The sequence below is a fragment of the Pararge aegeria genome, chromosome 3 (assembly GCF_905163445.1).
Source record: "Pararge aegeria chromosome 3, ilParAegt1.1, whole genome shotgun sequence".
Taxonomy (NCBI): Eukaryota; Metazoa; Arthropoda; class Insecta; order Lepidoptera; family Nymphalidae; genus Pararge; species Pararge aegeria.
In genome coordinates this window covers 6,093,425-6,381,782 of record NC_053182.1, presented here as the reverse complement: position 1 = coordinate 6,381,782, position 288,358 = coordinate 6,093,425, and the positions used below count along the sequence as shown (strand labels likewise).

Here is a 288,358-nt window from a genome sequence, read left to right as displayed (position 1 = left end):
TACGAAATGTAGTTTGTATTACATTATCAAGCCAGCCGAGATTTACTCGTAGCCCCAGGAGATCTGAGTACAACATTTGTGATATTTGTAAGAAGGAAAAGAGTAGCTCCACCACGATTTCTATTTACCTTTTGAATAAGTGTTGGCTACTTTTGTTGCGTTTTACTTAGCGCGGTCATATTATTTATGTTTGAATAAAGCTTTTATAATATAGCTATTTGAATAAAGTACTAGCTACATTCTTCCGCAATTGTACAATAGTTTGTAACCATTTTCAATATCTGGCTTGGTTTCAAATATATATTTCCAATAAACGCTGGTGATTATAGTTGGTGTAATAACAGTGTACCTTGTATTACTATTATAATTATTACCCATTACTGTTAAATGAACGTTTTTTCTTTTAACAAATCGGAAGTCACCGACAGTCTCCTGGGTTAAGATTATATAACAAGATTTATTAACAGTACATTTCAAATCTAAAACTGCGACTGAGAAAAGTTTCTTTCCCTTTAAGCTGATGCTTCTTTGCCAGAGAGTAGAGAGCCTATCTGCTAAATCTTGCGATATAGCATCACTAATATTATTATTTTTTTTGTCGTGGTGGAAAAGCTTTATGGCTACCTCTGTCCTTTTGGGCAGGACAGAGGTTATGTGGGACACGTTTAGTCGAACTAAAAACCACCACGGCATGTCCCTCTCGTTGGCTTTATTGGACATCCGGGGAACACGTTGTATACTTCACAGACGTCACTAATATTTACTGAAGCGATATAGACACGCGCTTGCCGTGCCACGTCGTGCTTTTTCACTCCTTCAATTTGAAGGAATTTAAATTCCAATAGTAACATAAAAAATAAAAGATCGCAACCATAACTAAACATCTTTGATTTCGACACCTCAGTTTACATATTGAACCAACTGGGAAACTACATTAGGTACTCAAGAAATCCCGTAGGATATTTAAATTACCAACGAGACGCTTGGAAGATCCGTCTCTTCATTTCCGTATAAATCTTATAGGGTTGTTAGTACGAGATTGCGAACCTCTTATGTGGCCACTCGGAACTTAAATAAATTATTTTAGGTGACTCGAAGTATTTTTGATTTAAATTCTCCCTCAGTACTTCAGTTGAGAACATAGCGCTACGAAGACAATTTTAGGCCATGCCATTGCGTAAGTTTGAACTTATGTTAAAGCACATGAGTTAAGACAACGATCGATGAGAACACTTGAATTATTCAATTAATTCATCAGTTATGAAACTTTAACTACTAAAATAAATAAGTGAATCTTCCATCGACTCAAACATGCTTTTGCATTTATATTAAATGTGTATCGATATTGCGCCTTTAAACAAACCATCAATAAACATAATGTAATGAGCATTTTGATTTCGCACAGGTTAACAGGAGGTCACGTGTTCTTTTATTTTTCTTCAACTACAAGTTGGCCCTTGACTGTTATCTCACCTGGTGGTAAGAGATGAAGTCTAAAATGGTAGCGGGCTAACTTGTTGGTATTTCGATTATATTAAACTACATAGCTTAGCTACACGCCTTTAACGATAGGGTGATAACTAACCACGGCTAAAGCCTCCCACCAGACCAGATCAGAGAAGATTCAGATATAATAATTTACAAAATTTCCCCCGCTTGGCATCGAACCCGGGACCTCCAACTTAAAGCCACTGCGCTCACCGCGTCATGATATTGTTGTCAAAACACATAAAAAATTCGCAATAAAAAAATATTATTTAATAAACTTAACAATGTTCGGACTTAAACCAATGGTTATAAGGTAGCTTTAGTAATATCAAAGCATTGTGAGCGCACTATGAAAAGAATCCCGATAAATCCTCTTAGACTCATAACAAAAGATGATTAAGTGAGGCTGCGATAACATATTGTACTGGCTTTATCTCTGAGCAAACGCGATTCAGCTCGAAGGTAGCCTCTAATCTTTTCTGACACGCATATTACAGTTCCACGAAAAAAGTACCTTAATAGACAAGTTTATCTTCGGTAATGTAATTGAGGAAAGTGCTCCTTGAGAACTCTACCAAACATTTTCGCCCAATGGCCCACGAGTCTAAACAATTGCGTTACCATTTATTACTTTCGTTTATTAATAAGTTCAACATATTACTTTCGTTGACTATTTGAATGTGACTGCAAATGTGAGTGGGTTAAAATACCCATCCAATGGAAGGCCCCAAATTTCCTACATTTTCCATTTATTGCCAGAAGATAAACGTAACAATATTTTGTGCGGACTCACCTGTGAGATCACACATGAGCTACGAGTACCTTAGCCGCTGTGCTTTCCATCATCGTATTTCACTTCCCTATCTAATAGTCAAGTTATCAAAAGTATGTCAATGTTCACAACTTCGGATGAATATAAAAATTTGAGCGTCCAGGTTCCACGCAGGAGGAGATTCTCGAAGAATTCTGAGGCTGTTTTCTTTGCAGGAATCTGGATCATCTATAATATTCGTATAAACGCGCTAATTTCTGGAACTACCTGTCAGAATTAACACCAGGCCTTAAGAGTCGAGCATCAGCAAACAAGTCGCAAAGAACACAACACACACAACTAGCAAAAACGAACAGGGTGGCCGGGCGTAGAATAGCGAACGAAAGCTGGTGTGGTGTGTTACCCTATCAGAAGTTTTATGCAGACAGAGAATAAATGTGATATTGCTATTGTGGTTTGTTCTTCTTCCTCGCAGCAAAGAATGTGATTTTGCACAGAGATTATAATTGGACTGGAAAGCAGGCAGTTGGGATATTTAAAACACAATTTTGTTTTCTTTATAAAACTAATTAATGGATTTTGATAGGAATGGTCTTGATATAAAATAAATTGCTACGAATGAAACTGGGGGTAAGGATAGTATAAATACGTATACAGGCAAAGCTAAAGCTAAAGTCAAAATATCAAATTTTACAGTCATAACATGAAAAATAAAATAATTTAGGGGAACTAATATAGGGGATATTAGTTTGCAGAAATTATTTTATTTTACCTTCGAGGTGGATTTAAAAAAAGTATTTTTTTGTTTTAAACCGAAAGCCAGAATAACAATTTTAATTGATATAACTTGAAGAATATTTAAAAGAATGACCATTTTCATACAAACTTTCACCCCCTGTTTAACCATGCCAGGGGTTTGGCCATAACGATTGAAGTTCGTTGGTCAAAGGTCCTTTTTTTTAAGGGAATTCCAAAGTCCACGGTCTAAGGCCGCTTGTTTCTTCGAGCAACTTGTACTTGTTCTGGCTATTTTCTATTTTCAAAATTTCAAATCCCTAGTTTCAGCCGTTTGAGCTGTAGATCCAACCAGTCAGTCGGGACAAAACATTTTATAGTTATTGATTTGACCATTTCTGTACATTGAAATATGCCATTGTTATTTTGTAACTCTTTACGGGACATTGAGCACGGAATGTTTATTGGTGGTTTATTGCTTTATGGAAGTGTGTTTTATTTGAAAGTTTACAAAAAGTTGGCAATGTGCCATATAGCGACCCGCGGGACTGGCACACTGGTAAACTACAGTCTGCCAACACAATAATGCGGTGTGTAACTGCCTACATTGTCGGATTGTAATATTCATTATTTGTTGCCTATATTAGGTTCGCATTTGGCTGAAATAATAGACATAAATAGGGATATTCCAACCGCAATTCCAGTATTCAAATTCATAGTATCAACCCATTACCGGCCCACTATATGGCACGGTTCTCCTCTTACAATGAGAAGGGTTTAGACCGTAGTCCTAAACGCTGACCAAGTGCGGATTTGTGGACTCCACACGGCTTTGAGAACTTTATGAAGAACTTTAAGGCATGCAGATTTCCTCACGATGTTTTCCTTCACCGGAACGAGTGTATTTTAATTCCAGTTTTACCTGATTTAAAATATAGTTGAAACTTTATACAATATAGACACACTCATTAATAATAAAATTAAAAAGCTGTTTTTTCCCCACTTTTTGAGTAAGGTCGTCGACCTTCCTCAAAAACCTACCTCACAAATGGCTTTATTGATAATCAGGCTTCAATCATTAAATGCCGAGCAAATGAAGTCATCGCGCAAGCGAGTGATGCGACGCGGTTGGTTGTGGAATATTTTCTAGAATAGCTGATAAACGAATAAATTAAAAAAATTCTAACTGCTAGTAAGGCATTATAGAATAAGGCACTTATGCTCGTTTTAACTAAACCTAGGAATCGCCTAAATCGAATGCCCTATGACAAAGTCAGGCGAAGTCTATAGAATAGTAAGTTTTACCAACACATAGGTGAAACCATTAGTGAACGCTTTATTTATGCCTAGGAGTCTCATTAGATTAGGCGTTACTTATTCAGGCATTGCCTGCTTTGTCGTAAGTGAAAACGGGCATTTGTCTATAATATAATATATCTTTTAAAATATATCAAGTAGGTACTCAAGTAACTACTTCCCTTACAAACGCAAAAAAAATGCGCACGATGTCGCGGGCTACTGCTAGTTATATTATAATGTTACGTATAATATTGCCTCAAAAGAGGTATTTTCCATAACACGAATAGTGTTGGTTGGTAAATGGTAATATTCTAAGCGATGATAATACTGATTGCACACAGAACCGCCCTTAGCTGTCTAAGCAACTACATGCGAAACTATTTATTCCCCGCTCCTTTGCCATAATGCTTGGCCCTTCAATTATTATTATAAAAAGTTTGATAAGGCCCGCAATAGAACACCGTGGTACGGTGGTAGATCAAAGCTAGAATTCCTATAAGAGACGAAGCGCGTTCCCAGCAATCAAGTATCTGTAGCAATGAATGTTGACAGTTTAGCGTTGACAGCCTAATGGTAGTGATGGACCTCGGCCTCCCTTTACAGGTAACCGAATACGATCGCCAGCACGTACCTATAACTTTTCGGAGTTATACGCGTTTAAGCAACAAAATATCTCTTGCTTTAACGCTCAAGGAAAACCTGCATGCCTGAGAGTTATCCATAATTTTTTCGAAGGCGTGGGAAGTCTACTACGCACTTTATGTGTGGATTTAGTAGACCCGTTTGAGAAGACCTGTGAACTTTAGTAGGCCGGTAAAGGATTGAGACTGATGATGATGTTTTTTTTTAAAATAATAGAACTGATAAGTTTCAACCTAAACTGACTTTAATTTATTGAAGCTCAGGACAAGAGGTACTTTAGACTAGAGAAATGTAATATTTACTTATCAATGAATTAAGTTGAACAAACACTATAACAGTGATTATAGAGATTAATAGTGAATGAATGATTGGTTTGGCCCTGTAGAGATAATAGAATATATTTACGATCAGCTTATTCAAATATGCATAGTTTAATTGTAACTAAATCAAATAGTAAACCCGTATATTCATGTTTGGGATTTGACTTTATGCTAATACGGTTTTAGTCACAGAATGGAATGAAACAAACTTTGTGTAATATAATGTGTTGATTATCTAAATATCGTCCAAGTCTGGAAAAGGTTTTTATTTATATTTGTTTTTTATATATTGGGAAAATAAACCTGCGGATAAAGCCATAACGAAGTTGGCTAAACGTAACACACTCTGTTAACATTTAAAAAAACTTGCCAATCTTTATCTCAAAAGTTCGAAAGACGGTGATAGTTAACTACTCTCTTTCTGTTTTCTTATTTTATTTGAATGTTTTAAGAATTGATCATACTTTAAATTTTAATTTATTTATGATTAAGTAATTATTATTCGTTTGTTGAAATATTATGTATATAATTTTAAGTGTATTTTTACATCACCAAATTCCTTTCAACCACCTTATAATCCTTTCTTTATCTGTGTTTTCTACGATCTCTCTCTTTCTCTCGGTTGCCTAAAAGAGATCGCTATAAGATAAGGCCGCCAAAATTAACAATTTGATGTTGTGTTTGAGTTTCTTATTTTTTATGTAAGTACATTCCTTTCGTGTACGATAAAAGTGTATTCGTTCAATCACCCTTGTGTACTCGCGGCAAAGGAATAGATAATTACGTCTAAAAGGTACCATATATTTACTTGCCATACTGCATTGCTATAGTGGGGAGGTTTCAGGCAGCGAAGGAATGTAGCAATCCTATTCATCTGTTTCACACGTACACCGCACACAAGCCTAAATCTTTGCTATGTTTGGAACGTGAAGCTTTTGATAGGGGTGTGCCAAGTTACTTCGAAAGATTCGAATAGAAACTTCAAAATATTCAAAGGATTCTATTTCAAAAATTGAATAATTTAAAACGTAAAGAAATAAACGAAACTTAATTGACATCAGGTCTAAAAGTAGTTTACACAGAGCTCCCTGTAGAAAAGTATGACCTGATTTCGATTTAGTTAAGTTAAGAGATTTTGTTCAAAGAATTGACACCGCAGCTATTCAAAAGAAAAAAAAAAGTCCGTCTCTCGATGGGTGTGTTACCAACCAGATTTATGGAGGTTCTCTTATGGCTCTCATAGATTCTAATATCAGTATGATATAAATAAGATTGTTCTATTAATATTGTTAGAATATTATCAAATATAATGTTAATTAATACAAGAAAAACCCCTAAACAAATCAAGTTCTTCATCAACATCCAAATAATCAGATTCTGAAGAACTTGATTTGTTTAGGGGTTCAAGTTTCACCACAGACTCCTCTACCAACTCCCCCACTGAATCTGTGCTTTCTAGAGAAACTGTTACTGTCTCTTGTGGCTTGGGTTTTTCTTGTATTATAACATCCCTACTTGTGGTGACTTTGTTCTTTACTGGGTCATATATTCGGTAACCTTTGACATTATCACTATAACCAACAAGTATATGTTTTTCTTGTATTAATTAACATTATATTTGATAATATTCTAACAAATATTTTATAATTATTTCATCATCATCATCTTCATGTCAATCAATGGACGTCCAATGTTGGACATACATTTGTATTATTTAATTTTATTGGAACTGTAGCTAAATAAATGAAGAATACTTACTTTTGTAAATCTGTTCTAAGACTATACAAACTTGAATGATTCTATTATCGGATCGAATTATTTAATTCCATAGCCGCGAATCCTTCGAAATTTTGAGTATTTGCACACCCTAGTGTTTGCAACCGCTCTCATTCAATAGAGCTGACTGACAGCTAATTCAAGTGTATAATAATAGTAGGAAACTACGACGCGACTCGCTCTGGGGAAATTTGCATTAAACTCCAAGACGAGATGTCAGCCCCATGTCAGTATTCAAATTGAGTCGATTAAGTGGAGCACGTGCCTTTCATGTCTTTATACTCACTTTTTATGAGAGTTGTAACATGAATTTTAACGGTCATTAACTTTTTTTTCTATCGTATAACAACACATTTATACAATGATCAGAATATACTATTTAAATACATCGGTTAATCCATCAGTCATTTAACCTCTTTTTATATCTCATGGCAAATAAACCTTTCCCTGCTATTTCACCAGGATCTAATTTTCTATGACGAATTTATATCTCAAATGTAGACAAAAAGAATTTCATCATGTAAATAGCACCTTTTTACTACCTAATTTTTAAGTAGGATTTATGTAAAGAAATTAGAGATCTCTCACAAGATAAAAAAAATATTATAAATAAATTTTTTCATTGTAAAGTGTCAAATGATGTTGAAAACGAGCAACCTGCTGAGTTGCTTGCCGGCTCTTCTCGGTGGAATCTGCCTTCCGAACCGGTGGTAGAGTCACTCCAAACAGACTGACTGGACGTTTCAAAAGTGCTTATAAACTGGGCCTACTTGAAATAAATGAATTTTGAATTTGAATTTGAGATTCACACGTGAATTTATGAAACAGATGTTAACATTCTGTAAAAAATGTACAAACACATACACATCTGTCTGTATAATATGGTTCATCGGGAATGCTATCTTTTCCTCTTTGGCAGATGGACCCTACAATAATTCCGATCATATTAGGTATATATGACCCAGCCAGAAAGGGACTTCAAGACGTCAAAGGCCAAATAATAAATGACAACATAATTATAATACAAATAATAAATGACAAGTGACAAGGGATGCGGATAGAGAATAGCTGGTGGGTTGCTACTGTGACGCATGACAGCCGCTCCAAATCTGATGAAATTCCGTATTAGATTTCGAAACAAGACGAAGCTATACGTCATAGACTTGCAGTAGTCTGAATACTTAATTTTTCCTTAATTGCAAAATTTTGAGCTAAGTTATGGGTAAATGTTCTCGTGGAAAGATCCTTGCTAAGATTTGATTAAGCCTTTTAAAATATATTTAAATCCAATAATAGCGCTGTCCCCTTTTGGCTTTGTTGAAATTTGTTGTTCATTTTGCACCTACCGAAACGCGTATAACGTCAGTAGCACGTGCCATTAACTTCGAACTCATTGAAGTTATCTGCAGTTGTATATCCCGCCAAGTTGCTGCCATTTTTGCCCTTTTTAGTACTGAAAAATAAACCACTATACGGCTGCTACGGCTCCTAAGCCAAATGCACCTCTCGCAGCTATTTTGATTTATGAATATTTGAAGAATATTCTCGAAAGTCGTGCCGAGAATTGTTGGATTTATTTACCTACACCCACAGAATTAAGAACATATAGAAACCTCATTCAGCCATTATTGCAGTGCATTGTGACCAAAAACAGTTTAAAATGCCCCACGCACGTCTCACTTCACATCCGCGTTATTTTGCTACCTCACAAACTTTCATCCGCCTGTTCATCGCCTGAACTTCTAAAGTGAAGGGGAATATGAAGCTTCAATATTAGTCGCGTAAAAGATTTCTGTATGTTCTTAATTCTATGCCAACACCCCGCGTTTTCAACTTTATATCCCTAGTAATATGTGAAAATATAAATAAAGCCGGAATTTTGAATTTTGACGAGAAAAGTTTTGTCTTACAAATATTTAATTTTACCTCCACTGCAAAATTCTGAGCTGTAAGTAATGGATAAATTATGCCCGCATCGAATGATCCCAAGATTGCTTTAAATCCGCGGTGAATTTATGAACGGATTTTTCACGATAATCGAGTAAATCCTCTTGTCTACTTAGCGGGAAATCTAGCCAGTTTAGCCGCCTTATCACCTAAGGAGGTAATAAAGTCAGATTCCAACTTCAAAAGTAAAAATGAATCTTTTGGTAAATATATTATACCTTCCCTCTCTCCCTGTATAAAATATAATTTTATAAAAACAATTTTAAATCAAAACAGCGGAAAATCAAATCATATTAAAGTTAGATACGAGCATACGAGCTAAGGAAATATACCAAAGAACTTTAATCACTAGGATTCAATAAAAATCACACATGCGTGTAACCAGCTTAAAATGACACAGAATATTTTATGAGCGGTTCATGAAAATTTTATGAAATAAAATGCAGGCTTTTCTGTGCTACGTTGCGGTTCGTTTATGTATGCGCTACATACTTAGAAATATAACACAGTATAGCATGCACAATAAAGCACAATACAATTAAAGGGCGTGCACCGCTGCACTGGCAAATATAAAAATTTAAATTCACTAGTGATGTAATATTTTAATTCTTAAGCTTGCAGATATTTTTAGATACAATGAGGACTGGCAACATGGCTGCTGCGCTTTAAATAAAGTCATATCTATAAAACCCACGCCTCTCTGTCAACGGAAATTGCCTCTATATCTCATAGACAGCATTTTCGTGTGGTACAGTCAGTGAGGCATTGACTTTTCTGACTGTTGACTTGATGTTGATTGACTGTTGTTGTTCTTAAAGAACTTACTTTATATGATTATATAAAAGCCTGTCGTTACGGCTTTAAGCTTGGTGATTCTATTTGTAGTCTCTACGATATAGGCTATGATAAGTTATAAGATTGTGTCACGAGTCGTTTTCTTGAATGCTTTCTGTCCTTACGTATTGTTGCGCATGTAAACAAGTGAAACTGGAGAAGCTGGCGCCCGGCCCGTCTATTAATCTATCAAGTAAAAGCCGTGTAAAAGTGTAATCTTCATAATTTTTTTTCTTATCAATACATAAATGTAACTTATTTTACGTGATATATTAATTACATTATATACAAAGAAAATTAACGTTCATTTTGCAGCGCAGAATTTACAATGGGGCTGCTTATTACAAAATATCTATCGCGTTACCTTCTTAATTAAAGTACAAAGATATATGATGTAGAAAGTTTGATAACCACGGCTTGTGATAATATTGTACCGAAACGAGGCTTTTCTAACTTTAATAAGACGTGGTAGTAACTTGAAGAACAAAACTACTAGTATTGTACGAGTATCTCAGTGGTCGATCAGTGAGAAAACGTACTAATAAAAGAACCCGAGAGAAAAGAACACACACACAACATAAATAGGCATCCACAATACAGACTAACCTAGTGTGGATACCCACGGAAATTATATTTATTGTCAAATGTTTAATATGTCATTGATCGACCACTGAGACAAAATGCAATAGCAGACAGAAGTCTGAGATTTTGTAAAACTATATTCATTATTACACAGCTTATTTTTTTTAAATATTTTAAATAATGTGAATGTTTGTTAATTAATCATACTAAAACGGCTTAAGGGATTCGAATACTTGCAATCCTTACATCATTAGCGAGTATCGAAGCACTGTAATCTCACAGTAAAATGGACGTAGCTCTTAATATAAAGCTTAAAACGATATGTTCTGACTAAGACCTACAATTTTTTTTTATTCCGAGTATACCCACCTACCTTTTATTCATCATCATCATCATCACTTCAACCGATTGAAGTTCACTGCTGGACATAGGTCTTTTGTAGAGAGTTCCAAAATCCCCATTCCTGGGCCGCTTGTTTCCAGCGGCTCCCAGCGACTCGTTTGATGTCGTCGGTCCACCTTGGGGGCCGATCAACACTGCGTTTACCTGTGCGGGGTCGCCATTCCAACACCTTTTATTGCTTCGCTAAAATATATAAAAATATAGAAGTAAAGTTATGTAAATATAATAAATATAAACGCAAGTCCGTTCTTTAAAAAGTATTGTTATTTGAATTCGTTTTGAACATGGTAGATATCATAAATAATGACCTGATGACAGATATTACTTCTTCTACTTATTCATTGTACTCGAACGACCCAGCGTTCTAGAACAATGAATAGTAGAACCTATTATTGTGGGCTAACAAGCCTTGACTGAAGCCTCTACCGACCGCTTAACAATGAAACATGAGACTTGAATACTAATGGTTACAACGGGTATGATATTATTCAAATTACAAATTGAATTATTTGCGGTACTAACTCATCAAATTAAATTAATTTGTAGGTGCTAAAATATTGTTTCAGTAAAGTGGGTCGGTAGTAACCCTCTTCAAATCGAATCAATTTAAATCCAAAAACTTTATTTAAATAGGCGTATACTATGTTCTTATTTATCTTTCATTCATAATAGTTTGCATTATTATATAGTCAGAAACCTTTAGTCGTGCCATTATAAAGTTCATATATAAATAGTTCGTATAAATATTAGCTTTTTTGCTCGGTGTATAAGGGCGCAGGTTATGTTGTATTCCCCTCCTCTAAAGGGGGATAAACCCGAACCAAAAACCACCACGGCATGTCCTTGTTTGATGGACTGCTGGGGAACCCGTTGTATACTTGCCGGACTTCTACCAAGCACCAATTGCCGGGGCTTTCGCGATAGTAAGAAGAGGCTTGGCACAGCTTGAAAGCTTGAAAAATACAAAACATACCGATGTCAATAACGAAATGGTTCAGAAGAAGATATAAAATATTCCACCGCATCATTTGGAACAAATATACGAAGATAAGCTAAATAAAAGTATTTAAAAACTTTAAATCCCAAGCGAATGCGGGCAAAATAAACGAGAAAAGCATCTCTATAAATCCACCTGGTCACATGACAAAGGAAAAAGTATACATAAAAAAATAGCACACAAAACGTGTGAAAGGAAATACTCGTACTTTTTGCTTAAAAGCAATTTATCATTTCTCCTAGAAAACTTGCTGGAAATAAATAATGTAGGTTTATAATAGTGTTTTTATTATTCTAAATCTGTAACTAAAATAAAATTCAGCCATTGCTTAGTATCTATTACCTGAGGTATCTTCCTCGTTAATTTGGGTCGCAACCTTATTTCATAACATATAAAGAACAAAGTCAATTGTCTTGAAAAGGTCTTTTAAACCTCATAATGACGACAGTCCTCTTTTAAATTGAAGATATTATTTTCGACATCAAATTGTGGCTTATTTTTGGGTGTTACGTAAATAGGATTTTTTGGATCTAACAAAAATCTATATTTTTGTTCAACATTTATAGACAAATAAGCCAGTATTAGTATAGAGTTCAGATATTAAAAAATTTTGGAGAACATATTAATCCGAAAACAGAACATAACCAAGGCGGACTAAGTCACTAGCAAAAGTTAGAGAAAAATGATGCAGAGTAGTAAAAAGAAAGTACTGTAACGAGAAATATGGCAGTTGATTATTTACCATCTAATGACTAATCAAACGTAATACGTATAGCAAGTCATCAATCAACATGTTTGTAGCATAGCACACCGTAATTGGCAATTTACTCATTGAATTTGCCCGGATACAATGCCGTCCAATTCAGGTGTACAATGTAGAGGCTGTTATCCTTGAAGCGTTTCATCAATAGCCTATAACAGTACACTGCTGGACTAGAGGCCTCTACGTACGCACTTGGAGCGATTAGCGAGATGCAACCAAAATAATGCCTTTTAAGATTTACAAACATGTTTATCAATACTTGTAAGAATAACTGTAACGAAGGAACTAAGCACAGAAACAAAATAGTTTGTTGTATGTTTGTTGTACAAGAAGTTTCATTTCCATCAAACTTCTGTTACTCTACAACTTTATCCAACAATTTTTATTTAGTTTTTCAATTTCCTTTTTTTAATAATTGACGCCAAGGTGAAATAGTTATTGTTTAATTAGAGTGATTCATCAATCCCAATAGATTAAAGCATCTCACTGAGCGCTTCTAAAATAACACCCTGTGTAGCAAACCTGAATATTTCGACCATCGCTATGATCAGATTAATTTCAGGTACGGTTATGAAATGTCACTTCCATATTCTCATGTATTCAAATTATGAGTATTAATTAAAAGGGACTATCCGTTCGTGAGAGGTAAATCTGTGATCTCACTACCGTGTAATTCTCATGTAGGCATCCAAAGTGCCACCTATGGGCCTACTTGAATAAAATAGGCACATAGGCAGTGGGACTTAAATAAGTGCTTAGTCGATGGTTTTTAGTGCGGCTCAACGTTCCATTAAAAAACCCTGAGATATTGTTCTCTCTTATTCCAACTGAATTGACAATGTTATACATATTTATAAACAAAGCAATTATTGGCTTGTCATTGTTGATGCCTTGTTGCGGGCTTCCCTCAAAGACCCTGCGGAACAAACCCTTTGTAACATAAAACGCCTCAATCCCGTAAAGGGAAACTTAAATTAGACTCGAAATGCCGCCGGGAGATTTACTCTCCGATCTTGAATTCCTTTACTTCCCAACATTATGTTCAGTTCGAACTTTCAGAAGAAGTGTAATTTCGAAGTATAAAGTAATTGATTATAGGTAATTCAATATTTTCTTCAATGAGAAGAACTTGTTTATTTTTGAGTCAGTGGAAATTTATGTTATTTTTTTAAATATCGTATCGTTCCTCAGTGGGTAAAGGCCTCCTCTCTCAAAGTAAAAAGTGATATGAAGCAGCCGCGCGCCACCACGCCGCTCTAATGTAGGTTGGTGGGCTTATTGGTAACAAAGATTAACTCTCAGGAAGGCCGGTTCTACAAAGGGCTTTTGTGCCAATGATCATGATGAATCCTCAATCTTACTCTTTTTTGCGTATCCAGAGGTTAGTGATAATCACAACGACAGCTTAGCGTGCTCTTTTAGGCACGAATGGAAAGTAAAGAGCCTTCAAAATCAATCACAATAACAGTATAATCGATTATTTTAAAGTGCAGACACTGATTTTATACGTAACAACTTTATTATCTATGGTAATACGTAAAGAAAAAAATGTCATTTCATTCAGTCGCCACTAACCAAGTTGCATATACTTACTGAGTTTAATATAGTGCAAATATAATGTTAGGTAAATATTGTATGTTGTTCCACCAATCCGAACTGGGCCAGCGTTGTGGACTACAACCTTTACCCCTTCTCATTGTGGAAGGAGACCCATGCCATGAAGTGGGCCGGTAATGGGTTGATATGAAGATGATGAAATATTGTATGTTAAACAAATAAGTATTTATATAATTTACTACTCAATATATAATCTCAATGCAATGTAAGTTTTACATTGCATTCGTAGCTTTTACTTTACTTCATATGTTTAGATTAAAAGCCTTTTTGCTAGTCAAATGAATAAGAACATGATACCACAGACCTTTCATGGCTTTTAAAAGGCTGAATGGAGTGGCGGTGCGAGTACTGAAACCTCAAGCTATTTAAATTCTACGTAGCGTATCCACTTAACCGTTGTATGTTTTAAAACTACCAACATAAATCTTCGTAATACAGTTGGTGAAGTTTACATTTACTTAGTTTGTTACTAAAAAGCCACAAATTTGTGGTTTTTTCGTTTTTTCTACGGCGAGACCACCCTAAAAATGTTTAGAAATTTATACTTTTGAAAAATACTTACCGGAATTTATTACTTTGTTTACAGACGTAATACATTATACAGTTGGTAAATTTTTAGAGATGCTTTCTTTTTTACTTCCTATTTACACAGTATTACAATTATTTATATGTATTTTCGAATAAAACCCCAAAAAACTGCAGGGTAGGGTTAATCATTTTAAACTTTTCATAATGCTACTCTGCGTATTTTTCTAGACAAAGAAATCAATAGATTTTAGACTGTACTCATAAGTAATAAATACAGTAAATCCTTACTATTCTAGTTATACCTACGTATATAAACTAGATACATATTATTCATAAAAATCATAAATTCAAAATTACGACCGAAGAAGCTAGAGAATCTCATTTGTTGACATTGTATAAACAGTTTGTAAATCGTTGTTAAAGAAAATAAAATCCTGCTTAGAGTACAAATATTGTTACGGGATAAATGTTATTCGAGAAGAGAAAATATAACGTCTATTTTCACAAGCAAAGGAATAATGATAATGTATTTTGAAGCTTATTAACTCAAAGTATGGCTGCTCAATAATTAACATTTATGTTCCATTTATTTTTATCATTCCTACCATTTCTATAATTTTCTACTGTATATAAGAATCACACTAGCTCATAGAAAACTAGATATTCCGCGCTGGTCCGATTCGGATTAGCGGCCTTTAATATGTATATATGTATTTGTAGAAGTTATAATCAGCTTGACTGACGGCTCAATATGGTCACCAAAACTGGGGTCCGAAACTTTGCAAGTTTTCAAACTACGAACTTACTGATAAAAAAAAAATATCTACTGATAAATGGTTCTATAACTCATCAGATTAGATATTAAATTTATGTAGTACTCACAGTGATACTCGACTTGAAATTCTATGCTGCAAACTAAATCATCTCTAAAAATTAATAAAATTTAAATGAATGCCTGATTTTAAGCATTTGTAATAAAGAAAGAATGAATCTACGAGTAGGTGTGAAGTCTCATACAAATCCAAGAGAACAACTTCTCAAATTATTTAACTACATTGAATCCCGGTCAAACAAAGAAACGCGGATAAAGTCAGGACCAATAGCTAGCTTAATATATTTGAAAACACTGAATGAAATATAGAGGCAATAAAAAAATATTGCGCCGCAAAAATTTGCCTAAAACAATTTATTGCGAAATTTGATGCGAATTTATTTAATTTTGTCAATACTTTACGCACAATTACGCAGAGCAATTGAACCGTATCGCGTTTTACTTTATTGATGCCCTAAATCTGACGAGATGGATTTCGGCGAGCCAGATAATATTGTCCCCTACATCGGCGTATCCCGGTGCATTTAGGTCAACGAGGTTATGAGATTTTATGAATCCAATTTTGCCAGCTGCGGATTACCTACTGTTTTGTTAAACCAAAAAGCAAAAAAAACACGCTATTAAAATTTAAATTTTAAACATAAATATAGAATGAAAATAAATAACAGTGATAATATTTATTTGTTGTTTTATTTTCTCGGCATTGTGATTTGGGACAAATATTTAATTTGCCACAATCTTTAACAGAGTACTTGACGTTTAACAGATTTGATCAGGAATGCTAAGCAGCTGCGTAGGAATAACGCAAATTGTTGGATTTTCTAAGTTTTACTAACTTAGAAGAGCTTTACGATTAAAAACCTGTCAAGCATGTAAAAACTTTCAAATCAGATTTTTGAGTCACCTATCCTTAAAATAAACAACAATCAAAGATTTAAATTTTAGTACAGAAGTATTTATCGGGCTAAATTTTCATTTATTTATTACATTTATTTCAGAAAGACAGGAAGAGGGTTTAAAGAGAAAAGTTTAGGCTGCATTTTTCCGCTGTAAACAGAAAACTGAAATACTACTTTTTAATACTACTAGTCAATTAATGAAAGTGATAGGAAATATCAATAATTAATTATTTGGATAATTTAATACAGTAAAAGCAAATAAAACATGAACCATGATACTGACTGTGGTGCGTGTTTTGGGTAATTTAAATAGTCCAAGGCTTGTGTGTGAGTTAAAAATTTAAATTGGATTCGTTTTCATGCCGCACGATAATCCCCAGTTGGATCGTGTACTGTTTGTTTTTGCATATATATATTTAGGGAAGTTTTCAATTCATGTGGGGTGGCAAATTACACGAATATTTTACGCTCTAAACAGATCAAGTCCCACAATCCAAGATCAAAACTACAGTACTAAGTGAGCGAAAGTATTGGGCGACTGCAATTCTTGAAAACAACCACATTAAACTATTTTATTACCTAAGTGCCTAGTCGCGTACATGAATATTTATATTCTAACCTAACCTAACTTTAGATATTATTAGCACGCTTTGGATTTTATACTTTCTCGCATGGTATAAAATTCGCCCACATAGTATGATATTCGCTCGCTTAAATTTTTTATTTGCTCAATATTTTTTATTTTCAATGCGGATCAATTATAAACAATATTTTCATTATATTTTACTGAAAAAATATTATCACTAGTGTAAAAGTGTTATTATTTCTTCTCTTATTTATTTGCCTGATTTCCGTCAAATTCTATTTATAAGTTAGTATGGGAACAACACTATTACACAATATAAATATTACATTAATACATATTTTATTTAAGTCTCTATTTCTCTGAAATGCTAAGATCCAACGAAGCTGAATGTCGGTGGAAATTACATTGGTAAATATAAAAGAAAGGAAATTTATGAAAATAACGAAACATTTCCAATTTGTTACCCGATTCAATAATGCGTAAAAATCGTTAAAACTTCTTATTTCTTTGGAAACATTGTAAATGGTGTCAAGTTGGGAGCCGAAAAGTTAAGCTGAGTTTTTCTATTTACGCCATGGAAATGTTCGAGACATATTTCTATAATTAAGTACCTTTAGATGCTTAAAAATATACTTAACTGATCGCTCTATTTATTTTTATAATATATTGGCTCTTAAATATTTAAGATTTAAAAGGCAAAATATATGGGCCCGCAAAGAACTATAAAATCCATTGTCAACTTATTATTCACAGCTCTTGGAACAACCGCAAATTGTGGAAAAGGTTTCATACCGGACTGAAATTAGCTGTTAAATATATTTAGCCACCTCACTAGCTTATGCGAATTAAGTAGGAACAATTTAAACCGCTCCATGTGTTAACAGAATTCTTGGTGATTCATAATATGAATAATTTTTATTTTATAGTCATTTTTTTATTTCATTTCTAATAGACAGGCACTCTTTGTTTCTTGAATATTTAAAAATGGAATTGCATTTAAAATTATCCACTACAACTGAATACTGTTTATTTGAGAAAACCTTTAATTTGAATGTACAATATAAAATGAAATTGTAAATCTTGTAATGTTATCATTTTTGTATTTAGTTTAAACACGTTATTAAATAAGCAAATGTTATTTTTTAAAGCAGTTGTATGTTGAGAATGAACCCTCTATTCGGTTGATCACACAGAATTAAAAAAATCCTTCACGGTATTGGGAACAAGCTCTTTAAATAAATAATTATTCCGACGGAGCTTCGCCTTTATACCCTTTTCAATACAAATTCTTACCAAGCACTATAGAACTGTGTGCTATGAATGAACGCAAGAATAAATTATTCTGATTCCCACCTTTGGAAAAACTACCTAACTACCCTTTTTCAAAACTAAAGAAAATAAGCCTGTTATATTTTATATTGACTAGCAAAGATTTTTTAACTTCCATAGATGATAATTTCTATAAGCAGTAGGAATACTGAGAATTAAATATTTGTAAATATTTAATTACAAATATTTAATTCTCATTAGAAAACTTAAATTATTACATTAGGAACTTAAATTTTGCATTTTAACTCAAATATTCCAAAATCCCTTCATGTAATGCAAAGATTACCTTGAAGGTAACTTAAGCCTCAGGGAATGTAACATGATAAAGGTAATGCTAGTAATTTACATAACTCCGTCTACCGGGGAATTTAAACGGTTTGCTGCTCTAAGTTGCCCTTTGATATATTGAATAAGAGATAATGTACATAAGGATTGCTTGTGTATTTTGAGTTTGCAGTAAGTACTTGAACGTCGAAAGGATTTAGAGCGCATTAGTAACGTTACATGTTGTTATAAGTCCGGCCTCTGTTGGGTTAAATTAAGCATACGTACATACACATCTCGTTTACAGGGGAAAATCTAGGCAGATAAGTTCGCAATCATCCAAGCTATAGGTATAGGCGTTTTTAACTAGATTCGAAGTGAATATTAATGTCCAAATTTAACCTTTTTTTTTCGTAAATAGATACAGCCGCACCTCGGAGAGGCACGGTTGTTATGTCGGACTCCTAACTTGTCATCATGTTAGTAAACTAGTAGTAAAAGAGATAACAAAACTGGAAAATATTTGTGATGAACATGAATGTTTTTTGGTGTCTGAGTGTTTGTATGTAAATTGTATTATGTATTTTATTCCTAAAAATATTCAGCAGTCATTTTAGTACCCAAGCTAAGTACCAAGTTACACAAGCTACGCTTACTTTGGGGCTAGGTGGCGTTGTGTATATGGTCGTTATTTTTTTAATTAATTTATCATTTATTTACTTAACCAGACTAAATTATACAGTTTCCACTCTTTCTTATTAAACCGCTAAGGGGAAGGGGCCTCATCTATCATAGGAGACAGGGATAAAAAGCTTAGACTTGCCACACTGCTCCGATGACGTTGGAAGGCTCACGTGCTTGTGATAATAACCGAGATCGATAGCTTAACATACTCTTGAAGGTACAGTGGTGGACAACATTAATTTCCTAACGCTTGCCTGGTATATCTGCACTAATCAACCAAATACCTAAAATTCATGTAATGTACGCATCAAAAGTGTCATATATATGCCTATTTGAATAAGGAAATATTTGACTTTTGACTTTTTCACTTTTGATTTTGAGGAATCGTACACACCTAACTAACAAAGCTTTTGTCTCTTCTTTAAAGGTCACCTATTTACCAGGCATGTGGTTGCATAGTATCAAACCAATATGATCGTTTTAATTGAAAAAATATACATTAAACTGTTAAATGATGTTCAAAAAGAGCTATCTGCTGAGGTTCTTGCCGGCTCTACTCGGTAAAATCTGACTTCCGAACCGGTGGTACAGTCACTACTAACAGACTGATTTGAAGTTTCAAAAGAGCTTATAAACTAGGCCTACCTACTTGAAATAAACAAATTTTGAATTCAAATTTTGAATGGATAAGATATATAAAAAAAGTTTAACATTTCAAAATGATATATTTCGAATACTTTTATTATACAGCGATGCAGCGGCTAATAGTTATAAATATGGCCCAGTGTGAGTTTGTACCCAGTCCAATAATTCCAGTTGGCCATTCGCCAAACATCCAATCCCGTGGGACTGGGCAACCAGCAAAACTATATCATTGCCTGTGGAGCGGTATGATATTGTATATACTTGTTTACATTTTCTGGGACCTTATTTCGGAATGTATTTATTTGACAGTAGTTATATATAAAAGCGACGTCTTGTCGAAGACAAAACAATGAAATGAGTTCAACAAATGAGTGGGAAAATAATCCATTGATTGTTGTGTCTAAGGAACGTTTATTTCCACGAAATAAACATTAATTCTTTTGATTCTAAAGCTTCGGTCCTTTTAGGCAAATAGTCAGCAAGCAATAGTCGCAAGCTGTCATCTAGCTGACTGTAAGTTGCAAATTGGATGCCAACATATAATAGGCAAATAGCGTTCGTAGCCACGGACTGGTTTATGCGCGTACTTTTGCTCCAAATCTGCCGCTGACTCTCTGAGACGCCAAGCGTAACGCCACAAACTGCGTTCAGTACGGGTTGTATGAACGCTCCATCGAGAATACCTACATGGGAGCAAACAAGTGGTTTATTTTAAGTTTTATAGTTAATACTTACAATAATTAATTAGTTTTAATTTACTTTGTTAATTGTTTTATTGATGTTTATGGATTTTTTTTGGATGATTTAATGTTTATGGATAAAGCCTAAAATAAGTGATTATTATTTTTATTATTAAAGAGATTTAGCCGCAAACTATTTGCCTAGTAGTAGGTAGGTGACTGCTGAGTTCCAATAACCGGGCACTGTAAACTCAGTTTCTTGTAAACTCAGTAATGTTAAAGTATCTGCGGTTACGGTACTCCTAAACTTGGCGCGGTCAGAATGAGAACCGGTCGATAGAAATTCTAACAGAAACGTAAAGCGCCGTATTTTTCCATGATTCCTGAACTATAAACGTTACAAGAGCTGAACGAGAGAATTATGCTGTGGTTTTAGTTGCAGGCAGCAACAGTCACTGACCGTATTCACGAGTTTTATTGTGATCGTGTCCCTTTACTCCCGTATCGGTATGTAAGAACATATGTGTCTACGTAGCTCCTAAATTTGCCACAGGATTGCACAAAAAGTGATATTTAAACTAATAGGTAGTACCTATTAGAAATAGTCTAACAAAATAATAACCGAAACGTGAAGCGCTGAATTTTCCTATACCTGCACGCCACTGTCATAGGGTCTTCAGCCAGGGTATGCACAAAGCAGATATAAAGCATAAAAAAAAAATCCCCTCCAATACGAGCTATATAAAATCATTTGTGCACGCCACTGCTGCTCAGATAACTCCAGAACCTATCACATTTTATGAGTGTTAATATGTCGTGCTGTAACGTAACCGGCCGCAAAAAACACACATTCATATCGATATCACCAACTGCGACATGACAATGGATTTTCCTATATCCACTTAGATAATATAGAACGCATCACATAATATGAGGTTTGAGTGTCAACAACCGTTCACTGTCTTTAGTATACCTACGTGTCCAACCGGACCCGTAAAACACAGAAACACACAGAGTTTTATTGTGTCGGAAACAAAAAGTGTCTACGTTTGCACAACGCCTAAACTTTACGCGAGATGACTCGAAAAGTTACAGATAATACTGACACTTTCTGGCTCGTGAGTGTAAAGCATTCTAATGTGACGTTAAAAATTGTAGCCCCAATTTTAAAGCTATTTAGATTAAGATTTTTCCATATTTAGATAATAAGCCGTAACAAATAACACGAGAGTAAAGTTTAAAGTTGTGTTGTTTGTTGTAAGTATACTTAACATAATTACTTTCATAACTGATAAGAGCTTTGTGTGTATGTATGCTAACTTAAATACAACTTTGCCAATTTGAGTCAGCTTAACTTTAAGGATTACATATTACGGGTATAAATGTGGAAGCCTGAGTACTATCTAGGTAAGTACGGTAAAGAACATTTTACGGATATGTTTCTATAATGATCATTAGGCATTTAGAATAAGCAGTTGGCTTCATTAATATATGTCAGTCTTAGTGGCGTGCATAGAAGGTATGCAGATAATATAAAATCTGGAAAATCCCTAGTACGAGTTATTAAAAACTTATGGGTAGGGTAATTTTATAATTTTTAAAATTCCGGTCGTAAAATTTTTTATAAGTAGTAATTTATAAAAAATTTAAGTTGTTTTTTTTCTTTTTATATCATCTGCTCGCTCAGTGCATACCCTCAAACTGTTTATTATGGCTTACTATGTTAAATGATAAGCAAAACTAGGGATCAAGTAAAAAAATATATATTATTGAGTTCTGTGCTTCTAATGAAGTTTTTGTAGAACCATCTTGATAGCTTCAAAATTCAAGATCTTTAAGAATCAGGTCTCAAAAAATGAGTAACTAAAAGCAGGTAAGTACCTACCATTTAACAATTATTATAAAACACAACATAACGGATTATGTAATTCATTTGATAGACATTTTTGATCTGAGTTCGCTGTGGATTTTTACTAAGAATTATGAAAAACTTTAGTTTTAGTTGGAGCTCTCAAAAATAATAACTACCAGCTCATAATGATGAAACTTATGTACGTTTCAACAAAGCAAAGTATTTATGAGAATGAAGTTATTTCTGATGTTTATTCAGAATTCGAGAGTATAGCATATGGGCGTTGCTTAACTTAATTACCTTGCTGGAATCATTCGCGCGTATACCGTGGGCTTAATTATTACCTAATGAATTCTATGCTTCGAAGTATGATTGCCTAATGCCGTGAATATAGAGGATTTACTGTAATCCTCAGCCATCCGCAAAGCTTACGCCGATGAGTCTATGCGGCGGATGGCTATTGAGTATTATTGGCTCCGAGTAAGTCGACGTATCGAGACAGAAGCCGGATAAAGCTTCAACCAAGGCTTTGCACAACACGTAAATCCAATCCAGACTTCTTTATGACAAATACTGTATATACTACACTCAGAGATTTTAGCTCATGAATTTATTTAATTTATAACGCAGCTCGTTTACTGCCAACAGAAAAATATAACCATAATCTTATTTACAGTATACAATTCGTTAATTGTAATATTTTTATGTCATAAATTTCTGGATAGTGTTTGCATCTGTTTTTTACTTTCTTATAAAAAACTTTCACATAATTCTATGTTTGAATTATCACAGGAAGGGGGAATTAAAATGAAACTTAAGAACTGAGCCATAGAAAATCTTATTGCTCTTAATTTTCTCAAGAGTAGATACTAAAAAATAATTAATTATTAAGACTATTATTTCTTTACTTATCGTAAACAATTAAACGTTCAAGATAAATAAAGTAACAATACTCTCTCAAACTTAATTATTCCTTCCCAAAAATCTTGAATCGTCCGTAAAATACGCTGGAGGCTTCGTGAAATTAGTTGTTAAACAGCTGCGGCCGCCAAACTGGCCCTAATTAATGATGTAATACCAAATCTACTTTAAAAGTATATAAACGGAAATTATTCACTTAAATTTGCCGAAACCTCACTTCTTACTTTAGGCGTTCGGTTCAATGGAAATATCTATTTCTTGGTTTACTTTTAGATAATACGTCAGGTTTGTCTGTTTCCATTATTTTATTATTTATGAAAGTACTACTAGAACAGTGATAAAAAGCAATTATACATGAGATATACTTAGTTATATTCCATTATATCAGATTTGGTCACGTAGTTCTCTCCATCGCCCGCTTAGTAAACCTGAGCCTTCTTATGACGCATATGTTTAGGGAACGCGTTTGCGGGACAATTCTGAAGAATTTGACTCTCCTGGATCCTCTGGATATGATGATGATAAGGATGATGAAAATGGTGATAATAATGAAATGATGATAATATGGCAGATGGCTGTTGCACGCCTGACGAGGCAATATTATATTATGCATTGGTCAAAGCCATTTATCATCTCTAACCTGCACTATATTATGAAATAAATAAATTTGTACGTAGGAACTTTGTATTGGAAGAAACCCATTTTTTTTTTCTAATAGGCAACTAAATAGTTCATAAACTCCACTAAAATCCGCTTTACTGATGCGTGAGGATGTGTAACATATTACATTAAGTCACAAAATTCAGTAGGCAAAGTTCACTATAATTTGTAAAGCGGTAAATTGGGATCACCCGTTCAGTAAACCGTAGTCGGCGCTTGTATGTAGATTGTGGGATTAACTTCATCAGCTTATATAAACACGCTGCCGTGCATGTAACGTATCCTCGAAGAGATAAACCATGAAACATTTTGTGATATGCTGGAAAATTAAAGAGTTGAGTCCATATACCTGCCCATTACTATTTATTGGGCTAAAGCGGTGATAGCCTTGCGGTGAGGCTTCTGTTTCACTTTCAGGGGACCGAGTTCGATTTCCAGCACGCACCTCTAACTTTTCTAAGTTTTAAACAATAAAAATATCACTTCCTTCAACGGTGAAGGAAAACTTCGCGGGGAAACCGGCATGTCTGAGAGTTGCCTATAATGTTCTCAAAGGCGTGTGTAGTCCACCAATCCTGGATTGGGCCCGCGTGGTGGACTGTGGCCCAAACTCTCCTCATTGTGGGAGGAGACCCGTACCCTACAGTGGGCTGGTAATGAGTTGATATGATGATGATTATGATCCATTGCTCGCTGTTGCCTCAGACTTCGTGGAAAGCTTCAACCGTGGGTAGTCACCAATTTATTGTTCCGATACGAACCGAAACCATCGGCTGTCAAGGGCTAACTTGGAGTAGAACAGAAAACAAAAACCTAACTAGATCACAGGCTCTATAAATAGCAGATATTTTTAGAGTTTAAGGTTCTAAACCTCATAATGAAAAAAAAAATACTTTGATGTCGGTCTCCCACTCGTCAGTTGGTCCGCTCGTGTGTAAGGTTCTTGAGCTATCAAGTTGGAACTTATACTGGTCTCTTGTTGGTGTAAATATAATTGCATGTTTCCAGTAAAACACAATTTTAAGTAATTTAAGATTATATACTTTGATAAGTGTCAACATTCCTATTTTATAATAATATTCAATTAGGTATTACTGTAAATAAAATACGCTCTGTTTATATTGCTTCAACGTGTTGTGTAAAAATTTCCAATACGAATTACACTTCAAAAGGTTAAAGGTTCATCTAATAAAGAATTTGTCAAAGCGTTAAAGGGTAGCCGTCGAACCATGCAATACTGCGCAATAGACGTATTATTTAGATTGACACGATAGTTAAGTTTGCCTTTCTTAAGCCTATCTTAATCAATAATACGAGTATTTTGTATTTCTCTTTCAATATTTCGAAGATAAAATTGAAAGTGTCTGATTATCTGATGATGTTGATGGCATAATTTAACATTATGTATAGATAGATCCGCATGTATCCTACACCGTTATTAAACGGTAAACGAGTCTTAGCCACTTTCGGCCTAGCTGTTATTAAATAAAAATACATTTATTGACTAACTTGCGTGAGTAAAAAGGGAGGTATCTTATACTTGTATAGATGGTTCATAGATGGACACTTACCCATAATGTCATACTGTTTTTACAACATTATCAAGTTGGTTGTAGTATTTATAAATGTATGCTGTAGTTTCTTTAATTACTATAATCTATAAGTTTTCTGTGTTATAAAAATATAGATAGATAGTTTTTCTAATCTTCGGTTTCGGTTTAAAGATATTTTAATTTGCTTAACATATTTTAATTTAAAATATTATAATTAACATAATTTTAACATATTTTAATGGGATTTTTAACAGGGAGAAATAAAAGCTACTTTTTTGTACAATTACAGTACTTAAAGGTAAAATAGGGTTAGGAAGATGCTATGAAAGTACTCTATTACTAACTGAAGGCAGTGAAGAATAGTCATTGAAAGTTAATTAGTGAAAAATACATTTTCAAGAAATGGTAAGCATATGAAATCACAGGGCACCACTAGTGCTTAGCTCATGGGGCTCTTGAGATTTTTTTATGTTGTATTTATCATTAAACGGGCATAAGTGCTGGCTTTCCTTTTTTATGGCATCCTGGAAAAGTAAAACCCATTAAAATTTTATCGCAGGCCAAAGTAATTTCATCTTGTTAATGAGGGTGTTCAAGCTTAATCGGATGAGACGCTTTGCAGCGGTTAGGTTTGCGAAGCTTGCGTCGCCGTCGTCGTCCCTTTTTAATATAAATACCAAGTACGTAATTTTTATATCATAACACATTTCTCATTTAATTTTCTATATCTATAAAAATGTGATCAATATGTAGATTTCTCTCTCTTTAGACGGTCCCTCGTGACTGAGGATCGTGATAACTGCTATGGCGAGTAATCTTGTGATATATGACCTCCATCGGGTCCTGTCTTTGGCCATTTGTACTGCCGTATAGAAGGTACGGGCACCAGTTTCTCTTAGTTGATCTGACCACCGGGTTCGAGATCTGCAACGGGGACGTTTGCCTTCTACGTATCCAGCCACTATCATCTTTTTAATGCTATGTCCAAGATAACCAAGGATGCGCTGAAAGCAGATGTTAGAAAGACGTGTTTTAATTTAAAGTTGTGAAAGAATTGATACATTTGTACGCTTGGCAGTCCACGGTATGCATAGCATTCACTTCCAGCACCACATTTCGAACGCATCAATTCGCTGTCTTTCACTGGCGCGAACAGTCCAAGTTTCTACGCCATAAGTAGATTTAAACCTTTCAAATTCAAAGAACAATGCAAGAACATTTGAAACTAACCATTACTGTATGTAATACAAAACGGTGAATATAAATTGGTTGATTTTATGTTGCAAAATATTTATTAACAATCGTAGTACGAAAGTACAGCTATATAACAGATTTACATCCAATAGACACAGCCGTATTCCATAGAACAAAACTGACCTTTTAGCTTTCTTTACGTTTACGCAAACGTTTATGCACTCCCTATATATCAATGTATGTACGTATCTCCCTATATGATTATCCCTATCTGTAACTATAAAGAAACTAATGATCCGATGCAGTTTGGCGGGCTATACTTTAGGTACTGCAACCTTTACTTAAACGAATATTATAACACGAAAATTACCGGGACCGATTGCTTAGCGTGCTCTCAAAGGTACGGGGAAAAGGTAAAACCCAAATTCGAACTTCTAAAGTGGCACAACCAACTTTTTACTGATTTAGTGCAAAGTTATTTAGCCAACGTAATACCATTGCAATTGATTGATTAGCACTTGTTTCTATGCCACACCACCTTTTGAAGCGAGTTTTCAGGAGAATTTTATCGGACAAATATGTATTGCATACAAAAAAAAAAACAACGTTCATACCTTCTACTTTTATGAAAATAACTAACACTAGCGTCTCTGGTTTGAGTTTCACTATTTTATAGCGACTAAATACCATGCGTACATGCCAAAATAGGTTCGTACTGAGGACCACATTTTATATTTTTTATGTATTTGTATATTTGCGTTGTAAAGTTGCCCCCAATGAAATCCCCAGATACACTTATTACGCTCAAAATACACATTGTTACTTTTTGTGCTATTTACAAAGGCTACAAGGCGAGCTGTAGCTGCTAATAAAATATATATATTCATGTTCCAAAAATATCCCTTAGAGCCCTCGTGCGTAAATTAAATTAATAAAATACCAGGCCAGGTCAGGTCACTTGTCCGTTTGACAGCAATTAAGGGGACGCTGTTTGCGTCCCGGTGTCGAGTGTCCGTGTGACGGGGCCTAACGAGATATCGGACGAGGTCGTACAGGCAAACAAAAGGAAATCACTAACGTATATTACTAGGCAAACAGTGTTAAATTACGTTACTGGATAAAAATATAGTGGATGAATCGCTTTTTTCAGTTCATTGTCTAGCTAAATATAATATTCGAAGCAGGTAAATACGAGTTGGATTGTTTCGTGTCTTGTGTTGCCAATCGGTAAAAAGTGCTTCATTTACACATTCAAAAATGTAAATATGCAAGTGTTAAAGTGCTCGGTAAAAATTCGAAAATAGCTTGTTTGAGGTGATTCTGTTTATGTTTTTTATGGTGTTCGCTTGTTTGAGTACATATTTCTATTAATATATTATACATTGAACTAAGTAGTAATATCCTTTTTCTTTTTCCTGTAAATGAGGATGCTATATTTGTTTGATTATTAACTTTGGGATAAATCAGGCAACCATATACTAATATTACCATCTCATGATGGGAAAAAAGGCGAAGTTAACATTTGATCGAAAGCCTTAATAAATTAATAGTAAGAGTTAGTTTATGTTAATCGAGTAAATACACATCCAATTAGATTTCTACAGCAGAATAAGTTAATTACTTTTTCACAAAGAATAGAGCGCTTCGTATGTTTGCACTGCCGTACGGTTATTTGCTTCGTGAAATCTGGTAGCTAACAAAATTGGATTCATAAAATCTCGTAACGTCGTTGACCCAAATGCACTGAACCCAGCAGATATTGGAAGCAAAATTGTTTACTTTTCGGAAGTCCATCACGGCAGATGCTATGATACGATTTAGGGTAAGCGTACACAAAGTGATATAATCGAAAAAGCAGGTATAGGTATTTTAGCATGCTAATTCAACGAAGCTAACTGTTTTAACACAAAAAGAAAAATTGCCATTCTTTTCACAATTGGGATACCTAATCATGAAATGGATGGCAATAGTTTTAGACTAGTCAATTTAGAATATATGTATAACAAAATTGGTTAATATCACACTAATGTTATAAATGGGAAGGTTTGTTTGTTGTTTTCTGCAGCAACGGAGCAATGGATTGTTTGAGATAGTTAAAAATGCGTTATAAAATTTATTTTGTCAAAGGAAAACTTTTACACACAATAAAAAGAAATATTATTTAATATATACTTTAATTATAATTTTAAACCAAAAAAAATTATGATGTATTCGAGCATGCGAGGGGAGTTTTGACGCTCCGTCTGCGTTGACACCTAGGGTAGCCATAAAATATGGCGGTGAAATGGTTAAACATAGAGCGTAAAATTTTGTACCCAGTAAGTAATTAAGAAAGTTAAATTCGAAGTAAAATATTTTATGTCCCCACAATTTCACAATGAACCTCATGGTTTTATAGCACCAACAATTCACCAGTCGTTTTTATTATTAATAAAACATATTCAAAACTATGTCAGTCTTACTAGATGTGTTACTTGTCTCTTTTAATCCATCTAGATGCATATTAGGTATAGTTTGCGTCGATACACAAAGGATAGGGTATCGCGGTACACTATTCATGGGTATCGCGTTTGGAGAATTTAAGTGGTCAATAATTGTTAATATAATTACTAGTATCTAAAAGTAGTGAATATTGAAGCGGTGACAGCGCAATGGGTAGGAGCTCGACTTCAATTTCGGGGGGCCGAGTTCCAATCCCAGCACCTCTCCCCCCCTCAACTTTTTTAAGCTAAGTGTGTTTTAAGTAACTGTAATAATACTTGCTTCAGCGGTGAAGGAAAACTTCGTAAGTAAATTTGAGAGTTCTACATAATGTTGTCAAAGGTTTGTGGAGTCCACCCATCCGCAGTGGACCACCGTGGTGGACTACGGCCTTAGCCCCTTCTCATTGTGGGAGCAGACCCTTGCTCTGTAGTGGGCTGATAATGGCTTGATATGATGATGATGATGATGAGTAGTGAATAGAAGTTTATATAATAGGCCATTTTTTAAGCTTGTTTCACGCTAATTTGAAGAAAATCTACAAAGCTTTTAAATCCTAAACTTTATTTTAAAACATTTCCCGCAGACTCCAACCCAATTTCAGCTCAGTACCTTATGCTGAGGCTCTCTTAATTACTCTTTAAAATGACTGCTTAACGATAAAGGTGGGGCCCGATTCGTGTCGTGGAATTAATGTACTGTAATAAGTCCAACGGGTCCTTAATGTCTTTCCCGATGAGTTATAGAGCCATTTAATAATAACTTGACGGAGCGCTAAGGCTTTTATATATAATGTTAGTGTCGGAGGCCGTGACAAATTGCGGAACTGACTTTCTTATTAAAAGTCTTCCGAGTATCTCAAAAAAGTTGACTTTTACAAATTATATATCTTTGCGCATTTAGTACACTAATGACACGATCAAAAGGGCTCTTGCCACTATAGATCTTATTCTTCTTCTGCCACCATAGATATTCCTGCTCTTATTGAGCCATAAGGAAGCCGGGATGATGGTAAGAGACCTGATGGATTGACGGTGGTTCCCTGGTGCAAGGGCGCTTTTGTAGGACGCAATATGCGTATATATGCACATGCGCGCATATTGGCCTCAGCCCTCATCTCATATCAGGGAGACAGCATCAATGCTCGAAGCCGCAGCTGAGATGGCTAAAAACGACAAAAGGCGTACGTATGCCAATAGAATTTAGCCCACCACACTACTACAACACCAGTCGGCGGGTTTATATAATGAACTGCGTGTCTAAAACTTCTTCATTAACTCATATCATTGAAATGAACAGTATATTGTCTTTGGTGGATAAAGGATATCAAACTAGTATTAGGTAGCTGCTGGCTCCAAAAGACATATGTTCATTATTGTCGATCGGTTGAGTCGATGATAATGATTGTGATGAAATGAATGTTACTCATTAACTTAGGTTACTGGTGCCAATCAATAATTAACGTTGTCACACCCAGGCAACTCTTGTAAATTAAAAAAATATATATTACGCCAACGCACACATCGCCATCTAGCCCCAAAGAAAGCGTAGCTTGTGTTATGGGTACTAAGATGACTGATGAATATTTTTATGAATAATATACATAAATACTTAGAATATACATATAAACACCCAGACACTGAAAAACATTCATGCACATCACACAAACATTTTCCAGTTGTGGGAATCGAACCCACGGCCTCGGACTCAGAAAGCAGGTTCGCTGCAAACAGCGCCAATCCGCCGTCAAAACCCGTAAATAACTTGATATCATAGCATATGCCGTATAAACGTAACAAGTGATTTTTTTATATACTAATAATTGACGGACCAGTCAGATGGGACACCTGGTGGTAAGAGGAAAACCCTGGCCTATAAACAGAGAAACACTTCGTAGGGTATGCGAGGGCCACGTCCTGCAGAGTGCCGCCCTGTGTCTATCAATCTGAGGCGTAGGTGTTAAGCATCATGTGCCCGTAATTACACCGGCAACTAAGCCCTAGATAAAATAAAGCCATGCAGCTTAGCGGCAGAAATGATCATGGCTGTAGTACTTTCCCGTCAGAGCTTTGTCACGAAAAGTTCTACACACACTACTAAACTGCTAAATTTATTATGTGCTGAACCCACGGGAGTTATAACATAACTCAGCACCTGCACAAGTTCTATCCCTACTAATATTATAAATGTGAATGTAAGTTTCTTTGTTACGCTTTCACGCAAAAACTACTGAACCGATCATCAAACGAAACTTTGTACACATATTCCTAAAGGTATTAGAAGTAATATAGGATGCTTTTTATCCCGAAATTAAGCTCAGTTCTCTTGTGAGTGGAAAGTGTTTGATGATTTCAAGCCAGGCTTAGCTATCCTAAATACATAAAGTGCTGCCACATTTGTGAGGCACATGTCTTTCGAAAAACAAAAACTAAAGCGAACGAAGTCGCGGGCAACAGCTAGTTAATATTATAATTTCTAACATGAAAAGGGTTGGTTAGACAGCCCAGCATTTCTTTATGAGAAGTACACTTTTATAAGTAGCTATAGTTTTACTTATGCGACTTCTTTAATGTATCCGATCGAGTATGTTCTATATATAAAATGGGATCAATCCTATATACTATTATAAACAAAAGGAAAATAATGCAATTTTGATACAAATTATCGAATAAATTATTTATTTGAATATTCTTTTTGCGTCAAAGAGAACGTTCCATTTACTAAAGGAAAGTGCATGCGATGATCATATACTCAGAAGTGTATTAGAAATGAAGTGACTCAGACAAAAATAGCTATGGCGATCGATACTGGCACACCTCGTTGGGCCATCGCAGTCTGTAGTCACAGAGCTAATAAAAAGTTCGAGGGTAGAGTTATGGCCAGTACACACCGGGGACAACAACGTAGACTATTTTATCTGATATGATACTGGTGCACCAAAATTGCACAATAAAACATATATGAAAAAAAACTTAATTTAATTCTAATTTTAAAACTAATCTAAAATCATTTTTTTTAGTTTATCTATTGATTCAAGATGTCTATGATGACAAAAAAATATAACTCGATAACAGATCGGGTCTTTGTAAAAAAAATTGACAACCTCCGCTTTTCTAACCAAAAAAATAGAAAATTCTTAAGTAGACTTTTTACGTACCTACTCGTATTTATTTCGTAAAGTAATGACCGTTCGTTGAAATTCTTAATTCATTCGGTATCGAATACGCGTCATTAAAGTTTCATACTCGGCGGTACAGTTTTTAGTTATCTCATAACACTACTCAGACTACTCTCAACTAAAGTTCAACTTTGTTTGTACAATAGAGTTAAAGCATTTTTATTTCTTCACAGTTTAAGTTAGGTCATTTTAATAGAATTTGCACTGTAAAACTACAAAAATTTACATGGAACGTTAGTTAACGTTGGAAGTTAAAACGAAACAAAATGCTACTCATTGCCTTAAACTTATCCTGTATTGCTGCCCATATATTCTCTAAATAAATATTTGCTGCATCCGAATTCGAAAGTAAATGAAACCCGTGTAGACTATTGATGGTTTTATTCAAATATAAACGGCACGTGTAACCTCCCCAAATTGGAAAGTCTGTGGAAAGCTTTCAGGTTACCCCGGCTATGTATTTGCATTCGTTTTCACCCAACGAAATAATATTGTGGTTGTTGTTAAGTATAGTTACCTGTCCAGCTTATTACTTTTCTAACAGTGTGTTTATTAAATTATGTAGGTACTACTAGCTGATGCCGGCATACTTCGTCCGCGACTGTTTCAATATTTTACACAAATTTCATCGGAACCGTTTGTTTTCCTGGGATAAAAAATAGTTACTCTCAGCCCTTTCAACTAACTGTATGCCAAAAGTCAAGTTGATGAGTTGCTTAGTTAGGGCGTGAAACAAACAAACAAACTTTCACATTTATAATATAAGTAAGGAAGTAAAGATAGAAATTTATTTATTACACGTTATGCAAGCCCCACAACAGAATCTGTACATGTATTTATTACAACTACAGATTCAAAAGACAGATTTATTGTTTTAGTTTTGCCATATGTTTTGGGACCGACCTGCCAAGAAGCCTGGATTCAACCACCAATAACTGCCACCTTTCGGTTCAAAGAGGGGAAGCTAAAACCGATGTTTTTTTATTCTACGCTAGCCCTTAACTCCAACCTCACCTGGTGGTAAATTATAATGCAGATGGTAACGGGCTACCCTGTTACCTGTAATCGGCTCCTACGCGACATCGTACTGGAACGCTAGAACACTTGGCGATAATAAGATAATTTTGTTTATTATGAAATAAATTCTCGGTAAGTCTTGGACTAGCTTCGATTTAGGAAATTTGCATTATTTATCCCCGTACTTTGGAGAGCTTGTTAAGCCATTGCTCCCGGTTATAATCACCTCTAAGGTTATACTTATACGCCTGACTCGTAATAATCACAAACGTTAAAGCCCGCCATTCTACATTAGAGCAACGTGGATATTATATACAGCTGTTGGATATTATATACTTACAAATATTTTTCTTACGAAAACAAACTTGTATCTCCTACCAACGAATAATTTTAGTGATTTCTACAAAAAATGTATAACGTAGTATTCTAGTGTTTTGTAAATGAATATTCATTGAAGCATTACATAGCAATAAAACAAAACGAGAGTATGGGTAACCACATCACGAATAGTGGTTTCGTTAAAATTCCTAAAATGTTGACAAGCGGGAGCCCGAACATTTTGGAAAAGCTTTCAGCGAATTTTCAATTCACTCGCAGTCAATGAAATGATTTGGCGGTCGGTGGGAAAATAAATGTAAAGCCGAATCTGAAAAGTCGGATAAAAGTCTAGCAAAAGTTAGCTCGTGAGTACTTACAGGAATACGCAGTAATTTAAAAGGAAAGGGGAAATTGTTTATTGTCAATAAAGAGTGTTTAAGATTTATATAGGTATGGTAAAAACAACTATATATTTTTTATGAGTTTCTTGCCGGCTCTTCTCGGTGGAATCTGCCTAACAAACCGTTGGTAGAGTCACTACAGACTGACTTCATGTTTCAAAAGTGCTTGTCAACTGCGACTACTTGAAAAAAATGGATGACTGATTTTTTTTTTTTATTTGGGTGCGGACGATTTAAGTAAAGCACTTCGTAAACTGCCCTGTCGGTCTAGTAGTTAGCATGTTCGACTACGGATTACGGGGGGTTCAATTCCCGAGTCCTAATTCGAAAACTAAATGGAACACAATAAAGAAAAACTATAATTTTCCAAGCACTCGCTACGAGTATAATATCACAAACAATATGACCTCCAATAATGGATTAGGCAATATGATCGAGACCGTCTATTAATCTTACCATAAAGGGGCTCGCGGGTGTGTAAACGCAAGTCTGTGGTTAATAAATAATCGCTGGCCATCCTTTGTGTGAAACTTCGTAGAAGTTGTGGTATACGTTATATACATAATATAAACCTAGCCTTATACCATGTTAATTGGGGTCGGCTCTCCTAACCTGATTGCGCCAAGCTGTTATATCTTCGATCGCCGTTGTGTTGGTTTGAGTGGTTTTGATGCCGTTCAATAGAACAGGCATGTAGGTTTGTTTTAGTGTCCCAGGATCTCTGTGGTGTCCCACGAGCACCTAAATTCAGATCCAACATAATATGATTTGGTCACGTGATTTTTGGTTTCAAGTGTTCTTACAACATGACCAAACTACTCCTACTGGTTGTGAAAAATTGTATCTTTGGTTTTTAAAAATCTTGCAGAAACCGATTATTTTCCCAGGACGAAATATATTCTATGGCTGACCCTACGATGCAAAAGATTTCTATGCAAAATTTTCTTTGATTATTGTGTGATCTCCATTTTATCAGCAGGTATATTATGTCTGCATTTCGAACTTCAGTGTAATTGCATGACACTATAGTGGTCTTTAGATATTCAAAAATCATTTCCTTTAACTGGATTCCCTATCCATTATCGTGAACTTGCACGATAGCATGTCTGACCTATGAAGCACCTACGAAGTAACTTAACAAATTCTTGATTTGACTACTACTTGGCTCCCTCTTTTTAAAACCAAACTTCAAGTGAAAGAGGATTTATAAGACTCTTTTGCTTATACTGGATAATATGTATGCCTGATATGATTGACGGAATCAGCGTTGAGAAAGAACGTAAATTCCCTTTCGATAATTCCTTAAAATGTAAGGCTTCCATTCCGTTTTGCATCAACGTGTGTTTGCAGAAACTTTCACATAGAATAATACTCTAAAGAAATATGTATAAGAAGTTCATTCAACTCAGATGACTGTGAAACTCTTGAACTATTTCATTTGAAGTGCTTATACTTTATTAAAGAAACGACTTATTCAAATAAAGAATAGATTGTATTACCAGTTCCATGAAAAATAAAACATCAAAGTGGCAGGCAATTAATCTTTCGAGATAAAAATAAAATGTTTCTAAGTGCCTGTCTACGCAGTACCTAGTATATAAAGTTACTTTAAACCTCTCCTAATTTCCTAAGTTCCCAAATAGCAACTTTTCAGATCTTATGCCATCATCATTATAGATGTATAAAATTTAAAAGAGGAATGTTAAATAAACTTATTATTCTGAAATTAAAATAAACGTTAAACTCGAAGTGAATAAAGAAGAAAAAATAATTAGCGAGGGTAAAAGTTGTGAAGAGGTCAGATGTCGAGACAAAGTAGATTCGAAAAGTTGATTTTCAAAGTTGAAGCAGCAATTTTCACAAAAGTTCTATGAAACTGAACTGTTGAGAAGGTGCTTGAATAATGTAAGCAATGGGGGCGAAGTAAATTCGTCGCAGACCTGATAAAAAGAGGAAAATGAATTTATCAAATACCAGTCTATGAGGTTGTACTGTTAAAATAAATTTTTAATAAAATTCCACAACAGGTTTATTCACTTTCGGGATACAAAGCGAGACAGAAATGGCAATCATTTGAGAATTGATGTGAGCAAAAAAACGGAATTAAATATAGAACAACAACATTATTTTTACAGTCTACAAATATGTATGACACCTCAGTAGGTATTTAGTTATAGAATAAAGGATATATGTTTACATTTTGTTCTGGTTGTCATTTAATAAATGATTTAATCGTAATATTTATTACATTCACTAACATGAAAGAATACTTATTTTTGTAAAGAGATACATTTTTTTAAAGATTAGAGAGATTTCTACATAAAATTTTCGTCTTTCCTTGAAAACTCTGTATGAGTTTTCGAAACATAAAGATGGCCCCATTTCGTCGTTTTTATAGCTGGTATGTACAAGATAAGAGAGTAAAGTCAATGGGTTACCTGTATTATATCAATTTAACTTTATTTTAAGTTCTTTACGAGTAGGTAATATGCAAAACGATTTTTTTTTAGTTCTGTAATGCCCATCTGAAGTGGTCGGGCCACGCGCAAGAATCGCGAGCAAATTAATTCTGGACTTGTAATAGAACAAAACGGCATTAAACATAATAACACTGTGTTGAGAACAATCGCCTTAATATCACATACCCATACATCCCTCTTTAAAAACCTATTACAGAAAATATCAAACACAAACATTTGGCAAATGCGGGACCGTATTTGATCTTTATTCACAAACATTTTTCTCTTTTCAAATGAGTCAATAAACTACGAGTACTTTGATATTAATGCTCTTATTTCTACTACAGATGACAGAGAATATGTAGATTGGATGGAAATGGGTGTCGTCGTGAATTGATTTGCAGATATCCATACACAGTAAAATGTTTATTAAAACCAGCAAATCACATCACAGATTCAAGTCGTATTTGTGTATGAGAAACGAAAATAAAAATTATTCAGCGAAATATTAAAATAGCATGACTTTCGACCGCTCTATTCAACCTTTTAAAAGCCATGCGGTATCATGCTCTCATTCACTTTGCTCGTTCAAATGCTTTTAATTTTGACGAAAAAGCTTAGCAAATAAAAAACGAAAAATCCCGCGTATGCGTCCTTCTATTATATACAAGTAGAGTTCAATGTATTTTTATTTTTAATTTGAACATGGCTCATACCTAATGACTGGAATTATAAATAAAGAAACAAAGTAATCGAAGGACGTCTATCGTTGAATTATGTATTTTTCTTTTTTAATAAATCGAGTTCTATAAACATTGTACAGAGAAATCAGGGAGAAATTTTAAAAGGAAAAGCAAGTTTTCACTTAAAACTAGCTTTCATCCCAGGTTTTACCCGAGGATAAGATATCCTTGTATGTGATTATATTTCGGTGCGTATTGAGTCTGTGTTTTCGCTTCCACTCCATTTTCACCAATCAAATTATCAAAGAAAATCAATCTACTCTATTTGTTCTAATGTTGGGTTTCAAAATTATTATAAACCCGGTAAAAATTCCTGTAATAAATTTCCATACTTATAAATTATCCTTCCTGAGAAAGTTTTCTTGGAACATAACTTAGCGAACTTGTGGAATTCCTGATCGGAGGATAAATCTGATGGCGGCGGTATTTTGTGCCTAATTTTAGTTTTTATTTTATGGGATGGAGGCGTTTTAATTTACAAAATATTTATTCGACGAGATTTTATCTCGACAAAAGCAGCGATCTAGCTTTTGTATTCATTTTCTTAATTGATTTAAGAGTAAGAAACTTTATTGTTAATTTTAGGGATTTGTCAAAAAAAATATTATACCCACTGTGCTATGATTTGCCACGTAAAAACAGAGTAACAAATAAAATTTAAGCGAGTTTCACTGGTTGACGCGCACAGACGATATCAAAACTCTTGATAGATATCTACTGGTATTTGACACATCTAAGATAATCAAAAAACAAATCGAATATCAAGGTCCACGAGAGTTGAAGTGCAATCTCTTATATTGCAAGCTATCTATAAGAAAAGCTGAGGATAAAATTGAGTGAATAAATAATGCAAAATAATAATAATTAATTGTTAAGTTCGTCGCAGCAAAAACGTTGTATAAAATTGATTTACTTGACCCTAGCTTTAGCAACTGTCCCATTTTTGTGAACAATGGCGAATTGCTTTCTTAAATGTTCCCGTTACGACGAACAATGCTATTATTCCCGATATAATCGTAGGCTATTATAGAAATTACCCAATTATCGTGATGTTCCATTCAGTAGGTTTTCCCATGGAATATGTTTGTGAATTTCAGTTATCTTATGTTCATAGGATATCTTGCAATAATGGAAGATATATTGTACAGGGGCAACATAAACGGTTTACTTTTTAATACTCTATTACTAGACGTTTTATTCGGAACATTGCTGTTTTTTATATATATGACCATTTACATCGCTATTGTCGTTTAACTGCTGGATACTTTCTGATTTTTAAATCGTTGTACCTACAAAATCATGACATCCGTGTGATGTTATTTAATTATAGATTGGATATTTCTTAGTGAAATTTAAAAAAATAGTAGTAACCAATTCACATTTACCTATTTGTATTTTAGTCAGTACCATAGATATTATAATCTAGAATACCGCAGTTGACAAAAGCTACAAAAGGTAGGTTTCACTAATCATCCAACTTACTCCAACAACACTCCAGATAACAAGCCAAAAAAACTCGGACATAGAGCACTTTGCTGGGGTAAAAGTATCCCACTTGAACTTTGGACATCACACTGCTCTAGTGAGATGAGAGCCGTTTTCACAAAGAATGCCATACATAATAAAACTCATAAAACCTACTGTATTAATAATTGGTCTCAGTAAAAAAGCGTTTTAAGTCTTACAAATGTAAGGTAACTTGAATTTTCGTCACAGATAAATGCCATTCTAAGCTAGATTATCAATACGAGATGATATATTTGATAAGAAGGTGCTGGCACGTTGGAAAGTTGGAAGGACTGGCGACTAAAGCGACGCGGGGAAAAAAGAAGAAAGGATAGCGTAAAAGAGTGACATCGGGCGTTTTGGGATGATTTGGCGAGATTTTAAGAAGGAAAAAGGAAAAAGGGAAACGAATATATTAGTAAAAGAGTAATTATTTTAAGACTCTAAATTGGAAGTATATTGTTTGCGTAATTGACAAATTATATGATAGTGTATTCTGAAATTGGTTTTTATTTGGACTGGAATATTTTTACACAACCAATAAACATACCTTTTTAATATACCTTTTATAAGGAGACTTTGGTCATTCATAAGCTCAGCTTAAAACGGGTAAAATTTTATTTTAGATATTTTATATATCTTTTTTCTTTTATATCAAATGCTTCAAAGTATCAATAAGCTCTACCACAGAAATCACTACCAACTTTTGATTTTTATGAATAAACTAAATAAGTTGATTTACAAAAATTTGATTTTTTATGCTGTATTATTATAGTTAATTTGCTTTATTAAAGTAAAGAATAATTTTGTTTAAGTTTTGTTAAAGTATTAATTATCAAATCTGAACGTTTCGCTCTAATTGAATTAGAATTTTCAAGCAATATGTATAATAACTTGTATTTTATCATAAAGAGAATATTCTATAATGTCTATGACGTGATACCTACGGCTCAAGTCACACAGGCTGTCGCATAACAAGCGTTTTAGTCCTGCAATTAGTACTATTGTTCTTTCTTCAGGAGTTATTCACAAAGACAAGTTTAAATATCACTCTTCCCTTAGGAATGTAGGAAGTATTTGACACCGCTTTGTTCGTTAAGCTTTTTGTCTTATTTCATGCAAATTGCCATTGTAGTGCCAAGCATATTCAAAATTAAAGCACTGAATTATGAATATAGAATCTCTGTTTCTAAATAAGTATAGAGCAAAGCACAGAGCTGATAGTTCCCGAGTTTGCTACCCGGCAAAGCAATTGTGAAAAAGCAAAAGTGAAATAATGATTTCTGAATGTTCTCTGGTCTAGTCTGAGCTTCTTTTTTAATTCTGGCATTTTTGTTTTTTTTATAAAAACTTAGAGAAAGCTCTAAGTATATTTTTTTAAACTAAACAATAGATAATAAGGTAATAATAAATAAATATTATTAAATGTAGGATGAAAACATTTTTTCCATTAAGTATATTTTATACGCTCAAAAATACATGCTTGAGAAATAATACATAGAGATTATTTCTTGCTCGTGCAAAGGTAATTCTATAAACTTCAGTTTTGTTTTATCTACATGTTAACCGCATACCCAGGGAGGAAAGTTTTCTTTATTAACAACGTGCTAAAGTTTAACGTCGAAAACAGACAATGTTCCTCTTTACAGGCAAAATGAGGTTTTAGCATTAAAGAGTAAGTGTAAAGCCTTTGTACACTCTCACCTCATACAAAAATGACTCGTTTTAGGTCTGAAACATTTCAGTCACACTACACAAATGCAAAGACATTGTACCTGCTGTTTATTTTGGTGGGATGAAAGGTTTAGTGTTAAGTGTTACCCAAATACATGGTTCACACTAACCAGCGCGGGAAGGCCAGTATCTGATGTAGGTTTTGTACTAACTAACAATTAAATAAATACATAAATATACTAGGACAATACATACATCGCCATCTAGCCCCAATGTATGCGTAGCTTGTGTTATGGGTACTAGGATGACTGATGCATATTTAAATGAATAAAATGCATGCATACTTGTTATGTACAGATAAACACCTAGACAGAAAAACATGTTCATCACACAAATATTTTCCAGTTGTGGGAATCGACCCCGCGGCCTTGGACCCAGAAAACAGGATCGCTGCCCACTACACCAATCAAATTATCGTGACTCAATGTACTGTACGACTAACATGCATGCTACAAAATTATTAAGTATACCATTGTCTCGTTCTCGTCAAACGTTACTTCTAGCGTCTCGGCAGGTTTTTATCAGTAGACTTGCCACGGCCCAAGCCTCCCCAGACCAGACCAGAGAAAATTCAGAAATTAATAATATCTAGATTTCCCACGCCAGGACTTAAACCTTGGACCTCTTACTTAAGCAAAGCTCTCACTGCGCCAGGGAGGTCGTCATGCGGTCATCATAAAAGATCCCCAAGAATCCTCCATTTTAAGGAACTGGTGGAGGATTTTGCGGTCATTAACCTTAATATCGGGTCATACCATGCTTGGAATTTTCCATATTCTACATCGGACTTCTTTCTTTCTTTTTTTGGGGAACGCTTTATGCTTTGGGTCGTGTAAAGATGGGTAAACAGGTCCAGACGGCTTCATAACGAGCATTGTCTATCTTTCCGACGTGTAACGCCTCAGGGCACACAGACTTACGTTTAGTCTCTGCAATTATACAGAATAATAGTGCTACGACTCCAAAGGATATTTTTTTTAATAATATCTCAGAGCAGAACTATAAGAAGTGGTGAAAGTCGTTTTTAAAGTTATATTCATGAAACTGATATTAAACTTAACTTAAAATAAACAAGAATCTACTTGATTCACAATATTGAAATATTTCTTCCGATAGGTGTTTAATATGGGATCAAAATTCGTAGGATAGCTCATTTATTTTATAGGCTCCGATGGATGAAAGAATTTTTAAAATCGGTTAAGAAGTCCAAAACTTTATCCATTACATACACAAATACAACGGATCAAATCTTTCCTCTTCATAGTATAAGTAATTATAGCAGTAAAGATAATTCATGCTGCAGAAAGTTATATGGTATAAGAGCGTTATGCCATTTTACGTGACGGTATCCGGGTCGTATTTACTGACAATGTGGGCAAATGTGTCTGTGTCTCATTTCAAAATTACTCTTCTTAGTGTTAGTTAGTGAATACTTAACAACAAACATATTAAATGGATATATACCAATAAAACATTAATTAACCTGCCAAACCTACCAATACAATCGGATGTCGCTATCTACCGCTGTTATCTCATTTCATTATATTGAAAGCTTTCGGTGATTAGTGGCATTTAGTAATTGATATATTCACTCGATATATTCGACTCGATATATTCGTGCTAAAATAGTGATTTGAGTGCGATCTAATCTAAATAGCTTTATTTAGTTTCAATATAAATAATCGTATTAATGAGATTGATAGAAAAACTGTATTGCAACAAAACAAAGAAAGAAAACATAAAAAATAACATAGTACATGGTGTTAGGATGCAAAGGCGCCCTTATCACTAAAAGAATGTGAGGAAGATTCATTGATTTGCAATCATACTTACTAAGCTTAAAAATATTATAAATGCGTCAGCTATTTCTCTTTTCTAGCAGCAATGGAGCATCAAATTAATATTTTTTTTTGAATTGAGATATAAATAGGTGAAGCCTGAGCGTTGAGAGCCTACTTTAGAGCCTAGGAAAAGCTCGTCGGATACGTTCCCGCGGGATTTAACAAATAACCTTTGCTCTGGCACACACACCGCTTCACCTATCTTGGTAAAATTTAGCATTGAGTTAGTTTGCTTCATAGAAATAGGTTTAGAATACCTTTTTAATCCCCTAGTAGAAGAAGACGTCTTTACTCCTGCTAGTAGGTATATGATGTTATAATAACTTCTTGAGTTTCCAAGAAACTGTAAAGTTTAGGACTAATGTCAGGAAGGTGAAGACCGTGTTCTCATGTTGATACGTGAGACGTGCAAGGAACTTTTGTTGCGCTCCCGAACTTTGCGAAGAACTTGTTCAAAATGTTAAACTTTCATAGTTACGACTATGACGATACGACTTCCTGTGGAAATAATTAAACACGAAAAAAAATACGATTAAATTCTATTCCTTATTTATAACAGGTACTTAAGATGCCAACACTTCCCTACTTAATGTCAATTTTCTTTAAATATTACGTTGTCTTATTTAATAAAAAAAATCTAACCTGCCGTTTAAAAAAAAAAACATATTTGAACGTCCACGCTTTTACTCGCAATTGTGGCCATTTTACTAAACTTTTATTATTTTAAATTTAGTTTATCAGGTATCTGAATACGATTCTACATGGTTCATCGTGAAGAGATCAACTTCGGTTCCACGTCTCGGGATTCATCTAAAGTAGCTCCTTTTTAGTGAAAAATAGTATTGCAGTACAAAGCATATATAAACTTATTAATAGCCCACTACAGGGCACGGGTCTCCCCCAATGAGAAGGGCTTAGACCGTGCACCTTTGACAACATTATGTACAACTCTCAGGTATGTAGGTTTCCTCATGATATTTAACTTTACCGATGTATTGTGATATTTGAATAGCTTAAAACGCACTTAACTTAGAAAAGTTAAAGTTGCGTGCTGGGATTCGAACTCGGCCCACCAAATGTGTAGCCGAAGTCCTAACCACTAGGCTATCACCGCAGCCTGGTTTATAGTATTGGTAGCTCACGTTTGATCACTTTCATCATCATCTTTATCAATTTCAGACTGCTGACATCCACTGCTAAAGGAAAATACCCTCTGCGGAAGCTCTCAGCCTTCCTTATCCACTACCCTAGTCCCACACTTTGGCGGTAAAACGTGAACACTTACAAGCTGACTGGTCCAGAAATTAAAAATAAGACGAGCTATAGGAGTTTCCATGAAGCATAGCATTCAAAATGAAGATATCCTCAGGGGAATCAATTTAACTAATACAGCCCAAATGGTCATCTAATTGAAATGGCAAGAGGCACTCGTACTTGTTGTAGGTGTAATGGTTATTGGACCAAGAAACGCTCGGGGAAAACTCACTTTTTACACGTGTAGTCATATACGCGAAGCCTACAACGACCTGCGCGTCCAGTATAGTAATGGTTTCAGATTGTTGATGGGGTTGCCGCGTAAGAAACACCGCAGCATCAGTGATAAGCATTGACTGGTGAAAACATCATCAGGAAAGCACGAAAATCCATTTTGCAGCACTGGGTGGGCATGCATGTGTTTTCTCAGTGCTCCGTAAATCGAAAGTTATGCCAAATAGCAAACTGAGATAGCTTACAGGTATTTTTTAAGTAATGCAATTTTAAATTATTTTAATATTAATTTTATATTATTTTATAGAAATGAATGTAATGTCTGTAAATAAAGATTATTATTAAATTTCAAATTCAAATTCAAATTAATTTATTTCAAGTAGGCCTACTTTATAAGCACTTTTGAAACGTCAAGTATGCATGTTTGTGTGACTCTACCACCGGTTCGGAAAGCAGATTCTACCGAGAAGAGCCGGCAAGAAACTCAGTAGTTGCTCTTTTCCAACATCAACATTTACAATCATTTTGCTATCTTGCGGGAGATGAGAGCGAGGCTGGCTGCTTCCATTCTACCTTGTCATTGAGGAATTCATCAAATGTATAGTAACCTCGCTGTACTAGATGCGTTTTTACACATTTTTTAAATGTATGCATTGGAAGGTCAAGAATTTCATATTATTATTGTTATCATTAATCATACTATTTAATATTTATAAAAGTTTCGTTCAGAAATTAATGAAAATAACAACTTGTTTAATATTTAATACGGAGATTAAAAGGCTTAAACTTTTGTAGCTCTCACATCTCTCCATTCCGCTTTTAAAACCTATTTGGTATGATGCGTCCATTCACTTTACTCGTATAAAAGCTTTTAATTTTAATATTAAACCGTTTAGTAAGTGCTCTGTACCGCAATGCAGATACTGGATATTAAAATTACTTCATTTTATTTAAAATCAAACAACTTATAGGATGATGTTGCGTAGTTGCGACTTTGCAAAAAAGTCAATTGCTTTAGTTAAGCAGCGTTGCCTGGTGGTGACTCCCTCGTTGGTAGAAAGGTTTGCATATTTAATAAGAGATCACATTTTCCTGGGTTCGATTCCCGGATGGATGTGGAATTTTCCAGAAAGTTGGGATGTTGGTGTTGCCCACCACCCACCCCCGACATTTAACGGCCGGGGCAGCGACCCTGCTTTCTGAGTCCAAGGCCGTGGGTTCGATTCCCACAACTGGAAAATTTTTGTGTGATGAGCATTAAGTGTTTTTCAGTGTCTGGGTGTATATATGTATTTTCTAAGTATTTATGAATCTATAATTCATAAAAATACGGACTACTACTACTATACCCATAACACAAGCTACGCTTACTTTGGGGCTAGGTGGCGACGTGTGTATTGTCGTAGTATATTTATTTATATTTTTCAAAAGAATACGATGTCTCGTAGAATCCGAAATATTACATTAATGCCACAACAAATTATTTTATGTTTATTACCGTTAAATAAATAGAGTCATCACCGTATTCTGTATTACAGAATAAATCTTTTGATGGTGGCTTTTCAGACTAATTTAAGTTTTCATTGATATTATGGGGGCTTTTATAGCACAAAGGATTTGTTCGATAAGATCGTTGAAGAACTTTGGGACAAGACGTCAAGGCCGTCGAAATTTACATTGTTTTGTTTCAAATAATGCTTGAACGTAAAGAAGAGAACGTCAAATAAATTTTACCATGGCTATTGTTTGTTTAAGATTTGATTAATCACTAGTACTATCTGCGACTTTCTCCGGGTTTGTTAAGGTTTTTTAGTTAGGTATTCTATGTTCTTATCCAGGATGCAAGCTATCTCCATGCCAAGTCATGCCAAGTTTCGCCAAGCTTTATTTAGCTTTTTCTATACTGCTTTTCTAAAAAACAGCCCTGTGTTCATCCCTACGATAAAAGCTATTAATATATATATAATATAAGTTCGGTACAGCGTTGGTACCAGTAAAGTCTGTGAATTTTCTAAGCACTAAAGAATAAATAAATATGCTACGACAATACACACTGCGCCATCTAGCCCTACAGTAAGCGTAGCTTGTGTTATGGATACTAAGATGACTGATGAAAGAAGTTTGTATATTAGGTAATAAAATTTAGTATTAACTTTTACTTACATTTTAAGAACGCCACCGCAAAAATACCAGTGTATTCGAACAATATTTGCAGTATTACGTAAAACTGAAGCAAAATTGTTCTGACGAATCTGTCTATTTATGTTCGTTGGCCAAAAGTTGGTGCGCCTTGAAAGTAGCAGCCAGCTCGTACATAAAGGTGGGCGTAGGCTTCTTCGAAGACTAAGCAAGTAATGTATAGTGTATAGTATAGTGCTACGATTAACTTTCAAAAGAAGATACTTAGATTTTCCGTTGTTTCATTAATGTAAGGTCATAACACGAATAAATGAGATATCAAATGATTTAAAAATATACCTATGCATATGTATTTTCACAGTTCCAAAATAGCCTTTAGATGCCTTCAAATTTTTTGAATCGACGGAAGAAGAGATGAAATCTCAAAACTCCTAACTCTATACAATGCAATTTTTTCCAGGTTCTCGACGCCATGTTAAAATTAAATTGCATGGATTCAGTGAAATAGTTTATAGTAAGAAATAAATCTCTTCCAACTAACTTGCATTCCGTTTTCTTCCTACAAACAAATTCTTTCATGTTAGTTTTATAAATGAAAATTAAACTTGCTACTGCTTCGCCCGTTTGTTTACACTTTCCTTTGTTAGCTAAGTAGAGAAAACAGAATCTTTTAAAATAAAATTTTACTTACTTATCCATATGTTTATGTTTCCCGTACGCAGTGATTAACAAAACATCATTATAACAAAGTTTTATTGAAATATGCAAATAGTACAAGAAAAAGAAGAATTATCGAGAATACGTCATAACTGAAACCTACTGTCCAAATTTCTTACCCCAGCGGTTTAGACTGTGCGTTGATTATCAGTCAATCAAGACTTTAAATCCTACTGATATTAATATTGCGAAAATTTTATGGATGAACGGATGGATGTTTCTTTCACGCAAAAACTACTGAACTAATTTGACTGAGTTTTGGACTAGAGATAGATTTTACACTTGAGTAACACGTGTGCTTTTTATTCCCGCAGAATTCATAAAACCAAAAAACTCCTTACAAAGTCGTGGGAAACAGCTGGTTTAATATATATGAATATTCACCAGTTCCAATCCAAATTTGGACATAGTTATACGGACGATACAGCTTGCCCAATAAAAAAAATGTATTAAAATCGGTTGAGATATGACAGATTTATGGCATAAAATCGTCTAAATCTTTCTTCTCTTATCCTGCAGAAACCCAATTGCAGAAAGCAAATATTTAACAGGAGCATCTGCTGTAAATATATTAAATTGTACTTAAATCCGTTCAGAAGTTTCTGCGTGATGCGCTGACGGACAGACAAAAAATAAAAAATAAATCTTTCTCAGTGCGTTGTTTTTATGTTATAACAGAAACCTACTGTCAAATTTCCTTGTTTCTGATCCCAGCGGTTTAGGCTGTGCATTGAATATCAGTCAGTTACGACTTTAAATTTATATACATACGTAAAATATTACCTTTTTGTTATGTTTGAAGGTGAACTTAAAATTTATTTTCGTCATACAGTGGTCTCTCAATTCCTGCAATATGTATAATGTAAACTATACTGAAAAGTATTTTTAATTCCTTTTACTCATGCGTACATGTATTTATTGCTGTAAACCTATATTTATACGGACCCACTGTGGGTACTTAGTCGTGAAATCCGTCGACTTACATGGCGTGAAAAAAACTGCCGGCAGCTCTGCAAATCGCATCTGCTTATCTTAATAATTTCGAAACAATGTTATGTTGCCTATTTTTCAAATTTCATTTTTTATTTTTAAATAAGGTATAAAATCAAAGGTAATCTAGCTGAAGTTTCCAGTCTCGCATATCTGTTAAATACGCAAGCAAATTTAATATTTCTCGTGGAGATAAAAGAAAATCTTTCCATGAACGATAAATTTTCTTGATAAACGGTTTAGGGTCGGCTGCCTTTTCACCGCTGTGACCCTGTAATACCTATATGGAGGACTAGCTGATTTTCATGGTTCAGCTTGTGTTATTTATTTATTTTTAGTTGGTAAAGCAACTTTATTGCACATTTAAATCAAATAAAACTACAATTCAAAACAACGATTCAAACGATCTGTGTGACGTATGCGAATGGAACCACTGAGGCACTTTTGACACGAGAAACTTCAATACCTAATCACAAATACATACACACTTGGGTAAAACTAATGCTAGATAATGTAAAATTCTAAATTAATTTATTTCAAGTAGGCCTAATATAAGTACTTTTGAAACGTCAAGTATGTCTGTTTGTAGTGACTCTACCACCGGTTCGGAAGGCAGATTCTACAGAGAAGAAGCCAGCAAAAAACACAGCAGTTGCTCTTTTTCAACATCGTTTTACAATTTAACAATCTTTCTTCTATCTTGTGTGAGATGAAAGCGGAGCGGCATGCTTCAAGGCAACCTTGACATTAAGAAATTCATCAACAGTATTGTAACCTCGATGTATTAAATGTGTTTTTATACATTCTTTAAACTTATGTAATGGTAAATCTAATATTACTTTCGGTAGCAGTATAAAAACATATACTCAGCCCCACAAAGGTTTTTGTACTTTCCTAAGACGATTTGCTGATATCACTAATTTATAACCGTTTCTAGTAAGTCGATTGTTTATATCCACTTTTTTTTCTATAGATTAATGTTATGTTTTACAAAGATTTAATTGTTATAATTATATCGCGAAGTTACTGTATATATTTTATGTATGTATAAAAAATATATATAAAATATAAACATACAATAAAAATAAGTTTGATATAGAATTAACAAAGAGAAATATATAAGTATACCGACACCGTTATCAATATCCCTTCGACGGCCTACGAATTATAATAACTATGTAGAATTTCCGTTAGGGTATCGATTGGTCCTTTAGTGGTAAAGAATCATCTTTAGATATCCTATTATCGCAGGACACAATATATAAAACACAAACACAGTATTTATTTGTTTTGTTTTCTTACAAAACTCAAACATCGAAGTTCATATTCATATTCATTTATTTGCAAAAAAAACATGTGAAATTATAGATGTTAAAAATATTATAAGGAATAGTGTTTTAGTATTAATATATTGAAGTATTTACAATGTTCGGGTGTCTGAGAGTGTTGGTATGTTTCCCATATTGTGTAAGAGTGTGTTTGAAGAGTTTGAAGACAAAAAACGAACCGATTATTTTCGCTTCTTTTCTTTTCCTGGCACAGTTCTATTATTGTGGAAAATAATTCAAAGATACTTAATCACGCATTACATCAAATTCAAAACTTTCTTATTGTTTTCCTGTTCAATACGATCTGGAATTTACCTAACAACATCAATTTACTCAGTTATCGTAAAGGAAACCTTTGAATAACGAAATTGAGGCTTATAGGCAATATCTGTATTTCAATGAAAGTTATATTTCTTTTCGATCCGTTCTTTCTCACAATTACAATATAAATTGGTCAATTTGGAATCGGATTTTGCCAGCCGCACCGAAAAAGAATTATATAACCGGTTTAGTACAACGTGTAAATGAAAACTGAAATTACGCTTTAGAGGTACATTATGTTCTGACTCTGAGACTTATCTGTGAAACAGTAAACCTAATAGTTTTTGAGTAAACCACTGCCATAGTATTTACTGAAAGAAATCATATACAGCCCTAACATGACATGCGAAATTAAAATCATGTGACTCCTGTCATTTTATTAGGTACGCGTTGCGTAGCGTCGGTACTATGCGCATGTCGGACTTTTATCTTCAATAGGGTTGTCAAAAGTAAAATCTTAGAATGTTTTCAATTCGTTTTTATGGAAAAATAAATATGCTTCTTTTTTAATATTACTACACGATGATTTTCATTATGAAATATGCTTATGCATCCTTCAATATTATTCTGCTACTCGTTGTATAGGGCTATATCCTAATAAAGCCAGTAGATACACACTATCAAGTTGGTTAGGACTCGTAAGTTGGTTGAGTCTCGGCAAAAAAACCGCTCGTTATAATTTTGGTTAATTTCATTATGTACCTACCATAATCAAATTTCATACAATAAATAGAATATTAGACTCCCGTTAAGTAGCGATAATAGTCAAATTCGAATATTTGTAAACGAAACCCTTAAAATAGTATTAATTCCAAAAAAGAACCATACTTTAGAATACTAATTTAAAAAGCAGTACATGTTTGCTTTGGTCAAATGACAGATGGACAGACGGACAGATCGATGTTTTCCTGTCACGTTCTTTCATGCAACGAAAAGTTAACGACAGATAAGACGGTTGTAAAAGCTATTATTTTATCGTTTTAAACTCACATTGTAGTCGGCTATATGATTAAAAATAACCCCATCCAGTTCGTTTATATAGGAAGATTGAGCGATACCTAATAAAGGCATAACTATTGACAATGCCGACTAGAATAATGATCGATGTATCCGGTGGTTATAGAATCCATGGCAAATTTAACAAGATCAAAATAGTTTTTCTATGTGCAATTGCCGTTCTCTTATACTGTAGTATTTTTCTAGAGAATGCACCTACCTACTATTTTGTCTTTGTGCAGGCATTTTCCTTGTGAGTTTATATTTATGTAGTATAAGTATTTATGTATATTATTCATAAGAATATTCATCAGTCATCTCAGTACCACAACACCATAACACAAGCTACGCTTACTTTGAGGCTAGATGGCGATGTGTTTATTGTCTAAGTATATATATTTTTTTCCACTCTTAGGTGTCCTTGCTTGGCTGAGTAGCCCTAAGAACGAACTTCAATGAATCTTACAATGGATAGGTTAGGATAGAGTAGGTCATTATTTATAAAAGTAGAGTCATTACAAACAGACATACTTGAAGTTTTAAAAGTGCTTATAAAGTAGGCAAAATAATGTGATGAATTTTGTTTTTTATTTCTTTTTGCCAAATTTATCTCCTAGTCGCGGTTATAGGAAATTAGGGTGAAATGTATCATTGGCTGCTGTAAGGTAACGTCTATTATCCACTATCTAAAGTAATGTAAGAACGCATCCAAGTATTTAAATTGCACCCCAATCAACTCAGCTCTTTATAGAACCTTTCATTCACTTTATACATAAAAAAGCTTTTAAATGGTATGAAACGTACAGTGAGTGAACATTGGATACATAAACATCATACATACTACCGCTATTTTATACTTTTATGTTAACGTGATAGATTGGGGATATTGTAGAGAACAAAACAGAAGAAAAATAGGTGAATGCTTTCTTTGAAAAGAGGATTTATTAGAAAACTAAGCTTTTGTTTTATACTAGTAATGAACCAACAGTAGCTGTACCATTTGCTAAACAATTTCATTGCTTTCTTGTTATCTATTTGAAATGCTGTCTTTCATTCTTGAAAATTTTTATAAGACCTATATCGAATTAAATAAGAACCAACCGAAAAGTACCTACTAAGTATTACTAAATTCAATTTCAAAAGAACTATTAACAACAGCTTTGATCTGACAAAGACGTTGACAAAAACATTTCAGATGGGTAAATACGTGTTTTATTAAAATCAAGCTTTTATTAGGTTAATAAAAAAAGAATTGAAAGTTAAAGCAGAATATCTGATGGCAAAAAGCTTAAACTTGTATTCATACCCTATTCTTTGTATTCATGCCCAAACTCGATGGGATTGCGCCGCTTTAATACAGAACACCTACAAACTCCAGATCAGTCCCGTTCCATAGTAAAATTGCATTGTTATCCAAATTACATATGCTTGCAAAATTTTAACTCAAAAGCTAGACAACATCTCAGTTGTTAAAGTTTTAAGGTAAGTCTTAGCACGTACAAAATCGCAATTGTTTATAACAAATTAGGATATTTTTTTTCAATCTTAATTAGCATTTTTTAATAACTCAAAAATTTATATATTAATTTATATATTAATTTATATTAATTTAATTAATTTTCAAAGAATTAAAAAAAAAGATTCGTAAAGAAAAGGAAATATTTAAAAAAGTTTGGTCCAACGCAACTCCAACCCTATTATCTATAATTTTAAATTTATGTTGAAAATAGAGCATCGCCCAGTCGTTACGACATAGGGCCTTAAATCCCCTTATCAACCCCTTCCTTTACCATCTTGTTTAGCCATAGTCTAGAAATGAAGGATTCGAATGATCAAAACGGTTTAAATTAAAGATCCAGTCTGGTATCTGCTCACCCGTATCGGGATATATCTATATGTAGATACACATGGAGCGATAAGCACATGACCTTCTTACGAACCAAAGTAGGCCAATCAGCTAAAATCGAAGTTATAAATAATAATAAATAAATATACTACGACAATACACACATCGCCACCTAGCCCCAAAGTAAGCGTAGCTTGTGTTATGGGTACTAAGATGACTGATGAATATTTTAATGAATTATATATACATAAATACTTAGAAAATACATATAAACACCCAGACACTGAAAAACACTTATTGCTCATCACACAAACATTTTCCAGTTGTGGGAATCGAACCCACGGCCTTGAACTCAGAAAGCAGGGTCGCTGCCCACTGCGCCAGTCGGCCGTTAAAGATGATCTTTTGAAATCCGAACATTTTGGACTTAATTAGTTGTACTTACATACCGGTTGACTATTACCGATGATTCGAATACGAATTTAGGGCATCGACGAGGTCGTCAGGGTCGTGGCCCTAACCCATCCCCCACGTACAATATATACATATATATACAAGGTATTTCTGTGTAAATTTTACTTACTAATTGGAAATGACATAAAGATGATAAGGAATCAGGTACTGTTGTGAGAATAAAAACATCGAAACATTGCACATTAATACACTAATTTCATTTCCCAGATAACTTATTTATTCGACGAGCTCTCAGAATCTTGCAATGAAACAAAGTTGTTGAAGCTCGATGGCATTCCATCCTTTTGTTTTGTTTTGGAATAATACTTATACTTGAATAGCAATAGGGAGCGAGCGAATTAATTTTGCCCTGATTGTTGTTTAGAAACCGATATTACATCTATTGTTATTATGTTAATTACTTCAGTATCAAAACAATAGCCTGTCGAAAATTCTTATTTATTTTAACTAAAAACATCCCTACTGACTAAAAAAAACATCGATATACACTCTTATTCACTCAGACACTCTTATTCTAAAATATTACAAGCTTTTAATTCTTGCCCATAATTTCGTCCTCATCGACCGTTTGGGACTACTCATTAAGATCAATTTAACCCTAATTCGAGGGGTCTAGGCATATATCGTAGGCCGACTGGTGCAGTGGGCAGCGACCCTGCTTTCTGAGTCCAAGGCCGTGTGTTCGATTCCCACAAATGGAAAATATTTATGTGATGAACATGAATGTTTTTCAGTGTCTGGGTGTTTATCTGTATATTATAAGTATTTATGTATATTATTTAAAGAAATATTCATCAGTCATCTTAGTACCCATAAAACAAACTAAATTACTTTGACGATGTGTATATTGTCGTAGTATATTTATTTAATTTATTTATTTATGTTAAGATGTCTAATATTTATTTATTCTTTAAAATAATTGTTTTATAAATATAACCTAAAATAAACCACCGCAGCGAGGCATAGTTGCTGAGATGCTGGCAACATTGCCCCTTTGGATGGCCAAACTAATTCGTTGGCCAAGGTCCTCTGCTGCCCGCTCTAGGATCACCGTTAGACTCGATAACCGTTTTCGATAATTCTTTGAAAAGAGCTCTTGCCTCCTATGTAAAGTATATATACATAAACATGGTAGAAGTAACAATGAGGACACTGTTGCCCGTTCTAAGTTTAAATTCGAAATTTCAGAATTGTAAAAAATCCAAATTCATAATTCATTTATTTAAATTAGGCCTATATTTATATATTTATATATTTATATTTTATACTTTTGAACGTCAAGAATGTCTGTTTGCAGTGACTCTACCACCGGTGCACCGGTTCGGAATACAGATTCTGTCGAAAGAAGCCGGCAAGAAACTCAATAGTTGCTCTTTTCCAACATTACATTCAATTAGTCGCCTACTACAACACCCACGGGAAGAGATGGTGTGGTGACTACTGTATTCTGATTTGCCGTCACCACACGGCATCCGCATAGTTAAGATATATACGGAGGTACTATAACCTTCCTACATGAGCATGACTAGCTCCACCTGTAATTTAATTGGTCGCCATTCAAAAATTCCAACCGAAAAGACATACGAACAAAGCAAGTTAAATTTAAGCATCTTATTAGTAATTCAATACTATTCTGCGAAAAAAAACGTTAATCCGCACCTAATTTGAGTCTGCTCTAGAGGACAAAATAGCAATCTGTGAATTTGCTCGTTATCCAATTGTAATTACTGGGGGATTCTAAAACTCATTTACGGTTAGGGTCATACCTTTCAATTACCTTTGATTAAACGAAACGAAACTATGTTCGGGTGTAACGATTTTATGCGAACCAGGTTATCTTGGACAACTCTGTTATCTGCCTTGGCCGTAATTTTATGTTCATAGCAGAACGCTATGAAACAAGGCTATTCTAGGTTATATATATATATTTATATTTGTTATTGTTTACCGAAACAATATTGTTATACCGAAATGTTCGGTGTTCCAATCGGTGTTGACGCAACTTTGCCTTATAATTTAATATGTTTTTTTATTTATTCCTATACAAGTTAGCTCTTGACTGCAATTCCACCTGGCGATTAGTGACAATGCAGGCTAAAATGGCAACGGGCTAACCGGTTAGGGGTATGGCAGTTATATTAAACCCACACCCCTAATCGGTTTCTACGCGACATCGCTTAGCGGCACGACTTTGTCGGTTTGGTGGTAACTAGCCACGGCGAAGCCTCCCACCAGACCAGACCAGACCGGACCAGAGAAAATTCTGTTTCAGTCTAAACCCGGGACCATCCACTTCGTTACGATCACCGCTGCGCCAGGGAGGTCGTTAGAAAAAATATTTCATTATATGCGACATTTCATGTACAAGTTCAATAAATACTGTGCTTTGCAATATTTCATGAACCTCAAGTATGAGCCACAACATATCTTATTTATGTACGTAATTTTGAGTCGTCGAACCAGTATATTTATATTATTTTATCGTTGGTACATTTATCTGTGGTGGGCAGTATCGGGGTTGGGTCGATATCAACAGTAATGGAGGTCTCGCTGGGTCGACTCGATTACACCTAACAAGGGTGCCTTGTGAGTATAATAATATCATAAAAAAGGCGTGCCTGTGAATCATTTTGTACATTGTATTATTTAGCTTATAGGCTTATGATGCTTTGCTTGAAGAGATAGTTTCTGTTCAGAGGAGTGGCGTAGGCTGATTATGTCCGTGAGAAAATATCATAGCTGGCAGCACCGCTGATTTTCAGTAGTGACCCAAATAATAAATAAAGCCCTTGTTGAAGCACCTTGGATAGATTTTTGATCAGTTGCACTTAATTGTTGATACTGATAATGGTTGTGTAATTTTTAATTCATTATAATTACTCACCGGTGACCAAGTTCGCATGGTGAAACTGACAGACTGCATCAGCCTCGTACCACGAGATGCGGTCCCTGAAGTAGCGATAGAATACCGGGAACCCTTCCTCCGGTAACACCCATGTGTTGCTGATGTTGACCTGATGAAAAACAGTACATTCAGTGTTACGATTCATCAAAGGGTGTGTGCAAAGCTGGCGATAGTATGATGAAGATTTAAATCTAGAGTTAACTGGGGTTAACCGTGAGGCACTACTGGTTTGCAATAACGTTCATCTTCATCGTTTCAACCTCAGATGAAGGACCTCTGAGTTTTCAACCCATTTTCCCCCAGTGTCCAGTTCTCAGAATGAGAAGGGTTTAGCCCATAGTCCATCGAGTTGGCCAGGATTGGAAGACTTTAAAAGCCTTTAAAAAAATTAAAGAAAACTCGCAGCGTTCATGTTTCCTAGCGATACTTTCCTTCACCTTTGAAAAGTTAGAGTTGCGACGGTCTCGGTCTCGGTAACCCTCCCGAAAGAAAGGCCTAGGCTTACACCGCATTGCAAGAGTATGTGCTCTGTTATATTGTGAGATAAAAGAACGAAATATCCACGAAGCTATAAAAATCTCTTAGAACATTACTTTAATTAAGCTTCGCTTACGGAGACCAAATACTCAATCTAAAATTCTAAAATTTTTATAAAATTTCTAACTAAAACCACGCAGTGAAAAACTTCGTAATCAAAAACTATTTCTGTTAGGAAACTTGTAAAAGAGGGAAGACTTCGCAAGGTTTCCCTAATTTTATGCATAGGCTACAAAGTTCTGTACAAAGCTAGACATTTGTCTCGGGATGTGCCAACGCTGTTTCTAATGAACTACATTCCTTTTGAATTAACTCCAATAAAAGTTAGCATTGTCTTACAGAAGCCTTAAATCAAATTAGTTATTTGTATGAACATTGTTACAACAAAAGACGGTTTAGAGTTCAGAAGTAGATTTATTTACGTCTAAGACAAGCAACCACTGTTTCCGATCACAGGTTAAGATGATGCAGCCAAAAATAGAAGTGCGATTACCTAAATGGGAAAATATTACTGGAAATACACCTCATTCTTTTCTAGGCAATATCGTACCGGAATTATATATAGTTTTATTGTCTTTTCCGGAAAGGTAGTAAATGGCTGCGCCCTAAGTACATGCCTAACCAGGCCAATTTGGTAGTAGGGAATCAATAAAAAAGCCCTTATATTTTAGTCATCTTGTTCAATACGTCTTTATTTTATACTAGACGTTGCCAGCGACTTCGTCCGCGTTTGTTTTAGTTTTTAAAGCATATTTTTTTGAAGTCTTATAAAAAAAATTATAGCTACAAGTAAGAAGTATTTTTTTAAATAACTTTTTAAATTAAGTTTTATTTAGGTGTAGCCCTTAAATTTTGTAAACTTGCGATATCTTCTACATTAAATGTCTGATTGGAATACATTCAAAAGTATTTTACTGCTATATAAATACCCTTACACATGGCAATGACATATGGAGCAGAGCCGTGGACACTGACAGTCGACCTGCTCCACAAATTTTAAGTCGATTAACGCGCTATGGAGCTTTGTTGGGAGTCTCTCTTAGGGGTAAAATTCGCAACGACGAAATCCTTAGGAAAACCAAAGTCTCAAGACTTTCGTTTAAAGGATAAGCAAGTTGAAGTGGCAGGTCATGTCTGTCGTAGGACTGATGGCCGTGGAGACAGGCGCGTCCTGAGGCTGGCGGAGTGGAGACCGCGAATCGATGGGACGACCTGCAGTCCGCTGGACAGATTACCTTAAAAAGGTGGCTGGAAGCAGCTGGATGAGAAAGGCGGAGGACCGTGTGTGGTGGCACGCTCTTGCTATGTTCAGCAGTGGACGCTTGTGGGCTATTGATGATATAATGATAAAAATATTTATTTGAATAAGAATTAATATTGCGATACTAACGTAACTCACTTTTGTAACTACCGGCGATTAATTGAAATTTTAGAATACAAAATCTGCAATTGCGAGTTAACTATGATACGAGTAGTTAGATATGTTTCCATCTGGACTGTTTCGTATGTTTTATGTACCATCAATAGTTTTCATTGTGCAACCAGTAGCTTCATGTTAAATCAATGTGTGCAATAGTATAAGCTTTGAATTTTTTCTTTTTTCATCACACTCCATTAACCTGTCCGCCGATGCTGATATTGATATATGAATTTGTTGACAGTCTAAACTATTTGCTATTTAAAATTTTTCATTTTCGAGCTACTTTCAAAGACCCCTTTTTTTCCAAAGCTGCAAAACCATCACATACTAATAAACCAGTACCTTAGTTACACTATTGCAAAACTCTATATTCCGAAAAACCCTTAGTGCTCTAAAGTCTAAACCAACAAGTGATTTGATATAAAGGTTTTATTAAATTCAGGAAAAGGAACGTATATCATGCGGAAATGTAACTGAATCGCTCCAATAAATTACCGACATCGGGACTTCTCTAGGAAACCAGCTGAAATTGGTTTCGGAATGCACTACCATTCGTTCTAATGAACTACAATCAGAATTCTCTAACTTTAATAACAGCTGGAATTGCTCTGCGGAATCTCCTATCCTGTTTTATCAAATTAGTTCGGAATGGAGGTTGTTTTCTTATCACCACTATCTGGTGTGTGCCCTCTACAGTAATTTATTAATAACTACTATATTTTATTTATAACGTATTATTTATCATTTCATTTGTTTTTACAGTGACAAAGCTGAAAGCGAAAACCGTATCCGTTGAAGGTACTATGCAACGTCTTCACGTTTTATTAGTGGATGAAATTTTATAGATTCACAATTAACTCTGGCAATAATAGAATGCGAAACGTCTTCATTGAATCTCGCTGCACTAGTAGCCCGCAAGGTAATGGCGTAATTTAAATTCTTTTAATAAGACAAAATAACTTTATCATTTAACTTACTTAAATCACAGTTCCATAATTTTTAGTTTTTACGCTTTCATAGAAGACTAGCGTACCCGCGCGACTTCGTCCGGGAATGAGTTGACTTAAAAAATTGTCGTAAGTTGTCGCGGACTGTTTTATAGAACTTTAAAGAAACAACAATTCCGACAATTCTGACGTATTTACTTCATACTTCCGTCGTTTGGCGTAACGTTTACCGTTCACGCGTCGCACGCAACAGAATCTCTAGAAAAGGATATCTTTTGAATTTATTGCAACATTTTCTATTAATGATAGTAGCCATTGGTCGTAGCGTGATGTTGTATATCCATAATTGTTACTACCAATTCAAAAAAAATAATAAAAATCGAAAAAGCATTTTCTGAGATTAGCGCGTTCAACCAAACAAATTGAAAAGCTTTATAAAATTTCAATTATGCCTATCCAAAAAACCACGTCAATCTAAAACTCCGTTGCGCGGATTTTGAAAGACAAATGCGGAAAAAAATGTTATCCTGTAGAAGCTGTTTTCTTTTCCGGGATAAAAAGAAGCATATGAGCTATTCCAGACTATATTCTATCATATTTTTGCCAAATCAGCTCATTCCATCCATATATACATCTATCCATCCATACATCTATTCTCACAAATTTTCGAATTTATAATATTAGTAGGATGGTACGCATGCATTCGATCGTTGTACCATATGCCTTGCGACTTGCTGTTATCTGTAAATAATTATATACTAAAAATATAATCCTTGATCTCCGACAATATCCATCAGATCTTCATTAAAATTAGACAATACATGCTTGGTAGTACACACTGTCAAATAAAAAAAGAATTATCAAAATCGGTGCAAATTTAACAGAGATATGAAGTAAAATTGTTAAAAATAATTATTACATTTCCCGGAGGAAGCTCATTGTTTATCGGGATAAAAAGTATCCCGATAGATAGGATAGTAAGTAGTAAGATATAATAAAGTATATAAAAGTATGTTGACCCGGGATATCAGCTACCACTATACCAAATTTTATTTAAATCCGTTCCGTAGTTTTCACGTGATGCCCGGACAGACAGACAGATAGACAGACAAAAATTAAATAAAAATCAGTTTTGGACTCAGTATCGATTATAAAGCATCCCCCGATCAAAAATTTTCAAAATATATTTAATGTACAGAAATCTTCCAGTTACAGTTTTAATATAAGTATAGATATATTGAGAAAGCTTTTTAAGCGTTATAAAATTAAATTGAAAGTTTCGTTCAAGTAATTTATGTTTTTATATAAAACTAGTGTCACTCACAATAATAGTGAAAAATATAATCCAAAGTACATAGCCAATGTAAATAAAGAACCAATAAGTAATAGATAATATAGAAATGTCTGTTTGTAATGTCACACTAACAGTTTTTTGAATATGGAAGAATAACAAAAACGGTTTTTAAATTTCTCTCTGATAGTCTATCTTTTTGTTTCGATTAATCTCCGAAACGGCTGACAAATTTTGGCAGCAACAGGATTACTTAGGGAGTAACAAAGGCAACTTTTCATTTAAGGCATCTACCCTTAAAGGGAAAAAATTAGGGTTAAAAGACTATGAGCGTCCAGGGAATTAACTTATAGAAGATTTTAAAGATTAGATTTTTAATTCTATATTTTGAAGTTAGGGCATTAAAATCTGCATAGTTTTAATTTAAAATACCTCTAACAAAGTATTTTTAAAACAGCCCTCAAGGTTGTGTAAAACCTATTTATCATATAAAATAAAATATATTATATGTATAAATAATATATATTATATGTATATATACACACAGAAGAAACCGCAAGAAACCGTTATTAGTACACATTTAAAAAATATTGGTTGTACATATTATTTAGCCGTAATATTTTTTTATTTGTTGAATGATGTATCTTTTGATATCAACCATATTATGTAAAAGCATAGTTAAGTATTTCTAACTAAAAAAAAATAAACTAAGAGGGCTAGGAAGACTCTAGAGGAAGCTAGTGTTTCCAGTCTAGAAGCGCTTTCTGTTCATAACTCCCTAACTTTTTTCAAAATATACCTTTTATACCCATGTGTTTATAATTCTAAGTCATTAAAGAATCCATTTTCAAAATTTCATCTCCTTTGTTAAGCTTTGTCCAGAGGTAAAATTTAGATTTAATGAATACATAATTAGTTTATACGGAAAGCGTGAAATAAAGAACCATTAAAACTGAAAAGAAGCAAAAGTGCCGTGAACAACTTCCGATACAATATTTCAGCTTAATGTAAATGCATTTTCACGTACCCGAGCGTAAAGCACTTTCGTTAAACACGTCCGCTTTTTAATGGCGCTTTGGTGGACTTACACAGTTATTTATTTACACTTTGAACTTCAACGTGAAGAGAAATTGGACTATTAATACCGTTAAAATAAAGATTAACAATAAATTTCTTATTATCTAGATGTATTTACCCATTTATGTAGCCTGTATAAATTTGTTTTATATAATATAATAGTTTACAGACCAAGCAGAGAGAGAGACGCAAAACGGCCGACTTTGGCAGTGGGCAGTGACCCACGTTCCGACCCCAGTTCGATTCCCACAAATGGAAAATGTTTGTGTGATGAACATGAATGTTTTTCATTGTCTGGGTTTTAGAAGTATTTATGTATATTATTAATAAAAATATTCATCAGCTATCTTAGTACCTCTAACTACTAAATATTTTTTTTTCATATAGGTAATATACATTGGGCATCGAATTCATTGTCATTCACAAATCGTTATGTATTATATATTAATACGTCTTCGTTTAGCTACGATCCTTTATATTCGCTGTAAACTATACTTCTATCGAATACTACTATCGAATTCTAAAATATCCGTCATAAATGCCCCTCGTCGCTGATTACTCATTATTACGGTCGGCTCATTGGTCAGCCTAATGATTTACAGCTTAGTTGGTCGGGGTGGGGCTGGAGAATTGATAACCATGACTCACTATTTCCAGACAAGCTAGTTTATATACTCTTACAGAAATAGTCCAGCAATATCCTTAAGTGTTAGGTTTCCGAAATAAAACCTATCAATGTTTTAAAAGTAAATAAACTTAAAACTACAATAAACCTAGAAATCGCCCTGAAATATGATTTTATGGTATTCAAAGTCTAGCGCCCGATGTTATTAATCAATGTGATTGTTGATTTAATTAAGTAATGCTTTCCTTTTCTACAGTTGAAAATTAAGAGAAGGAAAAGGATTGGGTTAAATTGATTAATAATTTTAGGTGTTTTTTGCAAGAGATTAACCGTCAAAGTACGGTAAAACATACTGCATTTTAAAGGAAGATACATTAGTTTTTCTCGGTAAACTTTTTCTAACCGTCTTTTAAGGTAAATGTAGATTTTAAAAGCAATCGTTTTGAATTAATGTGTAGGTTTAATTATAGCTTTAATTATTCACCACCCGCCTCAGTGGCACCACCATTCTTACTCTGTTAGCTTATATTTTGAAAACTTTACTGTGAGATATTTAATAGTGATTGTATGTATTGATCCCAGCTTTTGATTTTGAAAATAAATGAAAACCGTGTAACCCAAAATATTCCAAGTGCTTTTTTTGGATCCTTAAGACTGTATGAAGCTTAAATACTGAGGGACTGAATAAACATAAGCGGCCACCTTATAAAATAACATAGATCGATATTCGGCGTACCAACACCAAACAGTTTGCATATCACTGAGCACCGTAACATCAATAACACAATTAACAAACTATTCCCTTGAGTATTGAGTCCTCTTGGTTTGACTTGTTAATTGAGGTAATGTCTTCATAATGAATGACTGTATTGTTATATATCTTCGAGTTATTGTTGTTGGAACTTCTAAACAAAGATGGTTATTTTATAAATAAATTATTTTATTTAAGGTTTATCACTCCTCTGCTAAATAAAAGCCCGTTTAATGTACAAGATGATGATGATTATAATCATCATCATCTTGTACATGTTGATCAGGAAGACTTCAAAAAGGGGGAGGTTCTCAACTCAATTCAACTGCATGTGCTTATTTTTTGTATATTTTTGTATGTTACGCGATTACTCCGCTAATTTTACACCGATTAAGATATTTTTTTGTTGGGTATGTTATATATACCTCAGAGGTTGTCCCATTTTTATTTGGTGAAGATTTATTGGAAGGATCCCGAAAAATCTAGGGAGTATTTTTTAAGGTAAGTTGTGTTTTTTCTTTCGAAACCTTTCAGTCACTTCAAACTGATGATGAAGACCAAGGATGCCCAACGAAACTGTACAATAATAAGTATTACACTATTTGCGCTTGCGATAATGTTATATTATTAAGAAAGAAATTTATGCTCGTGACATTAAGGAGCCTGGTGGTTATATGCCAGAAGAACTCCTCAACCTTTAACGCCCCGGGAAAAGCAATATTTTATTAGTGGTTTTACAAAGTTTAACAAACTTATGTAAAAAAAAAATTGCATTAAATATTTGGTCTGACCGTTATCCATAACTTAATTAATACAAAGGTACCCTCAACGCTTTCATCGCATTTAAAATTCGGCACATTTGTAGCTTGCATACTTTGTAGATAGACGTAGCGACGTTTATCCTGGAGAAGCAGCCAGTAACTATTTCCACGGGTTTCAAAAACTGGTCTTAATGCACAATTAAATTTTAAAAAATTTGCTTAGCTTGCATCATAGGAAAAATATAGGATACTTTTATGTCCCAAAAAACGAACGGTTTCTGTAAATTAACAAAAAAGACAGCCGTGAACGCGGGTGAAGTCTCGGGTGAATTCTAGACTTAACATAAAATCTGACGAGAAACGTCTGTGCAAAATTTTAAATAATACCTTACCTATCCGTGAATCAGGATGTGTTCAAGTCTTTACAATTTTATGAGTTTATTCCCTAAATCTGATATGTTATACTCTTGTATATTTCCGCATCGCTGACTCGTATCCGCTTCAACGGAGACGTACCCACGCTTAATTGGTTTCCACGCAATACCTTAATCCTACGCAATATAATACAGAAACACTTAATCCTTTCATTGGCTACCTTATACGAAAACCAATCAAGACAGCTAACTACGATAAAGCCGATTTTGTTACACTACACTCATCAACTCATGTTCTCAGGGCACAGGCGCCTTTTTTCCACTCGATAGTGGAATTAAGGGGTTAAGAATATATATAGTATAGCTCCAAATCAAGTCGAATTTAATCTACGATTTTTACTAAAATGTTTATTTATTTATTTCTTTGCATTCTTGCACATGACTAAACATAACCATGAGGCCCTTTAAGGGCCTGGCAATATAGTATGATTGACCCCAATCAATTATTTAGATTCATCATTCATCAGATTAGTAACAGAGGGTGGTTAACGCTTATTTTCTTACTCTGAGCAACTGAGAAGTTCTTGACAAAGAAATACAGGACATGAAAAAATTCCAACCTTCCCGGCCTTCATTATGTTTTTGATCTTTAGCCAAAAGGTGCCAGCGGGACCTCACACCTATTACTACCTATTACTAAGCCTCCACTATCAGTCGATCTGTTTATCAGCGGGCTCTTCATCTCTTGTTCTATAGTAGGTACAGAGTTGAACCTTTTACGAAATGTAAACTTTTATTCTAGAACAACATATAGTAAAAACTAAATAAGTTGATATTTAAGGAACTTTAATAAAATATAATATAATTAAATAGTGTTGGTTATTACACCGTGGCACCGACATGTGCGAGTCAAACTCGCTCTTTGCCGCATTTTTTTCAGTTCTGCATCAGGCAGATCAATAAATCTGCGAAACTTAGTCAAAAAATGCTATGTTATGCTTCTGGACCAATAAGGCAGTTTAAACCTTAACAATCGTAAATCAACGTAGGTGTTATATTTTATGTTTCCTTTCCTAATACCATTTTCCTAAATTAAGATTTACGATAATAGCCGCAAGTGTCACGCGGAAGTCCGAGTTAACAACCGAGGGGACAGCTGGGCCCCTCTAAAAGCATTTATGAGTCACACCAAAATAAATTCTGTGCACTGGACGATGCGAAAGCCGGTATATGAAACAGATATCATAATTGCTGTCAGTTTTGGTTTCTCGGGCAACATAAGTAAAATCTGGCCCCAAAAAGAAGCATGTTAGCACCACTAAAACGCTTCGTGAAAGAGTTCAAGAGGACGTTTCTCTTATTAGTTGGGTGGGTGCAACAACCGGATCTTGTTCTTGAATACGGAGCAGAACTATTTATTTAGACTATTGCGTGCGATGTTGTTAACTCCTTAATTTAATCCTGAAGTATATGTCCATAGGATACTTTTTATCCAGTATAACGTCAGTGAGTCAGTGATCAATGATTCCTAGATGATTTTAAAAACCTCAATTTTAATTTTTATCAAAAAACGCAAAATAAAAGATCACAATTTGAAAAGCAAGTAATAATGGTCGATTATATCGCGTGAAAAATAAGCATCCGCTCACGAATCGGAAGGCTATATTCGTTAGTTACCTAATGAAACCCACAATCATTTGTCCTTAGCATCCAAAAAAGCAGTAAACGTGACGGAATATTTAATAGAATCTTCAAACTATTTACCTTTGTTATTTAATGAACATCCAAATTACTTACAGTTTAAATTAATTGAACGAATCAGCTCTTTTAAGTTTTTGCTTTTGCTTAACTGAAAGTAGGCCCTGTTTATTAGATCGTATTGTAAACTTGATTTAAAAAGATTTTTAATCATTTCAGGTAAAATTATTTTTGTAATATCGCAAAAAAATTAGATATGAGAAAATATGTTAAGTTCAGCGAAGTGATAAATTACATCTACATCGTGATGCTCGCTGAAGACGCCAGAAAGTTATCGTGGATAACTCGAGGCGAGCCACGAAGAATTATTGATGCTTAAACACTTGAGATAAAGCCATACTTATTTTCCAGACAAGATTTAAAAAGCCCTATTTACACAACTATTAAACTATTTTCACATTTTGCCTCAATTTATCTTTTATTTAATAACTGATAAAATCATGAACAATTTTCCCAGAGACAAAGTATTCGTGAGATAGACGACATATTTTTAAGTTAGTCGCGTAAAATAATTTTTCCACAATAATTTTTCATCTGAAAGTTAAAGATATTTTTTTACATAAAGAAAACTTGTGTGAATTGTGAAATGGCATATTTTCAATGAAGACGTTGTTCTTACACTATGAAAGAAAAAGAAAGTCATTCTTACCGCGCGTCCTTGGACCGTAACGAACAGAGTCAAAAGTAGAAAACACCACATTACGTAGCAGTAGCGCGTAGCACTGACGTAGCTACGTAGCGACCACCGTTGAAGTCAGCCGCGCTCGCGTGACTGCCGCACCGCGCTATTCGGCTACGACTTCGCCGCCATTGCCCGTTATATAAACAAATATTATTCGACAACACTGTACATTGTGCAGGATAACCCACTTTTATTATACTTTTGTTTTTTTTTGAGTACGGTCAGGGCCGTCTTGGATACGATCATGATGTATTAATAAGCGAAACCTTGCAGGGTATAATTTTATATATGGAGTCGTTTTAGAATGGGGTATACAAATTAATAGGGGCTTGTTGGAATAATAGAACATCCTTATTTCTTTGATGTAAGTGATGTGATTTAATTAGAAGAGATTTTTATAAATATCATTTTTGCTCCGAAACATGTTATAAGATTTTACCATGCATGATTTCATGCAAAGTCAAATTATATTCGCGCGCAAATATTTTTTTGAGTAGCCTTCTTTTAATTTTCTTCATAAACAGATATGAAAAGAACTTCTTGAAACATCCACATGAGGAAAATCTTTTAGGGGCAAGAGATTTATGTAAAGTCTTTTAAGGGTCACAAGATTTATGAAAGTATAAAATTTGTTTTAAGTATGATAATATTATTGGTAAAACAGATTTGAGACAGTTTGAATTTTTATGACCATACCACACGACGAATTCTCACAAAGTCGGTGTTTTTTACCTGACAATTCCAAACATTGTTTGATTTGACGCAACACTCATTGCGTTACATTGTGTACCTATGGATGCATAAAATTGGCTATAACACTGTATAACAGAACAGAACCTCATGATTTTGGGCCCGACCAAATATGTGAAACAACCTAGGACCTGAGGATCCTAGATAGAACTTGCTAACCACTAGAACAGAAAGGCAGTATACTGCACTGATTCAGTGTTTAGGAATACAGTGGTGACATAGGCCAAAGAAGATCTTAATAAAGCCAAGGAAGATCTTATAACCTCTAACTCTCTAACCCACGAATTCGTTTGCTTGTATTTGTGGCGCGATACTTGTGACATATTCCTGTTTAGCTGTGTCTCAAGTCAATTAATCAAACAATCAAAATGTATAACTATTCAATGCAATCAAAATATCACTTGCTTTAACGGTGAAGGAAGACATTGTGACGAAGTTTGCATGCCTGTGAGTTCTCCATAACGTTCTCAAAGGTGTGTGAAGTCATAGACTTCCACATCCACACTTGGGTAGCGTAGTGGACTACTACCTAAACCCTCCTCAATCTGAGAGAAGAACCGTGCTTTTCAGTGGCCTCTTAATGGTTTGATAATAATGATTCAAACATCACGTCCAACAAATACTTCGTCGATTAAAATTAACATCATCGAAGAGGCTTTGGAACGCTTATATAATAGAATTAGCGGAGCATTGGTCTTGACTAGTCATAGTTGGGGGCGTGGCCTACTCGGACGATGCCGTGGCGTGAGGCAAGCGGACTTGGAGGAGCGCGCGGGGTACAAGGCTGCGCGCACGCCAAACGGAGCTCAGTTCGGCTTCAGCACCAGAGACGTTTTACTTAATTACTGTCCCTTTGCATAATCATTTCATAAAGTTTATAATTATTAAATGTTTTCTTTAGTTTTTGTTTATTAATTGTTTTTTTTTAGTTAAAATTAATCGTAATTGTTTACTATAGTTTATATAAATTTTACTACAAACATATGAAAGTTTCTAACCAGCATAAAAAGCAGTGTTATGTATGAGAAGAGTTCTGTGCCCAGCAGTGGGTCACAAAAAGACTGGAGGTGGATGAGGATACCAAGTTATGTCAATGGCTAGAGGGAGATATAGCAGACATTCGGACGTTTGGTATTTAGCTGTAATTTTTTTCTCAATTACAAACTTCGGTCCCAACGGATTTCTCTTTAAGCGCGATGCTACTTTGACATACACGCAGCTGGTATATATTAATAATAATAGGAACATGAGGAACTAGGCTTGCCAGGAAACAGCCAAATAACTATAGAAATCTATTGTAACCGTAGACTACTTCGGCCGTGGCTAATTTTTACGCGATGCCGCAAATAAACGGGTTTAATATAACTTTGATAAAATTAACAGGTAAGCCCGTTATATAAACTTAGATAATAACATCACTTACTACCAAATGACATTGCAGTTATAGGCTACATTGCTGTGGAATAAACATATTTCTTTTAGTTAGGGTTCCATATTCAATCATTTTAGTTTTAGTTTTTTTAATAATTTCTCTAATTCTATTTATATAGAAATACTAGCAGTTACCCGTGCCTTCGTCCGTGATGTAATTTTGTCAGCACCTCAAAATCTTTTCCATGTTTTAGAAGTTATCAGGTCACAGACAGACAAAACTACAGAATCCCATATAACCCATTTAACCTATTTTCAAAATTTCGACTAAATATTCGAAAAATCATCAAGAATATACTTATATATCATAAAGATGCCAAAAAGGAAAAAGAAAGGAATCGTCTTAGTAAGATTTACCGAAAACCAACAAGCGAACCCTGACCAATCAGTAGGTATTTTCATATAGCCTTTCTGAACAAGTTTATTCCGTAATTTGCATAATGAAAAAATACTACGTAGTTTATTCGTGATCTCTAGTAGCTCTGAGTATTTTAAGAAATGGCACTGATTTATTTACGCGTCGAATTTAGTGTTTTTTTACCTTAATTGAAGTCGACGGACGGTGATGATTTTCCACTTCTGATGTAAGCGAAATCATCACCTATGAACAGAGCAGGCCATGGGTGGGCCTGTCCCACAAACACCCTGTGTCCATAAACCTAAGGCGTAGGCGTAAGCCTCATGTGCCAGTTATTACACCGTCCACCACACCCAGGTCCACTTCAGACCAGAACATGAAAATGCTGCTTCGCGGTAGAAATAAGCTTGGCGGTAGAACTTCCCCAGACGAGTACAGTGACAAAATGCACTACTAGTACCAAACACAGATCGCAGAATTATTATAAGATTGTAACTACAAGGTTCCTACGTCATATTTTCTTTATGTCCAGTATTGCTGTGTAATTTCCATTGTAGTGGAATCGGCATGATGACAGTAACAAAGAACCACTAAAATATTGTATTTATCTTATTTTTATTTATATTTTCACTAAGATTGGTATTTATTTTCAATAGATAAAACAGACGTGACGGTTTTTCAGGAATGTGACGTAATATTTAGGTATTTACATAATTCTTTACCTTTTGAAAATCTCTGCGTATGCTATAATGTCACACAAAATATGTACGTATAATTTAATCCTAAATACTTGATTTTGTGACTGCAAACTATATAGTTGCTAAGTTTTTTTTTATAAATACCAAAATCTGCCAATGTTTACCTATGGAGTAAGGACTTACTTAAACTCTAATGGCCGTGTTCACTTCGACGACGGACAAGGCGATGTCTAAGTAAGTAACACCTATTCAAAGGACTAAGAGGACTAAAGACTCCTAGGCATACACTTACTTATCCCAAAGTAATCGTAGCTTGTGTTATTTGGTACCCATAACACAAGCTACGATTACTTTGGGGCTGGATGGCGGTGGGTGTATTGTCGTAGTATATTTATATTTATTTATTTTTCAATTTATAGTTTATGGATTTATCTGCTCTAAGCCACCAGCCCCACTCAGCCAAAGAGGTCAACAAAAGTTACTAGTAGGTACTTGCTACATCTTGTATCTACTCTTCGTTGTAACCTAATATGTGGTAAGCCTATAATAAGAGCATGTTTAAAGTACTTTTATGCAGCAAAAAGTAAAAAGCTTTAAAGCACTTTTTAAGATCCGTTAGCGTTTTAGCAAAGTTTGAGTCTCATTAAGGCCGCTCTATAAATCATTGTCATATAGCTGAGTCACAGCAGTCAGCAAGTTGCACAAAACGTGACCCTCGTCGTCGTCACTATGACGCGACAATAGGAATGGCGACTAATTTTCAAAAAACTGCTCTATGATGTTCGATGTGAAAACATTTGCTGGATGTCATGGCCGTACTCGTGACCTCATAGGCTAATTTTACCCGTTTTTACTGAACCTATTTCGGTGATTCCTAGAGAAAAACGTTTCACGAGCTCTTATGAGATGATTAACGACATAAGGCTCCATCTAAAGTTACAACACCCATTCAGCGGATCGTAAAGTTAAGGGGACTCGCAAACTATCACCTGAAAAAGGACAACAATATTAATTCAGTTTTGTTTAATAACCTTACACTATACGAACAATGAAAATATGATACCAACACAAAATATCACACCTTGCGGCAAGACCCATAAACAAGTTAGGTTATATGAGTTGCCTAGTAAAATCGATTGGTGATAAGTAAGTGTATGCCTAGGAGTCTTTAGTCCTCTTAGTCCTTTGAATAGGTGTTACTTACTTAGACATCGCCTTGTCCGTCGTCGAAGTGAACACGGCCATTAGAGTTTAAGTAAGTCCTTACTCCATAGGTAAACATTGGCAGATTTTGGTATTTATAAAAAAAAACTTAGCAACTATATAGTTTGCAGTCACAAAATCAAGTATTTAGGATTAAATTATACGTACATATTTTGTGTGACATTATAGCATACGCAGAGATTTTCAAAAGGTAAAGAATTATGTAAATACCTAAATATTACGTCACATTCCTGAAAAACCGTCACGTCTGTTTTATCTATTGAAAATAAATACCAATCTTAGTGAAAATATAAATAAAAATAAGATAAATACAATATTTTAGTGGTTCTTTGTTACTGTCATCATGCCGATTCCACTACAATGGAAATTACACAGCAATACTGGACATAAAGAAAATATGACGTAGGAACCTTGTAGTTACAATCTTATAATAATTCTGCGATCTGTGTTTGGTACTAGTAGTGCATTTTGTCACTGTACTCGTCTGGGGAAGTTCTACCGCCAAGCTTATTTCTACCGCGAAGCAGCATTTTCATGTTCTGGTCTGAAGTGGACCTGGGTGTGGTGGACGGTGTAATAACTGGCACATGAGGCTTACGCCTACGCCTTAGGTTTATGGACACAGGGTGTTTGTGGGACAGGCCCACCCATGGCCTGCTCTGTTCATAGGTGATGATTTCGCTTACATCAGAAGTGGAAAATCATCACCGTCCGTCGACTTCAATTAAGGTAAAAAAACACTAAATTCGACGCGTAAATAAATCAGTGCCATTTCTTAAAATACTCAGAGCTACTAGAGATCACGAATAAACTACGTAGTATTTTTTCATTATGCAAATTACGGAATAAACTTGTTCAGAAAGGCTATATGAAAATACCTACTGATTGGTCAGGGTTCGCTTGTTGGTTTTCGGTAAATCTTACTAAGACGATTCCTTTCTTTTTCCTTTTTGGCATCTTTATGATATATAAGTATATTCTTGATGATTTTTCGAATATTTAGTCGAAATTTTGAAAATAGGTTAAATGGGTTATATGGGATTCTGTAGTTTTGTCTGTCTGTGACCTGATAACTTCTAAAACATGGAAAAGATTTTGAGGTGCTGACAAAATTACATCACGGACGAAGGCACGGGTAACTGCTAGTATTTCTATATAAATAGAATTAGAGAAATTATTAAAAAAACTAAAACTAAAATGATTGAATATGGAACCCTAACTAAAAGAAATATGTTTATTCCACAGCAATGTAGCCTATAACTGCAATGTCATTTGGTAGTAAGTGATGTTATTATCTAAGTTTATATAACGGGCTTACCTGTTAATTTTATCAAAGTTATATTAAACCCGTTTATTTGCGGCATCGCGTAAAAATTAGCCACGGCCGAAGTAGTCTACGGTTACAATAGATTTCTATAGTTATTTGGCTGTTTCCTGGCAAGCCTAGTTCCTCATGTTCCTATTATTATTAATATATACCAGCTGCGTGTATGTCAAAGTAGCATCGCGCTTAAAGAGAAATCCGTTGGGACCGAAGTTTGTAATTGAGAAAAAAATTACAGCTAAATACCAAACGTCCGAATGTCTGCTATATCTCCCTCTAGCCATTGACATAACTTGGTATCCTCATCCACCTCCAGTCTTTTTGTGACCCACTGCTGGGCACAGAACTCTTCTCATACATAACACTGCTTTTTATGCTGGTTAGAAACTTTCATATGTTTGTAGTAAAATTTATATAAACTATAGTAAACAATTACGATTAATTTTAACTAAAAAAAAACAATTAATAAACAAAAACTAAAGAAAACATTTAATAATTATAAACTTTATGAAATGATTATGCAAAGGGACAGTAATTAAGTAAAACGTCTCTGGTGCTGAAGCCGAACTGAGCTCCGTTTGGCGTGCGCGCAGCCTTGTACCCCGCGCGCTCCTCCAAGTCCGCTTGCCTCACGCCACGGCATCGTCCGAGTAGGCCACGCCCCCAACTATGACTAGTCAAGACCAATGCTCCGCTAATTCTATTATATAAGCGTTCCAAAGCCTCTTCGATGATGTTAATTTTAATCGACGAAGTATTTGTTGGACGTGATGTTTGAATCATTATTATCAAACCATTAAGAGGCCACTGAAAAGCACGGTTCTTCTCTCAGATTGAGGAGGGTTTAGGTAGTAGTCCACTACGCTACCCAAGTGTGGATGTGGAAGTCTATGACTTCACACACCTTTGAGAACGTTATGGAGAACTCACAGGCATGCAAACTTCGTCACAATGTCTTCCTTCACCGTTAAAGCAAGTGATATTTTGATTGCATTGAATAGTTATACATTTTGATTGTTTGATTAATTGACTTGAGACACAGCTAAACAGGAATATGTCACAAGTATCGCGCCACAAATACAAGCAAACGAATTCGTGGGTTAGAGAGTTAGAGGTTATAAGATCTTCCTTGGCTTTATTAAGATCTTCTTTGGCCTATGTCACCACTGTATTCCTAAACACTGAATCAGTGCAGTATACTGCCTTTCTGTTCTAGTGGTTAGCAAGTTCTATCTAGGATCCTCAGGTCCTAGGTTGTTTCACATATTTGGTCGGGCCCAAAATCATGAGGTTCTGTTCTGTTATACAGTGTTATAGCCAATTTTATGCATCCATAGGTACACAATGTAACGCAATGAGTGTTGCGTCAAATCAAACAATGTTTGGAATTGTCAGGTAAAAAACACCGACTTTGTGAGAATTCGTCGTGTGGTATGGTCATAAAAATTCAAACTGTCTCAAATCTGTTTTACCAATAATATTATCATACTTAAAACAAATTTTATACTTTCATAAATCTTGTGACCCTTAAAAGACTTTACATAAATCTCTTGCCCCTAAAAGATTTTCCTCATGTGAAAAATAAATAAATATAAATATACTACGACAATACACCCACCGCCATCCAGCCCCAAAGTAATCGTAGCTTGTGTTATTTGGTACCCATAACACAAGCTACGATTACTTTGGTGCTGATGAATATTTTTATGAATAATATATATAAATACTTAGAATATACATATAAACACCCAGACACTGAAAAACATTCATGCTCATCACAACAACATTTTCCAGTTGTGGGAATCTAACCCACGGCCTTGGGCTCAGAAAGCAGGGTCGCTGCAAACTGCGCCAATCGGCCGTCAGGTGTGAGCCCCTGACTGCAATCTCACCTGACGGTAAGGATATTAAATGATGATGCTGTATAAGATGGTAGTGGGATAACCTATTTAACCGCTGCGCCAGGGTACGTCAAAGTGTACTTGTAGACTGTAGAGGTTTTTTACTGGTACGTAATTTCCAAATTTAGAATTCATTCGTTTCAAGTAGCCTTATACTATGAGCACTATTGTGTCACAAATAAAATGTAATAAACCGGCCAAGTAGGAGTCATCATCTATAAAATTGGCAAAAAAATTATGTCTTTTGTATGGGAGGCCCCTTAAATATTTATTTAAATCAGATTTTTTTGCATTTGTTACTATTGTGGCAACGGAAATACATCATATGTCACGTGTATCACGGTTAATGAGATACAGCCTGGTTACAGACAGACAAACAGGCGGGCAGGGGAATCTTAGTAATGGGGTCTCGTTTTACCCTTTGGGTGCGGTATTCTAAAAATTCAAACACGCACATACTCATCTTTCAGATATCAAGGACCTAGGTCACATACAATTGCATATGCTCTAATTAACGAACTCTTGGCTGTGTGGAGCGGTAATCAACCGCAGCCTAAGCCTCCACACAAAGGAATGGCATCTTACTAGAGATACTACAAACGTTTTCTGTTTATTAGCACTAGGTTATATGCATATATTTATTTATACGGGCAAATTGATCTAGATTTTTACTGCTGCACCGGATGGACGTCGCATTATTTTACATCGACTTTAAAACAAAATGGTGGTAACACGGCTTCTTCCGTGGCTCCTAGCCCGTGACCATCAAAGACTGCATCATCTCTTAAAATCTGGTGAGTGTAGATTTCTATGACGTCAAAGATAAAAAGGTCAATTAAAAAAAAACTTTTAGGTCTTTAAAAAAAAAGAAATTTAAAACAATCGGCACTTTAATGTTTATACCTTATAATGCTGCGAGATTCCATATTATAGGTCAAATATAGATCCGAAGAAATAAAACTGAGAAAATACTTTTGACTAACTGATAAATCATCAAAATTCGTAGAATACTTGAGGTGGTTTTAGCATCATAATAAACTTTACCTAATTCACTTTTAATATATAATGCATTAACATTTCTGAAACGTGAACTGAGGTAGTTATTCGGAAGAGGATAGGTAACAGGAAAAATTCTGGTAAGTACGCCAGCAGCTACGTGACCGGGTAGACTGAAACTTTCCAGATAAAGATATTGCAAAATTAAATCGTAGAGAAACTTAAACGTGCCTCTTTTTCGAATAAAATTGAGGTTTTCCATTTTTCAATTTTATTTATAGCGTCACTATGTATCGTCATAGTTAGACTTCCTCCCTGGAAAGAGGTAATACCAGCATATAAAGTACTAAAGTGAATCTAATCCTCTGGCTGTACAGATTATTATCGCATGGAATTTACAGTAACTAGGATACACAGCAATACCGTGATCTGCAAGGCTAGGTGTTTGACTCCGGGCTGGTATTCAGAAGTTCGGTCAAACAATGTTTGACGTGACTAGAGAATCGTTATCGCGACCTCGTTATCCTTAGTCGAACATGCTTATTAAACCAATGATGCAGTTTTGTAAGTGTGTGAGGTATACTACGTGTGGATTACAGGACAAACAGACAGGAAAAGTGTTTGTATTTGTGGTTGTGTGTATGTGTGTGTGTGTGTGTGTGTGTGTGTGGGTGTGTGTGTAGGTGAGTGTGTTTGTGTCTATGTTTGTGTGTACGTGTGGATGTAGCCCAGAGGATTGTGTCTTGTATGTTAACATTATTTGTGTTAAGCTACAACTTCAATAATCTTTTTAATATCAGCATAATAAGCATAATTAGCAATAGCTTCAACTGGCGCGCCTCGCGGTAATTCGCCTGACGCAAATGTCCTGTGAAACATGCAGGCATATTAAGCAGGTAGCAGGTAAAGATCAAATGAAAGGAAAGAACAATGCTCAAATATGTAAGGACTGTTCAAATAAGCACCCCTTTTTTCGCCACGGTGGTGCTACTTAAAACCGCAAACCAACTGTACCCACCAGGGCAAACCCTCCATTGGGACCCTCCTCAGAGGTTCCTCACTACACAATTTAGAAACCACACACGGAGTAATTGTCTAACCATTTCTACCTCAAACTTTATTAGCTTAGCTTAGTTTGAGGATAAAATAAAAGCTATAATAAACATGGAATACGCTAATGCACCAAGTCAGACCGCCCTCAAGGTTAATGCAGAACAACGTGTATATTTATAATTTCCGCTAAAGTGAATACACCCTCGGGTGATTACATGCCACTCCTTTCATATTAAAGTGCCAAAGTAAATCTATTCCTCTGACTTCCTGCGTGGACGTGACAAGAATGTTAACCCGGAGATATTGTAGACAGCGTCAAGTATGGTGACAAGGAAGCTAAGGTTTACAGGTAATAATATTTCAATACATGATATCCCTGGTACAAAAGTTATGAGAATACTATTAATCCCGGGATAAATATACTTCAACATCTTTGCGTGAAATTAAATTATATTCCTTCACAATTAAATTATTAAAGGTTAGCTAGGTTGATCCCATCATCTAAATCTCAATTTTAAAACATTTTAATCAGATTTCACATTTAAAGTTATAACGGTCGGTTACACTTTCAGAGAATCATAGCAGACAAATTTATCAAAACCCTCGTTTTTGCATATAGGTGGTTGACAAAATATGACCATACAGCTGATAATCAATGTAAAACTAATTTGATTGTAGTTCCGTTAAGAATCTATTACTAAGTATGAATAGGATTTAATAAATCGCATAGTTTGATATTTAATAGCCCATTTTTAGTAGGCACAAAAAAAGGTAAATATACAAACGTGTGGCTACCGCATGCCACCTTAGACGATATGGCGCAATTCCCCGCATTTATACGACTCGTAACGTGTGCCCGACTTATTTTCCGTTGCTAAACTATCTGATACGAAAATAAATACCTTACGACTCACGTCTTAAGAACCGTTAAAGGGTAAATAGAGCCAATAAATATTTATCCCTTTACTAAAAAAGCAATAACACCATATCAGTTGTATGGCTGACGAGAAATAATCGAGAATTTAATACGCTATACGCGACCGCTTTATGGCATTCACAGCAATTTCTTTGTTTATCACTCAATGTTTATTACTCGGTACGTGTTATTCTGGTGGTAAAAATGGCTATAAAAAAATGTGAATGTAATATACATCTGACTTTTTATATGACTTCTAACCGTATTTATTCCGTTTAACCGTAAGCTCAACTAGTATATATTGTCAATTCTTTGTATAATCATTACAAGTTAGCCCCTGACTGCAATCACACCTAATGGTAAGGATGTTAAATGATCATAAAGTAGAAGATGATATTAAGATAACCATAATAAATTTTTGGCACCCAAATAGGATTCTACGCGGTATCGTACCGAAATGCTAAATCGTTGGCAGGCAGTCGTTGGTTGCCGTCTAGAGAAAAACAAATTATAAATTCCCAAATAGACCTCGCCAGGAATCGAAACCAGCAACTCCACTTATTAGATGAGCTTACCACTGCCCCAGAGAGGTCGTCAAATTCGGCAAAGACAGCCTTTGATTAATTATCATAATACCTACCTTTAAAGAAAACTAAATAGGCACTGACCGAATGATTTTACATTATATGACTAATGCCCGTTTTCACTAACGACGAAAAATTCTATTCCTAAATTAGTAACGCCTAATCTAAGGAGATTCCTATGCATACATGAACCGTTTCAATAATTATCGCCTTAGAGTTGGTGAAACGTTTCTTTTCTATGGACATCGCCTAAATTATTAGACATTCGATTTAGAAAATGGTTTACGTTTAGTGAAAACAGGCATAAGTTATTAGAGCAAGGACGTGAAGAACAGTAGGCAAATTTGTGAATAAAATTACTCGCTTTTGAAAAAAACATGAATCAAGATTACCAAAAATCGGTAAACGAGCTCCTAGATTCACAATGACGCCATACAATGCATCATGAAGAGTAATGTTTTTAAATTGATGGCCGCTCGTATTTACCAAATAATATAATTAATTACCATAAAATCTGTATTTGCATACAAGACTTTCCCTGATAAATATTTCAAACATTGATTGAACAGGAATAGTAATATAATAGTAATATAGTATAACATACTAATTAATGTAAGCTGAGTGGCCTACCTAATTGTACCGTGACACTGCAATAGGCACAAAACTAATGAAATACTTTAAACAAGAATAACATACCTACTTAAATATAAGTTAAGTTTAAAGTACACAGATAGACTGTTAAAAACATTATAGTAGCCGGGTAAAAAATAAATCATATGATGAAAAAACTCAATAATAAAAATATTAATAGTAAAAAGCGTAGGTAAGTAAAAGGTTGTTCGAAAAACAGTATAATTATTTCAACGAACGGAAATATGTTGAGCAATGGTAGGCTGAATAGAAATAACAGTGATATTTTTAGGTTACTATTGCTATGTATGCTGCCATCTGGGGTACCGTATATGTATTTACCAGAACGTGTAAAAGTTACCGAGGAGCGAGAGAGCTATAGCACGATCACCGTAAGCGACATAAAGGAAATACCCCATCACGCGCTGATAGTGTACGGCTCAAAGTACTGCTCAGGAAGTCTGACTGGCAGCCGGATTGTGGTGACTGCGGCGAGCTGCTTCGTAAACAACAAAGGAGAAACTATTTTAGTAAAAGTCGGATCCAATTCAATGGTTGGAAGCGGGTAAAGGTTTTCAATGGTTAAAAATATGGATACCGCAAGGGCATACCTTCCAACCTGCATCCTTTAATCAAAGGACTTACTGGAACTTCAAACGCAAACTTGAACGCCGCTGAACGCAGTTTGAACGCCATAAATTATCGGTTTACCAATCGGATTGTGATAGAATGAAACTTTATGCCGTGCGGTGACAGATCAGAATACTATTTTCACCACCCCTGCTCTTCCCACGTGTGTCTAAGGGACTAAGAGAACGGGCAGCAGCGTTCTCTGCTACTACTACCGTCCGCCCAACGTGGTGATTATGGGAAACCCTGCCATTATGAGAGGGCTTTAGTCCAGCAGCCGACTGTTGTATGTTAATAAATTTTTTATTGCACACAAAACAAAAGTACAACAGTTACTGGTATTTCTTTTCTTTTTATAATTCCCTTAAGGTACCAGTCAAGTTACCATGAGTTGCTTATCCTTTAAGTGACCTCGCTACTTCAAGAGCTGTTTCTATCTATGGAAAAATTAGCTAGGTAAAGAAAAATAATTTACAAGAAAGATCAAAACAAAAAAAATGCACAAAGGTGGTCTTATCGCTTTAAGCGATCTCCTCCAGTAAACACTTGATGATAGAAAGAAAAAGTTCTAATTTTCTCCAAATTATTTTAGTGACGCTATGAATCTATTTTCCAGGCAAATCATTTCCGTCTTGGAATACAAAATTCACGAATACTTCAGATATTTAAGCAGTCTTGATAACGACATTGCGCTGATAATCCTCAAGGTGAGACAACTCTGTAGGCGATTTATTAAAGGGTCGATATATGGGATCCAATATGGGTTAGACGTTACAGATAAAATTGAGATCGGAAGTTTAGTTCGGGCCCGAAGGTTTATTAACTTAGTAAACCTGATAAATTTTGGTCTAACCCGGGAATACAGCCAATGTGATCAATTGTCAATAACATGCTAAATTCTAGATCAACAAGGAAGTTTCAAAGAAATAAAGATTATTGTATCAAGAAATTGCCCCTTCCATGTAAGATAGCTTCCATTTTAGAATATATCGTTACTTAGGTGACACATCTTCTGAGGCGTTGGACGTCTATTGCTAGATATAAGTCTATTATAAGAGATGCACAAACTCCATTTTCTTCTGTAGGGTTCTACCTACTTTGCGATTTCCAGTTTACTCAATTGAGAAGAGGGTGTACCAATGTTGCGTTCCTGTATACGCTCGCCGTTCCAGCGCCATGGAAATCTAACATCTACGTTATGTACCACTTTTGCAATACTATTCGAAAATCTTCTTGATATGCTGTAGTCCAAAATTCTTTAACACCTCGAGGGTATAGTCTCGAACTGTCCGTGTTATTGTTGCGTTTTGACTAATAATGGATCCGTTTTAGGATATGGATTATAGCTAATATGAGCGTGATAAAAAGCACAAAATCAAAAAGTTCATCATTGAGATTTTTTCAGCTAGTTCATGAATAGTTTTATTATTTTTTAAGGAACATGTGCGCTTCGATGGGAATGTAGTCAAAGCGCAACTTGTGGAATCTGAGGTTGCTTTACGAGATGGAACCCCGATAAAAGTTTCCGGCTGGGGTGGCACAGTTTGTATATATTTAATTATTACTGATACACTTAGTAGAGCTTGAGGGCGTCGAAATACGGCGACACTTAATTAATTTTATTTATTTATCCATGAAAAATGCTCGACCATGCTCGCGCAAAATGACTTACCGCTTGTACCTTATAGCGCCATCTATGTGTACTTCCCTCAAGTTTTAAGCTTCAGTGCCAGATATCTATTTTCAGAATTAAACAAGAAACGCTCAGGCCTGATCTCCTGCAATTCATTTTCGAGTATTCATAGAGATGGCGTTTTAAATTTTGCACTTGCTCAACTCGATATTTATAATTTAAGTCATTTGCTCAACTTAGCATTGAGCAACACCATACCGTTGAGGATGTAAAATTATAGGACAGAAAATACTTTTTTAGTTTTTTTTTTCGGTGATAAAGTGATGATGCAGTCTAAGATGTTAGCGGGCTAGCCAGGGCGTATGGCAGTTATACTAAGGCCATACCCCTTATCCATTTTTACGCGACATCTAACGCTAAATCGCTTTCAACTTACTAAAATTAATATATTAATAATTTGCTTAATTGACATATTTTGAAATAATTTACAATTCTAACAGTACTACAATTATTGAATCAATGTTAGAACTGCATCTGATATATATCATATCAGATACAGATATTAGATATGTATCATGTGATATCTTGATTTTATAATATAAAAAAACCGAATTCACTTGTTTTACTGTATTAATAACACTTTTCATTCTAAGCGATGATCCGGAATGTATGTTCCCTGTTCTTCAATGTTTAAGTAAATATACTACGTGATTTTCCGATCACTGACTACATTACTTATCTTTTCAGGACTTGCCAGTAAAATTTTTAAATTTACTTTTGAAGTCAAAAATGTTAGTTATAAATAAAACGGATTGCGAGCAAACATATAAAAGCCTTCTAACACCATCTAACTTCTGTGTGAGATATAAAAATGTAAGTGTATGCTTTATCAAGGTAACAAAATACAAAACTAAGATGACTTTTTCATTCGGCTAATGATGTTGTTTTAAACAAAATTTTATAACATGGCAACGGCTGGAGATTTATATTTCTTTATTATTCATATTTCGTCTGTCTGACGCAAATTCTTATTTCAGCTAAGCATTAACCATTAATAAGCGAAATTAGCATGTAGTGTTTACCTTTAAATGGCATACTCTATGTAATGTATGTAGGAATATTATTTTTATTTATGAAAAATCGCTGGTAGACCCAAGAAATAAATAAACCATTTGTACATTTTAAAATTGGTGTTTAAGCCGCATAGTTGGTCTAAAAATGAAGTAAGGAGAGGTTATAAAGTCTTGTGCTTCACTTCAGTTTATTTTTGTGGTAGCTTTTTTTATTATTTATTTATTTTTATCAAAATGCAACATAAAAATATTTTTCGCAAAACTGGTTAGCCAGTTTGTTATCGCTCATCTTATTTACATGTAACATGCACCTAGAGCTAAAATATAATAAAACTATACCGAGTACATATTTTATTCCGAATTAATAACCTTTTAACGCAAATAATATTTATAAAAATAAATAAATTAAATTGGCTAAAACAAATTAAAGCTTATTAAAGAGTGACGAAATTAGAAGGAGTCCCGAATTAGGTGTTCTTTCAACTTATTCTTAAGAACTACTACATTAAGAAGAAAAGATAATAAGTCGACTCAATTTTATTCAAGACTTTATCGAATCAGCCTAACTACTAAAGCTAATTAATTATTTTTACACAAAGTCGCAATATTATTTTTAAATTTCGAATTTGGAATCATAGGATCTATCTAGTCTGATTATTAAATCTTAAAGTACGGGCAACTTCTTTATTTAAGTAAATCTCGTGTCATCATCAAAATAACCGTAAAATAACCACCGTAGTTATGATGTAAAACTGGTGGTTAGTTAAACTGGTATTAACTCTTGCAGGAGGGTCGTTTGAGTGACAATGGCGGAGGTGCCACATTCGATAATATTCTAGTAGGAATCCTGTCATGGGGCGCCAATAGTAAAAATAACATTGCAATCCTAACAAATGTTTCCTACTTCGAAAGGCAAGTTTTATTACTGTTTTACAAATCGAAATAATAAAGGTCAAAGCTATCCTAGCTAAATGCAACCGTAAAACTTAAATCCGTTAAATATTAATAATATAATTTAATATTATCTATCAATCTGTTATAATAGCTTAATTCATATTTACATTATCATTTTTATGAGTTTGTCGTTTAATTTAGTTTTTATTTTTTATAATTTAACCGGAGATAATAACGATAATGCTGTTAACACCTATAATTGACTATTGTTATGGCACTAGACAGAAATAGTAATCCTAACATAATTTTTTTTTTTATGAATATTTTTACAACTAATTGCTGGTGTGTCATATGAATAAATAAATAAAAAGGAAATATTAACATGTGCAAATTCGTTAAAACATTACTTGCTGGAGAAATCTAACTATAAAATTATCTACTTTCTTAAAAAAAATATTTAATAATCATAATATATTAAGTAGGACTGTGGATAAATCTAATCTATTTTACATTTCAATTGTATTGTATCTAAATAAATAAATCCCTCGTCCATCTGTGAGACAAGTTTAAGTACAGAAAGGTTCCTTTTTTCGTAGGTGGATTAAGCTGAATACGAATAAGTTTCTCACAAAATATTGTGTTGTGAAAGGTAACGCAAATCAGTTGGGATTTCATTCCGAAGAATACGTGGAGTCTTAAATTTTTTCTCCTTCCAGTATAAACATGATGTGACGAATAAAAATACGTGTTACTCAAAAGAGTTTTATTTATTTATAATTAATTTTTAAACTGCGTCATTTGATACTTGCGGATCGCTTATTTCGCTAGTGATTTTAATTTGCAGTAAAATCTGGTGAAGTTCGTAATCTGCCTTTTAATCCATTCACGATGGTAATACACACTAATATACACACTCGGTTTGTCTTTTTTAGCGCATCCGTTCCCGTGGGAAACAATGCCGATCACAGAGCTGTAAAATAAATAAATTTTGAAGAGTCATCGTATGGTTTAGTTGTTATGACCAGTAATAATTTTCCATATCTTATTAGTTATGATACTATAAATAGTTATCTTAATATATATAATTTGTTTTATACGTGTGTTTGTTATGTAACTCCACTTAAACGGCTGGACCGATTTGGAGGAAATATTGTGTGTGTATTCCATTAGGTTTCTGGATAGTTTGTAAATACAATTAGAGCAGGTAGGTGGCGCTGCTTTAACTGGCAGTACGACGTTTGCCGGGTCAGCTAGTAATAATATAAATATGTAATTATATTATAGAAACAGAAATAAGAAAAAATCATTTAATTCTGAAAAAAATAAATTATAATGTTTTATTTAAATACCACATAAACTAAAAGCACTTTTTTTGTTTTTTAAACTTAAATAATTAAGCGTTTATAACTTATTGTTTTTATCAACGCCAAATGATATTGACAAAATATTCTATCCGTCTTAAAATAATATAAATATTTTAATCATTAAAAGCGCACTAGAAAAATATCAATTACATTATGCAAATTTGTTTGAAAATCACATCAACAAATTTAGATTTGTGTTCTCGGTACAATATACCGCGGACTTCCGCAAACACGCCTGCCTCTATTCTATGTTTTAACGGATAACTAAACGGAACATACAAAGGGTAGTTAGTAGAAACAATAGCGTTAGTTTAACGCGCTCACCCATTCCAAACGACCCCTCCCCCTGAGTCTCCCTTGCAGGTGTCTCGAGTCGCGTCGCCGTACAAACAAAACATGTCCTCCGCGAGTGCCAAGCTGTGCAACTTCTCGCACTCATGTCTGGGAACGTACCGCAAAGTAGTCTGTAGCAAACCGAGCCCTGATAATGATCCCCCGTACTGGAAAACATCGAATTCCTAGCATCTGTTATTCCACTTCCTTTTATTTATTTATTTTTATTTTATTTGCTTCAGGCAAATAAGGTCCTTATTAAAAAACACTTTATAAATAATTTCAATTGGGAATTTATTATTACCGAATATTCTGTAGTCTGGCCTGTTAGGAGACTTCGGCCGTGGCTACTACTAAGTTTCGGTAAGATGCTGCGTAGGCATAGAAACTGATTAAGGATGTGGGTTCTCTCTAACTGCCATACCCCTGATAGGGGTAGCAGGAAGGTAGTTATGCAGTTTAGAGGGTTCTTCCTCTATCATCTTAGATTATTTGATTATTATTTGAGAATTATAGGCACATGAGGCTGAACGAATTGACTACCGGTATATCCAAGTGTTGCAGTGTTTGTACAAAAACGCCACTATGTCAGTTCGTATACAGGATCAGACTACGAGACCAATCCAATTGCAGCGAGGCGTGCGACAGGGAGATGTTATCTCCCCGAAACTATTTACCGCTGCGTTGGAGGACGTCTTTAAGCTTCTGGAATGGAACGGACTTGGCATCAACATTAACGGCGAGTACATCACTCAACTTCGGTTTGCCGACGATGTAGTCATAATGGCAGAGACTCTGGGAGACCTAAATACGATGCTCGATGGCCTCAGCAGAGCTTCTCAACAGGTTGGCCTACGAATGAACATGAGCAAGACGAAGATTATGTCTAATGCTCATGTTCCGCTTCAACCAGTAATCGTTGAGAACACTGCACTCGAAATTGTTGACGAATACGTATACCTAGGACACACGATCCAGTTAGGTAGGTCCAATTTCGAGAAGGAGGTGAACCGCCGAATCCAACTCGGATGGGCAGCGTTCGGGAAACTCCGTGCCATCTTTTCGTCAGAAATCCCTCAGTGCCTGAAGACGAAAGTCTTCGAACAGTGCGTGTTGCCAGTGATGACCTATGGCTCTGAAACATGGTCGTTAACTATGGGCCTCATAAGAAGGCTTAGAGTCACTCAGCGGGCGATGGAGAGAGCTATGCTCGGAGTATCTCTACGCGATCGAATCAGAAATGTGGAGATTCGTAGAAGAACCAAAGTTACCGACATAGCTCAACGAGTCGCGAAGCTTAAGTGGCAATGGGCCGGGCACATAGTTCGGAGAAAGGATGGACGTTGGGGTCCCAAGGTGCTGGAATGGCAGCCCCGTACTGGTAAGCGCAGCGTTGGTCGACCCCCAACGAGGTGGACAGACGACATTAAGCGCGTCGCAGGTAGCCGTTGGATCCAAGCGGCTCAGAATCGTGGAACTTGGAACTCCCTACAAAAGACCTATGTCCAGCAGTGGACGTCTATCGGTTGATGTGATGATGATGAGGCTGAACACCTACGCCACAAATTGATGTACACAGGGCGGCGTGTGGCAAGACGTGCTCCTTGCATACCCTGCGAAGTTTTGCTCTGTTTTGGCGATGGTTTTCCACAACCAAGAAGTGAGCCATCTGCTTGGTCCGTCAACTATTACTTTTTTTTTTTTAAACAAGATAGATGAACATAAGACAGTCGAATTCACTGGGCATATTTAAAATTGCTCATTATCTCGCTCAAACGAGACGACTATTATTTATCTACTCTAACTCATATTTAAGTATTTATGGTATGCTAAATTATATATAAGTATATTTATTTTTTACATTTATCTATTCTATCGTTGTAAGTGTGTATGGTCTGGTTTATGTATTAGCATGAAGTTATTCGTATGTATTTTTTGAACAGTGTGCCTACCCCACCTTGTCGATTAACTTTTTAGTTTTCTTAATCCTAAGGATCCCTGGCAGAGATCGCTACTTAGCGATAAGGCCGCCTTTGGTATCGTACTAAATACTTGAAGTGTTTGTTTTTTTTTTGTTATTCTGAACTTGATGTGGTGCACAAATAAAGAGTGTACATAAATTCTAAAGGCAATCAGAGCAGCTTTACAGATGTAGGGCGTTCATTGTATTATCGTGGTCACAGAGAACAAGCATACTTTTATATAAAATGCGGTCTGTTTATTGTCAAAGCAAATTTTCCGTACAGCTTTACCCATTCTTAAAGAACTTTCAGAAACCGGTAGAAGACGTTGCAGGAAGTGATCTAGTCAACGATAATAGATAAAAGGGCGGGGTCTTGTAAAGAAATATCTTTAGAGATATGTTGTCCTTGTGCCCGTCCTGTCCTTTTTCATGTTATTTTTAATAAAAAGGTAAAAGATTGCGCTAGGTTGTTATGACAACTTTTGCGTGTAAGAGTGATCAGCGAAATTGGAATTGATACTGACAAATGTAATTTGACTGTCAGTAAGACTTAAATTCAAAAATTCTTTATTCATGTTGGTCCATTACCATATATATGTTATTGTGAGATGACTTAGTACATTCACTCACCTTTGTCCATCCCCAACCAGCTGCTTTCACGTAACGATGATAATGACATTTCCTCCAATCATTTTCGTTACCATAACATTTCATCCAGTCCTCAGTATCAACCAACACGGCCCTTTGCTTTTTCTCGTCAAACCTGATCGACTCCTTCAGAAATATTAAAGCAATATCGGACGAGAAATGCATAATCTTGCTGTAATCCTCATGTATTACAATATCAAGCACTTCGAATATTTCGGCGTTAAAATCTTGAATATATTGACTTCCTAAATAATATTTTTTTTATTGCAAGGAAACGTACAGTACTATAATTAAATAATACGTAATCTAGATTTATTATACTTAGACCTAATTGTTTCCATGTTAGTTTGGTACTTATAACATTATTCAACACCTACAAACGAATAAATTGGGTATTATAAATAAATATACTACGACAATACACACATCGCCATCTAGCCCCAAAGTAAGCGTAGCTTGTGTTATGGGTACTGAGATAGCTGATGAATATTTTTTTATGAATATAATACACATAAATACTTATAATATACAGATTAACATCCAGACACTGAAAAACATTCATGTTCATCACACAAACACTCTCCGTTGTTGGAATCGTACCCACGGCCTTGGACCCAGAAAGCAGGGTCGCTGGCCACTGCGCCACTTGGCCGTCAAAATTCTCACTCGGGGTATAGCCGCATACAAAATGAAGATTTGTGGGTTTTAACTACTTAAAGATTGGATTATAACGTAACTAGACAAAAACATAATCAAAACCAACATGAGCTAGTCGAATATCCTTTATAGCTTGTTTTATTTAGAGAGAGAGAGAGATGCAAAAGGTCCATTTCCGAAAGTAACTCATATAGTTGGTACATCATATACATATGATACAATTCGAGAGTTGCTATTGGTCGAGGATTTTGGTTCTCAATACAATCATCAATAGCCTACAACAGTCCACTGTTGGACTTAACGCCTCCCTCAATTGAAGGGGTTGTCGATGGTAGTAGTGTAGCACAGAGAGCTCGGCTATTTCTGGTGGCTGGTTACTACTGTATTCTGCGTTAATATAATATTCAAAGCTTATTAGAGGTATTTTACAACACAAAAATACGTCGTCTGCTCTATTAAATTTTTTACCTAAAGCAATCTCCATTTTATTCTTATTTTTATTCACTTGGAAACAGTGCGCTGCAGTTAGTAAACTCAAACTATTCAAAATAACTCCAGAACATATTGAGCCATCATTATAGAACAAAACAGCAAACGGGAAACTTTCTATTTTAACCGGTTGGCCGCCCACAATTTTACCCTCTAACTTACTGAGAAACAATTCATTTTGTGATTTCGTACAAAAGGTTTTTTTGCACGATATTAAAACATACACAATAACGAATGATTTTATGAAATTAACTTGCTCGTGAAACATGTTAAGTATGCAGATTTAAAAACATAATTAAAAACCTCATGATCATAAATTGCAAATTTATAGCCAATGCTAAAAGAAAATATTGAAATTTCAGCTCATTAATGTGACTTATTGCTAATATTGCCGACCTAGCGCAGTGGTAAGCTCTGTGGTTTTAATTGGAGGTCCTGGATTCGATTCCTGGCAGGGACAATTCTGGAATTTATAATTACTGAATTTTATCTGGTCTGGTCCGGTCGGAGGTTTCTGCCGAAGCGAGCTACCATCCTACCTACAAAGACGTGCTGCTAAGCGATTTAGCGTTCCGGTACGTTGTCGCCTAGAAACCCATAAGAGTTATGGGTTTAATATAACTGTAACTTGTAATGGAGTAAAAGAAAAAAAATCAACGCTTTATTGTCCCTTATTACTAGTCCAGGCTTAACTTAGGCGTTAACCACTAGTTGAATAAAACGAGAAAATAAAATTTAACCTTTATTTTTATGAAAATCACAAAATATTCTATAAAGATTTTTCACAGTTTTTCTTATCCAGGAATGAAAAAAATTAACTTTAACGTACACACCAGGCGCTTCAGCGCAGTTGCGACCATGAGATATTATTCCGACTATAACACTGAAAACAAATATTTAAATTTAAGGATAGGGGAGACAGGGGCTTGTTATAACGAGGGTAAGTAGTAACAGCTTAATTCCGGCCGGTTTCAAAAATTTTGTTTTGTTTTTAAACTCAACGTGCTCTTTAAGATATCGCATACATATTGTTACAGAAAATAATAAGTGTTCACTACATTCGTTCGTAAGAAATACAATTTTCATATTATTTGTTTGGTACTTTTATTATGCAAGCCTTAAATAATGAAACCTATATTTATATTATGAAGTTACTACCTGCCCCAAACTAGTTACAACTTACCCCAAAAACGTGGTAAGTTGTAACAAGCGCAACTTTCCACAAAAAGTGCCATAAACGCTAATTGATTATAGATTCAGGAAAAAAATATTGTAGAAATTTAGTTCCGAATAAATGATTACTCATTTAAAACCTCTTTTCTATTAAAATACTCATTAGTTTAGGTACCCCATCGAAAAAAGAAAAAATGTTACAACTAGCCCCTCTCTCCCCTATTAATATTTTCCTTTACTTTTTGATCACACTTGCTCGTGGATCTTATTCACTTCAGGACTCCATAATCCACGATATTAAATGAGCGTGTTTTTTACTTTCAATTACCGCACATGTTGTGATATTAGTTTTAATACACAATACAGCCAGAAATTATCTATATCTATACCATGCACGCTAGTATCATAATGCACTACATACTACTATTTATGTATAATATTGAATATTAAATTACACAAACTATCGAGTTAAAAAAAGTCAAACTTGTTAGTTTTAATGTAAACTACTACAGGCGGAGAGCTTTCTGTTATTTTTTATTTAACCTTTTACCTATACGCAAGAGTTAATTGGTTTCACCTGTTGCACTCAGAAACTTTGTTTATTTTAATGTTAATGTATTTCTACGGGGTTCCGAAGTCAAACAAGAAGCCCTTATTAATTCGCCATTCTGTCCAACTTTCACAGCCGTTCTATTCAGAAACTATAATATTGCTTCACAAGCACGTTTATAAAAGCCTTTTATCGCATGTATTTCATTAGTTAATATAAATTTGATTTGAGAGGTCAAATGTTTGTTTATAAAATTAAACCTTAAACTACACTATTGAAAGATCTTGAACATATTATAGATTATAATCACAACACGAATATTATTGATCTATTGGTGAGCAGAATAATCTACGGGATACGGGGCATCATCATCAACAGCCTGTACCAGCCCACTGCTTTACTAAAGGCCTCTCCCAACTGGAGGTTTTTCCCATAGTCAACAAGTTCCCTATTACATTGCCTAAGTCGCCTCGTACGACACCCGCGGGAAGAGAAGGGGTGGGGACAACTGTATCCTGATCTGCCGTCACCACACGGCAATACCACGCATAATACACGCTAATATTATTGCCAATAATTAATCTGCATATTGTTAATGACTGAGAGGGAAGGAAAGCGAATCCCTAAAGTTGTATTTAATTATAAACCTATGTCTGTCTTCTAAGAAAAATGGTCTACGGTATTTATTAAAATAAATATACTACGACAATACACACATCGCCACCTAGCCCCAAAGTAAGCGTAGCTTGTGTTATGATACTAAAGTTGCTTGTGGTACTAAAGATGACTGATGAATATTTTAATGAATTATATATACATAAATACTTAGAAAATACATATAAACACCCAGACACTGAAAAACACTTATTGCTCATCACACAAACATTTTCCAGTTGTGGGAATCGAACCCACGGCCTTGGACTCAGAAAGCAGGGTCGCTGCCCACTGCGCCAGTCGGCCGTCAAATTGTTCGTCATTTATTGGCATGACTACAGAGCCCTAATTTGTATTCTGATATGTGAGCGGTTATTTCTTAGGTTTACGTGCGATTTTCTATCATTTTGTCACTTTCATGTATAAATAAGAATAAAATACTTTATTTCGGTTAAAAAAGAAAAAAAATAGTATCAATACAACGCTGAAGTCTTCTTCTAAGAGTAGTATTACTACCCTTGTGTCATTTTAATAGAAGAGCGAAGCTTCTTTCATTAAAATTAAAATTGTAATTTGTTAAGTTTTAACAAATTACAATAAAATAATGGTAAGTATACAAACAAAAATTACGAATTATCTAGATTACGAATTCTGTGCTGGGCTGGGTTCGAAACCCAGCACGCACCTCTATCTTTTCTAAGTTATGTGCGTTCAAATCAATAAAACTCGAATCAACGGTAAAGGAAAACATCGTGAGGCATGCTGCATGCCAAAGAGTTCACCATAATGTTCTCAAAGGCGTGTGGAGTCAACCAGTTCTTATTGTGGAAGGAGGTCCGTGCCCTGTAATGATATGATGATGATGACGATAATGATGATGATGATGGTGATGATGATGGTCTAGGTTACACGAAACCTTACTCTTTCCAAAGAACTCCACCACCAGAGTCTCCGCGGCATGTGTCGCGTTCACCGTCCCCGTGCAAACAAAACATCTCAGGGCCTAGCTCCAAATTGTTTTCAGCTTCACACTTCTCTTTGCTTACATAGTGTAAATGAACTTTCCTTAAGTCTTGATTCTTTATTCCTTCCCCATACTAAAACACAATAAAATTTAATAATTCTAAGCTATATAGAGTAACCGATCCCTCAACAAGTTGGAAAGCTGATGACAATTGGCAAAAGTGTTTTTCAGTGTCTGGGTGTTTATATGTATTTTCTAAGTATTTATTTATATAGAATTCCTAAAAATATTCATCAGTCATCTTAGTACCCATAACACAAGCTACGCTTACTTTGGGGCTAGGTGGCGATGTGTGTATTGTCTTAGTATATTTATTTATTTATTTATTTATTTATTTATCTACATAGCTCGATGATTCAGGTCAGGTCTCAAGGAACGCCTACCTCCAGGGTCTACAAACGCAAAACCCAGTGTTGGTAGACCCTGGACTAAATGAAAGGACGCGCGACGGTAAGCAAGTTGCATGAACGTGAACGGTAAGACACAATATATATCAATACGACAGTTTTATTTTATATATCATATTTAAGCGGTGACTGCTCTCAAGTTTTTGGTCTTGAGCAAAGAAGCAATTTTTTTAGTATAAACAATAAAGTATGTTGCAAAATCAGAACGTATTTGAAGAAAAAAAATGTACCTATAGACAAATTGGCTCGTTGAAAAATATTAGAGAGAAATAATGTCATGTAAATGGAGGACATGCCAAATAAGATACTAACACAGATAAGGTATCTTTTAACTAATGCAATTTTTATTTTTTTTAATTTATTTTTATTTTATTTTATAAATGATAAATGGATGAATAATATCAGTAAATAAAGATTATTATTATTAGAATAAGCATTATTTCATTCTTTTGTATTCCACTTATTTGTTCATGTTTCTTTTTTTTATATCTTGTAAGTATTATATATTATTTATTGATGTGGTGTACAAGTGAAGTGTTATAAGTCCATCGAAAGAATAAACATACGCCACAAATGATTCAAGAAATAAATTTACCTTTGTCTCTCCCCAGCCGGTCGCTATAAAATCTTCTTTCTCCTTCATCCAAACGTCTGTATCAACAAGTGTCGCCTTTTGAACTTGAGGACTGAACATGAATTTGTCGTGTATCATAATTATAGCGATGTCGTTGGCAAAAACATATTTAACATTATAATCCTCATGTACTGCGAAACTCCATACTCCATGAATGCGTGCATTAAAATCAAAGGTGAAACGGGAGTCTGGAAGTAATTTGAACTTCTATTAAAACTTTGATTGGTTAGACTAGGCGAGCTTAACATGAGTGCGCCTTCGGCGATTTGTAGGGCAATTTTAGTATGTCCCAGAGGAGGGTCCGACCGGGCTAGCGGCGCCCGCCGATGTGTGCGAAAGCATTCCCGTGCCCTAGCTACGTCGCGACTGCTTGTCACCAGTGGGGTTTTATTCGGTATCCATCCATGTATCCATGGGATTTCCACACAAAAAAAAAGGCGAGAGTAACATACATATAGGTAAAAATCGTGCAGCGGTACCAAACTACGGCAGAAAATATAGCTACTTAATTAAAAGTGTAATTTAAAAGGCTTCCTGTTGCATTTATTTTTGCAGTGGGAGTACGGAGAAAAATATACAATACTTACGCTGAGGGTATAGAAAACAACTTTACAATTAGACCTTGCAGTGCGGTTCCATCCGCATTTACTTACCGTGGCATAATGTAATATAGCGCAATGCTCAAACTCAGCCAATAACGTAATAACGCACATTTTTTTTATTTTTTTTATTAATATTCCTGGGATTAAAAAAATCTAAATACTTTTATTATTTTTGCAAAATTATGTTATTGACGAAGGCTCTATTGCACTGCGCTACTTGGGATGAGGATTATCCTAAATATTAATCCAGTCACTTTGTCGTTGTGTAGATAATACCACATTATAAGATTTCGCCTAAATTTTAAAAATACTGGTTTACAGTGGATTACTTTAAAGTTCCTCCCAATTAAAATAAATTCCGTAAATAATCCATCACAGATTTTTTTATAACTATTTAACATTTTTTATTTAATATTACTGGCCATGCATTAATAGCCAGTAATATTAAATAAAAAATGGCTACACATTAATATTACACAGCCTATCTAAACAGATAATCTTAAAAGGTTCACTATAAGTAGTAAGTACTTGTGAATATTTTCATTTCCTCCAAATTTTTGTTATGACCAAAACAATGTGCCGCCGTCATAACTGTTTTGCTCGTCAAAATGGTACCACCGCAGAGCCCGCCACGGTTGTAAAACTGTACCAAAAATGGGTACTTATCCGGAGTAGTGGCGGTTCCTCCAACAATACGGTTCTCTACAGCCTTCAGAATATGAGTCCAATTATTTCTCGCAACTTCGCCCAAGTCTTTTAAATGGCACTCTATTTTGTTAGTACGAAGGAACACGTGCACGGCAGTCATTTTAATTACCGCGTATAGCATTTTCATTACAACCACTAGCACTATAATCGCAACGACTGACTGAAAGAAGGCGGTAAAGTCTTACCGTTTCGAAATCAGCTTTAAAAAAATTTGTTTATAAAAGGTCAACTACGAGACGTTATTTTTGCTCAAAAATTTTTTTATTAAATATTTCAGCTCTTGTACATCTAGTATAACTAAGAAATAGTAGCTCTGATGAAATGAAAGCAGGAGTTTCAAACGTAAAATAGCGATAAATAAATCATGAAGTAAATAACAGAAATAGATGTTCACGCTTGAAATGTTTGCTATCTCGTTTCCACTATAAGGAATTGCTGTTTGAATTTGGAACAGCGCATTTTGCGGCATGGAACGTCCGTAAGGTTCAGTTTGAGAGTTCAGCCGCCCGCCTTCGCGCAGTCAGTTGCCCACCGCCGGTCGCCACAGCGCCGCGCGCGGCATATCCAAGCACTTAACATAACCTATTCGGCCTATAAATATTTCGACAATACAAACATTAACTATATTAGATACCTATCACGATATGATGATAAATGAAAAACGATGTTTTAAAATATTCTACGTCATTTAGAATAGTTAAAATATTAATATACTCGGAAAGGAAACTTCACAAAGACTTATATTGATTATTCATGTGCGGGAAAACGTGATAACTTTATTCAAATCTAGTGCAAAGTCCCGGTAAGTGTAGAGAAATATTAGGTATCATATCAAATAAATATTATTTACTCTTAACTATTTATTTACATAAACAATAAAAATATTTATTGTAAGATATATCCATGCAAATAGAAACACTTGTTAGCGTTGTTACTGCGGATTTTCAATTACCTACTGTTTTTTTATGGTATGCAGTAAATGTTAATTTTGTTAATCACTGGCAATAAAAATGCTAATCGTTTGCGTGGAATATACCTACCTATATTGAAATTAAATAGTTTAAGTAATACGATTATTAAAAATAATACTAAAAGTACAAATACACATACAAGAATATTAGGTAGAGTGAATATATATCATTTGAAAACAATATGACGTTGTTCATTAGGCTTTAATATTTTTTTAAATAAATTCTAGATTGTTATAAATTAATGTAAAAAAGTAATAAAATTTAGTAACATTTTTGAATATTTATAAACATGTAGTATTTAGCAAGCACGTGTTTGGGTGATAAAAAATATCCAAGTTATTGTATATTTTGTGGATGAATTTGCAATCCTAAACTATGCGACAAACAAAATTGCTGTAGGTACGCTACGTTGCGAGACTTTTTATAACAAACGCCGGAACAGTTTGATTTACCTGGATAAAAAGTATTGTATGTCCGTCTCCAAAATACAAGCTATTTGTTTTTTTTCAAATACGTTGCTATTTTGAGCCCTAAAAAAATTTCACAAACAAGCGAATAGACACTTATACATGAATTGTTGTGTTTCTACACATTAGTAAAAATACTAGGTATTTTAGAAACAAATAGAGTTCATAAGTAAAATGGTACTGTAAATATAATATGTAGAACGTATGTAAAATTTATAAAATAATCTCCAGTTTGTAGGCATCAGCCAATCGGGCGCTTATAATTGCTTTTGTGAAGCTTGCCAGACAAATAGGGTCAACACTTTGGACTTCAATTAACACGTAATCTAACGATATGTATATAACAAAGTATATAAAGTTAATTGAATTGGAGAGACCGTATAAAAGCCGTTGATAAATTCTAAAATTACCTTCGAAAGTCATAAAAATGATGCACCAAATTTAAATGGGCCAACAAGATGGCCGTCTCAATGAAAAAAATTAATACCAAAATCGGCATAAATTCCGGAGAGATAAGAAAATCATTAAAAGTGTACGGGGCGAATTAAGCACGACATCAGCCGCATATAATTTGAACAACGTAAAATTTCGACACCCAATTTTGATAAATACAATTTGCAAACACTAAAGCAGTTTTGGTACAATCACAAGTGTTTGAAACCAATGGTCATCTTTAGTTGTGAGGTATGTAACACGAAAAGCACGAGTTATAACTGGATAGTTGCCTAAGCAACCAAGAAGGTACTTCAGCGATTGATTAGTAGTTCAAATAAATCAACATCGTATAAAATGATTGTGTCCCATCTCTCTAAGATTAGGATTTAGGCAATCGAGCGCTCGTAATCGAGTTATTTGTAGCGTTAGCAATTGTAGGGTTGTCAACGCAAACTCCATACACGGTATTTACTATTCACGTACTTTATTTAGAAGTCTCACAGTGCGTTACAATAAACCACACAGTATAAATTGCACCACACAAACAAACAAAAAAAATAAAGAGACGTACTTTTGCCCTTATTATTAAGGACGGAAATTTACAACTTTTACCAATGTATTATTTTAAAGCGATTTGTCAAATAAGGTTTTAATCAGAGATAATGCCTTAAACTCCGCCACCGGTTAAAAAAATACGTTCAGCTTATTTAAAAAGATTCAAAATAATTATTTTGACTCTTACAATTAATTTGATCAGAACAATTAAAGCGCCTCGCGTGATGGAAAGATATAGGCCAAACATTGGCTGACGTTCAGTCACCCATCCAATTACCAGCTTCGGTCAACGTTAAAACAAACGCAATCGATTGATATTTGCAGACTTTCATGAACCACCAATAGCTTATAATAATAACAGTCCACTGCTTGACTAAAGGCCTCTCAAACCGGGAGGGTGTGTATAATCACCACGCTGGATAGGCGGGTTACTGACGGGACTCTTTCTATTGAAAAAATAAATATAATGCTTAAAGCTGGCGAGCAAATTACGCGTAAGGATCACAAGGATCGAAGTAGTTCAACAAGCCGCACGTAACAATATTACTGACGCGCTTGTGGAGAGAATAGGGTTGTCACAAACACATTTTTTTTCCTGTTATGCACCATCTACAGTATGAATACCTCAATCAGCCAAATTACAGCAAAACGCACTTATATGAAACGTTAAATTATAGTTGACAACGAGGTCCCGGGTTCAATTCCTGGCGGGATTTTGACGCTATGACTTAAAACTAAAGCTACGAGGATTCCAAACGCTTCCTGGCCTAAGAAAAAGCCCGCAACAAACTTAACCGGGTGTTTTTTTAGTGTATGAGTGCGTTCCTACCTAAAGCTCCATAAAGGTATTTTCCCATTTTTTGCTTAAAATATTCAAAATTATGTAGGAGCTTCCGCATATCCTGCTCATCATTACTGCATACCTTTTCCTCATAATTGCGTAAAATTCATCAAAGTCATTCTCCGCAAACAGAAGAAGACTGCAGCAGCGCGGCAGTACCATCAATACTCTGAAGCCATTATTATACTGTATATGTATGTCGTTATAGGCCCTCTGCGTATATGACACCCTCAAGCTGCACTTATAAAATGTTTGGCAATATGCTCTCAAAAGTGTTTGCTTTACTTCCATTGTACAGGGTACAAACTTGCGGGCTATCATATTACATCTGAGCGCCAATGCCCTACGCTCTTTCTCTATATCTTCTTCTTCTTTATTTATTAACGTTCAAGTCCTCTGTTACCAAGTGGCCCAGATTCCTGGTCTGGAATTACCTTTACCAGGAAGACTAAAATCTCACTCTTTTTAATAGTCCATTAGACGCTACATAGTGCTAAAATATCCGGAGAAGCTTCCTAAGTGCACTAATTGATGGACTCAGCGAAACCATATCGTTTACATAGCTTAAATTATTAAGTCCCGTCTATAGAGCAACCGGTTAGTATATAAATTAGAGCAGGAGATGTCAGGCCACCCTGTTTAACCCCACATTCAAGGTAATAAGCCGCTGAGTACATGTCAGCCCATTTGTCTCGATTTGTTTGTGAGCTATACCAAAACTTTAAGACATGACTTTTCCCAAAGCTTTTCGTAGTATATAAGGTCAAAAGCCTTGGAAAGGTCAAGAAAATTAAATTTGAAAATACAGGAGTTTCACGGTCCGTGTAGTAATTCAATTATATACTCGTAACTTTAATTCTCTCTCGTACGTATAACTTTCATACTCTCTAACAGGTTAACCTGGAATAAAAAAAAATATATATTTGGTAATTGTTTGAAGCCATTGTCCTACTACTCATTGTGGGGCAATGAACATCTGCTAGTGTTGCATAACGATGAATGGTTTCGAGCTGCACTGTTGACCTCGTCCCATATCATCCCTATACTCGTGACCTGCATGAGAAGACATACTACGCCGCATAAAAAGAGCATCATATTATGGAAATACCAACCCTTAACGATAAAAAGTGGTCCTAGGAACCTTTAAAAAAAAACATAATTTCGACCATGGATATACTTTCCCAAATCGTTCATCGTTAACATATATGATGCTTCATATTTTAATTAAAAGGACTGTTAACATATTTTCCTTGGTTACAATGTCCTAGAATTGTATTGAAATTTTTACTACAGATTAAATACTAGTTAAAAAAAATAACTATCGTTACTTATTTATTATCAACACCAAACAGATCAAGATAAGCTTAATTGTTGCTGAATGTTTTCTATATTAAAACGAACGATGAAGTTCAAGTCACCACCCAGACAACGTTTATTGCAAGTAAGATTTGTGGAGATTACCATTGGAACCATTGAAAACTCCATAAGCCGACAGACAACCCTACTGTATAAAGTCGTTTGCGACGAAACAAATGACTCGTTCGCAGCGACGATGAATATTTCTTCGGATATTTAAACTTGACGCATTTATATTGACTGCTCCAAAATAAAAATAAATGAAATTTGAAAACTATTTGTTGGTAGCAGTAGAACTCATCCGGGGAAGTACTTTTTAGATAGTATTTTTTCTAGCAGCATTGCTGTATTCCAGTCTGCAAAGTGCGGGGCGGTCCCACACTGCAGACAGATACAGACCTAATATTAAGCCTAATGCCTGCCTAGTGCCTGTAATTACACCGGAGTGTAATTACAGGCACCCATCAGGTTCATCAACGTGTCAGGTTGATGGTCACAGGGCGACATTTTGTAGGACGTGTTCTTTACTTGCCCTGCGAATTGTTGCTACCTATATTTATAGGCGATCCAGTTGACTAAAAAATCGGATTCGTTCACCAAGGCTTGGGGCACCTTGAGGCGATACATTAGAGAAATGCACAACAAACACGTGTGTGCTGCACACGTGTTTGTTGTGCATTTCTTGTGGCAGGCACAAGGGTACAGCAACAAGTGTTGTATGAAACTGTAGTGTGTACTGTGTTCAGCGCCTGGCAGAAGCAGTTTTATGCCATGCATCTAGTGTTGCGTACTGCACATCCAGCTAGGCGTGTATTTCCCTTTATTTATAGTTTAAAAAAGGCTTTTTATATTCCACTACAAGGTACCCGAAGATGATAGCAGGCTAGCCTTTTAGGGGTATAGCAGTTATTTCGGCAGTGCACCGGAGTAATTAAATCTCATGGCAGCACGTCTTTGTCGCTACGGCCGAATCCGCCTACCAGGGACCCAGTGAAAATTCGGAAATCGGACCTGGACTCGAAAATTCGGATCGCTACTCGTAAGATGACAGCGCTAGGGAGATAGTCAAAAAGTCGCTTTATAAATAGTTGGTTATAATTAAATTAATCGACCTAAAAACAAAAGAAGAATGCATAATTAAGTTAGTTAATAAAACACGATTGCTGATTAAACTATGCTATTCAACGCTGCTCTATTTCCTTTTTGTTCGCATTTTACTCTTCGGAGATAAGAGCGAGAACGGCATTTTTGCTCACGTTTAAAACTATGCGGTAAATGATATTTTACATTCAGCAAATTGAGTCCTCTTGTATTATGAGCCACTTGACCTAGAAACCCTACTTAAAATCTCTCTTTAAACTCTCCAATATCCGCCACTTTAGCAATGAAGTAAGATAAGATTCAAAATTCCAAATTGATAATATTACTGAAATAAGAATAAGCTAGGACCGCAAAAAATTGTTAGCTATTGGTTCTTTTACACTGAAACTCTCATTTCCGGCCCGGAACATTTAGCCGTCAGTCCCAGCTTTTGAAACTAAGGTGTGTTAATAATCCTTAAAGCCCACCAATCCGTATTAGAGTAGAGTGGTGGGTATATGCCTTATTTCCTTTTTGAGAGGTCCTCTGTTCCGAGACTGAGGGTAAGGATCAAGCGGTGGTAGCCTAGGGGTAAGTCGGTAATGGGTTGAAAATGATGATAGTCAGATGATATACTAAATGAATAAATATACTACGATAATACACACATCGCCCTCTAGCCCCAAAGTAAGCGTAACTTGTGTCAAAGGTAATAAGATGACTGGTGAATGATGACTGATGATTTGTGTCATCACACAAACATTTTCCAGGTGTGGGAATTGAACCCACGGCCTTGGACTCAGAAAGCAGGGCTGCTACTGCGCCCATTGGCAGTCAAAAAGTCAAAAAACTGAGTGAACAAGCTAAGTAGTAAGGGTTTCATTTATACCATTTTAGTACGAAACCTGTTCTAACTTATATTATTATGCAGTTTACTAAACGTTTATAGGGTTTTCCTTATACTCAAGCAAGCACGCATACAAGCTACAAGTAAACGATTATCCTATAAAGAACACCTTGACACCCTTACCTACAATGACCGGACCAGCTGGCCTTACGCTTATAAGACCAATCTAATCACCATACACGGTCAGGTAAGCGTGCCAACGCGTTTTGAGTACTATCAGTCCTAACTATTATTAACACTTAGGTACTGATTTTATTATATAGGTTATTAATATATATAGCACTTAATGTAACAATGTAATGATTGTCGTTATATTTATTGCATAGTATGACAACTTTCAACTCAAGATTACGACTGCCATCAAATAAGGTAATTAACTTAACGAGTAGGAATAAATTTATAAATTTGGTTGACTAAGATATTATTAATGCTGAATATGTATTTACCTGCATGGCTAAGCGTTCTCCATAATGTTCTCAAAGGGATATGAAGTACAACAATGCGCACTGGGCCAGCGTGGTGGCCTACGGCCTTAACCCTTTCTCATTGTGGGAGGAGACTCGTGCCCTGTGGTGGGCCGGTAACAGGTTGATATGATGATGTATTTACTATCTTGTTATTTGTTTAATGTGTTTTTATAAATATATATATCGATAGGCAGTTTAATTAATGAATACCAAAACAAATAATAAATGAAACTGCTTAAGAATAAGATAATTCAATTTGTCTCCCTCAGGTCATGAGTAGAAATGCATTGGTTCCATAAGATGTCAGTAAATCTACTAGCATGTAGGTCCGAGAATGACGACCTCACTGGTGCAGTGGTGAGCGCTGTGAATTTAAATAGGTCCCCGGTTCGATTCCGGCAGGGGCAATTGGAGAATTTATAATTTCCGATTTTTTTCTGGCTTGGTCGGGTAAGAGGCTTTGGCCGTGGCTAGTTACCACCCTACCGACAAAGACGTGCCACTAAGCGATTTACTGCGGTGCGATGTCGCGTAAAAACTGTTAGTGGTATGACTACTATACTCCCTAGCCGGTTAGCCCGCTACCATCTTAGACTGCAACATCACTTATCACCAGGTGAGATTGCAGTTAAGAGCTAACTTGCGAATATAGAAAAAAAAAAAAGAGAGATAACGTATTATTTATTTAAATTAATCTGAACGTTCTGCAAAGTTTTCTATCCATACCTAATAATAAATCATCATCATCATCATCATCTCAAACAATTGACGTCCACTGCTGGACATAGGTCTTTCTTTTCTCCATTCATACAAAGATTTGCCCGGTAATGACCACGCTGGGCAGGCGGGTTGGTCATCGCAGGGCTAGACTGATCGCACCGGCGTCGCTGCTGCCCGACACCGGTCTGTGCCATTTATTCAGTCTAGCCAATTTGAAGTCGTTATACCGCCACTTGTCGGTCGCCAGAGCCTCGTCGGTTAGACGGCAGGGTGCACCACGTGCAGGTGAGGTTGGCATTTTGGGAGGCTGACTGGTACTAGCCTCCCCCTTACACCCCAATAATAAATAAAGTCCCACAAAGAGAAGGGTTAAGGCCGTGGTGGACCACGCTGGCAAAGTGCGCATTGATGGACTTCACATGCCTTCGAGAACATTATGGAGAACATTAGGATGCAGCTTTACGATGTTATTTAGTTTTAAGTTTACGAATGTGGTTATCGCCATCATCTCACTACCGTGTAATTCTTATGTACGCATCAAAAGTGCCACCTGTGGGCCTACTTGAATAAAGATATTTTTGACTTTTGACTTTTTTTTTGACTTTATTTTTTAAATATTTAAAACACACATAACTTGGAAAAGTTAGAGGTGCGTTCTGGGATTGAACTCGGGCCCCCGAAAGTAAAGCCGCAATCTTAAACACTGGGCTATCACCGCTTCTTAACTTAATGGTAAAGTTTCCAAAACTGTGCACCTACTTTATATAAAGTTTTCAAGCGCAGAATCCGTGTCAGATATTGGCTAAGAGGTAAATATGATAATAAAAAGCGTAAATATCAAAACAAATAAATTACGATTACTTAACCTTTCTGGAACATCTGTTTTTGCTAATTTATTTATAAATAAAACTACATGATATGCCCAAGAAAGGAAAATTTATTACAAAACCTGACCTCACAACTTTAGGTTATCTGGGTCGATGCCTCGCCATACAAGGGTATAGACAATAATTATTTTGGAACAAAATCTTGTACATGAATAAATAATAAGTGCAGCAAACCTTTGACCGAGTGCCGGCAGCGCACCTCTAACTTTTCGGAGTTATGTGCGTTTTTAATATAAGGCACTTAAAATATCACTCGCTTTAACAGTGAAGGAGAACAATGTGAGGTCACCTGCAGGCCTGAGAGTTCTCCAAAACGTTCTCAAAGGTGTGTGAAGTCTACCATCGTCACTTGGCATATTTAAGAACAAATCCTTCGGCTGCAGATAAAATTTGGATGTAATATTTTACGTACGTAGTACGCATATATTTTATTATGACTATCCTATTATTTTTGACTTTTTGCTTAGGACTTATATCATATACTCCAAATGAAAAATATGTCCGATTCAATTCATTTTAATTCCGTAACGTTTAATGAATATTGTGGTACGAAATGTTCGAAATACATAATTAATTTTATTTGTGATTTTGTTATCAGCAGTTGTTAGCGAACATGAGGCCAATAGCTTGTCACGCTCTATAAAACACGACATATGAATAAATATTCAGTCTCCTATTTTTAGGGTTCCGTACCGAAACGGAAGAAATGGAAGCCGCAGGTGCTTGGTCAGTCAATCCGTCCGTCACTGCCAACTTTTACAACTAAAGCTATCAACATGTTTAGAATACGGATTTGTAATTGTTTAAAAATAGTAGTCATTATTTTTTACAATAAAAACTATCATTATGCATAACAGGTTTCATATAAAATTTATTGTAAAAAAAAAAAATGAATATCAGTCGTTAAAGATTATGTGAAAAAATAAACCTAAACCAAGTCTCTTAATAGCATTGTTTTTTTTAAAACAGCACTAACCCTGTATTTTGTTAAAAAAAAAGTTTGGTTTTGATCTACATTATATAGGATTTCTTTATTAATTTATTTTAGTTTATATGTAAGAATAATATGACGAGGCATAAACTAACCAACCATAACTTGCAAATTTCGTGGTGTACTGAACCCTCGGTGCATGAATATGAGTCCTGCTTGGCCAGATATCAAGCATATTTTTGCTATAGCATCAACGGAGGTTGTAGCTAGTGCGAGAGCGAACCAGGGTTTAAGCTGTAAGCTACGATGCAATCAGGGCAACCTTATTCTAAAGATTAACGTTGGGACTGATAATATAGTTGGATTAAGGTAAACCGATATACTTCCGAGACGGTAGATGGAGGGATGGTGACGATTAAATAAATTAGGTTATAATGGCTATATACCATATTCGTTTTTTAAATTATAATAGGAATACGATCCCTACCGGCTACCAAGAACATAATATACTATCGAGACTCAACAACTAAAGAAATACTACTAAGGAGATCGCAATCTTGAATGTATGACAACTTTTTTATATTGTATCATAATGTTATTTTATCGTGTTTACTAAATAACCTTTATCAAATCGCGAGATTTTTTTAAAGATAAAATCAAATAGATTTAGTTTCTCAGATAATGTCACAGAATATATATTTTTTATTTTAAAATAAAAATAAAGCTTTATTTGTGCTCCACAAAAAACTGGTTGCAAAATCATTACCTGTACAATCGTATCTACATATTTTTTTTATTACTATAGACGAAAGACATCCTGAAGCGGTATAAGACTATCGGCACCTATCGTTATAATAACCAGCTATCTTTTCAATAATATAAAAAATAAGGTTAGGTTACCTCACTTATGAAACACTACAAATATAAATGAAAAATGTTTTGGTTTAACATAATATGTATTTACATATTATTATAGGCAGCAGGCATGTGAGCATTTTTAAAGCACGTTTGGTTCTCTCAAACAAAATTTAAGGGAACGAGCCAAAATGCGGATTGTACTGATGTACTTTTGTACTTGTATTTTGTTTAACAACTACGTATCAAATAGGTTTAACGGACGAAGTGAAATTGATTACTCAGGACATTTTTGCAAGTGGTAGAACATTTTTTATAAATCACAAGAGGATAGACCTACAGAACTACTAGTATACTGTATACGCTGTCCTCCTATTGTGAAGTAGTGTAGTTTTAAAATAGGTAATATGTGTTGGGATTTGAGTGGTATAAAGCTGCCGCGACACACTATGTAGGGATTAATTTTTGGTTAGTGGATGTTACGATGTCTAAAACATGACGGCTGAATTATATCAATAAATAAAATTTTCATTAATCTTTTAGTTGGAAAATAATATGACACACGTCTTATGTTGTCAATAAAGAATTATATATTTATATTGTTTAAAATACAAATATCATAAATGCGAATCTGAGTTTGTTTATACCGTTTGTTTATATTTCACTTAACTATTCAACAGCGCAGCATAAAATTTAGCACAACCTTGTCAGGGGACCTTTACTGTTGCACTGAAAATAATATTTAGAGTGCGAAAACTCGAACTGATCGATCTAATCTTCAATAAACTGCTTATGTCCGCGAGTTCACTAAGCTATTTCTAAATGCTATTTATCACCTCTTCCGTAATCTATACATATAATAAAATTGGAGTGTTTGTTTGGCATATTGAAATAACCGTTTACATACTTCATGTATATTAATAGATATACGGTAGGTACATACACCAAAAGGTTTTTTTTACAACTTCTTTCTTTTTGAGAGCGTTTGCGTGCGTGCGCTGCATAAACGGTTAAAGTTTCGATAAAATCATGTACGACAAAGTTGTTCCCCTTTAAAAGTTCCAAAAAAAGTCCGTGACAGCATATGTTTATCTTTTAAGGTTGACTTGTACGCGGATGAAGTCGCGAGGGACCGCTAGTATATGTATAAATTTAAATTAGCTAACTCGACCCTGAAATAAATTCAGCACTTCTTAAATGCTACCGCTAATCTTATTGCTCAAATTTGTGTGGAGAACATTTTGTTTTATAACAGAAATGTGGCTAATTCTTTGATCCGCAGTAGGTATGCTGTTATGCACTCTTAATAAATGAATTAGTAAGACACATTATCGCCTCAATTCAGTATTGCGTTTAGTTCTTTGTGAATAAATGAGCTAAATTTTCCTGTGTGCTGAAGAACAATAGTATTACAATTTTTACTTTCTTAGTTATTGGCATCAATTCTGTTGTAGACAAATCTCTAACTGAATTCAAATTGCTAGTCTAAAAGAATTGCTGTTTCGTTTAAAACAACATTATTGAAAGATTAAAAGCGTTTCACGTGGAAATGAAATAAATTTAGGACTTTTTAAATCTACCTCTAATAGTTTAGCTCAAAAGTTTGTGTGTGCAGAAATGTAGCTAATCCTTTGATCCGATTACCGCCTCAATTTAGTATACGTCTATTCTTTATTAATAAATGAGCTAAATGTTTCTGTGTGCTCAAGAACAAAAGTACCTACTACAATTAAATAATGTATCAATTCTGTTGTAAACAAATCTCTAATTAAATCTAAATTGGCTAGTCTAAAAAAGATGATGTTCCTTTAAAACAACATTATTGACAGATTAATAGCGTTCCACGTGGAAAATGATTGCACTATTTTTAGTTACCTAAGTCAATTTAGTTTACAAAATTGGCACCAATATAGATGAAAGTGGATATAGTAGGATGCGATTAAAATTAAATTAGTAATTATTTATAATAGCTAGCTAGTGATAATTTCATTCTTTAAATTAAAAGAAAGGTTGTATGCACCTAACAACCATCACTCAAGCTTAAAATTGAGGATGTCAAAATATTTGGCCAAAATAACATCAAAAGAATTTCAGCTAAGTATTCTTTATTGTGTTACCGCTATCTACAACTAATGCCGAATATATACCGTATGCCCTCACCTTAAGTCATTTTTCAACCATCCAGCGCTTGTTTTCTCAGTTATCTGCTATTTTTGTTGTCATTGTCAGTGAGAAGGCGGCAGCGCTCGAGAGTGAACGCACGGCGGGTATAACGTTAAATATATCTCATACGACATCGTAAAGTGTTCACGTATTCCAGTTTAGTTTTATCAACAAGGACCTCAGCTGAAAAGTGAAACTTTTGACAGAAAGGTCTATTCACGGACAAGTTTTGATCAGCCAAACAGCATAGGTAGGTATATTTTCTGACATTTTCAGCATTGCTTAGCAATTTATAGTTGCATGAATGAAAAAGCGAATGCAACGCCAGAATTTATTTTTGTCGCCTGATTACTAAATATATCTTTTTGTACCGTAATTATAATTGTTTATATTATGTGTATTTATTTGACAAACGAGTCAATTATGTATTAGGTACTTACTGTACGTAAAAGAATATTATAAATTATTGGAAATGTTTATTTAGTATAGAGATATTATATAGAACAAAATTGGCACCAATAAAGATGAAAGTAGACAAAGTCGGTGTGAAAAATAGATTCAGGCAACGATTAAAATTAAATGGAAAATTATTTATTCTTATAAGATCTACTTAGCTAGTAATTATTTCATTCTTTAACATAAAACGAAAGGCCTAAAATTGAAGATGTCAAAATATGGGACCGAAATAACATCAAAAGAATTTCAGCAAAGTAGATATTCTTTATTATGTTATTTGTTGCCTTTTGTCTGAAATTCTTTTTTGGTTTATCTGAAATGTCTATACAAATAGAATATAATATCAAAGATAAACTTTCTTATTTAAAGTCAAAAAAAAGTCATCGCAACAATTAACGTTGTGACAACAAGGTGTCCGTTACGGATATCTGAGAAGGGTATTTTCACGTGAATTGCAAACGATACATAATGTACATTTTGGTTCGCGATCCAGAGTATTTGATTGTTGTTCGCTGAGTCACGGTAATTTACTCGAATTATTTGGAGACTGTGAGCCCGAAACATTTAGGAAGCACGTGGACGAGTCTTTTTATTTAAACTAGTGTTGCCAAGCTCCTAGCTAAACTGCTAACATATTGTATATAATGTATTAACAAAAGATCGCTTAATAGTTCAAGGTTTCGTCTCTAAATAATTATTCTTCGGAAGTTAGACAAATCGCTATTTATTCTATTCGACTTTCAACTGACAAACTGCTTAGGTTTACTTATCTTGGAATTATATGTATTAAGATGTATATATATTTGTTGTTTCCACTAAATATATCTAGCAATGATATGAAAGAAGCAAGTTAATCTTTTAGAATCGATTTCAGTGTTTGGGCTTATAACTCATCGGTTTATTTAATAATTCGTTTTCTATCTATTTTAATGGTAATTAGTGAGCCATAATTAATAAATATTTGTGGTATGTTAACATACTTTATTCTTAAGTACGCCATCATTTTTAACAAAAGGTTTTTTCAACAGTCCATTTCACAAAAATCTATTACTTATTCATTTAAAATTACACGAGTAGGTGCAGTTACATGAGTCGTAACATAATTCCTTTGTTTACACATGGTATGATGATTAAGCTACTAATTTTTCCATTGTTTTTATTCTGACATGCGGTGATAGCCTAATGCTTAAGACTTTGGCCTTCCTTTCGGTGGGACAGAATTCGATCCTGGGCAAGAACCTATAACTTTTCGGAGTTATATTGTGTTTTTAATTCAACCAATTGATACCGTGTGGTGAAAGCAGATCAGAATATTGTATCACCACCCCTGCTCTTCCCGCGATTTTCATACGAGGTGACTAAGGGAATATAGCGGTAAACGAGCAGCAGCGTCCTTTATATTACTACAAACATATACTGCTAAAATGCTGGACAGACGGATTGGTATTCACCAATCCTACTGTCCAGCGTGGTGATTAAGGGCAAACCCTCCCGTTGGGAAAGGACTGTGGTCCACCAGTGGACTGTAATAGGCTATTGATGAATTTAATATTCCTTGCTTTAACAAAGCGAAGGAAAACAACGTGAGGACACCTGGACAATTGCCTAAGCCCTTTCACATTTTTAGAGGATACCCGTGCTGTGTAGTTGGCCGGTAATGCGTTGATGTTGATCGTAACGATGTTAATTTATTCTGTATCTGCCACAGATAATATTTATAATTTATTTTATGATTAACCTATATCTAATTAGGTACCAAATGACGCATCACTAATTTATTATTTGCTTAATGGATATTGAATTTGCTCTAAGCTGACATAGAAGCGACTCAGTAGTTGAATAAGTGAAACTAAAAAAAAATGTTTAGGTTATGATGGATGAACAAGTAAATCAAATGAATGTGTTCTAGATAGCTTTAACCTATATATAAAAACACTTATACACAACATAGGTGAAAAGGTAAAAAGGTTGGTATAGTATGTTTGTAATATATCCTGTTGATCATTTTGTTATCGAACTACTAAATTTTTTTACGTTATCTCTAAGTGGCTATCGATATAGTTTTTCATTAAAACGCCTAAAGCGCTCGAAAATAGTATGTACCTAACATTAATTTACCTACTTATCATGATAAAGTAAGTATTATAAATTGCTGACGTCGATAAGTGACGCATCCCATCCAACCTTCGTAGGTACTATTTCGAAAACGGTCTGCAAGTAGGTACTCTTCCTTAAAAATTTAAAAATTAGAGCACGTTCTAATAAATAAGTAATAAGGTATTAATTTTCTTTTAGAATTAGGACAGACAATCTGATATGTCTTCAGTGGCATGAATAAAAAATATGCGATTCGACGACCTCTCACATGAACCAGTTAGCGACGTGGCCTTTTAAATGAGAAGTTTCAGGTTCTTTGAATGCTTATAGTCGGTTAAAAAGCTATGGTTGCCGGTTCCCGCCTTTCTGGTCCGCTATTATGTTAATTATGTAATATTGCAGTCAACTTGTAATCGATGACAAATACTAGAAATACGGGAATGTACCTACGCGTAGACTTACTGATAGTTAACTGAATATGCATAGGGTCATTTAACAAACAAAATGGCACCGACATATTGGTGCTAATCATTAAAAGAGCACCAACGATGCGCATGAGGTATCCTGACTTGACAGGAGTACTTAACTAAATACAACAAGCGCTAGGTGGCACTGGTTTATTTGTTAGCCGAATGTGTGTACAATTCGCACAACCATACCTATTCATTCATATCAATGAATTTCTATTAATGAGGAAGCGCCGATATTATTATACCTAAAACTTAATAGCTAAAGAACTTTTTTAATATTGTATCTGTGTTGCCTCAGAAATGGATCAATACAGAAGGTTATGTCTGAGGATAAGGTAAGCCGCTTAAGCCAGCTGTCAAGTTGGGCTTTCACGGTCCTATCAATTATATTACGTACCTAACTACACTTATAGGCTTACTATATCTTACCCTAACTACTACCGCCTGAATAGAAACCGAAAAAGGGTAATGTTTTATTAATGTCTTTTGAACGATCAAATATCATGTGCAAATATATAGAAGCAAATTGTTTTTCTATTGTGTAGGTACTAAACCTAAGCTTATTCAAATATAGACTGTGCAGATGGAAAACACTAATTTCCTAAGCTTGTCTGAAAATGTATTACCAGTAAACCGAAATAATTCCTAACAATTGTTATTGTAGCTTATTGAAGCGGTGATATGCCAATAAGGCAGCTGTTCCTCCCAAATATGAATGAATGAATACACTTTTATTGCACACCTCATAAAAATATAGGAACAATGGTGCATAACTAGTTTCCACGATGTATACAATTTGGCGGCCTTATACATAGCGAACCCTTCCAGGCAACCGATGGCGTAAAACATAACTCAAAACGAGAGGTGTATATATATATACATACTAGTGGTCCCTCGCGACGTCGTCCGCGTAAAAGTCAACCTTAAAAGATAGACATGCTGTCGCCTGTACCAGGCTTTTTTAGAACTTATAAAGGGAGAAACTTTTTTATGCGTGATCTTATCGAAACTTTAACCGTTTACGCAGCGCACGTGGCGTAGTGGCCGATTTTGAAACATTCTTCATTGGTCCTATGCTCCTTTTAGTCTTAGCGTGATGGTATATACTCTATAGCCTTCCTCGATAGATCAGCTATCCAACACTGAAAGAGTTTATCAAATCAGACTCGTACCTGAATAAATCAGCCGTTTAGTTGCAGTATAGGTAAATAACCTAGATACCGACTGCAGCGCCATCTTTCGGGCAGATTTGTGAATCTAAACCATCCAGGATGCCACCCAAACGCATACAAAAAAATTCATTCAAATCGGTCCAGCCGTTTAGGAGGAGTTCAGTGACATACACACGCACAGACGAATTATATATATATATATACCATATATACACACATATATATACTTATATATATGAACACTTTATTTATATAATAAACTTAAAATATCTTAGTATTCATCATCATCAGCCTATAAACGTCTCACTTCTCTTATAGAAGTTTTTAGAGCATAGACCCACCACGCTTTAATGCTCAGTATAATTAGTATGATAGATTACGTAGCTATTAAAAATTCTTATTTGCTGAGATGACGAATTACTCGTAACTTCTTGAACTGACAAATATTATTATTTTTTTAGAAAGCCTAAAAAATTTTTACAAAATGATTTTTTCAATAGTATTAATTACTATTACATACTAAACACATGTAATACTATAACCTCTTAACCGTTAAATTATTTTTATCTCAACCTAAATTAGCAAGATAATGCAAATATTAGACAACACTGATTTAATTGAACACTTAAACATCGACCGACCCCTTATCGGCCGTAACCCGTCATGTACCCTGATAAGGATAACCGTGGTCAAGTTGAGTCTTATGTAAATTCGCTATTTTGTTGTGTATTAAGTACATTATAGCTCAGCGGTTGCTGTTTCACTGAAATTGAAAAATATCTAAATACAACTAACTTTTATGGACAATGTGGGTGTACCCCGTTATACTAAATGGCGTGATATTATGTCGTAACAAAGCATATTTATGCGATAGCAGTAACCGCGGTTGATTTGATGTAATTTTTTTAAGAGTTACGATTTCTGTCTCCAAAACTCATCATAAGATCTATTTGAAATTTAAATAACCCCTTTCGAATAAAAAAATAATTTTGCAAGACCGTCCTTTTCGAAGTCGATTAAAAATAAAATATGTCATTAATACTTGTCTTCAGAAGCATTATGGTTTCCCAATTCTACTTGTATAGAAATACAATAGACATTAATCCGCCAACTCCGATAATTGGTTTTCTTTATTATCGAAACAAGGAAAGCGATAAGATCCACTATACTTCCGGTACCTTTTAACGAACCTTATTAAATCAATAAAATCAACATCATCGTCATCATCATCATCATCATCATCATCATCATCATCATCATAATCATCATTATCATTATTAACCAATGACAGACTTACTCACTTACTCACTCTTACTCAGAATGAGAAGGGTTAAGACCGTAATCCACCACATTGGCCAAGTGGCGTTTGGTAGACTTCACATGCTTTTGCGAACATTTTGGAGAACTCTCAGGCATGCAGGATTCCTCGCTGTTTTCTTCACCGTGATATTCACTCTTAGTCATTTGTTTTATAGCGTAGTTTAGTAAAATACATTTGTAAACCTTATTAATTTAATCGAAACACGTTGAGTATTTTTCTGCATCTTTAAATATCTATTTTTATATATACCTTAGGGCCTACCTTTTAAGTGAAATCTAAAAAAGACCTGCTTTACTGTAACACCAATCGAATACTTTCATCGAGCAGCATTTTGTTACGTCTCAACATTTCATGGTACTTAGGTAATACTTATGCATACAACTTACTATATAATGATGTCCACAAGACTATTCCTACGAGATGCCATACAAATGTTAAGACGATAACTGCAATTTTCCGGGCCAATCAATAGGATTTATTTAAGAATAGCAAACATATATCGCCGCTTATCTAACAATACCGCGTAAGTTGAGTTAGCTTGGTTCAGGATTATTGTTACATTAGTTATAGACACAATAAACAGCTCGCTTATTATTTTATACCAAAGTCGAACTATAAACAAAGGTTTTACTAACATACTTGATATTTTGCATAATATGGTAATAGTATATTTCGATTGTCCTGAAAACATTGGTAATTTTACTTGTTGTTTTCAAATACATGTAATATGTACTAATTCATTATCTGTGCATGAAAAGCAAAAAATGCTAGCCTGATTGACTAACTTATCTATAAACGAACAGGCAGATATAACCTTAATAAACCACTGTACCTGGTTATAATTATTAACAGCCTTTTGTGTCCAAAGATAAAAATCAAAAGCAAATTTAGACGAAACTCTTGAACACGAAGAACTGATTTTTTTGACTGACTGACTGGACCTTAATAGAAAAGAAAAAGAAGTAAATATACCGTCTATACCTTTTGAGGAATTGAATACAAATAAAACCCTCAGCCTCGTACCGAGTAAAATAACTGTAGCAGACATTTTCGCAGGATAGTGTGCCGTCGCAAATTGCAAAGCCACTGTGCTCTCAAAGGCATATTAATTACTAAGTTACCTTTACTTCAAAACTTAAATAAATATAAAAAAAATAAAAAAATTAACGATTCAAGCCAGCCTGCAGCGTCCGGAAAATACATGTAAATATTATTTCATTAGGGCGAAGTATAACCGTTCCAATACATTTACATATGTTTACCATTTCATTTAATTGTTTTTTTACATAGATATCCCCTCAGAGCTGGTTCTTAGATATGATTAAATGATTTACGGCTATATACAGGCAGGGCTCTGGGCATTGTTGTTAATTGTTCACTTGTTCAAATACAAATGTATAAAAAATCTATATTTATAGTACAGTACAAACAATGATTGCCGAATGAAATTGGTTCAATGGTCTTTATCGAATTCGTGCAAACAAACTTAATCAAATTGTTTGTTTGCCCGGGTTTGATACGAAGATAAATAGACAAAAATTATAATTGTTTAGGGTTAAAAGCTTTTGTAATAAGGTTGTCCAGTTCTCGTATTCCGATAAATATATTTGTACAATAAATAGACTGAACTAGACCACTTGCCACCAGGTGAGATTGCAGTCAAGGGTAAACTTGTATTTGAATAAAAAAAAATATGATTGATTACATTTCAAATTCAAATAGACTACCAATAGGTCTGTATAGGTACATTTATTAGGTTACTTTACTTATTATCCTTATGACAATTAAAATCAAAATTCACTGTCGTTTATGTTCTTTGGTGTAGGTACTATAGACATGAGAAGTGAAAAAGGTTTTTTATATAGGTATACTAGAACTATGTTCCCCGCTGTTCCACCCGCATTTAGTTTACGACATAACGACATTTTATATTAAAGTTTGCCGCGCGGGCACCTTACTCATAGACGTAAACTCCCCTTCCGTACTAATCTATATTTTTTATTATCAATTAAATTGTTTGTCGCTGATTATATAATATTAATGTAGGTTTTATTATAGGAAAAATCCATTTAAAAAATGTATTATTTCCGGGCCGATATTTGTTGACTACAAAAACATTGTGGCGGAAAGGATAGAGCCATTCGATAGCCATTATGATATTGATATCGATCTAATACCTGATAACGTAGGATGACATTTCCATTAATGTGCAAAAAAATTTATATGGATCCTATTATTTGTGACGCGTCGCCAATATCTGGATCATGAATATTTTTTTTGGAATCTATTTGTAACGGGGTTCAAAAAGGCGCGTAAAGAAAAGTACAGTAGAATAAAAACTCTTTCTTGAATAATTTTCTTGAATATTGAATATTTTCACTTAAACCAATATGTTTAAATTATGCATTAGACTTTGTTAATTTTAATAATCGAACTAAGTTATTTCCAAAGAGAAAGATTTGGCCCAACTTCGAAACTAATTAATCGAAGTCCCCGAAGTTCTTTTATTTATTTTGGAAATGAATAATAGTCACTCTTGCAATAATGTAAACTCAGGACGAGATTGCAGGATTCGAAACCCATGTTATTGTACTTTAGACGCTTTTTGCTAAGAAGGATCATGTAATCCAGCGTAAACGTATTGTCTAGATTTAAAAAAATCACAACCTATACCTTGTGGTATAGGTTGTGATGTTTTTAAATCCTCCTCATGTGCTCCTCTCCTTACTCCTCATATATACAAATACATGAGGAGTTCGAAGCTCTTATGAGAATTGACACTTTTGTTTGACTAAATCCCCCAATTCCGGACAATTACCCGATTTCAATCTAACTCAGCTGAAATATTACTGATAGGATTCAACTAGTGTACATCAAATGCCATGCTTATTTCTGCCGCCATTGATTTAATATGTTATTAGTATTTTAATATGTATGTATATTGCCGCTAAGCAGTTGTTGCAATGCTGTAGTTCGGTGTAATTACAGGCCATGAGGCTTAGCACCTACGCCTCCGATTGGTGGATACAGATCGGCACTTTGTATTAGGCCATGTTCCTTGCATGCCCTTAAAGTGTTGCGCCGATTATATGGTTTCCCGCTTACCATCAGGTTGGGCATTTGCTTGGTCCGTCAAGTATTACTATTAAAAAATAAAAATGAATTGTCTCCTACTATTTACAACCCTCCATTCTGCAAATAGTGAACCACTTGTCAATCTAAAAATTAATAAAATATTATGATTGTCTTGTTTGTTATATACAGCTTACACTGAGAAATAACCTCACTACTATTGCACACACATTTCTAATCAAAAAACACATTTCATTGTTTCAGACACAAGCCAAAGATGATCTTCCAAAACAACATTCGGTTAAGAAACAAACAAGTGACATTAAACCGCAGATAGGTGTAAAGACCATGATCTAATTCCATAGATCATGCAACTAAAATAATAATCATATAAGTCCTCAATTCTCCATCCGCAACGTTGCTTCCTTTTTTCACTATATTAAATAGCATTACGCAAAACAAGTGCCTATATTTACTTAATAGTTACCAAAAGTACAGACAGACATAAATATTTATTGAAGCAATCATATCAGAACTACTATATAATAATATCTTACTGCCTTAAGTGCCAAGAGATAATTTAAAAAAATAAGGATGTCACACGGATCGGTGAAAAGCGCAAAGAATGGAAACAGCTCCCAAGCCGCCGAGGCCGTCGAGACTTCGAGGGAGGGCTCTGAGAGCCTGCCGCCCCCCCCAGACGGAGGGTGGGGCTGGATGGTGGTCTTCGCATCCTTTATGATTCATATAGTCAGTGAGTACTTTCAATTCTCTTATTCTTTACTCTTTTCAAAAGGTTTACACGTACAAAGTGTAAGTACACATCGCATAACTATTATTCTACAACACGAAGTGTATAGCAGCAAAATTTCAAAAACTCAGTCAGTGGGGCAAAGGGCAGTCAGTATGTGAGCAGACCGCTATTTTGCTCCTTAATTTTCAACACCATCATTCCATTACCTCTTCTTAAGATGATAAGAGTTTAGGTCATAGTCAACCAAGCTGGCCTTGTGCGTATCGTTGGACTCGCCCTTGAGATCATTAGAAGAACTCTTTAAATCATTCAGGTTTCCTCATGATGTTTCGATCACTACCGTACTCCCTAACAGGTTAGCCCGCTGCCATCTTAGACTCCATCATCGTTTACTACCAGGTGCGATTGCAGTCAAGGTCTAACTTATCATCATCATCATCATCATCATCATATTAACCCATTACCGGCCTACTTCAGGGCATGGGTCTCCTCCCACATTGAGGAGGGGTTCAGACCCTAGTCCACCACGCTGGCCCAGTGAGGATTGGTGGAAATCTCAGGCATGCAGGTTTCCTCACGATGTTTTCTTTCGTCGTTGATGCAAGTGATATTACAATAATTTAAAACGCACATAACTTTGAAGGGCTCAGGGAACAGGGATTCGAACTCGGCCCCCGAAAGTCAAGTCGAGCTTGAAGCTCGACTATCACCGCTCGAGGGCTAACTTGAAGGGATCGAGGGTTAAACTTATAACTGTATAGTATCTACACAAAAAGTGAAACCTCACCAGGAACACTACGAAACCCCACCATTTGTATATTTCTTGCAGAAACAACTAGAGTTAAAAAAAATGGTGGTTTTAATAACAATCGGTATTAATCCCGTAAACTGAAAAGATCTGAGCTCTTAATTTCAGAGAGAGGTCTACTGTCAGCAGTGCAGTTAATAGTCAGATAATGGTGTTGAATAGAAAATACCACGCTTTAAGTTGACTCAGTACGTATTGCGTGACGTTTTAACGTAAGGCATGTTAAAAGTCTGACCGCATAGCTCTAAAATATTCATACAAGAACTTCAAACGAGGTAAACAAATTTCGTTTCAGGAGCGACGTAAATAAATTAACATTTTTATTAAAATGTAGATTTGTATTTGCACTTTACGTCTTATGTAATTTGTTATCGCTCTTAATAGGCTGCTAGGGAACGCTAGAATTATGTTTGTAATTTTAAGCTATACAATGCAACGTGTAAATGAAAACCGAAATAATACTTCAGAGGTACATTATTTACTGTCTCTGAGACTTATCTGTAAAACCGAAACGCTAATAGTTTTCGGTGTGTCCGGGTAGTCAAACTTAGCAGTCCAACTAATTTGTCGAGTAGGAGAAATTTTTCCACATGTTCAAACTTCTTAACATATCAAATAGTTTTTGAGTAAAGAATTGCCATAGTTTTTACTGAAATAAATCAGATACAGCCCTAACTTAGTGTAAAAATAGAAAAAAAGTACTTACACACGTCGCGTATCGTCAGTACTGTGCACGTGTCGGTGTTTTGTCTTCAATAGGGTTGTTTCTTCAATAAGTAACTGAGAATGTTTTGAATTAGTTTATATGGAACTAGCCGTTTCCAGCCCGCTTCGCTGGGCGAATTGAAAAAGGAAATAAATTACATGTTTCATTTTTATTTATTTTTTTCATATTTTTATTATTCTCCTTTTTTTATTTTTGTATGAACATAAATAGGCCCCGCGGATAGAACTGTAAGCATCGATATTGTTTAGACTTACTCAAATTCCAAATTCCATCGATTTAGCCTGTATCTTTCATCCAGGTGATTTTTCTCACTAATATTCATTGTAACTTTCAATGTGCAATCATTATAACATTTCCGTGCCTTTCTTCCAAAAATTAATAATAATTGACATGAAGAAAAAAATTTGAAATGAGCATTGAAAGTTTAAGTTAAAGTCATTGCAAGTCTCATATGTGAAGTTGAAATCTGTCTAGGTTCAAGTGCGACGAATTTTCTGTTAACTAAAATTTTCTCCGTGACATCAATTTTTTATAGAAAATTAATTGTGCATGTTTTTTATGAATTCTATTGGAATAAGTAACTAAATTTCTTTTCCACATCTCATGTGCTTGGAAAATGCATTCATTTTAATCTGTTACATTTCCGCGATCCCGCAATAAAAGAATTCGTCGGTTATGTAGTCTGCAAAAGTAAAATGAATGTAAAATTCTTAGTCCGTTGATTGGATAGCTACATGTAAAGTTAAGTTTTTGAAACCTCTCAATGACTTTTTCTCCGCTGCCAAAAAGACGATTGTTGTAAGGAAATACACGAATATCCCTACATACACGAAGATCCCCACCAAATTTGGAGTCTGTAGAAGTTACAGGTCAGAAATAAAAATTTTAGATTTTAACACCCACCCCCGCAATTCCTGTCGGAAGTAGACTTTATTGAAATCCATTTTGAGATGTTCTTTATGTGAATAATAAAAGATTCCTACCATATTTAGAATTTTTAGAAGCTATATTTCGAAATTAAATTTTTTTTATTGTTAACACCCACCCCCGCGAACCTTATTGGAGGTGATTCATTGTAAAATCCGCTCGAAGATCATTTTTATATTACATATAGAACACTCTCACTAAATTTGGAGTGTATAGGAGCTATCGCTTGGAAATTAAAAATTTTCATTGTTAACGCCCCCGCAATCTTCTTTGGGGTGGGATATCGTAAAATTTGTTCATAAATAATTTTTACATCACTTATAGAAAATTCCTACAAAATTTGGAGCTTGTAGGAGCTTTAGCTGGAAAATTAAAAATATTAATTGTTAATACCCACCCCCTCAACCCCCTGTGGGGTGAGCTATCGTAAAATTCGTTCATAGCCTATTTCTACACCTCTTACAAAAGATTCCTACCAAATTTGAAGTCTATAGGAGCTATAGTTTAAAAACGGGAATTATTCATTGTTAACGCCCCCGCAATCCCCTTTGGGGAATGAATTTCTTAAAATCTATTCATAGCTGACCTCTACATAGCAAAAGTAATATTCCTACCAATTCCTAGAAACGTGAGTTTCTAAGTCTTATGGTTCCCGAGATTTCGTGGTGAGTGACTATATAGATGGGAATTCTTCGATTATCATCGAAATTTTTAACTTTTTATCGGGCTTTTTTTTAAAATTTTCTTACATACAAAACTTTCTCCTGACAATTCTGAAGATAAAAAAAAGCCCAATTGGTCCAGCCGTTCTCCACTACCATGAGTAGATTCTTAGCTGAATGTAAAAAACCATAATCCGTTTAATACACTCTGTTGAAATCCATGAAAACAAAAGAATCAAGAGAAAATGCTTATCTTTTGTTTTTATTAGCGGGATAAATGTTCATAAAAGTAAAACAGCAATAAAAAAATGAAGGAATGTTGGCATTCAAAAAATAGATAGCCATAAACCATCTAGGAAAAATTTCGCATCGAATGGTGGTAGTTTCATGTCGATACGATCAGTGGTTTAGGCGTGATTGAGCCTCAAACGAAGACCATTTTCATTATATATATATATAGATAATAATAACAATTAATACTACTTTTGATTTAATATTTTTACAGGGTGATTCCTTATGAAATATACTTATGCACCCTTCAACAGTATTTCGGAATTCCGTTACACGTTGTATATGTTCCTGATAAGGCGATTTTACAGAGATCATAGATTTGTTTAAGCACTAAGGCAAACATTTGTTTTAGTTCAAAATACATTTTTTTCAATCCGCACTAGGCCAGCGTGGTGGACTACGGCCTTAACCCCTTTTCATTCTGGGAGGAGACCCGTGCCCTGTAGTGAGCCGGTAATAAATAAATAAATAATGAATAAATATACTCCGACAATACACACATCGCCATCTAGACGCAAATTAAGCGTAGCTTGTGTTATAGGTACTAAGATAACTAATAAGGTAATAAGGTAATGGGTTGATATGATGATGATGAAGACATTTTTGCTTTGTTATTTTCCAACTAAGCTTAAACATCTACATTAAATAAATATTTATCTACACATCCAAAATTTTCCACCTTTTTTTACTGGAATGTTTTTGACTAAAAGCGGCCAAGTTTCCTATTGTTAGATGAAAGTGCATAGCCATTAGCCTAGTGTGCACTGACTTTCTAGTATTATAGACCAATATGATGTCAAAGCTTTGTTCCTACAACTAGTTCTGCCCGTCGCGCCGTATACTAGAAATGTTATATTTAGTAGCGAAAGTTGATGCGTGGAGGAAAGCCAAACAGGCAATCTTCGTTTCGTATTTTCGAAAGCCTATCTGTTAGGACTTCAGCGTCGCTTCTTTCGGGGGCAAAGAGTTTCATCGCCAACACGCATGACGCACCTCTAACTTTTAGGAGTTACGTGCCTTTAAATATTACTTGTTTAGCGGCAAAGGTAAACATCTTAAGGGAACATGTCTGGAAGTTCGCAATAATGTTCTCCAGGACGTGCGAAAGGGTGAACCTTAATCCTAACATTACTTAATCCTAACCTTTTTCTATTATTTGAAGACAGGCGAGCCCTGTGGTGGTTCGTATTGGGTTTAATGAAAAGCATTCTGCGTTATTCTAAGACCTAAGCTTTAATACCAAATATCACCTAAATCCGTTTAATTTTATTACAATTCTTACTAGCATAACATAACAGAATTGTAATAATTGCTTCCGATCTATTTCATAGGAATCGTGCATTTATTTCAAGTACTAAAGCAGCCTTTGTATTTGGCAGGTCTAACTCTGTGCAAAACAGCACTTTAATATTTAGCTTTGTAAGCTTAGGACCACTTACAAGACCAAGAAATGCACTCAGTAATTATGATATTGTTTTTTCCTAAAGCAAATGCTACACCAAGGCGTCAAACCAAAGTGGCGGCCTCATTAGCAGCGTGCAAGTTTGCGTCCTACCTGTGACAAGTCACAAGAATTGTTTGGCGTATTATTTGATTGGTCAAGATTGCACTCAGCGAACGACCAATTTATTTATTTATTTATTTATACTCTTCATTTGTACGCCACTCAGAAATAGGAAAAAAAAGAACAATCAAACAAGAAGCGCGCGTTAGAGCAAGATTCTCGTGGCTGGTCGGATGCTAGACGCAAACTTGAACGCCAATAAGTACGCAGGTTAGACGCGACGTTGTGGCATTTGCCACAACGTCGCGTCCAACCTCATAGTTTTCGCCTCTTCTGCGACACTATGAGAACGTTGATTCTTTGTTCCTTTAACAAGTATCCTTGTTCATCGTATTTAATCACTGCAAGTTCCCTAGGTTAATGTATGTCAGTGAATTATTAATACAGAGGCGCTGACCTCCTCCCGACCTCGAGCGATATTCAACGCACTTTGCAACCACTACTGTCTGTATATAATACCAATACTGTAGTAGATATAATAATTCTAGGGTTGCCATCATTCTTGATTCTACCTTTGGCATATTCTGATTTATTTGATTAATACAATTTTATCCTCACGGCTCGCTGATTTGTCGAAATTAACTTATTCAAATGAATAAAATATGTACGCCTATGCTCGTCCTACCATCGCGAATTATTGAGTTAGGCCAACTAATTTGAATTCAGGGTCCTTAGTCATGAGCTTGTTACCGAATGGTACAACTTTAACAAGCACTTCCTGTTGCTAACAAAATCAGAATATTTTTAATCGGTCATTCGAATACATGGTTATCTGAACGCTGCCTGTGACATCAATTCACTTACATACGGCTTTAGAACGTAACAATGTGACCATAAAGGTTGTCGATTGAGCTACGCAGGTTTGGAAACAAAACTTTTTTTTTAACAAAGCACTATAACTTGCTGTAGCTGGACTTACTGGTCGGAAGTTACAACGACGATCCCCCCCCCCCCCCCTACAGGTTTTTATTTCCCGTTGACCTGTCCTCCATCGTATGCACTTTCCAATCAAATCGAACTTAACGTGAGAGACGCTGCTAGCACATGTGATCATGTATGTGGTGTAATCAAACAACGAATACTTGACAATTAACCAATTATATTTTAGACTTAAATATATGGTACATATTGCCAGTCCAAATCGTGCATTGACTGCAAGCTTAGTATACTGAACATGTGTTAGGTATGAGTCAATCAATTTTATGAAGTTAGGTTTGAAATAATGACTTTAAAAAGTTTTTTCTTTGTCGAACATTTTATGAATCAGACTCAGCGTTACGCTTGAAAAGAAAATGTTATTTCAAAGATCATAACATTTCAATACGAGGAGGATCTTCATATTACGAGCTCTATGCGTTCTTAACGATCTTAATAGTAACTATATATTATATCAATGGCCTTAAGAGTAAATACCCTTGGATAAAATTTTGTTTTTAACAAGAAGACTGACCCATAGCAAGAAATCGGCATTTATAGGACTTGCGCTGGTATTTAAGTAAAAAAATCGGTAAATTATCGATACACAATCTATAGATTACATAATCTCTAAAAATATAGGAAAAGCGAAAGTTTGGATGGATGGATATTTGTTACTCAATCTCGCCATAACAGCTGAACGGATCTGGATGAATTTTGCCACAGGCATAGATTTTGGTCTAGAATAGGTATGCTACTTTCATTTCCCGTGGAGAAGAGTCACTATTATCTAAGGTCGGTAGAACACGTGGCTCGTCAGAATTATGGTTGTACAATTTTGTAAATTCTTATGCTAGTTCAATACACGAAAACGTTAAATCTTTTATAAGACTGCTAAACGAATCGTTCGTATACGTAATGCTAATGGCGAAAATCATTTGCCCGCAATCAGTTCTGTGTTAATGACATTCAGGAGTGGCAATGTGACACAAATTACTTCGTCAACATCCCGTAGGGTAGAAAACACTTAACGGAATATTGTGATTCCATCAGTTAATCTATTTGTACCGTGTCGCAATTCATATAAAATAGTTATTTTTAGTGAATACTTTAGTGTATAGGTATCCAGGGCCTACAACAAAGCTGTCAATAATTATGTCAAAATTTACATCATACACTTGGCTTTATAACAATGGCCTTGACAGTATTGCATTTAAATTTAAACCTTAACTGCGTACAAAAAGTATTTTGCGAAGGAAACTTGACATCACGTGACATTGTCAGATCTGCACATATTATGTATCTGAAAAGCAGCTGAAATTCTATCGTCTTGTTACTTACATTTGTACAAATAATAATATGACTTTTTTTCTTGCAACATGTATTAATACATATGTAGGGATTGTAGAACGGGGAGTAATATCCTGGAGTTCCGGGAGGTTGACAACCCTGACTGTATAAATATGGTAAGTTTGCACTTGTTTGCTCGTGTTTATATACGGCCTCTATTTAATTACCCTTTGTTATTGTAGCATTCCTATAATTCATTGCCGCAGAAGTCTCTTGACTTCTAGTTCAGGCCATCATAATAATATTATTATGACGCAAATTTATCTTATTGACATAAAGTTATCTTAACTCAAGATTTCCATAGAAACGCAGTGCTTGCACAACTTAAGTCCGGTTGCGTATGTTAAGTCTTAGATTACCAAGACAGGAGCCGGAGGGTACCTACTTATATAATCTATCTAAAATTAAATGAATGAAATTAAATGAATTTAATGTATTCTGTTGGTCGCAGCGATATAATTAACTAGATAATAGCTTTCTGCACAACTTATCCATTAAACTTTAAGTACGCAAAATCTCACACCACCCCATGAGCGCATTCATCTTCATCCACAGTATGAACGTCCAATTGCTAGCAGAAGGCCTCATCTCTTATAGGTGAGCCGGTAATAGAGCATGGACCCACCACGTTGTTCCGATATGGGTTGCTAGGCTTTAACGACTATTATCAATAGTAGGGTCTCTCGATTTCACGTGCTCTCCGAGGCCAGGGGCTTAACACCGCCAAATTCCTAACTCAGGCCTGGGTCGTTACTGAAAATTGTCTAAACAGAAAAACACAATACCTAATAATTTTCGGTCCGACCTGGAATTCGAACCAAGGACCTTTCGTGAGGCCAACGAGACAGTGTGCGTAATACACGTAGCTAAAAATAACGTACAATCGTGTTTATATATATATATATATATATGTACTAATTTATAAACAATATTCGTTCTATATTTTATAGGATTCATTGATGTCACACCAAAATCATAACGAGATTGTAACTATTGTATTTGCTGTAGCTGTCAACATTGTTATACCAGCGCTTATAATGTCCGTTCCGAAGTAATAAACAAATACGATAAGGAATTCAGAGCAAATAATAATTATAACATGATTGCAAAATATACATTTAAAATACCTCTTAGGTATATATTATATAATGTTGCACAATTAATTGTATAAATGCATTTTAGCCTTAACGAGCTTTAAAACATTAAAAGTGATCGCTAATTTTAAACTAGGAGTCTTTGACTTTATTATAAAAGACTTACAAATAATTATTACTCTTATAGGTCATACAAATTTATGTAAACTAGTAGTATCTCTTTCTTTATATATAAGTATAAATAACTTATTTATATATTAGTATTCATTGTTTCATACACACGAGCTTTCTTAATTAACCACTTCTTATTATACTAATGCAAAAGTTATAATTTAAAACTATAGTTTAATTCGTACTAATATTATGAATGCGAAAGTGTGTTTGTTTGTTTGTCTTAATTTTACTCCCTAACTAAGCAATCAATACACTTTAATTTTGGTTTGAATGGACGGAGAGTAACATAGGCTATTTTTTATCCCAGTAAAACAAATAGTTTCCAAATGACTAATTAAAAACCGTAATAAACGTATAAAGAACGCGGGCAACAGCTAGTTAAAGCTCTGGTAACCCTTAACACAGATAAAATTCAATTGAAAATAATCAATAATTGTGTACAGATGGCCAACATTTAGATATTGTAGTAAGAAATATTTTTTTATATCCATCCTTAAATAACAAATCAACTACTGTAATAACATCCCGTTTGAAAATGAGAAAATCTATTATCCGCTTAATTTTCCAAGTGACTAGAAGGAACCTATTCACTGCCAATGAAACACGCGAAGCTAGTTTCCTGCATCCTATTTCGCGATCTGATAACATCGCGAGCTATTTCTCTGTAAAGTTGCGGTGATAATCGGCTTACTGACAATAAGTCTAGTCTTCCTCAATTTAGTAGATACTAACAAGCGCTATACCAATTATCGCCACAGAGCTCTCAGCTTTTGGATAGTATGAGTAAAGAGAAGAAAATGCACAAGTTACTTTAAAAAAATACTCAAAAGGTGTGCCTATAATACTTAAAGAGCTCTATAGATTTCTCCAGGATCCCTCCAATAGATCTTGACCGACTGAAAATGCGACCACTTGGGAAGTATACCGTATCGAACAAAAAAATAATTTCCTGATCGCTTAATAAATGACAAAGTTCTGTGGTAGCAAACATTAAAAAAAACAGCATATACTGATCACACCGATAGTTGGAGCATTGTAAACCCCTCAATGAGAGAAAAGACTATTAAAAATCACATCAAAAATAGAGATGCTATTTAAAAATAATCTTGTCTGCAACATGAAATAGGTTCCATTGGATAACTACCATAGGATAACTACCATACAAGTACCATTCAATATTATATTTCGGTCTGCTTGACGGCCGACTGGCGCAGTAGGCAGCGACCCTGCTTTCCTAGTCAAAGGCCGTGAGTTCGATTCCCACAACTTTAAAATGTTGGTGTGATGAACATGAATGAATGAAACAACATCGCTCTTTTGTTTAATACTTTGTATTTTATCTTTGCATAGCATTACGATGGGCGGTGCAAACACTGATAGCAGATTCCTCTGTACAAAAAAAAATGTATATCAACTGTTATAAATAATTTTAAATATTTAACCTAAGGCGTGTAGATTAACGTTATTGTAAGAACAAAGCAAATTCTACAACATTCCTTGAATTAATGCTTATATAATTAACGTCATGTAATGGAATTTTTCTTACATATGAAATCGATTAGCACAGCGATTAAACTAATAGCACAAACACTATAGTTTACATGTATAGTACGAGACTAGCTTTCCGCATCGATGTACCTAATCATTATTCTCACCCTTATAAGATTCTACAGCTGACTAATTAAGCTGACTAAAGGTCCCACGTAGGAAATAAGGATTCAGAGCTACAACCCGCGCCATTAAAGAATAGATAAGACGGCTGTCTCATCCGCCCAATATCAGCACGCCCGTATATTGTACGAACATCGGCTGCCTTTTATAATTCCATTCTTTAACGATTTACCACCAAAGATGTTACCACGTACATTATACAATTGTTTTAGTTACTATTATCTTCGCCATTCGCGCTTTGCGAATATCCTGTGGGCAGCATGTTTGATTAGTATCACACTTTAGGGGCCAAAACCGACATTGAAGTTCTAACGTGTTTTCCTAGGCAATGAGTTTTACAACGCCAATTTTCTGAATCCGGGCTAGTATTGTTAATTTCTAGACAGTGTGTGGTTTTAGGTCAAGGTAAAGCTAAAAGTGTACCTGCTGTATTACCCATAGTGGGCCAAATTGTTACTATGACGTTTACGATCTATAGATTTTATTATCTTACCTAAAATAACATATAATATTAGCATGCGAAACGGAAATTCAAGTCTAAAAATAGCCATCGTTCGTTCTTTTCCGAGAATATTTTCCTGAGAACGATCCATAAATACAAGAAGATTTAGAACCCCGCGATTTTGTGACAATGGACATAAACTTTAGAAGCAATATCTGTACGACTCTATTTATGAAGCGAGCTAGTTCCCAGAATTTAAAAAGAATGGTGAATGTTTGTCACTGTACCTGTACTGTAGTTACCGCATAACTTGTTTTACTGCAACTTGAACTAAAATTCTTAAATAAGCATCGCTCACTCTTTGTTGCAATAAAGGCTACAGCCCGTAACTTCGTTTCCTCGTTTTTTCTTAATATGAAGGCTATCTATACTCGAAATGATATGTGGCCAACCGTCCGGAAAATCTATGTATTGATTACAACTAATTAATCTTTTACTAATATTCTTTATCATAAAAGTTTTTAACATGTAGCACGACATACGATAACAATCAATCGCTGTACAAAGGTAGTAGGTATAAAATATATTCTACCCGTGTTTAGAAAATAGACAGTCCTGGACGTTCATATGAGCGGCGTGCAAAGGTTTACGAATTAATCATTGAGTAAAAAAAATCAATATCTTCTTCTAAGAGTTTCGTCTCCTTACGGTAATCATTAGAGCAATTTCAAATTTGAAAACCGCTTCTGTAAATAATGATTTGGCGCTTTAATAGGCGGAAATTTTAATAAAAATCATATAATATTTGTACTATTCAACAGGAACCCTTCAATGGTGTCTTTATGAAACAAAAACGATTTGCTTCTAAAACACATGTAATCATATTATTCAGTGATGGAGTTCTTATATAACATTCTATATCTATATTTTACTTCATGCAGTAATACGCATTCGTCAGGATCACTAACTAAACTATGGAGAATATTCAAAAAAAGGGGTGTATTAGGTCGACGATATCAACTACTACGTAATACTTATCTTCTAACGGATCATTATACCATTAGGGACAGACTTCAATTCATAGATTCGTAATGAACTCATCAATCTTCATAAGCCGATAAAACAGAAATCGGTTGCAAATTGCCTCGAATTTTGTAAATAAACTGTGGTATTGGTTTATCGAAAGCATTATCTACAACAGATACATAACATTATCAGGGCGCACAGACTGTCACGTGGATGTGATTCAGAATAGGATTTAAGATTATTATTCTGTGAAATTAATACTATCACATTACCAGAGGAGGCATCTCGTAGTACTCGATATTCAATAAGCGTTAATACATTATGCAGGGTGTTCCTTTTTTTTTCATTTCGTTAAGGTTTTCTGTTCAAAAAGATGGGGAATTCGTATAAATACTTATGTGGTTTGGTTTACCTACCAATTTGCAGATTAGCTCAGTAATCAAACAAAAAACAACCTCGTTGGATAAGTAACGCTAGTACTAGTAGTTGTTCTGTGCTTGTACATACGAGTAGCATATTCTCGTAGAGATCATTTGAATGCAAATTTTAGGTTGTCCCAAAGGTATGTATGAGAGTTAGATAACTTTTTTCAAGTAATCATGTAGTACATACTTTTTACGTATCATCAAAAGTTTTTATTGTACACCAGAGAAAAAAAGTAGTTACAGAGATATAAATACAGAGCAAGGGAGTACAATGTGGTGGATTTATCGCTACATAGCGATTTCTTTCAGGCAACCAAAGGCGTAAAAGGAAACAACATAGAAAAGAGGTAATAAAACAACATAGAAAAGAGGTGCAATCAATAAGATTTAAAAATTATACAATTATATAAATAAAATATATAACTATAAAATATATGCAATGAATTTTATAAGCAAAATTTGGCTACATTGAGTTACATTATTGCAATTATCTTAAAGAACTAAAAAAAAAAATTAAAACAAATAATAGCCTTTGTTGCTTCGTCATAGTTTAACTTTCTTTTGGCTAAAAAATTGTTAAAATACTTTCGGAGCCTATTGGGTACAAACAAACGAACAAAAAATCTTTTCCCTTTATAATATTAGTATAAATATAGATTTGAAAGTCACAGCGTAAAATTATTATATTACACAAACACGAAATTAATATATTACAGCGTATATTATTTTTAAAGCGAGCAATTTCTGAGACGATTTTGATAGCATTTTGTCTGATCCAAGCATTGCATTGTTAATTTATGAGTTTATCAATTAGAACTCAAGGTGACGGAACCTTTTAAGTCAGCCAGTGCCACTTAACACGGATAAGAATGGAATTGGGACGAATTCAGTCGAGTTGTTCCTCCATTAACCAGATCAAAGCGCAATCCCAGCGCGAATAATTTGATGATCGAGTTTATCCTGTAAATTAACTTTGCCTACCTCATTACAGTACGTTTTAGTCTGTAATTTTAGCCCATTGCAATTTCTGGAAGGGACTTAAATGTTTTTTTATTGTAAATGAAAGCAATAAGAATTATGTAACTATTTCGTATCATCAAAAATTTCTACGGTATTGTGGAGTTAAAAAGCGGTAATCTTTAAAAGCAGAATTTTTTTTTTGCACAAGAAAAATATGACTGGTGAACTTACCTCCGATAGATTCCGATAACTATTAAGAACGACCCGTAGGAGATTTTTAATTAAAAATAAAGGTTTTCTTTATCATGTTCAAGTTGGAATGCTGCTACTGCAATTACGCTTTATAATAACACAGAAGTGTTACACAGCATTATTGGCTCCATTGACAGCCGAACGGCGCAGTTGGCAGCGACTCTGCTTTCTGAGTCGTGGTCGTGGGTACGATTCCCACAACTAGAAAATATGTGTGTGATAAACACGAATGTTTTTCAGTGTCTGGGTGTTTGTCATATAATAATTATCTAAGTGTATTACATTTATAAAAATATCCATCAGCTATCTTAATACCCACGACACAAGCTACGCTTACGTTTGGGCTACATAGCGATGTGTATATTGTCGTAGTATATATTTATTTTTTTATTATCATAGTAGCTATTAAATAATTAAAAGGTTAGTTATGTGATCCACATTCAACTTTACTTACAAAAATAGAAAGAAAATGAAGATTTAAAATGTTTAGAGCCTTACAAATAAACATGAAACAACTTTGGAGTCGTTATTTAGTTAGTGTGACAAAACACTGGATATCTATTTCGTCGTTATACCACGTTTATCTTGCTAATGCTGAAACTTGCTTTTAACTCTTTTACCATGAAAATGTATGGCTTACCTTATACCTATAAGCACGGTCCGGTACAATTACGGGCGGAAAGCTTATAAGCCTGAATGAGCTCCATGACAACGTGAGATCTGCTTGCAACGTGAAAAGTAGGTCGTAGCGGGACGGCGCGTCACGTGCTCCTAAACACGATAATGGAGTTGATTATTTTATACAAAACAGACTTTTATTAGATTGGAAACTTGTGTTTCAGATAACAAACAGTAAAATTTTCAGGAAGGAAAGGAAAAGTCGGCAATAAAAATAAATATCAAGTAAATGTTACTTCAGTGAGTGCAGTAATCTATATGCTATGTTTTTTACTAGGTTGGAAAATGAAACACTATGAAATGCGTTTTTTGAACAGTAATAATTTTCTTACCATGCAGATGGCTCACCTTGTAGTGCTAAACCATCATCGCCCTAGTATAAAGAGTGCTCAAGAGGGTATTTACCTTAGGAGATTCCTAATTTTTTATTATTTATAAGTTTGGCCAATTTAGTTTATAATGTAGTAAATAAGATAATTGTTATTGTTGTAGCTATGGATTTTTATCTGAATTAAACGTTATTATTATATTATTTTTTCGTAATTTTCACTTTCTCGACTTCCTATGTCGGCTGTTATAAATATCCCGTCCCGCAACTCACAGGAAAAAAGATATCTACACCCCCATTCTATGTATCGATATTATGGTGTTCTGTACTTCTTCTTCTCCTCCCTCTGCCTCTCCCTCGTCTTATATTGTGATGAGTCTGTGTATGATTTGGGTAAGATCTATTTATTCCGCTTGATGACTGCCACGTGTTTTGTGTGTAAGTTATGTTTGAGGGGCCTGGTGTACTTGAAGAAATTTGAGTATTTGATGGTTGTTGTGTGTTTTGTACGTGCTGGTCTGGTTGAGTATTGTGCACAAATACAGTGTCACCTAGGACTTTGCTGAGAATGATTGATGTATGTATGGCTGCTTGTTTTTGAAGAATGCTGATGTCAATGTTCGAGTCTTACTTATTATTATTATTATTATTATAAACAGAGCAACACTTCGCAGGGCGTGCAAGCAAAACGTCCAACAAAATGGATTCTCTGTGTTCATTAACCTGAGGCATGGTGTGGTTGTGCGTTTAATTAAACCGGCAACCACGCCCCTCGGATCGAAATAAAGCAACGCTGCTTGGTGGCAGAGCATGGCGATTTATTTCCCTGGACGAGCTCTGTCACTAAAAGTACTACTAAAATTACTACCGAATATAATATAACCTGTATAACTCAATACTAATTTCGATTTCGGAGAATCTATATAGGTACCTACTAGCTGACCCGCGCAACTTCGTCTGCATTAAATCGGATTTAATATCTTTTAGCATTTCTATACCCGTAGTAACTTCTAAACGATAGTTCCAATTTGAATAATTTAAAGATAAATTATTATTTATTTGGATTTGATAGGAACGTCACCATCTTAAGATTGTACCCGTGTTTTGATTGACAAATTACATAACAAAAAGCGGTTATTGTGTCCTAACAATTAGGCATTTAGCCTCCCACACTTTTTTGGAGGTAATAATGATTACTTTAAACTCACAAACTTTCGCATTTATAATATAAGTAGGATGGTTCGCATGCATTCGATCGCTGTCCCATATGCTTTGCGACTCGCTGTTATCTGTGAATAGTTATGTCCTTTATCTCTGACAATATTTATCCGATCTTCATTAAAATTACACAATACATGCTTGATAGTATACACTTTCAAATAAATAAATAATGATTAAAATCGGTTCAAATTTAACGGAGCTATGAAGTAAATTGATAAAAATTTTCATCTCATTTCCCGGAAGAAGCTTATTGTTTATCGGGATAAAAGTAGCCTATATGTTGACCCGGAATATCAGCTACCACTATACTAAATTTTATTTGAATGCGTTCTGTAGTTTTCACGTGATGCCCACGTCTGTACAGAAATCTTCCAGTTACAGTTTTATTATAAGTATAGATATATGGATGGCGGTGAATATATTCTGCATCAGCATTTTATTTAGAAAACCAACAGCCTGTTTCAGTCTTGTTTAAATATCTGATGCGATTCTCTCCGCTCCAATATCATGCAAATTTATATGCTTTCAGAGTTTGTAGGTTGTGAGATTACAATATGTAGATTGTTATCCCTTTAATGGATTATAATTTACATTTTCGCCAAAATTGTAAACGTAGCTGTTGTGCATTTGGTACCTCGACCTAAAAAGTTATTACAATTGTGAGACAAATATCCATAGATTATAAATGAAAAAGCTTTTTTTTTGCAACAAACGGGAAAACAATAAAAAAGCACGCATGCACGGCTACGAAGCTAAACGGGTCTTAGCGAAATTTTATAACTTGCAACCTATAGACGGACAACGCACTTTTTGTCCCGGAAAACTAACGGTCCTCGCGAGATTTTAAAAGCCGAAATAAAACGCGATCGAAGTCACTGACAACAGTTGGTTGTAGATATGTTGCAATGTTACCATAAAATTTTAAATGAATACTGCAACATTTAAATATTTATTCAATTGCGTGTATATACCGGATCAAATTGATTCGTAATTTGTAACGCGTACCCAGTACTATCTGATACGCAACTTTGCTCAGCAATCTATATTTGATGAATTGATTTATTAGTCTGCCTAATGGTACTTGGCCTCAAAATTCTTTCCCTTGCTACTACTGCGATTTGACCTTTCGTACCTTATTGCGACATAGGTAATATTTAATTCAATTGATAAGAATTTTTACACAATTGAAAATCTTATATCTATTTGTTTATAAAAATATAGAAAATACTTTAAATTATATTCGATTCAATGCATGTTTACAATCTTAGCTCAAGTGCAGGAAGCGTTGACATAGGTGGAGATTATTTAAAGAGTTAGATATTAATTCTATACTTCTTTTATATATTGTTATTTTTAGAAAATTACCATAGGAAACGCGTAGATGCAAATAAATGCCTACTTGGCTCACCATGGTGTATTTTTTTTTTACCAAATTTTATTTTTACATCGTCACTTTAAGATGACAGCGAGAAGGGTTAAGGCTGTTATAGCTCGCCACGCTGGCCAGGTGCGAACTGGTAGAGTCCACACGCCTTTGAGAACATTATGGAGAACTTTTAGGATTGAAGGATTCTCAAGATGTTTTCCTTGATATTTAATAATTTGAGATGCGTGCCGAGGATAGAACTCGGTCACCAAAAGCGAGAGAATTACTTTTGAAGTGTACTAAGCTAACACCGTTTGCCAGTTGCTGTTGACAGCAACAGAATGATACAAATAATATCAATATCATTCCGATTTAGTAAGTAATTTTTAGGTGTATTGCTAATAAGCCCAGTTACCTGCCAATGTTGGGCACAGGGTTATATAACTTGTGTATTCCGGGACTGAGGCTCATACTGTACCTAAATACTGCTTGCCTGTGTGGTGTGTGAAATTAGGTGTAATTTTGAAAGAAGAAAAAAACATTAACTTCTCGATGCACAATGGATGCAATTTTGCCAAATACAATTTTGGGATACTCAAAAACACTTAAATAACAATGGCAGGTATTTTGACGCTTGTGCAGTAATTACTGCAAATTAGCTTTGTTAGTCAGCCACACGTGTGCCAATAAAGTGGCGAGTGATTAAACACATGACGCTTCGCAAATTGATTACTGAACAGTGAGTTTGTTAATAAAATTGATGGAAACTGCACTTTAGGAATAACTAGGGAAAATAAAGTACATACTAAACTTCCAGTGATCGGATTATTTAGGTTACTGTAACTAATGGATCGAGATTTTTTGATGCCCACCGAAACTCAAGCTTAAGGCACACTCTCGACCAGAGACGCAGAAATTATCAGGAAATGCTCCGAACACGTCCTTTTCGATCCATGCATGCCAAGGTAGGATACACCGTTGCAATGTTTGCACAGCGCCGGCGAAGATGCGTTCCCCAGTTCAGATTCTTTTCCGTGCAAACTCAAACTGTCTAAACGTCATTCTGTCGATTGAGCTAGGCTTCCATAGATAAGCGCTACCAAATACGGGGCTAAAGTGGAATTAAAAAAAATTACTCATTGATGTTGTCGAGGCCTAGAGCTCCTTGCGAGCTTCTTACTCGCCCACCCACCTTATGACGCAATTACATATTGGTAAGTTATAAACTCCAATCCATCCAGAAAAAGAAAGTAAAAAGTTTATTTGCGTCATGTAAAACACCGCTGCGGTGACGTCATAAAAATCTACTACGACAAATACGTATACTAAGTTTATAAGCGAAAGCAAACTGTTATTCCGTAATAGAACTTTGTTTTCCAAGCAACAGTCGGGTTTCGGTTTGAACTTTATCTTTTTTATAATGGGCAGGTATTGTATAAGATCAAATTTCAGATAATGTTCACTTTTATCAGCTTGCGACATTTTTGAAGCTTATCGTGATGAGACATGATAGCAATCAATTGATATCTTTTATCATCCTATAGTCGGTATATTGATTGATTTTATCACTAACAGATAACAACTCTAAGCCTATTTCAGCTTCTGTTACATAAAAAAGGTATTACCAAAGGAAAGGGAGATTTGACTTATCCGTTCCAATGAAATTGGATTATTCTAACCACTTACTTTTCTTTTACTTAACTGCCCCAATGGTCTAGTGATTTGAATTTTCATCTAGAGATCATGTGGTCCTAGATTTGATCCCCGAGTCGGGCCAAGGTTTTTCTGTGAATAATATCAGTAGCAGCCCGGAGTAAGGAATGTCCTTACTCCGGCGGCGTTTAACTCCGTGCTTTGGAGAGCACGATAAGTCGTTCTGGCTCCTGGTTATTATAGCTATAATAATAATTCGCTATCCATAGATTAGGTCGGAGCAGTGGTAGTAAGGACTTCGGCTTCACTCTTTGGGGGTCGAGTGCGAGTCCTAGCACGCAACTGTAACTTTTCTAAATCGCTTGAAACGCACATACGTTTTAAACATAAAAACATAGTGAGGAAACCTGCATGCCTTAGAGTCTCCATAATGTTCTCAAAGGCGTGTGGAGTCTACCAATCTCACTGAGCCAGCGTGGTGCACCACGGCCTAAACCCATCTCATTGTGGGAGAAGTCCGTTATAGTGGGCCGGTAATGGGTTGATAAAGATATTAGGTCATAAATAAATAGGTACAGAAAGAAAGCTGCTGATATCAGACAATCCAAATAAAATCTTATGTTCACAATAATTGTTATCGGTCGGCGATTTGAATTCGCCACGTGAGACACAATCTAATATTAGATTTTGATTGTAGTAGGTACTTACGTGTGTTTATGACATTCTGTTTATACGACTGTTATTTATACCTTATATCTACCTGATCATCATTGTAAAACTAGATACTAATATTATATATGCAAAATAGTGATTGGTAGCTTATTCCACTTTCACGCAGCAACGGAGCAACTGGTAAATGTATTTTTTTACATAGTGCTAGGTTAATTAGCCGAGGAGCAAGAAAACTTTTCATCCCGGGAAAACTATAGGTTTAACAACACACGCACGCACACTTTTACAAGCTTCAACGGTGAGAGTGAACTGGGCCAGCGTGGTGCACTGCGGCCTTTACTCCTCCTGATTGTGGGAGGATACCCGTGCCCTGTAGTGAGCGGCTAGAGGGTTGATATGATGATGATGATGATGACACATATGTACTTCAATCGTAGTTGAAACTTTACTCTCTACAATTATTTCCTTTTTCAGACTTCCGAAGAGAGGTTTTATAATAGTTCGACATAAAAGTTCCCCGTAATATTTAATTAGTTTAGTCGTACGCGATGGTACAGCCTGCCCAATGAATATAGAACCGGTTCAGATATGACGGAAATATAAGCAGTAAAATCACTGAAAAAAATACGAGCATATAACAAGTAAAATTAAGTGTACACCGTACTTTCTCTTTATAGAATAAAAACACGACAATTGCTTCTCCCGGTCTATTTCAGTGTAACAATTCTTTTGTCCCCTAATTACTCCACTGTTATACGAATAGCATTTCTTTTCAACGTCATAATAAAATTAATTTTATACCTAACATCATGCTACTTTTGTTCACATAAACTGCCCACTTGCCTGTATGCATTCTTTGTTCTAGATTGAATAGGAAGTGCATCTCAGCCTCTTGTTTGCCAAGAATAGTTTGAGGCATTGTACACTGTCGGTATAGTATCGTGTAGAGTAGGGATGGCAAACCATTGGCACGGGATTAAAAATATGGGTCATTGGGTTATTAATTAAAAAACTTCGTTACTTGATTCGGACGACATCTATGATTTTGAGCGCTCTGGTCTAATAAGTTGGAAGTCCCAAGAACTTATAATTTCTAAACTTTCTCTGGTCTCTTCTGGTGAAAGGCTTATGAGATGGCTAGTTACCACCCGTGCCTGTAAAGCGATTTAGCCTTTCATTACAATGCCACATTCAAACCGATAATGGGTATTATTAAAGCTGACATAGCCGTTCGTTAGCCCGCTGCCATTTTAGATTGCATCATCACTTACCATAAAGGGGAATAAAAAAAATTTAAAACCTTATGGGATAAAAACAGGTGCTATTTGCGGAAATCCCGAATTTACGGAGCCCATTACGCTTAATTTATTATAATCGGCGAAACCAGATAAATCCGTGCAGTGCATTTTATATATTTTTAAAAGGAATATACTCTGATTATCAGAAATTACGCTATTTACATAATTTATTTCTAATATTAGGGGTATTGATGTTAGAAAGTGCAATAATTGCAAAGTAATTAAATAATTTAAAAGATCGAGAAGAATCCCAATGAGTAAGCCAGCTAATAAAAAAAAATAAAAATGTTCGCCATCCCTGGTGTCTATCACGTTAACCTACTTTGCATTGCTGTCACCAGATAAGAGCATCAAACGAATCAGATCGAATTTCATTGTCGTATCGTTTGTGACAATATGTTCCTGTTGTATCTTTTTGTATCTAAGCGGATGATACATCTATGACACCGTGAAATATATTTGGCCCCTGATTTCTGATTACATTTTAGTACTGACACACTGACCAGCCTCTTGGTTAAGGCTTCAGCTTCCCTTTCGGGGAGATTGAGTTTGATCCCCAGCATGCACCTCTTCTGTTTTAAATTGTTCTATCATTCATTTTGGTAATCAGATCAGAGATGAACTCTTTTTAACTGGTCAGCTCATCTAGTTTCCCTCTCTCGTAGACCAACCACGCTTTTTCAATACAGGTTGACGAGCTCTAACGATTATGACATGTCTGCCATAGTGCGATGTGGTGACGGCAGATCAGAATATAGTTGTCACCACCCCTCCTCTACCTATATATCTCAAGCGAGTTGAAATTTCATAAAATAAGTACAAGGACGAAAAAAATTATTTATTACGTGACAATGTTAAATCCATTCCAAGTTGCAAGAATACCATTGTAACAAAATGAATTACCTTTTAACGTGATAAATGCTTATTCCAGCCGATGGCATGACCTACTCGTTCGGCGTTTTCTACGCGGAGTTCCTGACCTACTTCAACGAGGGCAAGGGCAAGACCGCGTGGATCGTATCCATCCTTGTCGGGGTTACGCTTAGTTCAGGTAACAATTTCTCTTATTTTACCTGCTAATGTTAAAATGTTATTTTGTTTAATTTTAAATAGTTATAATGGACGGAACAAGTGGATGGTCTCTTATGTTGCCACAAAAAAAAACCTTTGAAGATGGTCTACCGATGAATTAGAATACCTTTGATCTTGCCGATTGCTATAAAAATCATAGGAAAATCCGAAACATTATATTTATTTAACTTTAACTCATCTATTTTAATTTTGCAATCTCTGGTGGTAAGTGATGATTAAATTTAAGATGGTAGCGGATGAACCTGTTAGGGGGCACGGCATTAATATTTAACTCCTGTAATTGGTTTCTACGTGATGTCGTACCGGAATGATTGCTTAACGGAACGTTTTTTAAGATAGCGTGGAAACCAGAATCGTCCCACCAGACTATAATAGGGAAAAATCTGAAATTTTGAATTACCAAACTGCCCCTGCCTGGCACCAAACCCAGGACCCACTTATAAAACAACAGCACTACACCACTGCACCAGGGAATTTAAAAAAAAAAAAAATTAAAAAAAATTAAAATTTAAAATAAAAAAAAATATTAATAAAAAATATTAAAATAAAAATTTTATGTAAAATTTTATGTTACACGCACCTGTAAATATAACAACCAAAGCGTAGCGCGAAAAAAATTTGATATAGGTTCAGCACACGGGCCGCTTCAAGGCCTTTATTTACGAACAACATTGCTGACTGTAGAATATAATTTAAAAAGGAGAATTTTATTAAAACCCTGAAGCTATATTAATTAATTTTTCTGCTAATGTTTTTGCAATAGAGGCACAGAGTAACTGAAATACCTACTTTCTTACGAATTAAAAAAGTTACAATTTGTTATGAATAGATTTATGATGTAATGATTATATATTTACAGGTCCAGTATCAAGTTCCTTTGTGAATCGATGGGGATGTCGATCAGTAACGGTGGCCGGTGCTTTACTATCTGCAGCGTGCGTAGCGGTCTCAGCCTTTGCAAACAATGTCACTACCCTCATCTTTACCATAGGCATTGGCGCGGGCATGGGTTTCGGACTGATATATCTTCCGGCAATCGTCAGTGTCACCGTTTGGTTCGACCGTTACAGAAGCCTTGCAACAGGTTATTATTATAACAATTCTCTTTTATTCAAATTGTTCTTTCATCACTTGACGGCCGATTGGCGCAGTGGGCAGCGACTCTGCTTTCTGAGACCAAGGCCGTGGGTTCGATTCCCACAACTGGAAAATGTTTTTGTCATGAACATGAATGTTTTTCAGTTGCTGGGTGTTTGTCTGTATTTTATAAGTATTTATTTATATTACTCGTAAATTATTCATCAGTCATCTTAGTACCTATAACACAAGCTACGCTTACTTTGGGGCTAGATGGCGATGTTTGTATTGTCGTAGTATATTTATTTATTTTATTTATGTATCACTATTAAAACTGTGATTATTTTTTTTAGGAATCGCGGTATGCGGCTCTGGTCTCGGCACATTTCTATTTGCGCCTATTACATCAGCTCTAATTTCATACTATGGATGGCGAGGAGCAATGGCGCTTATTGGAGCCTTCATACTTAACTGTATTCCATTAGGACTAATGTTTAAACCTGTACCTGAACGTCCGAGATCACCAGTGTCTGAACCAATGCTACCTAAGCCGAATAAATCGCCCTTAAAAAAATCGCAGAGTACTGAACAAATAACGAGAGCAAACGGAAAACTAGAAGATGACGTCGCTAGACTGACACTATCCCAACCTGCACTAAATAAACCTCATGAGCGTAAGGGTATCTCGCATTCGCGTCATGGAAGTGGCATAATGCAAAGACCAGACGTTCTATACACTGGAAGTATGACTAGTTTAGCAAAGTTCAGAAGTACATCTCCCGAAAGAGTTCAGATATCAATTAAAAAGAAGGAAAGAGAACAAAAATGTGGTTGGTTGCCTTGTTCGGAAGAATCAAAAGCGGCACTGTCTGAAATGCTCGACGTATCTCTTCTTGTCGATCCTATATTTATACTATTTTCTCTATCAAACTTTTTAACTAGCATAGGATTTTATATACCATATGTTTACACAGTGCCTATGAGCGAGAAATTAGGCATAGAGAATTCGCCATATTTAATATCTATAATTGGCGCATCTAACTTAGTAGGCAGGATCGTGCTGGGTTACATCAGTGACAAGCCCTGGGTTGATCGCTTATTAGCCTATAATGTGTGCCTTACTATCGCCGGAATTAGTAAGTAAAAGAATATATTTGGATAGTAATTATAACCGTTACTCGGCCATGATCATAATTGCATTATCATCCTTTACAGGTACAGCAATGGCAATGGTTTGCTGGGAATTCTGGGGACTGGCTCTATATGCTACAGCTTTTGGTTTTACTATTGGCGCTTACGTTGGTCTTACTTCTGTAGTGCTAGTAGACCTTCTTGGTATTGAAAGGTTGACAAATGCATTTGGCCTGCTTTTATTGTTCCAAGGAATAGCTTCTCTGATTGGACCACCTTTTGCAGGTATGAAACGGTATATATTTGTTCAAATCTTGTGACTACAATTGTTTATGTAGTTATCTTAAGCCCGCAAGACATTTTTTATTTATACTATTGAGTTACATTGGTTTAATTATTATCAAACTGCAAATAACGCTTATTTACACAACGTTGACGTCTCTATGTATTAATAAGATTTTTTTTACCAGGTTGGTTGTATGACACGTTACACTCCTATGCGCCGGGATTCTACGTAGCAGGCGGGACGATATCGGTCAGCGGGCTAATTCTCTTCTTCATCCCAATGTTACAGAGGAGAGGTAATAAAAGGGAAATGATGCTAGAGCAAATTTAGCAGGAAGCGCGACGAGGGCCCTGGCACGACTACCCGGTGATTGTGCTTAACAGCCCCTCGACCCCAACCTCCATGGGTTCAACGGAGGACACCTACAGCAACAGGGTATATACAACTACAATTGTAGAAGAATACAATAAGAATAGTAATGCTAAGGCAGATAATAACGAATATGTAAATATCGATAGCATAGATGAAAGCGACGTATTTTTTAAAAGCTAATTTCCAGCTCATTCCAAAGATTGCATGAAAGTGATTATGATTATTTTTAATATAAAGGAAGTGTAAAAATAAAACATGAAACATTAGATGTAGAGTATTATACGCGTGGCATAAATTGTAAATAACAAAACCAAAGAATTAAAAAAAAAAAATTGGATTTCATTGGGATGTTATTACCTCTAAAGATCATCAATATAAAACAAGACTGATAAATGTCTTGCCTTTTATCCACAAAGAATCATATGGTCTGGGAAAATAAGGGATTATTGTCTAATGACAAAGAGGTGGACAACTAAATAAGTTTATAGTTTTAAGTGGCGTGTTTGGAATCATTGAAGGAGTTCGCTTGTTTGCCGCCTAATCAGGTTAATTTTTTACACAGGCCAGGTTTTATACCTCTAGAGGTAATAGCATCTCACAGCCTAAAAAACTTCAACAAAGTGTTACAGTTTTATTATAATCTATATTGCTATAACATTAAGTACACACTTGAATATAAAGCAAATTTTACCATATAATTTATTTTTATAATTTACAATATTTCAAGTTAATAATAGGTGTACCTATATATAACTAATCTACCAACTATCCTTGTTATGTAACAAGAGTTAATGCACTTTTATACATTTAAAGTTAACTATGTTATAAATTATATAGTAAAATTATTAAGGATACTTGTATTATAAAAGCTATACTACATTTGTATATAAATGTTACTTACTGTAATTATGTATCTAATCATTAAATGCCTTACTGTGGACCAACAGCTGTGGTTAGATTGTAATTGTGGTCCAAAAATCTCATTGTCACAATGCATTCTCGTAAATTTTTACAATACATCTAATTCTCTTAATTTACCGTAAATGTTATTCATTAGTTCTTTTTTATCTATATATTTGGAAATGCTACTTTGTATTCAGATTCCTTTATCTTATATTTTGTCAAAATATGTAAATATAGATTTCATTTTGAATTACAGCTCATTTTGAAATGTAGCCACATCAGACTGACAGACGCATAATTTTGTACAAAATAATTGTATAAACATTTTAAACAATACTAATCATCGCAATAAGTGGAATTACTTACAAATGTAAATATGACTTGATTAAAGTTACCAAAACAATCGACTAATTGTTTTCTTTCCCGTTTTCCTGCATATAACTTCATAATTTCAGTTGCTAGACATTCATGTGTATATATAATTTAGGAGCCATTTTAAAAATGTGGATTTTTCAAAAATAAAATACTGTCTAATTTGTTCCAATATAATAGTGTTGTGCACGGGGTGTTTACTTAAGGAGAGGTTAAAATCAACAAGGTAGGCAGTGCTTTTAACACTCGTCGAGACGAAAGATTTTTCAAATTTATTTCTACCTGTATAATGCCTTCCATAGTCGAACACCCTGTACTCAACACTGAGTGTATAGTAGAAGAACATTAACGTAAAATCTTTATATCTAAATTATATCTCGTATCAAGGCCACTTGAAACTATGAAAATTCAAGTATTTTTTTACTGGACACTTCTTTACTTGAAGCAAACGATTTTTCATAAGATGTAGGAAATTAATCTTTCTTTTTAGTTTCTTCAATCATCGTTTCAGCTTTACAAATGCTTATCATTGTCTTGTGTGCTCTTTTGTCGGTCAAGAACATTGCTACTGTAGTTATGGCAGGCGAGGCCTAGAATGCAATAAATAAAAAGACAAGAAAATTATTTTGAAGTACAGTGTCGAGAACTGGAGGACAATAAGATAGCAATGTATGGTTGGGTAGGTAGTTACGAACATCTACCTATTTTGTCATGTTTTTATTCCAATAAATTTGACTGCAATCTCACCGGGTGGTAAGTTATAATGCAGTCTATGATTGTAACGGGGATATGCAAGTTATTTTAAACCCATACCTATACTCTGTTTCTATGTGACATCGTATGCTTACTCACTTTGCCATGGCCTAAGCCTCTCACCAGAGAAAAAAAATGTTTATTTAATGATATGCACGTCTATTCCAAAAGAGACGACAATGCACACATCGCCGTCTAGTCCCAAAGTAAGCGTAGCTTGTTTTATGGGTACTAAGGTGACTGTTGAATATTTTTATGAATAATATACATAAATACTTAGAATATACATATAAACAACCAGACACTGAAAAACATTCATACTCATCACACAAACATTTTCCAGCTGTGGGAATCGAACTCACGGCCAAGACCTCAGAAAGCATAGTCGTTGAAAACTGCGCCAATCGGCCGTCCAAATAATTATTTATTTAACAAAAAAAACATAGAAAAATACATCAGAATCATCATACATACATACATCAATTTTTATGTAGATTATCTGCTATAAAAAATTATACATTACTTATTTAATACCAACCCAATGAATCCATATCGCCCACTGTATAGCAGAAGCAGACGGTTTCACTTGCACGTCGTCAGAGAGCAAGAAGGAAAGCACCACCCATCCTCGTATCAAAGCAATTGGCATCCAGGAAATCAAATTCACTATTGTTACGACAATTATACTCTGAAATGTCAGAAATTAATGTTATGGCAATTAAATACATTAAAAAAAGTTCATATTCACGTCCAATACTAAATAAAAGTTCTTCTCACTTCAGTAAATCGCATTTCCTTTAGTAGTTCCGCTGAATCATTGTACTTCGCTTCTAAGTTTCTAGCCCATATCAACATAGTTACCCTACAAAAGTAAGATATAAATCAAATTAACAACATTATTGTAACGGAAACCCTTGAGTCGGTTCTCAACTGGTTCACGCTGTCCTATTCTTAAGGTTGCCTAGTAGAGATCGCTTCTTAGCGATAAGGCCTCGCCTTTTTTATTCTACTCCAGTCTTTGTGTTTCTCGCTATTTGTCTTTTATTTTAAAAATAAAAATAAAAATTAAAGCGTCTTTTTTAAATAGGTACCTAAGTATTTTTTTTTACCAGCAAAGACTTTCTTTATTAAGTATCATAATGTACCTATTATATAAGAAAAAACAGACTACATAAATAAATTTGAATAAAAGCTAGCCAAAAGAAAATAACTATAAAAATTTTATTAAACATTCTTAAAATACATAATATTCTCTTTACAGTAAAAGGTTTTAACCCATACTTATGTTATTATATTCGAAATACGCACATGAATCCTGTAGATTTAACGCTTCGAAGTAAAAATATAGATATAACAACGTATCTGTGCCACGTTACAGGTAAAACCATGTCCAACGTACAAGATTGGCATGAGAAGTCCAACCCGTATTTGCCAAATCCAAAAAGTGGTGGTGAGGAATATAGGAGCGCAAAAAGCACGCACAGGCATGGATATAAAATATAATGATTCTTTTGTATCGGCCAACCTGAAATTATAAAATAAAAACCTTTAATTTATTAAAACTTTAGATTTTGCTGTTAAGATCCATCGTCTATTACCTTTTGTATTATATTTAGCTACAACATAACGCTCAATGCATGCATGAGTAAGGCATTCAACTTCTAAAACGCCTAAAAATTTATCCCAGAATCCATAAAAATCGCAAGTCATGTTGGCCGTCTCATTAACTGAGCTGTAATTAAAATTATATATATTATTCAGTATAATTAAACTATAAGTTTAATAGCCATGTGACCTTTATATTCAAGCTCATACTCACAATTGGGCCAATAAAGAGACGAAGCGTCTAAGGCAGGAGATAAGCGTAAAAAAGGCAAAATTACGATAGCTCAAATCTCCCCGTAAATTCGTCAGCATCAAAGCCAAATTCAACCAGGCTCCCAACAATGCAGAAATGGTTCCTAAAATGTATGAGAATACTTATAAATCGGTAAAAAATATTTTATTTGTCATAAAAATAGAACTGAAGCTTCTAAAAAGTTTTTTTTATTTATTTATTAACAAACAAGAGATAAAGCTGTTTATATATAAGTACTCTGACTTATTATTTAGGATCGCAGCAGGGTGCAGAATAAAAAGATGTTATGACTAAAATAAATTTATTAGTCTAAGAATTACATTATTAATTATTATAATAATAAAACTGGACTTATTAACTATGCTCGGCCGATTTGTGGCACGAGCTCCCTAGCCTAGGTCATACAATTAATTCCCATAGGAAGCGTGGTAAAAATGTTACGCATCACGATTCAAAGCTAGCCTAAGGAATTTGCTGCGCCTACGTAACTTGAACATGATGCGATACGGCGGCTTCATGTTTAGCAGGCATACTATGGCTATCCCGTGGGTATGCCTACGTAACAGAGTTCTTGGCACCAAGTCTTCATGACTTTTTTGGGCGCTGCACAAACCCCTTCAATCAAAACAAAAGAAAGAATGGCCAAAATAAACGACAATAGGTAAACTTTGTAATTTTTTGTATATACTTTAGCCAACAGACTCATCCCATACGAGACAGTCCATATTTTTTTTGTTACGAATTACGAAATCAAAATAACCAAATACTTGCCTGTTATAATGTAGCCACCTTGCAAATTAACTCTCGATTGATCGTCGAATATTGCACTCCACGTACATTTTTGAATTGCCATTATAAAATAAATTATTTGCACCTTAATTGATTGATAAAGTGCTACAGTGCATCTAGTCTGAACACGTTAAATGAATTGTGTAGTTTCTAATAATACTATTTCTATCATCTTATAGGATCTTATTTCTAGATCTCAGGTTTCACCGTACAGGGACAACTTGTTTTGTCACGCTCTGTTTACTCCGCAATTGTTTACATTTTATAACAACATGTCATTTACAAAGTACTTTAGTGATATATAAATTTCTTAATTAAAATAGATCAAAGAGGGACAAAATAATCAATTTCAATATGGATCTTCAATTATGAATCATCTAGCTGAAAATATTTTGAACGGATTATCTGAATATTAAACGAATATTTAGCATTTAAATAAAGAGTGAGAATGAGTCTCACTCTTTTTCTTTTTTATATCTATCGAGGGGATTGATAACCATTCCAATTTAATCGGATTGCCAAACGAAATTATATACCTAATGAAGTGTTAAAAGGAGACAAATAAAACATAAGGTAGAAAATATCTTCAATTTATTAAGCATTAATACAAACATATTTTTGCATTTCTCTTGAACTGAATTCGTAACTGTAGTAAAACACTGCCCTTTCGTGAGTCGACCAGAACTTCGTTTTTCTGGAAAGCCGACTGGATGTATCATTTATCTCCCGCCTCTCAAAGGCTGTTCAGATACTTCCACGTTCTGTTTTCATGTCTATACTTAATATGGACTTCTTCTAAATAACCTAGCTTGTTCAGGATCTAAGAGTCCGTAGTTTTTTTTCATCCGGCCCAGTAATGCTGCTCGTATTCTCTGATCGCCGCTAAGATAACATAGCACTGGAACACTAGTCGCTGCCTGTGAAACAAACCTTACTTCTTCAATTAATGAAATATTTAATTTCAAATATCAGTATTTTGAAGTAGAGTGGTATAATGGGAGATGTCGAAAGACGAAGATTTTAACACATCTTTTAGAAACTTAGGTATTAAGCAAATTCGCATATCGCCACATGAGCCCCAAAAGGCATAAGAACCGCCTGCGATAGACTTACGAAGCCATCGATTAAAACTGCTGACATAATGCGCATTTTTAATGCTAAAACTGCGTTTTTCGCATCTCACACGACTCTCCAGCTTGCACAAGTTTTGCCTCTTGAGGGAATATGCAATTATCTTTGTCATTTACCTCAGCAGCTATAGGTGCGAAGAGAGCCAGTACTTGTGGCACGTGGGGTCGGTAACCATACAGCAACAGTGGAAACCACTGCCAGCCCGCCAGTAACGCTGCGGGTATCCATAGCGCCAATGTTGTCACGCAGACTGCGTGGACGCACTAAAAAATATAAGAAGATATCATCATCGTCATCCCAACCGCGGAACGTCCTCTGCTGACTTTTGTAGTGATGGTTTGAAATTTGAGGAGTTCCAGTCTTCTCCTAAATTTACAACTTCACCAGCCCGTTTTACACCCTGCAAGGCTTTGAGTTGAAAAGACTGAGAAATAGACAAAAAGCGACAATGATATTAAAGGTACTAACCCTGTATCGAGAAATTATTTTGATCAAGTTTCATAAGAGCGCAAAAGCATTCATAAGAAAGCAAAGGTACCTCAAATATCAAAAAACTTTTACTTCATACCCACTTGAGATTTAAAAAACTATTTGACCTAAATTACCGACTTTGTCATACAACTAAAAAGCAAGATATAAATATTTTCTACAAAATTTTTTAGTCGTTGTAACATTCGTTATCCGTTAATAAATGACAGAGTTCTGAGCTAACAAAACAAACAAACATTGTATAGGGTTGATACCGGTTGATGTAGTCAGCCAACAAAGACAAGACAACTAGCAATATATAATAACAAATATCCTTACTTAATATTATAAATGCGACAGTGTATTTATTTGTTTGCTTCTTTGTGCTTGGTTAACGCCCTAACGAAATACCTAACTAATCAGCTTGATTCTTGGGGAGTTAGTTATTATAGTCGTAAAAATATAATAGGCCCGTTTTGACATTTGTCATCGCGACGTAACTAGTTATGGAACCATAAGACTCCGTACTCGATACTCACGATAAATCAATTCAAGTTTGTATCAGTACTGGATTGATATTATTATGTATTGTAAAGTGTTCGTTCGTTCAAAGTATTCCTTTAACTTCACAACCAATACGCGTAACTGGCTGTTGATTATACGTCCACTTTTCAACATGTTGAAACAGAGTTAGTACTATATAAAAACAAACACAAAAATCGAGTCAAATCACTATGTTTAAATTAATGTCCAAAATAGAAGAGCCATAGTTAACGTAAAAGTAAACAATATATATCAAACTTAAACGAGCGCACAGTCAACTTTACAAGATGAGGAACGAAAAACTGAGCAGTGCGCGCGGGGACGCTTCAGTCATGTGCCGCTTGGTCAGATACATCAACTCAGACTCATTATTTAGAACCCATTTTGAGAACCAAGCTCATTCGTTGCAGTAAAAATAACTACACAATATATAATTTCGATATTCAGTAAAAAAATGGTTACAGCTCTAGTATAAAAAAAAAGAAGACTGAGAACGTAACTGTTTTCGGAACGTTTCGCAACAATTATAAATTGCATGCTACTATGAAGTAAGCGCAAAAAGAATACTCGCGATATATTCTTTCGTATTATTTAACGTCCCAAAAAAATTTACGTATTTTTTAAAACACTGTATGTAATTGATTTTTATTTTTTTGTTTCTTTCAGTTTCGTTCCAAGTTACATTCTATGGTCTTGCACAAATGTCAAAACGGGCCTATTACATTTTTACGACTATAAGACGAAAAATAAAAAAGGTTTTTTATCCCTGGGAAACTGGCGGTTTCCACGGGGTTTGTAAAAACCATTATAAAGGCGGACAAAAAAGCGGGCAATAACTAGTGTTAGCAAAACTGCCTTTCTCTGTACGTTTATTTTGAAGAAAAATGTATACGTTAGAACTGGCCAAAATTATACATAATCTGTGGTTAATATAAGTTGCAGTGGGAATTCGAAGTTACAGGAACCCAGATCAAAGAGGACGGTTAATTAAAAAAACGAAAATGGCGGGAATAAAAGGTACAGATGAGTACCGACTACCGTCAAAAGTGTCAATAAGATTGAAGAAGATGAATAATCAAATTAAGTAAAAGTTCAAATAGTTTATAATTAGTATTGCTGTAAATAGAAATACTTAAACGACTCAACACTGTGTCAGTCGTAAGATACTAATTTGGAGTTTCTTTTACTAGTAAAATATAAACTTATAATATGGGTACGGGGACTACGGGGATCTCGATCGGGGACTCGACAGCGAAATAATAACTATCTATTTTACCAGGAATTTACCTTTGTCAAGCGTTTTTCTTCCCTTTGTTGTTCGTTCCGGTAATATATCGTTTCCAGTCGAATTGCTTTGCCCATGAAGAAGAATCTGGAACGTGAAGTGAGGTCATATTTTTTAAGGCGATTTATACTTCCGTATTACTTAATCGGTGATAGCCTAGTGAAAAGGACTTCGGCTTTATTTTCAAGGCGCCGGGTTCGAATCCTAGCACACACTTCTAAGAGTTATGTGCGTTTTAAACTAGTAAACTATCACATGCTGCAACGGTAAAGGATAACATCGTGAGAGAACCTGCATGCCTGAGAGTTCTCTTTATTGTTCTTAAAGGCGTGTGAAGTCCACCAATCCGCACTGGGGATACCCCCCCCCCCCCCCCCCCCTCCCACCAGTGGGCCTGTAATGGGTTAATGGTGATGATGATAATAACTTAAAATGTTGTTGATCGAACTGTTGTTAACAGATAAAATAAAGATATGCTTATCCACAATTGCAGCCAAATTACAAATCATCTAACTCAGGGCTTAATAATTGTATGAAATGGTGTATACGTTTTATTTTGACGTGTTATCACTATAATTCATTCAAGGATGGTAGCGGGCTAGCCAGCTTGGGGTTTATAAATTAAACCCAAACCCAACTAATACCTATATTCAAACTCATACTCATATCTGCTATCTATGCGGCACCAGAATGCTAATCGCTTCGCGGCATACCATATAGACATATCGCAATAGCCACGATCGAAGCCTCAAGCCAGACCAGACCAGAGTAAATTCTAAATTATTAAATTCACTACATGCCCCAGCAGGGATTCTTCTTTTAAAGTAAGGTTTGACTATTTTTTTAAACTTTGATTGATTATAAGATGGTAGGTTTAAGCTTGCTTTTCAGTTCAAAATATAGCTCATATACCAATTATGTAGTGATAAGAATGTTCATATTCAAAAACTTCGCCCAATCACAAGAACCGCACGTTCAAGCAAAAGTCTTGATTGGTCGCTCGCAGGACGCAAACTTGAAAGCTGTTAAGGATGCTGGGCCCTGAGGCTTGGCCCACAATCTGCTATTATAATTGTGTGTCAGTCAATGACAAAGGTACCAAGCAATAAATATTAAAAAAAATAACACTCCAAAAAATTAAAAAAAAACCGTTGGTATGTGCATATATATTTCTTTGAGTGGTATTTTTTTACCTAGTGTGCAGTAGGTAAATCTGTATCGTGGTTGCATGTCAAGTTGTGTGTACTTACTTGTGTGTACCCCGATTATTCTAAACAACGAATTATTTAAGAAAAGTGTGCAATGCTGTTCAAAAACATGCTCACTTATTAGAGTATTTGTTGCGCATATTTTAGTAATAATAAATCTTGTCATAGATCATCGATAATCGATCTCTGCGACACAAAAACAGAAGCAGACTTGGGCCCCAGGTTGAATGGCGCGGTCCGGTTTCCTTGAATACTTATTTTTAAAGACAACTTACATCCCAACAGTAGGTATAACTCCACAAACAATAACGTAGGGTACACTGTATCCCAAATCCCTTGCACCAGACCTCAACGAAGGCCACATAAAAGTGCACACGGTTCCAGATGCGTCACACGCATACGTGCCGTACCCGAACAGAGGCGGGGTAGCAAACACAAGGGCCACCGTCCAACATACGCCGATCAACGTCCAGTAGTACCTAAAGTATAAAGTTCTTTCTGAAAAATATTAAATCAAATCAAAAAATCTTTATTCTAAAAAGCCTACCACAGGGACTTTATCGCAAGATAAATGATAATTGTATTGGTTCCCTTTAATAAATTTATTAATTAAGAACACTGATGATAAAAAAATAATCAATACAGGGAATGAAGGTAATTGGTATTACATTAAATATTTGAAATAAATTAATTTGGGATTACATCCATACAACTTATGATTTGATTGAATAAGTTGGATCATCGTTAATATTAGCCTAATGGCTACGTGGCACAGGCTTTCTTATTGGGGAAGAGGGATATAAAGCTTTAACACCAAACACCCTGGTCTAAAGCGGGTTGGCTCAAATGTCGATCAAATATAAGCCCCACTCCAAACGTCACGTTCTTTTTAGAGAGATGATACACAGTGCTTGTTTACTCATTGGATTGGATTGCAGTGTACCAATAATCAGTAATTAATTTTAGCTTTTATTATATGACTCGCATCGAAGCTAAAACTAAGGATTACAAGAATGGGTAGTGTTTAAAGTTACCAACCTCGCTTATAATATTTTGCGAGCAAATATCTTTCCAGTACCATTGCGAATAAAGCAATCATTTGGAAGACTCCAAAGAACTGATTAAGGAATGCGAATAGTTGGCAACATGCTGGGCCAAACAGCCATCTGAAAAGAAAGTAAATTCACGTTATTCACAATAAGATTTTTCCATAGATTTCTACCGGTATACAAATAATACGGCCTACAAAAAGAGTTGCGGGAGTTAAGCCAGCAGCAACACCGCAACAACGGATGGCTAATATCTGGTGTTTGTAAAAACTGGATACTGTCAGCCAACGATTTTTTTTTGGGAGAAAATCTAATCTGCCCACCGGTTTTTTAAAGGGATATCGGACTAAGCTACCTGGTGGTATGTGGAAAACTATCGGTAAATAAAGAGAGCAACAGTTCGCGGGGCATGTAAAGAACACGTCCTACCAAGTGCCGCCTGTGTCTATCAACCTAAAGGGGAAATGTTAAACCATGTCATGCGCTTGAGACCGGAACGCAGCAAAGCTCCTTGGCAGCAGATATAAGCCAGACGGTAGTACTTCTCCGGACGCTCTGTTCAAGAAGCGCTACTACGACTAATGTAACTGTGCATGTTTGTAAAAAATAATATATCTACTAAAAGTGCATAAATATTGAAATATTGAATCAAGTCTAGTTAAAAAACGGTATTATAGATGAAATTACCATTCAAATAGGATCATAGGTTACTATGGCAACAATATAAAAATATTATGATCCTGGATTCGTTTGGTCTTACACATTCGCATACACACATATACACGCGAAAATGTGACATCGTGTTATAAAACTGTTATTTCAAGTAGGTATACGTTACCTAACATAACTTTCGTTCATTAACAAAAAAAATCGGATTAATGTAGCCTATGGCACTAACAAATAATGTGGCTTTCTATTGGTAAAAGAATTTTCAAAATCAGTTCAGTAGATCCGGAGATTATCCCCTCTTATTACCTCTAACAAATATATATATGTAATAAAAGTAAATTGATCCTGGCCGGACCTGTAATTTATATCTATACTTATAATCTTAAGTATAGCTTATAATTACCGGTCCGGCCAGGGCACGGTTCTCCTCTCAGAGCGAGGAATGTTTAGGTCGTAGTTCTCCACGCTGTCCAAAGTCCGGATAGGTAGAGTTCACACGCCTTTGCGATCATTATGATGAGCATGAAGGTTTCCTAAAAAAGTTTTCCTTCACCGTTAAAGCAAGTGATATTTAAATGCGAAAAACAGAGTGAGGCCGAACTCCTAACCACGAGGTTATCACCACTTGTACCAGTATATCCCTATCCGTACTAATATTATAAATGCCAATGTAAGTTTGTTTGTTACGCTTTAACGCAAAAACTACTCAACCGATCCTCATAAAACTTTGTACACATATTTTTGGAAGTGTTAGAAGTAATATAGGATACTTTTTATCCCGACATTAAGCTCGGTTCCTTTGGGAGAGGGGATGAAAGTGTTTGACGATTTTACACCATAACTCCGAAAAATTATAACCGATTTAATAATTATTTTTGTACTAGAGGTTATAATATGTGTTTCATTTTGCCCAAACTTTGTGTAGATCTGATGATTGTGGTTGGAGATAGAGGACAGAACTCATCAGCGGACAGCAGCAAACACCTCATTTAAGGCTAGCGATACTAAATACTTTAAATTTCTTTAGAACTACAACAAAATTGAACGCCTCATCAAAAAACAAAATCAAACGCAGACGAAGTCGTGGGCAGCAGCTAGTATGTAATAAAAGTAATATTATATTTGTACCTCAACTCACCCCTTTGCTAATGCAGATGACCCCGCAAATGGAAATCCAAGTAAATTCCTGCCGAGCGATGCTGAGCAAAGATTAAGTACCAGAACGTGGCTCTTAAATGCTACTAGGTGACTGTGGATGAATGTAACGTAAAGCCAGGCGTTAACCAGCACCCCGAATACACCTGTTATTAATGAAATTCAGATGCTGAGTATTCCAATAAGATGTTCAAACAACATAAACTATTATGAAATCCACGGAGTTCTGCACAGCGAATATAATATTATATTGTAATATGTTATTATTGACAATATTTCTAACTAAATGGTTATCCATTGTACCTACACGACTAAGAATCTTTTCTCGACAGAAAATATATCAAAGTCACTTCAAACGCGCGTTAGAATTACTAAAGTAAAAAAATACCAGGGGATTATTTTGGGTACGTTTAATTTTCTTCACCAACTTGAAATTCAAAATAAAACGTAGTAATGCAATAAACAGACTGGTCACGTACAATTTAGGGCGTACCCTTAGTACAAGATTTTCTCGCTCGCAATCAGCAAAGTCTACCGTTTTGTGCTCCGTTAGTTTCGATACTTTAACAAAACTGATTCTATTCGTTACTATTACACTCATTGCGTATGATTCGCTCTGCAGGTCCTCTTTTTTATCCCCGAAAATGTATATCAAAACCTTTTTAGAATCAAATGGGAGACGATTAACGTAATTCTCTCTAGACAATAGATGAAACTCTTTCAAATAATAAAAGAAGCATCGAAATCAGTTTGATTGAGATATGGATTAACATCCCTAAAATTCCTTAAAAATGACATTCCTTCGAAATCCAAAGATACTTAGATAAATACAGTAGTTTTAACGATGGAATTTTCATTAGCACTAAGAAAATGTATTCATCGTACTTACTTATTTCGGTCCATATACTTATAACTTTTAAAATTTCAGTGCTCAGTGTCATAACCTTGATTCATGTATTGAAATCACTGGCAATTATGAACTCAAAATTAGAAGTTATTTTATGAAGTTAAATTTAATATCACAAAATGTATCCTGTGATTAGTGAATTACATTACACATACGACGGTTAAGTTACAAACATACATATATAAATAGTTTAGTGCATTGTCTTTCGTCTAGGCATTTAGCTTGTAGTTTATATAAAAATGACCCTTTATCCAAATAAAAGAAGAATTTTCCATTTCGTATAGTCTACGTGTGTAATGCCTCATCTGGTCATACCACCTTGCGCACGCCACTTGTTCTTTACCTTAAACATATTATATGATCATCCATTATTGCACTCACCAAAAATAATAAGACAAGCTCCCAGAAGGGTCTTGTATGAACTGTCAAAGAAATACCATGGGCATTCATCCTCATTATTATCAAACAATTGCATCGCAATGCTTACACCTTCTCAAATTACCACGCACCAAATGAAAGGGAACCGAGAACTTTGGTTTTTGTGTAAACGTCCACATAGGAGAAGCGGTTACAGAGACTGGTCAGGTTGACGAACCAACAGGATCTCGCTAGACAATAGATGAAGATTATGTTACATTCCCGGTTCCACTTTACGTGCGACATCATACGCGTAAAGGAAAATGAGGTCGTGCAACAGAAAGCAAAACACTGTGAGAGGTGTAAGATTAATTCACCCTGAGAAAATTAGTACCAATTATATTGTACACAAATATCTAATCTTAATGAGGGGTCTTTTTTATTGCTATTCTTTCCTACGTTGCTTGAAGGCCGAAGCACACCGCTCTGCTTTCCTCTCAAGCTAGACAGAATAATGATTTTAAAATAGTAAAATGCTGATGTTGGAAAAGAGCAGCTGCTGATTTTCTTGCCGGCTTTTTCTCGATAGAATTGGCCTTCTTGCCCAGTGGAAGAATCACTAAAAACAAACGGCATTGACGTTTTACATATGAAACTTACTTGAAATAGGTGAATTTTAAATTTGAATTTTAGAGTTGTCTTATTGAAAAAAGGATTGAAGTTTTAGATATATCAGCAACTGACGTTGACTTTAAACAGCGGCCATTTAATTGTAGATCGACTGTGTCAACTGTGCAGTATCAGTACTAAAGCATAGTTATAGATCGTTATCTATGAAAGGAGTGTGATTAGCCAGAGCAGCTGCACAGATGAAATTGACTTGTGCCACTTAGTTAAAATATCTGCTGTCCGCTGTAAGGAAGTTGATTGTAGATGTACGAATCAACAATCAATTACAGCTCAAAATTATTAAAAATTCCGTGAAACTTTCCATTTAGCTACATTATATCTCCCTCAAGAGGATAAACCGATACATTCAAAGTATCATTTGTAAGTTATTTATATTTAGGAAGTTCAAATATTAACTCTATTTACGTTTTCGCATAATGTAAGGGTTAATTTTCATTTTCCAAGTATAACTTCTTCTCATATACTGAATCCTACCGAATAACAATATTTATTATTTACTAAATAGAATATAATAAGATCCAAACTATAATTTGGAAGTTAGTTCAGTGTAACAAATACGTTTTGTACACCTGCAGGCAAAGTTAAACTACACATTACGAACAATTAAACTTTAAATCATTAGATACCCATGGCAATTCGTAACTAGAAGACGACAAAGGCAGCTGCCAACTGTTCAAAAAGCTAAATATAACCTGATTCATTTACCACGACATTCTATTTAGGTTTGAGAACCCAAATATAGAAACTACAACGATGGTAACCATACTTGATAATACAATATAATACAATAGAATGAAGTCCAAGCTATTTGGAAGAGGAATGTCTTTTGTATGAATACATGGGAAATCATAAGAAAATATTAAATTTAACGAAAACAGTGACAGAACGGAAGTAGCGTTAAATATTGTTATAACGTTATTCTTCTTACATTCTTACAGATCTTATTCAAATCTAAAGACAGATTTATTATTTAATTGATAAGTAGCTGTTTCCCGCGTTTATTACGGTTTTTTACAAATCCCGTAGAAACCGTTAGTCCTTTAAATTTTCAAGCAAAAATCAAATTGATTGGTTGCTTACTTAAATGCGTGAAGCACACTTTCGCATTAATGATGATTACGTGAATAAAATCATATATAAATTCTTTGTTCCAATATAACTGATTCGTGAAAACATGTCTAACGTGTGTGACGATACGATGACCAGAAGTCAGTATCCATGCTATCCATACTATTCATACTGATAATATAAATGCGAAAGTGTGTCTGTTTGTCCATTTGTTAAAAAAAAAACAAAATTTCTTTATTCATGTAGGCCTATCACAGGCACTTTTGTACACAGGCACGTTCATACATAAATATTTAAATAATTGTAAGGGGCCCACAACAAACTTAGCCGGGTAAATTTTTTTTTGTTATCGCCATCTCACAGTAAATTTATATTCAGCTATGAAGCTAGAGCAACTCACACCTAAGCTTTTTTATCGTTGAAGTAATCCTTAATATTATAATGTTGTTTTGTTACCTATTATCGTCTGTGAGCTTGATGAAAATAACCACATTTATTGCTTTTATTCTGGATTTACACATCGGATATGTACATGCCACTCACTTTTAATTCGGGAACAGTAACAGAACACTTTTAGTTCGGCAAACATTCTCGCGGTATTAAAAAAATATGTGGCTCCATAGCTACACAAATCTTGATGCAATTTTGAACAGAGATAGCATCCTGGTGACTGCCATAACAAACTGTTTCTCCCGGACAAACCAGATTTGCCCGCGGAAATTTAATTGGAACAAACGTGCTCGAATTTGCGGGCTATAGCTTGCATTAAATGGTTATACCATAGATAAAAAAAACATGTTAAGAGTACTACTGAGTTCAACGAAGTTTGATTAAATTAAGAATTTAAATTAAATAATTTTTGTTTTTATTGTCGTTGTTAATTTTATTTATGAATGTTAATGTTTTTGTTTTACTAACAATTTAAAAGATTATAACTTTTATTGCTAAGTAATTTAAATATCAAATTCCCAAATAAATAAAGAATTACTACTTGCGTAACATTTTTTTTAAGTACTGTTACACATATTTAGATCCCTAACATAACATTTTCAAGTTTCATCTTTTATATATGATAAATGTTACAAACTGCCGTATGCTTATTTGTAATGTGAATTAATAAAAACAGTATTAATAGTTTTACGTAAGAACAAATTATTATTTATTTGTGATAACTATCTAATTGTTAACATTCATACAACATAAATATGAGTTTATTGCTATTTTATTTAGTTAACTAGTCAAATTTATTAAATGTTTGCAACGACTGAATTTTTTTATCTTTACTTATAATAAATTATAACTGGAAGATTACACACTTTTTACATTTAATTACATTTAATATATTTTGAAAATTTTGACTGGGGGATACTTTATAATCGATACTGAGTCCAAAACAGATTTTTATTTAATTTTTGTCTGTCTTTCTGTCTGTCTGTCCGGCCATCACGTGAAAACTACTGAACGGATTTAAATAAAATTTGGTATAGTGGTAGCTGATATACAATTTAAACAAATTTAATTAAATTTAATAAATTAGAGCAATTATTAAGTATAGATTGTTAATATTAAAAAAAACCTGAGTCGCGTCGATGATTTTTTAACACATTCTTGGTTAGTGACGCAACATTTATAATAATCACGTGCCTATAGATGCTAGCTTAGCGAAAATGTTTTTGCATGGGTGTTCTGCTCAAATTACTTAGTAGATTTATTATAGAGTTCGCTAAACAATACCGCCTGGCAATATAAACTTGGCAAGCGTCGAGTGAAAAACGACAGGTATGCCTATGGCTTAAAACACTCGGCCTGCGTACGTCTATCGGACCCGTGTAATTAACGAGAAGACTGCGAATAGTTTTGGCGATGAAAGTATATTCGGCCAGAATCCCAGTTAGTGTTATCAAACTCGGTGATGTGTATAATAGCAGCGACTATTCAGTGCAGTACCGGCACCGGACGAGTTGCCACCGACAGGATGATGTTGATAGAGCAATTGTCGCTAATGGTCAAACGACATCTTGGTCTTGACACTTTCACTGACGACTTACAATATTCAACGAAATGGGCAATATACGAATCCCCGCTTGGAGGCCGCGGACTGGTAGCCACGGAAGATATCAAAACTGGGGAGGTGCTATTTGTTGACCACCCGCTCATCTACGGACCACGATCCAAAACTAACGCACAAGCTGGCTGCACTGTCTGTAGAAAAATAGATAGCGATAGTTTTTTTAAGTGTTCACGTTGTTCATTGTTATTATGTTCGGAACAGTGTCAAAACAGTGATGTACATTTTGGTGACTGCAGTATAATTTCCTGTTGGCCTAACAAAGTGCCTATAGAGGAAGTCGATGACACACTATTGTCCCGTGCGCTGACGTCAATACGAGCTGTGTTATTAAACGAAGAGCAAAGAAATCTGCTAACTTCACTACAGGCTCATGTTCTACCACAACATGGTAGCGAAGTTAGAAACTTAAAGAAATATTTTGATATACCGATACAAGTGGAACAATTTATGAGTTTTGTATCATGCATACTCGATGCTAATGCATATCAAATGGGTACACCGTATGGGAAAAAGGAGATGAGTTTTCGAGGTTTATACCCTGTTTCGGCTCTAATGAACCACAATTGTGTACCAAACACGAGATACACTTTTAACGCTGATTCACAAATGACTGTAAAAGCTGTTAAACCAATACTAGCCGGTTCTGAAATATTCACGTGCTACTCAGGAATGTTATGGGGAACGCCCGCAAGAAGACTTCATCTTTATACCACCAAACATTTTCTGTGCACATGTGACCGGTGCGCTGATCCCACTGAACGTGGTACTCTTTTAGCTGCACTAAAATGTTTCTCCCCTGAATGTCTCGGATCACTATTACCTTTACACCCATTAAAAACTAACACAGCTTGGAGATGTCTTGACTGCGGCTTAAAAGTCCCAAATAAAAATATATGTGCCATACAAAGCGCTCTCGGAAGTCTAGTTGGGTCTTTGGACTTCGAAAATGTTCTAGCTTTGGAAAACTATATCCTTAATCGAATTACTAAATTTGTTCCAAGAACTAATCAGATCGTTGTTGATCTCCAATGTCGACTTATTTGGGAGATTGGGGAAGCCGAAGGATTTCGATGGAATGGTAAGAACTTGTTCATAATATTATATTCATAAATACAATAATAATATACACCAACGCTCATGGCGTTATTTCAAATAGCCCCTTATCTTTGAAACTAAGATACGATATGTCAGAGAAGTTTCAGATATCTTTGTCAAATTTCCAACTCAGGGCTACCTTTATTAAACAAATGCTTTAATAACACAATAACAATCCTACTAATAATATTATAAGCGGGAAAGTTTGTGAGGATGTATGGATCTTTGTTACTCTTTCATGGAAAACTACTGACCTGATTTTGATAAAATTCAACAGTAATGTAGCTTATACATCAAAATAACTATAACAAGAATATATTGCGTAAATTGGCTTACATATTTAACTCAAAATTAAGGTAATTCTTATCAAAATAATTGCTTTTATCTCTCCTGATATTTAAGTTAGATAAACTTTTTCCTTTGCGGTAAGTAATTAGGACAAAAAGTTTTAAATTTATCCACGATGTTGTTTATTTATTACGTGCCCATGTGAAAAAGAAGTATAACTCTGTTGTACTGCTGTCAAATGTTTTCAATTTCGCCGTCAGGGACTAACTACTTCATTTTGAAATAATAAATATGCGGATCCACCAGCCTCTTAATGCTCGGCCCTCAGGGTCCGGTGGGCTACTGGCATTTTGCCAGCCTTACCATCCTATTGAAACACGTAGTGTAATAGAAACTTTATAATTATACCTCAAAATAGATAATCGATGGTGACATAATGGCGGATGAAATGGAATTTGGAACAGCTGTAAAATAATGCCATTACAAAACTTTTTAAAGTGTAGTAGTTTGAAATGTCTTAATATTTTCCTATAAATCGGATGGCATTGTTATTATTATAATCTGATGAAGAAGCCCGAAGGTGGCCGAGTTCTCTAATAAATAAGTAAGTTGCAACCCTATCGAGTTTGGGCTCGTTCCTATGTTTCGTCTTGACAAGGACTCTGGTTCAAGGTTTTGATGATTTAGTTGGTCAGCCATTAAAAATAAAATAACTACATAACTAAAAAACGTAAAAACTAAATTTTTTGGTCGTAAGTATAAATTTAATTTCAAGATCTTTTGAAACCTGTATCAAATCTTCTAAGTTTATGGAGGCATGTTTTAGTAGCTGCTTCGTTTTAGGGCGGCCGCGTAAATGGTCAATGGTCTTATTCCGTCTCCTCTATAAAGAGGAGATCTGGGCTCAGCCGTGGGACATTAATAGGCTGATAATTATAACAAAAAGAACTCTTTGATCGATGATAATATGTATAAAACACACCGTAATTGTTTCATGCATAGTTCTTGGGAGCCTGTACAAAAAACTGAACTTGAAAGACCCGGACCTGAGACCTGGACCCACGGAAAGATTCCCTCCTTTCGTATGACAACGCTGTTTTGGCTTTTGAGTAATATGTGATTACTGTAAGAATTTTTACTTTCAAGTTAAATGCTACATAGCTTTTCACAGGCTAAAACTAGTTGTTTTGTTGTAGCAAAGATTCCATTGCTATTAAAACCTTCTGTTACATCTTCGGAGTAAATTCCGAAATCAATCATTTTGATATCCATATTGTGTTATTACCATATTAAAGTGAATTATCAAATTCAAATTCAAAAGTTCTTTATTCATCTACATGATCAAAGAATAGAAGTGCCTGAGTTAGGTCTACGCCTATTTCAGGCACTAGTGAAGCTTTCATACATTTCGCCACTTAAATAAAGCTACGAGACTTCTAAAAAGAAAAAGGCTTGTCATATTATAATATTTAGTGGAATTATTCACCACATACTATTTAATTCATTAATGGAAACTGAAATTCAATAACCTCATAACATCTGAAATAACACCCAGAAAATCTGCATCGAGAAAATCTAAAATAGTGTCAATGATACGAAAAATCATGAGCAAGTCAAAATCGTACTCGCGCATTGAGTGTAAGAAATTCGCTACAATATATTGCTACTTATAGAATATCACAATTCCATTTCCATAAATCCATAAAACACAGAAACCGATTAGCGGAACTAATACATTAGCGAATCAGATTCATGAATCACTGAGTAGGTAGACTCCAGGGGCTATTTTCGTAATAGGTCAAATACAAATATCGACGTCGGAACGATACGTTGTCAGTCAATTCGGAATAGCTACTTTACTTGACTGTACCGCGGATTGTTCGTAGTGAAATAGAAGAAAGTGGGTGGGTGGGGGGTTGGTTGGTTAGTGGGGAAACAATATCTGTGACCATTAGCAAAAACAAGTTCGAAGAGAGAGGCTAATTTATAACTAAATGTTTTAAGAATAGATCTCAAATTTTTGTCAATAAACCGCGGGCCACTAGCGTTGGTGAATTTCAAATTGTCCTAATTGCTTTAAAATATGTGGCTTGTGATAATACTTTGAAAAGTGTTATGCATGAGTGGTTCCGATGTTTGTAAATACTGGAAAAATAACTGAAAATTAACAGACATCGATGAAATTTCCGAAACGCTCACCGAACTATATTTGCAGTTTCTGTTACTTTCGGAAGAACAAAAGCTTTTCTTTTCTAATATTTCAAAAACGTGATCCTGTCAACTCTTTCGACGAATTATAATACTACTTTCAAATTATGCGTACTATGTGTGAGCAAAAAGAGGTAACTTAAATAGTTTCTGCAGTGATCCAGATAACTTCGACCAAGCAATTGCTTTAACCAGAAAATAGCACGTTTACGAGGTCTGCGTTCATTATCAGCCTTTATGAGTCATGATTGTTTTCCTAGCACAAGAAATCTTTTCAAAAATTATCACACAATGACCGTTTACGCAACAAAGAATACAGATAAAATTTATCGAGTAGTTACTCAGGCCCTGCTACTGTTGTCAATATCAACTTTATAAAACGAAAAATTTAATTCCAAAGATTTATTGTTAAACAGAAATGGCGGATGTTAAATAGATTTTGCATTGCATTAAGATATTTGGCCCATGACTAGCTTTTAGACCCTCGAACGAACTGACTCTGCCAAAACTGTAACCCATTGATATCGTCAAATGCAGTGTTTTGGAAGTACTTGATATTGAACTCTTTATAAAAGAAACTATATATATGACAAAGGTCAGCTTATTTTATTTTGGTAAAATACAATTGCGATTAGCAGCCAAAGTTGGTTTTCAAAGGAGACTGCATTTTTAAAGGTATAACAAGTAATGGAAACAGTACCTGTAAACCTATTAGAGGAACTAAGTTTAACAAATGTGAAAAATATTGAATTTATCTTTAATTAATTATTAATTATGCCCTGTAGTGGACCGGTAATGGGTTGATATTATGATGATGATGAATCAAATTTTGAAGTTATTATAATTTCAATAGCTGCTTGATGATCAATATTGGTACTCGTTTGTATATTTGTTTGGTAAATATGCTATGCGATTGTATTTAACTCAAACAGGTTTAACAATTAATATGACTTAACCTCTCAATCTAACACCAAAATATTTCTTAAAATCGGACATGTAGTTCCAGTAATTAGCGCAAATAAACAGAGAGATTTTCCAACTATGAAAGATATACAATAGTGGCCAATGGTGTGCGCAAACACAGGTGAACTCTCTATTCCGTCACTCTCATCGTTTGATAAGACTTCGACACGACCGAAAAGAGAACAGGCACAGGACAAACAGCTTCACCTGCTATTTATTTATTTATTTATTTAAGAGCACTAACAACATGCATATTACACTATTATATTATGCTATCCGAGGCACGGTTTCCAATCACAGCCAATTTCCAAACTCCGGGCTTGTACTGAGAATTTCTTGATAGAAAAACCCAATACTTTTGATGGGATCGATCGGGCCCATGATCTCATGATCTGCAGTCGAAAATGCTAACCACTAGATCGATGAGGCAGTTTGGCGCATTTAATTATACAACAAACAAACAACCAATTCTTCACCTTTATAATATTAAATATAGATAATATTACAATGAAAACGTCAGTGGTGCCATCTTTAGAGCTCAATAAGATCTACGCGTAGTACGTATTCGCGGAACGAATACATTCTCGATACTACATACGATGGTAACAGTTCTGAATACAAGTAGCATGCAAATGTTTTCTCGTTCATATAATAGATGACGCTAACGGTCGCAACCACTTTTATTTTATTTTCGCTCCTGGCTTCTGTAACGTATTATGCTTTACTTTCTTAATCATAATTATAAATCTTCTTATGCTAGCTACTACACTTTACTGTGTGAATACAAAAGATGCCATGCAAGCATTATTTTTTCATCCTAAGGAATATGATGGAAGGTTTCTTTTTGTTCTACTTAGTAAAAACGATTACGTTTTATACTTACTGTTGTAAAGCCAAATAGGAATATGTATACTTGTAACAATCTTCTTACGGCCTTTGCAACGTTTCATGTGGACTGTATCTTCGATATTTACTTTAATATTCTACAGTTACATCTAACATCAATATGCTACTCCAATAGCATTCACAATTTTGCTGTATTTCCCAAAAACTGCAACGTGTAGAAGATGATATTCGATATATTTGGTTTGTTTCTACGAATAATCAAATAGAGCAGATACCAAAAACGCGTTTCCGTCTCATCAAATAACTTAATATTTTTGTAAATCCCATGAACCGCACAAGTACGGTTCGTGCGAAGGTTGAGGATTGGGTAAAATTACTTTAAAAAATAAATGACGGTCCAAGTAGGCGGCACACCTGAGAGGCCTGAGGGTAATTGAAAACAATCGCTTATGAACAAAACAACACTTCGCAGGGCATGCAAAGAACAAAACCTACAAAGTGCCGGTTTTAAGTATTATGTGCCTGTAATAGCACCGCCACCGGCAACCACTTCCTTCAAACTGGAACACAGCATTACTGCTTGGCGGCGAAATTAGCATTGTTCCCCACACGAGCTCTATCACGATAGGCTCTAGGTACTACCTATTATGATTACGTTATTCTGGTTCCGTATACGCAATTCCAAGAACGGAATCCTTTTTGTATGCTCCGAGTACCCGGAGAATCCTATTGTAAAGAGCTGACTTGCCGTGCATCGCGAAGGAAACCGTAAATAGTAGGTTATACGGGTACGAGGGTTCGTACCCGTATAACTAACTAACTATATTTTTTTAATTGTTTTCATTTTATTTATTATTTTTAGATCTTTTAAAATACTTTGCTACTTTTTTACGTGTATATTGAGATGGGTTTTACCTGAATTAAACAATTATTATTATATTATTACATCAAATATTTGGGCAAATTGAGGACTGCGATTGAGGTTGTTTTTGAGTGAGTGAGGAAACAGACATGGAATCATAAAAGATAAAAAATACTTGCAATATAAAATCTGTTAAAATCATATCGTGAAAGGTAACATTCCATTCATGCGCACGCACGCGTATGTTGGTTATGTTGGTAAGATTATTCACTAAAACAAGTGAGTTTTAATTAATAATCTTACTAATAAACTACGCAATAATACGTGATTGAATTAGTTTTTTATGCCCATCTCATAATGGTATGCATGGATGAAATATGGCAGTATAACCATTCCTTTTTTTTTTGTTATCGAGGTGGAAATCTCCAAAGACACCAGACCTCAGGGAATGTGGGAATTTTACCCACTAAAACCTCCTAGGCACATATTTATGGGAGGCTCCGGCAGGGTGATTACGTATCTCGCGACAGGTTAGCGACAGGCGTAAATCTTGCAATCACTGCTGTCAAACGTCACTTTTGTTTATTTATTGTATGGAAAAGTACGCAAACCTGTCGCGAGATACGTAATCACCCAGCGGGACCTCCTACCCGGGCCGTGTAAATTGATGTTAAACGGCAAGAGCCCCATCCTGTCCGACACGACCCGATGTCCCTTCATCTGGGAATATTGACTAAAACCATACCTAATCGTGTATCGGACCGGTTATTATTATCTCGTAATGGCCTGCAGCACGAGTAAATCAGAGCTCATGTTATTTAGAGAATGTTAAATTCCAAACTGATTAACCAGAACCCAGAACTCACTTCATAATTATCAACCAATCACCGGCCCACTACAGGGAACGAGACTCCTCTCATTGGCTTAGGCCGTAGTCCTGCGCACTGTGCCTCCACAAGATCGGATTGATACACTTTGAGAACTCTCTGCAGACATACAGGTATCCTCATGATGTTATCCTCAGTGGCGTGCATTACATACATACACAAAAGCACTGCATACCTAAATTATTTTATAAGTATAGCTCGTATTGGAGGGGAATATTTCTATTTCATGCTATATATCTGCTTTATGCATACCCTGGCCGAAGACCGGGTGGTCTGGTTATCATCTATCATGTAAGCGAGTGAAATTTTAATTAATTAGATTAAAAACTCCGAAAAGATTTTGCTTGCCGGGATCGAACTCGGTCCCCCCGAAAGGGAGGTCTAACCACTAGGCTATCCCCGTTTCAGGTCTGCCCTATAGAACCTACTTAAAACGCACACACTGCTGAGTCCTGCTTAGGTTGCAGAGTCTGCAATTAGCTGAAAGCATATACCTTACCACCAGTTATCGTGATCGGATAAAGCGTGTGCCTTAATAGAACAGATCCTTTCTTATGCGATCGCGACAAGCAAAGCTATTATAATGACATGCACCGTCTAAGATTTCTAGGACATGCGGTTTAAAGTATGTTAAGGTTTTCATAGTATAGGCATTTTCGCGGCTTTGTATTACCTACACCGCTTAGGCTTTAATAACATTACTGAGCCAGGGTGGTTGTGCCTAGTTTTTTTTTTTTTAATAATAATTGACGGCACGTCGTTCAAGCAGGTGGTACCTGACGTAGAAAACCGCAACAATTCGCAGGACAAGTAAAGCAAAACGTTCTAAAAGTGCCACCATGTGTTCATCGACCTAAGGCGTTAATATGAAGCCAGGAATTACATCGGCAACCAAGCTGCTTAGCGGCAGCATTGCTGTGTTCCGGTCTGCATGGCGTGGTACTTCCAAGGACGAGCTCTGTCACAAAAGACTCCTGGACTAAACAGTTGCTTAACTATCAAAATCATAACATGCCTATTACTTTCGGTTTTGTTTGGGGTTTGACAATATTGTATATATTTATGTATTATTGATATGAATTCTATAGGAATATATTAATTATCATTATCTATATATTATATTGTAAGCTTATTATATGTATATATGTTTATTTATATGCACCACCGACCTCGAGATGTAGCGATAAGGCCACCAAATTGTATGCTTTTTGTTAAATTTTTATTTATAATTTTTCTATATGTTTATGTGGTGTACAATAAAATTTCATTCATTCAAAGTCGAATATTAAATCGATTCAATTATTATTAACGGCAAAAGTGTAATTACATCAAGTAAGGTGCAATCGGGTGTTTCGGCCAGTTAGTTGTTTTATTAGCCAGTTGATGTAGTCATTTATAACCCACTGTGGTAATTGCCTCCGTCCACTGTGGCCTACATGACTATAAGCGAGACGCATTCAAATATATGTATTAATAATTATAATTAACGTAAGCGCAATGAATGAACAAGGTTAGGTTACACGATGCTTTACGTTATAAATGTGCGTATGAGCTAACTCGTGAACGTGCTTCTTATATATTATGTCGTACTTAGAACAATAGCAATTATATGTTGGAAAAACGGAGTCTTTGCAGAAAGCCTAACACTATTTTTTAAGGAAACACTGGTCTGAAACTAAGAAAGATTTCGTATTACTTCCTGAAGATTGTTACCAAAATCTTAAGTTAAGATAGGTTAAAACATAATTCGTAATAGGTAAAAACATTCATAATCTTTTATTAGGTTTTTTAGGAGCACTTAAGTTTTATTTGGTAAATAGCAGTCGCCACGTCTTCATCCGCGATATTTAAGTTTCTTTACAAATCCTGTGGAAACCGTTTTTTTTTCCTGGGATAAAAAGTAGCCTACGTTACCTTCCTTTCAACTAACGCTTTGCTAAAAATAAAGTGGCTGGGATGGGTTGCTTGGTTACGGCGTGAAGGAAGGACAAACTAGCAAACACACTTTCGCATTTATAATATAAGATAGGATAATGCCTCATATTATTCTCTTTAATGCGAAAGAGAGACTTGGACCCGGCAGTGGCGTGCATAGAGGGTATGCATGGAGTATGCAGATAATATAAAATGAAGAAAATTTCCAATATGAGTTATAAAAAACTTAAGGATCGGCATTGTAAGAGTTATAAAAAGCCAACCCTTAAGTATTTATAACTCGTGATTTTCTTCATTTTATATCAGAGCATGCCCTGTGCATACCCTCCATGCACGCCCCTGGGACCCGGGAACGTGCTGCTCTAATGCGGGCTGAATATCTCATCACGTATTAGCATTTGGCGATAATAACCTGGACTAATGCTAACTGGAGATACAATCGTTGAGTGCGGAGGTGCCAATCCGCTCCACGATAGTTTATCTCAAACCAAACTATATAACTTGGCTTAAATTCAAATTCCAATTCAAAAATGTTTATTCATGCAGTAGACCTTATCACCAGTGGCGTGCATAGAGGGTATGCCGAGGGTATGCAGATGATATAAAATGAAGAAAATCTTCAGTACGAGTTTTAAAAACTCAGGGTAGGATTTTTGTAACTCTTACAATGCCTAGCCTAAATTTTTTTTATAACTCTTTCTGAAGATTTTTATCACTTTATATTATCTACTCGCTTAGTGCATACCCTGTTTGCACGCCACTGCTTATCACAGGCACTTATGAAGCGTTCATACATTTAACAGGTTACACTAATGTTAGTTATGGTCAACTTTAAACTAAAAGTCTAAGAAGAACCCACAACCAAGTTAGCCAGGTGTTTTTTTGCTATCACCATCTCAAAGTCGAGTTCATTTTGAGCTATGAAGTTAGAGCAATTTATACCCAAGCTTTTTATCATACATGTAATCCTTAATGTTAAAATAGGATTTTTCTACAAGCTTACGAGTCATCTCAAGAATTTCATCTGGTAATTTATTATAAAATTATATAAAATTACCCTTAAATGAATTACTTATTTTATGTAGCCTAGTAAACTGCACTACAAGTTTATTTTTACTTCTCATATTAATATTGTTACAGTCCACTTTCTTTTGAAATTTTGTTATATTTTTATGTACATAAATCCAATTTTCAAATATGTATTGATTATTATAAATCGATATGCCACTGGAGCAACAAAATAATTTCTTTAACCTTTAACATGGTCATAAAACGAGGGTTCATTATAAATGAATAATGAAAAAAATATTTATTGTGGCAACATGATTACATTTATAAACATATAATATTAGTTAGGATTAAATCTTTATTATAATCCTCTCTGATAAAGAGAAATTTATAGCATGGGCCCAACATGCTGCTCTAATGAAGGTGGCGAGCTTTAATGCTAAATATGTCATCACATAATATAAGCGATAGTAGAATCTTCAAATTCTCGAGTGTGGAGCATATATAGAATCTTCAAATTCCTTCGCTAAAATGGTTCAATATTTAGCATATTGGCTGTGCGCTTAATTTTTTTGTTTCGTAGCATTAATTACATCTCATTCTGTTTCCTAATACAGGAAGCGCTAATAATGCGTATGTATATCTGTCGGCCACTCGGCATCGCTATTTAAACACAAAGCGTTTTGTTCTTTTGTCTCATTGTTGTGATAAAGATCAGTTCCGTAAAGAAAGACACAAAGAGTTACATAAAGTAAATTACTTTTACCAGATAAGTTGGTATGTATCGTTATAAATTGTCAAAACTACCTACTCATTTTACTCGATTATTCAATGAATTATAATAAGGCGCAGAGCACAGGTGCTACCTACTTAATTGAAACCAATATTTTAAGGATTCCCGAAATTTGCCAACGCGATCCTATTACTTTTCCTTCGCTGTCAGTCGATCCGACCATCAGTTAATCTGTCAGCGGTATCTCATGAACCGTAATGGGTAGAGAATTTTTCACATAATGTGTCCCTATTTATTGCTGGTATAGCAACTCATAATAAGGATATTAAAAAAGTTGAAATTTAAACAGGAGCCCCGATACGAGAACTTCATTTTCTACCTTCGTGTCCAAATCAAACTTGAACGGAGCTGTATTTTTAACATTTTACGTAAAAAATAAGGCTGCGCAGGCACCCTAAGAATAAACGTAGGTAGGCACACACGTTCGTTATTAGACTCCACTAAGTAGATGAATCATGGAGGACATTTGCGCTGCTTGTTTTTCCTGATAAAAGCACTAATATTCTTACTTATGTGTAAAGAACACTAGGATCCATTTTAGATCCGCAAAAATCTTAAATCAAGTTTTAAATTGTGATTCTTATTTGTCTTTGCTTAATAAATATTGTCGTTTATGTCATTATGCGGTACGTGCGTTAAAAATGTAACTTTGCATCAATGTTCATAATTGACAAAAAATTGCTTGGATTAACGTTTACGCTTTACCTAGATATTACTCAGCTCAAATATTTAAAAATAGAATGGTTGTAAGAGTTAAATACCGAAGGGTGATTACGTACTCTTATCTCGCGACCGGCGTGCGACAGACGAGATTTACGACTGACGCAAGCTTGTCGCGAGATTCGTAATCAACCTGCCGATCCTTTGAATTAATTAGAGTACAAGGTACTTCCAACAGACGGGCGCAATACTACTAGATAATATTAGATAAGTCTTAAGCAATACAATACTTATACATCTACCAGCTCGGCTCGGCTGAAACACAAGACAAGGATACTATCCCCGGCAGGGTGATTACGTATCTCGCGACAGCTATGCGACAGGCGTAAATCTTGCAATCACTGCTATCAAACGTCACTTTTCCATACAATAAATGAACAAAAGTGACGTTTTACAGCAGTGATTGCAAGCTTTACGCCTGTCGCATTGCTGTCGCGAGATACGTTATCACCCTGCCGGTCATATCCCCCGAAGAGGGATTAAATTAACTTGTCCACCTGCCAAAGCACGGCAACAGAAAATAGGAGAAGTTTACCCCCCTTTATTACAACGCGCATTTTATTTGGACACTTATCACTTGTGCAGTAATGCTTGGAGAGTTGACGAAGCTATGGCAGGTAGGTTTTCTCTAATTAGAGTTGTGGCTTTTATAAATTTAACCCCAATACAGCTTGAAATTATCATTCAAAATGTGATTAATCGTTTCGATACCAAAAGAATATAAAGAAATTACTGATATTTTGCGTACAATAAAGTTTATTTCCCTTTTATTTTAGCGAATTACTTACCATAGTAGACTGCATCTTTTACTGTAATCTCCAGTACCACTGCATATAATACAAGCTTGTAATTGTACCAATTTATTATAAAAATAAATACTTAAAGTGATTTAAAGAAACCTATTAAATTCAAGTAATCTCATAAGGATTTAGTAAAGAAATAAAGAACGTTATTAACTTGTTTACTTCCAGATATAAAAATAATCAAGAGCAACGCTCGCCGCCCACTTTTATTAGGGAGCCAGCCGCATTAACCCAAAACTTTCCCGAGTTATTTTAATATTTCCTAATAAAAAAGCTTCAAAAGCTTCTATTTACTATCTAGCAACCTAGTCATTAATGGTATTATTTAGATGCCACTGAAGCGATTTCCTGGAGATATTCGGAGATAAAAAGTAAACCTAAGACCGTTCTTCAGGATGAAAGATAGGTATCAAGTCCGAAATCTACCGTTCACGGTTGAGCACAGTTCAGTTCGCGGTTTTTTCTTCTCTTCTGCTTCAGCCGTTGAACCGCATATGTAACAAATAAACAAGCAGTCATTTATTATTATTTTTGGTATGGTTAATAAAGTTAAGAACTGGCAACATACCAAAAACATAAAGCCCTTTGTATACGACTGACTACTCCCTTTTCTAAATCGTGATCGTATAACTTTTGCATTTCTAATAATTTAAGTAGGTAGTAGGGACAATAATATCGCACTTCTCGGACGCGCAGGCGCTTCGGAAAACTGCGCAATTTGACAAACACTCATAAAAGATCGTAAACGAGAGTGTGTATTGCGTGTTACGGTTTTAAGGCAGTGTGTAAATTTTAAAACTCATTAACGGCATTGCGTTCAGTGTGTCCTGACACGCCGTACTGGGCATGTGAATAAAATCAGTGACGTTCATTACGTGCATCAGTTACCAGTTGTATTGGTGGCTAACTTTGACATGGGCGGCTCTGCGAAGAACGCTCGTCCACATGTGGTGTCCAGGTGGTTCGGCCTGCCTCTTCCGTTAGTATCCTGTTCATATTATTCGTCCTCTTGCAGCGGCAGCAGACTCCGTATACTATAACTGATGCCGATAAATTGTAATCGGCGTTGACTTTTCCGTCGAATACTTACTGTAAGTCCACCGATATTAAAAACTGACATATTTTTAAAAAATTAGTCTTGGGTAAAAATTTTTGGCGTACCTACATATGTTGGTAATACAACTTAAATTTCGCGATACTGCCGAAAGGCACAGAAAAAACCTTAGAATATTTGTAACAAATAAATAAGCAGTGTACTGTTCTGCGACATCGTTGGTGTAGACTTCCAAGTCATATTGAAATAGTGTGGTGGGTCTAAGCTATATATCCCTCCCGACTATTAGCGAGGAGCCATGTGCCATACATTAGGACATTAATTAGGCTGACAATATAATGAAGATGAATGAAACAATGATAGGAAGACATTTGATTATTTTTTTACGAACTTGCTAGTGTAAAACGTAATATTCATGAGGATATACTTACATACAAATTCCTCGACATCACGAACGCACCGTTTAATAAATTCATATTGGCATAGAAAATTATGTTAGTGGAGCAAGAGTTACGAGCTGTATTGAAGCATATGAATGCTTGTTTGATGACAGCGATATCTATTGCAATTTCATTTATGATATGTGGGTTAGAAGTGTTTGGGACGCTTATGAATGTCTATACATTCACTGCCAGCTGCCAACTATTTTACTATACCGTGGGATTCGTTTGCCAACAGTAGATAAATTGGAATTATGCATTAGCAGTATTTTCAAGATTATTGTCATCTACTCGATAACTCGATTATTGACAACATCTCAACCAATCTGCGAGCACTTGCCAATTATAGAGATGTTACTATTAAGCGGATATAGTTAAACGAAAAAGATCCCATCTGCATGTAGTTTTGAGATCTATAGAGCCTTACAACAGTGGACACACATTGTTAGGAACAACGGATACATAGCTCAAGAATCGGGCTATAAAATGCAAAAAAGGTTTATTTTAATCTGACTGCAATTTCCTGAGTTAACGGCGCTCTAACATATAAACTTGCATCCTCTATTTATTTTTTACGTCAAGAAACAAATATTTCACATATTTTACTGCTTCAGTAATAGTCAACCTTTTACAAATGTTCATCGATATACTCTACTTCATTCCGCTATACTACATAATATATCCCGACCCACCGCATCGACTCACTAGCCTGTGCTGTGTTACGTTTGCTCAGCTCCTTTGTCAAGAACTGGCTGTTAGTATTTTCTGAGTATAGCACGTTTTAACGAATAAACTTACTTCCATAAAAACATCTATTTAAGTCCTTAACAAGTATAATTTTACTATACATTAATTATTATTTATTATTGTCAACCTAAATACCAATTTTCAACAAAAAACTTGAAAAATGGCCGGACTATCATACCAACTTTCATCCCATATTTAAGGTGTGAAAATTTAAGTTATGTGAAAGTTACTAACTTTGCTATTTGGCGGGAAATAAGCTTGGCAATAGACCTAGACTATATCTGTTGCGCAACGGTAGGCGCTGTGGTTTCAAAGTCAAAGTCAAAAATATCTTTATTCAAGTAGTTCCATAGTTGGCACTTTTGATGCGTACATAAGAAATACACGGTAGTGAGATGGTGGCGATAACCACATTCGTAAACTTAAAACAAAAGCTACAAGGGTTCCAAACGCGTCCAGGGTCTAAGAAGAAGCCCACAACAAACTTAGCCTGGTGTTTTTTTTTGTTATCACCATCTCACAATGTCATTTAAAATTATTAGAAGAGCAACCTGGTTAAAGCAATAATTCAAACCCAAGCTCTTTTATCGATTACGTAGTCCTTTATACTATAATAGGACTTTTCTATAATCTTACGTTTAATACAAACTTTGAACTTTTAAAGAGACATCTCCAAGATATCAACGGGTAGTTTATTGTATAATTATATGCAATTTCCTTTAAACGAATTATGAATCATGAATGAATGAATCCAATGTTTCATAATTGCAGGTCCCGGGTTCGAAACCCAGCAAAGAAAATTCTTTCTACACATTACATTTTCTGAATTTTCTCTGGTCTAAAGACTCGCATCAGAGAGGCTTCAGCCGTGTCTAGTTAGCGCTAAGCAATCTAGCGTTTTATATAACTTACTAACGGCTTTGATATATCTGCCATCCCCTAGTAAGTTAGCCCGCTACAATCTTAGACTGCATCAAGGTGAGATTGCAGTCAAGCACTACATTATAGTTGAATAATAAAAAGAAGTAGTTCCCCGGACGAGCTGTCCCAAAAAACTCTTCTATTAATCATAATCATCACCATATCAACCGCTTAACGTCCTCTGCTTGACATAGGTCTTTTATTTATTTAATTATTCAATTACAAGTCCATTACAATCTTAATATATATAAATCTCCTGTCACGATGTTTGTCCGCGATGGACTCCTAAACTACTTAACCGATTTTAAATTAAATTGACACACCGTGAGCAGTCTGGTCCAACTTAAGAGATAGGATAGCTTAGATCTTTAATTATAGTCGCAATTTTATTTTATTGCAAATTATTTGTCTATAATTAATTGACAGTCACATGTTATATATATACTACTATACTCATTTAAGGCTTAGCGATACTGAATACTTTAAAAACAATATCAAACGCAGACGAAGGCGCGGGCAACAGCTAGTGTCATATAGATTACATAATTGTTATATTTTTCAAAAAAGAATGTCAATCTAATGTTTACATTTTAAATGGAACCCTGTGAGGGCGCTGTAACCAGATTGAGAGGCGGACTTATTATTGGCAATATTAAATATTCTCATTTAGGAAGTAGTCTTTTGTAGGGAGTTCCGAAATCCAGTTTCCATCGGCTACCAGCAACTCGGTGTCCTCTGCCTCGACCTCTGCCTCTGGTGTCGACCAGCGCTACCAAATTGCTCCTGCCGGGGACAGAACCCGAGACCCCCCACATAAAAGCACAGCGGTCCTCACTGCGCCATGGAGGTCGTCAAAAAACAGCGTGTTCCAGAACTGCCGGAGAGTCGTCTGGAGTTGAAGGAGAGGCTGTGCCGCGGCACGCTGCGCACGGTGGCGTCGCTGGGCGCGGGCGACGCACACCTTCGCGGCCTGCTCCTGTATCACCTGCACGCCGTGCTGGCGGAGCGCGCGCGCCGATGCCCGCACCTGTATGAGGCAACTATCAAACAAACCTACCTAGTACTACTTTCTACCCAACTAAGTTTAATCAAGTCACTATACAACGTGCTAGGGATCATTTTTTTCTGTACTACGACAATACAAACATCGCAATCTAGCCCTAAAGTAAGCGTAGCTTGTGTTTTGGGTATTAAGATGACTGGTGAGTATGTTGATGAACAATAAACATAAATACTTAGATTATACATATAAACACCTAGACACTGAAAACATTCATGATCATCACACGAACATTTTCCAGTAGTGGGAATCGAACCCACGCCTTGGACTCGCTGCAAACTGCGCAATTCGGCCGTCAAATGTCAAACGTCAATTACACGTTCATACATACATACGCACACTCACCAACAAAAATTACACACACGCCAAAACACAAACAAGTGTATTTGTTTTCCTATTCACAATCTGCCATATATTAAATGTCAAAAAAAAATATTTATTTTTATTTATTTAGAATACTTTATTGCACAAACTTAGAAACAATAAAAGAAACACACAAGAAAACAAAAAAATAAGTAAAATTAAAAACAATTTTAAAAAAATAAAAATAAAAAAGTTGAATACAGTTGTGTGCAAAGGCGGCCTTATTGCAAAAGCAATCTCTTACAGACAACCAATTTTAAAATAATCTATTATTACTTTCACCAATGAAAGGAAAATTTAGTTAAGGATATGTACGTACGTACGTATAAGTTTAGTTTAGTAATAAGTTTAACTGCTAAACTCCCTGATAGGTAATCCCACTACCATCTTAGACTGCTAACCTGAAAAGTCATAAAGAAAGGCTTGAACTACTTTGCATTTAAAACACTAGAAGAAACTACACTAGGTACTCACAAACTTGAATTAAATGTTATTTTCTTAACAAAATGGTTTGCTTTTTAAAGTTAAGCATTGAGGTAATTTGTAGTTAAATTCCCGGGACTACCCTTTGCAACAAAGGATTTGATACCGCAGCTCAGAGAGGATTCAAATCTCTGTAACGAACAATTTTTTTATATTAATTATTATTATTTTTACTAAAAAGTAGGATGGAATATTGCTAATTACAATGAAAAATATAAGGAGCAGTCTAGGGGAATCCCTTGGAAGATCTTGAATATCAATATCAATATTTATATTGCATGCAGAACTCATAAGTACCGATCTATTAACAGCTGATCCTTAGTACCTATAAAGCATAACATCTCAACAATAATGCATAATTATAAGAGTTTAGCAGGGTCCATTGGCCTAAAATTTAATCAACTAAACTAAATCAGAACTACTGCAATATATTTTTTCATTACATTCCGAATGAACCGATATCTATCTAACTAATCCTTTAAAGGTGCCTATGTCGTTGTTATGTGCTAGGCGTTCTTGCTTACTCTACAAAGTGTGAACACGTGTGATGTGACAATATCTCAGAAATAATAGTAAAAAGATAGGGGCATTTAATTTCTTAGCCTTTTAATAACAATTAACGCGATATAGACTACCGGTCTCATGTCTGAACTGTAATAGGTTTTATGTGGGTTTATTTTAATGTATGGTTAATACAATTTTCAGGAGCTGAAATCAGAAATAGAGAATACCATTGAACAAGCACATAACATTCTCCAGGGCGACCAAGCCGCGCCACCTGATCTTGAACTACGGCGGCAATATCTAGGACCTGGCTGTGACAAGCCTCACGAGGAGAGGTTCTTCATCCTCGACAATGCAGACGCAACTGTCAATTTAAACTAAAATGGAAGGAAGGCTTCCACTGAATGCACATGTTAGTTCATAATTATTTTTAATAGGTAATATTATTTAGGCAAAAAAGTAGAATACAATCTATATTATGTAAGAATAATAAAATTATCGCTAACTAAAGAGGGCTCGCTACGCTAGACGCTATTTTGGTGCGATGCAGAATAATTGAAGATACGACTGTGTCGAAAATTTTAAATTTGGTCTGGTCTTGCTCTTCAACGAAGAGCAACTTTCTGACTTTCCATTAATTTATTCATCTACGGTACGGTGTAGACTGTGGAGGGCTCGTGCAGCGTAATCCCTGGAACGCAGGGGAAAGATTCTTGTATTACTCTGTACCTAAATTAACTTAATTTTCCCAACCCCTTTGCTGAAGATTTTAAAATAAATAATGGATATCCACATTCCTATATCTAATTAAAGATTACTTTATAATTATTATAAACTAAATCTAAAGGAATACCTACCAATGTAATAAAAGGAAAACCTATCTTTATATGAATAATATATGTAATCCTGTTTATTTTTCGTATGAATATCATATTTTTACAACTGAGATAATGCCAACGAAAAAATTTATGAGATCTCGTCGTTCGATTTTTATATATTTAGTTTATGCAGTTGTGAGCATGGCTTTATACTTTTAAGTAACTATTAGTATATTTGATTTGGTAGTATAGTGATAAGTGTGAAAAGTATGTGATTAGTAGGTCCAAATGAAAGGCTTGCTGGAAACATTTTGAGCAACATTTTAAACAATGTAATTTAATGATTTTCTAATAAAAATATTTAAAATAATTATAATCTTGTTTACATTAAGACACGGTCCTGAACAATAATTACTTAAAAAACTTTTCTCTGTGTTTTAATATCCTTAAAAGGTGACAAAACGGCCAGAGATTAATTTACACACTAAGTTCAGTCAAAAATACTAGAACCCAGAGTCGGCAATGACAGCGCAGCTATCAGCTGTTGTCATGTGTCAGCTGAGCTGACCTGACTTAAACTAAAAACATAAAAATATAGGTATAGGTGTTTTTTTTCGGCGGGAAACTTCGTACATGGCGGACGCGGTTTTTTCAAATTTTCCTTTGATTTTATTGTAAACTCGTCTTGAAAAGGATTTGGTGTTGTTTATATTGAACTGTAACTTGGCCTGTCAATTTGTGCACACGTGTTAGTGAGATTCCGGTGTAATTTCGGTGTTTTATGTGAATTTACACAGCAGCAGAAATAGTTGTCATTGGTGATATTCGTATAAATCTAACCGTATTTGGTGTTGGTTAAATATTTATTATGTGTCTGTAGTTATAGTGTTTCCAGTAAAATGGATCTAGATACACCTCCTGAGCCGCCCGACCCGGGGGCATCAGCCTCGTCTCGCAAACGACAAGGAGAGGATACCAACGTATATGCGGCCAAAAAAACTATAACTGATCCTACTCAGGTAAACCCATCCGTTCAAAGCCTTTACATACATCCTTCCTTCACCGAAGGCGCCAAGTCATACTCTGACGATGATAATGGGCCTTTTATCGTCCAAGTCTCACGGGAAGTGGAGGACCCATCCTCTGGAGCGTCATTACGGGCTATAAATTTCGGTCAATTCTTGCACAAACACAAAATTGGTTCAATTATCCACGACGGCGTCAAAAATATAGGCCGCAACAAAATTACTGTAGAGTTTACTTCTGCCCAAGCTGCCAACAACTTTCTGGTTAGTCCAGTTTTGAAGTTATGCAAATATAGAGCTATAATTCCCACATACAACATAACCAGAATGGGGCTGGTGAAAGGAGTTCCCGTGGACTGGTCGATGGACGAGCTTGTTGATTCGCTAGAGCTCCCGCCTGGCTGTGGTGAGGTTCTGAAATCAAGGCGACTGAACAGAAAATCTGTCACAGAGGGTGTCATCACTTGGGTGCCTACCCAATCTGTTGTCCTAACCTTCAGGGGGCAAATGCTTCCTGCTAAGGTATATTCATACCACACCTCACTGCCAGTTGAAACATATAAACTTCCAACAATACAGTGCCAGAACTGCTGCCGTTTTGGCCACATTAAAACAATCTGCAGATCTAAGCCCAGATGCTACAGATGTGCTCAGCCCCATACAGGTGACTCATGTTTGGTCATCAAGGAATTATCTACATGTTTACACTGCTCTGGTAGTCATTTTGCTACTGATAAAGACTGCCCAGAATTCTCCAGGCAGCAATCTATTAAAATGGTCATGTCTCAGAATAATAAATCTTACATTGAAGCATCATCTCAGTTTCCTCCTGTCCGCAGGTCCTATGCTGAGATAACAAAAGAAATGTTTACTCCTACTAATGTAACTTCCACCAAAACCTCCTACCGGCAAACAGTTTTCCGCTCTCCTCGTCCCCGAGCTCCTCTAGCAAAGGGCTACGATAAAAAAGCTGTTCAGACTATTGTCGGTGATTACTCCTCATCCCTTCCTAATGGATGCGCTCTCAACAACAATGTTGAGAACCCTCCCTCCCAAGGTAAAATGCTTGAGTTTATCTCCGAATTTCTACTTAGTATTGTCGCTCCATGTAGTGAAATTCCCTTACCGCCCAACGTTGCCAAAAACTTAAGCCAACTTTTTAAACTACTCCAAAATGGGCCCAATAACCCTGCTACAGTGGAACTGTAAAAGTTTACGTCCCAAGAAACATGAGTTAATCTCTCTGATTAACCTTCATAATCCCACCATTCTTGCCATCTCGGAGACATGGTTGAGGCCTGGTTCACGATTACGGGTGCCGGGCTTCTCTTGTTTGAGGGATGACAGGAGTGATGGGTATGCAGGCAGTGCTGTATTTCTACGGCACTCCCTCCCCTACACCCAAATCGCTCTTCCTTCCCACAGTCAACATATCAATGCTGTTGCTGTCCGTACCCTAGACATATCTTTTGTATCTCTGTATATTCCTCATCCCTCATCTTCTATTATTCCCGAATTACAAGCAATCTTGTCGTCCCTTCCCAGCCCTATCATAACCATGGGTGATTTTAACACTCACCACACGATGTGGGGGTGCCATGCTAGTGACGGGTTTTCTCCATTGCTGATTGATTTACTTGATGATGTCAGTCTTTGCATCCTCAATGACGGTTCTCCTACTCGAAGGGTATACCCCAATCAGAACCCTAAATCAGCGGTTGATCTCACCCTATGTTCGGCTAACCTAGCATCGCGCCTGACTTGGAACGTGCTACAGTCAACCTGTGGCAGTGATCATTTTCCTATAATTGTTACATTAAATAATAAATCCTTACCTACCCCTAACTATGATCCCCTTTTAAAGTATAAACTTAAAAAAGCAAATTGGGAAGATTATGCCCTATCCGTTGATTGCATTGTAGACACTCTGCCCGATTTGGAAAGTGATGGAAACATTCTGGTATGCTATGATCTCTTTTTAAAATCTCTTATATCTTCGGCCGATTCCCATATTCCAAAAAAACACCCTGTGAAAAATCCGCTGCTTTCCTCTCCTTGGTGGGATGATGAATGCAGCGATTTATTTGGTAAAAGATCTGCTGCAGAAGAATTATACTCAGCCTGCATGACTCAGGATAACTTTAATAGTTACCAAAAACTAGATGCTAAAATTAAAAGATTAGTCTTCAAAAAGAAAAGAGCAAGTTGGACGCAGTTCTGTGAATCGCTTAGCCCTCGTTCACCCTCCACCATTGTGTGGGAAAATATGAGGAGATTCCGTCGCTCCCTGAGCCACGTTGATCCTTCCTCTAATAATCCTTCTGACTGGCTTAACAACTTTGCAGACAAATTAGCTCCACCTTATGTTCCCTATGTGGACTCATTTCTAACTACTACGCCAGCTCCAGCTACGGATGAAATGGATGCCCCCTTTTCCTTTTCTGAGCTTCAAATTGCTCTCAATGGTCTAAAAGATACAGCTCCAGGGGAAGATGGCGTTCCATATTCTTTCCTGGCTAACTTAAATGACAAAGCTAAAATTTATTACCTTAAAATAATCAATAAATGTTTGGAAACTGGTTCTATCCCAAACTCCTGGAAATCTCAAATTGTTATTCCTATCCTTAAACCTTATAAAAATCCCCTTAATTCAAATTCATATAGACCCATAGCTTTGTCATCTACTTTAGCTAAAGTTACAGAACATCTCCTTAAAAACCGACTGGAATGGTTAATGGAAAGTAGAAATATTCTCCCCTCCTCCCAATTTGGGTTTCGGAAGGGTATGAGTACAACAGACAGTCTCAGTGTATTAACAACAGATATTAGATTAGCCTTTACAAAAGGAGAGTACCTTGTGGGTGCTTTTCTTGATATTGCTTCTGCATATGATAATGTCCTACTTCCGGTGCTCAGGCAGAAACTACTTAAGCTGAGTGTTCCCTCGAGGATGGTTCATTTCATATGTAATCTGCTGTTTTGCAGATATGTTCTGGTAAAGCATCAGAATAATTCTCTTCCCCCCAGATTAATCTGGAAAGGCCTCCCTCAAGGCTCTGTTCTCAGTCCTCTGCTCTATAGCATATATACCCACGACCTCGAATTGTCTGTTTCTAGTTTTTGTACCATTTTACAATATGCTGATGATATTGTCCTCTATCACAGCTCAGGCAGTATAGAGGAAGTATCCTGTCGTATCAATTCTGCTTTGTATTATCTAGGCCAGTGGCTGTCTGACCATGGCTTGTCCCTATCAGTGGGCAAATGTCAGGCAGTGGTATTTACAAGGAAGAGATACCTCCCGAACCTCAACATCTCATTTGAAGGTCAAGCAATCAACCTTGCAGTTAAAGCTAAATTTTTAGGTGTTTATTTAGACACACGACTGAATGGAATTGCTCATTCTGAACACATTATCAAAAAATGTGAAAAAGGCATCAATGTACTACGAGCAATAGCGGGAGTTTGGTGGGGTGCTCACCCCTATACTTTAAAATTATTATATAATGCCTTAGTACGTAGCCACATGGATTACTGTATGTTTGTTTTAGAGCCTTTTAATAAATCAGCTGCTGAAAAGTTAAATAAAATTCAGTATAGATGCCTTAGAATTATTCTAGGTGCAATGAAATCCTCCCCCACTAATGCTTTGCAGGTAGAATGCGTTGACCCTCCTCTATCCATCCGTCGACAATATCTATGTGACCGCTTTATCAGCAAGATGTTACAGCTGTCATCCCATCCTCTTTGGCACCGACTAAGCCAACTATCACACGCACCTTGCTCCCGTAACTCGTCTTCCTACTTGCTAGATAGTTTCCTAAAGTATACCAGCCTTCCTAATCCCCTGACATCTTTCACAATCAACCCACTATATTCAACCCCATTTAAAGCATTAATATACAACCCTTCCATCATCACAGATCTAGGTCTGAGTAAAGGATCCCCAGATACCAATATCAAACTACAAAAGCATATTAGTCAAAATTGGTCAAATCATCTTATTTTATATACTGATGCTTCAAAGCTGTCTCCAGAAGGTTGTGTTGGTGCTGCATGTTGGGTTCCTGTTTACAGAATTGTTTTAAAATTTAAATGCCCTCCCGAGTCTTCTGTGTTTACCGGAGAGGCCATTGCTCTTTTGGAAGCAATCCTGTTTGCACTGTCCCATAACGTACAACAGACGGTTATTCTGACTGACTCTTTAAGCTGTTTAATGTCTATTAAAGAAAACCCCTTTCGCAGCAAATCACGATTTCCCATTATCTTAAAAATCCGGAAGGCTCTGCTCTCTTGCAATCAAAAAGGACTATTCATCTTACTGGTTTGGATTCCAAGCCACTCAGGTATTCCAGGAAACGAGACTGCTGACTCATGTGCCAAAACAGCTGTTGAGTCAGGTTCTCTAGATCATTTTAAAAATTCATCGCAGGACCTATGTACTCTTGCCAAAACATATATGGAAACAGCCTGGAAAATTTTTTGGAATGATTCCAAATTGGTTAAGGGTAAGTTTTACGCTACCATCCAACAAAACATACCAAGACAACCCTGGTTTTGTCACTCTCGGAGTACAAATCGCTGGACTTCATCCACAATTTCCCGATTGCGTCTTGGTCATGCTAGCACACCTGTACATCTGGCCAAACTCCGGATAAGGGACAACTCCATCTGTGAGTGTGGCTTGGATGAGGGCACTATAACTCATATTATTTTTAACTGTCCCAAACTTACCTATCCCCTCTATGACGTTCTTCCTCCCAAAGTCCCCCGTCCTTTGAGTGTTAAATGTTTTTTAATGTTTGTTTTCAGTCCTTATTGTAGATTTTTATGTAAATATATAGTAAGTAATAAAATTAAAGTATAATGTACAAAAAATATCCGTGTTAGATATATATGCATGTGTTGTCTGTGCTGCCTTAGGTTAAAGAGCTAACTAGCTAATAACAACTATTTCTTGGTACAAATTCAAAATTAACTTTTCATTAGTTTCACCGATCAATCTCCTTCGTGCCTTCTTCATCTACAAGACACTGGCGAAGTACCTTGTGCCCAGTTGGCACAGACAAAAGCCATAAACAAGAATTGAATTGAATAGGTATAGGTAGGAAAAAAATATAATAAAAATTATTTATTTAAGTGTGATACGGGCTATTATGTGGATTGGGATTTAGATTATTGAACAATTCAAAGAGATCATAGCTTTTGAAATCAATACCTATTTATCAAAAAAAAGATAGATTCGTGAATTGAGTATATCGCAATCTCTACGTGTTGATAACAAAAGAGATTAATGCAGTGTTCAGTCCGATACATTTATCTTCGATTGCGTTTTAATTGCCAATTGGCCAGGGCTCTCGACAACAGCCACGTTACCGTAAGATACTATACTATAATGCAAACCAATGCTCAAGCCCTCCTCCTCTCGTCGTCCAATTGCCATGGTTTTTCATTACTGGAGTTCGCGAAACAAGAAATCTGCTCTTTTTTAGAAACGTGAGTTATTGTATTTGTTATAAATTTTATATAGCTATAAGTAAATACTTACCTATTTTTACAACATTTTCAGGCGTAATGTTTCAGAACTGGTGTTTGTACCATACGCTCAAAAAAACTATGATGACTACACAAAGAAAATTAAAGATGCTTTCACACCCTGGGGATTCTCAGTGATAGGCCTCCATACATATTCTGATCCAGCCGCTGCTATAAACTCGGCAAAAGCAATATTTGTTGGTGGCGGAAATACTTTTTTGCTATTAAAAACCTTGTATGATAATCAGCTAGTTCATTTGATAAGGGAAAAGGTTATTACAGGCAACCTTTTGTATATTGGCAGTAGTGCAGGAACCAATGTTGCTACTAAAAGTATTCATACAACCAATGATATGCCTATAATATATCCTCCATCGTTTGATGCAATTAGTATTGTGCCGTTTAATATAAACCCACATTATATAGACAAAATTGAGACTGACACCCACAAGGGTGAAACAAGAGACCAAAGGATAGAGGAATATATGGAAATGCCACATGCAAACCCAGTGCTTGGACTGAGAGAGGGTTGTATTTTGCATGTTAATGGCGATTCACTAGTCCTAAAAGGAGTTGCTGGTGCTGTACTTTTTGAAGTGTAAGTAGCGATTATCTTGAATTATATTTTTCCCATGTTTCCTATATAAGGCACATTAACCTGTCCAAGAACCCCTCTGTACTGCAAACCTTTTTTCCATTTAGCTATGACACCATGTGCATGAATAATAATGCTCCTACATCAAAATACAGCCATGCATGCAAAAAAAAACTTACTTTCTTCTTCAAACTGGATTTTTCTGATAAAAATATCTATCTAAATTATACTTAAAAACAGCAAAAGGACTTGTGTATCCTGTTATTAATTAATAAGATTAATACCAATTGGAACTAAACATTTGCATTTGTTGTGCAACTCCAGTAAAGGCATTGATATGTATCTAAGTTGCTGAGTAGACATTAAATAATATGTAACATTGTTTCTGAGGTGGGTGTGGCCTACTCTTCCTGTGGGAAAACAAGGCGACTATAGGAATATACAGTGTGGTGCATAGAGGGTATGCAGATGATATAAAATTAAGAAAATCTTGAGTATGTATTGTAAATATTTAAGGGTAGGCTTTTTATAACTCTTACAATGCCTATATCCTAAGTTTTTTATAATTCGTACTGGTGATTTTCTTCACTTTATATCATTTGCATACCCTGTGCATACCATCTATGCACACCACTGTGAATATAACCAGACAATGGACAGCAGCATCCTGTGGTACTAATAGGTACCACTTACTACAATTACCAACCTTTCTGCCCAGCATATTGACTATATGCATATCCTACTATTAATGGAGAACTTAAGTCATGCAGTGAACTGTTATTGTTATGAAACAAACTTAAAACAGGATATTTGCTTTTGTGTCCAATTTGTTGTATTTACAACTTTATTTTGACTAATTAGAATAATCTCATAATCGTTCAATATCTTCAGCTAACCGTTGTTTTTCCTTTGCAGAAATGTTAGTAAGAAAGTTGAGTATCCAGTTGGAGCAGATGTTTCATTTTTACTGAACTATGCAAAAGAAACTTGTTAGAAAGCCATTTCTGATCATTTCTTTATATTGAAGCAATCATAAAGCTATGTTACAAGTAATATATCCTTTTATAAAGCATATTAAATGTATCTGATAAGTCTGACCAATTATTGCTACTGTTATAAAAATATATTAAAAATTTCAGTGCATTGAGTAAATACTTTTTATACTGCAAATCTTAGACTGCATTATATCTTCCCAACAGGTTCGCAACAGTCTAGATTGTTAGGAGTATGGCATGGCCACGGCCAAAGCCTCCCATCTGACAATTTTTTTTTAAATTTTAAGTAGTATGTTATGGTTTACAATTTTACAGTGTCATGTACATTATATCTATAAAATTGCCTTTAAATTTAATTAAATAAGCACTAGGGTGAAAGCAGTAATTTGTAAAACATTATATTTTGAAAACATATATTTTTTCACTAGGGCACTAGTTATCCATACATATTTTGTTGAATTCTGGTGTCTTTCTAAATGCCACCAAAAAAAACTTATCCATCAAACATTCGTGACACAATTCTTAAATATTGCATGTAAAATTAGCATCATTATTAATAAGTTGTTATTTGATCAAATTTAACTTTGAAATGAACACTTTAATTCACTGTCTGATAAATATCAGGTCAAACATTCTCATTTTTAAATATAAAAATAATCAAATTTTAAATTTACTAATGTCCATGTTCTAGAGTGCTCATATTTTACCAGTCATCTTTTTTAGATTTCAGAGCAAAATATGGTTTGGTCATTCTAAGAATGTGCCATGTTTATTGTATTGTCAAACCTTACTGAAATAAAAGTTCTAATTCCAGTGTTGAAACTAGATTGTATTTGTTGTTGTAAACATTGACATCTGATAAGTATTGCCAGCAGGTCTTGCTAATAAATTATACCTTATAAAAATTTCACGTAACCACTTGGTATTTATATAATCAGACTAATGGGCGTAATTTCAAATCCCTATTCTGAAACTGAATTAGCTCATTTTCTGCCACTTTTTTTTATTTCCCAATATTTACCAACAGCAACTCTTGGTTATAGTCTTTGTCAGCCGGAGACTGGTGCTTGCATCAACAATGAACGGGCAGCGTGGAACAATGATGGCTGTGGAGCAACACGCGATTGCCCGGTCCGCTCGGCCACTGGCAAGTGACACAGGTATCGGCGGAGTGCCAGGTCGCGTCTCGCGCTCAATCCGCGCGTAATTTCGCAACCAGATCCAAATAAAACTGCGCGCTGTCGTTTCCGTTTCTCCGTTGCTACCTGTTATTTAAACATTCCATATTAATAAGTTTGTAGGCCGAACCTTGTAGAATCAATTATGACAAAAGTATATAACTGAGTAACTAACTTGACAAAGCCCTTTGAGGAAAAATGTCTTTGGTACTTTTGAGGTTAGACTGTTGAGACATCAGATGGAGTTGTTAAATACTAAATACTAGTAAGAAACTTCAGGGTCGATGTTGCATCTTTTTACTAATGAACGTGTTTAAACGTCAATTTGTTGAAAATGACATAACATTGTCTCTTGTAGAATTTTCACAATGCACATACATGTGCCTTTCGTGTCCAGCCATTCAGAGGAGAAATTATAATAATTTATATCTCACCTGAATAGCAGCCACTGGATGCAAATCTTTGATGTCTGTCGGAAAATCAGATTTTTGCAAATTATCTTCATGTGTGCCGTTAACCAAACTAGTTTTATTTCCGTCAGCCCCAGTTATTTTCTTCTCCGCCTGAAGTGACTTAGCGTTCTGCTGCAGTATGTTTTGAACTGTATCCTTTCCCGCCATTTCTATGGAGAGGCCTATTCTGGACAACACTCGTTCAGGCCTCCATCGGTCTCGAGCGCCGCCGGCCGGGGCGGTCTGCTCGCGTCGATGAACATCGGCAACAAGACTAGCCCAATCTACACCGAGAGCGTCACCAAGACCAGCTGCAACGTTCAAAAAAAACAACGAACATAACTAAATATTCTAGCAACATATTTAAACATTTAGGTAATCGTATAGAAATACGATTTTTGTAGTTGTACCTCGTGTCCTTTCTTCTTCTAATTCGCCATCAGATATTTCCTCAAAATCTAAATTAGCAACATCTTCTTCATCTTTGCCTTCGTGAGATTCCTTTTCTTCGCAAGCACCACTTGTATCCTAAATAAAAACAAATAAACTACTGTTAATCGTCAATAAAAATCTAATTTTACTATAGAAGCAATTCCTATTATGAAGACTCGTTTAAGATGATAAAAATTCGCCGAAATCTTTGAATCCTATTGTCAGCCCAGCTATCGCATAAGCTTTAAAACATTGACATCAAAGCTTATTAGTAAAATTCTCATAAGTATTGCCTGGGTAGACTCTTTTTCTGAACCATCTAGCTTAGGAATGCTTTCTTCATTTGGCTGATCAGTTTGACTGTTTTCATCGATGTTTTGATCCATCATCTGAAAAGTAAATCTGATTGTTACTTTTTTACATTACAATAATTATAAAATACTTATTACATTATTACATATATTACACTTCGACATATTTTAAATAGTTTAATAATAACTTACATCTTCTCTTTCCAAAATGTCATCAGGATCATCGCTGATTTCACTTAAATCATCAGGGATAGGTGGTTTGTCTTCAGCATCCTGTTCTTCAGGCTGCGTAACTGGAGCTGTTTGAGTTGCAGGCGCTGGTTCCTTTGCAGTTTCTGTTTCATTTCTAGGAGCGCGTCTTTTATTACCTTCATTCCGTCCATGATCTATTCTACCTCCACGATTGTAATCATCTATTATCACCAAAAGAACATTATTATTATTAGAATTTCTTAAATAAATATTACGATTTTGCAATAAAAATCCCCACCATGCATGCGACCACGATGAGGTCCGGATGGATGACCACGATGGTGCCAACCTTCTACATCCTGTTCCTTGTCACCCCATTCGTTCATCTAAGACAAACATAATAAAGTTTGGTAGAAAACGTAAATTTTACATATATATTTGAAACAACAGCTTTAACGCATACCAAAATGAGGATATGGACATCCAAGGAATATATGGGACAGGATAAGGCAGGATTTTTGAATTCTTTTGCGATGGTCGATAGGTTCATACGAGTACCAGGAATGACGAAACCAACTTACCTATAGAAAGATTTAAAAATATATTACGTGATTATAAATCTTCATTTTTAAAATATGGTGTTAGTACAAATAAAATGGTACATAAAAAATAGAAAATAAATACATTTTACCTGAGGTTCGTGTAATGGCCAATGCCGCTCCCGACCCCAATCGCCAGGGCCGCGATATTCTTCATTATCCCATTCTTTACGAGGATGCATATAACCGCGCTCACGGTCTAAGGAGCCTGATCGCCCTTCCCAAGAATGATCACGATGCGGTCGCCGGTCGTCGTAACCTTTAAAACGATTGTTACCTATACTCTATACTATTTAATATTATAAAGAGGTAATGATTGTAAATTTTTGAGCTTGTGATACTGTCGGGGGTAATCTGTGGATCTAATGAACCGATTTTGAAAATGCTTTTAACAATATGAAGCCATTTTATTTGTGGTTGCTATAGGCAATATATTCGCCTGAAAACTGAAAAAGAACTTTTCTTGGTACTCGGATTTGCAAAGTAAATCTGAGAAAAAACGGTCGAAAGAAAACCTTTCTTACGAACGCTGCCTTAACGGTGGTCGGTGAGAGTTATATGATCGAGTTCTGGAGAAAAGTTGCAAAGCTTGATAACGTCTAAATAAACTTAAGAGACAGATTATGTATAACTTTTATATTTAAGTAACAAAGAGTAAAATAAAATATTAAAATTCTAGGCCAAGTTTATTGATCATAGTATAAAAAATTATAAATTCTTACCAAAATGAGTAAACTTGTCTTTTTAAGTATTTAAAACTAAAGATTTTTCCCTTTTACTGCTTATAATTTGAACGACTGGTTAAATTAGAAACTTAGAGATAGGGAGAAAAGGCGACCATCGTTTTTAATTCTATTAGTCGATTTTTTTATATGTTAAACATTTTAATCAATTTAGAAATAATCTATGTCGGCTTAAATCGAGTTAGCTCCTGTAGGACCGTATAATATTTTTGTACCAAATAATACTATTACATATTGGATAGAAGCAGGCGATACTTAGCGGAATACCGTGATATTTTATGAAAATTAAGCTTAATTTGCTATACTCCGCGAAAAGCAGATATGGTTTAATTTAAAATTTCTTCAATCTTTATACTCTATTATGACTATTTTTCGTGGTTGACGCATACGCGAAGTCGCGAGGGACCGCTATAGTATATAGAGAAAGTTTGAACAATAAAAATAAACATTATTTATGTATCATAATCATTTCATTCACTCATTTGAAACCTGGTAACATAGCTAAATTGGGATGCAAATACATATGCAGTCAAAATATATCCTCATTTTGGAAGTCAGGAAATAAATAATAGCACTCAATATTAACCAAACCACATTCATAATTTCAACACGAGTAAAAATTTTTAAGCACAGTATAGCTGACCCGTGCCAACTTCGCACGGGTCAGCTATAATTTTATAAAGCTTTTGAGTTTGTTTAGTTGAACGCGCTAATCTCAGTAATGCTGGTTCGAATTGGATAATTTTTGTGTTGGATAGTCTATTTATCGGCTTAAGTATATATATATATATAACATCAAGCAACGACAAAAAGTTACCACGACAACGCTACTCATAAGAAATGATCCAGAAACAGCAGAAAATATCCTTTTGAGAGATTCCGATGCTCGCGATAAACTGTAAACGTTACGCGGACGGAAGTAAGTAGTAAGTATGACGGAATTTTTCCTCTTTAAATTCTAAAAAACAGTCCAGAACAACACATGTCAATTTTATAAGGTAGTCTAATACGCCGACGAAGTCGCGAGATACCGCTAGTTACAAATATATTAGGTAAAAATGAAATCAGTTGATGAAATAAACACGGATTATTAAACTTACCCATTTCTATTCCTCTGGGGTCACCCATAGCATCCCCATATATCCGATCGTCATCGTCAGGGTATCCTCGCGGCGGTCCAGGCATGTCATAACCTGGATCATAATGCCTATCCCTGCCTTGAATATTGTAACCAGGAGACCGTTCACCTTCTCGCGTAACACTATCATAACGATCATCTAATCTATCGTAATGATCAATGCCATGACCGTGGTCATATTGACGATCCATTGCTACATCGAATTCGCCTTGTTCCCTTTCTATACTATCCATCCGCTCCCTTTTATTGGATCTATCTCTTTCAATTCGGTCTTGTTTGCGACCGCCTCTTTCGGACTGCGTATCTTGTCGATCTTTAGAATTAGTAGAATTTTTGTCAGACTCTAAAGCCCGGTTAGATATTGCAGCTAAGGCAGCTAAACGTTCTTCTGGTCTTGGGAGCAATCTTTGCATTGGTTTATTTGGTTTTTCTAAACCTTTGTCACCTCTACTACCACCCAAACCACGATCACGACCACGTCGTTTTGAATCATCTCTTTTACTGTCCTTGTTTCGATCACGTCCTCTATCTTTCCTATCATGTCTCTCCTTATCATCATGTTTATCTTTTTTTCTCTCTAATGATCTGTCTTTGTGTCCTCTGTCTCTATCTCTGCTAAGTGACCGTTTTCTATGTCTTTCAGCACTGCCATCTCTTCTCACTTGTTTCTTAGGCGATACTGGCCTACTTCTCTCTGAACTATCTTTCTTTCTAGGGTCTTTTGGATTCGCTCGAGAACGAGACGTAGAACGACCTTTTTTAGGTGATCGGCTGCGCCTAGTACGATCCCTATCACGATCTTTATCTCGATCTTTTTCCCTATCTTTATCCTTTATTCGATCTCTGTCTTTATCTTTATCTTTAGGTGATGCACTTCTGTTTCTTTCTTTTCTTTGTGGAGACTTAACATGTTTTGTAGCGGTTTTTGATAGTACATTTTTCGAAGTTATTGGCGGTGTCCCTCCCGATTTTTTACCAGGTGATAAAGATTTCTTACCAATTGCCTTTGAAAGGTTTTTCTTTTTGTTAGCTTCATGTTTTTTTATCAAATTACTATCATTTTTCTTTAAGAGAACTTTTTTTGATTCACTTTTATCTCTTTTCATTACATCAGTTTTTATTAACTTTTTTTTGGAAGGTATATCACATTCTGATGATGAACTAGAGTTCCTTTTTAATTTTCCTTTTTTACCCCTCCTTTTAGCATCTCTAAAATTAAATTTAATTAGTGGCACAGAATTGTAAGTTACCCACATATTAAAATTGATTACCACAAAGCAATTAAAATTGATATAGGTATTATTGGTAGATGAACAGGGAATTAAAAGAAGAATATTATTCAGAACTACAAAGTGATAGAAGGTTAACAAAAAAATTAGGCAAGTAGAACCTTTAATTTTTTTTCTTCATAAAATTTGCTGAGTGATAGACAAATGAAGCATTAACTTTGTTTTGATATAATGCTAATAATGTTTTAGGCTCAATGTGGAAAGTTGTTCTTAACATTTCAAGCAAGTCATGCAAAAAGTACATTAATAAAGGGTCAATTATAAAGTGGGTAAAGTTACTAGAAAGTTTAAGACACTTTTCAAATTTAACTGGAGTTCTTAATAATAAAATAATTTAATACCAGCAAACCATAAATTCATTCAGCTGAAATAAGATATGGGTAAGAAACTTAATATGAATGCGCTCAGATATAGTTACTGAATGCCATTATTTGATGCACTGGACGAAGTCACCAGTTTGTGGGACCAATGAATTTGGTGAGGGCACACCAGTAATAAGGTGTTTGTTGGCAATGGCCCTAGTATGGGTTCATGTCGTACGCCCACTTTTGAGAGTATGGTTTAGGCCCAGTAAGCAGCCTACTTGGTATATTAATATATATTAAACTATATTTAACACTACATACTTGCAAAACTGCATCCATACTGGAAGTAGAACATCTATATGTTAAATACCTTATTTTGCTTTGCTGTAGTTAAAACATATAACATGGCCAAGCCAATATAGTTTTTAATCTACATTGAAAATTAATGTCTAGGCTGAACTATGACTACAGCGTTAATGTTTTTAGTTACAAATATAACAAGAAACAAACAACAAAAATTACATATTCTATAGAATTTAAAAAATGGGCACTTTGCTGCTATTATTCAGTTTTATTAGTTTCTGTTGCCAACTATAAATTTAAGAGAAACAATATGAGAACTTCTTATATTCTCCTTGTCTGTGGAAAAAACCATAAACAATCAGCCATGTTCAGGTTCAGTCTTCAGGTTATCAAATTCAAATTCATTTATTTCAAGTAGGCCTACTTTATAAGCACTTTTGAAACGTCAAATATGTATGTTTGTAGTGACTCTACCACCAGTTCGGAAAACAGATTCTACCGAGAAGAGCCGGCAAGAAACTCAGTAGTTGCTCTTTTCCAACATCAACATTTACAATCATTTTACTATCTTGCGGGAGATAAGAGCGAGGCTGGCTGCTTCCAATCTACCTTGTCATTGAGGAATTCATCAAATGTATAATAACCTCGCTGTACTAGATGCGTTTTTACACATTTTTTAAATGTATGCATCATGTTGTAAAAGTGTATATCTCAATCCCACATTGTCACTTAAAACTAAGTAATTAATTAAAATAAAAAATTCTCAAGACAACCTGTATGTATGGAGCTATGTGAATGATCAAAATCAATCTTTCTATTAAAAAAGAAGCCTAAGCCTAGCAGTAGAGCATTTAGTATATGTTATTATCTTATACTAATTTGTAAATGTTTACTTGAATACAATGATCTCAGGAACTACTGGTCCAAATTGAAAAATTCTTTCAGTGTTGGATAGCCCATTTTTGAGCAAAGCGTTAGGCTTCATATAATTACGCTAAGACCAAAAAGAGCATAGCACCAATGAAGAATGTCAAGGTTTTTTCAAGAACCAGGTTTTTTTTCCTTTTGAGAGCTTTCACTGCATAAACTGTTGAAGTTTTGATAAAATCATGTATGGCAAAGTTTAGTGGAGTGCATAGAGGGTATGCACAGGGTATGCAGATGATATAAAATGACAAAATTCTCCAGTGGGAGTTATAAAAAGTTAAATATTTATAACTTGTACTGGAGATTTTCTTCATTTTATATGATCTGCATGCCCTGTGCATACCCTCTATGCACACCACTGACAAAGTTATTCCCCTTTCTAGTTCTAAAAATGTCAGCGGTAGCATGTCTATCTTTTAAGGTTGAATACACAGACAAAGTTGTGAAAGACCCCAAGTTAATGTTATATAAGGATCCTTTTAAAGAAATACTTAGATCTCACACATATGCTGTATTGTCTCCAGTCTATAGTAGAGACTAATGCGTTTCATGGAATAAAGGTTAACATAAAACATTATGCATAGTTATTATTACCTGCCAGATGAGGATGATGAAGTACTGCCATCTGAAGATGATGTTGAAACACTGGATGAGCTGGAACTTCTAGAAGACGATGAGCTTGACACTGTTTTCTTTTTGTCCTTCCGGTTGTCTTTATTAGAGTCCATTTTCAGTTGCAGTTCTAACTCACGTTGCAACTGCTGGCGCCTCTTCTCGAGAACGTCGGTATCCGCATATTCTAAGTCATTTTGGTCCCAGTTGTCGATCTCACCATCCGGGCTTCGGCCTGACCTGACAACTACAGTAGAATGCAGTCTGCTTTTAGGATCATCTTTTAAACGTTTCTCATTATTGTTTGCTGCTCGCTGCTTCGATGGGCTTATCAAGGTGTGAGTAGACGCAAACTTACAACTCTTACCGTACGCACAGCTGCCGTGTTGGGCCCACTGTCTACAATGTTCCGTGGCTTTTTTCGCGCTCGAAGACTTCTTAGTACCGAGACGTTCAAATACACTTGGTCTATTAGATAGGTCTTTTGTTTTCGGTAACTCGACGGTGATTTTTCTTTTTCCTTGTTTTGACATTATAATGAAAAAACATTGGTCTCACCGATATCGTTTATTAAAGAAACACATCTCCTGTACAAAGAGAGTTATCTACTAAGTATATTATTCGAACTGAAATTATGACAAATCAAACAAATAACCTAAGCTGAATAAATTGTCCACACTCAAAACTTATTTGCCTGATTCAGAAAAAATCGATCGCGTATTTTTTTTTCCTATCTCCCAACTCCGTATTTCCTAGTCTGTGGTTGCCTTTCGCACAGACCCTTTATTATTTATTTTTAATTTAGGTGGCCTTTCTATAACCGAGCTTACCCCGACCTCTTTTGTTAACCTTCTATCTCAAGCGTCTATATCCTCTTTGATCACGTTATATTTTTATTGCTTCTCGGCTTTTAATTGTGTCATGCTTTTAAGAAAAGAAAATGTGCAAAACGATACACTACGCAAAATATATTTTGATTTGAATAGAATTTGTGTAGAGTAGTATTTGTTCATAAACATTATAATATTATTAGTATTATTAGTGTTATTTGTATAATCATAGCATTGTAAGCTCATTCTTATAAAACACGAAGCAGAAAGAGGTTTTATTTAGTTTAATCTGCGGCTATGTTTTTTTCCTGTGGTTCATATACCACAGACTAGTACATTAATATACTTACTAACAAATATTCATATGCTTATCAATAATCTGTGGTCCTTAACGTCACACAAATAACAATACCTACAAAATAATTAAACACTGTGAATACAGTGTTTATCAATTTAGTTTTAAAAAAATAGTTTCAAAGTTTATTTTATCTTTCAAATAGCATAATGCCAACGCTCGATGGAAAAGAAATTGATATATTTTTTGTAAGTAACTAATTCGTCTTTCAAACTGCCAAACCGATTACTATGTAGCTATCAATTAAAATGATTGACCTAATAAATTACAGTAAATATTAAACATTATAGGCTTTCTAATTGTGTGGATAATAAATCACAGTATGTGCGTTATTCTTTGCTTTCGTAATTCGCATAACGGCAAAACTAACCTATGTGTAAAGATTTAATATAAATAATTTATTAAAATTTACAGACTGAGGAAGATTTACCATATGAAGAAGAAATATTAAGAAATCCATTCTCAGTAAAACATTGGCTTAGATACATAGAACACAAAAAAGCAGCTCCCAAACATGAAATTAATATGATCTATGAGAGAGCCCTTAAAGAATTACCTGGCTCCTTTAAACTGTGGTATAATTATCTTAAAATAAGAAGATCACAAATCAGGGGCCGCTGCATAACAGATCCGGCCTATGAAGATGTCAATAATTGTTTTGAAAGGTCACTTGTATTCATGCATAAAATGCCAAGACTTTGGATGGATTACTGCACTTTTCTAACTGATCAATGTAAAATAACTATTACTAGAAAAGCATTTGACAGTGCTTTAAGAGCATTACCTATTACCCAACATCATAGAATTTGGCCACTTTATCTTAATTTTCTTAAGAAACACAATATCCCTGAAACAGCTGTGAGAGTGTTCAGAAGATATCTCAAGCTATGCCCAGAAGACACCGAAGAATATATTGATTATTTAATAGTAATAGAAAAGTTAGATGAAGCAGCAGTTAAATTGGCTCAGCTTGTCAACAATGAAAACTTTCAATCCAAGCATGGGAAGTCAAATCATCAGCTTTGGAATGAGCTTTGTGAACTCATATCCAAAAATCCAGACAAAATTCATTCACTTAATGTTGATGCTATAATAAGAGGTGGACTGAGGCGCTATACTGATCAGTTGGGACACCTATGGAACTCCTTAGCAGACTACTATGTTAGGAGTGGTCTTTTTGAGAGAGCAAGAGATATATATGAAGAAGCCATACAAACAGTCACTACTGTTAGAGACTTTACTCAAGTTTTTGATGCATATGCACAATTTGAGGAACTTAGCCTGAGTAAAAAAATGGAAGAAGTTGCTAAAAAGTTGAATCCTACAGAAGATGATGACATCGACTTAGAACTCAGACTAGCAAGATTTGAATATTTAATGGAGAGAAGATTACTACTTCTAAATTCAGTTCTTTTAAGACAAAACCCACATAATGTTGCTGAATGGCATAAGAGAGTGAAACTTTATGAAGGAAAACCTCATGAAATTATTGATACATACACAGAAGCAGTGCAGACAGTAGATCCAAAATTAGCTGTAGGAAAGCTTTACACCCTTTGGGTGGGTTTTGCTAAATTTTATGAAAGTAATGACCAAATTGATGATGCCCGATTAATTTTTGAAAAAGCAACCCAAGTAAATTATGCAAAAGTTGATGACCTGGCTTCAGTTTGGTGTGAATGGGCAGAAATGGAAATTAAACATGAAAACTATGAAGATGCCCTAATGTTAATGCAAAAAGCTACAGTACTACCCAGCCGAAAAGTAGCTTATCATGATGACAATGAGACAGTGCAAATGCGTTTGTACAAGTCTTTAAAAGTATGGTCCATGTATGCTGATTTGGAAGAAAGTTTTGGTACATACACATCTTGTAAAGCTGTCTATGACCATATTATTGATCTAAAAATAGCAACACCACAAATTATTATTAATTATGGCCTATTTTTGGAGGAACACAATTATTTTGAAGAAGCTTTCAGAGCATATGAAAAAGGTATAGCACTTTTCAAATGGCCAAATGTATATGATATTTGGAACACATATTTGACCAAGTTTTTAAGGAGATATGGAGGGACAAAACTGGAAAGAGCTAGAGATCTCTTTGAACAGTGCCTAGAGCATTGTCCACCTGAATTTGCAAAGTCAATCTTTCTTCTATATGCTAAATTGGAAGAAGAACATGGTTTAGCCAGACATGCCATGTCTGTGTATGAACGAGCTACAACAGCAGTTATGCCAGAACAGATGTTTGAAATGTTTAATATCTACATAAAGAAAGCAGCTGAGATATACGGTGTACCAAAAACAAGGCAAATATATGAGAAGGCAATTGAAACTCTGCAAGATGGGAAGGCAAGAGAAATGTGTATACGTTTTTCTGAAATGGAAACACGATTGGGTGAAATCGACAGAGCACGTGCAATTTATGCACATTGTAGTCAAATGTGTGATCCTCGCATTACTGCAGACTTTTGGAACACTTGGAAAGAATTTGAAGTTAGACATGGAAATGAGGACACAATGCGTGAAATGCTTAGAATTAAGAGAAGTGTACAAGCTACATATAACACTCAAGTGAACATGATGTCAGCTCAAATGTTAAGTTCAGCAGCACAGGCAGCTGGCACAGTGTCTGATCTTGCTCCCGGAATGAAAGATGGCATGAGAATGTTAGAGGCTAAAGCAGCAGAAATGGCTGTTCAAAACAAAGGCAACATATTATTTGTTAGAGGTGAAACTCAAGGTCTTAAAGAAGCTGATAAGGTTGTAAATCCTGACGAAATTGATATTGATGAGGAAGAATCAGAAAATAGTGCAGATGAAGATGAAGAAGTTGCACCTGTACAGAAAAAAGAAATACCTGCTGCTGTTTTCGGAAGTTTACTGTCTGAAAAAGAGTAGAATTTTTTGAAGAAACTTTAAACAAATAATAAATATTTTTCATTCAATACGAAAAAAGTTCTTCATTTTTTCCTTTAATAAGAGAATTAAAATCTACATATTTTAGATGCAATATGTAGACACCCAGGGAACCTGTTGTATGTTTCCTGGCAAACTATATTAAGACCTACTAAATTTAATTTAGATAAGGAATTTGTGTTAAATAAAAAAAAAAATAGATTAAAGTTTAATAATTTCTTAGCTTGATTGAAAATTGCATCAATCACATATTTAAAATGCGAAAGTGTGTCTATTTGTCACCTTTTTTAACCAATCTTGATGCAATTTGACAATAAAATCAGGCATAGGATACTTTTTATTCTGGAACAGCACTAGGGTAAGATTATCGGGCACGAGAAACATAAGATAGAATTTCTTTTTTAACCCCCAATCCATGCGAATGCATATAGATAACTTACAAAAAAAAACATCAAATTAAAATCTTCATTTTGAATTGCATTGCAACTAAGATTTAACACAAAACATGAACAATCCAAGATTAAGAAGTGGAAGATTCTGCCAAAAGTAATGGTAGAGTAAGCAGAAAATGTGAGTCACAAAATAGTAAATGTTTTTATAAAATGAATTTTCTCATTTATTATAGTAGTTGATACATTACCATGTAATTGATGAACATTTAATTCTGAATTAATGAGTCATTATTCCACCATTAAACTTAAAAAAGTATGCAAATATATCACATTAATCATTAAAGTTTATAATTTTGGATCATACCTAAAAAATTGCTGATCTTAAGACTATTCACAACACAACATTTCTTGTAATAATTTAGGAATACTGAAACAAAAATATTTTCAAATGACATCCCTAGGTGGTGTTATGAAATGTAATGAATTTGAATACATGTTTTGTTGTTCAGAATAGTTTAAAATGCTTATATCATTATGAACACCCCCAAACATTATTAGTTCACCATTCCCTTTCACTAAAGAGTACATGACCAGTTCTTCTGGTGCACCATGTAATTCACCAAGACGTGGACATAACCAAGACACATAATTCATTGAGTTTCCATTTACTACAGTGGATATATCCAAAACATGCATTGCAAGAGTATTCCGTTTGATCTTCTTTACTGCTGGAGGTCTCTGTTGTTGATTTTCAGGGATCGGCTCTAATCTATTTTCCAAATGAGCTATTTGTCTTTGATTAATAAGGTCATTCTCAGGTGGTGCATTACTTCCAGTAGAGTCACATGCAAATGCAGCCATCCTATATTTATTTGCTTCTTGTAGCTGTCTAACAATCTTCATACCTTTATTCTGTAAAAGTAAAGAATAAAGATTAAAAGATACAAAGTGTACAAACAAATCTTATTACTCATGTTTATCAAAGCAAGGAAAAACAAAATTTTAACAGCCCTAATGTTGTTATAAATCTAATTTGTCTAATATAGAAATATAACGCAAACCTTATTTTTATTTCTTCTCAATGCTGATTCTTTCCTAGCTGCATCAAAACTGCTAAATGGCTGTCTGGGCTCTCCACTAGAAGAAGCAGCTTTCGTGTTAATATTTTCATTAATGGCCCTAGCAGTTTCCTCTTTTTCTGGCTCATTACTTGGCCCAGCTATTGGTTCATTCATAGGAATTCTTTGTCTGGGTAAAACTCCACGTCTTCCATTGATGTTGTGATCTCTGTCTAATGGTCTTTGCAGGCTTTGTTCAACTCTTACAGCGACTGGTGCCCCTTCAGCTCTGTTAAGATTAGATAGCCTAACTGCAGAGGTTACCATAGGTTTGGCACTGTTCCAACCATTTCTGCTTCTACTCAGACTAACTACTTTATCACCAACACGACATGCAGGATTGCACCAAATGTTAGCTGATGCCCATTCTTTATTTTTAACAGCTATCTCTTTCCATGTCCATGTAGGCCCTTTCATAGTGAGTATCCAGCAATCACTATAAACAAAGCGATTTTGCAATGTTTGAACACCTCCCAGCAACATAAGCCTGTCACAATCTAACCTAATGAGAGATTGGGCATATCGTGGTGAAGGCCTTGGTTTGGTTGTTGATTGCTTGCTCCAATTACAAGTAGATAAATTGAGTACCCATATATCATTGGAACATTGTATTTGATAGTTCTGTGCAGCCGGCATAATCAAACCACCAAATACAACCATTTCATCTCCTTTAATACAAGCGGAATGTCCAGCCATTGGTGGTGGAGGATTTGTAGTATTAATTAATATCCATTTATTTGTTTTAATACAATAAAAATGTATATCATTAAACATAGTGACATTTTGATAGTATTGCGAAAGCGAGGGATAGGTCCAGCCTCCAAAAACAATCAAACAGTCTTTATAGTCAACCATGGTTGTGTATGCTTTAGGTACAGGATATGTGCCAGTTGCAAGAGGTCTTACCCATTGCCGTCTTGAAAGGTCAAACCTCCACAAGTCATTAAATGATGTAGCATTTGTTGTGCATCCTCCAAATATGTACATGTTATTTTCAAGGATGCATGCTGAATGTGAAAACCTTTTTGTAATTGTTGGTACCACATCAGTAGGTGCTATGTTTTTCCATAGTATATTGAAATCCCCTATGGCCTTTATCAGCTTTATTGAAGTTTTATGTAATACATCTGTAAGAAAAGAATTCATACTACTAGGTATTTTTTAAAAAAGCTTTTATATTTTTTTAGAAAACTGTTGGAAGCACTGACTTAAGTTGTTAGTGTTTAATATAAAATGTTTGTTTTATAAGCAACTTACTTTGAGCGCAATTGCACCACCTCCTACATACACTCATACAATTTTGAAGATCTTTGTAAGGTGGTAGGAATCCTAAAATAAACTCCAGTACTTCATCAGGGAGGTCTTCAATTGTGACATCTAATGTTTGCAAAGTATGTCCCATCATGGTTTCCATAATTTTCTACTAATATCTTTACCTAAATAATACTTTATTTATCCATAATTTTGTAACAAAATGCATGCATGATGCATTATAACAGATAAATAAATAATTAAAGCAACAACTGTATGGTTTTCAATATTATTTTCTGTTCAAAGTAAAATAATTCTTATTCTTCTCAAGCCTTCTTTAAGAATACACTTTATTTCACGAAAATATAGCGTTATTTAAATTTTCAAAGGTAATGTAATAATTTTTATAAAATTTCAATCACAATTATATCTGACATATGACCATAACATTACACTCACCACAGAATTAGGACTAATACTATTTTTTACTGATCTGTGGCCTGTGCTAACTGCTATATAATACTTGTTACTGAGAGCAAAGATTAAAATGTTAAATCGACTTGTGACTCGAATCGATTGTGTCCGATAAGGTCCGACTTTCATGATCGTGCGTGCGACGCTATGACACAGAGTCACACTACCAGGTGTGAGTTTGGACCGTTTATTATAGTTTGTTGGATCTTGTATCTAAGTTAATCAGAAAGAAAGAAAGAAAGAAACATTTATTTTTTACATTGCGCCACACATTACAATATTCACAACACCACATATGTTATGTGTGGCACAACCTAGAAAAAAGGTGCCAGCTCAGCATTGTGCTGCATGCGCCAGTGGGAGCATAAAGCGCTGATTTTCAATTGGCACCTTGTACCAGGTAACACCACGGAAATACGTAGCCATTTACTGACCACATTTTAAGCTTAGTTTAAAAAAAAAAAAACTAACTAAATAAATCCACAACAATAATAATAATAAACTAAAGTAACATATATTTATATAAACTTGAAAATAAAAACGTACATATATCATAAACTTATTAAGATACACAGTGTAATATAATAGTGATAAAATTATTAAGTGGTAAAGTAAAGTATAGTAAAGTATACAGACTGTCTCTAGAGAAAAGATGACTCCGCCACATGTTCTTGGAATTCCACCTGTTTGGCCAATAAATATTGTTTAATTTGGTTCTTAAATCCAAACTTACTTTTAAAGTTCTTGATTGGCGGAGGAATATTATTCCAACACTTCGTGGCGGAGTACGTGAACGAGCCCCTAAACGCAGCAGTACGATGAAGTGGGATGCGAAGCTGGTTTCGACTGCTTCGAAGCTTCCTTTCATCGTCACTAACCCAATTCAGTTTATTTATTAAATACAAAGGCTTACCTTGCTTTATTACGCCATAGAGAAGACCTGCAAGATGCAACTTCCTTCTAGAACCCATTTTTAACAAGTGATGATTGTTTAAGAAAGGAGTTACATGGGTTCTAGGAGGTATGTCGAAACAAAACCTCGCACATGCATTCTGCACTCTCTGGATGAGACGCTTCGTACGGCACAGCAATCGAGGACCGAACACAACATCCGCGTAGTTTAGTTTAGACAGCACCAAAGCCTCTACTAGCTGTAAGCGCACTTCTACTGAAAGATACTGACGGACCTTGTAGAGTATCTTTAGTCTGTAGAAACAATTGCGAACTACTTCTGCTAAGTGTTCCTCGAACTTCAAATCTGCATCCATGAGCAATCCCAAATTTCGAGCTTTGCAGACTCTCTCTATGGCGCAGCCCTCAATATCTATACTAACACCGGAACGAAGCTTATATAGTTGCTTTGCAGAACCTAATAGTATATACTTCGACTTTGACGGATTAAGTACAAGAGAATTACGGTCTGCCCAAGCCCCTATTCGGCCCAAGTCTGCATTAACAAAACGAACAGCGTCATCGAGGTTTTCTGCCTTGAAATGGTAGTAGAGTTGCAAATCATCTGCATACATATGATATTTACAGTGTAAGATCTGCTTAGCAACATCAGCAGAATACAATATAAAAAGAAGAGGACCAAGGACTGAGCCCTGTGGCACGCCTCTATTGACTGGCACTGGCGCCGAACGATGCACCTTACCATCCTCGAGTACAATTTCCACAATTTGTGCTCTTTTGCTAAGATAACTCTCAAACCACTTGACAGTATCAACAGTAAAGCCATAATGCGATAACTTTGATAATAAAAGTGCTGTATTGATACTGTCAAATGCCCGAGAGAAGTCAAGAAGCACCAACAGTGTGCACATACCCAAATCCTGTGCTCTAAGAATATTGTCAGTCACATCCAACAGTGCCGTAACAGTACCACGACCAGCCCTAAAACCTGATTGATAATCCGGCAAAATTTTTTGCTTCTCAATATAAGCCGACACCTGAGAACACACAACTTTTTCTAATACCTTCGATAAGCAAGGCAAAATACTTATAGGACGAAGATCCTTTGGCGTGAGAGGGTTAGAAATTTTCGGGAGTGGACGAATTAGTGCAACTTTCCAGTCATTCGGAAAAACAGAAGTAGTTATAGACGCGTTAACAATGGATCGAATGCTATCTAAACTTTGAGGAAGTGACATAAAAATCATATCTAATGTTATTTTATCTATACCCTCAGCATTAGAATGTAACCGCTTAAGTATTTCAAAGATTACGGTATCAGAGACTGTGTTTAGAGAAAAAGTGTCCTCATATAGTTTATTGAACTCATAAAAAGTTAATTGAGAGAAAGAGACGTGATTCGATCCTGGGACATTAAGAAAATGTGCATTAATAGCATCTGCATTAGTGAAATGTGCCGGCAATTGGTTCGGATTATTAGGCAAGACTGTCCTTTTTAAATTTTGCCATAGGACCTTTGGATATTTAAGCTTACTGTTAACGTTTTGTTTAAAAAAAGAACATTTCTCATTATGTATAGCCTCCACAGCCAAATGCTTGTATTGTTTATAAGATGTTTTATTAACGTCTGATTTATCATGCCGCCACCGAATATGCGCATCATCTCGCAATTTCATCATAAGTTTTACGTTAGATGTAATCCAAGGACTGTATCTCTCTCTGAAAACTCTTGTTTTTTTTGGTGCATGTTTATCAAACAATTCATTTAAACAATTATTATAAACCGATAGCATGTCATTGACGCAGTCCGCAGACGAAACGTCAACCCACGGTATAGCATCGAGATCCCTATTAAAAGTATCCATGCATACACTCTTAAGAGGCCTGTACACAACAGTTTTTGGGCGAATTTTTCTCTTCTTGATACACAAAACACAGTCTAGAAAGGTGTGACTACTCAAATCACACAAAAGATGTTTTATATGATTTAAATCATGTTAAAAAATAGCTAATGCTCGCGATTTCGTCTATATTTTTTTGTTTCTTTAAACACCCTGGAACTTCCCGGGATGTTAGTTATATTATTTTTATTACATTTTATATGTTATATGTTATAACTAGTGTATGGAGGGTAGAGGTACCTCTACCCTCCATAAACTAGTGGACTCTCGCAACTTCGTCCGCGTATGAGTCAATCAAGAACCAAGAATAGATCTGATGCTAACATCATAATTAATGTTATTATTACGCACTCTTCCTCACTCCAAATTGCTCAAAAAAAAACTGTTCACGATGGTTACACTCTAACCAGATGTTATTCATCTATAGTGACTGTTGACAGTTTTAAATTTTTGTCTATGACTTGTGTCCCTGACCGGGAATATTTAAGTTTAATTGGTTATTTTTATTTATTTTACTAAATAAAGGCAATATTTATTCAAAGTGCACCGTATAATGTAGTTTTACTTTTACTGTAGACCATAAGCGGCTAAATTACGCTTAACGTAATTATTTTTTGTGTATTGACAGATAACCTTAGAAAAATTAAGTCTGCAATTTCAGTGAAAATAATTTATATAAGTGAACATTTCTAAAGTGTTAATAGTGCAAAATGCAGCATATGATACAAGCCAGTCCTATACTGGAGAAATTAAAGCATTTCCAGCAAGTTTTATCATACAGAATCCAGCTGACAACATCACAAAAGGTTAAATTTATTTTGTTAAATAAACATGTTAATGTTTGATACTGATGTATTGTGCACAGTGTTTAGTTTTAGTTTCTAAGAATATTTGGTTACTTAGTTTATTTACAATTATAAAGTACGCAGATCAGTGTCCATTCACGTCTTCCTATGCAAAGATTTTATTTCGTTTCGCAGTACTAAAATATCTTTTCGACGAGAAGAACATCCTGCGTGTTATTCCACAACACAGTCAATCTGTACGTATGCAATATATCACTTGCATAAGCCCACCAACCTGCAGTTGACAAACGTGGTGGGTCTATGCTCTAAGTACTCCACTCCTTTGAGGCCTGTACCCAGCATTGGGATGTTAACAGCTTGCCGGATGATGGTTTTACATAGCTGTTATAAACTTTTTTCTATTGAGACTGGTATATCCATACATATCCATTTGGCAGCCTCAATACCACAGACAGATACACAGATACACAGATATTATGTTGAACTTATTACACCTCCCTGTTTATGCATTTGGGATAAGAAACACCTAATGTTTCCAAATTTTACCATGCCTTGTGTGTTTTGATTTTATCAGCTGAGAAGGAATTTTTTTTTAAAATAAGTAATTTCAGTTATTAAATACATCAAAAGGGAGAAAAAAGCACAAGAAATGAATTACGTGCATCAGTAAACCCTACTTAGTCTATTATTAAATAATAATTATGATTATTATAATTTTTATTGTATCTTTGCAGGTTGTGCTTTGGAGTTTAGGAGTTGTAGGTACAAGTGCAGTGGTGGTTGGTATACTGTCAAGGTATCTAGCAAGGCGACGGGCAAAGCCAATATTTAATCCAAGGATCCAAAGAGCTATAAATAAAAGACTTTCAAGAATGAGAAGTCCCAATGGAGGTATTCTTTTTAACAATTATATTAATTGTTAAACATTTTAAATTATGTTGTTACGTTTACTTTAATTTTGTAGGTATGGGATCAGTTGCCAGCAGTGGAGGACGCAGTAGTCCTCTAGGATTCAGTGAACGGCTTTCACTAGCTTCAGGGTCAATAGGTTCTGGCGGTGGTGATGCTGCGCCCCTCTCACCTCAGCAGCTTGGTGTCATGGGTAAGTTTTTTGTTTTTACTTTTAATTGCAGCGCCATCTGTTGATGGAAAGCTACATTGTAATGATACTTTATTCTAACAGTGACCTTGATATTTCATATGATATGAATAATTCAAAATTATTAATTCAAAGTTCATAGTGATGTTATGATTAAAATTTTACAGCGCCATCTATTATTGAGTAGCAGAACTACGTACTAAAATGATGTAATAGTTTCCTTTCCCAGCTAGAGATGGTGTTCAAATAAAATAAAGATAATTTTCCTTATCACACATAAATAAAATGACCTTTGCATGACCAAAACAATAAAAACTGTGTTTGCATACATGGTAAATATTAAGTACACCGTAACAAAGAATTTATTATAGAGGCGTTTATAATTATTATCATACGTGGTCTAAGTAGATACCTGTATCAACTTTAAAAAGCTTCGTTACCTGCAATACCTATTAGGTACATACAATAATATTATGCTCCTAAAATAAAACTATATTTACCTACTTACTTATTACAAATAACATAGGTACGTTTAATTTCATCTCCTATAACAAATTTTCTCGATTGTAGCTGTCACGATGAATGATGAGTTACGGGACTTTTGAATTAGAGGTCACATCAATGTTCGGGTCACGAACTAAATTACTTCACTTTTTGTTATTCTTCGCGTAACTCATGTACACCTATTACAGGCACATCATTCCTAAAATTACCTATGATTTGAACCGTTAGGAACCTTACCCAACCTACTTTTCACTCCAAGTATAATGCTCATTGTTATTGAGATAGAAACATTAAATTATATTTATTTGTTATGTAACATTAACATAAGAAAACCGTAAAAAAAATAAAAAACAAGAAATTAAACTATTTAACTAAGTTACAACTGAACCTTTTAAGAGTGCTGATGCATTCTAACATACATTATATAACCCAGCTATGGTCTGCTTAGTCCCACGAGCAGATTTGATTGCACTACAATGTTGGAATCCGATTATCAAAATATAAAAAAAGTGTCGTATGGTGACGCCAGATCAGAACTCAGTGGTCGCCACCAATCCTCATCTCAAGGGCGACACCCTAGAAGGCGACTAAGAGTATATAACGGAAATCGGGCAGCAGCTTCCTGTGTAATGGATCGCAGTAAATGGTGGTAGGTACCATTTACTGCGATCAACAACAAGTCTGCCCAGCGTGGTGATCATGGGCAAACCCTTCCGTTGGAAGAGTGGACTGGAGGCCTCTTAGATGTAGAAGTAGATGGCATAGAATAGAATAGAAAAACTTGATAGACGACTAAGACACCGGGAGGTATCTCTGCATCTTTCGAGTCCATGTAGGACTGCGGTTCTTCGATAATGCTGTCGTATTTATATAAAAATACACACCAACTCAATGTCATGAACATAAATCTGGCAAATATGAATTTATAGCTATAAATATTTTATTATTTACCCACTTTATAAATTTACTGTAACAAACTTTATTGCAACTCAACACAATGTAATAATAACTATTTTATCAGTTTCTTAGTATACTTATTATAAAAGGGTGTCATTTAAAAGTAGGTAGGTACTTCCATATAGTTCCTTTGAGTTTAAGTGAACGAAATGGAAACAATTTACCAAAAAAGTAGGTAAATAAAAACACGAAAATGTCAAGAAACGGAAGAGAAATCGCTGTAAAACTCCGCTGATTTTAAGTAATTTTATATTCAATTACTTGGAATAAACCCTACGATGATGGAGGGTACCTGTACTTTCTAAGTACCTACTGCCAATATTTACAAATTATGTAGGTCTTAAATTCAAATGTCACACTGGTAATAGTGGCCAAGACGCTATAAAACGTTTATCTTTTTAACTATTTCTAAGTTAGGCTATAATATAAATTCACAATGAGGCATGTAGTTCACCAGACTAGACGCAGTGGTTTTTTTGATACGTTACTATATTATTTGTCGTGAGAATGTGAACATAGCCTTAGTTATTATACCAAGGCCAGCCCGATTATATTATTCGCCATCTTGTGATGTGGCTCGTTGGTCTAGGGGCATGATTCTCGCTTTGGGTGCGAGAGGTCCCGGGTTCAAATCCCGGACGAGCCCAATAATATTTTTTTTTCTTTTTTTTAATACTAATTCAATAAATTTTTTGTTACCATTATTGTAAAATTATTAAGTAAGTTTTGATGTTCGCTATGAACTATCATAAAAGATTAGTATAAGAAAAGATGACTTTTTTTTAATGGAAGAAAAAGACTACGTAAATATCAAATTATTTGAGGACAAATGTGTATAATCAGTGGCGTGCACTTCATACATGCACAAAAGCACTGCTTACCCTAAAATTGAAATATAGCTCGTATAGGAGGAGGATTTTTACCGTTTTATGCAATTTTCCTGCTGTATGCATCATACCCTGGTAAGAAACCCAGTGCACGCCACTGTGTATAATGTGTACCTAACTATCAAGCATCAACCTACAAAGTTGTCCTAACCTAATAAACTAGAACTTCAGTCATTAATGCCTCTAATAAACTAGGAATACCTACCTACCTAGTTGACATAATATTTTACAACAAATCTGTGCGTTCGGTCGACTTGATGACTGACCTACTTTTAATAACGTTGGCAATGTAAATATTTCATGAGCTAATACCAAGCACCGACCTATGTGGAACAATACGTTATAATATACATACCCATACTAGGACACCATAAATTAGCATTAATTAGATCTTGTGTTGTGGGGGCTCGTCTCGAGGGAGTTGATGTCCTTTTATGCTCACGTTTTACGCAATGGCACGGACAGCATGTCTTTAATTAGTTACAATTAAGTGTTACTTTGCTAGACATTATTTTTTGTTTCCCGAATGCTGTTTGGAAAAGCAATGTTATCTTAATGCAAAATAATCTGTTGCTTGTTGAACACATTTTATATTCTCACACAGTAAGTTTTTTAAAAGTTATTGCGTGACAGAAGAGTAAACCAACCGACTCATAAATTTTACCACGAAGATGTACCTAATTACAGAATCCTGTAGAAAACTCGTACTGTTCCGACAACAAAGCCATATCAAAGAAGCCTACCCCATTTATAGGATAATAGACGCAGTGTTTTATCTACTTGTATATAGGTAGTAGATATGTGAGCACATAGAATACTTAGGCGTCGAAAAAGATAATACCCTTTTAAAGTTCTCAGCACGTTGTGTCCTACTAACAGGGATGAGTGGGTACCTATGCCGACAGACGTCTGACGCGCTATTATTACAATAAGTTTCTTACTTTTTTTGCTATACAGTTGACATATAAATACAAGAGGCCAAATCGTACTGACCTAGTCACTAGTATTATAAATGCGAAAGTTTGGATGAATGGATGTTGGTTGTTCAATCATGTTAGCGCCGGAACGGCTAAGAGGATCCGGATGAAATTATCCACATAGATTATAGTCTGAAATTGGCAATAGGATCCTCATTTTATGTAATTACTTGCCAGATGACCTATACAACTATCGAAGCTGCAAATAAACACGTAAATATTTTGTTGTGAAAAGCTGTTGGGAATTCTAAATGTAAAAATCCCGTCACCGATTTCGGTAAAAATAGTAGGAATGTCGTGAAATCATCGTAGAAATCGCATATCCAAAATTACGGATAGTGGACTCTGTGACAGTCCTCATCTGCAGTGTATATTATATAAATATTTAATACTAGTTTTATCTTCATAGGAGAGAGAGAGATTTAGAGCTTAACCGTCCACGCTGCTCTAATGCGTTTTTGAGCATATTGAAAGCTAGTAATTATCATTGCTCATATTCGAACCCCACGTGGGTGACTGTGATGGCGTATCGTGTTCTCCGTAGCACACGGTTTTATCAACATTAACTACGGGCAGGTCCCTGTTGAACGTTATTTACCTATTGCTCGCCTCGGCGATAGAACCAAGACCTCGATCGCAATGTAAGCATGCTTAGTACTAGACCAACGGGGAATGATCATTATCCTGTTACAAATGAATATTTATAACCAAATAATTTATGGTATAGGTATGCACTGTGATATTTATCCATTACGTCCATCGCACGTTAGATGGCGCTAGTAAAAACTATTTCAATTATTTGAATGCTGAAATAATATAGTAGCATAATAATTATTATCATACCTTTAAAAAAAAAATAACGAAGGTTTAAAAAAAGAAATTTAAGTGTGGTAAAGTATGTAGTAAAACTTGTTTTGTATTTTCGCGCTCTCACGTACTGGCTCGTTGGTCTAGGGGTATGATTTTCGCTTAGGGTGCGAGAGGTCCCGGGTTCAAATCCCGGACGAGCCCAATACCTTTTTGTTTTTTTTTTAATCTTTATGGTAAAGATAAAATGTAAATATATTTATTTAAATTATATTATAATTCAATGAATGTGTATAACTTCTTTCTTTATACAAATGTAATTGTAAAATAGCAAAATAGTAGGTACACATTACACAACCTCTTTAATGTTTGATTTTGTTAAATATTTAACAAAATCAACGTCAACGTCAGGGTTCCTAATTTCTTTGATTGCAATGTTTATACTTAAACAAGTGGGGGAAAACACGAAGGAAGGCAAGTACAAGAACCCTTTCTCCGCGATCGTCTCCCCCGGCAGGCTGGGAAATAATTAAAGAGCCAGCCCTAGCTTTGAGCTAGCCCTAGCTTAAATGTCTCCACAAAGGGAACTGAATGCGCCTCGGGTGAAAAGGATTGCCCGCTATTTACACAGCGCTTTCCTTGCACGAATTCACAGCTTGGATTTTTTATTTCTCGCTTGCTAAAACGGACGGCGGCGAAACATTGCGTTTTGAAAACCATCAAAATTCATAAAGTTTTTTCTTCGACTAAAGTAATCTGATAAAAGGAGTAAGTAGTTAAGGATTTATTACGCCGATGACCAATGTATGAAAAAACCTCTTTTGGATAATGTGCTAAGTTCATAATAACAAAATAAATATATATACCTACTTTGTGATGAATTATAAAATGTCAAATTTTTAGATTATGATTACTGATCAACATAGGTAGGTATAAAGCGATAAAAATAAATAATAAAAATTTTAAAATTAGGTATTTGCTTATCATATTGTATTGTTTTACGAAGATTGTATTTAAAATTATAAATGATTTCCAAAATGTGCTTAGTCCTTTAGTAAAATATGCCAAATCAAATAACTCAGGAATACAAAACTGAAAATATCGAAATCAAAATACTTAAATGAAACTAACATGAATAGGTAGGTGGGATTTTTTAAAGTAATATTTATAAAATCCCACCTACCTACAAAAAAAAACAGTACAGTTGGAATTGAACTCTTCATATAATATTTTTTACACAATTGTTTTCTTTTTATATATAGATATATTTAAAAAAGAATTTCCACTAACTAAAATTAAAGAGATTGTAATATTTATATGTATATAAGAGGAAGGTATGAAGAAATGGATTGTAGGTATATGTTATACCTACGTGTTAGGTATAGGAACCGAATAATCCATGGTTCCGCGTATCGGATCGTTTAAAAACATTTTTCTTGTCGCCTTCCCGCTCGCCGACACCTGGCGACAGATATAAATAACCCCTAGAGAGACTACAATACATTTTACTATTGCAAATCTCATTACTATGAGTGCAGCTGAATCTGCTGATTACTTTGTGTCTGAACCTGTGGGCATATAATACCATCGCTTATAGCAGTAGATATTATTTTAAGATTGAAAGTTTTGTATGACAAAAAATAAGGGTCATAATTCTGAAAAATGACTGGCAAATATTACTGTTATAGACATTGTGGTGATAGCCCAGTGGGTACTCGACTTCACTTTCTGGCTTATAGGTTTCCTAATGATGTTTAATTTCACCTATAAAGCAAGTGATATTTATTTGCTTAAATTATAAATGCACATCAATCCAAAAATTCCGGGCATCGAGTTCGGTCTCCCCGAAAGGGTGAACGAAGTTTTACCCACGCGGCCATGAATACTTCACCAGTTGTTCTAGGTATACCCACTGGGTGAGTAGATCATTCATAAATACAGTATATACTTTTTTAATTTGTATTAGTTTTGCCACAGTATTATTAATAGATTAAAATTTATATTTTTATAACTCATTGATAAATTTAGAAACATGAGTGTATCGCTATTCGATACGGTACACCATGTATCGAATGAGCCTCGTTACCATATCGTATATTCCTAACTTAGTTTATTTATCTACCAGAACTGCCGAGTTCTTTATAATCATCAGATTGATATTTTTTTTTGTAAAAAATATCTCTCTATGGGGCTTTTTAATAAACAAAGCAGAATAAGGGATTTTTTCACGTTTAAACATTTAAAACGTGCCCAGTTGAAATTTTTGTAGTAGTACCTACAGAGCTTTTTGTGACAGAGCTCGTTCGAGAAATACTACCACCATGGTAATTTCTGCCGCTAAGCAGCATTTTTGTAAAGCTGTGTTCCGGTCTGTAGGGCGTGGGTGCCGGTGTAATTACAGGCATATTATCACACGAGAGTTAGCGCCTACGCCTAATGGCGATGGACACACGGCGGCAGATTGCACGACGTGTTCTTCGCATTCCCTGCATGTGGCGCGCACTTCATACCTGCACAAAAGCACTGCCTAAAATTTGTGTATAACTCTTAAATGCGTAGGATTTTTCCATTTTCCTGCTTTATGCATATCCTTATTAAAAACCCAGTGCACGCCACTGTTCCCTGCGAAGCGTTGCTCTGTTTATAGGCGATGCTTTTCCACCTACTATCAGGGCCACCCATATGCTTGGTCCGTCAATTATAACAAAAGACAGTGCAACAAAACCAAGCTTAACTATTCCGACGTAATGCCATGTTTATTAACAATCAACTCTTTATGGTACTTCTATAATGTCAGTCAAATTACAAGTCGTATGCCAAAGTATAAGTAATCCGGGTTCGTTGTCTCGATGTGTCGCACTGCGAATACCCAATTGCGCCAAAAACATTTTAGTGGGTAATCTCACAGGGGCATGCATGTTGGAAGTTGGAATTCTGTAATACATGTTTGTAATATTGAAACTGCAACATTGCTCTTGTCTGTAGTGGTTCATTTGACTACCGTACATAAAGTCCAAAGTTCGATTACCGGGTCGGACATAAAATTTTAAGGAATTGAGTTTATTTTGTCGATAAGTTCTTTACCAGCCCGTAATTTAAATCTTGGTGTTGATGGCCCTCTTGCCTCGGAGAGCACGTAAAGCCGTCTTTCCCGATTATTGTCACTAACTTGCGATAATAGTCTTTGGATCCCACGAACCTGCATTCAAGCAGCGAGGTGGTCTAATCTCAAAAACCGATAAAAGGCTGAGGGTGATGCATACAAAACATGGACCTTTCAAACAATTTTCGGATTGTTTGAAAGGTCCATTATGAAATATATGAATGTTCGGTCCCCGCCAGGGGCAATTCGGAAATTCATAATTTAAACATTTTCTGATCTGGCTTCGGTCATGCGACAAAGACGTGACGCCAATCTTGGTACGACGCCGCATGGAAACTGATTGATTGTGTGTATAGGTTTTATATAACTGATCTACACCCCTAAATTTTAGCTTGCTACAATTTTAAAATGCAGCACTACCTACCACCAGGTGAGATTGCAGTCAAGGGCAAAGGACAAACAATATCAACTTAACATTGATAAATACTGCGATTAAGGTTAACACGTAGTGTAACTAACTCCAAGTGTTTCTGTGAATTCTGGTCTCTTTAATAGCGCCTGATAAGTTACGAAATAACCAGACGCGTTCCGACCATTCTTTTGATAAGTAAAAAAATATGCAAAATTTATTAGGATGGCAGGTCCATTGGGACCATAAGGTTTTTGATGTGTTAAGAATGAGAAATACACAAGTGTGGTGTAGGTTTCGATGAGGTAAAGAGCTGTATTTAATTTCAATTTTTTGTTGCCAATTAATATTTGAACACACCAAATTTCGCCACAGAAACAATTTGAACACGATTTGAACTCATATTTAACAATATTTACTTTAATTTATAAGAAAACAAACAATCACTTTTTAATAATATAAAATTCGCCCGCTTGTCATCTTCACTAACTTCAACTCGCAATATAGAATTGGATGTCCATACAGAATTATTAAATAAATAATCTAGATTGTCTGTTTTCTTATTTATCTATTGTTTCACCCGGCTAATTTTGTGTGCTTTTTCCTAGACCAAGGCCCGTTTTGAAAGTGTTAGTAACCTATGGGCTTTTCTTGTCTGTTAGGTGATACCAATATAATGTTTGCAGAGTTCTTTACACAATCCTTAACAACCTTTTGGAAGTAATAACTTAAATATCACGAGCCCTACGTTTGCAAGCCTCACTCCTAGGCCTAATAGTTGCCCGTAAAATGATTTATTTTATTGCTGGCCATAGCCGTAGCTTGGAGCATTTCAAACGCACCCTACTTTACCCCAGCAAATGTCAGAACCATGAACTTTAGATGGACGCTGGCATTATTTTAAATGGACTTTTACCCGATCACCAATAGTCTATAATAGTCCATTGGTGGACTAAAGGCCTCTCCCAAACGGGCTGGTTTTATATCCATATCCCATAATCACACGCTGCTGCCCATTCTTTGTTACATTCCATTAGTCGCCTCGTACAACACCCGCGAGAAGTCGTGGGGTTGTGACAACTGTATTATGATGTGCCGTCTCCACACGACACACCTGACAAGTATTTGCTAAACACAATTTACAATTGACTAAACACAATTAGAGCTTTCAAATTAACTTTTGCGCCATGGAAAATAGTCCATGGCGCAAAAGGTTAGGTGGTTCGTGTTGGTCCGTTGCTGCGTGAAAGAAGAGCAATCCAACAAAATACATTTAGTCCTCTCTCTATATCTGTCGATACAGATATATATATACATAATACATACAAATATAATACAGCTGTAAAGTTTATTTTTAAGTTTACTTATATTAAATATCTGCAATTCGTATTTGAAAATTGTTTTTGTATTTCAAATTCTTTGAGATATTCACGTTACCGAGCAGGCGAACTAGACGTGCGAGCGGGTGATGCGATGAGGTGGGTCGGGGTATAGTTAAGATTTGTATGGGAAAAAAATTAGTAACCAGAATTTATCACGTGGAACCGCTTCTTCATAATATTAGAAAAAACTTATTAATTATAAGGTGGAGATATAATATAACTACGTACCTACATTGTTCTCCTTCTTCTTAACGTTGCAGTAGCAACAGTTGGAGAAGCTATTGAATCGAGCAGTAGATAAAAATATTCTTATCAACTGTAGGTATTCTTTACATGCTACCTAATTGGCTTATAGCGACCGGCGTTTTTTTTCTTATCTTTGTAAAAACAAAGGGTTGATTCCATTCATAACAAAGTATTTTCTAATCATCTTTATTGCGTACTACAAGAAACAAAGTATGGATGCTCTTGAAATTTTACAAGCGAACCTATCAATAAAAGTGATCGCTTCCAGGTTACTTAAACGAAAGAAATGTACAAGAAAGACGGGAAATCGCAATTAAAATAAAGTATTTTTGAATATTTTTTTATTCAACTTCAAGTTAGCCCTTGACTGTGTGAACAGTGTGTGAGTGATGATGCAGACGGATGGTAGCAGTCTAACCTGTTGGGGAGTTTGATAGTCATATCCCTAATCGGTTGCTACGCGATGCGCGTAGGGTGAAAACTAGCTACGGCCAAAGGCTCCTACTAGACCAGACCTGAGAAACGTCAGAAATTATAAATTCCCAAATTGCTCCTGCTGGGAATCGAACCCGGGATCTCCTACCTAAATTCACAGCGCTCACCGTTGCGCCAGAGAAGTCGTCATAATACATAAAATTAAACTCTAAAGCATTGATTTGATATGTTACTATCGCTGTACGGTGAATTATCATCATCGTCATATCAACCCGTAACCGGCCCACTACAGGGCCCGATGAGAAGGATTAAGGCCGTAAAAAACCATGCTGGCCCTGTGTGGATTGGTGGGCTACACACGCCTTTGAGAATAAAAGAAAGCCAGCAAAAAAAAACATAGAAAAAAAATATCTATATATATTGAAATATACAACGTGTAAATGAAAACGAAATAATACTTCAGAGGATTTAGATGTGCATTAATTATTGTCTCTGAAACTTTTCTGTGAAACCCAACCGAGTTGACTGAAATAAATCAGATACATGACATGCTAAAGAAAAATCAAGTGACTCCTGTCACTTTATTAGGTACACGTCGCGTAGCGTACTATGCACGCGTCGGTCTTTTATCTTGAATAGGGTAGTCATAAGTAAACACTTAGAATTTTATAAATTTAAAAATGGTATTTCCTCAAAGTGTATTTAAAAGCACTATAAATATTATAAAATTATAAACACTTAAAATGTTTTGAATTAGTTTGTATTGAAAAATAAATATGTTTCTTTTGATTTAATATTTTTACAGGGCGATTCCTTATGTAATATACTTATGCACCCTTCAACAGTACTTCGTAATTCCGTTTTTCGTTGTATATATATATATACTTATAAATAAAATATAAAAATATAGTTAAGTAACAAAGGAAAATATATTACGAGCGTTCTTTTATCGCATCACATAAGTTTAGAGAGGCTGTGAGACCCTCCCCCGTCGTTGAACCGCCTCGCTTGTGAAATATCCGGGTGAGGGATGCTCTGTAACGGGGCTTTGGAATATATTTTTAAACACAAATACCAGTGTTTCGTGGTTTCGCCTGCCTTAATTTTTGGTATATGTACAATACTATGCCTAGTATCTTTATTGGATAGCCTTCATGGAATTTGGCAATGAGATCCATTCTTTATGAAATCATGTAGATTTCATAAACAATGGATATCTCGTTTCGTATTATGTTTTTTGTATTATCTTGCATGTAGCTATCATTTACTTTTCACCATGGAAAAGATTTGTTGAACCCAATTATTGTACCTATAGGGTACTATCTTAGACAGAATGTACACAAGCTGGGAGAAAATTTCACAGGCAGTGTCCTATACACCTTGTATTCGTGAAGTTATTAAGGATTCCTCATTATCATTATCATACATCGACCCATTACCGGTCTCCTCCCACAATGAGAAGGGGTTAAGGCAGTAGTACACCACGCTGGCCCAGTGCGGATTGGTCAGCTGGTATTCGAACTCTGCGCCCAGGAAGTAAAGTCGAAGTTCTGGGCTATCAAACATGTTTTTAGAAATTTAAAAGCAGCCCAGTACATAGAAGTGACAGCCAAGTGACATTGGCACCAGTTGTCATATAAGGTTCCAGGTTTGTTCACCGCTTATTTGGGAATACTCTTCTCTTCTCTGGTTTGGTTTGGCTTGGGCCGTGGCTAGGTACCACCCTACCGAAAAGATTTGCCGCCATGCGATTTGTCGTTCGTAAGGGTAATGTTAGTGTTTAATATAACCCGCTAAAAAGGTTAACCCTCAACCATTTTAGACGTATCACTTGCCGTCAGGTGAGAATGCAGTCAAAGACTGCAAACTCACGACGCGACACATCAGTTCAATAATTTTATAGGTCCTATCGATCTTTGTATATGTAAAAATGAATTGCCGTGCGTCTGTCTGACACAAAATGGCTAGACCCATTTGAATATATTTTTTATACCTATAACTCAATAGGTACACGAGTGATTTAATAATACCTAATGAAAATTAAGAAAATCCCAAAGCAGTGGCCATAAAAACCTCAAAGATCTTTTGTATGCGAATTACCACTTGGTGGTACGAAGTTCGTCGGGTTATACTGTGGAGATTTTTATACCTCCATCTGGTTCTAAATTTTACCGGATTGGTTGGATAGCTCAATGTGTAGGTGTAAGATAAGTGAAGCAGAGAAATCCAACATACGTTACCAGTTTATTGTATATATGTGGTCTCGTTACTAACACGGGAAAGAAGGTCAATTGATTCCTATTCAAGACTCTTCACCTTTTATATAGCACAGGGTGACAGGTAGCTAAAGTTTCATTGTTCTCCCACACATCCGTCTACCTAGATATTTTAAACAGTACCCTGTCTAGAAATCATTGTCTCCAGGCATCTATTTGAAAATCTACTTTGGTTTTATTTACAGTCATTTCTTCTTTTGCATTTGCCATGAAGGTAGTTTAGGTTCTTTGATATATTAAACACGGGGTTTTCCTTGGATGTTGTGAGACTGATGAATAAAAATTCTTTTTTTAAAGTTACGCTTTAATGATTAAAAACAAAACTTACATTGAACATCACAATTATGCTTCGCAAACAATCTTGATTTCGAGATTCATGAATTAATTCTATTTTTAAATAGAGCCACTCTCTTCTAAATGCATAAAGCATAATATACTACGATGATGAATATATATATATAATATATACTCGTATGTATATATTAATTTAAGAAATCACGGAATAGAATAAAGGAAAACATGTACTAACTAAAATATAGATAGAATTCTGATTCTGTTATGATTTATGTAAGACTAAATGTTTTATTTTGGAATTAAACATGTGCAATCATGTGGCTCCTGTTGATGGATTTTGAAAGGGTCCATGAAAGATTACAATTATAAATATTTGTTCAAGCTGTGGTGTTATAAATTTACACATTTAATAACTCTTTATTTAGAATAATACACTTCGAGGATATTATACTTTTATATTCTAAATCTTAAGTGATAAGATACTACTTAGGTGGGATATTGATCTTTACAAATATGTTAATAATGAGATTCTGCTTAAATCACATAACAATGATTTGATGTATAATAATAATATTATTTAATGAATGGACACGTGACATTATGGAATTAATGACAATACAATTATGGAGTTACCACATAATATTAACCTATGTATAGAGGCGTTACACAAATAGTATTACTAACATTGACAGTTAAAAGCTAGGCGCTCAATAAAGACTTCTCCAAACATTGTATTCATAAATACACTATCCCCCTTTCACATAAAGGTTGTAAAGCATTCGCATACTTACGCAATGTTTTCTCGTCTTTCGAACGTTAAATAATTGGTATGTCATCAGAGGGAGAAATTATTGAATAACTAATCACCAGCTATACAACGTTTATTACTAAAGCCCTATGAGATTAAAGCTCTCAAAGCCTGGTAAGAGTGTCGAAGAAAAATCACCAAAGTGCGCCTAGCATCGTGTGTCCATACAAAAATATTCATTCTGTTCACATTCACAAAACACAGCGAAGCATTTTATAACACTTATATTATAAACTATTTCCTTGCTAATTGGTGTATTTACTGATATACTTACGTAACAGAAAGCTAAAGATATATATAATCGATTATTTCGATCGATTGGTGAACTTCAAGAGAAAATTTAACTTTGTATTAACAAAGTTAATAGTTATATTTCAATCTTTTTCATTTTTGGAGCTTAAGTGCGATTGTAACTGTCATAAATAACCTAAAACAAATAAATTAATATATCAACTAACGCAAAAAGCTTTAATTATAGTAATATCTTTAATTCTGGATTTAAAACTTTGTCACTTACAACTAAAAATAACAATTATAAGTAAGTAATTACACAAAACTAAGAAAAATAGGTACTGAAAATATACGTGCTACAAATACGACATAGTAAAAAATACGAATTTGGTATCCTAAATTAATATCCATTCTAAGGCCCAGCACAGTATATAATTCAAAGTAATGTTTAAAAATGGTGAGCGTAGCTCAATCAAGCTATTGTTTAAATTTTGGCAACTATGGCCAAAAGCGACATGGCAACATTAATAAAATATTAAAATTTTGGTAATTAATCATATAAAAAGTAAAGTTTGATGTTATTTTACATAGTTAATTTTATGAAGTACTGGATCACAAAATTAAAGGATGTAAGTATTTATTAGAGAATTGTTGAAAATCTCATAGTTTTTTGTATATTTGATCCATCGATATATTTTTTTCGGATGATCGTTTTAATGATTTATAGAATATTCTATATATAATTTTATGAATGAGGATATCGAAAGTTGGCTCCAAAATTTTGGATACTTTAATAGAGGTATAGAACACTATTTTAATAATTTACCGTCGTAGTATGTACAAGCAAGCTTAATAACAGATTAAACGATAACACAAGATTTGAAATTGTGAAGTTCTAATTTTTTCGCGATTAAAAGCACAGTAATGTTTTATAAGTGGTAAAAGTGCTCTTATCTACTTATATTCCAGAAAATAAATATAACCAAATCGTCTTTCTTAAGGAAAAGATCTTTTGTTGTCGCTCGGCGACTTTAATTTTCTTAACTATTTACAAAATCTATATACAATTGGATGTTTTGGGGTCCATCATTTATACATTTGGAATGAAAATATTTAACAGGAATGTCTTGTAAAAACAAAATCTTTTCTATATTTACAAAATACGCCGAGAAAGTTTATCTTAGTCTCGGATAATAAACAATTGCGGTAAGCAAAGTCGCCATAATACCTTTAATAACGTCAAGCAACTATGAAGTCAATGATATATTCTTTTTTATTTACAAGGTAAGCTATAATGGATAAATTTATAGAAGAAGGGCAATTATCGGCACAAACAATGTGAAGCAAATAATCCTGGTATTGGCACCATTTTCCGGCTTGCTACCAAGACCTCCGACTACAGAACGATTTATGTCTTCTTTCATGGGAGGGGCTTTTACCATACCCTCACTGTTGTCTACCAATATATCATTGCTATCCATTATCATACCAACGTCCTCCTTTTCCAAAGATGACGGTGCTTGAGTGGGCGCTGGAGTCGTTGTTGTAGTTGTAGTAGTGGTTGTAGTAGTGGTGGTAGTAGTTGGCACAACCGTATTGTTGACAGTGTAATAGATTTCGCCATATATAGCTTCAACTTCTACTGTATTTTCGATCCTCTCCCCTCGCATTTGTCTTGATCGCGAGTTATTGTCTTTATAGTACGTTATTAATTTTGCGGTGTATTGCACGTCTCTGTCAGTGTTGTTGCCTCTCAAGGTGACATTGCATGCGGTTCCCGGTTCCAGATATTTTTCTAGCTTATAAAGTTCTTTTCTTTCCTCACTGAATGGATTGGCCCATTCTATTTGGGGAAATACTGTTCCATCGCTCATTTCAATAGTAGTATTCAGACCAATAGCGATGCCATGACCGTGACTCCAAGATAAAGTGTAATTGTACTTATATTCTATTTCGGTTGTTACAGTGGCGGCAACATCGTCATCGTTCCTTAAAATGCGTTCTTCATATATTTGAGGATCCATTTGTCTTTCGTGCTGAGTTGCTAAATCTAATTCAACATTTTCCAGTTTGTACTTAACAGGCTCAATTTCTAATAAAATCTCTCCGCTGTTTTCTTCTAACTCAGTGTTTTGTTCATCGAATGTAATTAAATGACCAACTGTGCTTTCATAGATGATTCTTCCAATATTATGTGAAAAGCCCATATCTGCTTTTATTCGGCCTATGAAAACGGAATCAACGGACGATTCGACAACAACGCCACCGCTTGGTTTTGAGTTAAATTTATACCAGGAACTCCATATTATAAGAGAAGCGTTTTCAATATTTTCCAGTACTTCGAATATATCATAGCTTTTACTTCCCGATACAGCACAGGATGTGTAGTCAGGTCTTAGTTGACCCAAAAGCATATCACCTTCATGCCGAGTTCTGCACAAGTAAATGGGACCTAAAAATTAAATATGATCAGTCATTATTTTTTTTACTTTCTTATAAATTACATATTATTTTATAAATATCGCGTTAACCTATGCAACTCTCATGTTTCTGACACTTGGTCGTTGCCTGAAAAATACTACTATATACTACGACCATTAATAAGGCCGACATAAATAAATTTATAAGTTGCTTATGTTTATTTTCTTTGGTTTCTAATAGAGAGTTTTATTTTATACCTTGTTGTGATTCTGCCCCGACGACATAGTTTTCCATGGCTTCTTTCCTCAAGTTCGCCCATTTGAGTGTACTGGAGGTGACGATCTGTTTAAGTCTTGCGTTAAAGAGTCCCACACCAGCATCGGCTATAGCTCCCACTGCTAATGTGGCTGTTAGTAACACTACCCACCATCCACTGGAACAATGTTTTGTTTTCTTCATCATTGTCATCTGTAACAAAAAAAATATATAAAAGAATCTGTAGTTTTTGCCGAAGTGTCCATTGCAGTGATTTACATAAGCTGAACTGAAGTACTGCAGTGATCAGTTTAGCATGATACCTACTGGCTCTTAGCCAAAGTAAATACTCAAGAACTTTTCTTTCCGTAAATATCCATATCGAATATAATTGAAAATACATTTAGCTCCATTAAACAATATACATTGTGTATCAAGAAAATTCAGAAGAAAATAGCAAAGATTTTTAAGATGCTTCGGAGGAACCTTGAAGAGTTAATATTGAATAATGGGCCATAACTCTGTTTGATTTCCAAGTGGCATTAGAACGGAATGCTAAACTGCATGGCGGTAAGGCTTTGCCGGTAGGTTGGTGATTCCCCACTGCCAAAGGGCATTAGACCTGTAAATATTCAATCAGGGATCCATCTTGCACTTTTTATACCACAACGCAAATCTGCCGGCATGGTGGTTTTCAACTCCTTAATATGATAGGTACTCGTTTAAAGAATTTTTTCATTATAATCGGTAATGTATACCATTTTTTTAAATTGCTTCATACTGTGAATGTAGGGCAAAATAAAGTAAACAAGCTGCGGTACGATCGCTGTAAAACTCAATTTTCTTGACAAAGTTAGCGAGGCCATTTCACCTTTAAGTGGGGTGTGGCTTTCTATACCAAATAAGATTTAGCACCATATTGGAACGTAAACTCAAATTCGATTATCCTATGCTAAAAGTTTTTAGGACAACGCTGTTCCGGAATCGACAGGGAGGGCAGTTTATATAATACATATATACAATCTGCTGTGGTTACTGTGCTGAATATTTTCTGGAACCTATAGTGCAGGACAGGGCAGGCTTTCTAATGTCTGGAATTCGATTCTGACTTCTATTTGGTTTGCCATCTATAATATTGAGTAACTTATAATCAGAATTAAAGAGATTTTCTAGGCAAATGATAAAAAAGATGTAACAGGAACACAATTTTGTATACGTTATCACTAACTAATTACATTAATTAATTATTAAATAAATCACGCTGTCACATTGTACAGCGTAATCCTTGATTCCCTTTGAATGGAATCTTTGATTTCTCTATTACTTTAATTTTTTTTAGGGATAATATTAGTTTCGTAAAAGTTTCTAAAAATCACGAGCGCGTTACGCGTTCACGACTATAATTACAAATGGTTCTATGCTCATTTACAGTTTGCCTGGGTTTTTATTTTCAGTTAGCATACATTAAGTCGGATTTTGTAAGCAATAATATATTTCTTTAAGAATAGCTTTAATACGAGTAGTATATCGCGTCGCGTAGCGTTGGTTACTTTGTTGGTTGCGTTTTGCTGTTTAATGCTTTCGGATTTTATTCTATTTTTCGGATATTATCATATAACTGACTTCGAATTTTTCACAGTTCATACCTATGATGTCAATCAATAGTTACAGTTGAAACATAGATGTAAACAAATTCGCAACGCCTGCTATAATGAATGTGATATTCTTAAACCGTCGAAATATACTTCAAAAGGCTCTACTTTATTTGTTGTTTTATGTTGCTTCAGTGCAGGTAATAACTGGGGTGGACAACGAGGCGCCAAGCGAATCGATTTAATGCATCCACTTTCATTCCTCCATGTACTACGGTTTCGTGAGAACATTGAATAACTGTTATCAAATGCTTAACATTTAGAAAAGAAATTGGATAAGAAAATTTGGTCATTACCTTAAGCAACGCAATGGAGTCCGTTTATCCGTTGCAAATAAACAGTTACATTATAAGGATTGATTCTTCAACCCTAATATTAAAATAATTTTATTACTAAATCAGAAAGTATAATGTTAGTTTTTATTAACTAAAAATTTAATTCTGAGAATAATAATTATTAATGCTAAAGTATATTTATATAGTATAGTTATAAGTTATAAGTACCTCCTTACTTATAAGTATGTAAAAACCATGACCGGATCCACTACTGCAAAGTAAGTGAGCAAGGTTCGCTTTTAAATATTTAACATCCAGGTTGATTAAATTAGTTTTACCAGCAGGCTAAGTCGCGGGCATAGCTAGTACCTCCTTAAAACTATATTTATATTATTTCTTGCATACTGTTGAAGGTTATAAAAACTTGATCTTTTAAAAAGGACCCGTTATATTTCTTGAAGTTGGAAATAAACTTACTGTGTTACTTAGGTAATTTAAAAAGATATTCCGAGAGCTGATTTTATATGCTCTTTGTAAAACATATTTAGACAATTTTTACTAAGTTTTCTTATAATGTAAACTATATTTTCATAATTTTATAGTGTTGTGTGTTTAAAAATGTAAAAAAAACTAGCAAAATGAAAAGAGATTTTCTATTTGGAAGTGTGTTTTCATTATTTTCTTAACAATTTAATAGAAAATTTACAGTAAAAAGCATCGAATAGAATTTTTAAATTATAAGAAGGATAAGATTAAAGTATAACTCTGATAGCAAACAGTTTTGACATCGCTCAAATACTTTAACTTTGTTACAATTTACTGTACAGGCACTGGTTTGTAATTTATTGAAAGACTGTTTGAAAAGCTCATTTATTTTTTGTAGTAACAAAAAGGTCTACACCCAAATTCCGCTCCTTATCTACCCTAAGCCATCTAGCGTAAATCAAGAGGGTAAGACTGAGATTCGCATAGATCCTCGAGTTAATAGAACGTTCGACCAATTTATACTTATTTTTTCGGATGGAAAATTTTACAGAACCTTTGTTGATTGTTTAACATTCAATATCAAATAAAAAAACCGGTTTCAATTATTACGTTCGACTATAAGTGAATCTATTTTCGACATTAAACGATCTTGGTCTCGGCAATGCTATTTATTCAATACTCTATACATTATGCTTTGTATTTTTCATTGCTTGAAGCTTATGATAATCCTAATTGACACAAGTAGAGCAGTGTCTAATATGTGTGTAGGTGTGTTGGTATTTTAATAAGCTCTATTATTTATATTAATATTTTATAGCTTTCTGTTATTGTTACCATCCGCATTGCCCTTGTTGTTATCAATTTAAGAGCTTATTGCACACGGCGAATTTTCAAACGCAGACAACGCACGACACCAACGCTCGTTTACATCTCCGTGGAGATTTAAGCAGCAGGTTGTTGCATTGCTATTGACACAAAAATGCGTACAACACAAACATAGAAATAATTGTACGCATTACAACGTATATGTATTATGTACAAAATATGCGTGACCACAGCGTGTCTGTTATAGCGTATGGACGTTAGCGTTATTGTATCAAATGCGGGCCTGAATTTGTAAAACACTGCAATGACTCAGCTTCGACTGAATTACGGTGTCATATCAGAAGGTGTTTACACCGTCGTCTGCGCTTTAAATGCACCGTCTGAACTTACGAATTCTTACGCTTTCTTCCGGTGTTATTCGGTTATATATAAAATGAGAATAGACCTATCTATTGAACATCTGTATTGACTATAGGTATGAAAACTTGAAAGTTCTGCCCCATAAATCATGATAAGTAATAATTCATCAATGTAGGCAATGGATTTAATTCTATTTAATAGTTCAATTGGGGTTTGACACGGCCCGGTTACTCCGACACAAATCCTAAAGCCCCATTCGCTGTTTGATCAAGATATGAATTATTGCTTTTGAGATAGCCAATAGACAGCACTGACGCCATAAAATACTGCCCGTAGAAGAACACGTTAACTATTCGTAGATATGACGTAATGTGTAACGAACATTTGTGAATATTTAATGTAAACGGATAAAATAATAAAAATAATTATAGATAAAACGGGTATGTAGGGAAATTTTCTAGTCGTAATTATTTTGTACTAGACAACTCATAAGGTTTTATTCCTTCGAATTTAGTTCCCAAGCAAATCCTGAAGTAAAAATTTGGCATTATCCATCCACCCCCTGTCGTAGTACGTATCGATAAAAAACGATAAAGCCCACCAACCTATGCTGTGGCCATAGATCATAACTCTGAATCTCTCTAATAAAAGGAAGGAGGCTGATCCTTTCAATTCTGATAGGGATAGTACTTTGTACTTTGTATCTCGTTGAAAATAACGGAACATCCTGCATGTTCCGTTATTTTTAAATAAATAATTAAATGTACCTACTCATTATGTAATATGTTAGTGATGTAAGCCTACCCATGGCCGTGGACTGTGCGAAGGATACAAGGGCAATTTAATTTTGATTATATTAAAACGACTCGTTACGGAATGCGTGGCAAAAAAAAAGTCATAAGCCGTGCCTTTTTAGGTCATGAACGTTAAAAATAAAATGACTTTAGTATTTCAAAGCCAAAGGTTATCTTGGCATTGAAAGATTATTAGATGTGTACGAGGCATTCACGTAGGTGGACCAGTTGTATGATAAGTAGGAAATTAATTACATTTGCTGGAGTTACTTTATTAACTGTCTTGATAGACCTTTATTGTTAGTTCCCTGGTCACCTTTATTAGTTTAATGGTTTGTTGAGTTAACACGTTTCCCCGTTTAGTGTAATAGTAAACAATATTAATTAACCGTAACAGATAACTATACTAGACATCATGTCAACCGGCTCAATACAGGGCACATGTCTCCTCCTACAGTGAAAAGGGTGAAAAAGATTGTTAAATTGTGAAATGATTTTGGGGAAAAAAATACTGGACTGGATTCTTGGACGGCTTCTTCTCATTAGAATCTGCCTTTTGAAACTGTGGTAGAGTTACTAGGCAGGCTTAGTTGACGTTTTTAAAATGTTTCCAATAGGCATTCTCGAAATAAATGATTTTAATTTCAATTGAAAGCCATAATAAACTCAAGGACAATTCCGCCCTATAAACAGTTTCCAGAAACTGAATGAATTCTCCCGTGCACATTCCACTGAAAATTCCAACACATTGTTCTCCCGTCTTGTACTAGACACTCGACGTGACAAGGGGAAACACCACTTTCAATAAAACAAGGAAATCTCTTGTTTGAGTCCTCCCAACTTGTTACGAACAATTGCTTGATCTACAATGCTACGAGTATCTAGATATGCATATTAACTACGTTAGACAGTTATACGTACCAGTGGGTATTGGATTACAGATTCCTTAACTTTGGTGCTGGACTATGGTCAATCTTGGAACTTACATTACTTGGTATTTTTAATTGACTAGTGGTAGCAGTGATAGCCGAGATTGATCCCCGTCCCTTGCTCTAACCGGGAAGGACAAAATAACGAGGAACCCTGCATCCCCGAGGGTTCTACATAATGTTCTTAAAGGCCTGTGAAGTCTACCAATCCGCACTTAGGTAGAGTGGTGGACTATGAACTACACCCTTCTTATTCTGAAAGGACTCACTAGTGGAACGGTATTGGGTTGTTTAAGACCAGAATATTTTTAAAAATACTTTAAAAGTTTACAAAACGTAGACTTTAGGGGGGTAGGCACCTGGTAAAAGAAAGTAACATTTCAGCGACGTAGGTATAACCTAAAATGTAAGGTATTCATTAATTTGCGGATTGCGAGTTGCGTCGTACACATACTATTCATATTCCTATATGTCGGGGTCATTAAAGACTGAGTTAAGAACGCGAGGAGCGCAAATAATCAAATAAATAAATAGATGCCAACTTAGGTTATGGAATGAGTAAAATGGTAAATAAAATCTTTACTCGTATCTTAAACCGTAATTAAATTCTTCGGAAGTAGTTGAGAAGTAGGTATCTTTTGGCCCTGTGCTATATCAATTAAAAACAAATATTTTGTATTGTTAATAATACAAAAGTTTACTGAATCAGCATATATACGTACAACGTCATTTTAAATGATATTTTAATTGATTGGTATAACCAAAACATTGTATTCAATTACAAGTTAGCGCTTGAATGCGATCTCGCCAGATGACGTGATAATGCAGTTTAAAAGGAATCTAAATATTTTCATAATAGTATCACTTATGTAGTACACGGATAGATATTTCCACATTATATCTATAATTGCACTTTAAGTTAATACTAAAAAAACATCGTATTAGCATGATGGTAAACATTGTGTAACAAAATTATTAGCAACCAAGTATTACACACTGTTAAATGAATATTACTGCTTTTAAGTCGGCGTAAGGTCGTTTTAATGGTACCTATTCAAATGTAATTACATAATATTATAATAACCTACATAGGTACACAACACAATAAAAATTATTATGCTTTTCAATGTCAATGCCAATTGCAAGCGATCATGCGTTGCGTATTATGATGATTCTTACGTACCTACCCACTCGTTGTTGCATTTTAACATTAATTATGTTAATTTTATAAATGTTACACAGCGCTATAAATAAGGCTCACTTTTGGAATACCAAACATATTGTTTACTAGCTGTTCCCCGCGTTCTTTGTCCGCGTTTAATACGGTTATTTAACATTCAAGAACCGTTCGTTTTTCTGGGATAAAAAGCGTAAGTTACTCACAGTCCTTTCAACTAACTTTATGCCACAAATCAAGACGATTGGTTGCTTAATTAGAGCGCGAAGGAAGGATTAACAAACAAACTGTTTTACGCATATATAATATGTACGCATATATAAGTAAGGATTCTGAAAAGCCATTCATCTTTAACAACACTTAATATAAAGTGTTTTTACGCCTATTTTACTGCAACTTTAACAAATAGTTCCAATTTTTTATGTGTGTAATCTTAAATAAACAAAAGTTAAAATAATTTAAAGTCATTTTAAGACTAGGTACTAAATTTTAATAGAAGTACAAATCCATCGACTACTATACAATAAACGTACCCTTTCATATCTTACTACAACATTGCTTTCAATTGTTTTCTTAATAGACTTGTAGTGTTTCGAAACAAAGCTGTTATTATGAAACCCCTTATCGTCTATAAAAGCCGAGAGAGAAATAATGACAGATTCGTATGAGGCTAAATATATCATCAGTTACTCGAGCTGACACTTTGGAACTCCGGCCACGAAGTCGACTGTTATATGAGACCCGATTTATCATAAACACAGTGCAGATACTAAGATAGTTACAAATGTTTCGACATTAATAACGGTGCATGCGCTCCATGAACTGCATGAATTGCCCTTTTTAAGCGCGAGGTCGTTTTAGTTTTACATTTCAACCCTTCGTAGGTACGCAAACAACACCGTTGTTGACATCCAAAGTACCTACTTCATAAAGTGCTCTATGAAATATAATTGGTTCCGCTAAGAACGACATATTATACAGTAGTTTTTAATGAAATAGGCGTAAAACAAAACACTCGTTTTTCTTTTGTACCTAAAAAATAGTGCCGTGTCTGACTGCCTGACGGGACAAATAAAGAATATACAACGAGAGAACGAAACAAAATTATGATAATGTTTTTCTTATTGCATATTAAGGAATACAATATCAGAATTGTACTGAGAAAGGATATAGATTTTGAAAAAATTTTCCCTTAAGGATTCGATAAACTTCCTGTTTTCTTTCCAATTAAAAATGGTGATGTTGGTATATTTTGTTTTACAAACAAAAAACTAAAAACGTTTTCTTTTGTTTTCTGGATACTCTTTCTATTTGTATCAGAAAATTTAGCCGGAAGCGCAGCGTTGGTCGACCTCCAACGAGGTGGGCAGACGACATTAAGCGCGTCGCAGGTAGCCGCTGGATCCAAGCGGCGCAAAACTGTGGAATTTGGAACTCCCTACAAAAGACCTATGTCCAGCAGTGCACGTCTATCGGTTAATATGATGATGATGATGATGACTAGGCTACTTTCAAGCTATACTCTCAAGCTAAACAGAAATACTACGCGTATTAATTTTCGGGAAATCAGCTTCTCAGGAAATAACTGAATTTCAAAATCTGCGAACAATGTATGTTATCATTATACACTTCTCTCATCAGTTTCGTCCTCATTAAAAAGGTATTATCGAAATTTTTATTAATGCATAATTGTGATGTGAATTGATATTATAACTGCGTTCGTTAACTGCAAACTAAAGCTACGAGGGTCCCAAATGCGCCACAGTCTAAGGAAAAGCTCTCAACAAGCTGGGTAAATAGAACCCATTTATCCCCACGCATACGAATACGCATATTAAAACCAACCCTTCCCCATCTCTTACTTGTACTATAATCGCATTATTTATGTAGAAGCAATCAATAATGTTCCGGATTAATGTCGCCTGTTTAATACGAGCTCCATGACGAGCTTCGATACGCCATATCGCTTACATAAACCCATATTTTTTAATAATTAGTCACAATTACTGATATAACTATATGTCTATGTCTTCAAATTTTCTTCCATAGAAGCCTAATATCATTAATTTAATATTGGAGTCACCACAAATTGAATATACCCTTTTAGGCTTAGTCTACGGCGGCGCAGCGAATGAATACCTAGAAAGTTAATTATCTTTGTTCCGTTTGCAAGGAAAACTGACTTTTACTCCTATATTCCATTACTGCGTTGAGCATAGAAACTGAAAGTGACCAAAGCATTAAATTAATTTAATTTTACGCTTGTGTATGAATAATTGAAAACAATTGTTGCCAATGTACGTTTTAAGAAACGTATCCTGCGACTCGTGCGACTCGTACTATAATAATAATAAAGCTGTTAATCATTCGTCTTTATCAAAACATCCGACTTCTCGTCAGTTGTAAGAATATTAAATATTGTTATTAGCAACTATAACAAACTCTACTAAGCTCTTTTTATATAAGTTTTATATTCGGTAGCAACTCTGAAAACAATAATTATTTTTAAGTCATGAACTAATAAAATTGTTTCACTTTATAAACCTAGCGATATTGTAAGCAAATGTCTCCGGGCTATCGGCAGTAGTAGAGCACTATCTGGATATACTTTATGATAATACCGTGTCATGCCTTTGAGCAGATACAAGGTTAACATTTGACAATTGACAACAGTTTATTAATTGTTTGAAATAACTTGTTAATCATGTCCCTTACCACTTCGATATTTCTAAGCATTTAGCTGATATGCGTGTTTGGTAGTGTCGAATCGTGACGTCTATCTATATATTCGAGATAGATGTCTATCGTTGTTGGATCTTTTCGATCTTTCGATGTATAGTCTGCCAATTATGGCGCTAATGGTTTCGTTATCGGATGCCTTCTCATCTCTAATGAAATGGCTTTTGATTTCACGCTGACACACTTTACCAGACAATTGCTTTATTAGCACATCGAGGCGAGATCGATGTGGCCCAATTTGTTTTCTTATCGAGTTTGCTTTCTAAGTGAGTTTCATTAGTTCCTTTACTAGATAATTGTCGTTGAAACGATTATTAGAACATTGTACAATTAAAAATATATAATCATAAGTTTTTCATGATATCCGTTTACCCAGTTACTGATAAAATAATTAAAACATAAAAAGCCAATTGTCGAGTATCCACGGGTCTTCCATTGATTCAGGTACAATTTGTTCGATTAGCACTACAATTTGGTTAGAGCTGTAATGTGAATCTCTCTTAAGTGAAATGAATGTAACACAGTAGCCAGTCCATTGATCTGTTATACCACTTATAAAGAATGTAAACGGTACTTTAATTTGTAACATTACAGTTGAGCTATCTGATGTTTTTTTGCGCACTTATAGTACGGTTAAGTTTGTATAGTAACTATAAAGCTTTTTGTTGCTACGCATAATGAAAAATAAAGTGAATGTAAGTCATTAAGAAGTAACGCTTCTAGAGAATGCAAACGGTAATCTCACTGGTGATCATACGCTGTTTGCTCCGGTCACTTTTTGCGGCAGTGTAAATTGCTCTACGGGCGCCGCTGGCTAACTGTCAATAAATCATTCCCTATATTGTTCTCTTTATTATTGTTTGCGTCTGCCGTTGAACGTACGGATACATTTACTGCAATACTGTTGCAGTTCTAATGATGGATTTTATGGTATATGTTGTTGAAACGTGCGTTACAAATGGAGTTAGCGGGAATTTCAAATTTAATCTGCAAAGTAATAACGTCTTGCGTTATAAGCTTTTCTATTAACGTTATTAATGCTTTCCTATTCACTTTCCGAATTAACGGTGACAATGGATTTCATTTAGTTTTCGGATAGAATATTTTTATCGGCGCAAAATAATAAAAAGACGCGACGCGTTTTTATTACTAATTTACATCATGATACCTATGAGACACACACAATTTGAAATTCAAAATATGAAAATAGTAATAGTTACAATTACAAACAATGTTAATTAAGATTCCCAACAAAAATTACCCTCTACTGATTTTCATACTTCTTAGTATTTAAATAATGCTAGTTTTGATATAATATCTCTTACGACAGTCGTACTGTTACATGACCGGCTTGCTAGAGGGCACGGGTCTCCTCTCACAATGTGAAAAAGTTAATACTATACCGCATTCAAATTGTTTTATTTAGTATCTAAGAGTTATCTGTCGCAAGGTTCGACACAACTGTCGAACCGATGGTGTGTTACGTTATCAATGTCGATAAATATGTAATTGAATAACAATAGCAACCCTAACATAGTTTTGCGGTTATTGTGAGTCAATTATAAAATAACAAACTATAAAAGCATTTAAAATTACATTCCGAGGTCATAAAGTGTAGGTGCACTCCGGTTATCATTACCCTTAGTATATGATTTTCACGCTCGCAATTGTAAAGTCGTTTACGAGTACCGAAACACCGCGACATCAAAGAAAAATGGAACTTGTCGTCCTTGTTTTAAAGTTCAAATTCATCCATACTTTTATAGCCAGCGCTCACGGCGGAACGTTGTTAAAATTATACACAACTTGCTGCTCTAAACTAAGTGACATTAGGTAAATTTTACTTTGACGTTATAATGTTTCGATACTCGGAAACATTACTAGGACTAGGACTATGCGAGTTTGCAAATCTTACACTAATGGTACAGGCGCCGGGGCTTCGGGCATAGTGACGCGGTAGAAGTCGCGGCCCGATGCGCGCGCGCTGACTCGTGAACCAGCTGATAGTGTGGGAATCACACCATGCAAGAGGAGTCACATCGTGTCCTATAGAATACGTGTGCTTTATGCTCTACTTGCAACATTTCGCAACGCACATTTCACCATACTCATTTATAATAGCCTACCGTAACGTTTTGTTGTTGCTTACGACTATAAAAACCGTATTTGACAAACCTGCCTAAATTGAATAAAATCGTTGTTGTTGATATAACGAATTATACTAACTTAAATACGAACATAACTTTGCGGATGTTGATAACCTGTAATTCATAAAATTAGGTTTTGAAGAAGAATTAGGAATTGAAGTTTTCTTTATAACTGTCCTATCAGGCTGGTCACTGCCTAGGGATTTTTTATCGTTTGCTTCATGCTATCTAGATTTTACTATCCCATTTTACCCTGTTACAATCTATTCAGACATTATCAAGGTAAGTGTTTCGTCGGGGGCGGATAAAATAATTAACTGCATATTGTAAGTGAAGGAAAGGGAAGTAAGTAGTAAGGGGAATCAGGACGTTTAGTGAATCGGAGCATATCTATTGGATGAAGGCAATTTACTATTAAATGCCACCCGGGCGAACTAACCAATGTACAAACTGACAAAAGTAACTGTAAAACCAAAGCCTTGAACAGAGAACAAAACAAACAGAGACAAGCATGGCACGACTATGACGGATTTAACCGATAGGACGGCTACGATTAACCGTGATACTGATATATCTGAATTTCATTAATTAGAAGGAATTCTATACGTATGTAACGTATCGATTTATCCTAATTGGGCCTATAGACGAGTTGAGGACATCAAACAGATAATAATTGGACTTAATAAAGATAAAATACAACGTAAACAATTGCGTACTATTTTAAATACAATTTGCGTTGTTTACACAACTAATTGCCCTATATATAGATAAGTGTAAATACACAAGTGTCCACCACTGAGTCATTCGTGACAGTCATATCATCTGAAGCTCTCAACAATAAAGTATGCGGGTAGGCGCTGTCGATGTCGTACAGTGTCAACCTGCACTCTAGACACACTCGAACGCATCAAATGATTGATCAATAAAATTCAATTCAGCTAATACATTGATGAAATATCAAAGTTTAATTCAATCGGAGTACGGTACATTGTTTTATTCGCCAATTGAAATAAACCTAGTTTATTGAATTCCAGTCCATTATTTCAAAAATAACATACATTTAAGTCATTTTTTGAGACGTTATTCAAGTATCAATGTCAAGCAACAACACCATTCAGTATACTGTACATACCATGTGCAATATGAAAAAAAATATACATCGTCACTAATATGTGAAATATAAAATTGTTATTTAGTTGAAGCTAATTAGAAAGAATTATAAAGAAAAGAATTATATAGATTAAGAATTGCTATTAACGCTAATTGGAGCGGTCCTCCTTACAGAGCTAGTGCCCAGGAGTTGGACTTTAATCATCTTATGATGAAGAGACACTATCGCACGTTTTAATCACCTGTTGATAGTGCATAAACTAATAACGGTTCACTGAAAAGATGCGTGCCAGCGGTCATCAAGTGCCCTGAATAGCGATGTCAGCATACAATCCATTAGGTTAATTGAGGCGCCAGCTCCAAATTGCAACCCACAAAGCACAACATACTCACTTCGCTGGCCAAGTATATATTATGTTCGTACTGTCTTCTAAGTTAATTTCAATTTTAGTTATAATTGACGGACCGTTAAGATGACCCACTTGATGGTAAATGGAAAAGCAACGCCTATAAACAAAGCATCATTTTGAAGGGCATGCAACGAGCACGTCCTACAAAGTCCCGCCCTTTATCCATCATACAGAAAATTGGGTGTTAAGCCTCATGGGCTTGTAATCGCACCGGCAACCACGCTCCTGAGGCTGGAACCATGGCATGCTGTTTGGTGGCAGAACTAAGCATGGCAGTTGTACTTCCCTGGACGAGTTCACAAAGACAACTTCACAAAAAATCTCTTCTACTACTAGTTCTTACTGGACATAGAATTCGTATTACTGCATTTTCTGCAGTCATATATTATATCATTTAACTCAGTGACGAAAAAGAAAGAACCGGATTGTGGTTCTTTCTTTTCCGTTTTGTTAGTTCTGCTCGCGTAAGTATTTTTGCCTGTTTGCCCAAATTGGTTAAGGGTGCACGAAACTTTCTTTATTTATGGTACGTCATTGTCATTCCGTGCCTTACACTTATATGGATTTGTTAACCTTTATTCGATAAACACAAAATATCGTAAATAAATGTTTATTGGATTCGGGGACTTAAATTTTACATCCAATGGCCAAAAGTATTTCTGTAACAGTTTTACAACAGGTCACGTCTGGTCAAACACCGTGCTGCATTATGCATTATCACTTGCGTTGTGCCGTCAACAAACATCATCGGTCACGATGCGTGACGGTGTCGAGAGATTTGCAGATAAAATTGCATACATGGACGCATACGTTATGGGCCTATTATTACGGCGCTTCCGCTTGGAAAATGTGACAACTAAAAGTTTGGAAATCGATATGGACTATTGTAACCCGACTGCAGGAGGTTTGTTTTAAAGTGTATGTTGGCAGCTCCGTCACGAAATTCATAGCAGTGTTAGAAAACCACCGTATAATCAACACCATTACGTTGGCCACCGGCTTCGTTTATATAGATCCTCAATATAAGATCTGTGTTATTATATTAAATCAGGGTTTTAAACTTTTTATAGGTACCTTCTTTTATGTAGGCCACTAAAAAAAGCCACTATTAAAATCTGTGATAATAAAAAAGTGTATCGGAGAATTTTGTTGTTACAGAAATTTTGCATTTCTATAACAACAAAATTCTCCGATACACTTTTTTATTATCACATATTTTAATACCTTAACGATGTTAAGTAACATTGTCAAAGTATTAATATTGACTAAATATTGACTAGTCATTTATCTTTTAAAAAGCTTATTTCTATTTTAGTTTTACTTTTACCATGATCACAACAGTTTGAATTCGTTTTAAAGGATAAAGAATTTTATAAATAATTTTTCTAATGTTTTTCTCCTAGCGCAAAGCTTGAGCAGTATGATAGAAAGTGATGGAATGAACAAATTAATAATTGCAACCAAACGGATGATTTTAATGCGTTGCAAACGGAGGGTGTGACGAAAAAGGAAAAGTGATGAGAGTTAATTGAAACACGAGTAAATTACTTTAAAGACACATATAAATATGTAATAAAGGCACATATGTAAATTATTATGCATTCGGTGTAAATTACAAGTAATTTCTTAATGATGATGTCATGTGTGTGGACGAACCCAATTCGATAAAGATAAATGGCAATAGTGCTTTCAAAGGCAACCTATAAATCAGGCGGCTGGATTAATTACTAGATAAATCTTCCTCTATTACACACGCTTTAATTTTCAAGCCACATATCGTTACTTATACTTTGTAAATTAAAAGGTAAATAATTCATTGTAAGCTAAGCAAATTCAAATGGGATAATATTATCTTAAATTTAAGCATTAAAATTAGATGAATGTCCCAAACTAAAATAGAGTCTTCGGTATATACGTAGTTAATATTGTAATTATGATTTGTGGAGTCACCATTTCCTAGGACGTTCGCATATTTCTGTATAACTTAAGAAACATGCTAACATAATGCATTTTTTAAGATCTTTGCGTGCAAACATAAAGATTTTTTTTTCAAATTTATCTGTTTGACGTGGAATTTAGCATATTCTGCTTACTTTAAATTATTCTATACAACTATTGTTTATACTTCCTTGAAGAAACGCCTGCTTCTATCTTATTAAGTTGTATAAATAAATGGATTACCAGTTCAAAGCTTATATTATTTTTAAATTCAACTTACAATACTATTTTGGTCGAGCAACTAGTACTGGAATCGCTTCTTGTTCACATCAAGTTCTTCTTGTACGTCATACGTTTTATAATTCAAATACGCTTATAGGTTCTCACAACTTTTCTTGCTCTAACTTTTATAAATAAGTTTCAGAGAGTAATTGCATGGATTGTTGACCTATGAAAATTGATCTATCAGAACGTTTTCTCCGAGAAATAATGTTCCTCCAGTTTCCCCAAAAGATAAGTACTCACGCCCAATGTTGAGTAAGAGCTCCACTGGAAAAATTGATTTTGAAAATACCTAACCCACAACTTCATCATTGATATATATTTTATGACCTCTCCCGAAGCCAAATTCTCTATACGCTTGTATGAATTACTAAATTGACTATGATATAGGAATAACTTTAAATATCTGAGAAAATAGAATACCATTGTGATAATACTTGCAACCTCAAAAACAGAAGGTAAACTAGTGGTAAACCTTTCCATATCTCGGCGCAATTCGATTTTGATGTATTTTTATTTATTTTAAATGTTTTATTGGTTTATTTGGTAAGATTTAATGAGAACATGATGTAGATAATAGTAATACGCGAAAACGGATGTGCGTTTTCTTTTTTTATTATATTATTCTAGGGCGTAGAGTTGTTTATTATAGATACGTTCTATTTATTCATGGAACTACATATTGCAATGACTTAATTTTAAAGTTTATCGTAATATTATATTTTTAAATAAAAATAATTGGCATATCCAAAGTAGTGCCATTTTTTTCAGAATTTACGTACATACGTACAATGCTAAACACTCCCCAACTAAAAGTGCGGTGTTTAGAATGAAAAAATTATTAAAGTCCTTTTGTACAGTCCATCAATTTTAGACAACAGTCTTTTATAGCCTGTAAAACGCTAACTGCTGACTTCAAGTGAAATGAAATGTGTAAACTTTAGCTCTTAGCTTAAAGATTAAATTGGACCGGAGGTCACCTTCCTTGTTTTTCACATTCACATCTTATTAGACGCATCAAAAAAGGAGAAGAAGGATTACATAATAAAAATGCACGTAAGGCGGATGCCGGAGTGGAGGATGACAATCTGCGGCTCCCCACGGTTTGCGACAACAAGCTGCAAGGTCGTAGTCTGATTGTCGATAATAGTGCCACTTATGATATGTCACACTGACACACTGACGACACTAGCCCAGTTATACAACTCTATTATTTTTATCGCCTAAATATTTCTATCATTATCACCTTGAAAAGCAGACGCGCGTGGACAGATAATATGAACGTTCCCATGTCATCAACTTCATATTTTTGTAACGAGTAATTTGTATCTTACATATTGCATTTATAATATACTAGCTTTTACTAGCGACGTTATCCGCATTTCGGTTTTGCCAAGTCCCGTGGAAACCGTTAGTTTTCCGGGATCAAAGTAGCCTAAGAATATACCGATACGTTTTCCAGTATGTAAGATAACTCTTTGCTAAGTTTGCATGTTTTGCAGTGAAGCCGTGTATAGGTAAAAAATTCTATGTTATTTGGTAACGCGGGAACAATTCTCGTTTGCTATTCCGGGATAAAATGTATCCTATGCCCATCTCCAGGCTGCAATCTATGAAGGTATGTGCGTAATTTCACCCAGATTGGTGCTGTGGTTATGAACATAACAAACACAGCTTCGCATTTATAATATAAAGTATGGATTAATTTCGCATTAGAACTTTATGTGACTCATAATTATATTACTTAAGAATATTTATGAATATTTATTTGTTTATATATGGGGGTTACAAGAAATTATGTTATCTCGCCAAACAATTTTTTTTTCTGACGATAAAAGTAATGTTATTCCAAGACTTCTAGACATGTGTCTTCATCCTTTAAGATTGAGTATCAAATAACCTCACATCGTAATTCCGAACATACGGACAACTTAACTCACTTTCATATTTATCGTGACATCATTGTTCTTGTCTTATCTTCGTTCCTTATAATTTCAATAAAGTTCTTCTTTTATTAAAAAAAAGTGCAGACATAACAATGCTCATATTATGACGTAAGAATTCATGTATCAAATGCACTTATCATACTGAGAGTTGTTTATATCATCCTGGATCTCGACAGGATAACAGTGGGCACATGCTGTTGGGTACTGAAACAAACTATTTTTAGATTGGTGACGACACGACATCAGCAAAGCATACCATTGAATTTACAATTTTGTCGTTTTTTGCGTTCGACGCGCTTCGATGAGCCGTTTCCTGTTCAATAGTATTGATATATTTTCTTTAAAATGTTATTTTAGGATTGTAAAGATCTTTACAATAACTATTGTATTTTTAACTTAAAGTTATAATTTCGATCTGCGAACTATTTATGACGAGTAACATCTAAAAATCTGTCACTGGAGAGAATAAAAAAAAAGGAAAATGATTACCTTTATCTGGTCCGCTATAAAAATGCCAGTTTTGTTGTATGAGTATAGTTTTATGTGTCCAAATCTGTAACAATGAAAATAACAATAGTTATGAGACTGAAAACGACAATTTTTGTCGCTATTTTCAACGGTCTGACAATAGGTGTAAAATTGCACTGAGCAATTTTTTTTGCGAACCAAATACGATGAGAAACAAAAGTAAAGTGTGGTACTTAGTAAAATTGCGATAAAACAATAACATTAACAGTTTAAGTAGAGACTGCTGCAAGGCAGCTGTCTTGCACTTTGCTTCATAGTTCACGCAATTAGGACTCATATTAGTCATAAGTGCGTTCAGGTCTATTTTAGTCGGTGGTGGTTTATTAAGGTTAATCTTCTTTTTTCAATTTCAATTAAGCCATTTGCTTTCATCTGCCTTTTCCAGTTTGTAAACTGGAGTGCCCCCTTGTCTATTCTATAATGGCTATGTTAGTGGTTAACCAAATGTAATGAAATGGAAACTGACTACGGTTTCTTCGGTTACCGCACAATTAGTTAAGTAGTACAACATTGAAGCGGTCTCTGGATAAACGTTCCAAGCTACCTACCGCTACTTATCTAGGTACTTTAGTGCTTTTATAAAACTGAAAATGGCGCTTAAGCATAACTTATTTTATGAACAACCGTGTCTTTGTTAATACTTATGCATTTACTGGAATGCGTCACATTGCACTAGCAAATGTGATAATGCAGTCGTTATGCAGCGGTAGGTTGGCCTTCGCCACGGCAACGGACCCATTGTGACTGGTTACAATGAACACTTAGAAACCAGATATCAGTCTTTGTACACAACTTCTTGAGTTCAGTGATTGGAATACACTACGAGGTCCTAATTAACTGAGAACTTGTTACGAAATAAACTTCGACTGCAACCACAACACAGTTCCAAATAAACAGAAGGATTAATCTTTTGAGTACTGCCTATTCATTTCGTAAAATATCTGGGAGTTGAGTTGTGGGAATTTCTATGAATAGTCCGTAAGTCTGAGAGCAGATAGGTACGTGTTACACTAAAGTAATAAAAGTTTTAATTTATACGTACATTTTCCCATAAAACAAATATATATATAGATTTTGCGGTTTCTTCGTATTACTGCACTGAATAGTTGCTTAGTTAACCACGAAAGTGCACATGTTTGTAGGGATTTCCAATAGGGGAATCCGATCACAACACCCCTCATTGACAGGGGTCAAATAACCAAAGAATCGCCATGTATTTTAGGTCTTATTTATACAAAACAAATATTTGCTTGAATATCCTCTGTCTGTGGCATATTATTCTCCGATCCGACCGTCTACATTACCGTATGTCAGTTAGACAAGATAAGGTTGCCCCGACTACCAAATCCCAAATTGGCAGCTATAATCTCATATCCCTTTGTTCAATTGATAGAGTTATTATAACGGGTCACTGATTTGGAAGGCTTGTGAGATATTAAATGGGGGGTTTTTAAATTTAGAGCGGGTTTAGGTGAGTTTGCTTTATCGTTTTATAACAACGTTCACCCCCACGTGTGACAAGGACTAGAGGAAATAATTACCAATTCGTTCATTTGTTTTGCAAATAATCTAAAATGTTAGTTTACTTAATAATCTACATGTTGTATTCTCGGCGCTGACTGATTAAAAAAAATCTCAAATAAGTAAATTGTATGTACTTGAATAGAGTGATGTGGCGTGCGAGAAAACTCAAGGGATGTAGTAGGTAAACGACGTAGTTCTTACGTTGCTATGGCAACTCCCTGCACGTGGTTCGCTATATTGTTCCGTAGCTACGAGTACGAGCCAAACGGCAGTATTTGCTGTTAATTTGCTGCCTATACTCAGAAGTCCACCCAGTGAACAAATATTTTTATCGTTCCCTGCCTCTACCATTATTAAAATTCGCTTTAAAGTTATAGATAGGTCTTAAATACAATATTGTTTATTATGCGACTACTACTGCGATGTTAGAGAACATAATACCAAAAATGTCAAAATTAAAATTTCAGCTTTCGGCTTATGTCCAAGCTGACCTTTTTATGTGTATAACAGAAATAAAAAATCCCATCTCCCCTATTTTTTTGTAACAATTACAAGATTTCGTCACTATTTCAAAGTCCCGTAATAGGGGTGTGATTGTGCCACTCCCCCACTTTTAATTGCATTTTATTTATTCAGACTCATGGTTCCCTCTGATTTCACCTAACCAGTCCAGAGGGTCGTTTTAGATGCTCATTATTACATCCTCGCGTCACCGCTTAATATCATTAGAATGACTATATCTTGGGCTACACTGGAATTTATGCTCTCGTGGGTAGTACTCGAATAATAGCAATTTAATAGGTGCAGGTCGGAAGAGTTGGCATATTTATTAAGTACTTTAGAAAAGGTCGTTTAGATTATTCTACTGTCAGGTATACACATTACAAGATATTTATAAAATAAGTATTAATATAACATTGACTATGCAACAAAATGTTTTAGACTGTTTACCATTGCATGTACCGTTTCAATTTAGGTATAACTTTTAGTCGCAACCTATGCTTCTGTGTCTTTGAATCTTTACTTACGTTTGAATGGTGATCTATTTGTTGTATAGACCGCTTATACCCGCTAACGGCTGGGTCAACTATAAGCTCATTAGGAAGAATTTATATACCTAGTTGTAGTATTAGGTGCAAATACTTTTCATGTATGTTCAGTAAGCATGTAACATAAATCACAAGCGAGTACGCAATTGAAAATCATAGTGAAACATATTTCTCGACGTAGTGAAAATATTATGGTAATTTAGATCCTTTTCCCCTCTCTTAGAAATTTATGTCAAGAGCAAAGTTTAACTTTTGCTGATGTCATACCTTTTGAGTAATAAAAACACCCCTCCTTGCCCTGCAATCGATACCAGGGTACATTACGTATTTATTACCAGTAGGGTCTTGGGAACGTTGCGAAATGGAAATGCGTCGTCTTAAAACTTCCGGGTTCGACGGCCATGTTTGATTTTATCTGAAGCCTCTAATTTAGGTTTAAGCCGTAATCTTACTATTGTAGTCCTGATTTTATCTATCACGCTCCAACCTTCTCGGCAAATAGCTGTTCCACCGGTGATGCACTACATTTTACATGAGATAATCTTTGCATTAAACTAGCAGGATTCCTAGATACGAATGCCTGCACATATCTTCGTTGCTAACCAGCACAATTTTAAACGAACGTAATTTAATAACATCAGTTCAATATAAAAGCAATAATTTTGGAAAGCCGTCGCAGACCCTTACGCATTATGCAGACCCCTTTCAAAGTCGGCGGCAATTACTGTCGCCTAACTTTACCCAAACAAACTGCTCTAATAAACACCGCAATATCTCACTAATTAACTTCCTAAGTTGTTGGAGTTGCCGTCAACCATCAAAGAGCTAATACTGCTCTGAACACATTGAATAAAGTAATAATGTTGAAGGTTTAAACGCTGTGCCTCAAAGTAGGCCTGGAATACAAGATAAGGGGAAATGTCGAATCCCAAAGCGGTTGCGCTTTTAACTTGTTTTATTTTCTCTACGTACCTTTTTACTATTTACTTTTTAGAATCAAAACACAACCACAAACACAAAGCACAACCTTCAAGATATCGCTTGAACCAATTTGATGTCTAGCTCTTATTAAAAATTATACCAAAATAAGAGATCAGAAAGAGCTTTGAATAGTCTAAGTTCCTCTCCCTGCAATAAGAGTTGAAATTTCACAAACGATTTATTTTAAGCTCATGACGCATCCCTACGCAGGAAAGGGTACAAAACCAGTCATCCAGCTACTACGATCTCTTAACAATTTTAATGACGTCACTCTTACGTGAGTCAACTGCGCCTGGCATGAATGAATCAATAAGGAGATTTACCAGTCTCTTAATTAAAACTAGGATAAGCAACTTACGTACTTATTGGAATACGAGTTGAATACCTATTTATTTCGTACAAAAAGCGTTATTTCAAAGAATTCATATCTTATGTAGTTTCTACCCATTTTGGGTCTGGTTGCAAAAATGCGGTACAAGCAATTGTACCATAACGGCTTAAAACGTGAGGGCGGGTCAATGAACGCAGTTCATTGTGACTCATCGGTCACCATCGCATCTTCAATTCTCAATACATTCGCAAACCTTAACTGAAAGTGCAAATCAGTGTGCAGATGACAGATAGATGAACGGCACTTGGGACTCGGTAACAAATATATACGTATTAGTTCTTATGTTTCATATTTCTTTTTTATTTGCAAACTAACTGCTGCCCGCGTTCTTCGTCCGTGTTTATTACAGTTTAATACAAATACCGTATGTTACTCTCCGTCCTTTCAACTAACTTTATGCCGAAAATAAAGTTGATTAGTTGCTATGTAAGAGCGTGAAGGAAGGACAAACAAACAAACACAGTTTCGCATTTATTATATTAGTACAGATAAAATCCCTTGGTACGAGTATTTCTCATTTGAAAAAATCCAATAATACCTAACAGTTCAACGGTTATTAGCGCATAACTTCGACAAAGGAACAACGCCGCGTATTTATTATACGTTTTTGAATACCATAATAATGGCATTATTGGAAAGTTTTGCATTCACCTCAGTGGCAGATATTAAACGATATGTACCACAATTTGTAAAAGCGTTTGGATACTCTATGGATGTAATGCTGGCATTAAAAGTAATTGGTTGGATAGATCGAGGTTATGAACACCAAAATCGCGGAATTATAGATATTGACCAATCATCCTTCTGTACTAATAAATAGAATCAAAACAATCGAAATATAATTTACTGTGGTTGAATATAAATTTATTGTGGTTTATTCCCGGGATGACAAATTTGTTTGGGATGTACTGCAAAAACTTTTTAATACTATCATAAAATTACATTTCTGAAAAAAATAATTCTTCTACTGCTACATACTGATACACACCTGCAATTACCGTTCATAAATTATTACCGATTAACACTCATGTTTTTAATTATCTAAACGATGAATTCCTTGCAATTATACTACTAGTATTTTAATCAAGGTAAGACTATTGCGAGGATTGTCGCTTATTACACGAAATAGCTATGTGGCGATTTATGTTCGCGTTAACCTCGACATTTCTAGAAACTTTAATAATAATTCTGAGGTCGCATGCGTTCAGAAATACATTTTGACTTTTTAGAAAAATGTAAAAATTTACTGCCGTCGCGTAACCTGCAGTTGAGATAATAATGTTCGTAATAAGAAATGGTTGACCGGTGGAGCATGCGCTAACGGGAGTCACACTCGAAGTGCATTCGTTATATGATACTCCGAAATAATATCTTTGTAATAACATATGTCTCTCTGAGATATCCTTACATTTGCGTATATTTTATATTGGTCCATTATTTCAATATTTTCGTGTTTTAGTCGAACTGTCAAGTGTTTAAAATGTAAAAATAATAAAATCAGTGTATATAATGTGTCGATACATTTTAATAAACCCTTATAAATTACTGTTGTATTATTGCGGCAATATCAATAAAGATGCTGAGTTTATTGAAGTAGACGTGGGGTCACACACGGCTCCTTGAACTAAGAAGAGCTGTTTACGATTAATGATATCCACAAATAGTTAAATCATTTCCCTTTGCACTTGAACAAACACTTAGCTTATAATTTTTTTTACGGCTTATCCGAACTGGAAATAACAACGGGAGATAAGTGAAATTATTTGAACATAAATTTTTATGTTTGGAATTTCTATACTAATTTAAATCAACAATCATCATCGGAAAATATTAGGCAGAGATAGATTATGACGGGGATCTTATTAATAAACAACATAAGTCTGCAACTTTGAAGACCGCATACGGAACGTGACTAAGGTGGATAAGAGTTTTTGCTTGAGAAAGTCTTCCAGACTTTTGTTATTACAGTAAACTTTTTGATTCTGCTCCTAAGGCTGTGGCGGTACACAATGTTTGTGCTCGTCTGGTGGAAGTAAAGTGCACTTTGCACAAGTCGGTGCGCGCGTAAGACTCTTGCGGTAGCGGCGTGCAAGTCGAGAGCTTGTTAAACTCAACACGTCTCGTGAAGATGACGCTACACTCTCGCTATAACTATTTTTCTATATGATATTTACGTATCATAACAGCCGCCACATTTTGTATGTAGAGTAATCGTTAAGACTTGTTTATGAAAGCTTACATAAGCTACGTGTTAGGTATCAGCTTAGCTTACAAAGCGAATAAGATTCATAATATGAACGGTCTTATTCAATCAGCATGTTTCCAATTTGCTTCAATCACCACTTTTTTCCAAGTAATCGATATGTAATGTAAAACAATTTGAAATTTAAGAAGGCTCCTGTTGTGATTGATGTATCACCAATTAATGTCAAGTTGTAAAAGAACGAGAGTTAATAGTAGATACTATGATGTCTTTATCATTCATAACAACTGATAGAACAGTACAAACGATGTTTCCGAATCGTGGTTAGCATATAATAAGCTGTTAGTTAGTCCGCAATTTTGTAAACTTGGCACGTTTATACCATACTACTTATGCCTTTTAAAATTGCACTTTTGTAACAATTGTTATTACAGAATCATGTTCAGACTTCGATAATCGATGAACTTTTATCTTTTATGAGTTTATAATTTTTCACTTTATCCATTAAAGAATAGACCTATGTCGAAATAAATTCAAATATTTAAAATCCCTCAAAGTAAAACTTGATCTTATTTCATAATAATCGATTAAGATCTTATTATAGTTATTTCAAAAATGAGTACCGTATTGTCAATGTTGGTGTTAAATTCCAAAATAGAATCGTGATGTTAACCACAATCTTGGCTTTTGTCAGCTTCAACGAGCCGCCTAGCGTGGTTTACAAAACGTTTTCCGCTATTTATAAAAGGCTATACCGCTTAAATGTTCACAGTGAAGAATTTATTTCTGACTGGAATAAAGATATTTTTTTGTAGGAGTAAACAAGCCGAGTTACCCTACAATTGCAGCTATGCTTGATGATATAATTATTAAAATTAACTTAAGTGCTTTTTTAGAGTAGTATGCTCTGAAGCTGCTCATAGTCAATGGGCTAGGAAATAATAGCGGGACTGGTAAAAGGTGGTATCATGGGCGATTATGCGAGTAGTTGGCGTTATTCGAGACGTTCTAATAGTGGCATGTCAGTTCCCGGGAGAGTGCTATAGCTCGACAGCGCAGCGGGTAACGGAAGAGCTTGGTACTCGGTTCACAATTAGTGCGTTGTCCCGTTAGTGTTACCGATGCATTGTCCGCTTCAATACTCGCCTAGTAATATCCCTTTGTGCACTTCAAATGAAAGGTTCTCGGGTTGTTTGTTTTGCTTTTTGTATTTCACTATTGTTTGGCTAATAATGCTATTTAATCTTTGCGATTTAGCGGATACGATTACTTCGTTCAAGCTATTGTTAGAAAATTTGAAAACTTTCTAAGCAGGTCCGTTATTCGCGTCCATTTTGCTCCCAATAAGCGCAGGGTACTTCAAAGTTATACTGTGATTGTTTTCTTTATTTGCACCATTAATTAAAATTTCATCCAAAATTTGTATGTAAGAAAGCGTTATTGTAATAGATGTAATTAAGAAGTATGAACAACCGTTAACAAACGGTGCACCACTAAAAGAGACAGGAAGTGGATCACCATGAATTGCAATGGCTTCCGGAATTTTAATCATTCCATCACGGATAAATTGAGTTGTAATTTGTATCATTATAATTAATAACTACACGTTTTGCAACTTGCTGTTTTATTAATGTTGAATATTTTATATCTATTCAGTGTTATAAAATCACTTAAACAAGCTTCAATCTTCGTCAAATATAAACAATAATTTATATTTGATGAAGATTGAACTTTTTAGTTTCTTTGTTGTCTCCTTTTATTTTTTGGGGATTTAATAAGGATCTTCAATGGACAACAATAAATCATTTGCAATCAGTTCATTCCAATTAGCAGGTACTACCTAGTAGTAGTGAGTACCTATATAACATATTACCGATGCCAGCAACTTCTTTCGCGTAGAATTTCTGATTTCACATTTAGCTACGATTCCTCGTGGAAAAATTCTACGTGTTAGTTACACTGTGCTGTTTATTATCTTTCTAGAAATGCTGAAACAGCTTTTTATTTGATAACTTAAATAGTCTGATTAACGAATATTACTTCTTTTTATTCAAAAATAACAGGATCTTAAAATTTTATAAAACAAAATAAATTCTAATTGCTGCTGCCTTTTGCTCTGTAAGTATATATTTTTTCATGTTTCTATCTTAGTTGTCCGTATATATATATATATATAGATAGATAAATATATATGTTATATATAGATAGATATATATATATATATATATATATATATATATATATATTTATCTATATATATGTATATACTATATAATCAGTCACGGAACTGTTATACATTGAAATTTGTTCAGTTATGTTTATAAATCTATATACATAAAAATGTTATGTTGGTGTGGGTTCAAAAACTCAAAAAGTTTAGCATGATATATAATACAAATCAATGATTGTTTTTATCTATTTTTCTCTACCATTTCAATCACAATGTGCTACAGCGAAGCGTGGCAGGGTACAACTAGTGATATATCAATGAATTTCATGACTTTTTTCATGTCCACAAGAATAAACTACAATAACATAGACACGAAAATAATAGAAAGCCGGATAGAGAATTAAAATAGACGACAAGAATAGACCAGACAAGATAGTTCTATATCGAAGAACAAAAGGCTAAAAGGCGAAAGGGGAAGGTTGTTCGCTGCGGCCCGGGACAAGTCCTTGGCAGCAACCTTTAGGATATAGCGACCTTGGGCTATTTAATACAGATTTATTGGATTTGCTTATGGAATTTTCAGAGTAAATTCTTTTGGTTCATATTGTCTTTATTATATTAACCCTATATTTTAATTCAAAGAATTCCTATATTTTGTCGATACACATTTAGGTGAACGGTAGAAAAGTGATTGAAACGATTTTCGATCTAGTCCTTTTAAGACGATTTTCATTGAATTTTTCTGCTCAGTTTCAATGTATTTGTAGTTTTTAAAACCTCAATTATTTCTCTATAGATAACTCTCACACTGCCGAACGATTATTCCCTTGCATGATTTGTAACGGAAGTCTAAGAAAAGTTTACTTCTAGGTGTACTCAATACCTTTTACATGAGACTAGGCCGATCTCCGCGTAAAAGGTCTGATACAATCTGCGCTCGCATGCATTGCATTCTTGTAACCAAATATCGCACTAGCTACAGGCTTTCACTTAATTGCTCAGGTTTCAATTAACATATAAGCAACTTTATATAGCTTTATCGTAGTACTAGTAGATATTCCCGACTTTATCAGCGACAAATAACTTTGTGAAATACCTACTAGAATATTTCATTACAGATCACTATCAAGTACTTTGTACTTTTGATGAATAACATATTGATAGTTAAGCTGAAAATAATGTTTTAGGTTTGTAAGGTCCAAAGTACTTATCTTTCAGTATTATAAAAGCAGGTTATTGAGGAAATGGGATTATATCAAGGGCGGATGTTAAATTATAGCCGGTAATGTAACTAGACGTGGTGCGGGTCCTTTTGTATTCATATTGTGTGTCAACTGCATCTATTGTAGTAACAACTACAAAGTTGTGTAGATAGACAACCATGAATATATAATATATAGATACTTAGACTTTTAAGAATAATCAAATTTCCAACACGTGTCTGTAAAACGTTTTTTTTACACCAAAACTAGTCAAACTGATCTAGTGTTTTAAAAAACTGAACTTAGCTTTAAAATTCTCCGGCTTCAGCAATTTAACATGATAATGGCTATCACAAGTTAGTATTAGCTTAGTTAAACGGTTGTACGGCAGTGAACACGTGGATGCGCACGCGCCGACAATAGTTGTTGGGGGGCGTAACTTATATTGGAGAGTGGAGACACACGCTGTTTTATATTCCCGAGCGGCTCGTTAAACACCTGTTACATCCACCTGTGCTAATTAAGATGCTCAGTCAATTGCATAACCATGTAATAAAGAGTCCTATATTATGAACGAGTGCTTCAAGCAATAAAAAGTAGTAGCAGTTTCAGTCTTAGTATGTAAAGTTTTGACAGGCTTCGCTATTCTAATAAGAACACCAGCGCATGTAGACTATGTTTATTTAATATTCCTCGTTTGATCGTGGTTGAGTTTGTTAGTTGAATTTGAGTAAGTAGTTTATTAATTTGACTGAGGTTCTTTATGGGTCTCCAGACAGTTTAATGACTCCTTTAATCATACGCATCCAGTAAAGAACCTACATGAACTAGGAATATCTTGTTTTTTTTTTACGTTTGAAAATGTCCAGCTCTATCGATGATTTTATCGCAATGTGAAATTGATTTTCAATTAGATTGTTAAAAATAAATTCATGAAAGCCTATTGTTGTCACTGTATTATTAAATTGTTTGATTGGTTTGTGACCGAAATATGATCCTTAACTGGTTATTTTGCCTGAATATAACGCGGTCCTTGATTTTCCCAACGCTTGAAAACAATAGGTCTCATATTCGCTGAGGCAAAAGCTCGCAAAATCACGCCAATCGATTGTTCCAGTGGCCCTGAACTCGAACCACCTCTCTTGCAGCATGTAATTCACGGAAATCTGACAGCCAGTAACAACAACGTTTGCCCCGATATGGAACCGAAAGCAATACTTCACGCTAATCCAGTTTTTATTTACGGACTAGACGTAATTCCAATTAATTTACTTTGATCAGGGGAAATCACGCGTCTCCCTATATATGTTCTTAGGTCTCGGCGACGGCGCCTAGAATCTTGATCTTAACTTTCTTCATGATAAGATATTTTGAAAATTCGCTGAAAGTTTTATTTTCAGTTATGTGATTTAATATCATATGTTATTTTATTTCAATCCGCATTATTACCATACTGTGGTACAGAGACCGTATTATTATGTTAACAAAGATGTGCATTATCGTCAAATTTGGGGCTTTTAATGAGGGCTTGGGACCTATGCATCATTTACTGTATTTATGCGACGCGTTGATAGCCAGACAGCGAATGAATTTTCTAGGAATTGACGATAAATGATCAGACGAGATATATTAATCTACTATAACATAAAGCTACTATCAAACTTTTGGAGCGATTTAGGACATTGTATTATTAGGAAAGTACATGTGCAATATACAAAAGTTTCGCTTTAGCTAAGGCTACAATGCTACATGTGGCATGATCGACAAATTGACGTAACCGCACAATAGGATTATTTTCCTTACCGCTTTGTTTCATAGGTTTATCGTGTTGGGCTTCGTAAAATCACTAATGTAATTTTAAGACTACGTAAATAAATAACAGCTGTTAAATAAATCTAATTAACATTTCGCAACCTGGTTACCTCAACACAAAGAAAATCATTTGGTATCTCAAAAGAAAAGAGCAGCTGCATGCATATAGTTCCCCTCCATCAAATCATTGTTAGGCCAAGGGTCGTTCTGTTATGGGGAGCAATGGCCGGGCAACAAAAAAATTCAAAGACGGCATCCAGGTACCCACGCACGGAATTTATTGTGATCGTTCCATTTCTCGACTGATTAGTTTTAGATCATTGTATCTACCTACATTTAGGATCAGTGTCCTCATGCAAGGAAGTAAAAACTTGTGACGAAAAAAAAACCAGTTGATGTAAGTAGGTACAGAAATGTTGTTGAAATCTTGTATTATTGTGTAACAAACTCACAAGATTCAAAGCGTTTTGGTTTGTGGCGACAGGAATTCGTCCTTATTTGAGTGGTTGCATATTGCTACGTCCGTTTCATTTTTACTTTACATCTTGAACTGTACCCACTTAGGTACTCACAGACTACTTAGCTGTCAGTTATAATTACAAAAGTCCAAGATTTCGAAGAAAAAGAACACTTGTCAACTTAAGTAGTAAACGCAGCCTTTAAAAATAATTAAATGAAGACACTCACAAGCTGGCTTGTTTTTTTTTCATTTTTAGTCTTCTCTCTCTACTCACAACTATTAAAACCCTGTTTATTTCACCAATGGCAGAAATTTGACTGGCAGAAAAATGCTTCCAGGTAATAAAGTATTAAAACAAACAAACACAACCTTAACCTTTTTTCCAGAATTTCTTGTTGGAAGAATAACTACATAAACACAAACGCAGATAGCAATATTTACTTCCCCGAAATACCAGACTACATTATCTTTCTTTGAAAACATTATTTATTCTTTTATTTTAATCTATTAATCTATAATATTACCTACAAGTATTTATAATAATAGCTTGAACGACTACTTGTTATTCATAACCGCTAGCATTGAATTAAATAAATTAAGATAACTCACAGTGTTATTTGCCAAGGCACAGTTTTGAAACGTGTAAGGAATATATTCGTGTGATGAAACATAAGTGCGCAAAATTGGTGCTCGTTTGCAGTTCCCTAGTTAAGGAACTCCCCTTGCTTACTTGTCCGTCCAGACAGCCACATTGGAAGTGCATTAAGCTATTAGTAAACAGTTAGTGTTCTGTTTCCCCACACAGGAGGGAATATTCACCATAAAACACAGACATGTACATTTTCTACGCGTATTTATATGTGCATTTTTATACGTGTATTTATATACATTTGTTTGTTTATACATTTGTTCAATATTTCATTGATGTCACGCATAACTTTATGTTGGGTCTACAAATTTGAGCAGTAAACATTTTTGTCATTTAAAATCATAATGAGTAAAAAAAGATAGTCATTTTGTTCAAGAAATTATTAGATGAAAATCATACGAAAATAAAGGTTATACCGTAGATGTGAACGCCGCTGGTAAAGTTGCCGCTATACATATAATAAATGAGAAGCATTTAATAAGTTTTTCGCCAATATCAGGGCCACGCGGTCACCGGCCGACGCGTTTCTTACTCTATAGTTCTTTGCTTGTGTTACCTATTTTTTACTCTCTCTCGGTCAATGACAGTGATGATATCATCCCGATTGCTGACATCAATAAATCATCATAGTACTTGTAGCGATAATCCACATCCGACCAATCACTTAAACTAGAATTTATCAGTGCTGCAGTGCTTACGCTGATATTAATAAACTTAATGATCGTTTATTTCATGGATAATGTTCTTGTTCGCTGACCCATCAATCATGGCTGTTTGGGACCTACATCGTCTGTGGTAGTCTCATACCGCGTAAGTTATATATGTATTAAAATAACTATATCTACTGACAATGATCTAGAATCGATTTACTGAATACTGGATTCGAGTATTTCGATGGACTCTAAATTTTAAAATTAATGTAATAAGTAAAGAGGATCAAAAAGCATAAACCCCCAGTTTGTTAAAAAATAACTTTTCGTGATTGGTGGTCTAGAATCGATTGAATAACTACCTGGGTTCTAAATTTCAAATTAAGTTTACTAAGTAAAGAAGGAATAAAAAATAAAACTGTAGTTTGTTGAAAATTTTACATGTGTAACTTACCCGTTATTAATAAAAAGTATTTTATATGACTTTGGTACTGGCGACGATATCATTAATGTACTTATAAACACTTGCACTTGATAAACTTATACGAGTATGAACTATATTTCAAAATAATTAAAAGTAATAGATTTTTTTATGTTGTGCAATGTGTGTTATCATTATTAGTCTTATTTAACTCGCTAACGTTTTTGTAGATACCTACCGCGGAAAGCTCCCAAGTACGGCACTCGGGTCTCGGCCACGTCGCGCGGGCGCGTATCGATCGCACACCGCACCGCGCGGCCTGCATACGAAAACGAGAATCGCTCAACATTCAGAATCCCTTCGGGCCGCAGCACACACTATATTTTTAGCATCAGTGATCAGCGATTTTGCGGTTGCATCGATGCAGAGTCGCCTTTTAGATGGTTTTATTGCATCAAGATAAGATTTTTACAAGTTATCCAGTGACTGCAATAACACCTTAACTGATGATGCTGCTGAATCTAAGATTGTAGCCGGCTAACCTGTTGGAGTATGGCAGTTATAATATTAAAACCATCCCCCAAATGTGTTTCTACGCGACGCTATTTTAAACGAACTAATAAATTAAAGTAAAAACTGACGTATTTAATAAATAAAAATCACTAACTAACAAATTAATAATTAAAATTTTATTATTATTCTAATTCAGAAGAAAACTAAACTTTTTATGCGCTTGATATCTTGCGTTTTAGCGTATTTAAAGATGCTACATCGACTTCCGGGGAGTGATCTGCAATGGTCGGAATGTAGTTTTCCTTGCTATTAGAATTGGTAGGGAATTTTGACGCTTTTCGGAAGCTCTATGAAGCTTCCGAAAAGCGTCAAAATTCCCGATGGCTGCGCCGCCGCGCCGATGCTAAAAGTATCGAGTGTGTTATGGCCTTTATTAAACTACTCCAAAACCCTAGATCCGAATCCCTTCGTTAGCGCCGCGACCTTGCCGATTGTTACATCAACATGTTATCCCTACAATTATTTACGGTCATTACACGCATCCAATTTGCCACTTTTACTGCCCCTTTCGTCATAAAAAAATCTAAAACAATGATGTTATGGCACCCAGTAGGCATGGTACAAGGTGAATTACAAAGAGCTTTCCTCAATTTGTTCAGACCCGAGGGACAAGCCCTTGTTTCATGGAAATCGCAACACTGACATATTTTCGTGAATGTTTATACACATATTATGACGTTACGAATGTTCAAATAGTGTTTACGATGCATTTGATTTCTAGGCATACATCAACCGTTCACCAATAGTTATCACTAAAGAGTTGTTGAAACGCTTTTTTTTCTATAAACATTGCCTAAATCAAAACGCATTCGATTTAGGCGATGCCTAGGTTTAGTGAAAACGTGCATTAGCCTCTTTTTACGGGGCAGGTCTCCCCCTAGTTGATATCAGACTATTAGGTGGATTAAAACACACACATGCGTTTAGTGTGTTTTGATGATAACTGTGACTACAGGAGCCGATATTAAGAGTTCCTTGACTTAAAATCCAATTTTGGATTTGGAAGGGAATTTTGAAGCGATTCGAGAATCGAATCCAGTGCCTCATGCCTCATGATCCGTAGCCGAACTAAATAATAATACGAGACAATCAAGTTAGAGCAAACTTTATAAAGGGTATCAAATAAATGAAAAAAAAACCCTGTTTTAGTTGAAGTCGCCAAATAGGTATAATAAATTATTGTATTCCGCATTTGTTGTTTTTGTTTGAGATATTTTGTCTGTGGATTTTTTTTGTTCAGTTTAATTTTATTACAGCGAGGGCGCTCCCTGAAAATTGGCGCAATTTTCCAGCCGACAAGGCCGTTTATTGCGTCGCGGAAATGCTTTCCTTGCTGTAGTTACTCTCCAAGTAGGCCAACTTAGTTATTAAATTAGTGACATAAAAAAGCATCTCTCTCTCTGCGCATACTCCTGCTTACCTTCTTTATTTACTTTATTTACTTTAAAGAAAAATAAACCAAGAAACACACTTTCGCATTCATAATATTTTTTAGGTGAACGAACTAGCGTTGTTATCTAATTACAGGCTTCAATATTGGCTTCAGTACACAGACATTGGCGGAATTAGCTAATCAAAGAAACGGAAATAGACAACAAGTGACCGGCCGACGCACCGGTAGCTATTTGATTAGTTTTTGATGTACAGTAATTGCGAGCGGTTTCTTATTTGGTAACATCCAGTTGCTACATAAAACTTTAACATTGAGTAGCAACTTGTTGCAGACGGCTTTCTATATACCAACAATAATACAGCGTCGTCAACTAATAGCCGACCTAGAAATGAATAAGCGAGATTGGACTGAGTTGAAGTTTTCATTACTACACCCTTCCCACGTACTGTGAAGATGATTTACTCTTATCAAATTAGTTAGTACGTTGGATCTGGAAGAAAACCTAGTTCATGAAATAGGCAATGTGGGCTTGCAGATCAATACGACGACGCCAAATGGTCGGTGGCGGGGCGACTTGGCCAGCCAACTAAGTTAATATCCGGAGCTCTTCGTTAAAACTCCCACTGTCTTTTTTTCTCTCATTAAACAACTCGACCTTGATCGTTTGTTTGCGTGCTGAGTAGTAGTAAGGTATCGCCGATAGCGTAACGATTTAAATTAAATTATTCTTAGACAGCAAAAAAGAGCCCTTAATGTCGAAAAGAACAGGAAACGATAAATACATAGGTGTTCTCTAAGGAACTAAACATTTAACCATGATTCATCTGAATATCTCTGAGTATATGTCACGACCGCAGTGAGGTAAATTAATGTATTCTATAACATATCTGTCTATTAACAGAGGTGGTATGTCATGTGGTAGCCGTACGTGATTATCGATAATAATTCGTACGGGCACGTGGACCCAGCGCAGCTGCCGTAGTCGCTGACAATGCTATATCCTAAAGTTTTTTTGTTAGCAGATGTTTCGATTAATTTTGCGCATTCAGTGATTCTGATTCGGTAACGCTCCAGGGAATTCGAACAAAGTAAACAATAGTATTACTTTTTTTAATCCGTGTTAAGGATATATTTTGTTTATTTGTTTTAATAATTCTTCAAACACTCTAAAAGTGCAAGGCAAACCTAATGCCACGAGGCATTTGTCTTCCAATTTTCTTGGTGGTAAAGATTGTGGTGTATGCGTGGAAAGTCTGATTTAGACAATATAATGTATTTTAAAATCATATATATCATCTCCATGGATATTGATCATCTTCCATATAATAAATACGAATTTAGCGATCTAGGTTTGAAAGCATTTGTAAGAAAATGTCTTGGTATCCGCTAAAGCCTTCAAGTTACTGGTATTTAACAATCTTAATAAAATTGGTTTTGGCGCTTTGGTTTACAATAAATGGGTAACGGTAAACTTGACAATAGGACCTTATGCCACGCTAGCCGCTTTTAGACGGAGATATAGGTACCTACCTAGGTAATTAAAATACCAACAAAATATTTAACAGGAGCGGTGTCTTCAGAGGCAAGATGAGCTCATAGGTGGGTCGCTCAGGGTTAGTCCATTGCATAAGTCTTGGCGGCTAAACAGCGTGCATGAACCGGTTTACAAGAAACGTGTTAGGAGGTCTGTATTTTTAAACTGTAGGCTACGAGTAACAAGCGGCAATATTTCACGTTTGCGTGCTTCTTTACCATAAATTATATTATTTAAACTAGCAGTTCCGCCGCTAAATTTTAATAATATCAAGTATAGTTTCAGTCATAAAAGTTTAACTAAGAAACGTTATCACTAAAGTAAACATATTTTTGCCAACAATTATTTTTATCAAACCAGTGTTATTTAAAATTTATTTATTTAATAATCATTCAAAGGTTTTATTATTTCAAGAATTTCAGATTTTTTCATCATACCGAACCATCTTTTGAAAAAATACCATTGTATTCAATCTTGTTATCGCGATGGAAAATTCATGTAAAACCAATTTATGTATACGTTTTTTGTTTTATTCTTACCTGTTGTCGGAAAAGACCGGCGTCTATAAGCGCGGGTCGAATTAAGAAGGCTTTGAAAGTCACAAAACGCTTCCGAGATTCACATTCACTAATAACGTTGGAGCACTGGATGGAGAACGATTGGAATAATCCCACAAGCGTGTCGATGTATCAAAGTGAAATCGGTTGAGTTGATTAGAGAGCGTACTTCGATAGGCCACCGCTGCACTGCAGAGCCTCCAACAGACTGGCGTGAGTGGCGACGACGGCAAGTGCGGAGCGAAGTCTGGATTCTCGAAGCGTAGATTGTGCTTGGCCGACGACGCCACTTCCCCGCGCACAGACTGCTACGGACATATCATTACGCCGTTAATTTTAAACTTCCTACTATTATCTAATATTATGATATTCAGATTATAAGATACTGACTATAAAGTCGTAGATTAAATTTCTCAGTAAAGCCGGCACAAATGGCGTTTAACTTATAAGTACTTATTTTACTACATTCTTCAGTAATATTTCTGGTAAAATTTTTCAATTTATTTTGACGATTAAATTAGCGTTTTGATGATTTTTTATTCCATTTTATCAATTTCTGTTCTTTATATTTAAGTTATTTAGCAATAGAAATCGACCCCTAGAGCTTTTGTGAAGGTGAACTATATAACTAAAGCCTTCTGAAATTGGTAACTACATGATTGAATATATATTAAGGTATAGCCAGGGTTGATTGCGATATACCTTGCCGTTCCACTTTTAACTATTTAGAAGTAATTATTAACTCTCTACGTACGTATGTAGGTATTAAGGGAAACCAATATATATATTTATGATTTGTTTTCTGTCGGTAACCTAATAATTGCGTGATTTTTAAGTATCGCTTAGTTAGTTATACGATATAGAAACGACATACTTAACTGTAGAAATTACGGTTTTGGTCCAACCTGAGAATATTAAAACTTTTGGTTGCCTAAATACCTAAATGCCACTATGGCACTAAACTAAAACTATTGAACATAGTTACATCGACCGACGACATTGAATATGAAACCGACTTGGTTAAATTTCCGGTAAGTGGATTTTGTTACGGAGCATTTCCAGGAGAAAAACAAAGTGGTGGTTGAAAATTCGGGGTAGATGAATTAATTACGGTTAGCAGTAATCTGACACCCAGTTTACTGCCCTGCCTTCCGCTATCAAATTAACATGTGGCGCGTATAATATTGTCGCACTTTTAAATTAATATTCATCAGGCTTCTAATTAAATTATTCATTAAATTTGATTAATAACGAAACTTCTGTGGGAAAATTTATATTGGAATAAGCTAACAGCGTAGCTTGCGCCTAGGTCGGTCGCGTAGCATTGCTTTTATGGCTATAAAACGTCGGAATAGATGTGCCCTTTTTGACACATTTCAGAGAGCAGCTTTCGAATGTCAGAGCGTAAAAAATCAATGCTTATCGTTTCCGACGTTGTGTCACGTTTATTTGTAAGGCCCTAATACCGAACAAGATAACAAAGATACAGTTACACTGTGATTTTCCCTTAAATCGTAAAACATTAGTTAGTTTTACCTTCGCTAATACAGACACTGTAGAACTTTTATGTTTATTATTTACAAGCGCAGTAGGGTTGAACAACGACTTCAATTAAGTTAAACTAAAAATTATATTTAAGTGCCCAGTAGATTCACACTAATAATAATATTTGGTGATCGGGATATAAAGTTTGTATTATGAAAATTAAGCTTAATTTGCTACACTCCGCAAAAAGCAGGAGAATCTGTAATCTATAATTTCTTCAATCTTTTTACTCCACACCGAACATACCTTCGGCAACGATCTCGCTTCGCACGTATCGCCCCGACACCGGAGCATCCTCAGATGTTGCCTGATTTTAAATCAGCTACTAGTCGCTAGATGGCGCCGTAAAAGTGTGTGTGTTTATAAATACATAATTGTATTGCAAAGCTGATGTTTACAATTATTATTATTGAATACGATTTTTTTTATTAAAATCAATGCCCTTTTCTAGTCAGCATTTGTAAAAATTCCAACGAAGAAAATCTATTGCCATCTATCGTCATCCAATTACAACTACAATTAGTTTACAGATGGACCTACTGGTACGATCGCAGTTGTTTTGACATGAATTGTAATTAACCTCAAATCTCAATCGAAATGCGATAGAAGCGGTTGCCATTACTGATTACGTATCACTATAACAATTTAGTAGTCTTAAAAGAAATTGCTTGTGTCAAATATACGCGCGTGATTTGTTCCGAGTTCTAAATGTTAAATTAGTAAACAACAGTGGTGTAAAATTTTATTCAAACAATAGACTTTTGTCTAAATTACGTACGGAAAGATGTAACGAATAGCCCTATGTCATTGATTTATCTTGTTTCGTGTCTAAATATATAAAAATAATATTGTTAATATATTAAGGTAAGTAAGTTTTTATTAATTCAGTATTTCATAATTCCAATATGCACCTACCTACGTAGTAGTTTCGTTTTATTTTACATGTTTTCTTTTGAGTGTAATTAACTAAATAGATGACATGTAGGACTTTTGATTTTTAATTAGAGGACCTAAAGTCTAGCTTGAGAGATATCGGTTCTTATTTATTACCAACCTGTATTCGAAACCGAACTACCAAGCTATTAAGCGTTCTGGTACGGCTATAAATATTAGGGTACAGGTGTGATACACTGCCATACCCCTTTCAGATTTGTACCTATGCAATCGCAATTAGCGTGCACTTCGTAAAGCGCAAAAAAATTACTTTAGGCAGTTAACTTAAAAAGTATGCAGGTTTCAGACCTAAATATACTTTTTGTTAAGCATACAATTTGTGTTTTATATTTTTTAGATGGCTCCTCCTAAAAAGATACTCAAACAGCAACAGGAGATTATGATAGATTTCCTGGAACAAAATGTAGAAATGGCCAAAGGTATACCATTGGGCCACCCCACAACACATGAAGCCACAAAGCAGAAGTGGATTACACTCACTAGCAAACTCAATTTAGTTGAAGGTGGCGATAAAAAGGCAGCTCAAGGTTGGAAAAGGGTAAACAAATTCCATGGACTTCATAGTTAGTTCATATTTATATTAACTTTGACTGAGCAAACTGTGCTTTTCAAAATGCCATAAAAGCTTTCAGAATTAAGAAAAATAGTAACTTCAAGTCCACATAACATATAGCCCAAAGTTGAAAATTCAATAATGAGAAAATATGATCTTTGATTTGTTTGAGAGATCATGTTTTGCTTTTTCAAATTCAAGTATTTGAAAAAGCAAAACATGATCGCCGAACGAAGACCGCCAAACCGCATTGGAAAAGCATTGTGGGATCTTTGAGGAGGAAAAATGAGGCCTGTGTTCAGCAGTGGCAGGTTAATAGAATATGCTGATGATAATGATGAATGATTAAGTCAATTGCTACTCATACTACTTCCAGATAAGCTTATTTTCATTATAGACTGCAGTGCCAGAAAGTCACTTATCCTCAGATAATGTATACAACTTATTTTTCATCCAAGAAAAAATATAAATTATAATCTTTAGCATGGACTTGTTTTTCCAGTACTGGTTCACATGGCGACACAGATGCAGTAAGAAAGCTCAAAATGTACAAAAAATCAAAACTAATTCTCCTGGAGAATTACACAGGTTCTTGCCCCTGGATGACCTTGAAGTGAGAGTTTTACAGTTGCATCAAGAGCGGGAAGTGAGCTCCATGCCCAAGATTGAGTTTATTAAACAAGATTCAGAATCAGAACCAGAAAGAGAACAGGATGATGAGCCAGACTTTCCTGTTAAGGTTCAAATCAAAGAAATGAAAAATAGGAAACTATCAGCAGGTAAAAAAAAATAATTTTCATTCAAAATCACTACGCACAAAAGTTGGTAAATAGATTTTACTACATAAATATGCAAGTTATTGGCTTTTCCTTTCCCTTTTTGTTGGGAACAACATGGTATCATTAGTCTTGATCAAATCATTTTTGATAACGGTATACAATAACATCTGATGATAAGCATTAGCATATTATGTATTGCGTTATTAATACATAAGTGTCTCAGTTTGATGCTAAGGGCCTATTTCGTAATAACCTGATAAGTAGTATAGTTTTGAATTTTAAATCTGCCAAGATTCCGCAATCCATCAATTAAAATATTTATAAAAAATATATTGTTCCAAAACATCCAACAAAAACATAGAACCCTGAGATGGGTTATAAATAATTTTAAAAAAATGTGAGGATGTTGGATTCCTGGCAAATATAGTATAGAAAATATGCATAAAAGGAAAGGAGTTTTAAAAGGCAATAAATGTGCCATAATCAAACAATGTGGCTAGATTTTTTAAAGAAGTAAATTATTGCATGTTTGTATAGTCCCCTGAATAGAAAGATGCACATCAAAAAAGTATTTGATTTTCTTACCAAGCAAGTGTAGTTTAGTGGGATCCTCCAGGAGAGTATTCATGCTTCAATGATGTAACGAAATATTATGTAATTGGTTTTCATAACCTTCCTTTATAAAACAATGCATTAATTTGGCACAATTTATTTTAAACCATTTGTGATAATTCCATTCCAAAACCATTTATAATAAATTTAAACCATCAAACATTTTTCTTTTGCAAATTGAATGATACTACTGTATTATCTCATTTCCAGATTACAATAACGCTACAGTAAATTCTACTGAAACAAGTACACCACTGCCCCCTCAATGGGCTTTAGATTTGGAAGATCGCAGGATAGCAGCCGAGGAACGTATGGCCGATGCCCTCGAAACAATCGCGAGCACCATGAGGTCTCAGGAAGAAAGACGCAGCATGTTAGATGAAAGGATAGCTGACGCGCTTACCGCTATTGCGGGCACCCTACAGGAAATTAACACTAGTTCACAACACAAACACTCTTTAAACCATTTACCTACGCAAGCTGAACAAGAGAGTGCAATGAAAGACGTTATTTTTCTTTAAGATACTAATAAGCTCAAGAGTCCCAAGAACTCTGCGTATCGGATTTAAGTAGCTCGTTTTAAGAAGGAAGTTTGTCATTACTTCACGGGACAAGCAATTATTGTTAACGCGGCAGAAAACGGTGGGCAAAAATAGTTGAATAATATACAAGAAAACTACAAATTACATCGTTAAAGCTCGCTATAATTAGAAAAGCGTATTGGGTCTAAATTCTGTAACCTTCTCAGTTATAAGAGATCTGGGGTGCATGATACACTGGATAAAATCTGCATGACGTAGCAAGTTGCTATGGTAGACTTTTTTACTCTTTTAATGTAATATAAATGTATATTTAATTTACTGTATTATAAATTATTCTTGTATAAATATAGTAAAGTTGAACATAATTTATTTACTTATTTTAAATTAAATGGAAGTTCTATATAAAATGTTGTTTTTATTTGAAAATGGATATTTTTGTTTTGCATTGACAATGCAAACAGTCTGCAGTAAAAATGCTGAAAGGATGACCCTAGATTATTAAGAGAAGATCCAGGGAATCCAATTTTTTTTGTTCAGGGTATGAAAAGAAAAAAATAGTGCTTTCGTTTTGAAGTGCTTATTTAGTGCCAGACACGATTTTTTGTGAATCACTCCATTAAGAATGCTTTATTTTCATAGATTATCTCTATATAAGTCCTAAGTATCCTAATTCAATAGGTATCACATTCTCGAACATCTGTGCCGTCTGCAAGTCTTAGTAAGTTCAAATTAAGTGAAAGCACCGTTTTCCTCTTATCGTAGAGGTGCTAGAATTGCCAACTAGTACCGATTTAGATCGAAACGCTCTTCGAACCGAGACATTTGTGGCCTTACCAATAAATGTGGCATAACGTCGTTATAGGCATGTAGTGTTTTTCATCCTCTGACATTTGAAAGATCCTGTCAGTATGCGTGCAGGTAACGGCGAATCCAAATACATTCATCATTACCCCTCCTCTACGGGAATATAACGGATATAACCGTTTGCCCATCGTGTTGATCATTAGAGGCTTTATTGATGATGTTAGTTGTCATTTGTGACAAAGCACTGCATAACTATTTGCCAATATTTGGTAGGCCAGGTTTGATCATTTTTGTTTGATTATGTCCAATTTATAATTGACCGTTTTAAGGTATGGAGGCGTTAGAAACGAGTATCAACTATTGGGAGGACGCGCTCGCCGCGTTTTCGGTGGGGGCACGAGGCGGGGTGACGGGCACACTCGCGCTCACCTCGCCCGAGGAGGCAGAGTTCTGTCGCGAGATACAGGATCTGCTGCAGAACGCTTACTTGCTACAGGTAAATACTGCGAGATGCAGGACCAACTGCATAATGCGTAGGTACTTGCTACGGGTAAATACCGCGAGATACAGGACCTACTGCATACTGCGTAGGCGCTTTCTACAGGTAAATACCGCGGGATACGGTGGGGAGGATTTAAAATCAACTCCTAAACACACACATACACACCTGTAAAAAATATCACTTGCTTCAATGGCGAAAGAAAACATCGTGAGGAAACCTGCCTGAGAGTTCTCTATAATAAATAAATAAAATAAATAAATATATTACGACAATACACACATCGCAATCTAGCCCCAAAGTAAGCGTAGTTTGTGTGTGTTGTACTAAGGTGACTGATGAATAATTTTATGAATAACATACATAAATACTTATAATATACATATAAACACCCAGACACTGAAAAACGTTAATGTTCATCACACAACCATTTTCCAGTTGTGGGAATCGAACCCACGGCCTTGGACTCAGAAAGCAGGGTCGCTGCCCAATCCGCCAATCGGCCGTCTAATAATGTTCTCAAAGGTGTGTGAAGTCAACCAATCCGCACTGGGCCACCGTGGTTGACTATGGCTCTGTAGTAGGCCGGTAGCCATGTTTTGTAAAACTGAACATTAAAGACCATACCTATAGACTCTATAGATATAGTTTTGACTCCTCGTACTTATTAGTCTACAGTATACTATAAGTTTGATGAGTTTATAGAATATTTGTTATTCATATACCTAAGCGAAGGGTTGATCAAGAATATAATTGCACTCATTGTGAAAATTCATTCTAAACTATTGTCCACCAAAAGTGTAGTACTTTTAAAGGAGGTAAGAGGATTTTTTCGTGAAACGAACTTAAACTTACTTATCTCTATGTCACAGGAACGTTGCGAGCTACTCTTCCTCGACCAACGGTCCGTGCTGTTCAGGTCTGAGAGTGGCGGCGGCGGTGGCGCGCCCGAGGGTTCGGTCGGGCGGCGCACGAGGCTTCTCTCTTCGCACACTGCGTCAGAACACACACGCAAGGAACACCACTCCAGTGCTGAGTCCTTCGCCTCAGCAGAGGATCAGGTACCTTCACAAATGTTCCGCTAACACCGTTCGCGGTAGTAGTGTAGTGGAAATTGAGCTTTACAACGTTGTAGATATGTTTAACTTTACACTGACACTAGGATTGCGATAATTTAAGACAATAATTGACATTTATAAATAGTAAACCCTTGAAAATATTTGTCAATTTTCCTGCTGCATCAGTGAGCGCTGTGGTCTTTTAACTGGGACGGTCGCGGGATCGAAGCCCGGCAAAGGTCAAAACAAAATTTACAATCACTGAATTTTTTCTCGTCTAGTCGGTCGGTGGTGAGACTTACTAGCACGTGAGATTGAAGTCAAGGGCTACATTTGAATGAAAATAAAAACTATTCGCAGGTTGCAGATCTCAGAGAATTCGACGACCTAACAGAATCAGTAGCTGAATTAGAAAATTTAGAATTATATCAAACGGCGGTTAAGCAGCTAGACATCGGAATTCCATACAGGTGAGCTTACTTATAAGATTCAACCACAGTAGATATTTTTAGTAATATTTATATAAATATTATTATTATTATTATTGTTGTTGTAGATATCTACAACAGTTTAAGTTATTTCCTTTCTACTCTATCCCTAGGGTAGTCAACCCTAGGGATGCTAGGGATGAGTCTGTGATATGATGATATCATACACCGCAATGCAGAGTTTCCAAGCATCTAAAAATAAATTCATTTCTTTCATCACTGTTGTCCTCATCATGTATCATAGGTGAGAGGAATGTGGAGGTAAGACCACACTAAATGCAAACCTAAGCACTTATCGTCACACTTTAGTAATAAGCTTGAAGATTCCACAGACACACACACGCACACCCACACCTACAGATACACACACGCATGTGTGTGTGTCTGTGATTTTATGATTGTCTTTTAACTGATCTCAGAATGTATATTTATTATTTTTAGAAAATCTGTTATTTGATGTATCACAATAGCAAGCCCTGTCAAGTTTAATTTACTATAATCCGCGATAAACAGATAGTTAACAGTGTTAAAGTGAACAATACGAACTTGGAATACACACCATCCTCCAAAAAAGCATACTATGTTGACTTTAAAACGCACAATTGCAAATCGATGAAAAAAACCTTTATTGCGGAATTTTACATTAATACAATTTTTCTCACTCGCAATCGATGTTTTTGCTTAAAGCTTCGACAGAGGCATCATTAAAGATTTCCATTTTTCACTATAACATCTTTAAAAGCGTTAATCAAAATAAAGGTTATTATCTAACTTTCTAGAACTCTCCGCACAGAAGTGGTGCAGTGCGGTTCGGACACGGAGTTCCTGTGCAAGCTACATTGCCTTCGGGTCGGCTTCCAGCACGTGTTGCGAGACTCCAGCGTGCGCGCCTGGTTCATGGACGCGGGCCGGCAAGTGCTCACGGACCTCTTGCTGTTTGCCGATAAAGTGAGTAACTATTACCGACCAGCATTAGTCGTAAGCAGAGATCGATTTTTTGTAGTAGTGGAGCTTGTACAGAGCCCCTCCTGGGAATTATTACCACCAGCAAGGCTAGCAAAATTATAACTCTGACAAGGGATATATTTAACGTGTCTACCTTCCAAAGTAAAATACGTATATTTTTGGATATTATTTCGACATGTGCGCCAATGCTCGGAGCCGTGTGAGAAGATAAACATTTGTCTTTTACCCGGGGAAAAAAAATGTCTTCGCCCATGGTAGCCGTGCAGGCTTATTTCTGCTGCCAACAGCATTGCAGTGTTCAGTGTCAGTGAAGAACGTGGTTTCCATTAAGAGCGTAATTACAGGCTCAGGTTGAAGCGACACAGGGCGGAACTTTTTAGACCGTATTCCTTACACGACCTGGGTTTCTGGAACGTGTTCCTTGCACGACATGTGTTTCTGGAACGTGTTCCTTGCACGACCTGTGTTTCTGGAACGTGTTCCTTACACGCTCTGTGTGCTTCTGTTTATACTTATCCATCTCGTTAGCCATCATATAAGCATTTATTTTTATTTCCCAGGAGCCTAAAGAATTTCTTGTCGCATACGAAGAAATGGTATCGTGGACGAACGATCCGGCTAACTGGTCAGCAATCGAGCATGAATTAAAAAGCAAAGGAGTTAAGGTGAGTTTTCTGCAATACTACTAACTTACTCCGCTGTGGCAGTATTGCACATGTGTCCCATGGGTTGAGTATATTCAATCCGTCATTTGTTAATAATTTTAATATTTAAATTAGAAATAAGCTTGGCGGTAGTACTACCCAGGACGAGCTCTGTCTCGAAAAGCTCTGGTACAGCTTAAACTTTTTGCTGCAGGTGGTGTCATTCTACGACGTGGTGTTGGACTACATCTTGTTGGACGCGTTCGAGGACCTCGCCGCGCCGCCCGCCTCAGTCCTTGCGGTCGTGCGCAACCGATGGCTCTCCGATGGATTCAAGGAGAGTGTGAGTTCGCAACCTTTGTCCAGTGGCATCATTAGTTTTGGGACCAGAGTAGGCAAAAACAGATGGCATCAAATGAAAAAAATCCTCCTCCTACGACTTGTGCCGTATGGTGTGGACGGATCTGAATGCAGAGTCTTGAGATTTTCTATCTACGTTAACGTCTTCGATCGTGCGAAAGTTAATAACGATTTATATGGTTTCAAAAGAGCGCAATTTGCTGCTGATTCCCAGTATTGTAACTAGGTTATTCACGTCTGTTATCTGCATTCTTTGGACGCTCTCTAGATAGAAAATCTCACACTTGGCACTCAGAATACAGTTGTTATTACCGCTCCTTTTCCCGCGGGTTGTAAGACACGACTAAGCGAATGGGCAACTGTGTCCTCCTCTTACCATCTCCTACGATCACCAAGCCGTCTGCCCAGCTTTGTGATTATGGGCGAACTATCCCGTTGGGAAGGCTTTTAGTACAGCAGTGGATTTTTGCTATAGGCTATTAATGATTGAATGCATTTGATTGATGTTCACAACAAATGTAGACTACCCATCTCCATCAACGATGCTGATTCTGACTCAAACAATTTCTTTCTTTCAGGCATTAACTACTGCAGTGTGGTCCGTCATAAAGGCTAAGCGGCGTTATCTACAATACCCAGACGGATTTATGTCACATTTCTACTCGATATCAGAGCACCTACTGCCGGTCCTAGTGTGGGGCTTCCTAGGGCCGAGGGAGCGGTTGAGAGACGTTTGCGAATCTTTCCAATCAGAAATAGTCGGTTTCGTAACGGACTTGTTCAGTTTCCAAAAGTGCAGATACACGACCGTCGATGAATTCACCGTGGACATCATGCAACACGCTCGCTCCAGAGCTGCCAACATCACGGACAAACTTGCTGAGCGGGTTTAAGTAGAGATCGAGGGTAGTTCCCATTTATTGTGTCATGGAACTTGTCGTTATCGGACAAAATTAATGACTTTGTTAATGGTACCAAATTGCAGTTCTTCCGAAATTTTTAAATGGTTTTATTCAAATTATTTACTAATTAACAGTATGATTATCAAGGAATGTTAAAGAGTATTACATGATGCCTAAAGCAACTAAGAAAAAAAAGGTATAATGCACAATGACGTCATGTTACACCAAATGGGAACTTCCTGTTCAATATTTGTTAAATTATTTCGATCAAAAATACCCGAAATAGCCGTTATAAAATAATAATCCAATAATCATGTGTAGGTGAATCAAGAAATAGCGTCACAAATAGTTAAAGCTTGTACAGTCTTATTAGCAGACATACTAAAGTATGTTAACTTTTAGGTTAAGTGTGTATTGTATGCCAGTTCCAGTATAAGCTCAATTCACGGTGCATTAACCTATATATAAATCAAATATAGGCCGTAGTACACAATAGAGAACAGTTTTACAGAAACAAACATTCCTAATGCAGTTACTTACTCAATAAATATTTAATATTCAAGCCGCGTCCAGACAGACAGATGAAGTCTGACGAGTTGTATTTGTAGTATTTACTTCTGACTAGTCTAAATAGGTGAAGCATTTTTATTTTAGAACTGGGATGTATGATTGCCACCGACTTAGTACATTAAGGGTGTGTTTTCACTGCATTGCAACGTAGCTATGATAGGCAGGAATAGATTAATCAGATTATTTTTAAAACTCCTTGCAGCTCCTTACTTGATATCGAGCAGTCAGTCAACCCAGTCGTCCCAAAGAACGAGTTCTATCACACAAAATTGACCATTCTTAGAACAGTACCAAACACTTGTCCATCATCGAGCGCCATCTGCATATCCGAACGCTCATTTTTAACAGCGTTTTCATACGCTTCATAGATTTTGTGGTAGATCACTAGGTGGCGCTGACATAAAGTCGCCAATAGTCCTAGCTTAGCGTTAGTCGAAAGTGTAACTCTGCAAAGAACTACTTTGAGTTAACTAAGATTAGATGTCAAGCACGTGTCCAGCAGAAAATTACAGCAATCAGTGTTATGTTAAACGGCGTTGGGTTGTGGTCAGGTAATTGGGTGTTCAATTTCGTGTTACGCTGCACCGCATTTTTTCTTCTTTTGTGGTTAACTATGTACACGTTAGACCAGCCTGTCCGTTCGTTCCGAAGCATTTAACTTTAAGCTAAAATGTATTTACTTGCTACCCTCTTTTCAATAGAATTAATAAATTCGAATATTGTTAGATACTTCCACACCATTTCTTATGTTCATGTATGTTGAATATAATTATATTGTGCTAAGTAATTATGCGTGAAAAAAATTATGATTGTAATAAAACAATAATCATAAAACCAGTGCAAAGGTATTTTGAACAAAAGGCTCAATTAAATTAGTATTGGTTGAATGCTCGAAATGTAGCGATATAATCGAATTGTAGAAGAAAGTAGATAGGTCAGATAATTAGTTTCGAATTTGTTCTAACGAATTAAATTAATACTTAGTTTTAAAAATATGAGAAATTCAACTTTACTAATACTATAGCCTGGTATAGCCTGGTTTGTATTGATTTACGGACACTGTGGTGCAGTCATTTGATGTGATAAAAAAGTAAAAAAAGAAAAATCGCGTATGCACTAACTACTTTAATTTTCTATAAAGATTTCTGCTTAATTGCATAGAACTCCACTGGCTTGTCGTTTCTGAAGGTGTCGCTTGCCGTTGATGCAATTGTTTAAAGTATTAAATGACTCTGCGGGAGTCGTTTGCAGACAATAAATGGCAATAGGTATGAGATTTAAAAATTCTACAATTTTCTGATTATTTTAAATATTGAATTCTGCTCTCACAATTAAAATTACAAATGCACAAAATTCTGGAATGCAGAGGAATCGTGGGACTTACAACTTTCATATTTTCGAAGCCATTGTTGTTGTGGCCAATAACTTAATGTTAAGTCTATGAATTGAAAAGTATAGACCAATATAACCACAAAACCTGTTTTTTTTTTTGTGATATTCAATTACAAGATGTTTTTAAATATCATGTTCTTGAGACATAATAGTAAAGGTTTCAGGCACAGAATTCAGAACAAATTAGTTTTGACTTCTTTGATGGTAGTCAGGAATGTATATTTTTGTATGTCCCGTCTTGTTATTATTCCATTGCAAGACTAAGGACTAAGCGCAATAAATTTTTTTTTGCCGCTATGTCGAAGTTAGCAGTTATTTCGATACAAGCCACAGAACAAAGGGGCCTCTCAGATCCAGTTACCCCAAATATAAGGTGTTTTCCGTGGATTAACTTCGTTGTGATGCCAAATTTTGAACTAATTAACTGATGTACTGTGTTCTCTTGCGAAACGGGGTCCTGCCGAGTGGAAGGAACTGAAAGCTAGTGATAGTACTGAAGGTTTCCTATATGATTTATTGTCGACTACTGATCTTGCTAAGTTATGTAGTATTTTAAATTATGATTAACTTGTTCTTAATTATTAATGTATTAGATTTACGTCGAAGCAATTGTTGTACAGTCTTAATCATTTAATTGTTTTGTAAATATATAATATCATTGACATCTTCGTAGTTTGATATTTCATTATATTTTGGTTTTGATTTCAATACGGCTGACCAACACACGGATGTTTTATTTATTTCAGTAGCTGCAAATAACCCTTAAATATTACAATAAGTTCAAGGAATGTGACTAATGAAACACAAATTTTATTAGAAAATTTAGTATATATCATAAATTTCCACAATTTAACCTTGCCTTAAGTTGGCCGAAAAAAATATTTTGTGTAAACCATTAATATAAAGATGATATTTTACCAAGAGCACCAGATAGTACGTGAATTTTCAATATAGGTATTTGTTATACATGAGCACTTTCATAATATTGTCCCGAATGTTTACATTTAATACTAATATTGCTTTAAATTTGATAATTAGTATAAACAACACACGTAAAATATCATAAAATTCGTGAACTGAAAAAAATAACTTAAAAATCAAATATAGTATAACATTATATTGGATATTTAATATATGTATAATTTATAAGGCTACCATCAAGGTAATATTTTTAACAGTCTTAAAGTAACGTGAATATTTCTGTTACAGACAGTTAAGATTCAATTTTAGGGATCTCATAAATAAAACTGAAGTCTCAGAGCAAAGGAGCATTATTTTTATTTATGAGACCCTATAAACATTTCATACAAGAGAAAGCCCGACAATAACATTAAAAATATATTTTTATAAACAATTAAATGTAAAATTTATTTGGTTTAGTTTGCACAGCGATTTTAATATACTCTAATAATAATAACAATATAATAATATCCGTTAATAATTTTTTTAATAATTAATACTTAAAATTGGCAGGCTTTCCCGAAAACAAAAGCTTACGACTTAGTGAGAATCAACCTACCCACAGGACTAGACACTAGATACAAATGAATATGAGTGTATGTCACAGGCAAAGTGATTAAGCGCATTATTCATAACTCTCTGGCAATATGAATAGGTTAAGAAGCAAAAGAGAAGAGTAGACTAGAGGCATATATTATATTATCATCAGTGTCACCTTTTTCTATTATTTAAACGTTGCAGGCGAGTTCGGTTCTCAAAGATATTTTTATAAGCACAATATGTTGACTGCTTATAACCAACTCCTAATAAAAACAAATAAATGTTTGAAACTTCCTTAAACAAATTGCCCTATAAGTCATTTTAGGAAAGTATAATAATTGTCTAGATAATTGTTTGAATATTTATATCAGATTGCCCAATTCACCTCAGCATTTTCTATGTAGTCCGGGCATCATGAAAAATGCTCGATTAATCACATCCCCCGTAGCAAATATACAAACATACAAAGAAATGCATGCATTCTTCTTAAAATAAATGGAATCACTCTGACATCTGAAACTTGCTGTTCCTTTTAGTCAATATGTATATAATAGAAGAAAACTACCTCAGTACATTCAACGGATCTATCGAAAATTGCGCTTTTGTAATCATTCGTTCAAAGGGAGGGGCATGTAAATTGCTTTCAAGCAAAAAAAAAACTTTAGCATCTGTAACTTAAGAGATCATTAAATCATAGTAGACTGTTGGATACAGTCTACTATGATATCTTTAAGTGTCTTTACATTGAAATTTCTATTCGAAAATGTTTATCACAATTCGATCAAGCAGATCCACACACGAAGTTTAAGATAAAACATAACATTATTAAATCTTTAAAAAAAAAAAGCGGTATATTCATACCGACGCTAAATAAATAAATATAATTTGGTGAGCTAATACTTTTAGTAGGTAATGAGTCCGCTAAAATTAGTTACATAGCATACAAACAAATATAAACGGACGGCTCTAAACGACGATTCGTTGCTCCCGATCATCAGAATGAACTACAGTGAAACTGTCATTCGCTTCGTTCGAAGATTGTAAATGTGAGATTAGTTTGTTTTATAAAAAAGTACGTTAGCGTATCAATGAGACGTAATGCCAATCGCTCGCCTATTTTCTGTAGTATATTTAAGTGCAAATGTGCTGGTAATAGGTGGCCGGTGCTGTTGCGTGCAGGTGCGGGCGACGAGCGAGGGGGGAAGGGAGGGCAGTGACGTCATTCTGGTTCGGGCGAGTCGGGCACGTCTTGCACGACGGTGACGCCGCCGGCCGCGCGTCCTCGCTTCAGGTAGGTGACGCTGTCGAACTCCAGGCAACTCTGTCGACACCAATTTCGCTCCGTTAGCGCTCTTCCTTAAATCCTCGCACTTGATATATACAGGTTTTCACATAAGCCCACAAGTTATTGACGAAACACAAACTTTACTCTTAGCATTGGTACAAAGAGCTCCGCACATATCATTTATGCATCATCCTCAGCTCTAGATCTCAGGGTAGAATGATATTCTTAACATCACATAATTTATCAACTTTTCATGAAAGAACATAACAACTTTTTCATGCAGTACGCAACTCTGCGCCCATCGAGCGACCGCACTCACGCTCTACCTCAGACCCAAAGTTTAATTTTTATAATTGTTTATATACAAGACAAATCGTGCATCTTTCGGTTTCACATTAAATTAAAGCAAAAGCCAGTGGTTTAGCGTGCGAACATTTGTGTTGACAGACTGCACATTGGTCATTGAGTTTGGATCAAGTTTAAACTACATGTACATATTTGTTTAATACCAGGAAATCATTCTAAATGCGATACTCGATGTAACCGCACTTTCAGTTTTATCCATAACAAAATATTGGTTTTCAGCTGGTATATTTTTTCTGGGCAAAATGTATTATATATTGTGGTTGTTTCTATTCGGAACGTCTCGGCAGATAGTGGTATTTATACAGAATGTCCTTTATAATTTTTCTTTGAATATATTCCAAAAAAATAATTTTCTAATAGTCCTTTTTTCTAAATTTATAACAAAACTCAATAGGCAATGCGTTAGCAAAATTATTTTAGTGATGTTGAAATGCGACCAAAGGGAACACGGTAATTTCTTAACATCAAAACAGAACCAAACTTAAGGGCCTTTTTAAAAAAAGATTCTGACAGATGAGTTAGAGGACCCAGGATATGCTTCAAGACCTATGGAAAAATGTGCCTAAATATATTTTGATATGTTAAATCTTTTAAGCGGTTGAGTAACTTTTGTTAGTAGTAGCAGGTAAAAGTATTGTTAGTAAGGTTCGAAGCAACAGTTCAAGCAAAACAAGTTACATTTTAAAATTTTATATTTGAAAATCAGAAATTGACAATGAGAATCAACACTGGTAATTTGAAGACAAAGAGCAATAATACAAATAAATAAACATTTCGATTCATCCGAATAATCTTCGGGGAGCACCATGGTCGCCTACCTGTACTGAACCCCTCTCGAATATCCATTCTGTCGAAGCAGCATGAACATTAAAATTTGCCATACAGAAAACAGGTCACAATAAACATTTCAAAATATTATTTATATAAATTAATCAATAATCAACATTGAATATTTATTCTATAATACTAGTCGTAATAAATCTTCCATAAATTAAATGTTACTTTAAATTGAGTAATATGAGATTAAATATATCAGTCTTATGTCAAAGGATATTATTTGTTCCAATGGTAACACAACGACGTGCAAAGAACACAATTCGTTGAATTCAAGCATGGAACTGGCGTCAGTCTTATAAACTCTAACTTACGCTATGAGATCATTTATATTATTATCCTTCTAAGTTTCTCCTACAATATAATTTACGCTTAGCTTTAAACCTAATAATACTTAAGCTATTGGCTTCATCAAAGTAACTTGTCGAAATTGGATTGTTTCTAATTTATCATGCTGTCTGTTCATGCCGAAATTTTGGATTTAATTGACCTTGTTTAATACATTACTAGCCCCAGCTTGTGAAAACGAAATTAAGTTACATACAGTTGTGCAGTTATAAGTTTGTATTGCGTGCAGCGATTGATTTAAATGAAATCGACACGAAATGAAATGTGATTGTTAATCGCGACTACAATAACGAGTCGGAAAACTATCAAATAATTCCTCAAATATTTCTTTTCGAAATCAAAGTACAATTATAAAGAACGTGTCAATTTAATCTAAGCAATATGCTTTTAGGCCCTGATTTGGTTGAAAGCTGTGGAAATTTTGCGTGCGCTTAAAATTAGACAAAACAATCAGTCAAAAAGCCAAACTAAACATAAGTTTACCAATTATACCAAAAGCCCCCATAAAAAAAGCATGTAGGAAGCATGCATAGTCAATGGCTAAAAGTTTAACTTTTGCCACTGAATATACAGTTGCATTTTGGAAAGTGAATCATGTTAGGAGGCTTTCGGCTCTTCAATTTAGGTCAGGAATAAGAGACGATAAGAGGTAATTATTTTTTTGACCAGTTAAATCATGTTACGAAGATAATATGTAGATATCGTTTACGATATTTACATAGAATATTCTTTGCAAAAATTTAAATTAAATCACATTTGAAGGATTTTTTAGAAGGCTTTTTTGGAACAACGGAATATCATGATTTACAAATCTTATGGGGACCTTTATTAGTCAAGACCAAGCAGCAAACAAACATGCTCGAACGACCCAAACATAACCTATTTGGCTTCGTTTGCGTTGACTATTGTGCATTTATTTCGTATATTCAATCTATCCGTAATCTATAGATTTATTGCTAAGTAAGCAAAGCTGTTATTGACACAAAATATCCATACAAATTTTAACAAAAAACAACCTCGCAAAACAACTTATCAACAGATTACAGATAGATTGGATAAAGAAAGCTGACTTAAGTGACAGATCGCGAGAACAAGTCTTTGGCAGTATCCCGTAAGGAAGTGAAGGGGGGGGGGGGGGGATGGGTAATGTAGGGGCTAGTAGAAGTTGCGGCAGAGCAGCGCGGCGAGGTAGTTGGGACGGTGCGGAGGGTGGTAGGGGTGGCGGGGCACGCAGTGTGCGCGGGTGGCGGGGCGGTAAACGGACCAAGCGGGGCGGGCGCGGGGCACGTCCAGTGTTACCTTGCGCGCGAGCTCCGACGGGAAAGCCGCGAGGCCTGCGGGCGGCAGCTTGCTCAGCGGCGAGTCCGCGTACTGCACCAGCGTCTCGTAGGAATATGTCTGCCGCGACCCGCCTCCTGCACGCATCAACACTGCATTACTACATATACCTCATTGTTAAACAACTAACGTACGAATCTATGTTTTGTATTGGATAGAAGCAGGCGTTACTTTGCGGAAATCAATGATATATTATGAAAATTAAGCTTAATTTGCTAAACTTCGCGAAAAGCAGGAAAATCTGTATGGTGTAATTTATAATTTCTTCAAGCACCATTATATTAGTTAATTTATGTCGATTAAGTGTAATAAACATTAACTTTTATATAGGTATTCTATTAGACTAAAAGACAAAACATTCATTCGTACGTTAAATGTTGTTTGAGTTAGACCGCCCGAACAACAAGTCCGGACAACAAAAAGTCCTGCGAAAAATGTTTTTTAACCACGCTAAGAAACTATCTTATATCTGTAACATAAATTTTAAAATTTGGTTTTGCTATTAAGCCATACACAAATAAAGTATATTTTTAAGCCTGAGAATAGCTGAGCCTAATCCGGGACAAAAAAATATATATCAGACTGAGACGGTCCACAGGAAACTACCTATCTCTGCTCCAAATTTCGTCAAGATTGGTGCAGTGGTTAAGCCCGTTTATTTAGTGGACAGGTTCTGGATTCGTCAGATTCGTGATTACACAGATTCGCTATTCCATAGTAATTTTACAGTCGTAAAAACATAAAAAAATTATCAGTTTATTGGTGATTGTAAAAAATTTGCAAGATGCCCATGACCCATGTGAGACGGTTGAGTGATTTCCAAATAGGCCAGCTGAGGTTGTGTCCTTCGGTTTATGGTTCAACGGCGGCCGAATAAGTAAGAAACGCTGTAACGGGATATATTGATTTTATATAATGAATATATTTTTCCTAATTTCAATAATAGTTGTTCACAGAATTTGAACATTTATTGTTAGAAAAAAAAGTTATTCTAATTCTGTGGCATGACGACATAAGAGAGCGTCATGCCTATGGCCACGACGGCATACATGTCAATATTACCGCAAACATGCGCTAATATAACGTAAAAATAATTTATTTGTGATTGTACTTCTGCCGTATAGCGAATCTGTCTAGCCCCGAATCTGCATCACACATTTGACGAATCCAGAATCTGTCCTATAGCACAACGACCACCCACCTCGGTTCAACCCACTCATTCGGTAACCCGAATGAATGGGTTGAACCGAACTTTTTAACGAACAAACAATCAAGCGCACTAAAATAAACGTAATGAAAATGTTTTTTTTTAATTAAATATATATTATCTTCTGTGCGGAAGCACTATACAAACACAGGGCCTTTAATATTTCTGCAATCTGTAACAAAAAAATATTTCTCTACCATCACCGACAAAAGCATTTGAAAAACGTGCTTTCTTGAGCGATGCGGAATCACTCATTAATATTCCTTTCGACCATCACATAAAACCCAAAAAAAAGAAAAAAAAAGAAAAAAAAAAAAGTGTATTAATCATAATAAGTATACTTTTAAAATAAACACATGCCAAAAACTAGACATATTAGTTTTGTTTATTAGCAAATTTCTTAGGCAAAGTAAAAGTAGCAAACTTCTTTATTACTACTAATATAATAAAGAAAACATTCGCGTGCAGTAAATGTTCCATAAAAGCCAGACTGGGTAGTTCACAATTTGTAGTATTGAACACGATGTCATAGGAAACGACGTGTATATTTTCTTTTTCTGTTCCCATAAAACTATACTAGCGAATATGCACTGCACTTTCACACGCATTCGTATTGACAATATTCTGCATATTGTATTGTATTGTATTGTAATAACATTGACCGTGTACGGTTCCATATATAACCATTAGTAAACACCTAACACTCAGTTAAATAATATACCAAATAGTTTTACTATAATTTTAATTTTCAAGTTGCCAGTTTCATGGTTGGGGCTTTTAAATTGAGAGTTTGAAATTTGTAAGAAAACATTCACTATCACATTAATTGTACAACGAAACATCAACAATAAATTAAATAGTATTACAATAAGCACCCTGATATGTTGTTCTATAGAACAATTTATGGAATAAAAAATATAATAATATTATGATTTGTATGACTGATGACAATGTGTTCCACAGTAGAAATGGGAACTACCCAGCAAGAACTACATTATAATAAATCTCTAGATGCATAAATCGAAAATTAATACAAAGTACTGACTTCTGTTACTTTAATTTAAAATGGTAATTACTATAGCTCTTCTCGTAGAGCAAAATTTTGGTTAATAACCGGATTATTTTAATTTTCTGCATTTTACCGGTTAAATGATTGAACGAACCGAAATGCCACAGGTAATCGTTCTACTGCAAACCGGTTTATTTAACACGCGCTAGTCCATTTGACAAATGCTTAGCCTAGTTCATGACGCGTGCGAGTCTTACTTTGCGTCAAAGAACAAAAATGGTATAAATTATCCTTTTTTAATCAATAGATTTGTGTCGATTCTTATAAATCAATATGTTTAAATAGAAAACGCTTAATTTTGAAATGAAAATTACTTAGGTACACATAATATGATGACACTTTCGGCTCATTTCAAAGAAACAAGAAACAATTTAAGAAAAATTTTTTGAATTGAATTACTAAAGATCATCTTAACGGACAGGACGTATTAATTATTGTAAGGACGTTTGTATTATTTATTACGCTTCAAAATACTCGTACGTACTCGTCATAGCATCGCAGCAAATAACAAAAGAACTGAAATTAAAGTTTTCTTCTTGAAATCCATTCGAGTGAAATCATATAAGAACCGGTTTCTCTGTTTAACCAGTTGCCAGGTTGAAATTTTGTCCGGTTTCCGAGCCCTGATTTCCAGTCGTGTAGCAGGTAAAATTCATAGATGGGATATTCAAATAAATGGAATATCAAATGTTTTATAAAATAAATAATAATCCCACCATACAGCATTGCCATGCAACTATCGATTCTAAGTTCTATGAAAATAATAATTATCATCAACGTAAAACTGTTAGAGTGGTACTGTGAGCTGTCAAAATTATCTTCGTAAATTTGAGACAGTGCTATACAAAAGTTTCCGGAAGGCTGATTTAATCAAATGTCAATTACTGTCAACTTTCACAAGCGATAATAATTTTGATAAGATTGCTGCAACTCAAATCGTTAATTTTATCGCAAATAGAAATTAATCTGTTTCTAAAGTAAATTCTTTTGACATTAATTTAATCAACTAATCTGTTTGTAAAGTTTTTTTATTATAATTTTATTCTTAGACACGGTTGGATACATAGCAGAAATACAAGGTAATAGAAGATTAGGACACAGACCGATTCAAAAACAGGTACATTGTGAGTAATAAGGTGAATAAAAAGGTCGATGTGGTAAGAAATGTGATACGGTGAAAGAAGGGTGATAAGGTGATAAAAGGGTGATAGGGTGATAAGGTGTTAGAGTGGTAAGAGTGTGATGGTGATAAATAAGGTTGTACACGAGGGGTACTGAATGGGGTACGGCTCACCTGCGCTCTTGTCGGTGGAGGCGGCGCGTGAGAATCGCGGGCGGCGTGGCGCGGCGTCACCGTCGGCCGCTGCACACAACGCACCGCTACACCACCACCGACCACCGACCACGGCCCACTCACGAGTTATGCACAACAAACTATCACCGCGCATACTGTATGCTATACTAACGGCAGTGGCGTGCACGTAATACATGCGTAAAAGCGCTGCCTACCCTCCCGTTGTTTAAAACTCATATTGAAATGTTTTCCATGTTACATTATACAGATAAAACAATCCACGCTTCGCTTTCAGAAGTTATCGTTCCCTTAGATTATATAATAAGTCATAGAAATTAGCTAGTGTATAACACCTAGTGTAAAAAAATACTAGTCGTCCATTGTAAGTTTTGTGGTCATAAACTCACGGTTTATTTTTTTCTGCTTTATGCATATCCTGGTTGAACATGTACACGCCATCGACCGTAAATATACTGTATACGTGCAACTTATACTCTTTGTAACCTTAACAGAAGAGGTGCTGATATTAACAGCCTTCGTTAAACTTTGTTCTAAAAATAAGGCATATGTAAAGTAACTAAAATACGAGTTCCGAATTTAGCTTTTACTTTTCCATGCCTGAACACGTTAAATCATACGACATTATCATAAAGTTCTGATAACAATCGTAAACTAAGCCCGCCAACCTACATTGTTGCAGCTTGGAGGGCAAAGTAAAATGCTATTTACCATTTACCTTTGGTTCCCATCTTAGACTGCATAGTTGAGATCATGCAATGGTAAACTGTTCATGCGTCTCGGAACAGAAAAAGTTACTGTGTTTTTTTTTAAGGAAACGAAACTTTGGCTTGGTTTTAACTAGCAAGCTAAGCATAAGTAATTAATATGCTACAATATCGTTAAAACACTTGTTGAACAAAATAAGTTGCATAGTATATAATGATAGTTTCTTCTGCAATCCTTGTGAATAAGTTAACACTCAGCAGATGAATTAGAATTTAAAAATGGCCGTCAATAATGGTATTAATTTGGAAGAAACAGCTGCGACCGTGGTTCGGGATGGTCTATTGATACATTATACATACTTATATAAATAAATAAAATGACATTATGCTATTGAAACTCATAATGATGACAAAATATAAATAATAACATGAAACATACCTAAAGATATTGAAATAACTAGAAATGAAGAGTATTTCCTAGCCTAAGTCAGTATATAATAAGTCATTTAATGTCAAATGAGTTTGAAATTTACTGTATTTTAATACTCAATCGTTGGCGATCTAGACTCAGGCGACTATAAATATTGTGGCGAAAAATGAGAGACTACGCTTCTTAGACGACGGCATTTATTAAAAAACGGTACTGAATCCGAAGATGATTCTTTAATTAATAATTACTGTGAGACAGTTTTTATCTTTACTGTAAAATATAAGAATAGTAAAAATTTTTAAAGATAAAATTAGTTACTGTAGCATTACTGTTCTGTGACAAGATTAAAAAAAATTCAAATCGACAAACTTATATCTAATTAATGATATAAAAATATGAAAATAGAAAGATAAATTCGACTAAAATTTCAGCCTTAGGAGTTGACTTAACGAGAACTTCGTCGCCTTAGGGAGTATTTGGATAGAGGCTTTTGGCTTATGCACTGAGGGATACGAGTTTATCGGGACCCGACATTGGTCCATATGCTCCTACACCCGTGGTAAGATTCCATGTTTGGATAACGTAGGAAATCGGAGCTTCGTCCTGGAAAATAGTAGATGAACGGTCGTTTAATGTGTGTAAAACTATCAACATGCACAGTGTAATGTCTGAGTTATCGCCGCTAAATTAAGACGTATGAAAATTTTCGATTGGTTCCAATCGACCGTTTGATCACCCTTGTTTTAAATCACAAAACTTAAAAAAAATAAAAACACTCATTTGACACTAAATAACCTTTGTGTATTCGGCACACTTGTATTTAATCTGCACACGCTATTTCAGTTTCAAATCTGGTATCCATGCTTTGCAACACAGCTACAAACGGTTCGATTTGAAAATTTATTTTAAATACTATGTTAGTTAAAGCAACCTTGCTTTATATGGCGTTTAGCTATAAGTTTGTTTTAAGGCAATCTTATGTTTTATCAAACCTATCATGCAAGTTAAATTATGCATGAAAACCAGTTTAAGGCAGTTCTGTGCAAAATATAAGCCATTTCCATGGTTTCCACAAACAACCAATGTCAAACTACATTTTCATCTATATTCTTATAACTACATCTTCATCAGTATTTCCATTTATAGAAACCTCTCTTTTATCGTTGACACTGATGGACGGAATGTGATAACACGCGTTTGTCTACATCCCGATTTCTAACAGCGATGGTCTCGCCAACGCAATAATGTGAAATTTCTCGAGGCAACATTAGTACTCATTCTGCTCTACCTACAACATATTATGGTCTCGATACTTTATAACGCGCCAACACTATAATTCTACTTGTCTGGCATTACCTTGTTGGTCGTCGAGGCTGTTGGGCGCGTTAGACACGAACACCTCGTCATCGGCACCATTGAGCGCGGAATCGTCGCGTAGTAGCAAAGCAGCTGCGGGACGTTGCGACAGAGTAAAGAAGTCACCGGAACCTAGTCCCATTGCTTCCAACGCGCCAGCACTGTCAAAATACTCGTCCAACACTAGTTTCGCCGTCTGAAATTAATATAAAAATATTATTTTGTTCATTTCATCTATTTCAGTGTGATATAACCTAGAATTGATAGATAGCTTTGTCTATTTAACCGATTGAGTTAAACTGAAAGAGGTCCCCGGATTTAGGAGATTAACAAATTGTAAAAGCGTCAAGTTTGTTTTATGATGATCATAAAGAAGAATAAAAATGTAGTCTTAAATTACTACCTTAACAAGATCCAAATTGTTGCCAGTAATCTTGATGGAATGTTCTCCAAAAGTGACAGTGTATTTATACTCTCCTAATGCAGCATCGTTTGTTGAGAAACTATGAAGTAAAGCTCTGGAATTGTTGTGGGGAGACTTCTGAAATGGAACAGAACAGAAACCAAGATTACCTCGCGAGACACAAGACAAGAAGATACTTGATATTTGGCATAACATTTTGTGTTTGAAATAATTTTTTTTTTAATACTAATGAGATTAACTGGCACCAATCCACTCTTTGCCAACGGGGTGGACTACGGCCTAGTACTTTCTCATTGTAGGAGGAGACATGTAGAGGCTGGTCCACTACAGGTCCCCTAAGGGGTTGATACTTGATATGATGATAATTGACTGACCAAGCAGATGACAGGAGGAAAACCATCGACTATAAACACAGCAACACTTAGCAGGGCACGCAAGGAACACATTCTAAATAGTGCCGCCCTGATGTCCATCAACCAAAAACGTAGCCTCATGCACCCGTTATTACACGGGCAACCACGGCCTTCAGACACACACACACGTGTACACAGGAATGCAGCAATGGTGCTTGGCGGCAGAAATAAGCATAGCTGGAGTACTGCCCGTACGAGCTCTGTCACCAAAAGCTATACTACAACTTAAATCAGATTTTATAAGACTGCATAATAATTACTATAGTCTTAAAAAGTCTGGTTGTAAGAAGATTACCTCTCGCGGACGCTCATCAGAGCCGGTGGAGTCAAGGGAGGCTCGCGAAGCGCCCAGCGCTCCGCCCTCCAGTGCCCCCTCTAGTCGCACGGGTGACGCATTGCGCCGGATCGTGTCCCCGATCAGATGTTTCGCGTGGCTAATGACAAACACGTCAAAAATTAAACCCCTCGTGTGTAATATTATTATTTATTTACTTACGGAATATCATATTGATCAATACGCATACATAAGACCTAATATATAATTTACTTAAAGGCTAAAAAGCACCTATTAAAATATACAGCATAATTACAAAAAACAGCTCATGACATCTAAAAATTTTATTAAATTACATCAAGTTACACAAATTACGAGTAAATTGCGGAATATATATTTGTGGATATTTCGGCTATAAACTAAAAAAAACCTCGTGTATACTTGGACAAATTAACTATCCCTCACTTATTTTACACTAAAACATACCTTATAAATCACTCTGTCCATAAGTGAAAACCGTATGAAAATCCGTTGGGTAGTTTTTCGGCGGGGGACTTTGTTTAATAAAATGTAGTCCTTATCATAGATAAAGTTATGCTTAGTAAGAAAATCAGATTATATAAAACAATAACTCGTTTGGCTGATTTCGGATAAAATAAAAGTCAACGAGGCCTTAAATTAAAAAAAAAAAAAAAAAATGCATAATTAATTTGTTTCAAGTAAGTCAATTTATAAACGTCAAGTCAGTCTGTTTGTAGTGACTCTACCAACGGTTCGGAAGGCAGATTCCATTGAGAAGAGCTGGCAAGAAACCCCAGTTAATGCACATTTCAAGGGCAACGGAACTGTAAATACTAATAACACAATGAAAGATGGCACTATTTATGAACTTGTCAATTTAAGGTTAGTGATTTATGTAATTATTTTTGCAGAGCATGCGGTTCATTGCAGTAGGTTTATTGGCTTATTGTTATAACCTTTTTTATTTAGAAAAAAAAAACACTCACTTAACATTTTCCTCGTTAGGTCCAGTGATCTGAACAAGGCGTTCCTTTGCACCGGGGCTAACTGAAAATCAAAAATGTGACAATATATAACCTAAATCATTTCTTGTTCCTGTCTGTTAGTGTTCCATTATATGAAGCACACAGCTAAATGCTATTAGTAGGCAGGCAGGGTTAATGTAAAAATACCACAACCAGTTAGAATTTTTAATGGTAAAACTAAAGTTTATTGATTAATTTCATCCGAGAAAATTGTAATGCACATAAATAAATATTAAAGATAATAACAAGAAATGGATAGTACTAGCTCACTTATATTTCTCGTCACGAAAGTTTAAGCAGGCGATTTCGAAATTCCTTCGGCATCTCAACCCAACTTGTGATTGGCTATATATTAGCCAATAGTGGAAGTGTGCATTCAATGGTTAATATTAATACATATTAAGTGGCTCGCGAATTGAAAAACATTTTCTACTTTGAAGAAGCAAACAAGTATTGCATTGATTAAGAGTTTCAGCTGGGTTGCAGTAATGGAGTTTTCTAGCTAGCATCCTGGCTTAACATGAAGCTTAATAACCGCCCACATTTTCAACTTTCGTGACGCGTACTGTATCAATGTATATAGTATTATTATGGTTAATAAATGTATGTAGTATGGGTAATTAATGTATGGGTAGATAATTGATGTAGTATGGGTAAAAGACAACGGAAGAGTCCGCCACACCATGCGTAAGCATCCTTCACCCCACCCGTGCATTCATACCTCGCTGAAACGATATAATCGTGTCACTTAGCTCCTCGATCATGTGCACCCTCCTGCCCTTGATACCCATCACTGTAACACCACAACACAACTTCAGACCCCCGACTGAACTTCATCTCGCCACACGTCCATACAGTAAAGCCTCTACACACGAGACTATTTTCTACTGCAACCAACATTCCAACTTCCTCCCCTTTCTCTTTTAGCTACAGTTAGCTACAGTTTTTATCGTCACTAGCTTAAATTGTAAGTTGGAAGTTGGTGCTATGTGAATCTTGAACACTCTCAGCATACCAAACTTTAGTACAAGTTTGTATACCATAAAATATAGGGTAAAGATTATCACAACACTGAAATATTAAATCACTGTAGGAGAAATGAACATGCTTATCACTATTGTTGTACTACATTTACCACAATGTTGTCTATTTAAAAATAAAAATAAATAATTCATAACAAATAATTGATTTCATAATCAAATTGAAAAAATATCAATATTAGATTGAGACATGCATTATGTAAAATAAGTAAATATCCAAGTACTGGGCATTACAGTAACTTACAGGTAAAAAAAAGTTAAATTAACAGATAATAATAATGATTGCCATGCAGTCAGTTACTTCTATAAACTCAAAATTGTCTTGCCTGTTTTTAAACAAGTTTGTTATTTTCCATGCAATATTAAATCCCTTACAATTACATCTAGTCTCATAACATAATCCACAACAGATTAGACAGTATAAAGATCTCTGTTTGTTTATGTTAATCTATGGTTTCTATTTATGTTCAGCTTAAACTACAACAAGTAGATTACACCTTGTAAGGTTTTCAACTTAAAAGACCTTTTACTTTTTACAGTTCGGTGTGAAAATCGTTTATGAAAAACATTTCTTGTTTAAGGCCGAGAAAGAAATTGCTTCTTAATGGAAAGTTTTAAGCATGTAGAGAAAGGTCAAATTGAGCACTAAATTAAACAGATAGGTATATTGAAGTAGTAGATATCACCATTGCTTCTTCACCCTTGTTCTTTTGTATTTCGTATTCATTAATTTAACAAGGTGTCTGTTTGACCTACATTCGATTTATGCCGAACTGCTAAGAAAAATATGCATTCTTATGTTAATTTTACCTTTTCCAGAGTCAGCATTGCGTATGACGACCTCATCCTTGGAGTAATTCTTGCCTGGGATTTTGGTAGGCTTGGGGAACTTGCCCGAGGGCTTTATGAGCTCGCCCGGGGCCAGCATCGCGGGCGGCTCAGCCGGCGCAGCCAGCGTGGGGGAAACCGAGCCGCCCAGCGCGCCCGTCCCGGAGCCATCCATCGTCGGCACCAGTAGTGGCTACAAATGCGATTTATACCTTAAGTCTTAGGCCATTGAAGTGGTTTTGTACTCTGTGCGTGTACTACAGTACTTCAACTACTATAATCCGGCCGTTGTACGAATGTGTTCCTGAGGCCTATCAGTTGGACATATAAAACAATAATAACATTTGAACCTTGTACAAGCATTAGAACATTAACTATCATGAAATAAGACTATAATTAAAATTACATTATATATGAAACACCTCAAGATCCTAAAGATGAATTATATAATTCTGAAACAAAACTGTCAGTATCAAAATAATATGGTCTCTAATTTGTGTAACAATAAATTTAATGAAATATCTAAAAAAAGAATTGTAAGTTGGATTATTTAAATACTTAGTTTTCAATTTTATTGAGCAAAAAATAAAGACCACTTTATACTGTATGTTCAATCTCAACCTGTCAGAATCTAGTATAGTTTTAGTTTTCAAAAACTATGCCAGATACTGGTTGAACTATACTTTGGAATTGAGCTGTGTGAGATTTCACACAGCTCAATTCCAAAGTATAGTTCAAATCCACTGATAAATCTGCAGTGTCAAAAAAACCTTATTTTTCCTGGTCTTTAACTTGTGAAATGTACACTTACACTTAAATAAGTAGTATGAAATCAATAAACAAAAAAAATTATTTGGAAAAAATTTAAAGCAAAGAGATATTGTACCTCAGCGTGTGTGCCACGGTGCCTGTAGTACTGACTCATATAATCAGAACCCTGCCAGTTTTTAGCACGCAATTCTATTAGCTCAAGTAGATGAAGACGAGTTTTCTTATCCAGTCGCTCATCCTGAGATCCATTGCGAAAAACAACAAAAAATCTAAAATAATAAAAGATAAAACTTTAAATAATTTAGGGTTAATATTAAAATTTGAATACTGTTTTTTTAAGATATACAATACTGTCATATTCTTTTCAATGTCAAATTACTGCTACCAGAACGAGTAATTGGTGATTAGCAGGCTATAAAAAACTTATCAGTAAGGCAGAATAGTAAGGTATTTTCAAGGGGCCAAGTTTTAGCCACTTTCACACCTCTAACTTATCTAAGTTATGTGCATTTTAAGCAGTTAAAATATCAGTTGCTTCAATGGTGAAAGAAAACATTGTGAGGAAACCTGCATGTCTGAGAATTCTCCATAATATTCTCAAAATATAACTGCCATAAATTAATATGAGGAACAATGCATTTCAAATTATAAGCTTTCAACAATGATCTAGATTTCATTATTGATCTGCCAAATGATGTTTGATGAAGTATAGATAATCAAGTTTCTACTGTATATTTTAATATTAAGTACAGTAAACAAGCAAGACGGCTGCCTTATATTTAGTGAATACTGCCGCCAATGAACTTCTGCAGGACCAAAGGAGCCACCAATGCATGCTTTTAAGGTATTAATCAAATACTGGAGTCACCCAAAATTATGGTCTTGAGGCAATGATTGGGCATACTTATAATTGTTTTATTTTTATTTTCATAACATACTTATGTTTAAGTAGTAGTTATTAGTCTGTAAACACATGTTCACTTTACTTAAGCACGCAGTCAATGCATGATTTGGATTGCAACATACACCATATATTTAAGTCTAAAACACAAGTCCGTTTATGTTGCTAAAGAATAAATAAATAAAGTCTCTATACATACAAATTCCAAATTTCACAAACCTGTCAAGAAAGTCCTTGTAGAGTGCTTCAAGCTGGGCACCATATAGCTTTAGATTAGAGTACATAGTGGAGACATTGCTCTGAAGCGCACGGTCAAAATTCCCCTGCATCATTTGATATGCGACTGCCTCCGTCAAAACGATTAGGTCATCAACTGTAAGATATAATGGCATTGCTCTAATATTCCATGCTCAAAGTTGTAGATTAAACTGAATATAAAGTATTTGAGTTGTACATTCATAAAAACCAAACAACTTGCATTGGAGCAGCTTGACAGGTCTTTGCGCTAAAACCATCTTTCCAATAGCCTAGGCCTGTGTCCAGCAGAGGGACGTTAATGCGACAATGATGGTTGTGATTTGTAAATCAGCTAGATATTTAAGGTAAACAGCCATAACTGCATCAACAGTAATTTTACATTTTAAAGAGTACAATAGTGCAGTATATTTAATAATACTTTTATAAAGTTTAGTAAAGTATTGCTTTCATAAACTGAGTCAAGAACAAAACATTTATACACCACTGCAAAAAAAATTTAAGTGTATAATTACCTAATTCAATGCAGTTACACTTCAATACACATGATAAGACTCTGTCATCGGAATTGTTTAAATAAGATTCTTACCAGAATTTATTTTTACATCTAGAACGGAGTTGCGGTTATGTGCAGAACTGGTTGTGGATTTCAAGGGTCTGGGCACTTCGAGTTTCTTAACCGTGCGGGTCATTTTCGTTAGGGTCGACATGGTGCTGTCAAAACAAAACAATACAATGTATCAAAACATTGCGGCGCCTACTGCGGCGTTTTACGGCCTCACTACATTAACAATGGGATACAGAATGACGGATGATTGCTATAAGTGGTTACATAGATATTTATTCAAGGAGTGTCAATGTATTCATGATGAAACAATGGTACCTACGAGGAACGGTGATTAGGAAAACAGGCAACTCACTCATCCATGGCGACGGCGTTTTGATACACACTAGAACCACTATTAGAACAAATCGCGTGAAAAGTGAAAGTGATGACAATGATACTAGCGAATAAATTCGGAACAAACTCGATACGTGTTCATTCCTCGTTTAATTAGTGTATTTTTCATGGAATAAAAATGGTTAGAAGAAAAAAATTTTGACTTTGAAGAAGATCTAATATTTTACTCAATGAAAAACATTTAGACAAAACAAATGAAAACCATGGAACTTATTGAAATGAGAAATAAACAAGGAAACTCACCTGGCTACGCCATTAATTCGCAATAAAAATAAATTTAGTGCGGTGACTAATGGAACTCCGAAAAGTTTTTATGCATAAAAAAAATCTACGATAAAAATTCAATTAATATAAAAAAGTATGAAAGAATATAAATAAATATTTAGATATTTAGGAACAAGCATGGGAATAAAATTTTTTTAATTTAATTATCAACATTTTTACAACATTATAAAAAATCGGTACTGAATAGTGGGTACGCACTAAGTTTTCATTGTTGCCATATAGTAATTATATATACCCGACATTGGATGAAATTTCAATGTAATTTTTTTTTGATATAATATTTATCGTGTTTTGTAATTTACCTTTACAGTATGTATATACTATTTTTTCTTATTGCCCGTGTGTGTAATATAATCTAAATCTGAGTTTTTTGTTTATAATTACTAAATTTCACGAAGGAAGGGAGAAAGTGGCCTCAACTCAAGACTGTGGAAACTGGAACCATTACAGTCTTTCGGGAATAATATATTTTTGTTAGTTTTATTGACGTGAACGTGAAATTATATTTACTTCTTGCTATGTTTACGATACGATAGCCCAGTGGACAGGATATCAAATTAACTTTTTGGGCCAGAGTTCGAATCCCAGAACGCACCTCTAACTTTTTTCTAAGTTATATGCGTTTTAAGCAATTAAAAAAAATAACACTAACATCGACGGTGAAGGAAAACATCGTGAGGAAACCTGCTGAGAGTTCTCCGTAATGTTCTCAAAAGGAGTATGGAGTCCACCAATCCAAGTCCACGCACTGGTCCAGTGTTGTGGTCTACGATGATGATGATGTTTCACACTGTAAATTCGGTGTTGGCCTAGAAATATGTATTCCCTGATAAGAAGTCTTAATCAAGCATTCAGTCGGTAAATAATCATTTTTAAGTTACTAATCCAAGCGGTCACAGTTTTAGTCGCATCTTATACGTATACTAAGTTAAAAAAAATGGACCCGGAATAATAAGTTATCATCATCCTCTTAAGTCTTTCAGAGCTATCCATCAGCTAAGCGAAGGCTTTTTCTCTCAGAGAAGAAGTGGAATTAGATGATTAACCTACCAAGCTGCCCAACGTTCGGTGATTTAACGTATCTTCTCTCAATTAGCGGGAAAAATACAACGTTGCCTGCTAACTTGTGTAATTTCCGGTGCACAGACAAGATGAATGAAATGTGGCGCC

At 35.2% G+C, this 288,358-nt stretch overlaps 14 protein-coding genes and 2 non-coding genes across 27 annotated transcripts in view; 8 read left to right on the top strand and 8 right to left on the bottom strand.

The window, feature by feature from the left end:
• The window catches only part of LOC120636964 (putative uncharacterized protein DDB_G0282129), a 12,443-nt gene extending 3,975 nt beyond the window's left edge, over nt 1-8,468 (bottom strand). The window contains exons 1-3 of the mRNA XM_039908542.1: nt 8,379-8,468; nt 7,897-7,958; nt 6,589-6,827 (exon numbers count right to left, since the gene is read on the bottom strand). Of these exons, the coding sequence (XP_039764476.1) occupies nt 6,589-6,827; nt 7,897-7,958; nt 8,379-8,468 (391 nt within the window). The remainder of the gene's footprint in view (nt 1-6,588; nt 6,828-7,896; nt 7,959-8,378) is intronic.
• A 69,548-nt stretch (nt 8,469-78,016) lies between these two features.
• LOC120636963 (trypsin 5G1-like) lies at nt 78,017-82,700 on the top strand. The gene is made up of 6 exons (XM_039908541.1): nt 78,017-78,336; nt 79,018-79,108; nt 79,839-79,943; nt 80,782-80,907; nt 81,895-82,019; nt 82,598-82,700. The coding sequence occupies exons 1-6, from the start codon at nt 78,017-78,019 to the stop codon at nt 82,698-82,700; spliced, it is 870 nt and encodes a 289-aa protein (XP_039764475.1).
• Nucleotides 82,701-88,190: 5,490 nt separating this feature from the next.
• LOC120636324 (trypsin epsilon-like) lies at nt 88,191-93,322 on the bottom strand. Its single transcript, XM_039907757.1, has 4 exons — nt 93,028-93,322; nt 91,859-92,085; nt 90,754-90,929; nt 88,191-88,338 (listed from the first exon to the last, which is right to left on the bottom strand). The coding sequence occupies exons 1-4, from the start codon at nt 93,305-93,307 to the stop codon at nt 88,191-88,193; spliced, it is 831 nt and encodes a 276-aa protein (XP_039763691.1). The 5' UTR covers nt 93,308-93,322.
• Nucleotides 93,323-105,897: 12,575 nt separating this feature from the next.
• On the top strand, nt 105,898-140,956 carry LOC120636303 (monocarboxylate transporter 12). Its single transcript, XM_039907728.1, has 7 exons — nt 105,898-106,092; nt 114,695-115,184; nt 136,620-136,739; nt 137,640-137,864; nt 138,211-138,993; nt 139,073-139,273; nt 139,459-140,956. The coding sequence occupies exons 2-7, from the start codon at nt 115,025-115,027 to the stop codon at nt 139,602-139,604; spliced, it is 1,635 nt and encodes a 544-aa protein (XP_039763662.1). The 5' UTR covers nt 105,898-106,092; nt 114,695-115,024; the 3' UTR covers nt 139,605-140,956.
• Nucleotides 139,910-144,442, bottom strand: LOC120636310 (blue-sensitive opsin-like). 2 transcript variants are annotated; one of them, XM_039907739.1, is made up of 7 exons: nt 144,304-144,442; nt 143,494-143,635; nt 143,273-143,406; nt 142,983-143,220; nt 142,452-142,536; nt 142,213-142,362; nt 139,910-141,511 (listed from the first exon to the last, which is right to left on the bottom strand). In XM_039907739.1, the coding sequence occupies exons 1-7, from the start codon at nt 144,383-144,385 to the stop codon at nt 141,395-141,397; spliced, it is 948 nt and encodes a 315-aa protein (XP_039763673.1). In that variant the 5' UTR covers nt 144,386-144,442; the 3' UTR covers nt 139,910-141,394. The 2 variants fall into 2 exon arrangements, with proteins under 2 accessions (XP_039763673.1, XP_039763681.1); XM_039907747.1 differs by having other exon boundaries at nt 142,983-143,199.
• A 513-nt stretch (nt 144,443-144,955) lies between these two features.
• On the bottom strand, nt 144,956-153,248 carry LOC120637275 (visual pigment-like receptor peropsin). Its single transcript, XM_039909032.1, has 7 exons — nt 153,118-153,248; nt 151,813-151,975; nt 149,995-150,122; nt 149,232-149,454; nt 147,751-147,835; nt 145,569-145,715; nt 144,956-145,238 (listed from the first exon to the last, which is right to left on the bottom strand). The coding sequence occupies exons 1-7, from the start codon at nt 153,209-153,211 to the stop codon at nt 145,101-145,103; spliced, it is 978 nt and encodes a 325-aa protein (XP_039764966.1). The 5' UTR covers nt 153,212-153,248; the 3' UTR covers nt 144,956-145,100.
• Nucleotides 153,249-156,582: 3,334 nt separating this feature from the next.
• On the top strand, nt 156,583-176,090 carry LOC120637394 (SET domain-containing protein SmydA-8-like). Of its 2 annotated transcripts, none has more exons than XM_039909218.1 (3): nt 156,583-158,000; nt 173,365-173,528; nt 175,104-176,090. In XM_039909218.1, exons 1-3 carry the CDS (start codon nt 156,764-156,766, stop codon nt 175,281-175,283), a joined length of 1,581 nt encoding a protein of 526 aa, XP_039765152.1. In that variant the 5' UTR covers nt 156,583-156,763; the 3' UTR covers nt 175,284-176,090. The 2 variants fall into 2 exon arrangements, with proteins under 2 accessions (XP_039765152.1, XP_039765153.1); XM_039909219.1 differs by having other exon boundaries at nt 173,365-173,521; nt 175,104-175,232.
• A 5,743-nt stretch (nt 176,091-181,833) lies between these two features.
• LOC120637395 (probable alpha-aspartyl dipeptidase) lies at nt 181,834-184,026 on the top strand. Its single transcript, XM_039909220.1, has 3 exons — nt 181,834-182,241; nt 182,315-182,878; nt 183,791-184,026. The coding sequence occupies exons 1-3, from the start codon at nt 182,039-182,041 to the stop codon at nt 183,867-183,869; spliced, it is 846 nt and encodes a 281-aa protein (XP_039765154.1). The 5' UTR covers nt 181,834-182,038; the 3' UTR covers nt 183,870-184,026.
• Nucleotides 184,027-184,245: 219 nt separating this feature from the next.
• On the bottom strand, nt 184,246-193,185 carry LOC120637393 (zinc finger CCCH domain-containing protein 13-like). Of its 2 annotated transcripts, XM_039909216.1 has the most exons (10): nt 192,719-193,185; nt 192,334-192,598; nt 188,878-190,124; nt 187,127-187,293; nt 186,734-186,821; nt 186,436-186,656; nt 186,226-186,321; nt 185,911-186,028; nt 185,483-185,811; nt 184,246-185,135 (listed from the first exon to the last, which is right to left on the bottom strand). In XM_039909216.1, the coding sequence occupies exons 1-10, from the start codon at nt 192,882-192,884 to the stop codon at nt 184,920-184,922; spliced, it is 2,913 nt and encodes a 970-aa protein (XP_039765150.1). In that variant the 5' UTR covers nt 192,885-193,185; the 3' UTR covers nt 184,246-184,919. The 2 variants fall into 2 exon arrangements, with proteins under 2 accessions (XP_039765150.1, XP_039765149.1); XM_039909215.1 differs by having other exon boundaries at nt 192,334-193,185.
• Nucleotides 193,186-193,566: 381 nt separating this feature from the next.
• LOC120636877 (pre-mRNA-splicing factor syf1 homolog) lies at nt 193,567-196,510 on the top strand. The gene is made up of 2 exons (XM_039908438.1): nt 193,567-193,724; nt 193,951-196,510. The coding sequence occupies exons 1-2, from the start codon at nt 193,686-193,688 to the stop codon at nt 196,438-196,440; spliced, it is 2,529 nt and encodes an 842-aa protein (XP_039764372.1). The 5' UTR covers nt 193,567-193,685; the 3' UTR covers nt 196,441-196,510.
• Nucleotides 196,511-196,659: 149 nt separating this feature from the next.
• Nucleotides 196,660-199,668, bottom strand: LOC120636868 (F-box only protein 42). The gene is made up of 3 exons (XM_039908430.1): nt 199,226-199,668; nt 197,912-199,095; nt 196,660-197,762 (listed from the first exon to the last, which is right to left on the bottom strand). Exons 1-3 carry the CDS (start codon nt 199,380-199,382, stop codon nt 197,295-197,297), a joined length of 1,809 nt encoding a protein of 602 aa, XP_039764364.1. The 5' UTR covers nt 199,383-199,668; the 3' UTR covers nt 196,660-197,294.
• A 3,298-nt stretch (nt 199,669-202,966) lies between these two features.
• LOC120635796 (mitoguardin) lies at nt 202,967-268,902 on the top strand. 2 transcript variants are annotated; one of them, XM_039906959.1, is made up of 11 exons: nt 202,967-203,002; nt 203,135-203,312; nt 204,047-204,203; nt 204,277-204,414; nt 261,689-261,855; nt 262,731-262,919; nt 263,277-263,386; nt 264,184-264,352; nt 264,931-265,035; nt 265,229-265,357; nt 265,953-268,902. In XM_039906959.1, the coding sequence occupies exons 2-11, from the start codon at nt 203,217-203,219 to the stop codon at nt 266,265-266,267; spliced, it is 1,575 nt and encodes a 524-aa protein (XP_039762893.1). In that variant the 5' UTR covers nt 202,967-203,002; nt 203,135-203,216; the 3' UTR covers nt 266,268-268,902. The 2 variants fall into 2 exon arrangements, with proteins under 2 accessions (XP_039762893.1, XP_039762901.1); XM_039906967.1 differs by lacking the exons at nt 202,967-203,002; nt 203,135-203,312; nt 204,047-204,203; nt 204,277-204,414 and adding exons at nt 257,654-257,979; nt 258,407-258,607; nt 259,125-259,401; nt 260,224-260,505.
• On the top strand, nt 206,447-206,518 carry Trnap-ugg. Its single transcript has one exon. It is a non-coding gene; the product is annotated as a tRNA-Pro (tRNA).
• Nucleotides 208,676-208,747, top strand: Trnap-agg. Its single transcript has one exon. It is a non-coding gene; the product is annotated as a tRNA-Pro (tRNA).
• Nucleotides 216,681-255,818, bottom strand: LOC120635812 (protein unzipped). Of its 3 annotated transcripts, none has more exons than XM_039906977.1 (4): nt 255,553-255,817; nt 237,963-238,026; nt 220,406-220,616; nt 216,681-220,179 (listed from the first exon to the last, which is right to left on the bottom strand). In XM_039906977.1, exons 3-4 carry the CDS (start codon nt 220,614-220,616, stop codon nt 219,032-219,034), a joined length of 1,359 nt encoding a protein of 452 aa, XP_039762911.1. In that variant the 5' UTR covers nt 237,963-238,026; nt 255,553-255,817; the 3' UTR covers nt 216,681-219,031. The 3 variants fall into 3 exon arrangements, with proteins under 3 accessions (XP_039762911.1, XP_039762918.1, XP_039762926.1); XM_039906984.1 differs by lacking the exon at nt 255,553-255,817 and adding an exon at nt 251,752-251,824; XM_039906992.1 differs by lacking the exon at nt 237,963-238,026 and having other exon boundaries at nt 255,553-255,818.
• Nucleotides 268,903-269,980: 1,078 nt separating the features above from the next.
• On the bottom strand, nt 269,981-287,283 carry LOC120637184 (eukaryotic translation initiation factor 4E-binding protein Mextli). 6 transcript variants are annotated; one of them, XR_005659422.1, is made up of 13 exons: nt 286,863-287,076; nt 286,532-286,656; nt 285,907-286,060; nt 284,902-285,055; nt 283,998-284,208; nt 282,869-282,940; nt 282,109-282,169; nt 281,123-281,261; nt 280,394-280,531; nt 279,991-280,186; nt 277,480-277,565; nt 273,871-273,986; nt 269,981-271,059 (listed from the first exon to the last, which is right to left on the bottom strand). XR_005659422.1 is itself a non-coding variant. In XM_039908867.1 (13 exons), the coding sequence occupies exons 2-13, from the start codon at nt 286,650-286,652 to the stop codon at nt 270,958-270,960; spliced, it is 1,533 nt and encodes a 510-aa protein (XP_039764801.1). In that variant the 5' UTR covers nt 286,653-286,656; nt 287,147-287,283; the 3' UTR covers nt 269,981-270,957. The 6 variants fall into 6 exon arrangements, 5 of the variants coding, with proteins under 5 accessions (XP_039764801.1, XP_039764799.1, XP_039764803.1 ...); XM_039908867.1 differs by lacking the exon at nt 286,863-287,076 and adding an exon at nt 287,147-287,283 and having other exon boundaries at nt 277,480-277,548; XM_039908865.1 differs by having other exon boundaries at nt 277,480-277,548.
• Nucleotides 287,284-288,358: the final 1,075 nt, after the last annotated feature.

Excerpts from the sequence above, each read along its gene's own strand:
- LOC120636963 (XM_039908541.1), top strand. The coding sequence starts at position 78,017 with ATGTTGAGCAATGGTAGGCTGAATAGAAATAACAGTGATATTTTTAGG. Across the intron at positions 78,337-79,017 it reads AATTCAATGGTTGGAAGCGG|GCAAATCATTTCCGTCTTGG; the intron begins GTAAAGGTTTTC and ends TCTATTTTCCAG. Across the intron at positions 79,944-80,781 it reads TTTCCGGCTGGGGTGGCACA|GACTTGCCAGTAAAATTTTT; the intron begins GTTTGTATATAT and ends TTATCTTTTCAG.
- LOC120636324 (XM_039907757.1), bottom strand. The coding sequence starts at position 93,307 with ATGACTGCCGTGCACGTGTTCCTTCGTACTAACAAAATAGAGTGCCAT. Across the intron at positions 92,086-93,027 it reads GGAAATGAAAATATTCACAA|ACTCCCGTTTCACCTTTGAT; the intron begins GTACTTACTACT and ends AATTACTTCCAG. Across the intron at positions 88,339-90,753 it reads GGTGGAGTTCTTTGGAAAGA|TGTTATAGTCGGAATAATAT; the intron begins GTAAGGTTTCGT and ends ATTTGTTTTCAG.
- LOC120636303 (XM_039907728.1), top strand. The coding sequence starts at position 115,025 with ATGTCACACGGATCGGTGAAAAGCGCAAAGAATGGAAACAGCTCCCAA. Across the intron at positions 137,865-138,210 it reads TTACAGAAGCCTTGCAACAG|GAATCGCGGTATGCGGCTCT; the intron begins GTTATTATTATA and ends TATTTTTTTTAG. Across the intron at positions 138,994-139,072 it reads CCTTACTATCGCCGGAATTA|GTACAGCAATGGCAATGGTT; the intron begins GTAAGTAAAAGA and ends CATCCTTTACAG.
- LOC120636310 (XM_039907739.1), bottom strand. The coding sequence starts at position 144,385 with ATGGCAATTCAAAAATGTACGTGGAGTGCAATATTCGACGATCAATCG. Across the intron at positions 143,636-144,303 it reads AGGTGGCTACATTATAACAG|GAACCATTTCTGCATTGTTG; the intron begins GCAAGTATTTGG and ends CATACATTTTAG. Across the intron at positions 142,537-142,982 it reads GTTAAATCTACAGGATTCAT|GGTAACTATGTTGATATGGG; the intron begins GTGCGTATTTCG and ends TTACTTTTGTAG.
- LOC120637275 (XM_039909032.1), bottom strand. The coding sequence starts at position 153,211 with ATGCAATTGTTTGATAATAATGAGGATGAATGCCCATGGTATTTCTTT. Across the intron at positions 145,716-147,750 it reads AAGAAAAACGCTTGACAAAG|TGCGTCCACGCAGTCTGCGT; the intron begins GTAAATTCCTGG and ends TATATTTTTTAG. Across the intron at positions 145,239-145,568 it reads TCGCACCTATAGCTGCTGAG|GCAGCGACTAGTGTTCCAGT; the intron begins GTAAATGACAAA and ends TTTGTTTCACAG.
- LOC120637394 (XM_039909218.1), top strand. The coding sequence starts at position 156,764 with ATGTGTATAATAGCAGCGACTATTCAGTGCAGTACCGGCACCGGACGA. Across the intron at positions 158,001-173,364 it reads CGAAGGATTTCGATGGAATG|AACTGCCGGAGAGTCGTCTG; the intron begins GTAAGAACTTGT and ends AGCGTGTTCCAG. Across the intron at positions 173,529-175,103 it reads GATGCCCGCACCTGTATGAG|GAGCTGAAATCAGAAATAGA; the intron begins GCAACTATCAAA and ends TACAATTTTCAG.
- LOC120637395 (XM_039909220.1), top strand. The coding sequence starts at position 182,039 with ATGCAGTGTTCAGTCCGATACATTTATCTTCGATTGCGTTTTAATTGC. Across the intron at positions 182,242-182,314 it reads ATCTGCTCTTTTTTAGAAAC|GCGTAATGTTTCAGAACTGG; the intron begins GTGAGTTATTGT and ends CAACATTTTCAG. Across the intron at positions 182,879-183,790 it reads GGTGCTGTACTTTTTGAAGT|AAATGTTAGTAAGAAAGTTG; the intron begins GTAAGTAGCGAT and ends TTTCCTTTGCAG.
- LOC120637393 (XM_039909215.1), bottom strand. The coding sequence starts at position 192,884 with ATGTCAAAACAAGGAAAAAGAAAAATCACCGTCGAGTTACCGAAAACA. Across the intron at positions 186,822-187,126 it reads GGCCATTACACGAACCTCAG|ATGAACGAATGGGGTGACAA; the intron begins GTAAAATGTATT and ends TGTTTGTCTTAG. Across the intron at positions 186,657-186,733 it reads TCATCGTGGTCGCATGCATG|ATGATTACAATCGTGGAGGT; the intron begins GTGGGGATTTTT and ends TGGTGATAATAG.
- LOC120636877 (XM_039908438.1), top strand. The coding sequence starts at position 193,686 with ATGCCAACGCTCGATGGAAAAGAAATTGATATATTTTTT. Across the intron at positions 193,725-193,950 it reads AAGAAATTGATATATTTTTT|ACTGAGGAAGATTTACCATA; the intron begins GTAAGTAACTAA and ends TAAAATTTACAG.
- LOC120636868 (XM_039908430.1), bottom strand. The coding sequence starts at position 199,382 with ATGGAAACCATGATGGGACATACTTTGCAAACATTAGATGTCACAATT. Across the intron at positions 199,096-199,225 it reads GTGGTGCAATTGCGCTCAAA|ATGTATTACATAAAACTTCA; the intron begins GTAAGTTGCTTA and ends CTTTTCTTACAG. Across the intron at positions 197,763-197,911 it reads TGAGAAGAAATAAAAATAAG|AATAAAGGTATGAAGATTGT; the intron begins GTTTGCGTTATA and ends TTACTTTTACAG.
- LOC120635812 (XM_039906992.1), bottom strand. The coding sequence starts at position 220,616 with ATGACAATGATGAAGAAAACAAAACATTGTTCCAGTGGATGGTGGGTA. Across the intron at positions 220,180-220,405 it reads CGGGGCAGAATCACAACAAG|GTCCCATTTACTTGTGCAGA; the intron begins GTATAAAATAAA and ends TTTAATTTTTAG.
- LOC120635796 (XM_039906967.1), top strand. The coding sequence starts at position 258,407 with ATGGCTCCTCCTAAAAAGATACTCAAACAGCAACAGGAGATTATGATA. Across the intron at positions 259,402-260,223 it reads AAATAGGAAACTATCAGCAG|ATTACAATAACGCTACAGTA; the intron begins GTAAAAAAAAAT and ends TCTCATTTCCAG. Across the intron at positions 260,506-261,688 it reads TACGCAAGCTGAACAAGAGA|GTATGGAGGCGTTAGAAACG; the intron begins GTGCAATGAAAG and ends GACCGTTTTAAG.
- LOC120637184 (XM_039908865.1), bottom strand. Across the intron at positions 284,209-284,901 it reads ACCGTGGCACACACGCTGAG|CCACTACTGGTGCCGACGAT; the intron begins GTACAATATCTC and ends TCGCATTTGTAG. Across the intron at positions 271,060-273,870 it reads CGTCGGAGCTCGCGCGCAAG|AGTTGCCTGGAGTTCGACAG; the intron begins GTAACACTGGAC and ends TGGTGTCGACAG.